This window comes from Anomaloglossus baeobatrachus, chromosome 8 (assembly GCF_048569485.1).
Source record: "Anomaloglossus baeobatrachus isolate aAnoBae1 chromosome 8, aAnoBae1.hap1, whole genome shotgun sequence".
Taxonomy (NCBI): domain Eukaryota; kingdom Metazoa; phylum Chordata; class Amphibia; order Anura; family Aromobatidae; genus Anomaloglossus; species Anomaloglossus baeobatrachus.
This window is the reverse complement of record NC_134360.1, coordinates 217,063,147-217,351,504: the sequence shown is the minus strand read 5'-3', so window position 1 is coordinate 217,351,504 and position 288,358 is coordinate 217,063,147. Positions and strand designations below refer to the sequence as shown.

General features: G+C 49.1%; 2 protein-coding genes across 5 annotated transcripts in view; one reads left to right on the top strand and one right to left on the bottom strand.

Moving 5' to 3' along the window:
- The first annotated feature begins 136,077 nt into the window (after nt 1-136,077).
- On the top strand, nt 136,078-267,548 carry SLC6A9 (solute carrier family 6 member 9). 2 transcript variants are annotated; one of them, XM_075320196.1, is made up of 14 exons: nt 136,078-137,089; nt 164,616-164,737; nt 234,592-234,748; nt 243,887-244,018; nt 250,660-250,933; nt 252,245-252,377; nt 253,661-253,795; nt 254,064-254,167; nt 261,432-261,669; nt 261,763-261,897; nt 261,976-262,075; nt 262,612-262,712; nt 264,098-264,268; nt 264,348-267,548. In XM_075320196.1, exons 2-14 carry the CDS (start codon nt 164,708-164,710, stop codon nt 264,540-264,542), a joined length of 1,905 nt encoding a protein of 634 aa, XP_075176311.1. In that variant the 5' UTR covers nt 136,078-137,089; nt 164,616-164,707; the 3' UTR covers nt 264,543-267,548. The 2 variants fall into 2 exon arrangements, with proteins under 2 accessions (XP_075176311.1, XP_075176312.1); XM_075320197.1 differs by lacking the exons at nt 136,078-137,089; nt 164,616-164,737 and adding an exon at nt 212,831-213,171.
- A 9,873-nt stretch (nt 267,549-277,421) lies between these two features.
- CCDC24 (coiled-coil domain containing 24) overlaps nt 277,422-288,358 on the bottom strand; it is a 38,092-nt gene continuing 27,155 nt past the window's right edge. For 2 of the 3 annotated variants that reach the window (XM_075320193.1, XM_075320195.1), the window contains 4 exons: nt 281,858-281,912; nt 281,152-281,215; nt 279,900-279,984; nt 277,422-278,383 (listed from right to left, as the gene is read on the bottom strand). In XM_075320193.1, coding sequence (XP_075176308.1) covers nt 277,882-278,383; nt 279,900-279,984; nt 281,152-281,215; nt 281,858-281,912 — 706 coding nt within the window. In that variant the 3' untranslated portion in view covers nt 277,422-277,881. The remainder of the gene's footprint in view (nt 278,384-279,899; nt 279,985-281,151; nt 281,216-281,857; nt 281,913-288,358) is intronic. The other variant, XM_075320194.1, reaches the window with a different exon arrangement.

Sequence of the window (288,358 nt, the reverse complement as noted above, 5' to 3'; positions counted from 1 at the left end):
ATGGCAGAGTCGAACGAGCAATGGTTCCTGTGCGTGGGCAGAGTTGGCCGAGCGAGGGCTCCTGTGCATGGACAGAGTCGTTGCAGCGAGGGCTATTGTGCGTGGGCAGAGTCGGTGGGGCGAGGGCTCCTGTGCGTGGGCAGAGTCGGTGGAGTGAGGACTCCTGTACGTGGGCAGAGTCGGCGGAGCGAGGACTTCTGTGCGTGGGCAGAGTTGGCCAAGCAAGGGCTCCTGGGTGTGGGAAGAGTTGGCCGAGCGAGGGCTCCTGTGCATGGGCAGAGTCGGCACAGCGAAGGCTCCTGTGCGTGGACAGAGTCGGCGGAGCAAGGGCTCCTGTGCTTGGGCAAAGTCGGACGAGCGAGGGCTCCTGTGGCCAAGGTGTAATCCTCAGTATCTGTATTATTCTGTATATTTCTGTATATTCTGTATATATACACTGAAACATATACAAAATATACAAGAAACCTTTTATAAAACTTTATCAAGATGGTATCTTACTCCGGTCCGTTTAAACAAATTTGATAAATCAAACTCTCCTGATTGTTGGAGAGGATGTGGACATAAGGGTAGCCTATTGCATATCCTATGGGAATGTCCTAAAATTGGAAACATGTGGTCAGAGATCAACAACCTCTTGAATCGAATATCTACTTCAAAGGTTACAGTCTCCCCACAAATGGCCCTTCTGTCCCTAGATTTGGAGGACACTGACCCTGCCTTGGTTCCCATATTTATACATATATTTCTGATTATTAAGCAACTGTTAACAGTAAACTGGAGAAGTAATGTTATTCCTACCACCTCGGAAATAATTAAGCTAATGAATAAACACCAAGAATATGAGAGAAAGTATGCAATATACAATAATCTTCTCAGTTCATACTACAAAAGATGGAGTCTATGGCCTACAAACATCAGTAATGCCTCAATGTAAATGGAATGAACCCTTCCCCCCCCTTTTTTTAATCTTTATTTTTCTCTCTCTTCTCTTTTTCATTCTTAGCTTCTTATTGCGTTTAAATATGTCTTCACAGAGTCAAATAATAATGTAAATAATAGCAAATGTTATGGGTGTCAACATCTGCAAGTCTACAATATTCACTAGTCTGATACAATTTTTGTAAATAGTTTAATCCTGTATGTTTTCCCATTTCCCTCCCCTTGTGGTTTTCCCTTTACATTTCCAAAATTCCCCCAACAAAAGCCTTGTTCCTTATTTTTCCTCCCTCCCTACCAATATCCTCCTCCCCCTTAAATTTCAATGGTTAAACATCTTTATGATTACTTATCTACTTTTGGATATACTTACATAAGAGTGTTTGAAATTCTATGACTGTTATGTTATGTTATGTTATGTTATGTAATAAAAATATTGAAACACATATATACACTGCACAGTACCACTTCCCTTGTCCTCTATACTGGGTGTAATCCTCAGTATCTGTATTATTCTGTATATATACACCGCACAGTGCCACTTCTTCTGTCCTGTATACTGGGTGTAATCCTCATTATCTGTATTTGTGGCGCCCCTTGACTTGAGGCGCTACAGGGTATTACACCACTTTTCTGGGGTAATATCTATCCCGGGTCAAGAGGGGGTTAACCTGCCGGTGCCTTCACAAAACACACACAAACAACAGCAGCTGCTTACTCACAGGTGGTGGGACTAGGGCAGACAGAGGAGCCAGCCATGAACAAGCATGGGACTTCCCCAGTAGCTAGGACAACCACCGCGGGGGGGGCACCACATGGGGTAGAAGTAGGCGCAACCATCACACTTGAGACAGGACTTTCCTGGGCACAGCTTGGGATAACATCTAGCACTGACACAGGAGTTAGTGTTTCTTCTTTCCTCGTGGGTCCGTGGCTTGGAGCAGGAGGCTCGGCCCGGGTTCCGGATAGCTACAGAGGGACACTTCACTAAAAGACTTTCACGGGCACCGGCGGTGACCGCTGACTATCCAGGATCGGCTGGAGCCCATCGTGGCAGAGAACGGTACTCTGGGGCAGCGCCTGAACAACTTGTGAGTAAAAAGACTTGGAACCGCAGCCCCTGCCTCTGCCTCTCCTTTACCGGCGCCTACGCCCAGCACTGCGGCGCCAACGGGGACTACCACTGCCCCCTCCATCCTCCCCAGAGTAATCCTGCTCCACCTGTGGGGAGCGGCACCATCCCGGCTGCACCCGACATCTGCCCCGGTGAGAGACCCTGCAGCGGCGGCCCCCATCTCTGGCCGCGTACCACAGGTGGCGTCACGATCCTAATAGACTTTCCTAAACCCCCGCTACTACCTCCAGCCTCCCTGCCATCCTCCTTCCTGTACATCTTCGGGCAACAGAACAGGGCCAGGCCACCACGTGATGACACAGAGGATCTGCACCCCCGGCCCGGTGACGAGTAGGTTAAAAACACCTGCCCCGTGGGGCGCTACATATTATTCTGTATACAGTATATACACTGCACAGTACCCCTTCTCCTGTCCTGTATACCGGGTGTAATCCTCATAATAACAGAAAAAAAAGAGGAAAGCCAGCTCTCCCTGAAAATGGCATGCATCAAATAAAAAGTGTAAATTCACAATATCATTCCATCTGTACTATAAGGCTATGTGCCCACGGGTACATTGTTCTGCGGATATATCGGCAAGACATTCCGCAGGTGCTCCCAGAAATCCGCAACAGAACTTTCTCTGTTTCAATGCTGCGGATATACAGCGGAATGTCGTGCGGATATAGTGCGGGCATTCTGCATTGAGGCTACAGTACCATGGCTTCGGCACTGCATCCTCAATGCAGAACAAGTGCTGCAGTGATCGGGGTGCTCATACTTACCTCCATCATGCAGCACCTCGCTTTCCGGCGGCCGGGTCACCGGCGGCCGGGTCACTGTCAGGCAGCGTCTGGTTCACTGTGACCTGTATACTGGGTGTAATCCTCAGTATCTGTATTATTCTGTATATATACCCTGCACAGTACCACTTCTCCTGTCCTGTATACTGGGTGTGATTCTACATAAATTTTATGTCCTCTAGTTTTGTGTAGTGACACTTATCTCCCTCTGGTGTCAAAATCTGGTACTGCATGAGAATTGTCCCCTTGATAACAGATCGCTGATTTTAGGAGTTTACGCTCTAATTCTGGTCACAGATGTGAGATTGTTGGAATACTTATATTTAGTTGATTATGAGACAAGGGGCAGCATAAACATGACACCGTTTAGCTCACAGGTGTGGTCTGGAGGGTCAATAATAAGGTGAATGGATGATTTATGGGGTCGAGGGGAGAAGATATGTACTTGCTGCCGGCGTCCGGAGGTGCAGCCACTGCCATGTAATCTTATAAGAGGAATCCGACATCTCCAATATTCTGGAGGAATAATGAGTCGGTCATACAAAACTTAGGTCTTTCTGCCCCTCCATCAGGTCCGGACTGGCCATGGCAATTCTGGCAAATGCCAGAAGGGCTGGTCCCCGTAGTGGGCCGCTCAGTCTTCAGTCACCATCACTGCTGGGCAGCATTAGTTTGCCTTGCTCACACAACCGCACTGAACATCTGAAACAGCAAGAGGCAGCGAGCTGTGCTGCGCTGCCCAGACCCTGCTGTGCGATCAAGTGCCCTGCATACCTGCTGCTGAGGAGAGTGGCAGTTGCGGTGACTGCAGCTCCCTCTTTCCTGATCAAATGTATTTGCGTCTCTCAGCGCTAAATACATTTTGAACAGTGTAGCGCTGGAACTGGGGCCCCAACCTGCAGCAGTGTGATGAGGTCAGCACCTTGCTGACGTCATCACACTGCTGCAGGCACAGCGCTCCATGAAAGAGCCGAAGATGAAATGTATAATCAACGAGTGAGGGGATTAGGGCACACAATGGGAGAAGATTTGTAAAAGGGACACAGCTTTGCGAGAGGCAGTGGGGAGAGTACTTTATTTAGAGGGGCAGTGTGTGAGGTGGGATATTTTACAAAAGTGCAGTATCGGGGGAATATTTTGAAGAGAGGCAATATAGGGGGTATATTTTGCAGAGGAGCAGTGTGGGGATATTGAGGAGAGTGGCAACGTGGGGGGCATATTATGGAGAGAGGCAGCGTGTGGATTATATTATGGACAGAGGCAGCGTGGGAGATACAGTATATTATGGAGCGTGGGGGTATATCATGGAGAGTGTCTGTGTGGGGGTTATATTATGGAGATAGGCAGCGTGGGGGAATATTATTGAGAGTGGCAGTGTGGGGGTTATATTATGGAGAGAGGCAGCGTGGGGGTTACATTATGGAGAGCGGCAGAGTAGGGAGTAAATTATGGAGCATGGTAGTGTGGGTGGTATATTATGGAGAGGAGCAGTGTGGGGGTTATATTATGGAGAGAGGCAGCATGGGGGGTATATTATAGAGCGTGGCAGAGTAGGGAGTATAAGAAGGAGAGTGGCAGCGTGCTGGTATATTATGGAGAGGGGCAGCATAGGGAAATATGGAGAGAGGCAGTGTGTGGGTTTATTTTGCAGAATGGCAGCTTGTGGGTTACATTATGGAGAGTGGCAGCGTAGGGGGTATATTATGGAGCATGGCAGTGTGGGTGGTATATTATAGAGAGGGGCAGTGTGGGGGTTATATTATGGACATGCAGCGTGCTTCTACAGTGCCTTACAAAAGTATTTTTCTCCCTTGAATTTTTTAACCTTTTACCACGTTTCAGGCTTCAAACATAAAGATAAAAATTTTAATGTTATGGTGAAGAATGAACAACAAGTGGGACACAATTGTGAAGTTGAACGAAATGTATTGCTTATTTTAAACTATTTTAAGGCTATGTCCGCACGTTGCCTTTTACCTGTTTTTTACCTGCTTTTTTGCTGCTTTTTCAACGGCAGCGTTTAATGCCAAAATGGTTCTGTTCTGCTTTTCAAGCAAAGTCTATGGGAATTTGGGTTTCTTGTCCACACTATGCAGTTCAAACTGCAGCCTTTTTGTTGCAGAACTTTGGTCAAAAACTCAGCTTTGCAGTGCAAAACCCAAATGGCAAAAACAATTGACATGTCACACACCATCACACCATCCCCACTGTCAAACGTGGTGGGGTCTGCTTTTCTTCAGCAGGGATAGGGAAGATGGTTAAAATTGATGGGAAGATGGATGGAGGACCATTCTTGAAGAAAACCTGTTGGAGTCTGCAAAAAACCTGAGACTGGGACGGAATTTTGTCTTTCAACAAAATAATGATCCAAAACATAAAGCAATTTTACAATGAAATGGTTCACAAATAAACATATCCAGGTGTTAGAATGGCCAAGTCACAGTCCAGACCTGAAGCCAATCGAGAATCTGTGGAAAGAGCTGAAAACTGCTGTTCACAAACACTCTCCATCCAACCTCACTGAGCTCCAGCTGTTTACAAAGGAAGAATGGGCAAGAATTTCAGTCTCTCGATGTGCAAAACCAATAGAGACATACCCCAAGAGACTGCAGCTGTAATCGCAGCAAAAGGGGGCGCTATAAAGTATTAACTTAAATGGGATTAATAATATTGCAGCCCCACTTTTCAGTTTTTTATTTTTTACAAAAATTTAAAATAAACAATAAATATCGTTCACCTTCACAATTGTGTCCCACTTATTCTTCACCATAAAATTTAAATTTTTTTATCTTTATGTTTGAAGCCTAAAATGTGTGAAAAGGTTGAAAATTCAAGGGGACCGAATACTTTCGCAGGGCACTGTATGTGACTGATACCATCTCCTCTTATAACGCTCCAGTGCTGATATAACCTGCAGACATTACATATGTGACTGATACCAGCTCCTCTTATAACGCTCCAGTGCTGATATTTCCTCCACATTATGATGCTTACTGGAGGATGTGAAATTACCGGTTAGTCGTATCTGTTGTGTAATCTTTGTGACTAATGAAATTATTTCCAGACACAGAATGTAATGAATGGCTGCAGCTTCTTCTTGGTCTCCGGGCGCTCCACACCTGAAGATGTGGCCCTGGGGCGAAACACTTACTCAATGAAACACAATCATTTGTGCATAAAACCCTGAAAAACTACATTGGTAGATTGTGAAAGTGGTAGGGGAGGGGAAAAGTTCAAGAAATCGGGTGTTAATCAGTTATCTATGAAAAAAGTATAAACCCCATAAACAATCCTAAATGGGGTCTAAACTCTGCAATAATACGCAGAGGTTACTTTGCCATATCTGAGATATACAGTACAGACCAAAAGTTTGGACACACCTCATTCAAAGAGTTTTCTTTATTTTCATGACTCTAAAAATTGTAGATTCACATTGAAGGCATCAAAACTATGAATTAACACATTTGGAATGAAATACTTAAAGTGTGAAACAACTGAAAATATGTCTTATATTCTAGGTTCTTCAAAGTAGCCACCTTTTGCTTTGATTACTGCTTTGCACACTCTTGGCATTCTCTTGATGAGCTTCAAGAGGTAGTCACCGGAAATGGTTTTCCAACAGTCTTGAAGGAGTTCCCAGAGATACTTAGCACTTGTTGGCCCTTTTGCCTTTCACTCCAGCTCACCCCAAACCATCTCGATTGGGTTCAGGTCTGGTGACTGTGGAGGCCAGGTCATCTGGCGTAGCACCCCATCACACATGCACTGTGTAAGCTATGCTGTCTCCTCACCGAGAGGACTCGAGCGCAGGACATGTTCGCCCTGATGCTGAAGCAGGCAAAACGGGCTACATCCCACCTCTGGAGCAGCCATATTCCATGGCGATGTACAGACACCATCACAATCACTGTGCCTGTTGGGGCTAAGAATTTACATTCCGTAGCAGTGTGGAGCACAGGAGGAAACCGGAGACCCCAGAGGAAACATGGGAGGAACATGCTAAATCCTTGCAAATGTTGTCCTTGATGGGCTTTGATCCCAGAACCCAGTGCTGCAAAGCAGCAGTGCGAGCGACTGAGCCACCATATAGTACTAACCACTGAGCCACAATGCAGTGTTAACCACTGAACCACCGTACAGTGCTAACCACTGAGCCAGTGTGCAATGCTAACGAATGAGCCATCATACAGTGCTAACCTCTAAGCACCATACAGTGCTAACACACTGAGCCACAATGCAGTGATAACCACTGAGTCACAATGCAGTACTAACCACTGAGCCACCGTATAGTTCTAACCACTCAGCCACAATGCAGTGCTAACCAGTCAGCACCATACAGTGCTAACCGCTATGCTGCAAATGCAATGCTAACCACTTAGGCACTGTCCAGTGCTAACCACCGAACCACCGTCCAGTGACAACCACTGAGCCACCGTGGAGTGACAACCACTGAAACATCGTACAGTGTAACCACTGAGCCACCATATAGTGCTAACCGCTGAGCCACCGTACAATGTAACCACTGTTTGTGCAGACATAATATGTGCAGGATCCACAATTAATATTGCTAGCAGTGCAAACAGTGCCATATGCTGCCAATCACAATGTGCTGCAGAGGGGCAGGATCAGGGATTGCTCTGTCTTCATCAGTGAAGTCGTCAATAAGCGCTGAGTGCCAGACGTTATAGTTCTGACTGCCGCGTGTGATGCCGCCATCTGTCCGTATTTGGGAGCCCCTCCCCCTCCTTTCCCACTTTTCGGTTTTGCTCAGAACGCCCCTGTGTATAAAGCTGGCGCTGCCCGGACCCCTCGTGTGGGAATCCTGGGGAACCTCGCAGATCTGGATCCTCTCAATCGTGACCTCCCAAGATTCCCGCACATAAGAAAATGTGAGGAATGTCCGTGTGAGAGGCGTCAGGGAAATTACAGGTTGGCTCGCTGTGGCCTACCTGTCCCATCCACACTATAAAAGCCTGTCCCCTGCAGAGAAGCCCACTGGCTCTGTATTTAGCCCCCCGCTGACAGTCAGGCCAAAGGCTAGGTCTGCGAGTGTAATACCTGTGGGAACAATTAATGGCTGCCCATCTCCTGTGGCCCCAGTACAATGGACCCCCGGGGACGAGACTGGGGCCGCAGACAAAGGGGCCGGCAGGTAGTAATGGCCCCATCACTGGGGAAGACGGCGCCCACAGCAGATGGCAAACACCGGGCGACCAAAAGTGTCTGGCAATCACTGGGCCTCTGAAAGTGTAATAATGGAGGAGACAACAGACCAGGAAAGAGAACGACACCACACAAGCTATGGACACCGCCACACTATTGTGGGCTCTGTCTATGGCCTGCGCCACACATCCGTGCCTCCGGCACGTGTTTGTCATTTTTTACACGTACCGGCGGCACGGAGACATGTACAGCAATGCTACCCTATGGTAGCAGGCACACACACGTAAAACCACACGGAACGTGTGTCCATGTGCGTTTGTACGTGTGTGCGATTTTCAAAGCGCTGACATGTCAGTGTTTTCTCCGGCAGCACGGGTGTTACACGGCCCGCACCCGTACCACACGGGTGTAGTGTGGATGCGGTCCCGTGTGACACGCGCCGGAGTAAACACACATGTCAGGGAAAAAAATAAAAAACATTAACTCACCTTCTCCAGCCCTCCTGTCTCTGCCGCTGCTGCCTCTTGCTGCCGACCGCCGCTCATTATTCTCATTGAATATTCACTTCACTGCCTGGCAGCAGCAGCAGCGGGGAGACGGGAGGGCTGGAGACCGAGGATCAGCACCACGGACAGCAGCGCGGACATCAGGAAGGACCAGGTGAGTATAATAATTACCGGTTCTACGTGTGCTATCGCGGATAACACACGTGTCACGCACGTACCAGAGACACGTACTTACCTGCACGCAACACGCAGGGGAAATACGTGTCTCTCGGCACGTGCGTGAAATTCACGTGAGTGTGGCAGAGGCCTATAAGGGTATGTTCACACATCAGGTTTTTGTTGTGCGGCACAATCCGGCGCTTTGCGGGAAAAACGCATCCGTTTTTTTGCCGCCGGGTGCGGTTTTTCCTCATAGATTTTTATTAGCTCCGGATTGTGCTGCATGTACTTGCGTTTGATCCCGTTTTTGCCAGATGCGGCAAAAATCGTCACTCCGGCGGCCGCACAGGATGTAGAGAGGAACTTTTTTTGCCAGCGGCAAAAAACTGCCTAGCGCCGGGTGCGGCGCTGTGCGGCATGGTGCATAATGAAAGTCTATGCGCGCCGGATACGGTGGCATGCTTCAAATGCCGGAAGCATGTACCGTATCTGGTTTTTACTTCTGAGCATGCCCAGAAGTGATATAAATTCATTGCTTGTTAGAAAATCAATCGCTCACTCACTCTCTCTCAAACTCTCACTCACTCACTGATCATCGTCGCGGCACTGCACGGCTGTCACAAAGCTCTGGCGGCTTCTGATTTGAAAATGCCGGACGCCCATTATTCAATCTCGTATTCACTGCTTTCCCCGCCCACCGACGCCTATGATTGGTTGCAGTCAGACACCCCCCCACGCTGAGTGACAGCTGTCTCACTGCAACCAATCACAGCCGCCAGTGGGCGGGTCTATATTGTGCAGTCCCCCCCAATTTTGATACCAGCCAAGATAAAGCCACACGGCTGAAGGCTGGTATTCTCAGGATGGGGAGCTCCACATTATGGGGAGCCCCCCAGCCTAACAATATCAGCCAGCAGCCGCCCGGAATTGCCGCATCCATTAGATACGACAGTCACGGGACTTTACATGGCTCATCCCGAATTGCCCTGGTGCGGTGGCAATCGGGGTAATAAGGGGTTAATCATGGCAGGCGTCTATGAGACACCCCCAATGATTAACCTGTAAGTGAAAGTAAATAAACACATAAACCCAAAAAAATACTTTATTTGGAATAAAAGAAAAAAAAACACCCTCTTTCACCATTTTATTAAAATCCTCAAATACCCCTCCAGGTCCGACGTAATCCACAGAGGTCCCACGACGATTTCAGCTCTGCTACATGAAGCTGACAGGAGCGGCAGTAGAACACGAGCGCTCTGTGTCAGATCCACGCAGCAGCTGAAGTGAGCTGCGCTGTCAGCGGGGACGTCACTGAGGTAATGCCTGCTTGTGTGGTGATGATGGGGGCTGTAGTGCCTGCATGTGCGGTGGTGATGCGTGCGGTAATGCCTATGTAGTGCCGTGATGTTGAGGGCGGTAATGCCTGTGTGGTGCGGTGATGATGGGGGCTGTAGTGCCTGCGTGTGCGGTGATAATGCGTGCGGTAGTGCCTGCGTGTGCGGTGATGGTGCGTGCGGTAGTGCCTGCGTGTGCGGTGATGATGATGCATGCGGTAGTGCCTGCGTGGGCGGTGATGATGATGCGTGTGGTAGTGCCTTCGTGTGCGGTGATGGTGCGTGCGGTAGTGCCTGCGTGTGCGGTGATGATGCGTGCGGTAGTGCCTGCGTGTGCGGTGATGGTGAGTGCGTTTGTGCCTGCGTGGGCGGTGATGATGATGCGTGCGGTAGTGCCTGCGTGTGCGGTGATGATGTGTGCAGTAGTGCCTGCGTGTGCGGTGATGGTGAGTGCGGTAGTGCCTGCGTGTGCGGTGATGGTGAGTGCGTTTGTGCCTGCGTGTGCGGTGATGATGCGTGTAGTAGTGCCTGCGTGTGCGGTGATGATGCGTGCGGTAGTGCCTGCGTGTGCGGTGATGGTGAGTGCGGTAGTGCCTGCGTGTGCGGTGATGGTGCGTGCGGTAGTGCCTGCGTGTGCGGTGATGGTGCGTGCGGTAGTGCCTGCGTGTGCGGTGATGGTGCGTGCGGTAGTGCCTGCGTGTGCGGTGATGGTGAGTGCGGTAGTGCCTGCGTGTGCGGTGATGATGTGTGCAGTAGTGCCTGCGTGTGCGGTGATGGTGCGTGCGGTAGTGCCTGCGTGTGCGGTGATGATGCGTGCGATAGTGCCGGTGTTTGTGCGGTGATGATGGTGATGATTTCTCAGCATCCGTTTTTTTACCGGATCCGTCGCATCAGTTTTTACACAATCTGAGATGGATCCGTTGCATTAGGCAGAAGCTGGATTGTGCCTGATTGGAAAAAACTGATGTGTGAACTTAGCCTAAAAGAAAATCTGCCTCCACTGCCCATAGCAACCAATCACAGCGCAGCGTTCACTTGTTATACTGCTGAGGTAAAGTGAAAGCTGTGCTCTGATTGGCTGCTATGGACACCACCACACTGTTGTGAGGTTTTTGCCTTCGCTCCCCAGAGCACAGTGCAGTGGAAGAAAAAGATGATGGAGTCAGTGATTGTGATAAAAGTGGACATGATGATTGTTTTTCAATATTTTTTACTGAGTTCAGCGAATGAAAGTCCATAAAAATCCCCTCTTACTTTTCAACCATTTTTACCCCTGCAGAGCTGTGTGATCAGAGAAGATTGTCATTATGTAGTTTGGTGCAAACACCTTAGAAAAAAACCCAAAACACAGTATTTATGCAACGTGTGAACACGACCTTACAGATACAATAAAGCCGGATATCATATTGTGAAGCTGCAGAAAGATGAGAAAGTTCTGTCTGCTATGACTGAAAGAGAGAACAGAAAATAAACCCCAGGTCCCAAGGAGAGATGAGCCGAACGCACAGAAGGCGTCGCTCCAGCCCTAGAGGATCAGAAGCCGCCAGGGATGCCGGCAGATAAGAGATTCACGACCCCCCGTCCAGCCGCCAGGGACGACAAAAGGTAAAGGATTCACGATCCCCCATTCAGTGTCCGGGGAAGTTGGAACGTAAGAGATTCGCGGTGCCCTGTCAAGCCGCCAGGGACCATTGACCTGGGAGTCCCATGACTTGATCTGTTCATCTCTAGTCTCAGCTGTCCTGAATACAGCGAACAGTCCTGCATTTGGGTCTACAGGATTCTGCTGAATGTCCTTCACTGTCACTGCCCCTCTGACAACTCCTCCTGCCAATGGCAAATGGGTGTGGTCAAAATTTACCGTGGCGCGCATAGTGCGCCACATAATTTGACCCTCTTCCTGTTCTTAAAAATTTGGAAGGTATGAATATTGATAATATCGGTCTTGCAGTAAATCCTGATTTCCTCCAGGCAGGCGAATATTAGTAATAGAGGCTTCCATCTTGGTATGTTGTGGGGGCAGCAGGGGCCTGTGTGCTTTAAAATGCCAGTGCTGAATTTTAGTCCCAGTCTGTCCCTGACCTGGTGTCTTCTTGCTGTGCTCAGTCTTGCCATAGTCTAATGCGGGCGTCACGCGATACGATCGCAATCGGGGTAATAAGGGGTTAATGGCAGCCCATAGCTGCCACTAAGTCCTAGGTTAATCATGACAGGCGTCTCCCCGAGATACCTTCCATAATTAACCTGTAAGTGAAAGTAAATAAACACATACACCCGAAAAAAAACCTTTATTTGGAATAAAAGAGAAAAAAACACCCTCTTTCACCACTTTATTAAAATCCCCAAATAGCCCTCCAGGTCTGGCGTAATCCAGAGGTCCCACGACGCATCCAGCTCTGCTACATGAAGCTGACAGGAGCGGCCGTCGAACACTGCCGCTCCTGTGAGCTCCACGCAGCAACTGAAGTGAATTGCGCTGTAAGCGGGGACGTCACTGAGGTAATGCCGGTGTGTGTGCGGTCATGATGAGGGCTGTAGTGTCAGGATGTGTGCGGGGATGTCGGCGGTAATGTCGGGATGTGTGCGGGAATGTCGGGATGTCGGCGGTAATGTCGGCATGTGTGCGGGGATGTCGGCGGTAATGTCGGGATGTGTGCGGGGATGTCGGCGGTAATGTCGGGATGTGTGCGGGAATGTCGGGATGTGTGCGGGGATGTTGGCGGTAATGTCGGGATGTGTGCGGGGATGTCGGCGGTAATGTCGGGATGTGTGCGGGAATGTCGGGATGTGTGCGGGGATGTCGGCGGTAATGTTGGGATGTGTGCGGGGATGTCGGTGGTAATGTCGGGATGTGTGCGGGAATGTCGGGATGTGTGCGGGGATGTTGGCGGTAATGTCGGGATGTGTGCGGGGATGTCGGCGGTAATGTCGGGATGTGTGCGGGAATGTCGGGATGTGTGCGGGGATGTTGGCGGTAATGTCGGGATGTGTGCGGGGATGTCGGCGGTAATGTCGGGATATGTGTGGGAATGTCGGGATGTGTGCGGGGATGTCGGGATGTGTGCGGGGATGTCGGCGGTAATGTTGGGATGTGTGCGGGGATGTCGGCGGTAATGTCGGGATATGTGTGGGAATGTCGGGATGTGTGCGGGGATGTCGGGATGTGTGCGGGGATGTCGGCGGTAATGTTGGGATGTGTGCGGGGATGTCGGCGGTAATGTCGGGATGTGTTCGGGAATGTTGGGATGTGTGCGGGGATGTCGGCAGTAATGTCGGGATGTGTGCGGGAATGTCGGGATGTGTGCGGGAATGTTGGTGGTAATGTCGGGATGTGTGCGGGGATGTCGGCGGTAATGTCGGGATGTGTGCGGGAATGTCGGGATGTGTGCGGGGATGTGTGCGGGAATGCGGGGATGTTGGCGGTAATGTCGGGATGTGTGCGGGGATGTCGGCGGTAATGTCGGGATATGTGCGGGAATGTCGGGATGTGTGCGGGGATGTCGGGATGTGTGCGGGGATGTCGGCGGTAATGTCGGGATATGTGCGGGAATGTTGGGATGTGTGCGGGGATGTCGGGATGTGTGCGGGGATGTCGGCGGTAATGTCGGGATGTGTGCAGTGAAGATGATAATCGGGACACCACACACAGACAGAGCTGCGGTATGACAATGAAGTCGGGTGCAGTTCACCCGAGTTCATTCTCATCGCGCGACTCTGTCTGTGTCGGCTGTCGCCGGCATGTAGCAGAGCTGAATTGCCGGGGGAACGCACTGTCAAAAATGCATCCAAAACACATGCAAAACGCATGGAAAAAGCATCCAAAATGCATGCGTTGTGGATGCATTTTATTTTATAAACGCAGTCTCCAGTCTGCCAGAAGGTGCGTTCTTTTCCGCACTGCAGAGGACGCAACGTGCGCACATAGCCATAATCAGTCACTTGTTCCTATAAAATGCTGGGGTACACAAGTTACGGTGGGTTCACATTTGCGTCGTTTTGACGGAAACAGAATCCAGCACAGATGCAGTACAGTTCATTTATTTACAGTGTAAGCGTGACACCATGCGTTTGTGTGCTTCATACACTACCCGCATGTGTCCACACGGTGTCGCGCTTCCACTGTAAATAAATGAACTGTACTGCATCTATGCTGGATTCCGTTTCCGTCAAAACGACGCAAATGTGAAACCGGCCTTACATAGGTTGAAAAAAAGACCCAGGTCCATCTAGTTCAACTTTCCTCCACCAATTCTACATTTTGTCAGTAAGGCCCCTATCACACATCAGTTTTTTTTCCATCAGTTGCAATCCGTCGAAATGTGAATGTCTTTATGGGCGACAGAAGCGAAAACAGTGTGTGGCTGAACAAATCCCTCTCTCTCTCTCTTTCTCCTGCAGAATGCCTGCGTCTTTGAGGGAAGAAATGGTCAGGATCCTCTACAAATGCAAAGGAGAGAGGTGCGACCTGAGGAATTGACGTCCCATCACCTTTCTAATCGTGGACTACAAGTTCCTTCCCAAAACAATGGCGACAAAACTGAAGACGGTAATAAGATGGATCATTCACCCGGATCAGACCTTCTGCATCCCTGGACGTCTCATCACAGACAGCCTCGCTCTTATGCAGGACACAGAAGTATGCTGTGGATAAGAAGCGCAGATAGGGTCTTATCTGGTGCGATTTGACAAGGAAAACAGGTAAGGTACTCACCTGTAAAAGTTGTACCAGTCACAACTCCTATATAGGCATAAAATGGAATCTGCCGCAGCCCCGGAGAGACATGTTACAGACGTGGAAGAAGGAAACCGGGATATGTCGCGCTGACATCAAACATCCAGGAGTTGATAAATTTCTCTTTTATTTACAATGGAACCTTGGTTAACGAGAACAATCCATTCTGGGATTGTGCTTGTTAACCAAGTTACTCGTCCAGCAAAGCAAGATTTCCCATAGGAAATCATTGCAATGCAGACAATTTGTTCCACAACTTGTTAAATCTCCCATCCTGGTCCCCTATTGTGCCATTCCACACATGCACAAACACGAACAAACTCACACAAACACACACAAACACGCACAAACACACACATGCACACATTATGCTCACCTTACCTTCCGTTCCATTGCCGGCCTGCTGGGACTTGCTGTTCTCTAGCACAGGCTGTGTAACGGGTAACCATGACGACGAGGGAGGAACTTCCGCACTCAGAGCGCTGACGTCAAAGGCAGGAGCCTCTGATTGGTCAGCGCGCTGCCTTTGAGTAGCGTCTGACAGGGGAGGTTCCTGCCTCGTCGCCAATGGATACCGATACACAGCGTGGAGCGGTGAACTACAGGACCCAGGAGGCTGGCGATGGAACGGAAGGTACACATATTATGCTCACCTTACCTTCCGTTCCATCGCAGGCCTCCTTGGTCTTGTAGTTCGCTGCGAGGATTCCTCCCTAGTTGCGATGCACCGGCGCACTACAAGACCCAAGAGGTCGGTGATGGAACGGAAGGTAAGGTGAGCATAATACTGTATGTGTGTGCGTGCGTGCGTGTTTGTTTGTGTGTGTTTTGTGCATGCATGTGTGTGTTTGTGTGGACTGCAAGAGCGGGTCAGAGCATGGTGGATGTACGGAACCGGAAGTGTGTGCGGTGAGGATTTTGCTCGCACAGCAAAGCTTTCTTATGAACCGAATTACAAATTTACAGAAAGCTTTGCTTGTTAAGCGAAATTCTCGTTAAGTGGGTTACTCGTTAAGCGAGGTTCCACTGTATTTAAATAAATTAAAATAAATTAAATAAAAGAGAAATTAATCAACTCCTGGATATTTGATGTCAGCGCGGCATATCTCGGTTTCCTTCTTCCACATTTTATGCAGGACACGGCTGAGTATATCATGGACCATCGGGTACACACAATTCTGATCTCCTTGGATCAGGAAAAGGCCTTCGACCAGGTTTCCCATGAGTTCATGGGCAAGGCGCTGGGCAGGTTAGTCTTGGGTAACAGGTTGTGTTCTCATGTCTGACTAATGTACTTTGATATTCACAGCATGGTGTTGGTGAACGGCTGGTTCTCTCTGGGGTCAGACAAGGCTGCCTTCTGTCACCTCTCCTTTTTGACTGTGTTAGGGTCTGTGCGCACTGGGAAAATGTGTTTCTGAAGTAAAATATGCACCCTCTGGCAGAATTCTGCACCTGCAGCAAAAAAAACACACCCGAAATCCGCATGCGGTTTTACCGCGGTTTGTTGCAGTTTTGGTGTAGTTTTGGTGCAGTTTTTCCGTGGGTTGGTCCCTGCGGTTTTTAACCATTATTTAATGGCAAAACCGCAGGTATCTACAGAAAAGAAGTGATATGCTGCTTCTTTTTGCTGCAGAAATTCTGCAGCAAAACCTGTAGGGAAAAAAACCAGTGTGCGCACAGCATTTTGAATTTCTCATAGATTTTGCTGGGGAAGGACTGGAGGAAGGTTATGAACAAAAACTGCACCTCCTCTTCAGCAAAAACCGCAGTGTGCGCACAGGGCCTTATAGAGGCTATCCGGCAGAATGGAGAGATCAGAGGGATCACCGCACCAGGACCACAGTTGTGAATGCTTTCTATTAGACTTTGCGTTTCATCTCTTTATTTGCAAGAAATGACATCCCATCAATCAGACGTGATGCCATTTATCCTGCACAGTTTTTTTCATAAACGTCTCGCAGATATCTGTACACTAGAGAGCATCCTACTCTGCTTTTCTTCATTTTGTAAATGTACAGGCATCTGGATGCGGGGGGCCCTCATATCTAGAAGCCCCCACAAATAATATCCACCATCATGCTCTATCCCAAGAATGCAGGTTGTGGCTGCAAGGTGTTTGCCATTTGCTGGGGGCCCTGTCTTCCCCTTTGATGGGGCCATTACTACCTACCGACCCCTTTGTCTGCGGCCCCAGTTTCGTCCCCGGGGGTCCATTGTACTGGGGACTCTGAACAGCAGGAGGAGATGGGCAGCCATTGATTGTCCCCACAGGTATTACACTCACAGACCTGCCTTAGCCTTTGGCCTGCCTGGTCAGAGCTCGCTGACTGTCAGCAGGGGGCTAAATACAGAGCCAGTGGGCTTCTCTGCAGGAGACAGGCTTTTATAGTGTCCTGCTCACCTGAGGATGTGACAGGTAGACCCGGCCACACCAAGCCCAACCTGTAATTTCCCTGCCGGACCCTCACACGGACATTCCTGACATTTGCCTCAGACTCAAGTCTCTAATTATTAATTATTCCCGACCCGGGAGGACAATGGGAGGAATGAGGATCTGGGGTGGACGGACGTCTCCCATCCTTTACAAACTGGTATAGTTTCCAATGATTGCACCAAGTTATTAAAGATGGAAGGCATTGTACGGAGGACATCGCGACAGACCACACCAGAGACAGTCAAGAGTTACAATGGCGGGTCAGTTACCGAACTCCACGTCCACCGAGAACCAGAGCCAAGAACCAGAGGACTGCAAAAATCAAGAGCTCGGAAGATGGTTAGGACCATAACATCTCTGCACCAGCCTCTTGCTCCCACACCTGGAAGCCTCCCTGATTCTTTCCCTCTTCCTGGTTTTCCTTTTCCTTGCTTCCATCTATTTACTTATCTTTATCCTTCTTTCATTCATTCATTCATTTTCCTTAATTCCTTTCTTTCCATCACTTCTTTATCTTTCCTTCTTCCAGTTTTCCTTTATCCCTCTGCCGTTTCTTCTTTATTCAACTTTCCTTTCTTTCCTTTTTCCTCTTGCTTTCTTTCCTTTCTTTCTTCCCTTTTGTATTCCTACTCTTTGTTTTATCCTGTATCTATTAAGTACTTCTGTATTCTTCTCCCTTCCTACTTGATTTCTCTACTTTGCCTTCATTCCTTCATTCCCTTCTTCCATTCCTTATATATTCTCTTATTTCATCTTTTCCCTTTTTTTCTTCTTCCTTTCAGTTCTGTACTTTTTTTCTTCCATCTTTTTTCCTGTTCGGGTTGGTTCATTGTTTTTTCCCTCTTTTCTTTCCATCCTTCTCTTCATTTGTAGTCTTCTTTATTCCTGTCCAATCAGCATTCTTTCTTTAATTTTGTTCTCATTCCTCAAATTCCCTATTCCACTTACTTCTTTCCTTCTCCTTTTCTTTTCCTTCCTAATTTTCTTTCCTAGTTCTCTTCTGCTACTCCAGCCTTCTTTCCTTCACATCTTTTTAGCTTGATCTTTTACTATCTTTACTTCTCCTTTCCTTTCACTTGTTCTTATCTTCAGAATAGTGAGTGCAGCTCTGGAGTATAATACAGGAGGTAACTCAGGATCAGTAATGTAATGTATGTACACAGTGACTGCACCAGCAGAATAGTGAGTGCAGCTCTGGAGTATAATACAGGAGGTAACTCAGGATCAGTAATGTATGTACACAGTGACTGCATCAGCAGAATAGTGAGTGCAGCTCTGGAGTATAATACAGGAGGTAACTCACGATTAGTAATGTAATGTATGTACACAGTGACTGCACCAGCAGAATAGTGAGTGCAGCTCTGGAGTATAATACAGGAGGTAACTCAGGATCAGTAATGTAATGTATGTACACAGTGACTGCACCAGCAGAATAGTGAGTGCAGCTCTGGAGTATAATACAGGAGGTAACTCAGGATCAGTAATGTATATACACAATGACTGCATCAGCAGAATAGTGAGTGCGTGCAGCTCTGGAGTATAATACAGGAGGTAACTCACGATTAGTAATGTAATGTATGTACATTACACAGTGAAATCTGCACTCTGTGTCTGTTACACACGGGTTTGGTGCCAGCACCTCCTGTTGTATTCAGGATTATTATTACTGGAAGTCACTGCTGTTACATATTTTCAGCCTTTGATGTTCTCACATGAGATTCTGCACATCTATGGGAAGAGATCCAGGAAAACCACTTCCCTCAGTTGTGGGTCGTACATGGAGGTAGCGGCCTGTGCCTCCCCCGGACTGTTATATGTCCTGGAATCCGCTGCCAGACAAAGAGCCGATTCATTGTGAAGAATCCTGGAGACAGTTACCTGCTACAGAAGGACCGCAACCGCCCGCCAGATACCAGCAGACAGTACCACACACAGTAGGATTAGGTACAGCGCAGCAGACAGTTCCACACACGGTAGGATTAGGTACAGCGCAGCAGACAGTACCACATACGGTAGGATTAGGTACTCTTCCATCCTCAGTATTCGGTGACCGCCCGTCTCCTCCGTCCTCAGTATTCGGTGACCGCCTGTCTCCTCCGTTCTCTGTATTTAGTGACCGCCCGTCTCCACCATCCTCAGTATTCAGTGACTGGCCGTCCCCTTCGTCCTCTTTCAATTTATTCTTGCGGTGACATGAATGCTCTCAGTGGGAGAACACAGTGAAAATCCACTGCGCCCAGAATCCTGATCGTGCGCATGGACGCTGTGTTCGCCCACAGAGAACACTTGCGTCTCACAACAAGGATGACACTGCGTCCAGAACTCAATGTCTCCTGATTGTGTGGACATACGCTTAAACAGACATTATACAGATATATGGTTATATATAGTATAGCTATTAATTATTATCTATACTGATATTAAGCAGTTATTATACTGGGATCTAAGGCTTCAAGACAAGGCAGCACAGAAAGCCACGGACCCACTTGGGGGGAGGGGCGACATGACCAAGGGGGAGGTAGGGAGTGATGGGTTAATAGGGACAGTGGTATATGCCTAATATGGCTTTGGGGGATGGTTTTAGCCGGGGAGGAAGAGGAGGAGCAGGGAAAGGGTTAGCTGGGAGAGGAAGGAGTTACCTCCTCTTCTGTTTCCGGACGCCGAACGATCCCCGCCCACCCTCCCTTTGTGTTGTCATGTGGGAGATGTTTTTGGGTAGTTGGGATACCTTTTGTCACAGTAGCGGTGGGGGTAGGTCTGGTCCAGAGGTTTGGAAGTGATTGGTGGCTGGACCGGGAGTCATTGTCTTGGTATGGTGGCTCTCGGTTTCCGGGATGTGGCAGGCACGGGGTTCTGCCAAAGTGTGGGGGTCAATCCGTGGGTGATTGGCACCTCGTCTCTGGGTCGGTGTGTTGCGGCCGGGGACAGGGGGAGTAGTAGTAGTGGACTGGGCCTACCCCGGGGGGTATTGTAAATGTTATTGTCTATTGTTACCGTTATGTGGTTGTTTTGGGTCGCCCGTTGGACGGCGTCCCTAAGGTACTAGTCTGTAAAACAATAGGCAATAAAAAGGCTGCTGTGGCCATTTGAACCAAGTCGCATGCAGTCCGTGTGTTTATTTTTAGAGGATAAGGGGGTTTGGTTACACAGACATCATGACCGGAGAATCCTCCCTCAGCTGGTCATGGAAAGTTTCCACCCGGCCTATGCTGCCCCCCGTGGCTGTTCCTTGCACTGCATCCTCCTGCCCTCTCCTGCATCCGGGCAGAAGGTTCCCAGGATCACTTCTCCCAGTTCTCACCATGTAAAGTGGTGACTTTGCGTGGTAAATACAGAGCTGGCACAAATGCTAATCTATTCTAAAGTCTTCAGACCACAAGTAATCCTCTTCCTTGTCCAACAGAGTAATGACTCCGTATAAAATCACCAAACAAACAGGGGAAGAGTAAATATGGAGGCAGGGGGCAGGAGAGAGCACAGCGGGAGGACTAGGGCTGAGATCGGCCATGATGGTCATCTGTGGTCACTATATATAGAAATGATGGTATCATAAACACCAGAAAATGACCCCCTAACCCTACATCTGCATCCCCTGTACTCACATCATTGACCTCTACAGCCCCAATACTCACATCATTGACCTCTGCATCCCAATACTTATTTAATTAACCTCTTCACCGGCCTACAGTATCATCAGTCACCTCTGCACCCCCTAAACTTACAGTCATATGAAAAAGTTTGGGCACCCCTATTAATGTCAACCTTTTTTCTTTATAACAATTTGGGTTTTTGCAACAGCTATTTCAGTTTCATATATCTAATGACTCAGTAAGGCTACATGCGCACGCTGCTTTTTTTCCTGCTTTTTTGCTGCTTTTTTGGCTGCAGTTTTGTTGTCAGAACTTTCTGACATTTGACTTCCCAGCAAAGTCTACGAGAAGTCAGATTTGTCATGCGCACATTGCAGTTTATTTGTCAGCGTTTTATTTGTCAAAGGTTTGTGACAAATAAAATGCAGCATGTTCATTCTTCCTGCGTTTTTGTCAACATTTGTCACAAAAACGCAGCAAAAACGCAGGGTGTGAAAAACGCAGCAAAAACGCACCGAAAACGCACCAAAAACGCACCTAAAATTACATGCGTTTTTTGTGACATTTCCAGGCTCTCTCTGACAAGGTGCAGTTTTGGCTGCAGTTTGTGAACACAAAAAAATGCAGCGTGCGCATGTAGCCTTATATTTCTGGATTGAAATGAGGTTTATTGTACTAACAGAAAATGCGCAATCCGCATTTAAACAAAATTTGACCGGTGCAAAAGTATGGGCACCCTTATCAATTTCTTGATTTGAACACTCCTAACTACTTTTTACTGACTTACTAAAGCACTAAATTGGTTTTGTAACCTCATTGAGCTTTGAACTTCATTGGCAGGTGTATCCAATCATGAGAAAAGGTATTTAAGGTGGCCACTTGCAAGTTGTTCTCCTATTTGAATCTCCTATGAAGAGTGGCATCATGGGCTCCTCAAAACAACTCTCAAATAATCTGAAAACAAAGATTATTCAACCTAGTTGTTCAGGGGAAGGATACAAAAAGTTGTCTCAGAGATTTAAACTGTCAGTTTCCACTGTGAGGGACATAGTAAGGAAATGGAAGAACACAGGTACAGTTCTTGTTAAGCCCAGAAGTGGCAGGCCAAGAATAATATCAGAAAGGCAGAGAAGAAGAATGGTGAGAACAGTGAAGGACAATCCACAGACCACCTCCAAAGACCTGCAGCATCATCTTGCTGCAGATGGTGTCAAGGTGCATCGGTCAACAATACAGCGCACGTTGCACAAGGAGAAGCTGTATGGGAGAGTGATGCGAAAGAAGCCGTTTCTGCAAGCACGCCACAAACAGAGTCGCCTGAGGTATGCAAAAGCACATTTGGACAAGCCAGTTACATTTTGGAAGAAGGTCCTGTGGACTGATGAAACAAAGATTGAGTTGTTTGGTCATACAAAAAGGCGTTATGCATGGAGGCAAAAAAACACGGCATTCTAAGAAAAGCACTTGCTACCCACAGTAAAATTTGGTGGAGGTTCCATCATGCTTTGGGGCTGTGTGGCCAATGCCGGGACCGGGAATCTTGTTAAAGTTGAGGGTCACATGGATTCAACTCAGTATCAGCAGATTCTTGACAATAATGTGCAAGAATCAGTGACGAAGTTGAAGTTACACAGGGGATGGATATTTCAGCAAGACAATGATCCAAAACACCGCTCCAAATCTACTCAGGCATTCATGCAGAGGAACAATTACAATGTTCTGGAATGGCCATCCCAGTCCCCAGACCTGAATATCATTGAACATCTGTGGGATGATTTGAATCGGCTGTCCATGCTCGGCGACCATCAAACTTAACTGAACTGGAATTGTTTTGTAAACAGGAATGGTCAAATCTACCTTCATCCAGGATCCAGGAACTCATTAAAAGCTACAGCAAGTGACTAGAGGCTGTGATTTTTGCAAAAGGAGGATCTACAAAATACTAATGTCACTTTTATGTTTAGGTGCCCATACTTTTGCACCGGTCAAATTTTGTTTAAATGCGGATTGCACATTTTCTGTTAGTACAATAAACCTCATTTCAATCCAGAAATATTACTAAGTCCAACAGTTATTAGATATATGAAACTGAAATAGGTGTTGCAAAAACCCAAATTGTTATAAAGAAAAAAGGTTAACATTAATAGGGGTGCCCAAACTTTTTCATATCACTGTATTTAATTCACCTCTGCACCCCATATACTTATTTCATTGACCTATGCACACCCTATAGTCAGATCATTGACCTCTGCACCTCCTATAGTCACATCATTAACTTGCCCCACGCTCTCACCTCAGTCCTGACCGTCCCCTCCCTGTCACATCACTATTGACAGTCCCCTCGCTTTCATCACAGTCTTGACCATACCCTCACTGTCATATCACTCCTTACCGTCCCATCCTTGTCACCTCAGTACTGACCGTCCCCTTGCTGTTACTTCAGTCCTGACCGTCCCGTCGCTGTCACCCCAGTCCTGACGCTGTCACCTCATCTTCCCTGTCCCCTTCCTGTTACCTCATTCCTGTCCATCCCCTCCCTTTCACCTCAGTCCTGTCCGTCCCCTCCCTGTCACGTCACTCCTGTCCGTGCCCTCCCTGTCACGTCACTCCTGTCCATCCCTTTCCTGTCACGTCATTCCTGTCTGTCCCCTCCCTGTCACGTCACTCCTGTCCGTTCCCTCCATGTCACGTCACTCCTGACCGTCCCTTCCATGTCACGTCACTCCTGACCATCCCATCGCCTTCACCTCATTCCTGACTGCCCTCTCGCTGTCACCTCCATCCTGACAGTCCCATTGCTGTCAACTCAGTCCTGACCATCCCCTCGCTGTCACTTCCATCCTGACAGTCCCATTGCTGTCACCTCAGTCCTGACCGTCCCCCGCTGTCACCACAGTCCTGACCATCCCTCGCTGCCACCTCCGTCCTGAGCGTCCCCTCGCTGTCACCTCTGTCCTGACCATCCATTGCCTGTCTCGTCAGTCCTGTCCGTCCCCTCGCTGTCACCATGAGTCACAATGATAGAGGGAAACCACCTAAGCTGTCCCTCAAGACAGGGAGCCCCTCTATCCCTAACCTCAGGAATACTCCTTATGGTGGAGAGGCCTGAGTCTCCTTTATGGCCCTGCTCCTGACCAGTCCTGTTAGGATTCCCTCTCTCCTAGGGAGGGACAGGACAGGAGTGTGATGAAACCCACAGATAAAGACAGACAAGGGAACTCACACACGAAGGTTAAGACAGTAAGAAATTCAGGAGGAAAAAATAGAGTAGGAAGTAAGCTACAAAATATCATGGGTAAACTACACAACTGCACAAAACAACAAGAATAACTTTCACCAGAGAGTCTTGGACACCACACCTCACAGATCAACAAAGACAAACTATAGCTGGCATGGGTGGAAGGATTGAACCCGCATAAATATGAAGGTAGCAGATGTGATAGGCTTCCCCACAACAGGTGATCAAAGGAGCAAACAGACCATCAGAGATTAACTCTTGCTAGCCTGCCTATGAATCAGCCCACAGCAGGTCGATGCCCGAATTTGCTTGTGTTGATCCCGGACACCAGAGAGACCATCCAGTGGAGTGTCACAATCTGAAATCTGAACAGAGCTCAATCCTGCCATGACAGCTGGCAAAGTTTGTGCAAAACTCTGTATGACTGTCACGATGTGTCACGCTTGACATATAGTCCTGTGGTGTCCGGCTGTAGAAGGTCACAGCATTCGCTACACAAGTTGCTCCCTGACTCTTCGTTTTTCCCAGCTTGGGGTTAATCCCTTTCTCTTTAGGACCCTGAGGATTTTCTCACCTTTCAGCTGTTAATCTTTAGCACTTCCCTTTCTGTCTTTTTATACCCTCATTCCCCATTACTCTGTGCTGATAATAGGTGTTAGGGGCACTTTGCACACTACGACATCGCAGGTGCGATGTCGGAGGGGTCATGTCGAAAATGACGCACTTCCGGCGTCGCACTCGACATCGTAGTGTGTAAATCCTAGATGATACGATTAACGAGCGCAAAATCGCTGTAATCGTATCATCGGTGTAGTGCCTGGGAATTCCATAATTACGCGACTGCGACTGGTACGATGTTGTTCCTCGTTCCTGCGGCAGCACACATCGCTGTGTGTGAAGCCGCAGGAGCGAGGAACATCTCCTACCTGCGTCCTGCAGCTCACGCCGGCTATTCGGAAGGAAGAAGGTGGGCGGGATGTTTACGTCCTGCTCATCTCCGCCCCTCCGCTTCTATTGGCCGCCTGCCGTGTGACGTCGCTATGACGCCACACGACCCGCCCCCTTAATAAGGAGGCGGGTCGTCGGCCAGATCGACGTCGCAAGGCAGGTGAGTCCATGTGAAGCTGCCGTAGCGATAATGTTCGCTACGGCTGCTATCACAAGTTATCGCTGCTGCGACAGGGGCGGGGACTATCATGCTCGGCATCGCAAGCATCGGCTTGCGATGTCGTTGTGTGCAAAGTATCCCTTAGACCCTGTGCGCACACTGCGTTTTTTACCCACTTTTTTTGCGTTTTTGCTGCAGAAATTTCTTGAGAAAATGGTAGTAACCTTTCTGCAGACATTCCCCAGCAAAACCTATGGAAAAAAAAAATAGCTGTGCGCACACTGCGTTTTTTTTCTCAAGAACATTGTTTCTGCAAAATTTCTTGAGAAAAAGAATGTGCATGTCACTTCTTTTCTGCAGGTACCTGTGTTTTTTGCCATAGATAATGGTAAAAAACCGCAGGGACCAACCTACGGGAAACAATGCATAAAAAAACGCAGTAAAAACGCATGCGGTTTACGGTGCGTTATTGGTGCATTTTTTTTACCGCAAGTGCGCTAATCTTCCAGACTTTCAAGAAATTTCTTGAGAAAACTCCTTTTTCTAGTGTGAAGAGAGCCTAATACCCTTTACAAGTCTTCAATGCAAGCAGTCGGCTTGTATTCATCTGGAGAAGCTTTACTTTCCCCCTGTGTGTATTTCCCTGCTTGTTCTTTAGAGCTTTGTGGGGTTCACTAAGTGCTAATCCCATCTGTTCCCTACCTAGGACCCAGCCAGCTCAGCATTAGGCCTGCGCCACACATCCGTGCCTCCGGCACGTGTTTGTCATTTTTTACACGTACCGGCGGCACGGAGACATGTACAGCAATGCTACCCTATGGTAGCAGGCACACACACGTAAAACCACACGGAACGTGTGTCCGTGTGCGTTTGTACGTGTGTGCGATTTTCAAAGCGCTGACATGTCAGTGTTTTCTCCGGCAGCACGGATGTTACACGGCCCGCACCCGTACCACACGGGTGTAGTGTGGATGCGGTCCCGTGTGACACGCGCCGGAGTAAACACACATGTCAGGGAAAAAAATAAAAAACATTAACTCACCTTCTCCAGCCCTCCTGTCTCTGCCGCTGCTGCCTCTTGCTGCCGACCGCCGCTCATTATTCTCATTGAATATTCACTTCACTGCCTGGCAGCAGCAGCAGCGGGGAGACGGGAGGGCTGGAGACCGAGGATCAGCACCACGGACAGCAGCGCGGACAGCAGGAAGGACCAGGTGAGTATAATAATTACCGGTTCTACGTGTGCTATCGCGGATAGCACACGTAGAACACACGTGTCACGCACGTACCAGAGACACGTACTTACCTGCACGCAACACGCAGGGGAAATACGTGTCTCTCGGCACGTGCGTGAAATTCACGTGAGTGTGGCAGAGGCCTTAGCCAGGGTCAGGTATTCGGCTCGGCGCATAGGTGTGGAACCTATCTACAGTGGTGAGGGAAGCCAGGGGCCAGCGGAAGATTTGGTCAAGGGTTACCATCTCCCCCTTAACAAGACACAGGGTTTCCCTTCCCTTTCGCTTAGTACTTCCCATACCTATCATGATAGTGATACCTGATTGTGTCTCTTATGTATCTAATTAGTAAATCTTCAACAGATTATTTCCTACATGTCAGAATTGTTTCAATTTTGACATAAATCCCGTGCACCGTTGCACATACCCCTGCAGTCCGGACCCCTCGCACTCCTTACATATCTATGTTAACGTGCAGGATTTGAGTGGTGATTTCTTGGGAGCAGAAGATTAGGAGTGGAAGAGGGAGGTCAGTGATTATCTTTCATATCTCAGGTTAACATCTGTGAGATCTGCAGATATAAAGGGAGAGAAATTGCTGAGGAGATAACGATCCATCATCTCTTATCTGCGCGGCTTCTGCAAACAAGAAGGGTCTCTCTGCACCCATAGTCCGGGGACCTAAAATTTAAGGCATGTGCACAAATTGGCATTTTTTATGCTTATTTTTTTCTGCCAAGAGACACGATTTTGATGCAGAAATGTTTATAATAAATACTTAATGTCTGCATGTTCCCTGAAAAAGAAAGTCCATAGCAAAAATTTACATAGGACAATGCCTAAGTCCAGCTTGCCAGTTCACCCTGACTTTTGGGCCAGGAGGACCAGGGACATGACCCCAGAGACGACTTTTGCGTTGGCTTCATCCCACGTGGTTCACAATGTGTGGGTCACAGACCTCATAGCTTGTGGTGATTGGGCCACCCTCTGCCCAATGCACATGGTGGCTTTACTCTACGAGCCATTGGCCGCCATGTATAAGTGTCCTCCTGTTCTACTACTGGGCACTGCCGACTCTTAGTGGCTGGGGGCCTCAGTGTAATCCTTATATCACTGGGCAAGGGCTGTATGTGCCCAGAAGGAGCATGTGGGGCCCCGGGCAGTGATGCTCTTGGGCATCTTAGCAGCCCCACAGTTAGGTTAACCTGTGTGGTGCAGAAAGTGGCAGAGTTACTGTCCTGGGTGAGCGCCAGCTCCTGTGTTTGCAGAAGACGCTGCCAGTTCCTTCATTCGGAGGCTCAGTCTGTAGAAATAATTTTCTTAATTAAACAAAAGATATTTTATTACTCAGAATAATCCAGAGAGTTGTCATTACATGGAAGAAGTGGGGGAGGGGCAGGAACCTTCCCCGGACACAAGGGGTGGCCACCAAGGAGTCGCCGTCTTCTGTTGTGAGTCCTTTCTGCAACCACAATATACACTGAAGCCCTATCCTCTACTAATTCCCGTTTAAGGGAAGGGGACCTGTCAGGTCCAATATGCTCCCCGGACTACGGGCAGTTCTGGCTGCATATTAGTTATCCCTGCCTAACCGTCCCTGTATCTAGTAGCATAGATAAAGAGATTTATAGAGAAAGTATTTCTAAAGATCCTTTATAAGATGCTAATGAGGCCAGGGACTAGTCGCAGGGGAAATTTTTACCCCACCTAGTCCGCCCTCTTAGCATGTGAGCACACCCCTGTGGGTGTGCTAATATGCTATTTGAAGACCATTGCCGAGCGTCATCAGCATGGACATGTGTACCTGTCCGCTGTCACCGCCTCCGATGCTGGGTTTAGGCTCAGTGTGCATAATCAGAAGTCCTCGCACTCTCGGTCATTCATACTTGACCTCTCTGAAGCCGGGATACGTGCACCCGGCTTCATAGTGCGCATGACCGGATCATGTGTACTGAGCCTAAACCCAGTGTTGGAGGCGGTGACAACGGTCACAGGTACGTGTGTCACTGCTCATTATGCTGGCCACTGAGCAGCATGTTAGCACGCCCCTGTGGGCATGTTAGCATGCTAAAAGGGAGGACTAATTGGAGGAAGTAACACCCTTGCGACTAGTCCCTGCGCTTATTAGCATATCATAAAGAATCTTTAGAAATACCTTTTCTAAAGATCTCTATACCTATTTTACTACAGGCTGGAACAATTAGGCATTTAGGCATGGATTTTAGATATGTGCACAGAACTGCTCGAGGTTCTGGTGCATATTGCACCCGACAGGTTCCCTATAAATTGCCTAAGTAAGAATAGATAGCAATTAAAAGGGCCTTTACACTCATAAAACAGAAATGCAGATCTCATAGAATCATAGAATGGTAGAGTTGGAAGGGACCACCAGGGCTATCGGGTCAAACCACCTGCGAGTGCAGGTTTTCCTTTTAGTTTCCTCTCATTGCTTCTTGTTCTTCCTTGTGCTGAGAATAGGGAGGATCCCTCTGCACTATGACCTCCTCTCAGATATTTGTAAACAGCTATTAATTCTCCTCTCGGCCTTCTCTTAGTTATTGTTTGCAGACCTTCCACCATCTTGGTTGCTCTTCTCTGGACTTGCTCCGATATATCGATGTCTTTCTTGAATTGGGGCCCAGAACTGTACACAGTATTATTTCAGGTAGGGTCTGACCAGGGCAGAGTATAGGGGAATAATGTCCTCTCCTGATCTAGATTCAATGCTTATCTTGATACATCCCAAAATTTTGTTTGCCTTTTTAGCTGCAGCACCGCACTGTTGGCTCATGTTCAATCTGGGATCTACTATTATGTCCCTGTCCTTTTCTCCGCTTTTATCGCTTAGGTTATTCTCCATTTCTTTTCCCTGGTGCTATCGCTTAGTTTTATACTCCAGTACTTTTCTCCACTCTTATCTGTTAGTTTTATGCTCCGGTCCTTTTCCCCGATGCTATCGATTAGTTTTATGCTCCAGTTCTTTTCCCTGGTGCTATTGCTTAGTTTTATGCTCCAGTCCTTTTCTCCGGTGCTGTCTCTAAGGGGTACTTTGCACGCTGCGACATCGCTAGCCGATTATAGCGATGCAGAGCGCGATAGTCCCCGCCCCCGTCGCAGATGCGATATCTTGTGATAGCTGCCGTAGCGAACATTATCGCTACGGCAGCTTCACACGCACTTACCTGCCCTGCGGCGTCGCTCTGGCCGGCGACCCGCCTCCATCCTAATGGGCGGGTCGTGCGGCGTCACAGTGACGTCACATGGCAGGCGGCCAATAGAAGCGGAGGGGCGGAGATAAGCGGGACGTAAACATCCCGCCCATCTCCTTCCTTCCTCATTGCAGGCGGGACGCAGGTAAGGAGATGTTCCTTGCTCCTGCGGCTTCATACACAGCGATGTGTGCTGCCGCAGGAACGAGGAACAACATCGTACCTGTCGCTGCAGTGAAATTATGGAAATGACCGACACTACACAGATCACCGATTTTCGACGCTTTTGCGATCGTTTATCGGCGCATCTAGGCTTTACACGTTGCGACGTCGTTACCGGCGCCGGATGTGTGTCACTTTCGATTTGACCCCGACGAGATCGCAGTAGCGATGTCTCAACGTGGAAAGTACCCCTTAGTTTTATGCTCCAATCCTTTTCCCTGGTGCCATCGCTTAGTTTTATTCCCCGGTCCTTTTCCCCGATGCTATTGCTTAGTTTTATGCTCCGATCCTTTTCCCCGGTGCTATTCCTTAGTTTTATGCTCCAGTCATTTTCCCCGATGCTATCGCTTAGTTTTATGTTCCGGTCCTTTTCCCTGGTGCTATCGCTTAGTTTTATGCTCCGATATTTTAGGGGTCGTCCCCTGCTTATTTTTTGGCGCTCCACATATATATAACCCCCATTAAAATCTCACATTGCCTCCATGGCAGCCGCAGATTACAAGAAATTTCTGCACAGTGTGACAGCGGAGACGTCTCCAGGACTGAAGATATTGGGGGTATTCTGTAAATTTGCCCACATACCCGTCCTTCCATTACGTGCGGCTGTCCTACAGGTGGAAATCCCATCCAGCCGGCAGCTGCTTCTGCAAACATTCCCCCAGTGCAGCCAGCGGCAAATATTATTACAGAGCAAACACGATGATTCACGGGAGGACTGCGCCATTGTGGGCTGAAGTGGCCGGGATACGGCAATTTAATGAGTTCACTTCTGTGTACCGAGGAGCTACTCATTAACCTTGAACTACAGATGGGAAGGAGCACAGCAGCCGCGGAGAACAGTCTGCAGATAGGGGCCCAGGATAAGAGAAACCTCACCTCTGATAACGATGGTCATCACCACCAGCCATCCTCCACCGACCCCATCGCACTGGAAAAAGGTGATGTGACTCCCACCGGGCCCGCCAGACCTCACCCATGCACCACAAGCCTCAGAGATCACTGATCACCTTCAGAAAACACCAGAGATCACTGATCACCTACAGAAAACACGAGATCACTGATCACCTACAGAAAACACCAGGGATCAGTAATCACCTACAGAAAACAACACCAGAGATCATTGATCACCTACAGAAAACACCAGAGATCACTGATCATCTACAGAAAACACCAGAGATCCCTGATCACCTACAGAAAACACCAGAGATCCCTGATCACCTACAGAAAAAAACAGAGATCACCAACAGAAAACATCAGAGATCACTAGTCACTTACAGAAAACACCAGAGATCAATGATCACCTACAGAAAACACCAGAGATCACTGATCACATAGAGAAAATACCAGAGATCCCTGATCACCTACAGAAAACACCAGAGATCACTGATCACCTATAGAAAACTCCAGAGATCACCAAAAGAAAACACCAGATATCAATGATCACCTACAGAAAACACCAGAGATCAATGATCACCTACAGAAAACAACACAGAGATCACTGATCATCTACAGAAAACACCAGTAGAGATCACTGATCACCTACAGAAAACTCCAGAGATCACCTACAGAAAACACCAGAGATCACTGATCATTTACAGAAAACACCACTAGAGATCACTGATCACCTACAGAAAACTCCAGAGATCACCAACAGAAAACACCAGATATCAATGATCACCTACAGAAAACACCAGAGATCAATGATCACCTACAGAAAACAACACAGAGATCACTGATCATCTACAGAAAACACCAGTAGAGATCACTGATCACCTATAGAAAACTCCAGAGATCACCAACAGAAAACACCAGAGATCACTGATCATTTACAGAAAACACCAGATATCAATGATCACCTACAGAAAACACCAGAGATCAATGATCACCTACAGAAAACAACACAGAGATCACTAATCACCTACAGAAAACAACACCAGAGATCATTGATCACCTACAGAAAACACCAGAGATCACTGATCATCTACAGAAAACACCAGAGATCCATGATCACCTACAGAAAACACCAGATATCACTGATCATCTACAGAAAACACCAGAGATCCCTGATCACCTACAGAAAACACCAGAGATCACCAACAGAAAACACCAGAGATCACTAGTCACCTACAGAAAACACCAGAGATCAATGATCACCTACAGAAAACACCAGAGATCACTGATCACCTAGAGAAAATACCAGAGATCCCTGATCACCTACAGAAAACACCAGAGATCACTGATCACCTATAGAAAACTCCAGAGATCACCAACAGAAAACAACAGATATCAATGATCACCTACAGAAAACACCAGAGATCAATGATCACCTACAGAAAACAACACAGAGATCACTGATCATCTACAGAAAACACCAGTAGAGATCACTGATCACCTACAGAAAACACCACATATCACTGATCACCTACAGAAAACAACACAAAGATCACTGATCATCTACAGAAAACACCACTAGAGATCACTGATCACCTACAGATAACTACACAAGAAATAACTGGTCACCTACAGACCACAAGACAAAAGGTCACTGGTCCCCTATAGACCACATGAGATGTCACTGGTCCCCCATAATCCATATGAGAGGTCACTGGTCCTGTATAGATTACATCAGACCCCCACCGTGCCCGCCAGACCTCACCCATACACCATAAGCCTCAGAGATCACTGATCACCTTCAGAAAACGCCAGAGATCACTGATCACCTACAGAAAACATTAGAGATCACTCATCACATACAGAAAACAACACCAGAGATCACTGATCACGTACAGAAAACACCAGAAATCACTGATCACCTATAGAAAACACCAGAGATCACTGATCACCTACAGAAATCAACACCAGAGATCACTGATCACCTACAGAAAACAACACCAGAGATCACTGGTCACCTACAGAAAACACCAGAGATCACTGATCACCTACAGAAAACTCCAGAGGTTACCTACAGAAAACACCAGAGATCACTGATCACTTACAGAAAACTTCAGAGATCACCGACAGAAAACACCAGAGATCACTGATCACCTACAGAAAACACCAGAGATCACTGATCACTTACAGTAAACACCAGAGATCATTGATCACCTACAGAAAACACCAGAGATCACTGATCACCTACAGAAAATACCAGAGATCCCTGATCACCTACAGAAAACACCAGCGATCACTGATCACCTACAGAAAACAACACAAGAAATCACTGGTTACCTACAGACCACAAGACAAAAGGTCACTGGTCCTCTAATCCATATGAGAGGTCACTGTTCCTGTATAGATTACATCAGAGGTCACTGGTCCACTTCAGATCTCATCAGAGGTCACTGTTCCGCTATAGAGCACATCAGAGGTCACTGGTCACCTGTAGACCATAACACCAGAGGTCACTGGTCCTCTATAGATCACATCCAATACCACTTTTCCTCTGTAGATAACATCAGAGGTCACTCTTCCCCTATAGACCACATCAGAGGTCACTGTTACTCTATATACCACATCAGAGGACCACATCAGAGGTCACTGGTACCCTTAAGACTACATCAGAAGTCACTGGTTCTCAATAAGACACATCAGAGTTCACTGGTCCATTATAGTTCACATTCGAGCCACTGGTCCCCTATTGACCACAACACCAGAAATCACTGGTTCCCTATTGACCACATCACAATTCACTGGTCCCCTAAAGACCTCAACACAGGTCACTGGTCCCTATAAGCAACATAAGTGGTCATTGGTCCTCTATAGATCACATCTGGGTCACTGGCCCCCTATAGACCACATCAGAGGTGACTGGGGCCCTACAAATCACATCAGAGCTCACTGGTCCCTTATAGACCACATCAGAGGTAACTGGTCCCCTATAGACCCCATCAGAGGTCACAACACCAGAAATCACTGGTTCCCTATAGACCACATCAGAGTTCACTGGCCCCCTAAAGACCTCAACCCAGGTCACTGGTCCCTATAGGCAACATAAGTGGTCATTGGTCCTCTGTAGAATACATCCGAGTCACTGGTCTCCTATAGATTATATCAGAGGTCACTGGTCCCCTATAGATCACATAGAGGTCACTGGTCCTCTGTAGGTCACATCAAAGGTCACAAGTTGGAATGAACAAATGTGAACAGTAAAGTATCCTGGACTCAAACTTGAACGCAGACTTTCAAGTGCGTGACAGAGTTTGGAGCTAAGATAATGTTTGGATGCTGAATAAAGATTGTTGAAAGTCTGCAGCGCACTAAATCAACCTTTCTGCACGGGGAGCATGCCTGCACGCTGCTGTGAACAAAATAAATAAAAAATTATGTCTGCTCTGCCCTATTTTTGGTAACCAGCCAAGGTAAAGCAGACAGCTGGGGTCTGGTATCAGGCTGGGAAGGTCCATTGTCATTGGGCCCTTCCCAGCCTAAAATTAGCAGTCCGAAGTTGCCCTAGCAGTGGCTCATCCATTAGATGCCAATTCTGATGCCTTACCTTGTTGGCAATTGGAGTAATACTTTTAGATTCATGTCAGCTGTGAATTGACAGCTGGTATCAAACCCAGGGGTTAGTACTGGAGACACCCCCATTACTAATCAGGTGAGTGTACAGTTAAAACATACACACACAGGAAAAAAAAACCCCAAAATGTTTATTTCAATAAAGACTTCCCCACAGTCCCCCGATCACCAATTTATTACTTTAAAAAACCCTCAAAGATCCGACGTAATCCAAACAGTAATGTCCCGCGACGTTCATCAAATCCTATGGAGCCTCTTTCTGAGAACGTTCTGAGACCGAGGCTCCAGAGGTCAGTGGTCCCCTATAGATCTCTGCGTTTTCATTTCTCGTGTGCACTGAGTAGGTGGAACGCTCATCATTTTTCAGGAGAGACGAGTGGTGACTCAGCCTCACAGTGTGAATGACACATAGTAAACACGGATTAACACAAGCAGCGAAACGTGTGAGATAGTGAGGGGATTCCGTCGCGACTCCTCACACACTGACACAAGAATGCCGAGAGTGGCTGTCACCGCCCGGTGAATGGGAAACCGGCGCCAATCCCTACTGTATATAAACACCATGGCGCTGCCTAGCGACCTGCGCAAAGCATCCGCCACACACGGAAACTTTTGGGCTGCTATTACTGTGCCTATTGGAATTGTCACTCAACTTTCCTGGGACTATGGGAGGAGGGGGTATAGAAACACAATTACACCTATCATTTCTATAGGGGCTGATTGTACCTCCATATAGCTACCAAATCAGTCAGACCTAATACCAAGGAGTGATAGAATTATTACTTGTGACATCATCTCCATATTGTGGTGCCACACACAGCTGGATACATTGTGTCCCAGAAAAGTTAAGCCCTTGTTTCAGGCTGCCTGTGCTTAATTAGATTGAGGCTCATGATAAAAGCTTTTTTCTCGGTTATTAAGCCTGTGATAGAAATAAATATGCTGAATAGAAGAAAGAGCGCAGCACTGGCTAATAAAGAGCTACGCTAAAGTGACCTGCCAACAACAGCGTAAACCCAACTTTGCTTCTTCCATTCTGCTCTCTTTGCCCACTTCCGTCTGTCCTCTCCGCTTTGCTTACTTCTCTCTGTACACTCAGCTTTGCTTACTTCTCTCTGTGCACTCTGTTTGCTTTAATTTCTCTCTGCTTTACTCTCTTCTCTCTCTGTGCTCTCTGCTTTGCTCGCTTCTCTCTCTGCCTTGCTCACTTCTCTCTCCGCTTTGTTCACTTCTCTCTCCGCTTTGCTCACTTCTTTCTGTGTTCTCTGCTTTACTCTCTTCTCTCTTGCTCTGTTCTCTGCTTTGCTCACTTCACTCTCTGTGTTCTCTGCTTTGCTCTCTCATCTTTGTGTTCTCTGCTTTGCTCACTTCTCTCTCTGTGTTCTCTGCTTTGCTCTCTCATCTTTGTGTTCTCTGCTTTGCTTACTTCTCTCTCTGCTTTACTCACTTCTGTCTCTGCTTTGCTCACTTCTCTGTGTTCTTTGCTTTGCTCACATTTTTCTTTATGCTCCCTTATCTGTGTTCTCTGTTTTATTTTTATTCTCTCTTCTCTCTGTGTTCTCTGCTTTGCTCTCCTCTCTGTGCTTTCCTCTTTTCTCTCTGTGCTCTTTGCTTTACTCTCTTCTCTCTTTGTCCTCCACTTTGTTCTTTTCCCTCTGTGTCCTCTGCTTTGCTCTCTTCTCTGTGTTATCTGTTTTGCTCTCTTCTCTCTGTGCTTACCTCTCTTCTTTCTGTGCTCTTTGCTTTACTCTCTTCTCTCTTTGTCCTCCACTTTGCTCTTTTCCCTCTGTGTTCTCTGCTTTGCTCACTTCTCTCTCTGCTCTGCTCACTTCTCTGTATTCTCTGCTTTACCCTCATCTCTCTTGCTCTGTTCTCTGCTTTGCTCTCTTTACTCTCTACTCTCATCTTTGTGTTCTCTGCTTTACTCGCTTCTCTCTCTGTGCCCTCTGCTTTGCTCACTTCTGTCTCTGCTTTACTCACTTCTGTCTCCGCTTTGCTCACTTCTCTGTGTTTTCTGCTTTACCCTCATCTCTCTTGCTCTGTTCTCTGCTTTATTCACTTCTCTCTCTGTGCTCCCTGCTTTGTTCTCTTATGTTTGTGTTCTCTGCTTTGCTCTCTTCTCTCTGTGTCCTCTGCTTTGCTCACTTGTCTCTGTGCTCTCTGCTTTTCTCTCTTATCTCTGTGTTCTCTGCTTTGCTCACTTTTCTCTCTGCTTTGCTCTCTTCTCTCTCTGCTTTGCTCATTTCTCTCTGTGCTCTCTGCTTTGCTCTCTTATTTCTCAGAGCTCTCTGCTTTTCTCCCTTACCTCTGTGCCCCCTGCTTTGCTCACTTCTTTCTGTGCTCTCTGTCTACTTTGCTGACTTCTTTCTGTGCTCTCTGTTTCTGTCAGTGCTTCCTGCTTTGCTCACTTCTCTCTCTGCTTTGCTCACTTCTCTCTGTGTCCCTGCTTTGCTCACTTCTCTCTGTGCTCCCCGCTTTGCTGACTTCTCTCTGTGCTCTCTGTCTACTTTGCTAATTTCTCTGTGTTTTCTCCTTTGCTCACTTTTCTCTCTGCTTTGCTCACTTTTCTCTGTACTCTCTGATTTGCTTACTTCACTCTGTGCTCTATGGTTTACTCACTTCTCTCTGTGCTCTCTTGTTTGCTGATTTCTTTAAGAGCTCTCTTCTTTGCTCATGTCACTCTCTGCTTTCTGTTTGAGTTGTTCACTTCTCTATGTCTTTTGCTTTGCTGTTTTCTTTCTCAGTGCTCTCTGCTTTGCTCACTTCTCACTCTGCTTTGATTACTTATCTCCATGATCTCTGCTTTGCACTCTTCTTTCTCAGTGCTCACCACTTTGATCAGTTCTCTATGCCCTTTGCTTTGCTCACTTCTCTCTGTGCTCTCTGCTTTGCTCATTTCTCTCTCTGCTTTGGTCACTTCTCTCCGTGCTCTTCCTGCTTTGCTCATTTCTCTGTGTTCTCTCCTTTGCTCACTTTTCTCAGTGCTCTCTCCTTTGTTCACTTTTCTCATTGCTCTCTCCTTTGTTCACTTTTCTCATTGCTCTCTCCTTTGCTCACTTTTCTACTTTTCTTAGTGCTCTCTCCTTTGCTCACTTTTCTCAGTGCTCTCTCCTTTGCTCACTTCTCAGTGCTCTCTGCTTTGCTCATTTCTCAGTGCTCTGTCTTGCTCACTTCTGTATCTGCTTTGTCTACTTCTCTCTGTGCTCTCTGCTTTGCTGTCTTTCTCAGTGCTCTTTGCTCACTTTTCTGTGCTCTCTGTTTTGCTCACTTCTCTCTCTGCTTTGCTGACTTCTCACTGTGCTCTCTATCTCCTTTGTTCCCTTCTGTGTTCTGTGCTTTGCTCACTTCTCTCTGTATTCTCTGCTTTCCTCACTTTTCTCTGTACTCTCTTCGGTCACTTTGCTCTGTCCTCTCTGCTTTGCTCACTGTTTTCAGTGCTCTCTCCTTTAGTCACTGCTCTCAGTGTTCTCTACTTTTCTCACTGCTCTTAGTGCTCTGTACTTTGCTCACTACTTTCTGTTTTGCTCACTTCTCTCTCTGCTTTGCTCACTTTTCTTAGTGCTCTCTCCTTTGCTCACTTCCCTCCCAGCTTTGCTCAGTTTGCCTTTGCTCTCTTCTGTGTTCTGTGCTTTGCTCCCTTCTCTCTACTGTCTTCTTTGCTCACTTCTCTGTACTCTCTTCTTTGCTCATGTTTCTCTGTACTGTTTTGCTCACTTCACTCTCTGCCATGCTGACTTCTCGCTCTGCTTTGATTTCTCACTGTGTTCTCTGTCTTCTTTGCTCCCTTCCCTGTTTTCTGTGCTTTGCTCACTTCTCTCTGTACTCTCTTCTTTGCTAACTTCTCTCAGTGCTCTCTCCTTTGCTCACTTCTCTCTGCTTTGCTTACTTCTCCCTTTCTGCTGACTTCTCTCAGTGCTCTCTACTTTTCTCATTTCTCTTTCTCCTTTGCTCACTTCTCTGTCTCCTTTGCTCCCTTCTCTGTGTTCTGTGCTTTTCTCACTTATCTCTGTATTCTCTGCTTTGCTCACTTCTCTCTGTACTCCCTTTTTTGCTCACTTTGCTCTGTGCTCTCTGCTTTGGTCAATTCTCTCTCTGTTTTGCTCACTTCTGCCTCTTTGCTCACTTCACTCTGTACTCTCTGCTTTTCTCACTTCTCTTTCTCCTTTGCTCATTTCACTCTGTGCTCTTCGATTTGCTTACTTCTCTCAGTGCTCTCTATTTTGCTCACTTCAATCTCTGCTTTGCTAACTTCTCTACTTTGCTGACTTCTCACTGTGCTCCGTCGCCTTTACTCCCTTCTCTGTGTTCTGTGCTTTGCTCACTTCTCTGTACTTTTTGCTTTGCTAAATTCTGTCTCTTTCCTCACTTTGCTCTGTGCTCTCTGCTCTCAGTGCTCTCTCCTTTGCTCACATTCCTCTCTGCCTTGCTCCCTTTTCTCCCTGCTTTGCTCACTTCTGTCCCTGCGTTCCTTGCTCAGTTCTCTCACAGCTAACTATGTGCTGTATGCTTTGTTCATGCAGGTGTTCAAAGCTTCAGAGCTGAAATCTTCAAGTATTACCTGCTTGTTCAGTGGCTGCCTCTGTGAGCTTTGTCATCCTTGCAGCCAGCTCTGTACAATCATCTGATGCAGAAAAAAAGAACTCTCTCCATATTGTATCAGTTTGGTTTAGCTCCAATTGGTTTGCCTGTCCATAAGCTTGCTGACGATTTGCAGTTACAACCAGCAGCATTGAGCGTGCAGCTCACAATTACACATTTTCATGGGTTTCTGGAGGACTTATGTGCTTAGCTGCCCGGCTGCTTTCCCAACCGTGCAGAAATTCCTTTACAACCCATAAATATTAAGCCTGCTTTACACACTTCAATAGATCTTTCAATCCGTCGTCGGGGTCAAGTTGTAAGTGACGCACATCCGGCATCGTTCGTGATGTATTTGCGTGTGAAACCTACATGCGATCGATATTGAACGAAAATACGGTGATCGCATACACGTCGTTTATTCCTCATACATTGGACGTTTGGTAGTACGAAACTAGTCAATTGTAACGTGTGACATCCATCATACGATTTTGATGTCTGAGGCTATGTGCGCAGGTGTGCGCTCTGCACCGCAGCTTAAAAAAGGTCTGCTTCAGAGCGCAGCTGAAAAGCTGCGTTCTGAAGCGCCTCACAATGTCTGTCATGCACTAATCTCTGTCAGTCCGTCACTATCTCTGTCCCTCACTCTCTGTCCATGTCAGTCTATCCCCCTCTCTCATATACTCACCGATCCCCGATCCCCGGCGCTGCACGGCATTCACACTGATCCGGCGGCTTTTACTGTTTTGAAAAAGCCGGCCGCCCATTAAACAATCTCGTATTCCCTGCTATCCCCGCCCACAGGCGCCTATGATTGGTTACAGTGAGACACGCCCCCCACGCTGAGTGACAGGTGTCACACTGCACCCAATCACAGCAGCCGGTGGGCGTGTCTATACTGTGTAGTGAAATAAATAATTAAATAATTTAAAAAAACGGCGTGCGGTTCCCCCCAATTTTAAAACCAGCTAGATAAAGCCATACGGCTGAAGGCTGGTATTCTCAGGATGGGGAGCTCCACGTTATGGGGAGCCCCCCAGCCTAACAATATCAGTCAGCAGCCGCCCAGAATTGCCGCATACATTATATGCGACAGTTCAGGGACAGTACCCGGCTCTTCCCGATTTACCCTGGTGCGTTGGCAAATCGGGGTAATAAGGAGTTATTGGCAGCCCATAGCTGCCAATAAGTCCTAGATTAATCATGTCAGGCGTCTATGAGACACCTTCCATGATTAATCTGTAAATAACAGTAAATAAACACACGCCCGAAAAAATCCTTTATTGGAAATAAAAAACACACACACATTCCCTGGTTCACCACTTTAATCAGCCCCAAAAAGCCCTCCATGTCCGGCGTACTCCAGGATGGTCCAGCGTCGCATCTAGCGCTGCTGCATGGAGGTGACCGGAGCTGCAGCAGACACAGCCGCTCCGGTCACCTCCACACAGCAAATGAAGACAGCCGTGCGATCAGCTGATCTGTCACTGAGGTTACCCGCTGTCACTGGATCCAGCGGTGGCCGCGGGTAACCTCAGTGACAGATCAGCTGATCGCGCTACTCACCGCCGCTCCGGTCAGCTCCAGTCAGCAACTGAGGTGAGTAGCGCGATCAGCTGATCTGTCACTGAGGTTACCCGCGGCCACCGCTGGATCCAGTGACAGCGGGTAACCTCAGTGACAGATCAGCTGATCGCGCGGCTGTCTTCATTAGCTGCGTGGAGGTGACCGGAGCGGCTGTGTCTGCTGCAGCTCCGGTCACCTCTATGCAGCAGCGCTAGATGCGACGCTGGACCATCCTGGAGTACGCCGGACATGAAGGGCTTTTTGGGGCTGATTAAAGTGGTGAACCAGGGAATGTGTGTGTGTTTTTTATTTCCAATAAAGGATTTTTTCGGGCGTGTGTTTATTTACTGTTATTTACAGATTAATCATGGAAGGTGTCTCATAGACGCCTGACATGATTAATCTAGGACTCATTGGCAGCTATGGGCTGCCAATAACTCCTTATTACCCCGATTTGCCAACGCACCAGGGTAAATCGGGAAGAGCCGGGTACTGTCCCAGAATTGTCGCATATAATGTATGCGGCAATTCTGGGCGGCTGTTGGCTGATATTGTTAGGCTGGGGGGCTCCCCATAACGTGGAGCTCCCCATCCTGAGAATACCAGCCTTCAGCCGTATGGCTTTATCTGGCTGGTTTTAAAATTGGGGGGAACCGCACGCCGTTTTTTTTAATTATTTAATTATTTATTTCACTACACAGTATAGACACGCCCACCGGCTGCTGTGATTGGGTGCAGTGTGACACCTGTCACTCAGTGTGGGGGGCGTGTCTCACTGTAACCAATCATAGGCGCCGGTGGGCGGGGTAAGCAGGGAATACGAGATTGTTTAATGGGCGGCCGGCTTTTTCAAAACAGTAAAAGCCGCCGGAGCAGTGTGAATGCCGTGCAGCGCCGGGGATCGGGGATCGGTGAGTATATGAGAGAGGGCTGCTCAATTCACTTACTCAGGAGTTTAGCGGTCACCGGTGAATCCTTCACTGGTGACCGCTAATCAGGGCGCGACACAGACAGAGCCGCAGCATGACAATGAAGTCGGGTGAGGTTCACCCGAGTTCATTCTGACAGTGCGGCTCTGTCTGTGTCTGCTGTCATCTGCCATTCAGCTCTGCTACATGGCTGTCTGTGTCTGCTGTCAGCGGCCATGTAGCAGAGCTGAATGGCAGATGACATAGTAAAAACGCATCCCTACACATTACACACGCTTGTCAAGTCAATAAATAAAAAAAAAAAGGGTGCCCAATGCATACGTCACAGAACACATGATCTAAAGGATCGCACACAAAATTGATCAATTTAACATAGACTACTAACGCTCATGTGACAGCAAATGAACGACCTACGTGCAATCTCATTAGATCGCATATGCGACCTGGGCGTGTCACATCGCATACGAGATCGCATACCTAATTGTAAGGTGTAAAGCTGGCTTTAGTCACTATTTTTCTCAGTCAGTGATTTTTTGAAGTTGAAGAATCTTTATTCTCCTGTGCTTATCCCATTTTTGTAGTGATTGCAGCCGATGTGATCACGATTATGGGCCGTAGACGCCGATCACGGATAATCATAATTATTTATTATGATTTTTCAATGTGTCAATAACAAATATTGTCAGCCAAGATTTTTTGATAAGCCGTCCAGAAAAAGTAAAAAGTCAAGTTGGCACCCCTGCTGCCTGTCCCCTGGTGTCTCTGCTCGGCACATGCACGCTCCCGGCTGAGCGTAGTTCTCTGGAATATCCATTATTTGCTTTCTACATAATAAAGAAGAATTGGTGTAACCTGATATAGGAGCGGGGTGACAATAGCGAGAGAATGCGGGGAACAGGTGCCTTGTAATCACTATAGATGACGCCAATCATCCTTAATCACATCAGATGCTTTCTGTCACCGTTAAAGCTGCTGATCCAGGATGTAGGGGGATAAGGCTGATGCAGGTGACCCCATAGGGCAGGATGTGTGGGGGATAAGGCTGATTCAGGTGACCCCATAGGGTAGGATGTGGGGGGGATAAGGCTGGTGCAGCTGACCCCAAAGGGCAGGATGTGTGGGGGATAAGGCTGGTGCAGCTGACCACAAAGGGCAGGATGTGTGGGGGATAAGGCTGGTACAGCTGGCTCCAAAGGGCAGGATGTAGGGGGAATAAGGCTGGTGCAAGTGACCCCATAGGGTAGGATATGAGGGGATAAGGCTGGTGCAGCTGACCCCAAAGAGCAGGATGTGGGGGGATAAGGCTGGTGCAGGTGACCCCATAGGGCAAGATGTGGGGGGATAAGGCTGGTGCAGGTGACCCCAAAGGGCAGGATGTGGGTGTGATAAGGCTAGTGCAGGTGACCCTATATGGCAGGATGTGGGGGGATAAGGCTGGTGCAGGTGACCCCATAGGGCAGGATGTGGGGGTACATTTATTCCCATTGCAGACAGTATGGATTGCACAACTCGCTTGGAGCCTCATATATGCACACAGATCATCAGGTGCAATAACTATGGGATGGACAGAGACATCGGAGTTTTCCTTGAGTGCGCAGCGCTCCCTGCTGGTGAAAAGGAAAACTGCACATAATGCAGAACAGTGGCCACTGCCAAGTTTGTGTGGCCCTGGGCTCAGTAACAGCAAGAACAAGCTGCTCCCAGACAAACAGGGCAGACATAGTGAACATAGCAAACCAGAAACCCTGAGATATCGGGGTGTGGGGGGTCACTCCGGGACGCAGCAGAGCCAACAGCGAAACAGGACCATGAATATCAGCCCACTACTCCCGCACTACAAACCTGCACTGTGGGAACAAATCAGAAGGGACATTTCTTTGACTTATGGCATTTGTTCACAAGTTTTTACCAAATTCTTTACCATGAGGACGAGGAGCAAAACCAAAAACACTTCTTCTCTTTAACTTTTCTCTTTATATGACTTTTCAGAACAAAATCTTCTGCTCAACTAAATGCAGGAACAGTGTCAGTGTCATTATCCTGTATCCCAGTGTCCGTGTCATTATCCTGTATCCCAGTGTCAGTGTCATTATCCTGCACCCCCAGTGTCATCATTATTATTATTATTATTTTTTTTTATTAGTATTATTATTATTTTTATTATTATAGAGCAATTTATTCCATGGTGCTTTACATGTGAAAAGGGGGTACACATAGTAGGGACAAGTACAATAATCATAAACAAAACAAGGCACAGACTGGTACAGGAGGAGAGAGGACCCTACCCGCAAGGGTTCACAGTCTACAAGGGATGGTTGAGGATACAGTAGGTGAGGGTAGGGCTGGTTGTACGGCGCTGTATCAGACAGAGGGTTTCGGCAGGTTGTAGGCTTGTCGGAAGAGGTGGATCTTCAGATTTCTTTTGAAGCTTGTCAAAGTAGGCGAGAGTCTGATATGTTGTGGCAGAGCATTCCAGAGTATGGGGGATACACTGGAGAAATCTTGGATGCGATGGTGGGAAGAGGAGATGAGAGGGGAGTGTGTCGCCCTGGGCAAGCCAGGGGACACAGGTCATCACACCACCACACCCTACATCCCAGTTAGGAACACCAAAGCTAACCGAAAATCCTTGTTGCCTTCCTCCAGAGGCTGATGATTCACACCAGGGGGTGGGCCAGGCGGTTGGCTCCGCCCACCGAGGAGTTCACAGCTCTGGAGGCGGGAGAAACCAGCAGTCCAGTGAGGGACATGAAGGAGTGAACAGGAGAGTAGCCCAGGCAGGGCTTGAGTGAACAGCTAAAAGGAGTTAAGGAAGTGAAAGTAGAAAGAAGTAAAGTGGTAAAGGAGGAAAGCAAGAGTGGTCACAGAAAGAAAGCCTGAAGTAGTCCAGCTGTGTGCAGGACAGGTCAGCAAGGTCAGCAACGGCGGTGACTGTCTGGAGGGGGACCGTGTGGAAGTTCCTGGAAGGACCGCGGACGGGTAGTGGCCCGGCGGTCTGGAGCAGTGTACCGAAGGACAGTCAGCACCAGGGCAGGGGCCTCTCGGACCCCGGCAAGGCTAGGAGTCGCCATAATTTGCCAAATCCGTCAGTGAAGGGGACGTAGATCCCCCAACAACCAAGTCCCGATTGAAGGCAACAGCCCAACCAGAGTAGGAGAGACACCGCCACCGCCAAGGCACCAGTCTCTCAGGGCCAGCGCCTGCGGGCAAAGAGTAGAGCTCCTCCGGCCCAGCTTGAAGTCGGGGAGCGGGTTACCGGTGGGAATCCATCGCTACCAACACAGAAACAAAGGTGCAAGGAAAAGGGACATCACCGTCACCTACTGGGAGAGCAAGTGCAGCCGTCCGTGGGAACCGTCTTTCCAGCCGTGTTGTTTACCGTAAAACTGTGTCAACGTCTCAGGCTGAGTGAGTACCACAGTGCCGCAAGGCACAGCGCTGCCCCCCCCACGTCCCTGCGCCCACCAGGCCCTGCACCTCCCTCACCATCACCGGGCCCCGGGATCACCCACCCCTACCAACGGAGGGGCAACACAACACCTGGCTGCTCCGCATCACCATCCCCGGGATCCCCATATTGAGCAGCGGTGTGGTGAAATCACCACAACCGTGGGTGGCGTCACGGACAATAAACTATTCCCACACCCAACAACCCCCTTTCACTCACGGGCGAGGAGCGCCGCTCGAGAACCCCCGGGATCCGGCCCACAGCTCGAGCCACCACTGAGCAGCAGCCGCCGGACCCGAGCAGAAGGGGTGAGCGAAGTGTGCTGACACCCGCCTCCCCGCCCGCGACAACTTGGCGTCACGAACAGGATCTTACCGCTCTGCCGTCTGGTAGAGGTGCGCCTTGCTACCGCCGGAGGCATCCGGCAGAAAAATTTCAGAAGCCGCCATCTTTGGCGCGAAAAGTTCCCGCTCGAGCGTCTTCTCGAGTAGTAGAGGCGCGAAGGCCAAAACCCCGCCCCGAGAGAGGAGGGGCCGGAAAGAGCTAAGGGGGACGGAAACAAGATGTCTGCGCCCGACGCAGCCGCTGGAGGAGCGGTGGTCGCAGCCGCAGCGGCACCCGCAAATGGGAATGGGCCTGCCCAGGTCCCGGCCGTACCGGCGGGAGGTGCCGCGGCCCCCGCTCTCGCTCAGGTCATGCCGTTCTCCTTGCCCTATGTGCCCGGAGCTGCCTGGCTACCGCAGTATGACGGGAAACCGGATGCCTTACAGGCCTTCCGGAAAAAGCTTAACCCGTTGCTAGAGCTGTACCCCCTGACTGATAAGCAACGTGCAGCGATAGTGCTAGGCCAGTTAACCGGTGCGGCTGAGCAGGAAGCGGAGACCTGGGCCGAGGGGGACCGGCTCTCTGTAGCCACCATCTTTGAGAAGCTACAGACTGTCTTCGAGACCCGGACTGAAGCTGAGCTGAGGATGCAGTTTTACCTGTGCCGACAACGGGCTGGGGATAGCATTCGGGACTATGCTTTACGTCTGCAAACCGCCCTCCGCACCCTGAAGCGGGTGAACCCTATTAATGAGGCGGATAGCAACAAGATGTTGGTGGAGCAATTTGCGCAGGGGATGAGGTCTCCTGAGGATCGTAAACAACTCCGGCTGTGGGCCCTGGAACACCCTGATGTGGACTTTGCTGTGTTAAAGGAACGGGCTATTAAAGCGCTACAGCCCCCAGCTGCAGAAGTTCGGGAACCTGCTCCGTGGCCCGTCGAGACGGCCCCCGTTGTGGCGGCCTCTGCCCTACCAACCTCTCCCATACCTACAGCCCCAAGCAGCACCGTGGAAGAACTGGCAGCCCAGGTCCGTCGCATGGACGGAGACCTCGCCAAGATCCTTGCTGCACTACAACCTCTGACCAGATCTCAGCCTCCAGCACAGATACAGCTCGCTGACAGCCCTGAGGATGTTCCCTGGATGCAGCGGAGAAGTGCCAATAACCCACGGAGCAGACCTCCAATCTGCTACAAGTGCCGTAAGCCTGGTCACTACTTCCGACAGTGCCCGTTAAACGAGCAACCCCTGGGGCCCCGGGCCAATCTTCAGGAGTAGAACATCGTGGCCCCCCGGACTGGCGAGATCGATATATCGGGGCCCGACCCATCATCCCCGTGGCTGTGGACGGTATACCGGTGATGGCTCTATTGGACACTGGATCACAGGTAACCACCATACCGTACACGTTGTATCAGCGGTATTGGGGAATGGACGAACTGGCACCCCCAGACACTAGTATAACACTGATTGCTGCCAATGGACTTCCATTGACCCAAGTGGGGTATAAACAAGTGGCTATGACTGTGGGGCAATCTGAACTACAACATCAGGGTATGATTGTGATCATGAATGAACCCAGTGATCATAACCCGAAGATAGTGCTAGGAACCAATGTGATGGAACACTGTATGACTGATGTGTTGACCCTATTACAACAGCTGGCCGCCACAGCAGCAGGAAGCCGGCAGAGAGCTGTGCAGCGTGAGATCCGGGCTCTGATGTACCGCCAGCATGTAAGCTCAACAGGAGGGGAGATTGGTGGAGTGAGAGTAATGGATGTAGCTCCGTTGACTGTGCCCCCTAGGAGTGAGATGATGATTTGGTGTAGGGCAGCAGTGGGGCCGCAGGGGCTGTGAAGAAAGGGAGAGTGCCTGTGAGGGTGTTGAACTGTGGAGAGGAAGAAGTCAGGCTTCCCCGGTATGCCACCATTGCTAAGCTGCTCACCCTGGACCCTCACACTATCCATGAAGCCAGTCCATCCACACTCCCACCTACCACCAGCACTTCCCCACCCCAGGGGGAGACAAAGGAGTGGCACCAACAGCTACATGTAGGCACTGATGATACACCTACACATCACAGGGCAGGGGTATACAGGGTGGTGCAGGAGTACGAACAGGTTTTCAGTAAGCACCCCCTAGACTTTGGGCAGATCAAGGGGGTCCAACACCACATCCCCACCGGTGAACATCCCCCTATCAAAGAGAGGTATAGACCTATTCCCCCTGCACATTACCAGTGTGCCAAAGATATGTTGAGGAATATGAAGGAGGCAGGGGTTATTCGGGACAGCTGTAGTCCCTGGGCCGCTCCGTTGGTCCTGGTCAAGAGGAAGGATGGTACCATGCAGATGTGTGTGGACTACCGGAAGATCAATCAGATAACCCATAAAGATGCCTATCCATTACCTCGTATCGAAGAGTCTTTGGCTGCACTGAGAACTGCAAACTACTTCTCGACCCTTGATCTCACCAGCGGGTACTGGCAAGTGGCCGTGGCCCCAGAGGACCGGGAGAAGACCGCCTTCACCACCCCGATGGGGCTCTGCGAATTCAATAGCATGCCGTTTGGGCTGTGCAATGCCCCCGGAACCTTCCAACGGCTGATGGAGTGCTGTCTGGGACATCTAAACTTCGAGACCGTCCTGTTGTACTTGGATGATGTGATTGTTTATTCCCAGACGTTTGAAGCCCATCTGGAGCACCTGGCCGAGGTGTTCGCGTCCCTTGCCAAGTACGGGATGAAATTGAAGCCCTCTAAGTGTCACCTGCTGAAACCCAGGGTGCAGTACCTAGGGCACGTGGTGAGTGCGGACGGTGTCGCCCCCGACCCTGAGAAGATTACTGCCATCCAGAGCTGGCCGAGACCAACTACAGTGAGAGAAGTAAGGCAGTTTCTGGGTCTGGTGGGATACTACCGGCGCTTTATAAAGGGGTACACGAAGATGGCTGCCCCCATGCAGGACCTCCTCGTGGGACAGACCAAAGGTGGTAGACCCATTGGAGCCCCACTGTCGTGGGAAGACAAGCATGAGGAGTCCTTTTGCCAGTTGAAGGCGGCCTTGACCGGAGAAGAGGTCCTGGCGTACCCTGATTATGGGCGCCCGTTCGTCCTCCACACAGACGCCAGTAACGTGGGACTAGGAGCGGTCCTATCCCAGGTCCAGGATGGAAAGGAGAAGGTGATTGCCTATGCTAGCCGAAAACTCCGGCCGACCGAAAGGAACCCTGAGAACTACAGCTCCTTCAAGCTCGAGCTATTGGCGTTGGTATGGGCTATCACGGAGCGGTTCCGCCACTACTTGCCGGCAGCCACATTCACCGCATTTACGGACAACAATCCGCTGACTCACCTGAACACGGCCAAGTTGGGCGCGCTGGAGCAGCGGTGGATAGCCCGGCTAGCCAACTATGATTTCACCATAAAGTACCGAGCCGGTCGTGTCAACATAAATGCTGATGCACTCTCCCGAATGCCCCATTTGTCAGAGGAGGGGTGCGAGGATGACGACCTCGAGGAGATCGAGTTGCCTGCGTTTCACCAGCCGCTTACTGAGAGGGTACAAGTACATCAGCAACGGGTGGATCTGGACCCACGGCCCAGTCAAGAGTGGCAGGAAGCTCAGAACCAAGCGCCGGCTGTTCGCCTTGTCAAGACTCTGGTGGAACAAGGTGCTATGGGAATAGACCCTGCCGCTCCAGCCGAAGCCCAAGGCTTGTGGAAGGAACGGAAACGGCTTTACCTACACCAAGGGAGGCTGTACCGCGACCTGATCAACCCGAAGACCCATGAGAAAATATGCCAGTTGGTCGTTCCTCAAGCTGACGTGGCTACTGTCCTGCGGGCATACCATGATGGTGCTGGCCACTTCGGGTGGAAGAAGCTGGAGATGCTGTTGAGGGAGCGGTTCTATTGGAGTGGGATGCGTGAATCGGTGGAAGCCTGGTGCCGAGAGTGTGGTCCTTGTACGCTGAGGAGAAAGGACGAGACTAGCCAGAGGGCACCCTTACATCCAATAGTCACCCATCAGCCGCTGGAGCTGGTCGCCCTAGACCATGTCAAGCTCACCCCTAGCCGAAGTGGGTACACCTACGCATTGACCATTGTAGACCACTACTCAAGATTTATGGTGGTAGTCCCCGTTAAAGACCTAACTGGTCGAACTGCTGCTCGAGCGTTCCAGGCTTATTTTTGCCGACCCCATGGGTACCCAGAAAAGGTGCTGACTGACCAAGGCCCGGCCTTTGAAGCAGAGGTGTTCCACGAATTCTGCCAGTTGTACGGCTGCAAGAAGATCCGGACCACCCCTTACCACGCCCAGACCAACGGCATGTGTGAGAAAATGAACCACTTGGTCCTGGGGCTCCTCAAGACGCTACCACTGGAAGAACGGAACCTGTGGCCGGAAAAGTTACCCGACTTGGTCGACATGTACAATAATATCCCGTCTAGCTCGACGAAGTGCACCCCAGCGTATCTGATGAGGGCTCGGCCTGGCCACCTGCCGGTGGATCTGGAGATGGGGTTGGAGGCCCCAGAAGCACTCCCGTCGACGGCGGAGTGGGAAAGTCGGAGGAGAGCACAATACCGGCAAATCCAGGAGTATGTGGAGAAAAACCTCAGTCGAAGTCGAGAACAGCAGGAGCACCGGTTCAATCAGAAGGCATCCGCGGGTCCTTTCCAGCCAGGAGATGTAGTGTTGAAACGGAAGAGGAAGGCCCACAAGCTGGATGATCAGTGGGAGCAAGTCCCTTATGTCATACAACCCACAGAATGGGGAGATGGGAAGGCCTACCAGATCAGCCGTGACCAAGGGGGCACCCTGGCCACAGTTTCCCGGGACCATCTAAAAAGGTGCCCACCAGCGTTGAAGGCCGAGGCTGAAGTACCGGTTCCTCCACCAGCAGAGAAGGCAGCAGAGGTAATCCACACTGTAATGGGTGACTTCCCAGCAAACTGGCCTACACAGAACGGCGCGGTGATTCTTCCAGTGATACTGTTCCCACAACCCGTGGATGAAGAAGTAGTGGAAGCGGTCAACCGTGAGCCAGAACCAGTGCCAGTGCCCAGGGATGAACCTGTACCCAGCTCCCCTACACCTCCGCCTGCTCCACACTATAGCAGGGAGGAGGAACCGATTGTTCCCTCTACCCCACTGTCTAGCCTCACTGACACCGGGCCCCGAAGGTCTACCCGTCCCAACCTAGGTAGACCCCCACTTAGGTACAGGGAGACCGTTCTGTGAGAAGAAGGGGTCAGGGAATGTAAAGAGTGGTTGTTTGTTTGTTGAAAAGTTTGGAAAGTTCTGAAAATGATGGAAAATGATTACCGAAGTTTAACCTGATTATCTGAGTGATTTGCAACCGGCCGGAGCCGGCACCGTTGTCCCCGTGGGGACCGTTTAAAAAGTTGTTTTGCATGGAGGACTATCCATGGACAAGCCCGTGAACTTGCAGGGCAACCACAAACATTAAGTGGCTTGTAAATAAGTTCTTTGCCGTTACCGTTTCCGCAATGCCGCCTCCGGAGAGGCAGGTTGGAGGGAGGGCCCTCAGCAGAGCAGGCTGGGGCCCAGACACCAAAGGAACCGGTGGCTACCCTCTGGAGGGGAAGGACAGATCCCGCTCGGGTAACTTGTGCTGGACTGTGGGTCAAGGGGTGCTGCCTGGGCTTTAGGGGTAGCATCAGGGCCAGGTTGCTTGGGTGGGAGAGAGCGGAAACCGTAACCGTAAACCGTTTGCAACGTTTAAGAAATGTGCCTCCCGTTATGGGAAGATTCATTAAAAATGTAAATATGTTATTTTACCATGTTATCTTTTACAGAAAAATAAAACCGGTGTTGGACGGCAGCCCGCGGACGGTCTGCATTTTGCTAAGGGGGAATGTGTCGCCCTGGGCAAGCCAGGGGACACAGGTCATCACACCACCACACCCTACATCCCAGTTAGGAACACCAAAGCTAACCAAAAATCCTTGTTGCCTTCCTCCAGAGGCTGATGATTCACACCAGGGGGTGGGCCAGGCGGTTGGCTCCGCCCACCGAGGAGTTCACAGCTCTGGAGGCGGGAGAAACCAGCAGTCCAGTGAGGGACATGAAGGAGTGAACAGGAGAGTAGCCCAGGCAGGGCTTGAGTGAACAGCTAAAAGGAGTTAAGGAAGTGAAAGTAGAAAGAAGTAAAGTGGTAAAGGAGGAAAGCAAGAGTGGTCACAGAAAGAAAGCCTGAAGTAGTCCAGCTGTGTGCAGGACAGGTCAGCAAGGTCAGCAACGGCGGTGACTGTCTGGAGGGGAACCGTGTGGAAGTTCCTGGAAGGACCGCGGACGGGTAGTGGCCCGGCGGTCTGGAGCAGTGTACCGAAGGACAGTCAGCACCAGGGCAGGGGCCTCTCGGACCCCGGCAAGGCTAGGAGTCGCCATAATTTGCCAAATCCGTCAGTGAAGGGGACGTAGATCCCCCAACAGCCAAGTCCCGATTGAAGGCAACAGCCCAACCAGAGTAGGAGAGACACCGCCACCGCCAAGGCACCAGTCTCTCAGGGCCAGCGCCTGCGGGCAAAGAGTAGAGCTCCTCCGGCCCAGCTTGAAGTCGGGGAGCGGGTTACCGGTGGGAATCCATCGCTACCAACACAGAAACAAAGGTGCAAGGAAAAGGGACATCACCGTCACCTACTGGGAGAGCAAGTGCAGCCGTCCGTGGGAACCGTCTTTCCAGCCGTGTGGTTTACCGTAAAATTGTGTCAACGTCTCAGGCTGAGTGAGTACCACAGTGCCGCAAGGCACAGCGCTGCCCCCCCCACGTCCCTGCGCCCACCAGGCCCTGCACCTCCCTCACCATCACCGGGCCCCGGGATCACCCACCCCTACCCACGGAGGGGCAACACAACACCTGGCTGCTCCGCATCACCATCCCCGGGATCCCCATATTGAGCAGCGGTGGTGAAATCACCACAACCGTGGGTGGCGTCACGGACAATAAACTATTCCCACACCCAACAACCCCCTTTCACTCACGGGCGAGGAGCGCCGCTCGAGAACCCCCGGGATCCGGTCCACAGCTCGAGCCACCACTGAGCAGCAGCCGCCGGACCCGAGCAGAAGGGGTGAGCGAAGTGTACTGACACCCTCCTCCCCACCCGCGACAGGAGTAAAGAAGTAGATCTTATGAGGATCGAAGGTTACGTGCTGGTAAGTATCGGGAGACTAGGTCACAGATGTAGGGGGGAGACAGGTTGTGGATGGCTTTGTAGGCCATGGTTAGTGTTTTGAACTGAAGTCGTTGGGCAATGGGAAGCCAGGGAAGGGATTGGCAGAGAGGAGAGGTCGGGGAGTAGTGAGGGGTGAGGTGGATTAGTTGGGCAGCATATTTTAGAATAGATTGTAGGGGTGCCAGACTGTTACAAGGGAGGCCACAGAGCAGGAGGTTGCAATAGTCCAGGTGGGAGATAATAAGGGCATGCACTAGGGTTTTTGCAGCTTCTTGGGAAAGCAATGTACAAATCCGGGAAATATTTTTGAGTTGGAGGCAGCAGGAGGTGAAGAGGGCTTGGATGTGTGACTTGAAAGATAAGCAGAGTCTAGAGTTAGGGTACCTTCACACTTAGCGATGCAGCAGCGATCCGACCAGCGATCTGACCTGGTCAGGATCGCTGCTGCATCACTACATGGTCGCTGGTGAGCTGTCAAACAGGCAGATCTCACCAGCGACCAGTGAACAGCCCCCAGCCAGCAGCGACGTGCAAGCGACGCTGCGCTTGCACGGAGCCGCCGTCTGGAAGCTGCGGAGACTGGTAACTAAGGTAAACATCGGGTATGGTTACCCGATGTTTACATTAGTTACCAGCGCACACCGCTTAGCTGTGTGTGCAGGGAGCAGGGAGCCGCGCACACTGAGCGCTGGCTCCTTGCTCTCCTAGCTGCTGTACACATCGGGTTAATTAACCCGATGTGTACAGCAGCTACATGTGCAGAGAGCCGGAGCCGACAGCACAGGCAGCGTGAGAGCTGCAGAGGCTGGTAACTAAGGTAAATATCGGGTAACCACCTTGGTTACCCGATGTTTATCTTGGTTACAAGCTTACCTCAGCTGTCAGACGCCGGCTCCTGCTCCCTGCTCGCTTCATTTGTCGCTTTCTCGCTGTCACACACAGCAATCTGTGTGTCACAGTGGGAGAGCGCCTTTGAAGAAAACGAACCAGGGCTGTGTGTAACGAGCAGCGATCTCGCAGCAGGGGCCAGATCGCTGCTCATTGTCACACACAGCGAGATCGCTAATGAGGTCACTGCTGCGTCACAAAAAGTGTGACTCAGCAGCGATCTCGGCAGCGAGCTCGCTGTGTGTGAAGCACCCCTTACTCCCAGGCAGCAAGCATGCATGACTGGAGAGTTGAGCAGCCATTGACATTGATGGCTAGGTCATTTGGGGGCGTTGAGTGAGGAGGAAAGATAATGAATTCTGTTTTGTCCATGTTCAGTTTTAGAAATCGAGCAGACAAAAAGGATGAAATAGCAGACAGACATTGTGGAATTCTGGTTAGTAAGGAGGTGATGTCAGGTCCAGAAAGGTAGATCTGCATATCATCAGCGTAGAGATGATACTGAAAGCCGTGGTCCTCTATGAGCTGTCCCAGGCCGAAGGTGTAGATGGAGAATATTCCTAAAACTGAACCTTGGAGGACACCGACAGATAGGGAGCGAGATGAGGAGGTGGTGTGAGAGTGGGAGACGCTGAAAGTTCAGTTGGTTAGGTATGAGGAGATCCAAGATAGCGCCAAGTCTGTGATGCCCAGAGATGAAGGAATTTGTAGTAGAAGGGAATGGTCCACAGTGTCAAAGGTAGAGGACATGTCCAGGAGGAGGAGGACAGAGTAGTGTCGATTGGCTTTGGGGGTTAGTAGGTCATTGGTGACATTAGTTAGGGCAGTTTCAGTGGAATGATTTGGAATTATCCTGTACCCCCAGTGTCATTATCCTGTACCCCAGTGTCATTATCCTGTACCCCAATGTCAGTGTCATTATCCTGTACCCGAGTGACATTATCCTGTACCTCCAGTGTCATTATCCTGTACCACAGTGTCAGTGTCATTATCCTGTACCCCAATGTCAGTGTCATTATCCTGTACTGCAAGTGTCATTATCCTGTACCCCCAGTGTCAGCGTCATTATCCTGTACCCTAAGTGTCAGCTAGAATGGTTCTGACACAGAGTCCCATGTTGCCATCACTGACATTCGTCCTGTGATTGCAGATGCAGCAGGGCGATTTGCCGTTGGCACAGCAGGTGGCACACATACCTGAATGATGAGTTGGCATCAGGCCGCGTCCTCAGGCTGATGAGTAAAGCACAATCAGCAGGAAATATTTTCTGTGGTTTTGTTTTATCTCATTAGAACCAAAACTCTAAGATCAAAAGAAACCAAATTCTAAATATCTGTCATAGAAAAACAGTGAGTCACCGAGGTCTACCACACAGCATACTCGCCCACCAAACAGCACACTCGGCCAGTGCACTGGCCCAACGCAAAGTGCCCACCCCACAGCGAACTCTCCCAGCTCACAGCGCCCACCCCACTCGCCCAGCGCACTTGCCCACCATACAGCACACTCGCCCAGTGCACAGTGCCCAACCCAGTTGCCCAGCGTACTCGCCCACCACACAGCACAATCTCCCAGCACCCATCCCACTCACCCACCACACAGCACACTGACCCAGTGCACTCGCCCATCACACAGCACTCACACCTCACTAGCCCACCACACAGCACACTCACCCAGCGCATTCGCCTAGCCCACAGCGCCCACCCCACTCGCCCACCAAATAGCACACTTGCCCAGCGCACTCGCCCACCACATAGCACATTCGCACAGCGCCCACCACACAGCTCAATGGCATAGCGCCCACCCCACTTGTCCAGCACACTTGTACACCACCCAGCACACTCGCCCACCACACAGAGCATTCGCCCTCCACATTTGCCCAGCATGCTCGCCCACCACACAGAGCACTCACCCACCACATTCGCCCACCACACAGAGCACTCGCCCAGCACACAAGCTCACCACACAGAGCACTCGCCCACCACACAGAGCTTTCGCCCACCACATTCGCCCAGCGAACTCACCCACCACACAATGCATTCGCCCACCACATTCGCCCAGTGCACTCGCCTACCACACAACGCAATCGCCAACCACATTCCCCCAGCGCACTCGCCCACCACACAACGCACTCGCCCACCAAATTCGTCCAGCGCACTCGCCCATTGCCCTGGCCCTGCGCACTCGCCCACCACACTCATAAATGTCCACCTGTCCTTTACAGGGACGCAAAGGTGACAAATACTGGACCAAGCTGTCAAGTCTGCAGCAAAATGAGGAAAATCACGAGATGAATTGTCCCTGAGGTGATTTCCAAGTGCAGGTCAATCAGTGATAAATTGAGGGGGGCATGGATCTGGTTTATCAAATACAGCAACAAGTGTCAATGGGATTCAGAGACAAATATTGTCATCAAAGGAGGCCAAAGAGTTTGTGATAATTTTAATTTTCTGCGATTCACATCACGTCCGATACTTGTCCCCCTGCCGCTTCTGTAACCTCAGGTATGGGGGGGGGCTGACACAAGAAGGGAGTGTGCCACACGATTAACCCAACATCTTATAAGAAACACCCAACATTGCAGAGCCCAAGAAGCAGGGCAAATGGGGGGGGGCATTTACAGCCTATTCACATGTCCGTGCTTCTTGTACATGGAACATCTGATTTGTGTCACGATTCTCTGTGCAGAGCATTTCACGGACTTGGAGATGCTCTGCGGCGTATACTGAACTGGCAGCTTGATCACTATACTGGGGTCCAGGTTGGTTCTGGGAGGTGCTGGTCACTCAGCTCTTTGATCTTCCGGGTAATTGCTCAGGCTTCTTTACCGAGCATGCTCCCCCAGAACTCTGCCAGTTGTATTCTCTGGCTCTGCTGTGTTGCTGTAGTTTGTGTGTTCGCTAGTATTCTGATCTTGGTATTCTGACCCCGGACTGTTATTGGACTTCCCTCTGCCCGCTCCCTATTCTTGTTGTGTTTTCCTGCCTTTGACCTGGCCTATTACTTGACCACGTCTCTGTTGGCTCCCTTTATCTGCTACGTGATCTCCTGGTATTGTGAATCTCGGATTGTGCCCTGACTACGTATCTGTTTACCACTTCTGATACATGACCTCCTATTACCAGACCCCAGCTTTCCTGACTACCCTTCTGCCCATGTAAACCCATAAGGTAGTGACTAGCATTACAGTTTGTTTTTTTTTCCACAGATACCACACATGCCCATTATAACCTTTGGGGCTGCTCACATGTCCATTTATTCTCATAGCGCGGGAAAAAAAGGACAACAGCCAAAACAAGCCTATGGGTCCATGAAAAATGCGTACAGCAGATGGAGGGCCGAAAGGCGCAGTCAGCGCTTAACATTGTAAGTATAGGACAAGCTTTGTGATATCTTTATTTCTTTAGCCATACCGGATAAAACACAGATGGCACATGGATGATCGACGGATGGCACATGGATGACCGACTAGTCTACAGCACGGATGGGAAAAATAGACTGTGTGAAGGAGGCCTAACACAAAGTAATTTGAAATCTTACATCTGTGGACAAGATACTCCAATAATCTAAACTAGGGGGCTACATGAGGGACTGACTGTGACACACAGTATGATGAACCCACAGTACATTCCCTCCCCCGCACACACACAGTATGAGGAATCCACAGTACATTCCCCCCACACAGTATGATGACCCCACAGTACATTCCCCCCACACACACAGTATGGTGACCCCACAGTACATTCCCCCCCCACACACAGTATGATGACCCCCACAGTACATTCCCCCACACACAGTATGATGACCCCACAGTACATTCCCCCCAAACACACAGTATGATGACCCCACAGTACATTCTCCCCACACACACAATATGATGACCCCACAGTACATTCCCCTCACACACACAGTATGATGCCCAACAGTACATTCCCCCCACACACACAGTATGATGACCCCACTTTACATTCCCCCTCACACACAGTATGATGACCCCACACATACAGTATGATGACCCACAGTACATTCCCGCCCACACACAGCACATTCCCCCACACACACAGTATGATGACCCCAAAGTACATTCTATCCACACACTGCATGATGACCCCACAGTACATTCCCCTACACACAGTATGATGTCCTCACAGTACATTCCCCCCACACACAGTATGACGTCCTCACTATAATGCTTGTCACTACCTTACCAGGTCGCATGAACAGAATGGTAGTCAGAAGAGCCAGGGTCTGGTAACAGGAGGTCACGTACAGTCAGGACCAGAAATATTTGGAGAGTGACACTAGTTTTGTTATTTTAGCTGTTTACAAAAACATGTTCAGAAATACAATTATATATATAATATGGGCTGAAAGTGCACACTCCCAGCTGCAATATGAGAGTTTTCACATCCAAATCGGAGAAAGGGTTTAGGAATCATAGCTCTGTAATGCATAGCCTCCTCTTTTTCAAGGGACCAAAAGTAATTGGACAAGGGACTCTAAGGGCTGCAATTAACTCTGAAGGCGTCTCCCTCGTTAACCTGTAATCAATGAAGTAGTTAAAAGGTCTGGGGTTGATTACAGGTGTGTGGTTTTGCATTTGTAAGCTGTTGCTGTGACCAGACAACATGCGGTCTAAGGAACTCTCAATTGAAGTGAAGCAGAACATCCTGAGGCTGAAAAAAAAGAAAAAATCCATCAGAGAGATAGCAGACATGCTTGGAGTAGCAAAATCAACAGTCGGGTACATTCTGAGAAAAAAGGAATTGACTGGTGAGCTTGGGAACTCAAAAAGGCCTGGGCGTCCATGGATGACAACAGTGGTGGATGATCGCCGCATACTTTCTTTGGTGAAGAAGAACCCGTTCACAACATCAACTGAAGTCCAGAACACTCTCAGTGAAGTAGGTGTATCTGTCTCTAAGTCAACAGTAAAGAGAAGACTCCATGAAAGTAAATACAAAGGGTTCACATCTAGATGCAAACCATTCATCAATTCCAAAAATAGACAGGCCAGAGTTAAATTTGCTGAAAAACACCTCATGAAGCCAGCTCAGTTCTGGAAAAGTAATCTATGGACAGATGAGACAAAGATCAACCTGTACCAGAATGATGGGAAGAAAAAAGTTTGGAGAAGAAAGGGAACGGCACATGATCCAAGGCACACCATATCCTCTGTAAAACATGGTGGAGGCAACGTGATGGCATGGGCATGCATGGCTTTCAATGGCACTGGGTTACTTGTGTTTATTGATGACATAACAGCAGACAAGAGTAGCCGGATGACTTATGAAGTGTACCGGGATATACTTTCAGCCCAGATTCAGCCAAATGCCGCAAAGTTGATCGGACGGCGCTTCACAGTACAGATGGACAATGACCCCAAGCATACAGCCAAAGCTACCCAGGAGTTCATGAGTGCAAAAAAGTGGAACATTTTGCAATGGCCAAGTCAATCACCAGATCTTAACCCAATTGAGCATGCATTTCACTTGCTCAAATCCAGACTTAAGACGGAAAGACCCACAAACAAGCAAGACCTGAAGGCTGCAGCTGTAAAGGCCTGGCAAAGCATTAAGAAGGAGGAAACCCAGCGTTTGGTGATGTCCATGGGTTCCAGACTTAAGGCAGTGATTGCCTCCAAAGGATTCGCAACAAAATATTGAAAATAAAAATATTTTGTTTGGGTTTGGTTTATTTGTACAATTACTTTTTACCTCCTAAAATGTGGAGTGTTTGTAAAGAAATGTGTACAATTCCTACAATTTCTATCAGATATTTTTGTTCAAACCTTCAAATTAAACGTTACAATCTGCACTTGAATTCTGTTGTAGAGGTTTCATTTCAAATCCAATGTGGTGGCATGCAGAGCCCAACTCGCGAAAATTGTGTCACTGTCCAAATATTTCTGGACCTAACTGTATAATCATCTACAACTCAAAAATATCTCCCTATCCTTGCTTTCCTTAACAAAGAATCAGCAAAAACATTAGTGCATGCCCTCATCATCTCTCGCCTCGACTACTGCAACCTCCTGCTCTCTGGCCTCCCTTCCATCACTCTTGCACCCCTCCAATCTATCCTAAACTCTACGGCCCGCTTAATCCACCTCTCCCCTCGCTATTCCCCAGCCTCGCCACTCTGCCAATCCCTTTACTGGCTTCCCATCGCCCAATGACTCCAGTTCAAAACATTAACCATGACATACAAAGCCATCCACAACCTGTCTGCTCCTTACATCTGTGACCTAGTCTCCCAATACCTACCTGCACGCAACCTCAGATCCTCACAAGATCTCCTTCTCTACTCCTCTCTTATCTCCTCTTCCCATAATCGCGTACAAGATTTCTCCCGTGCCTCCCCCATACTCTGGAACGCTCTATCTCAGCATATCAGACTCTCCCCTACCATGGAAAGTTTCAAGAGGAACCTCAAGACCCATATCTTCCAACAAGCCTACAACCTACAATAACCCTCAGTCCAGCACACCACTGCGCAACTAGCTCTGTCCTCACCTATTGTACCATCACCCATTCCCTGTAGACTGTGAGCCCTCGCTGGCAGGGTATTCTCTCCTCCTATACCAGTCTGTTTTGTACTGTTAATGATTATTGTACGTATACCCTCTTTCACTTGTAACGCGCCATGGAATAAATGGCGCTATAATAATAAATAATAATAATCATAAGGGGTAAACAGAGACTTAGTCAGGGCACAATCCGAGGGTCACAATACCAGAAGAGCATGTAGTAGTAAAAGGGAGCAGACAGAAGGAAGTCCAATAACAGTCCAGGGTCAGAATACCAAGATCAGAATACTAGCGGACACACAAACTATAGCAACACAGCCGAGCCAGAGGATACAACTGGCAGAGTTCTGGGGGATCATGTGTGGCGCCCCTGGTTTCAGTCGCCACAGAGGTATATGGTATCTCAGCTAAAGGTGTAGTATCCCATTCTCGGGTAAGGAGGAGGTCACAAACCGGTATACACAAAATACAGACACTCTCACTCAGCAACACCTCATCAGACGGCTGGGGGGTGGAGTCTAGTTAGTGGGAACAGCCTGTAGAAAGTTAATCAATCGAGAAGGAGCAGTGGAGGAGTCAAGACCTGTGGTCTGTAGCTGCAGCAGCTCGGCCCAGGCACACGACAGAAAGGGTCCTAGAGCCTGCGGGAAGCGACCATGCGCCCGTGGATTCGTTCCACATACGACATACCAGAGTGGAGGGATTTTGCTGCAGTAGCGGACCAGGCCCTCAACTAGTGGAGAACTTCAAGACTCAGTTAGCTAACCGGAGGCTGAGGTTACTTCAGGTGCCGAAGCCAAATCCACATACATCCAGTGAAAAGGTGACCACATAGAGCGAAAGGCATATAGCTTCAAGCCACCCAAGAGGGCCCGCGGACACCGGCTCAGGGGTCTGTGTGTGTAGGCGTGGGACTGGCTGGAGAGGTCAGTGCAGGAAGATGACCAGGAAAGGGACACATAATGGTGTACCGGGTTGTGCCTCCGAACTATCCGGGATCGGCTGGAGCCCTTCACAGCAGGACCTGGCACTCCAAAGGCAGCATTTGTCTGGACGTGCTAACCTGGAACTCTGACTGTGAGTTCCCTGTGACTGCATCCCTGTGTCGTCCAGTAATTCCCTGAGCCCAGCGATTATAGACTACTACTCCCAACAGCCTTGGGGCCCAGCTCTACCTGTGGAGAGCTATTCCATCTCTGCTGTGTCACCACCGACCCCAGGTCGAACCGAACTGCAGTGGCACCTATCTTGCCGCATACTACAGGTGGCGTCACGACATCTCCCCTGTAAATATTACCTACAAGCCTCATCAACCATCTTTATTGAATGACACTGAACCGGTCACGGAACCGGGCCCGGCCACCGCGGCATCCCAGAACAGAACCGCGGCCCGGTAACTAGTAACCCCCAGGCCCTGGTGCGGGCGTGTCACATGTTCAGTAAAGAAGCATGAACAATTACCTGCAAGATGGAACAGCTGAGTGACCAGCACCTTCCAGAGCCAGCATGGACTCCAGTATAGTGACCGTTTATTACTTCTTCATAAACCACTCCAGCAGCACAGAAATATAACAGGCTTTTCAGCATAAACTGCCAAACACAAAATATTCATACAGGTCTTTTTTTTTGCAGGGTTTGCCCACATAGGATCTCTCACCAGGATCCCACAGGAGAAGTTCCCATCTCCTGTCACATACTGTCGGGCTAAAGCACCTCACACACAGGCTACTCTAGCCACACTCTGCCATGTGCCAAACAACGGTCTCCATCTTTAACTGTCATGTGACCAGTCAGACACAGCAAACACACCCAAAGGTGGGGTATGTAGGTGGCCAGACACACCCACCTCTTCAGCCACCTGGAAACCTGACCCAGAGAACATATATACAAAATGTGGTACTACATGTAACAGAAAGAACTTTCAGGTCTCCACCACTTTTGTGGTACATACTGCCCATTAACAATAAGGCCAGTCGTCTTTTCACATACCCTCCCCCTCTGCCCAAAGCCAAGGGCATTGGCAACTTGACATACCAGACGAGAGAACCTTCTCTGTCTGCTTTGAGCTTCAGCCCTTGACACACAGTCTGTCACTGTAACCAGTTCCCCCCTCCTCAGATACGCCCCTCGGTCAGACCTGTCTCTCCATGGCCGCCTCCAATGGCCAGTGGGGTAGTGAGACTCTCTTTCAGTTGGAGCTAGTGTCCGGTCTGACTGAGCTATTTAGTCCACTAGAGGGGTTACTCTCAGGGTACCTCAGCACTGAGCTGACAGGAGATCTGCAATAAGTAGACCCTGCACACTCTCTTTTTGCAGATCTATCATGGCCTTTTCTTTCCAGGCGTTTCTGGTCATCTCTCCATTTGCGCCTCTTGGATTTTGTCTTAGCGGTCTTGGACCCTTCAGAGTCTGTGCCATAGCCCATAATACAGTTGGGTCTTCCATGACCTTGGCTTCTTTCACTATAGGACCAGCTTCCTTTGCCATCTGAAGCAACACGTTCATCAGGTGGACCACACTTCTTCCCCGGGCCCCAGCCTGAAAACAGCCTCCAACTCATACTAACTTGACGGTAGTTTTTCTGCAATTTTCTGCCTTTACAGGTTCAACTGCTTTAGTTCTTCCAGGTACCCTAGGCGGTACTTTAGGAGGACTTGTACAGTTTCAACACACTCCTTTGTTCCAACAATGACACATGGAATCATACCGACTTCACAGGGTATCTTCGCTCCATTATGAAAGTCAAGTCTTACTTTTGTCACACCGGATTTATCCACTCCTTTCTGGGACTCCGCCACCTTTTGGGCAACCCAGTCTACAGGGGGTACCCTCCAGGGTCTCCCAAGGGAATCCTTATGTCCCAATCCGCACAGTACCTCGATCCTAATGGTGTTCTCCTGGGCACCCCGTGTCTGCACAGGGCCCGCCTCCTCAAGACGCTCCTCCAGCTCCTGTTGTTGCAGAATCCACCACAAACACCTCCTTGCAGCAGGTAGACGGGATAAGAAAAAAAAAAAAACTTTGTGGACCCGCCTGATCCACAGCAACAGTTCCTCTGCTCCAAACTTTGTGGACCCTCCCACACATGTTCCTGGACCGTTGCCCGCATTCTCCATCAATTGTGATGTTGTGTAGCAGTTCACACACTGTTCAGTGGGGTATTCACTCACTTGCAGCGCTTCAGAGGTAGCAACAGTAACACTTTTCATTTAAAAGAGAGCAGGTTTATTACTTCTTCATAAACTGCTCTAGCAGCACAGAAACAAAACACGCATTCCAGCATTAAGTCCCAAACACAAAATGTCCATACGGGTTTCTTTGCAGGGTTTGCCCGCACAGGATCTCTCACCAGGATCCCACAGGAGAAATTCCCATCTCCTGCCACAGACTGTCGGTCTAGAGCAACTCACATACAGGCTGCTCTAGACACACTCTGCCATGTGCCAAACAATGGTCTCCATCTTTAACTGTCATGTGACTTGTCAGACACAGCAAACACACCCATGGGTGGGGTATGTTGGTGGCTAGACCCACCCACCTCTTCAGCCACCTGGAAACCTGTCCCAGAGAAGATATATACAAAGATGCTCGTACATGTACCAGAAAGGACTTTCAGGTTTCCACCACTTTTGTGGTACATACCGCACATTAACAATAAGGCTCATCGCCTTCTCACAGTGTTTAAAAAAAGTGTTTTGTGTCAGCTCCAGTACTTATACAGTATGATGTGTCTCTGCCTTTCACTGTGGAGGTGGATGATTTTGAGGTGGGAGTGGGGGCTGTGTTGTCTCAGAGTCCGTTATTGGGTATGCTTCATCCATGTGCTTTCTTTTCCAGGAAGTTGTCACCTGCAGAACGTAATTATGACATAGGTAACAGTGAATTATTCACCATCAAGTTGGCATTTGAGGAATGGCGACACTTCCTGGAGGGGGCCACCCACTCGGTTACTGTTATTACTGACCACAAGAATCTGTTGTACCTCAAGACTGCTAAAGGCCTTTCTCTAAGACAAGCTTGGTGGTCATTGTTCTTTAACCGATTTCTTTTTTGTCACCTACCGTCCTGGATCTAAGAACACTTAGGCTATGTGCCCACGGGGGAAAGTGTCCTGCGGTTATATCCGCAGGACATTCCGCAGGATCTCCCAGAAAACCGCAGCACAACTTTGTCTGTTTCCATGCTGCGGTTTATTTGCGGAATGTCCTGCGGATATGGTGCGGGCATTCTGCATTGAGGATACAGTACAATGGCTTGAGCACTGCATCCTCAATGCAGAACAAGTGCTGAATGATCGGGGCATTCATACCTCCATCATGCAGAACTTCTCTCAGTCTCCGGCCGTGTTTGCACTGTGAAGGAGAAGGTGGGCGGGCCTGAACGAGCTACGGCTGTCACATGACCGGAGCTCGTGCAGGCCCCGCCCACCTCCTTCTTCCTGCTCCTGTGCACCGAGGGAAAATGACCGGGTGTCTGCTATCAAGGCAGGTAAGTATGGGACCAAGGCAGGGGATTTCCGCAGGTAATGCCGCAGGAATAATTGACATGCAGTTATGTGCGGCTGCGGGATATCCGCAGTATATTCCGCAACCGCACATTCCGCAACGTGGACACAGCACTCCCCATGTCCCATAGGATAACATGGGGAGTGTCTGTACATGCTGAAACCTGCGGATTTATCTGGAAAATCCAGATAAATCCGCAGGTTTTCCGCGGCAAAATCCGCAGAAGCGAGCTCCCGTGGGCACAGGGCCTAAGGCAGGTGCCTTGTCCAGGTGGTTTCCAGGAGAAGAACCTCAGGAGGAACTGGTGCCCATCCTGCAGAAAAGGGTGGTTGTGTCAGCACTCAGTACTGAGGTGGAGTCTGAGATTGCTGAGGCCCAGAATGAGGCACCATCGGGGGTTCCAGCTAACAGGTCTTTTGTTTCCCTGAACCTTCACCTTAAGGTTTTGTGGGAGCATCACGGTTCTGTCCTAGCTAGTTACCCTGTGGTCTCCTATATGTCTGCATGTACCATCTGTGCACGATGCTAACCATCGCACTCTCGTCCGCCGGGGTGTTTGCTACTGCTAGGTGTACCTAGCAAACCTTGGCTGGCCACATCCATGGACGTTATTACGGATCTGCCCCCTCCGCTGGCAACACAGTTATTTTAGTGGTGGTTGACAGATTCTCTAAGATGACCCACTTTGTTGCCTTAACGTCTCTACCTAATGCCAAGACATTAGCCCAGGTTTTCATACGCAAGATTGTCAGACTCTATGGAGTCCTGTCTGATATTGTATCTGATAGGGGTACTCAGTTCATTGCGAACTTCTGGAAAGCATTGTTGAGAATTAAATTGTTGCACTCGTCGCCCTTAGGCCGGCTTTGCACACTACGACATCGCAGGTGCGATGTCGGTGGGGTCAAATCGAAAGTGACGCACATCCGGCGTCACTTGCGATGTCGTAGTGTGTAAAACCTTTTTGATACGATGAACGATTGCAAAAGCGTCGTTATCGTATCATCGGTGTAGTCTCCGACATTTCCATAATGCCGGTGCAGCGATAGGTACGATGTTGTTCCTCGTTCCTGCGGCAGCACACATCGCTGTGTGTAAAGCCGCAGGAGCGAGGAACATCACCTTACCTGCATCCCGGCTGCTATGAGAAGGAAAAAGGTGGGCGGGATGTTTACATCCTGCTCATCTCCGCCCCTCCGTTGCTATTGGCCGCCTGCCGTGTAACGTCGCTGTGACGCCGCATGGCCCGCCCCCTTAGGAAGAAGGCGGTTCGCCGGCCAGAGCGACGTCGCAGGACAGGTGAGTGCATGTGAAGCTGCCATAGCGATAATGTTCGCTACGGCAGCTATCACAAGATATCGCACGTACGACGGGGGCGGGGACTATCGCACTCGACATCGCAGCATCGGCATGCAATGTCGTAATGTGCAAAGCCGGCCTTAGATCGGCAGTTCAATGGTCAGACGGAGCGCATGAATCAAAATTTGGAACAATAATTGCGTTCTTTTGTGTTTAATAAACAGGAGGAGTGGTCAGCGTTCCATCCTCTGGCAAAATTCGTGATCAAAAACCACTGTCAAGAGTCCTCTGTGGTATCACCCTTTTTCTGCATGTATGGGCAACAACCTCAGTTTTGTATATTATGTAATGGTCCCTCCGTGATACCAGAGGTGGATCAGGCAGCGCCGATATTAGCTAGCTGGAAGAAGGTTCAGCAGCACTTGCGTAGTATGGCCTCTAGATACAGTCAGGGCCAGAAATATTTGGACAGTGACACAAGTTTTGTTATTTTAGCTGGTTACAAAAACATGTTCAGAAATACAATTATATATATAATATGGGCTGAAAGTGCACACTCCCAGCTGCAATATGAGAGTTTTCACATCCAAATCGGAGAAAGGGTTTAGGAATCATAGCTCTGTAATGCATAGCCTCCTCTTTTTCAAGGGACCAAAAGTAATTGGACAAGGGACTCTAAGGGCTGCAATTAACTCTGAAGGCGTCTCCCTCGCTAACCTGTAATCAATGAAGTAGTTAAAAGGTCTGGGGTTGATTACAGGTGTGTGGTTTTGCATTTGGAAGCTGTTGCTGTGACCAGACAACATGCGGTCTAAGGAACTCTCAATTGAGGTGAAGCAGAACATCCTGAGGCGGAAAAAAAAGAAAAAATCCATCAGAGAGATAGCAGACATGCTTGGAGTAGCAAAATCAACAGTCAGGTACATTCTGAGAAAAAAGGAATTGACTGGTGAGCTTGGGAACTCAAAAAGGCCTGGGCGTCCACGGATGACAACAGTGGTGGATGATCGCCGCATACTTTCTTTGGTGAAGAAGAACCCGTTCACAACATCAACTGAAGTCCAGAACACTCTCATTGAAGTAGGTGTATCTGTCTCTAAGTCAACAGGAAAGAGAAGACTCCATGAAAGTAAATACAAAGGGTTCACATCTAGATGCAAACCATTCATCAATTCCAAAAATAGACAGGCCAGAGTTAAATTTGCTGAAAAACACCTCATGAAGCCAGCTCAGTTCTGGAAAAGTATTCTATGGACAGATGAGACAAAGATCAACCTGTACCAGAATGATGGGAAGAAAAAAGTTTGGAGAAGAAAGGGAACGGCACATGATCCAAGGCACACCACATCCTCTGTAAAACATGGTGGAGGCAACGTGATGGCATGGGCATGCATGGCTTTCAATGGCACTGGGTCACTTGTGTTTATTGATGACATAACAGCAGACAAGAGTAGCCGGATGAATTCTGAAGTGTACCGGGATATACTTTCAGCCCAGATTCAGCCAAATGCCGCAAAGTTGATCGGACGGCGCTTCATAGTACAGATGGACAATGACCCCAAGCATACAGCCAAAGCTACCCAGGAGTTCATGAGTGCAAAAAAGTGGAACATTCTGCAATGGCCAAGTCAATCACCAGATCTTAACCCAATTGAGCATGCATTTCACTTGCTCAAATCCAGATTTAAGATGGAAAGACCCACAAACAAGCAAGACCTGAAGGCTGCGGCTGTAAAGGCCTGGCAAAGCATTAAGAAGGAGGAAACCCAGCGTTTGGTGATGTCCATGGGTTCCAGACTTAAGGCAGTGATTGCCTCCAAAGGATTCGCAACAAAATATTGAAAATAAAAATATTTTGTTTGGGTTTGGTTTATTTGTCCAATTACTTTTGACCTCCTAAAATGTGGAGTGTTTGTAAAGAAATGTGTACAATTCCTACAATTTCTATCAGATATTTTTGTTCAAACCTTCAAATTAAACGTTACAATCTGCACTTGAATTCTGTTGTAGAGGTTTCATTTCAAATCCAATGTGGTGGCATGCAGAGCCCAACTCGCGAAAATTGTGTCACTGTCCAAATATTTCTGGACCTAACTGTATAAACGTATTTTTTGACACTGGAGGTGTGCCTGGTCTGGACATGGTACCTGAGCAAACGAGGCTCAGAACAAGGCTCAGAATGTGACTCAGAACAAGTATCAGAAAGAGCTCAGAACAAAGCTCAGAACGTGGCTCAGAACAAGGTTCATAAGGCACAGAACGAGGCTCAGAATGCAGATCAGAACGAGGCTCAAAATGCATTTCAGAACGAAGCTCAGAATGTGGATCAGGACGCAGTTCATAACATGACTCAGAACGAGGCTCAGAATGTGGCTTAGAACGTGGCTCAAAATGAGTTTCAGAACCAGGCTCAGAATGCGGCTCAAAATGAGTTTCAGAAAGGGACTCAGAACGCGGTTAATAACGAGGCTCAAAATGAGTTTCAGAACGCAGTTCAAAACGCGTTCGTAAATGAGGCTCAGAACAAGCCTCAAAATGCAGTTCAAAATGAGTTTCAGAACGGGGCTCAGAATGTGGCTCAGAACGTGGCTCAGAATGTGGCTCAGAACGCGGCTCAGAATGAGGCTCAAAATGAGTTTCAGTATGTGGGTCAGAACGCGTTAATAAATGAGGCTCAGAACGAGCCTCAAAATGAAGTTCAAAATGAGTTTCAGAACGGGGCTCAGAATGTAGCTCAGAACGTGGCTCCGAACATGGCTCAAAATGTGGCTCAGAATGCGGCTCAGAACGCGGCTGAGAACGTGGCTCAGAACGTGGCTCAGAACATGGCTCAGAACGTGACTCAGAACAAGACTCAGAACGCAGCTCAAAATGAATTTCAGACTGGAGCTCAGAACAAGGCTCAGAACGAGCCTCAGAACGAGGCTCAGAATGCGGTTCAGAGCGAGTTTTAAAATGCGGGTCAGAACACAGTTCAGAATACGGCCAAAAATGAGGCTCAAAACGTGGCTCAGAACAAGGCTCAGAACGTGGCTCAGAACAAGGCTCAAAATTAGTTTCAGAACAACGCTCAAAACGAGACTCAGAACGTGGCTCGTAATGAGGCTCCAAATTTGTTTCAGAACACTGCCAAAAATAAGGCTCAAAACAAGGCTCAGAACGTGGCTCAGAATGCAGCTCAAAATGAGTTTCAGAATGGGGCTCAAAATGAGGCTCAGAACGAGGTCTAGAACGAAGCTCAGAATGCGGCTCAGAACGAGGCTCAAAATGAGTTTTAGAACATGGCTGAAAACGAGGCTCAGAACGCTTCTCAGAACAAGACTCAGAAAGGGGCTCAGAATTCGTCTCAGAAGAAGACAGCTCAAAATGAGTTTCAGAACAGGGCTGAAACGAGGCTCAGAATGAGGCTGAGAATGTTGCTCAGAACGAGGCCTAGAACGAAGCTCAGAACGCAGCTCAGAATGAGTTTCAGAACGGTGCTAAGAACACAAGGCTCAGAACATGGTTCAGCACAAAGCTCAAAATGAATTTCAGAAAGCGGGTCAGAACACAGTTCAGAACACAGTTCAGAACGCGGCCGAAAAACGAGGCTCAGAAAGAGGTTCAGAATGCGGCTTAGAAATAGGCTTAGAATGCAACTCAGAATGAAGCTCAGAACGCAGCTCACAACACGTCTCAGAACTGCTCCTGCTGAACATGCTGCTCCCACGGTACAGACTGCTCCCTGGTACATGCTGCTCCTCCAGTGTACACTGCTCCTCCCCTACTCTCTGCTGCCCCTGTACACACTGCTTCACCAGCACATGCTGCTCCTCTGGCACACGCTGCTTCTCCGGTACACGCTGCTCCCCCTGTACATGCAGCTCAGAACGAGTCTCAAAATGAGTTTCAGAATGGGGCTCAGAACAAGGCTCAGAATGCAGATTAAAACACAGCTCAGAACGAGGCTCAAAATGAGTTTCAGAACATGGACGAAAACGAGGCTCAGAAAGAGGCTCAGAACGCAGCTCAAAATGAATTTCACAACGGGGCTCAAAATGAGGCTTAGAATGAGGCACAGAATGTGGCTCAAATGAAGTTTAAAACAAACCTCAGAATGCAGCTCAGAACAAGGCTCAAAATGAGTTTCAGAACACGGCTGAAAATGAGGCTCAAAACACTGCACAGAATGAGGCTCAAAACGCAGCTCAAAATTAGTTTCAGAACAGGGTTCAAAACGAGGCTCAGAATGAGACTTAGAATGTGGCTTAGAACGAGGCCAAGAACAAAGCTCAGAACGCGGCTCAAGATGCGACTCAGAACAAGGCTCAAAATGAGTTTCAGAACGTGGCTTACAACGTAGCTCAGAACAAGGCTCAGAATGAGTCTCAGGACGTGGTTCAGCACAAAGCTCAAAATCAGTTTCAGAATGCGGGTCAGAACGCAGTTCAGAATGCGGCCAAACATGAGGCTCAGAACAAGGTTCAGAAAGAAGCTCAGAATGTGGCTCAGAACGAGGCTCAGAACATGGTTCAGAATGAAGCTCAAAATGAGTTTCAGAAAGCGGGTCAGAACGCGGCCGAAATCGAGGCTCAGAACGTGGCTCAGAACGAGGTTTAGAATGCATCTCAGATTATGGCTCAGAATGCGGCCCAGAATGAAGCTCAGAACGCAGCTCACAACACGTCTCAGAACGAGGCTCAGAACTGCTCCTGCTGAACACGCTGCTCCCCTGGTACATGCTGCTCCCCAAGTACATGCTGCTCCTGCTGTACACACTGCTCCCGCTATATATGCTGCTCCGCCTGTACACGCAATTCAGGACGAGGCTCAAAATGAGTTTCAGAATGGGGCTCAGAACAAGGTTCAGAATGAGGCTCAGAATGCGACTCAGAACAAGGCTCAAGGCACGACTCAAAACACAACTCACAACAAGGTTCAGAACGAGGCTCAAAATGAATGGGGATCAGAACACAGCTGGGAACATGGCCCATACAAAGCTCAGAAAAAGGCTCAGAATCTGGTTCAGAACGTGTCTTGGAACGCGGCTCAGAACATAACTCAGAACGAGGCTCAGAATGCAGCAAAGAATGAGGCTCAAAATGAGTTTCAGAATGCGGCTCAGAACGAGGCTCAAAATGCGACTCAGAGCGAGGCTCAGAACACAGCTCAGAACAAGGCTCAAAATGAGTTTCAGAATGCGGGTCAGAACGCAACTCAGAACAAAGCCCAAAACAATGCTCAGAATGCGGCTCAGAACGAGGCTTAGAAAGAGACTCAGAACATGGCCCAGAATGAGGCTCAGAATGCAGTTCACAAGACATCTCAGAACGAGGCTCAAAGCTGCTCCTGCTGAACACGCTGCTCCCCCGTAAATGCTGCTCCTCCGGCACATGCTCTTCCCCAGGTACACGCTGCTCCCCCTGTACATGGAGCTACCCAGGTACTTACTGCGCCTACTGCACACGCTCATGCACAGGTATACACTGCTCCTCGGCACACGCTGCTCCCCAAGTACACGCTGCTTCTTTGACACATGCTGCTCCCACGGTACACACTGCTCTGACTGTATAAGCTACTCTCTCTATACATGCTGTTCCCCGTGTACACGCTGCTCCCCCAACACACACTGCTCCAACTGTTCACGCTGGTCCCCTGTACATGCTTCTGCTCCGACACACGCTGTTCCCCCTGTACATGCTTCTCCGACACACGCTGTTCCTCCAGCACACGCTGCTCTCCCTGTACACTTTGCTCCTCCAGCACACGCTGCTCCTCCTGTACACGCCGCTCCTCCAGCACACGCCGCTCCTCCAGCACACACACTGCTCCCCAGGTACACACTGCTCTCCCTGTACATGCGGTAACAATGCAGGATCAGTGTAGGGGCCATGGATAGAACACGTATGGTATTAGTGCAGTTGCTTCTGCACTGACAGCAGGATATGGGTGATACTGGAGCTGTAATAACCATGTCCTCCCCAAGCCACCCCCACCAGCCTTATTATTGGGAGACACCCCCAAATGCTGGATATACTGGGGTGCCTAAAAGAAAAAGAGGTTTGTACCATGTTAACCAGTTGAAAAAAGATTGATTGCTCTCAATGGGAGAAACAAAAGAATAATCTTGTAGTTGTGATACTTTTAATGGCAAAAAGTATCTGAAGAAACACAAATATATCCAAAAACAGAGCAGAGGCGCGGTAAAATGAATGGACACAGCGCCTCCTCCACACCCTCAGGTTTATTGCATCCTGAAGTTTGTAGTAGTAGAGCGCCACCTGCTGGAATCATCCAGAACAGAAAGTTAATGACATTTTAAAAGCTAATTATTAATAAAATAATAAAAATGAAATATATAAAAGTACAGAAAATGGGTCCAACATGTCTGCAGCTGACACTCGCTGTTATTATGCGAACACTGTGGATGTTACTCTTATTATGTGAGCATTATGGATATCCCTGTTATTATGGGACCAATGTTGATATTACTCTTATTATGGGGGCTGTGTGGATATTGCTGTTATTATGGGGCACTGTGGATATCGCTATTATTATGGGGCACTGTGGATGTTACTGTTATTATGGGAGCACTGTGGATATCGCTGTTATTAAGGGGGCACTGTGGATATCGCGGTTATGGGGCACTGTGGATATTACTCTTATTATGGGGGCACTGTGGATATCGCTATTATTATGGGACACTGTGGATATCACTCTTATTATGGGGGCACTGTGGATATCGCTGTTATGGGGCATTGTGGATGTGCAGTTATTATGGGGGCACTGTGGATATCGCTGTTATTATGGGGACACTGTGGATGTTACTGTTATTATGGGGACACTGTGGATATCGTTGTTATTATGGGGGCACTGTGGATACCTGTCACAGGTGCCTCACGTGTGACAGACAGTTATGTGGTTTCTGGCCATAGAAGGTCACAGCATTTTTCTGCGCAGAATGCTCCCTGACTTTCTGTTGTTCCTGCTCTCAGTATTCATTGGTATAGGTAGCTTTTCTACTGGATTCATCACTTGACCTTTAGGACCCAACAGGAGCTCGCCTTCTACACAGCTGCTGATTATCAGTATTCCCTTGATGTATATATATACCCCTTCCTTCCTTTGGACTGGTGCTGGTGATATTCTTCAGTTCATTCAAGCTCTATATGCAAGCAGGTGGCTTGCACTCATTTGTGGTAGTTTGCTGAACTCCTGCCTGAGTCATCTGTAGATAAGTAGTTCATGCACTTGCACTTTCCCCTGTGTGTCCTCCATGTGTCTTCTATTGTGTTTAGTGGGGTTGATGAAGCGCTCATACTACCTGTTCCCTAATTAGGGCCCAGCACTAGGGTCAGGTATACGGCTTGGCGCATAGGTGCGTAACCTATCTAGGGTCGTGAGGGACGAGCAGTAGGTTTGGTCAGGGGTCACCATCTTCCCCTTCCCTAGACGCAGGGTTTCCCTTCTTTTTCTCCGTTCACTTGGTACTCCCCCGTACCTAGCGTGACAATATCGCTGTTATTATGGGGCACTGTGGATATTGCTGTTATTATGGGGGCAGTGTGGACACAACACGTCTCCTGAGGTTGTGTCCCGTGTGGACACAACACATGTCACCTATGAAACGTGCATAGGGGACCGGAAGTACATGCTGACATCTGCTCAGTGTTGACATTGTCTTTTAGCTTTACACTAAGTTTCCATGTCTCCTTGTACAATTTCTGGTGGATTTTGTTCATAGGGCGTTTGGTTTTGGACTTTTTTTCTCATCTGTTAGGAATCGAGTAAGCCATATATACACTATCTGCAGATATTGCCGCCTCTAATGCTTTCCTTACACATCTACCTGTAGTAATCAGCAGTCAATTATCAGGATTCTGCTCTGTCCCCTACAGTCTGTAGTAGTACTTTACTATACAAGTTTACGGCCATTTATGAAAACCTATTGAGTGTTATCTGCAATAATGAGAAATGACACAGGGAAAGTATTGAACATATTATTGAAATGTATTTATTACTTGGTACATTCTCTTTTGTTGGTGATGAAGCCTCCAGACACCTCCCGTATAGAGACACTAGTCACCTGTATTGCTCAGGTAGATTTTTGCCCATTCTTCCACACACATATTCCTCACATCCTGTATGTGTTAGGACCAGGAGGACGGGTAGGCCCAGGAGGTGGATCCACTGGGCTGAACACCTCACCGAGGGCAAGGTGCCCGGTAGCCGGAGCACTACGGGTAGCAGGACAGTCCGTTCAGAGGAGTGGAGTGAAGAAGTCCCTGGGACCACGGAGTCTCTGAAAGTAGTCTGGGTGACGGAGCTCAGGTTCGGAGGCCGAGATGATGTCAGGCAGAGTCCGGAACCAGCGGAGCGAGGAGGTCGGTCACCACACGGATCCAGGGATCGGAGATGGTAGGGACTGACGAGATGGCGGACAGTCACCGTTCGGGGTTCTGGAATCGTCAGGACCGGTTGGCGAGACAGGAGCGACTCTACAAGAGAGATAGGTAAGTACGGGGCAAAGCACAGGGAGACCTGACTCCTAGCTTAGCAAACACGAAGAACAGGCCCCGCCCACTTGGAAAGGAACCCTCTATATACCCTGTACCTGCATCTTCAATATCCTGTTGGAGGACGCTGGCCCTTTAAGAAAAGGTCAATGACCGCGCGCGCGCCCTAATGTGCATGCGCGAGGCCCGGGTGCCAGAAGCCAGAGCAGGATATGGTGTGCAGGAGGCAGGAGTGCCGGGCCGGCTCAGGACAGCAGACGGGCGCCGGGACCGGGGACCGGGTTGCCTGGAGGATGCAGGTGAGGGAGCATGGAGGCTGAGGAGCGGGGGACCGGGGAGCGTGGCACGGGAGCGGGGAAGCGAGGTCCGGGAGCCGGGGAGCTTGGCAGAGGAGCCGGGGAGCGTGGCAGAGGAGCCGGGGAGCGTGGCAGGGGAGCGTGGCACGGGCACCGGGGAGCGTGACAGTACCCCCTCCCCCACGCCCCCCTCCCCGCAACCGGGACAGGAAGGCACGTATCAGAGGAGTACCCACATTCTCCCGGGGTTCCCAGGACCTATCCTCAGGATCATACCCAGCCCAGTTCACCAGGAAGAACTGTCGGCCCCGCACGGTCTTCATGGCCACGATATCCCTTACCGCATAGATGTCATCGTCAGCAATAGGAGGAGGAGCAGAACTAGCAGCAGCGGAGAAGGGACCAAGGACAACCGGCTTGAGCAGGGAGACATGGAAGGGGTTGGGTATCCTCATCGTGGCCGGAAGCTGCAGCTTGTAGGAGACCTCATTTATTTTGCCGATGACTTTAAACGGCCCGATGTAGCGAGGACCCAGCTTGTATGATGGTAGCTTCAATCGGACATATTTGGAAGCAAGCCAGACCAGATCTCCTGGAGAGAAACACGGGGGATCCAGACGCCTCTTGTCTGCGTGTCTCTTCATCCGCAGGGAAGCACGTCCAAGGGACGTCTTGACAGAGTCCCAAATTGTTGAAAAGTCACGGACTACGGTATCAGCAGCAGGGACATCCGAGGAAGAAGATACAGGTAATGGGACGGAAGGCTGAAGTCCGTAAACTACATGGAAGGGAGAGCTGGAGGAGGACTCACTGACGTGATGGTTATGGGAGAATTCAGCCCAAGGAAGGAGCGTGGACCAGTCGTCGTGATGGGCGTTAACGTAGTGACGTAAGAAGGAGGTCAGGATCTGATTGACTCGTTCCACTTGGCCATTCGACTGAGGATGGTAGGCTGAAGAAAAGTCCAGAGCCACTCCCAGATGTTTGCAGAGAGCCCTCCAAAAGCGGGAGGTAAACTGAGTTCCTCTGTCGGACACAATGTGTGAGGGAAAGCCATGCAACCGGAAGATGTGCTGTATGTAGGCGTCAGTGAGTTCCTGGGCAGAGGGGAGTCCAGCCATAGGGACGAAGTGAGCCATTTTGGAGAAACGGTCCACCACGACCCATATGACTGTGTGTCCGGAGGACAAGGGCAAGTCTGTAATAAAGTCCATTGCAATGTGTTGCCACGGAACGGAGGGGATTGGCAGCGGCAGAAGGCGACCATATGGCAGGTGTTTGGGTGTCTTGTTCCGGGCACAAGAGGAGCAGGCTGAGACAAAGGACGCGACGTCCGTGCGAAGGGATGGCCACCAATAGTGACGTACTATTGTACTCCATGTTCTCTTCTGACCAGCATGGCCGGCTATTTTCGAGGCATGGCCCCAGTGCAACACTTTTTGTCTGTCAGGTTCAGAGACATAGGTCTTCCCGGGCGGTATCTGGGCCAGAGTGACAGGAGCCACCGGAATGATTTTACTCGGGCAGATAATGGGCTGGGATGTCTCCTCGTCCTGTTCCATGGGCACGAAGGACCTGGACAAGGCATCTGCTCGCACATTCTTATCCGCGGGCCGAAAATGGAGCTGAAAATCGAACCTGGCAAAGAACAAGGACCACCTGGCTTGTCGTGGGTTCAGTCGCTGAGCAGACCGCAGGTATTCCAGGTTCTTGTGGTCCGTGTAAATGATCACGGGGTACACTGCTCCCTCCAGAAGGTAGCGCCATTCCTCCAGAGCCAGTTTGACTGCTAATAGCTCTCGGTCACCGATGGTGTAGTTGCGTTCAGGCGCTGAGAAGCTCTTGGAGAAGAAACCGCAAGTGACCATCTTCCCGGTGGCGGATTTCTGCATGAGCACTGCTCCGGCTCCAGAGGAGGAGGCATCCACCTCCAAGGTGAACTGTCGGTTTAACTCAGGACGGTGGAGCACAGGAGAGGAAGCAAATGCCCGCTTCAGGGAGCCAAACGCGGCGTCGGACGCAGGTGACCAGTCCTTCGGATTAGCCCCCTTTTTGGTCAAGGCAGAGAGAGGCGCAGTCAGGGCAGATAAGTGAGGGATGAACTGACGGTAATAGTTCGCAAAGCCAAGAAAACGTTGAATTGCCTTCAGTCCGGAAGGAGGGGGCCAGTTGAGAATGGAAGAGACCTTCTCCGGATCCATCTGCAGGCCGGTATCGGAGATTACGTAACCCAGGAAGGGAAGAGAAGACTGCTCGAAGACACACTTCTTGTACTTGGCGTACAGGCGATTCTCTCTAAGCCTTTGTAGTACCAGCTGCACGTTCTCTCTGTGGGTTTGGAGGTCCGGAGAGAAGACCAGGATGTCATCCAAATATACCACCACACAGACGTAGAGAAGGTCTCGGAACACGTCGTTCACTAGTTCTTGAAAGACTGCCGGTGCGTTACATAGGCCGAAGGGCATCACACAATACTCGTAGTGCCCATCGCGAGTGTTAAATGCGGTCTTCCATTTGTCCCCAGAGCGGATGCGGACCAGGTTGTAGGCACCACGAAGATCCAACTTGGTAAACAAACGAGCTCCTCTAAGCCGATCAAACAATTCGGGGATGAGCGGCAGGGGGTATTTATTCTTTACGGTGATTTGGTTCAATCCCCGGTAGTCAATGCATGGGCGCAGGTCGCCCTCTTTCTTTTTAACGAAGAAGAAGCCTGCTCCAGCAGGAGAGGAGGATCTCCGGATGAATCCCCTTGCCAGGTTCTCAGTGATGTAGGCAGACATGGCTCTTGTTTCAGCAGGGGACAGAGGATATATCCGTCCTCGAGGTGGTGTGGTTCCCGGGAGTAGGTCGATGGCACAGTCGTAAGGACGATGTGGCGGCAGTACCTCTGACTCCTTTTTATCAAAAACGTCCGCGAAGGACCAATAGGCCGAAGGCAGTCCTGGTAGGGACTCCGGAACCGGAGGTCGTCGGATGAGCTGTATGGACTTCAGGCAGTTCTCGTGGCAAGAGGAGCCCCATCGGGTAATTTCACCAGTACGCCAGCTGACCGACGGTTCGTGTGTCCGTAACCAGGGGAGTCCCAGCAGGATTTGATGAGACATGTGTGGGAGGACATAGAGAGTGATGTTCTCGGTGTGCAGGGCACCGATACGTTGTTCTACTGGCCTGGTAATCCACGAGATGGTGTCAGAGAGGGGTCTCCCATCTACAGAGGCAATCACGAGGGGTTTGTCGAGTGGAGTGACCGGTACCTGGTACTTGTCCACTGTGGCCTGCTGGATGAATTTCCTGCTGCCCCGGAATCGAGGTACGCCTCTGCCGTGAACCGCGTCTCTCCTGCTGTCACTTGTACAGTCCACGTAACCGGGTCTGAGAGAGTCCCAGCACCTAGGGTGGCCTCTCCTACCAACCCTAGGCTTTGGAGTTTCCCGGCCTCTCTGGACAGGAACGTAGCAGGTGTGTGCCCTCTCCGCAGTAGAAGCAGAGCCCCTTGGCGAGCCGTTCTGCTCGGCATTGTTCGGACTGCCGCAAACGATCAATCTGCATGGGTTCGTGGACAGAGACGCCAGACGATGCCAACTGCGGTACGACGGGCTTCTGCGGAGGAGAGGAATGCCGTATCGGATGTCTCTCGCGGGATACCTCTTTGGATCGTTCCTGAAATCTGAGGTCCACGCGGGTGGCTAGGGCGATCAGGGCATCCAGGGTGGAAGGAACATCGCGGCCTGCCAGCTCGTCCTTAATACGACTGGAGAGTCCTTCCCAGAAGGCGGCGGTGAGGGCCTCATTGTTCCACCCCAATTCTGAGGCCAAGGTGCGAAAGCGGATGGCATATTGGCCCACCGTCAAGGTCCCCTGACGTAGCCTGAGGAGTGATGAGGCGGACGCGGCGGCACGTCCGGGTTCGTCAAAGGTGGTTCTAAACGCCTGCAGGAATTCCTGGATGTCAGTGGTTACAGGGTCCTCCCTCTCCCACAAGGGGTTCATCCAGGCCAGTGCCTCACCCTCTAGATGGGACATCACAAACGCCACCTTGGCTTGGTCGGAGGCAAACAGGTGCAGAAGCAGCTTAAAGTGGAGGGAGCACTGATTCAAGAATCCTCTGCAGGTCTTAGGATCTCCGGCATATCGGGGTGGAGAGGCCAAGCGGAGTTTAGAGGCTTCCGAGGAAGCCGCCACGGGAACTGCGGCCGTGGACTGCGCTGTTGAAGCCTGAGATGCCAGGGATGTGGCAGTTGCTTGCAGCGTGTTCAGGCGGGTATCCACCGAGGACATGAAGGCCAGCATGCGGGACTGAGTCTCGCGCTGTCGTCCGAGTTCCTGCTGCAAACCGCCCAGCTGGGCCGCTAGTGCTTCGGCGGGATCCATGGCCTGTTCTTACTGTTAGGACCAGGAGGACGGGTAGGCCCAGGAGGTGGATCCACTGGGCTGAACACCTCACCTAGGGCAAGGTGCCCAGTAGCCGGAGCACTACGGGTAGCAGGACAGTCCGTTCAGAGGAGTGGAGTGAAGAAGTCCCTGGGACCACGGAGTCTCTGAAGGTAGTCTGGGTGACGGAGCTCAGGTTCGGAGGCCGAGATGATGTCAGGCAGAGTCCGGAACCAGCGGAGCGAGGAGGTCGGTCACCACACGGATCCAGGGATCGGAGATGGTAGGGACTGACGAGATGGTGGACAGTCACTGTTCGGGTTTCTGGAATCGTCAGGACCGGTTGGCGAGACAGGAGCGACTCTACAAGAAAGATAGGTAAGTACGGGACAAAGCACAGGGAGACCTGACTCCTAGCTTAGCAAACACGAAGAACAGGCCCCGCCCACTTGGAAAGGAACCCTCTATATACCCTGTACCTGCATCTTCAATATCCTGTTGGAGGACGCTGGCCCTTTAAGAAAAGGTCAATGACCGCGCGCGCGCCCTAATGCGCATGCGCGAGGCCCGGGTGTCAGAAGCCAGAGCAGGATGCGGTGTGCAGGAGGCAGGAGTGCCGGGCCGGCTCAGGACAGCAGATGGGCGCCGGGACCGGGGACCAGGTTGCCTGGAGGACGCAGGTGAGGGAGCATGGAGGCTGAGGAGCCGGGGACCGGGGAGCGTGGCACAGGAGCGGGGAAGCGAGGTCTGGGAGCGGGGGAGCGTGGCAGAGGAGTCGGGGAGCGTGGCAGAGGAGCCGGGGAGCGTGGCAGGGGAGCCGGGGAGCGTGGCCGGGGAGCGTGGCACGGGCACCGGGGAGCGTGACAGTATGGAGGCACCAGTCAACTGTATTGCTCAGGTGGATTTTGGCCCATTTTTCCGCGCACACACACTGCTCACATCCTGCAGGTTCCAGCTCCTTCTATGAACTCTGAGCTTTATTTCCTTCCAGACATGTTCTATTGGATTCAGCTCCGGTGATCGGCTCGGCCATTCTAGAAGATTTATTTTCTCTGAATGCATTTGAGAATTTCCTTGGCTGTGTGTTTGGGATCATTTTCTTGCTGAAATTTCTGTCCTTGTTGCATCTTCATCCTCCTGGCAGATGGCAACAGATCTTTGTCAGGGATGTCTCAGTAGAGTTGACCATTCAACCTTTCTTCAATTATATGAAGTTTGCCAGAGCCGTCTGCTGAAAACCAGCCACACACCATAATATTCCCACCTCCACACTTCACTATTTGTGTTTTCAGAGTGATTTTCTTTTTGGCATCAAAACATGACATGTATTATGGCCTCCAAGGAGTTCAGTTTTGGTCTCATCTGACCAGACTATATTCTCTAGCATTTCACAGGTTTATCTTAATGTTGTTGACCAATCTTTAACCACGCTTGATCCTGTATTTTGTTCACCAGCGGAGTCTTTCGTGCTGAGCGTACATACAAACCATGGATGGGGACTGCATATAGGCGATGCAGGGGGATCGCAAACAGGCCATGGAGGGGGATCGCAAACAGGCCATGGAGGGGGATCGCAAACAGGCCATGGAGGGGGAGAGCACACAGGCCATGGAGGGGGGAGAGCACACAGAGCCATGGAGGGGGGAGAGCACACAGGGCCATGGAGGGGGAGAGCACACAGGGCCATGGAGGGGGAGAGCACACAGGGCCATGGAGGGGGAGAGCACACAGGGCCATGGAGGGGGAGAGCACACAGGGCCATGGAGGGGGAGAGCACACAGGGCCATGGAGGGGGAGAGCACACAGGGCCATGGAGGGGGAGAGCACACAGGGCCATGGAGGGGGAGAGCACACAGGCCATGGAGGGTGAGAGCACAAAGGCCATGGAGGGTGAGAGCACAAAGACCATGGAGGATGAGAGCACAAAGGCCATGGAAGGGGAGCGCACGCAGGCCATGGAGGGGGAACGCATGCAGGCCTTGGAGGGGGAGCGCATATAGGCCATGGAAGGGGAGAGCACACAGGCCATAAAGGAGGAGTGGCGCCCCTGAGCTCTGTCGCCACAGGGTACTGCACCTCACTTAAGGTGCAGTGCTCAACCCGAGTCTGGAGGAGGACGGTGCTGGTTTCACTTCACAACTTATACACACACACACACACACAAATAGAATTGCTCTTCTTTTACCATGGACCGAGCTAGGTTTGGGTCAAACGGGGTCGCCAACGTGGTTGGGTCTTTAGGATACCACCACACTTGAGATCCCCAATCCACTAATGGCGGGACCTGGGATGGGAGGAGCAACCACCGGGGGGGGAGTAGGAGCCAACACAACAGTTAGAGAGTTCTCCAGCAGGAGCGGAAGGGAGCAGTCGTGTTTCACCAGTGGCTTTGGTGAGACACAGGAGTTCATACGGTTGCCGAGGGGAGAGCTTCATTGCTCCCTCCGGACCGACGCGGACAGTGTGCAGAATCCTAGGGTGGATTGTACTTCAGGTTGTCCACAAAAATCTGCAGGCTTGGGGGATTGCATGTTCCTTCGGCCCCCACAGTTCCCGGAACACAGTGCCATATAGGATCCAGGGTCGTGTTCCAAGGCAGGCCCCACAAAGGACCCGCGGCACCTGCATATGGGCAGGGAGTAGACACACGTAAGAAGACCAAGGGGTCCCCAAGAGCTTCAAGCCACGGGGATCCACACCAAGCGCAGGAGGCACGTCCCACTATCCAATTCATCGGCTCTGTCCTCTAAAGGATCCAGGTTCGACGGAGCCCATCACAGCTGGTGACTGGTGCTTCCGGAGTGAGCAGCAAGAACTGTGAGTAAAACACCAGGAACCCGCAGAGACTGTGTCCACCCGTTATTCCCAGTGCCGTTGCCCCATGCCACGGTGCCCGCCATTACTACTCCCCTGAACATCCTCCCCGAGGCCTGCTCCACCTGTGGGGAGCAGAAACACCTCGGCTGCTACTACCATCCACCCCGAAGGACAGCGACAGCAGCTGCGGCTAATTCCCTGGCCGCAGACCGCAGGTGGCGTCACAACAACCTCCACCATCACACTTATCCACCCATCCTCCTCGTGCACACCTCAGGGTCACGAAACCGGGCAGGGCAGCCATGACATCCTCCTGATCCTCACCGGCCTGATGAGTATTTTTCCCCGACCCCCTGGGGTCCTACAGGAGCGCAAACTCGCCATGGAGGGGGAGCGCACACAGGCCATGGAGGGGGAGCGCACACAGGCCATGGAGGGGGAGCGCACACAGGCCATGAAGGGGGAGCCTACACAGACCATGGAGTGGGAGAGCATACAGGCTATGGAGTGGGAGACCATACAGGCCATGGAGGGGGAGCACCTGGTTGTGGACAGTTAAGGTGAAATTATATTCCTTCTACTTTCAGATTATGGTTAGTGTTGAGCAGACCCGGACTGTAAACGTCCGGATCCGCCCGGTTTCAGTGCTATCCCTGGGCCGGACCCAGGCGCGGGATTCCGGGTGCACGATCCGGAATCGACAATTAATAAAAATTAAAAAAAACAATAAATAAATGAGCGTTTCATACTTTCTGAGACTCGGTGTCATGGCGGCACACTGCTTCCGGGTCGCGCTTTCACTTCCTTTGCTGTGCACGCAATCACACAGCTTTCCTTGTTTTCCCCGCCCACCGGCCGTGATTGGTTCCTGGCTGACGCGTCCCCCAACCTGTGACAGTGTCTGCCGCGGTCATCACTTATCGCGGCTCAGTAATAGGCTGCACTCAGAGCAGGCAGCCATGCTCTATAGCTGCTCGCTCTGACATGTAGCAGTGCTGGATGTGTCGCTGTGGGACTTCTTCTGTGGATTACATCGGAGCTGCAGGGTGTTGGGGGTTAATAAAGAGGTGAAGCAGGGTGTGTTTTGTACTTTATTTCAAATAAAGGATTTTTCTCTGTGTCTTGTTTATTTACTGTTATTTACAGGTTTGTGTGATGCAGGTATCTGATAGACGCCTGTGCCATCACACAAAGCTAGGGTTAGCAGCAGCTGTGTGCCGCTATTAACCCCTGCTATTACCCCGACTGGCACCACATGACGCCAGCGGGAAGAGCCGGTAGCGCACACCGGTATGGTCACATCTAACAGATGCGGCAGTACCGGGCGGCTGCGGGCTGAGGATATACCAGCCCCCAGCTGGCGTTATCATGGCTGGGGATGAAAATAGGGGGAACCGCACGTCGGGGTTTTTTTTTTACTTTCACCGGAATGACACATGTGAGGGGCTCATACGAGTCTGCCATGGCAGCACCCGGCAGCCTCGCACGTGTGACTCTGGGCACTGTATACACAGCACAGATACAGCGCGACGGCTGGGGCTGCAGCCGCGCACTATAACGGTGCTGCCGAGTGTTTACCACCGTGAACTGACAGACTGTACTGCTTTCCCCGCCCACCGGCCGTCCTGGCGCCTGAGATTGGTTGCAGTTAGCTGACACGCTGACACTCAGGATGGGGCGCGTCTAACTGCAACCAACACGCGCCGGTGGGCGGGGAAAACAATGAATATTGAATTGTCGGCTCTGGAAGGTAACAGCGTAACCCGGAAGGAGTGTGCCGCCATGACAGCGCCTCGGTGAGTATGCCGCGCTCGCTCCTAGCCCCCTAGCCCCTCCACAAACGTTTTTAACCTCCGGATTCCGGTCCCCATTGACGTATATGGGCACCGGATTCCGGAGCGGATTGGACTCTTTTTTTTTTTTTTTAAATCTGGCAGTGATCCGCTGGCCCCGGATTATTAGCCGTCCGATCAACTCTAATTATGGCTCCAACAGTCAGTTAAGAAATTCTTCTGTAACCAATGCCATCAGAATGTTTTCCAACAATTAGGTTGTGAAGGTGATTGAGACAGCTCCCTGGTTTTACCAATGATGAGATGTGTCTTGTGTGGCACCTTGGTAATGAGACTCCTTTTATTCGGACATCAGTTGAAGCAGCTGATATTATTTGTCACTTAGTGGCAAGATTGCTTTCTAATTACTAGTAGATTTCAGCTAGTATCAGGACTTTCCAGGGCTTTTTGCTGCTCTCTTTCTTAATGTGTTCAATACTTTTTCTCTTTGTCATTTCTCATTATTACACATAACTTAATTTATGGACCTCTATGGTATGATTAATTTCCCTGTGTGGATTGGATGGTTTGTTACTGACATCTGGTGATAAGTTCATGTCAGTAGCAGCTTTAGAAATATATTTACTTAGAAAATTGGGGACATATTTAGTACTTATTTCACTGGCTGTATATATCCCACACAGTATGTGTCACACATGTGTGTATGTTTGTGACCCCTGCACATAACGCTATATATCACGATCTAGTTACATCACAAGTGGTGTGTAAAATGCAGTGATAAATGATATACAAAGGATCTATGGGACTGTCCATCGGCCGGTGGATGGATCTGAGTCAGGTTGAAATGATGGACCTGCGTCTCTTCTCAAGCTAAACCTTAATGAGGAGGCGGAGCTTGGTGAGCAGCTGTCAATCATCAGAGTGTCAGCAGGTGGCGCTAGAAGACAAGATTTAGATAAATCCTGTAGCTTAGATAGCCGGGGATGGAGTCAGGATAGTGAATGATGAATATGGCGCGGTATATAATACTGCCACATGTAATATTACATCTCACTGAGCGTCAGACGCTGTTATAATGCACTGTCCTGGGTGATGATCCCATGAATCCACAGAGAATCTAATTTACAGCTCTCCGCAAATTACAATAGTTTGTAATTCAATTTGCAAAGATTGTCCAAGAAACACTTTGCGGCAAATTTCACAATGTGCTGAAGAGTCACAGAGCAAAGACGTCCGGCGCGGCCCGGTAGACGCCTCTATGAGGCCCGGTAGACGCCTCTACGAGGCCTGGTAGACTCCTCTGAGGCCCGATAATTATCACATCACATGCTCTACGGCAGCCAATCCACATCCAGGATAAAGGTAGCGCAGATCATGCGTTTACAGTGCAGAGACCGGAGGGTGGAAAGCTCATTCCTCACAAGGACACAAAAAGGGCCAAAACTTGACTATATTATACTACTGCACCAGTGAACAGACTTGAAAATGGGGGCAGTAGTCAGTCTGTGAAGAAAATTACAAAGACTTAAAGAGAATAACTGTACAGACAAACTATAGGCGCTCAGTGCACCATGGCACCTCCAAGTAATTCACTGCGCTGCCTTTGTCCTGTGCCCATCACTGCGCTGCCTCTATCCTGCGCACATCACTGCGCTGCCTCTATCCTGCGCACATCACTGCGCTGCCTCTATCCTGCGCCGATCACTGCGCTGCTTCCATCCTGCGCCCATCACTGCGCTGCCTGTATCCTGCGCCCGTCACTGCGCTGCCTCTATCCTTCACCCATCCCTACGCTGCCTCTATCCTGCGCCCATCACTGCGCCGCCTCTATCCTGCGCCCATCACTGCGTTTCCTCTATCCTGTGCCCATCACTGCGCTGCGTCTACCCTGCGCCCATCACTGCGCTGCATCTACCCTGCACCCATCACTGCGCTGCCTCTACCCTGCGCCCATCACTGCGCTGCCTCTATTCTGTGCCCATCACCGTGCAGCCTCTATCCTGCGCCCTTCACTGCGCTGCCTCTATCCTGCGCCCATCACTGCGCAGCCTCTATCCTCGCCCATAACTGCACAGCATCTATCCTGTGTTCATCACTGCACTGCCTCTATCCTGTGCCCAGCACTGCACTGTGTCGATTCTGTGCCACCATACTGAAAAAGCACTTACAGGGAGAAATGGAGAAAAATAACTATTCCTCATGGGAGCCACTGGATTGGGATGTTCTGTCACTGACTTCGCTTGGGCAAATAATCAGGATTCGCTGCTGGCAGCTCCTGTGTAGTTACCGAGCAATAACATCCCTAATGTGCGAGACGGAGACAAGTCCAGAGATGCTGCAGTCACAGGAGAGCATTCCAGAGACGCTGCAGCCACAGAGAGAAGTCCAGAAATGCTGCAGCAAGGGGAGACAAGTCTGGAGATGCTGCAGCCAAAGGAGACAAGTGCAGAGACGCGGCAGCCATGGAGAGAAGTCCAAAGGCGCTGCAGCCAGGGTACACAAGTCAGAAAACGCTGCCACTACATGAGACAAGTCCAAAGAGGATACAGCCATGGGACACAAGTCTAGAGACTCTGCAGTCACAGGAGACAAGTCTGAAGGTGCTGCAGCCATGGTAGACAAGTGCGAAGATGCTGTAGCCACAGGAGACAAGTCCAGAGATGTTGCCGCCACGGGAGACAGGTCGGGAGGCGCTGCAGCCATGGGAGACAAGCCTGAAGATGCTACAGCCAGGGGAGACAAATATGGAGATGCTGCCACCCACAGGAGACAAGTACTGAAACACTGCTGCCATAGGAGACAAGTCCAGAGACGCTGCAGCCAGGGGAGACAAATCCAGAGATATTGCTGCCCACAGGAGACAAGTCCCAAAAAGCTGCAGCCACCGGATTGGTATGTTCTGCCACTGCTTGGGCACATCATCAGGATCCTCTGCTGGCAATGACAACTCTGGCTGGAAAACTCTTTATCTTGGGTGATTGCTTCAGGACCTCAGACAGGAGAGAGTTTTTCTTAGGCTAAGTTCACATTTCCGTTGTTTTGCATCAGTCACATGCGTCGCTTGACGCATGTGGCTGATGCTTTGTACAACGGATGACAACGGATGTCAAAGAATAGAATTCTTTGTCGGATTCCGTTGTGTGCGGGGGGCGGAGTTCGGGGTGGGTGGAGCCGAGCGGGGCCGTGGCATTGAGTACGTCAGTGCCGCGGGGACTGCAGGACAGGTGAGTGTATGTGTGTGTGTGTGTGTGTGTGTGTACATGCTGTGTGCGGGGGGCGGAGCGCGAGGGGGCGGAGTTCGGGGTGGGTGGAGCCGAGCGGGGCCGTGGCACTGAGGACATCAGTGCCGCGGGGACTGCAGGACAAGTGAGTGTAAGTGTGAGAGTGTGTGTGTGTATATACATGCTGAGTGCAGGAGGGGGCGGAGCCGAGCGGTGAAGTGTCGGGCTCCGTGCACAGCCAGGGTAAATATCGGGTAAAAGCAAAGCACTTTTTGCTTGGTTACCCGATATTTATCTTGGTTACCAGCTTACACCGCTTAGCGCGGGCTCCCTGCACCCGTAACCAGTGTAAATACCGGGTAACTAACCAAAGCGCGTTGCTTAGTAACCCGATGTTTATCCTGGTTACCTGTGCTGGGAGCCAGAGAGCGCATGCGCAGCGAAATCCAACGGATTCCACTGCACAAAAAAACGTTACATGCTGCGTTGCTCCCGCCCGGCGGTCAGTCAAAAAACGACTGACCGCGACGCAGCGGATGCAACGCAGCATCATCAGTCGCAATCCGTCACTAATAGAAGTCTATGGGGGAAAAACAGGATTCCTGCAAAATATTTTGCAGGATACCGTAATTCCTCAAGGCAAAGATTGTGACTGATACAAAACAACGGAAGTGGGAACTTAGCCTTACTTATACAGAAATCAGACCCTGGATACCCTCTTTCTCGCACGACATTCCGGATTACTAAACAGACAATGAAAAGTGAGAGGAGATGGTTGGTAATTGTGGGAGTCCTGGAGGGCGGAGGTATCAGCTACACAAGTATCTGCTGACATGAGGACTAGGGATAGGGTTACTCAGAGTATTTCAAGTATTTGCCTCCAAATCTTGACCTTTGACTTCACCACCTGACCTCATTGCCCGGTAGTATGGCTGCAGATCAGCTAACAGCTTAGTGTCTCAGATCCCTTCACTGAGAGGACAAGAGAAATCTACAAATAGTATTCTCAGGAAATAATAATAATAATATGCTTTCTGTCCATCATGCTTTAAACTGCAGCCTTTCTCCAATAGGATACAGCTAGGATCAGTGATTCCAAATTAATAATAATTAATAATTAATAGCAAAATAAGGAAGCCTGAAAATATCTGTTGCACTCCGCACCCCCATCCCCTTAAGACAATCAGGCTCTGTTCTCACCTATACTTTACACTGCAGCTCAGCTCCTTCAATATGCACAGGGTCCAAGACTGTGATGATATCACTTTATTCTATGACAACACAATCATTATAACTTTCCTTACACCATGGTCTAGAACCTTCCAGCATGTACGCAGCATTTTGCTGTGCCCTCTGATCCAATAGGCAGCAGAATATCCAATAAAAAGGGTCTCATCCAGACTCCCAGGGTGAAATCACACCCAGAAGCAGGAAAATTCAGCACCCGAGAAATTCTGTGCTGGCGACACATCTAACTGATAGTAATCCCAGAGATCAACATAACAACACTGCCCAGAATGAAAATCATTAGAGAAAGACAGCAGAACAGTGAGTGCAGCTCTGGAGTATAATACAGGAGGTAATTCAGGATCAGTAATGTATGTACACAGTGACTGCACCAGCAGAATAGTGAGTGCAGCTTTGAGGTATAATACAGGAGGTAACTCAGGATCAATAATGTACGTACACAGTGACTGCACCAGCAGAATAGTGAGTGCAGCTTTGAGGTATAATACAGGAGGTAACTCAGGATCAATAATGTACGTACACAGTGACTGCACCAGCAGAATAGTGAGTGCAGCTGTGGAATATACTACATTAGGTAACTCAAAATCAGTAATGTAATGTATGTACACAGTGACTGCACCAGCAGAATAGTGAGTGCAGCTCTGGAGTATAATACCATGCCATTAATAGACATTTTGTTAGTTATGCTGTGCTAGCAGTATGGAAGGATATGTGAAATCATAAATCAATAGTACACGTGAAATGAAGAAACTATGTAATTTTCAGAGAGATCAATTTTTTTTTCTCCATCAGGATGGATTGTTTGTTCTCAATCCGTGGGTAAAATCTGGATTTAGTGATGACAGATTATAGCAGGTGTCACCTGTGTAGTGAGGAGGGAGATGGGCTGCAGGCCGCACTCCCCTCCCCCAACTACCACTGGCCCCTACCGTCTCCTGCCATCAAGATTTAACAAGACGTCTTCGACCAACACAGATTTTACCCAGAAATTAGATAATAGATTAACGTTCCGCATCACCATATAGGTGCTGAGGAGAAAAATATAGTAATCTCAAGCACACTACCCCAAGGGGAGGAAAAGAAAAAGAAAAACAATGTCCTGGCAGTCAAATAAATTTTATTGGTGTACAAGTTGAAAAAAATGGTCAATCTGACATACTGATCAGTCTGTAATATTATTGCCGTTTCAGCCTATTCGGCTTTCATCAGACAGGGCTATCTGAATACAAGTAAAACAAATAAACACCAATTATTACAGATAAATATCTGTGGAAAATAACACAAAATATATCCCATATCATAGAGAGAAATATCATAGATAAATATATCAAAATCATAAAGGGCACAAAATGAAAATATTTAATATATGGAAAATTCCATTATAAGAGTACTCATTGTCCACCCGGACAATCCAAACAAATAAAAGAAAAAAAAGAAAATTATTTTCACCATGTGTTGCTTCAGAAGCTGGACGGCGAATTGTCAAAAGGCAGGATCCAGGGTCCATTTTCTCCCCCCCCCCCTTTTTTTTCAACTTGAGGGTGTCCCCTTCAGGGGTCATTCCCAAAAAGGAACTGGGCAAGTTTCGCCTGATTCAACATCTGTCCTATCCCAAGGGTTCATCCGTGAATGACGGCATATCTGAGGCGGATGCCTCAGTCACATTTGTGTCTTTTGATAGAGCTGTCGCGTTAGTTAGTCAGGCCGGCAAGGGTGCATTGATGGCGAAATCTGACATTGAATCGGCCTTTCGTCTTCTGCCAGTTCATCCCGATTGCCATTATTTGCTGAGATGGTTTGTCGATGGTTACTATTATTACGACATGTGCTTGCCTATGGGATGTTCTATCTCCTGCCATTATTTTGAACTTTTTAGTTCCTTTTTGGAATGGGTTGTGAAATGGGAATCTCGCTCCCATTCAATCATCCATTACTTGGATTATTTTCTTTTTGCGGCCCACATGATTCTATCCATTGCTAATTTTTATTGTACAATTTTTGCCGTCTCATGTGCAAATTTGGTGTCCCTTTGTCGGAGGACAAAACTATCGGCCCCGTTTCCACACTATCCTTCTTGGGGATTGAAATGGATTCTGAAGCCATGGTCTTTCGCCTTCCACCTGAGAAAGTCTCAAACTTGCTTTCATTACTCAGGGGTTTTGGATCTGTTCGTAGCGTCACATTGCGGCAGATGCAATCTTTGCTGGGCCTTCTGGTTTTTGCATGTCGTGTCATGCCTGTGGGGTGAATTATTTCGTTTGGCCCTTTCCACTAGGGGTATCAGGCTCCCCCATCACCGAATTCGGATCACTGTACATTTGCGTGCTGATTTTATTGTTTGAAAGGAGTTTATAACTACGTACAACGGTCATACAAGCTTTCAAGAGAATGAAAAGACTAACGAGGAGCTATTCCTTTTTTCCGACGCCTCGGGGTCTCTTGGTTTTGGGGTAATCTTTCATGATCAGTGGTGTGCTGAGCATTGGCCAGATTCATGGCATGTGTGGCGCCCCTGACCTGGTCAGGCACCACTGAGTACTGCACCCATGCTGGGGCAGTGCTTCCAGGTAATTCCAAAGGCCAGGATGAGGTGTGTACACACAGACACATAGCGACCAGGTCTCCCACACCTTGAGAGGGGACCCTTGGGTAGGCCTGAAGAGGTTAACTTTCAATTCTCAGCAAGGGGTGTAGTGGAGAAGCTGGTTGCTAGGATGCAGTGGCAGAGAGGAAAAGGAGGAGGAGTAAGCCAGTCTGGAGCAGACTCAGAGTGTACAGAAGTTGCTGAAGGGAGCGGACATACAGCCACGCTAGCCAGACCCTGCTTGTGTGGTAGCTGTTGGCGGGGGAGAACGGGTACCTGTGAGTTAGCCTGAAAGACACCTGCAGAGAGGTGGCCGAGTACGGGGACTGCTGGTATCCAGTCACGCAAGGGGAAACAGGTCCCCAGAGCAGAGATCTTTTTACTGGAGCTGCTAAACCTGCCGGTGAGGGTACTGGAGGTGCCTCACCAAACACAAAGAGTCCGAGCCTCAGCAGCATCAAGGGGACCCACAAGGAGACAGTGCCAGAAGCCATCTCACCAAGGTTCACGCTGCCGGCAAACGGGCCAGAAAGGGAAGGAGAGGCAGTAGCAACTTTCCCTGGATAAATCCCACGATACTGCAAGTTAGGGGTTTTCCGAAACAAAAGCAATGCATGGAAGGCGAGTTAATAGCTACCCTCAGAACGGCCTGCAGGAATTCCTGGTTCCACCTGGTACAATCTCAGCATCGCCCGGGTATCTCAGCAACCAACTAAAAGTGAGTAAACAAGTTAAAAGACTTTCTGGACTGTGTTTGAGTCATTCTGCGACCTGGCAAAGCAAAGCAGACACCCTGACTGGATTCAAGAAGATCAGCACCCTGCTGGACATGTACGCAATGACCGATAAGCAGAGGGCCGCCGTGGTGCTGGGGCAATTGACTGGAGCAGCAGAATTAGAGGCTGAGGCCTGGACCAGTGATGACCGGAGCTCTGTAGAAACCATTTTTGCCAAACTAATAGCTGCTTTTGAAAACCGCACCGAGGCAGAACTGAGCAAGGCCTTCTATAACTGCCACCAGAAGCCCCAAGATAGCATAAGAGACTATGCCCTCAGGTTGCAAGCTGCACTACGGGCTCTCAAGCTTGTAGATCCTGTCAGTGATCAGGAAGGAAACCGGATGGTGACAGAACAATTCTTGCAGGGCCTGCACTCCCCTGAGGATAGGAAACGTATGGGGCTGTGGTCCCTGGAACACCTTGACGTGGACTTTGCCATTCTGAAAGACAGGGCAGTGAAAGCACTTCAACCCCCTATAGACACGGACCCCATCCAACCAGCATGGTCGACCAGCACCCCGGCTGCCGGAGAAGAATCCTCCTCGCAGGCCCTGGTAGCTGCAAAAGGACTCATCACTTCGGCCGGAGCCATAGATACCCTATCCTCCCAGGTGCAACAGCTCAGCAAGGACGTCGCCCGTCTCCTGAAAACCGTGCAACTTCCCTCAGAATCCAAAGCCCCTCCTAGGATCCTGCTAGCTGACAGGCCAGAGGATGTCCCTTGGATGCGGGGGTAAAGAGATCCTACATCCTGAGGGAGGAGCAGTGATCGCTATGACTCGTCTGGACAAACCATCTGCCGTCGTTGCTAGGAGGCAGGCCACTATGCAAGGGCTTGTCCTTTAAACGAGCCAAACCTGGGGCCAAGGGCCAGTCCCCAGGATTAAGAAAATCAGGCCCAACTGACTGCCGTGATCAGTATGTGGGTGGACGACCGGTCCTGTCCATCATCCTGAATGGGATCCCTACCCCGGCATTATTGAACACCGGTTCCCAGGTAACCACAATCCCGTATGTCCTTTATCACAGGTTTTGGTCGGACGACGATCTCCGACAACCAGACCCTGACCTTACCATCTATGCAGCTAATGGACAACCTATAGACCAGATTGGGGTCAAAGAGGTAACCATAAAGGTGGGAAGGAAGGAAATGAAGAGACAAGGACTGATTGTTGTAGATAGTGATGCGAGGGAAAGGAACCCACAAATGATTTGGGCACTAATGTCATAGAAAATTGCCTAGGTGAAGTGGTGTTTTGGCTTCACCAGGTTGCTGAAGGTGTTGAGGGCGAACAACGGAGAGCCTTGCAAAAAGAGATCAGAGTCATTCTGAGGAAGCAACAGGTAAACCAGATTGGCGGTGAAATTGGTAGTGTACGGGTGATGGATGCTAACCCCATTGTGATACCCCCACGGAGTGAAATGATGATGTGGTGTAGAGCAGCGGTAGGTCTCAGAGGACTGGATTACCAGGCTGTATTAGAGCCCACTCATTCAGAACACTGGCTGACGATTCTGACAGCTGTGGGGAGGAGGCAGCCAGACTACCAAGATACGCTATCATAGCCAAACTGTTTACTTGCCCAAATGACGCTATAACACCTGTAGGTCCCCTGACACAAGCTGACTCAAAAGAGGACGAGACCTCCCAAAAGCAGTTAGAGGACTGGTGCCAACAACTCCATGTGGGGACTGACTCTACACCCACCTACCAGAAATAAGGGGTTCACCGGGTCGTGCAGCAATACGAGCAGGTGTTTAGTAAGAACCCACTAGACTTTGGTAGAATCAAAGGGGTGCAACATCACATACCCACAGGCAGTCATCCTCCCGTTAAGGAAAGACAAAGGCCTATACCACCAGCCCATTACCATCGCACAAAGGACATGCTGAAGGACATGAAAGAGGCAGGAGTCATTAGGGACAGTTGCAGCCCTTGGGCAGCTCCCCTGGTCCTAGTGAAAAAGAAGGATGGCACAATGAGGATGTGTGTAGACTACAGACGGATAAATCAGATAACACACAAGGATGCCTACCCTTGGCCATGGATAGAGGAATCCCTCGCTGCCTTAAAAGCTTCTAACTACTTTTCTACCCTAGAGCTCACTAGTGGCTACTGGCAAGTATCTGTAGCAGAAGAAGATCGGGAGAAGACAGCCTTCACCACCCCCATGGGCCTTTGTGAGTTCAACAGCATGCCAAATGGACTGTGCAACGCCCCTGGAACCTGCCAGAGGCTGATGGAGTGCTGCCTGGGACACCTCAACTTTGAGACCGTCCTGTTCTACCTGGATGATGTCATCGTGTACTCCAAGACCTATGAGGACCACCTGAAACGCCTGGCTGAAGTCTTTGAAGCACTATCTCGATATGGGATGAAACTGAAACCATCTAAGTGCCATTTACTGAAGCCGAAGGTCCAATACCTAGGTCATGTTGTCAGTGCAGAAGGAGTAGCACCGGACCCAGAGAAGGTTACAGTCATCCAGGAATGGCCCACACCCACTACCGTCTGGGAGGTACGTCAGTTCCTTGGCTTGGTAGGCTACTATAGAAGGTTCATCAAGGGCTATACGAATGGCGGCGCCTTTACAAGAGCTCTTCATAGGCCAAGAAAAGAAGGGAAAGACCTCCGGCCCACCATTTCACTGGGGAGAAGCAGAAGAACACTCCTTCAGACAAATGAAAGGGGCCTTGACGGGTGAAGAGATTCTAGACTACCCTGATTACAGTCTACCATTTGTGCTGTATACAGATGCCAGTAATGTGGGGCTAGGAGCCGTGCTTTCACAGGTACAGAAAGACAAGGAACGTGTGATCGCTTACGCCAGCAGGAAGCTCAGGCCTACTGAAAGAAACCCAGAAAACTACAGTTCATTCAAGCTAGAGTTCCTGGCCATGGTCTGAGCTATCACAGAGCGATTCAAGCACTACCTGGCAGCCACCAAATTCACTATCTTCACGGTCAACAACCCCCTAACCCACTTGGATACTGCTAAATTGGGTGCCATGGAGCAACGTTGGGTAGCCCGACTAGCAAATTATGATTTTACAGTCAAGTATCGAGCTGGTCGCAAGAATGGCAACGCAGATGCTCTGTCAAGGATGCCTCACCTAGCAGACGAAGGTGAAGATGTAGATGACCTTGAAGAGATTGAGGTGCCAGCGTTCCATTGCCATGGAGCCAATCAGTGTCAGCAGTCACGCACCAGCCACCAAGAAGTAACCCTGAATCCGCTACCTCACTACAACTCGAAGGAGACTCAGGAGAATGATCCAGCGGTTGGCTTGGTGAAGAATCTGATCACTCAACCTGGCGCCAGCCTCGGGTCAGAAGCCCAACCTGAAGCACAGAACATATGGAGAGAGAGGGGTCGATTATTCATCTACCAAGACAAACTCTACAGAAGCATCATTGACCCGAAGATGCATGAGGTGTGGCAGGTGATTGTACCACAGAAGGATACACGGATGGTGCTGGAAGCCTATCACAATGGCACAGGCCACTTTGGTTGGAAGAAACTGGAGGCACTACTTAAAGAAAGATTCTATTGGGTGGGCATGAGATCTGCCCTGGAGAAGTGGTGTAGAGACTGCGGTCCTTGCAATCTCAGAAGAAAAGACCATCACAGTCAGAGAGCACCGCTGCAGCCGATCAAAACCAAACGACCCCTGGAAATAGTGGCCCTGGACCATGTAAAGTTGGCGCCCAGCAGACAAGGCTACAACTATGCTCTCACCATGGTTGACCATTACTCCAGGTTCCTAGTGTAGTACCAATCAAGGACTTGACAGGCCAGACTGCAGCCAGAGCTTTCCAAGCCCATTTCTGTAGACCACATGGCTATCCAGACCAAGTGCTCACTGACCAAAGCCCAGTCTTTGAAGCTGAGGTGTTCAAGGAGTTTTGTGACCTTTTATGGCTGCAAGAAGATCCGTACCACGCCTTACCATCCTCAGGCCAATGGCATGTGCGAAAAGATGAATCACATTATTCTTGACCTCCTGAAAACTCTACCACTGGAAGAAAGATGCCTGTGGCCAGAGAAGCTGCCTGACCTGGTGGACATGTATAACAACGTCCCCGTGAGTTCCACGAACTGCACTCCGGCATATCTGATGAGGGCCAGACCTGGAAGACTGCCAGTGGATCTGGAAATGGGAATTGAGACCCACGAAGACCCTCTACAAGGTGCTGATTGGGATTCCACCCGCCATGCTCCGTACAAGAAAGTACAAGGGTGTGTGGAGCGAAGCTTGACCCAGCAGCGGAAGAGGCAAGAAAAAGACTACAATCAAAATGCACCTGGGTCATTCCGTGTCAAGTGGACCAGTTTTAAAAATCGTCCCCACTCGACGTTCTCCGATTTTGCTGAAAATTTATAAGGATGTACATGTATGTTTGAAAAGAGGTTCTGTAAATTTTTAGGGCCAGATCTCAAATATATTGGGCACTGTTGACCTTTCACTGGAGGCCCCCCCCCCAAGCCTGCGGCTTCAGCTAAGAGGATTTTGCAAACTTTGGCACATAGCCATTAGAGTTCTATACTGGCTATGATGCTGAAATTTGGCATACTAGCTCAACTTTTGCTGCTAAACGCGATAAAATTATTACCGGCTATGACAAAACAATATTTCGGCCGCAATTTTGTGTCAAAGTAGCTTGCAAAACGCCTCGCATAAAATTTATGTCAAACTTTGCCCATATATAACTCAAGACCAAAAACCAATAGGAACTGGTGCTTTACCCTGTACAACAAACATCTTCATGACTTTGCATTGCTGCAATATCACGGTCAAAGCATATGTATTTGTGGAAATATTCACACCCACATAGGATGAAAAACTTTAAAAAAACGAATTTTACCTATTTTTAGGTAAAATTTCCCAAAAAGGGTACCCCTAAAATATATTAATTCTGTTATCATTTGAAAGAGCACATTTTTCTCTACAAGGATCATTGGTTTTTTTTTATAATATATGCATTAAAATGTAACAATAGTCAATAGGTTTATAGGTTTTTGATTATAATAGACATTGCTAGCAACAATACAACTCTGTAACATGTGATAAGAATCTGAAAATCAAACACAAAATCAATGCATTACGTGCATACATAACACCATGTTCAGTGGCATTTTTCTTTTCTTAAATGGAGAGACTCCAAAAAAACCCCCAATGATCCTTGTAGAGAAAAATGTGCTCTTTCAAATGATAACAGAATTAATATATTTTAGGGGTACCCTTTTTGGGAAATTTGACCTAAAAATATGGAAAATTCGGTCTTTTTAAGTTTTTCATCATATGTGGGTGTGAATATTTCCACAAATACATATGCTTTGACCGTGATATTGCAGCAATGCAAAGTCATGAAGATGTTTGTTGTACAGGGTAAAGCACCAGTTCCTATTGGTTTTTGGTCTTGAGTTATATATGGGCAAAGTTTGGCATAAATTTTATGCGAGGCGTTTTGCAAGCTACTTTGACACAAAATTGCGGCCGAAATATTGTTTTGTCATAGCCGGTAATAATTTTATCGCGTTTAGCAGCAAAAGTTGAGCTAGTATGCCAAATTTCAGCATCATAGCCAGTATAGAACTCTAATGGCTATGTGCCAAAGTTTGCAAAATCCTCTTAGCTGAAGCCGCAGCCTTGGGGGGGGCCTCCAGTGAAAGGTCAACAGTGCCCAATATATTTGAGATCTGGCCCTAAAAATTTACAGAACCTCTTTTCAAACATACATGTACATCCTTATAAATTTTCAGCAAAATCGGAGAACGTCGAGTGGGAACCACTGGTCCACTTGACACGGAATGACCCACCTGCTACTCCTTTGATACCTGGAGAAGTGGTTCTCAAGAGAAAGAGAAGAAAACACACAAACTCGATAACCACTGGGAAGCAGAAGCCTACACCGTGTTACCGTTAACACCTAACCGTGAGAAGACATGCCTCATCAGCAAAGATGGAGGAAAAACAACAGCTGTGGTTTCCAGAGATCACCTTAAGAGATGTCCTGAACAGCTAAGAATCCCTGAAGAAGTTCCCAACCCTTCGCCAGTCGAAGAAACAAGAGAGAAGATGATCCATACTGTGCTTGGAAATTTTCCTGCAAATTGGCCTCAATACAATGGAGCCGTTGTAATCCCTGTGATCACCTTTCCTCAACCCAGAGAAGAAGTCAGAAGACAAGAGGAACATATTCAGAACCTTGAAGAGCCAAGTGAAGCTGAATCAGAAAACCATGCACTGGTATCAGCACCCAGTACACCCATCATTCACATTGAGACACATACACCGGGTGGGAGGACACAACCTCAGACAGATAACAGCATAGTACTGCGTAGATCAACCCGCAGCAATTTTGATCAACCCCCATTACGGTATAGAGAAAGTACAGTTTGAAATGTCTTTACGTAAAGTAACCACAAACTCTCGCATTGTAAATAGTTACCTCAATGGTACCAACCTCAGAGCACGCCTGTTTATGGGGCCTGGCTCTGCACCACCAGGGGGCACGCCTGTTATGGGGCCTGCCCTCCAACACTCGGAAGCGGGTACGCCTGTTTATGGGGCCTACCTTACACCACCCTCCTCAGGAGAGGAAGATTGGAGGAAAGGTCTGGGGAAACGGATGGCCCAGACCTGGTCACCAAAAGGACCGGTGACCTACCTTCTGGAAGTTGCTGGGTGGGTTTCGGACTTCTGGGTGGTGGTGGAATGGTACCTGGTATGTTTAAATGTTGTCAATGTAAATAGTTGCCCCTGTGTGGGAAAAGTTGTATTTACCTTTTTTGTTCTTGTCTTTGCAGCCCGAGGACGTGCTGATGATAACTAAGGGGTAATGTGGTGCCCCTGACCTGGTCAGGCACCACTGAGTACTGCACCCATGCTGGGGCAGTGCTTCCAGGTAATTCCAAAGGCCAGGATGAGGTGTGTACACACAGACACATAGCGACCATGTCTCCCACACATTGAGAGGGGACCCTTGGGTAGCCCTGAAGAGGTTAACTTTCAATTCTCAGCAAGGGGTGTAGTGGAGAAGCTGGTTGCTAGGATGCAGTGGCAGACAGGAAAAGGAGGAGGAGTAAGCCAGTCTGGAGCAGCGTGTACAGAAGTTGCTGAAGGGAGCGGACGTACAGCCATGCTAGCCAGACCCTGCTTGTGTGGTAGCTGTTGGCGGGGGAGAACGGGTACCTGTGAGTCAGCCTGAAAGACACCTGCAGAGAGGTGGCCGAATACAGGAACTGCTGGTATCCAGTCACGCAAGGGGAAACAGGTCCCCAGAGCAGAGATCTTTTTACTGGAGCTGCTAAACCTGCCGGTGAGGGTACTGGAGGTGCCTCACCAAACACAAAGAGTCCGAGCCTCAGCAGCATCAAGGGGACCCACAAGGAGACAGTACCAGAAGCCATCTCACCAAGGTTCACGCTACCGGCAAACGGGCCAGAAAGGGAAGGAGAGGCAGTAGCAACGTTTCCTGGATAAATTCCACGATACTGCAAGTTAGAGGTTTTCCGAAACAAAAGCAATGCAAGGAAGGCGAGTTAATAGCTACCCTCAGAACGGCCTGCAGGAATTCCTGGTTCCACCTGGTACATTCTCAGCATCGCCCGGGTATCTCAGCAACCAACTAAAAGTGAGTAAACAAGTTAAAAGACTTTCTGGACTGTGTTTGAGTCATTCTGCGACCTGTGGTTCCACACACACATACCCAAGCCCCTGGGGCCAGCCTCACTCTCGGGAGGCCACAACAACTTACTGCATCTAACATCAGCCCCAGGCGCACCCCAAACTGCAGTGGCGGTCACCCCCCCCCGACCGCAAATACCGAGAGTGGCGTCACGACTTCATATAAAGAAAACCTGACTGACCTGTTGCCAGAAGGGGTTCCTACAGCGCTGTGGTGGGTGACTCACATGTAGTAGGCTGGGTTTCAAACTTAACCTTGCCTGAGCTTTTTCCCATAGTGACGGCTGTCGCTATTTGGGGACCTGTTCTTCGGAATAAGCGTATCTGGTTCTGGACTGACAACATGAGTGTAGTTAATGCCATTAATCATTTGTCGTCTTCTTCCCCACCCCCCCCCCCCCCCGATAATTAAGTTACTTAGATCACTAGTGCTTAGATGCTTGGAGCTTAACATCTGTTTCGCGCCCGTCATGTTCCTGGTTTTTGTAATTCTATTGCTGATGCTCTTTGCCATTTTGATTTTCAGAAGTTCCGAGAGCTTTGCCCCCGCACTCGGCCGGAAGGGCTGCCTTGCCCAGTCAGTATGTGGGACCTGCTTGTCAACATTTGATCCCCTTAGTGAGACCTTCTGTGGCTCCTGTGACGTGGCAGGCTTACGGTAAGGTGTGAGCGGAATGGCTTAGCTTTGTTAGGCATCGCCCAGTCGCTAGTTCCGAATCCGCACGTTTGGCGGTTATAGTCCAATATTTGCTCCATCTGGTCCTGTTTGCCCTATTGCTTTGGTTAACAACTATATGGCTGTGCGCTGGCCGGTGTGTCCTTTCTATCTCAAGAGGATGGGTCACCGCTGACAAAGTTCCAGTTCTTGTCCCTTTTTCGTAAGTGTCTTTGGTATATCAACTTACCCCATTCCGAGTTTGGTACGCATTGTTTTGGAATAGGAGCTGCTACCGAGGCTGTGCGGGCTGGTTTGTCCAACGCTGACATCCAACGCATCGGTAGATGACGTTCTTCTTGTTTTGCGCACTGTTAGACCTGATTTATTGCTTCACTAATTTTGCCCTTTCTTCATAGGCGGTGCTTTTGGGCCATTTTATATTTTTGGGACGGTCAGAGAGCGGCGCATCGTCCGGGTGGAAGAAACCTCGGTTTCCATGGCCTCGATATTCACTGGAGGGACATCAGAGGGCTGATGTGGCCGTAGGTTCTTCTGGAGGTTGTGGGCATTGCCCAAGCTGCTTCGTCTCCGGTAATTCTGGTCCTTCAGGGGGGGGCAATGATCTATGTTCCTGCCGGCTTGCTGAACTTCTGACCACCATGAGGTCGGACGTGGATAAATTCCACGGTTTCTTTCCGGAGCTTGTGCTTGTATGGTCAGAGGTCTTTTCCTGTGTTGCATGGCAGGGGGCTCAGGACGCGGCTGCGGTCAAGCGGTCGCGACATACTCTTAATGCGAGGATGTCTCGTTTTGTCTGTTTTAAGGGTAGTCATCAGGCACAGGCAGTTGGAAGGGGACAATTTCAGCCTTATGTTACCTGATGGCGTTCATTTGACGGACATAGGCCTGGATATTTTTTTATCGGGCTCTGCAAGACGGCATTGAGCAGGCCCTCTTTTTCATGGGTAGGGGTCGGTGCACAGTCTAGCGACTTTTGATTCTCCGTGGCGGTCAGTGGTTGAAAATGGTGGATGTTAAGCGTAGGCTGATTGGGCCGGGAGTCCGGCCTGGCATTATGCCTCATTTAAAATGGTATTTCTGGTTGGATAATTACACCTGTTAATGTTAAGTTGTGACCGACCCCAACCCAACAAAAGATGAGCGTTTGTATATATATTTGGTTATCTCTCCAATAAAGTTTATTTGGTTTACTACAGTTGTGTGTTTTGTTCGGACATGGGAGATTGATGGGGTGGTGGGGTCTCAGGAGTCTAAGATAGCACTGGGGAACAGGACTGGGGCATAAAACTAAGAGAGAGCACCGAGGATAAGGACCGGAGCATAAAACTAAGCGATAGCAGCTGAGAAAAGGACTGGAGCATAAAGCTAAGAGATAGCATCGGAGAAAAGGATTGGAGCATGAAACTAAGAGATAGCATTAGGGAAAAAAGGACTGGAGCTTAAAACTAAGAGATAGCACCAGGGAAAAGGACTGGGGCATAAAACTAAGCGATAGCAGCGGGGAAAAGAACCGAAGCATAAAACTATGCCATAGCACTGGGGAAAAGGACCGAACCATAAAACTAAGCAATAGTGTAGCACCCCACGGGGCAGGTGGTCACCCTACCTGTTGCAGGGCAGTCGTGGGTCAGGTCAAGCGATGTCATGGGTGGCCTTGCCCGATTCCGTTGCCCCAGGTGGCTGGTTTCAATGACCGGGAAGTCCCACGATCATATGGCCACCCCCCTGCATACCCTGAACCAACCCACCCTGTGTGAAGACTCCTAAGCTGTAAGTAGTGTGTGAATGTGGAACACCGGTGATTAACCCCCCTTACCCGAGATGAATATCGCAGCTTAATTGAGGTGCAGTACCCTGTGGTGACCAGAGCCTCAGGGGAGCCACAATAGCATTGGGGAAAAGGATCGTGGCTTAAAACTAAGCGATAAGAGCAGAGAAAAGGACTGGAGCATAAAACTAAGAGACAGCACCGGGGAAAAGAACCAGAGCATAAAACTAAGCGATAGCACCGGGGAAAAGGACTGGGGTATAATAGTATAATAGTAGGTCCCCAATTCAACATCAGCCAACAGTGCGGAGCTGCAGCTAAAAAGGCCAACAAAATTCTGGGATGTATGAAGACAAGCATTGAATCTAGATCAGGAGAGGACATTATTCCCCTATACTCTGCCCTGGTCAGACCCCACCTAGAATACTATGTACAGTTCTGGGCGCCCCAATTCAAGAAATACATCGATATATTGGAGCAAGTCCAGAGCGGTGCAACCAAGATGGTGGAAGGTCTGCAAACCATGTCCTGTGAAGACCAGCTAAAAGAACTAAAGAGAAGGCTGAGAGGAGACAAATATCTGAGAGTTTACAGTGTGTAGGGAACCACCCTATTCTCATTAGCACAATGAAGTGCAAGAAGCAATGGATGAAACTAAAAGGAAGGTGATTCAGACTAGACATTAGGAAACGCTTTCTGACAGTGATGGCAGTCAGAGTGTGGAACAGGCAGACACGGGAGATAGTGAGGGTAATCAGAGAGTGGAATAGGCGGCCATGGGAGGTAGTGAGGGCAGTCAGAGAGTGGAACAGGAGGCAGTGAGGGCAGTCAGCGAGTGAAGAGTCAACCACAGGAGGTAGTGAGTTCTCCATCAATTGAAATCTTCAAGCGGAAGCTTGATAATCATATAACTGGGATGATTTAGGTACACCTGCACTCAGAGGGGGTTGGACCCGATGGCCCTTGAGATCCCCTCCAACTCTACCATTCTATGATTCTATGAGAGGTTGGAGTGTGATTGATTGTGTGGACAGATGCCGTCTATACAGGTAATAGGTTCAAACAGGTGCAATTAATCCAGGTAATAAATGCAGATTAGGAGGAAAAATAACAGGTCTGTGAGAGCAAATTCCTGCTGGTTGGTCGGTGATAAAATACTTATTTCATGTAATAAAATGCAAATTAATTATTTATAAATCATACACTGGGATTTTCTGGATATTTTATTCTGTCACAGTTGAAGTTACCTACAATAAAAATTACAGATCTCTCCATTCTGTGTAAAAAAAACCTGCAAAATCAGCAGAGGATCAAATTCTTGTTTTCCCTACTGTATACAATACAGAAAAAGTTTGGACACACCTTGTCATTCAAAGAGTTTTCTTTATTTTCAGGACTCAAAACTATGAATTAAAACATGTGGAATGAAATACTTAAAAAAACAGTTGTTGTGAAATAACTGAAAATATGTCTTATTCTAGGTTCTTCAAAGTAACCACCTTTTGCTTTCATTACTACTTTTTATTATTATTATTATTATTATTATTTATTATTATAGCGCCATTTATTCCATGGCGCTTTACAAGTGAAAGAGGGTATACGTACAACAATCATTAACAGTACAAGACAGACTGGTATAGGAGGAGAGAGGACCCTGCCTCACAGTCTACAGGGAATGGGTGATGGTACAATAGGTGAGGACAGAGCTGGTTGTGCAGTGGTCTACTGGACTGAGGGCTATTGTAGGTTGTAGGCTTGTTGGAAGAGGTGGGTCTTGAGGTTCCTCTTGAAGCTTTCCACGGTAGTGGAGAGTCTGATAAGCTGAGGTAGAGCGTTCCAGAGTATGGGGGATGCACGGGAGAAATCTTGTACACGATTGTGGGAAGAGGAGATAAGAGAGGAGCAGAGAAGGAGATCTTGTGAGGATCTAAGGTTGCGTGCAGGTAGGTACCGGGAGACTAGGTCACAGATGTAGGGAGGAGACAGGTTGTGTATGGCTTTGTATGTCATGGTTAATGTTTTGAACTGGAGTCGTTGGGCGATGGGAAGCCAGTGAAGGGATTGGCAGAGTGGCAAGGCTGGGGAGTAGCGAGGGGAGAGGTGGATTAAGCGGGCTGCAGAGTTTAGGATAGATTGGAGGGGTGCAAGAGTGTTGGAAGGTAGGCCAGAGAGCAGGAGGTTGCAGTAGTCGAGGCGGGAGATGATGAGGGCATGCACTAATGTTTTTGCAGATTCTTGGTTAAGGAAAGCACGGATCCGGGAGATATTTTTGAGTTGTAATCGGCATGAGTTGAAGAGGGCTTGGATGTGGGGCTTGAAGGATAGAGCAGAGTCGAGGGTCATTCCAAGGCAACGAGCTTGTGAGACTGGGGTGAGTGAGCAACCATCAAGTTTGATGGAAAGGCTTGTTGGAGGAGATGAGTGAGGAGGAGGAAAGACAATAAACTCTGTTTTGTCCATGTTAAATTTTAGGAATCGTGCAGAGAAGAAGGATGAAATAGCAGAGACATTGTGGTATTTTGGTTAGTAGAGAGGTAATGTCAGGTCCAGAGAGGTAGATCTGTGTGTCATCGGCATAGAGATGATACTGGAAGCCGTGGGACTCTATGAGCTGTCCCAGGCCGAAGGTGTAGATGGAGAACAGCAGGGGTCCAAGAACTGAGCCTTGAGGGACACCGACAGATAGGGGGCGAGATGAGGAAGGGGTGTGAGAATGGGAGACGCTGAAAGTTCGGTCGGTTAGGTATGAGGAGATCCAAGATAGGGCCAAGTCTGATGCCCAGAGATGAGAGAATCTGTAGTAGGAGGGAATGGTCTACTGTGTCGTAGGCAGAGGACAGGTCCAGGAGGACGAGGATAGAGTAGTGTTGCTTGGCTTTGGCGGTTAGTAGATCATTGGTGACTTTGGTTAGGGCAGTTTCGGTAGAATGATGTGGTCGGAAGCCAGATTGAAGCCGGTCAAAGAGGGAGCAGGAGGAGAGGTATGAGGACAATTCAAGATGGACATACTGTTCCAGTAGTTTTGAGGCGTAGGAGAGAAGGGATATGGGGCGATAGTTTGACACAGAGGATGGGTCAAGGGAGGGCTTTTTGAGGATGGGTGTAATAGAGGCATGTTTAAAGCATTAAGGGAATACACCACTTGCTAGTGATAGGTTGAAGAGATGGGTTAGGGCTGGGATGAGGACTGCGGTGATGTTGGGGATGAGGTGCGATGGAAGCGGGTCCAGTGCACAGGTGGTTAGATGTGATCCTGAGAGTAGAGTGGAGAGATTGTTTTCTGTCATGGTGGAGAAGCTGGATTTGGAGGAAGAGGGATGAGTAGCTATGGTGAGGGGCTGTGGGGATTGTGGGCCAAAGCTTGCTCTGATGTTGTCAATCTTCCGCTTGAAGAAAGAGGCAAAGTCTTCAGCTGAGAGGAGAGGAGAGGGAGGTGGTGCCGGAGGACGGAGGAGAGAATTGAAAGTGTTGAATATCTGTTTAGGGTTGTGAGAGAAGATATGAGGGATGAGAAGTAGGTTTGTTTTGCAGCAGTGAGTGTGGACTTGAAAGTGGTGAGGGACTCTTTATATGCAATGAAGTGCTCAGTGGAATGAGACCTCTTCCATCTGCGCTCAGCAATTCTGGAGGCCCGTCTTAGTTCTTTAGTCTGCCTTGTGTGCCAGGGTTGCCTGTTGATTGTGCGGGTTTTGGTGTGTGTGAGGGGGGCAGCTGATTCAAGAGCTGCAGAGATTGTAGTGTTGTATAAAGTTTCAGCGGCATCTGCATCATGTAGAAATGCAATGTCTGTGAGGGGGAGAAGGGACTGAGAAAGGGCGTGTAAATCAATGTGTTTGATATTTCTGCGAGGGTGTGAAAATTTGTGGAGGGGGGGTTGCATACTTGGAGAAGAGAGGGAAGAGAATGTGAGTAGGTTGTGGTCAGACAGGGGGAGAGGCAAGTTAGAGAGGTTAGATAGGGAACAGAGGCGAGTGAAGATGAGGTCCAGCGTGTGGCCATCTTTGTGAGTAGCTGCAGAAGACCATTGGGTGAGGCCGGAGGAGGAAGCGAGTGTTAGAAGTTTGGAGACAGATGAGTGGGAAGTGTCAATGGGGATATTGAAATCACCCATGATGATGGTGGGGATGTCGGTGGAAAGGAAGTGTAGTAGCCAGGTGGTGAAATGGTCAAAAAAGGCAGTGGCTGGCCCTGGAGGGCGGTAAATGACAGCCAGCTGAAGGTTGGAGGGGGCGTAGATGCGTACGGAGTGCACCTCAAAAGATGGGAGCGTGACAGAGGGTGGTAGTGGAATTGGTGTAAAGGAGTATTGGTCGGACAGGAGCAAACCAACTCCTCCACCATGATTGTTAGTGGGGCGGGGAGTGTGAGAGAGTTGGAGACCGCCATAAGAAAGTGCAGCAGGAGAGGCAGTGTAAGAGGGGGTGAGCCAGGTTTCTGTGATGGCGAGGAAGGAGAGTTTATTAGTGATGAACAGATCATGAATGTAGGATAGTTTGTTGCAGACAGAGCGAGCGTTCCATAGAGCTCCTGTTAGTGGGAATGGAGGAGCGGGGGCTGGGTGAATGGGTATGAGGTTTGCGAGGTTGCGGAAATTTGTGTTAGGTTGTTGAAGAGGGTTTGAAGTGACAATAGGGATGTGGTGAGGAGGACCAGGATTTGAAGCAATATCCCCAGCAGTGAGGAGAAGCAATGAGAGTGTTAGTAAGTGGGAGCAGGAGAGGCCACTTTTGCACACTCTTGGCATTCTCTTGATGAGCTTCAAGAGGTAGTCACCGGAAATGGTTTTCCAACAGTCTTGAAGGCGTTCCTAGAGATGCTTAGCACTTGCTGGCCCTTTTGCCTTCACTCTGCGGTCCAGCTCACCCCAAACCATCTCGATTGGGTTCAGGTCTGGTGACTGTGGAGACCAGGTCATCTGGCGTAGCACCCCATCACTCTCCTTCTTAGACAAATAGCCATTACACAGCCTGGGGGTGTGTTTGGGGTCATTGTCCTGTTGAAAAATAAATGATGGTCCAACTAAACGCAAACCGGATGGAATAGCACGCCGCTGCAAGATGCTGTGGTAGCCATGGTGGCTCAGTATGCCTTCAATTTTGAATAAATCCCCAACAGTGTCACCAGCAAAGCACCCCCAAACCATCACACCTCCTCCTCCATGCTTCACAGTGGGAACCAGGCATGTAGAGTCCATCCGTTCACCTTTTCTACAAAGACATGGTGGTTGGGTCCAAAGATCTCAAATAGCCCAAACAAGTCTCTTCTGCTTGTTGCCTGTCCTTAGCAGTGGTTTCCTAGCAGCTATTTTACCATGAAGGCCTGCTGCACAAAGTCTCTTAACAGTTGTTCTAGAGATGAGAAGGTGTGTCCAAACGTTTGGTCTGTACTGTATATACCAACAGTAAATAAGCTACAATGCTTTGAAAAAGTATTCACATCCTGTGAACCTGTCCAGATTATTTCACGTTACAGCCACAAACTTAAATGTATCTTACTGCAACTTTATGTGACATCAACACTAAGTACAAGGATTTGTGATGTGGAAATGATTCCTGGTTTTCTAAATGTTTAATATCAATAAATCTGATAAATGTGCCATGCATTTGTTTTCAACCCCCTGTAGTCTGATCCCCTAAATACAATCCTGAGTGACAGTCGCCCCCAGAGGTCACATAATCAGTACATTGCCTCCTCCTGGGTGATTTCTTCCCAGTATAACTACAGCTGTTCTGTGAACAACATGAAAACCAAGGAACCCAAAGACAGGTCAGGGATCAACCACTAGCATGAATGCCAAGGAACACACTACAGAGGTCAGGGATCAAACAGCAGCATGAAAACCAAAGAACACACCAGACAGGTCAGGGATCAACAGCATCATGAAAATCAAGGAGCCCACCAGACAGGTCAGGGATCAACCAGCATCATGAAAACCAAGGAACAACACACCAGACAGGTCAAGGATCAACAGCAACATGAAAACTAAGGAGGCCACCAGACTGGTCAGGATAAAGACGAGGATAGCCGGGTTAGGTTATAGAAAATATTCCAAGCTCTGAACATCTCACAGAGTCCTATAAAGTACTGACTCCCGGGCTGAATACAAATGCACCTCACAATTATCAGATTTACAGTTTTCCCTGTACAAGGCAGATGGCAGACTGGCAAATGATCACAGCAGACACTAACTTGTTTTCTTTCCCTCCAGGACCCCCCAATACTGTAAATCTACACAATTTAGAGTGGCCTTGTATTGTGGCCATCCTAAGGCGCACCTATGTAATAATCCTGCTCAGCATCTTGATCTGCTGCACCTGTGAGGTGGAGGATTATCTCTGCTGAGGAGAAGTGATCACTAACACAGATACACAATACACAAATACACAAATTTGTGAACAGTATTTCAGAGAAAAAGACCTTTTGTAGCCATAGAAAAAGTCTGAGATCTTAGAGTTCAGATCATGAAAAATGGAAGAAAACAGAAGTGTTGTGTTTAGATTTTATTCAGTGTATATAATATGTTTAGCAATCCCAGTATCATTTCCGTTACACTTCACAGATTCTTGTACTTAGTGTAGGTGTCACAGAAAATCACAACAAAAAACATTTAAGTTTGTGGGTGTAACGTGACAAAAATGTGGTGAAGTTCACAGGGTGTGAATATATTTTTAAGGCACTGTACATCACGTTCCAATTTATTCTGCAAATTAGACTTGTCATAAAGATGTAATTTTTAGTTTTTCCCATGACCTCCTGGATGTGGGGCCTCGGGGTCTCTGACATCAGTCTCACCCCTGTGTTAATTACTTTGCCATTGAGCCCAATTAAAGGAAAACTACTTAAGAGGACGCTCCACATTATCCCACAGCCGCAGGTTTCACACAATACCTGAAAAAAAAAGGATTTCTGATGTCGAAAAGTGTAATGCTATGTGCACACGTTGCGTAAAAACATGCAGTTACGCTGCGCTTTGTAGCGCAGCGTAACTGCATGCGTCCTGCGTCCCCTGCACAGTCTATGGAGATTGTGCAGGGGCCGTGCGCACGTGGCGTCTAAGAGCGCAGCGCTTCGGCTACTGCCGAAGCGCTGCGCAAAAAGAAGTGACATGTCACTTCTTTCCTGCGCTTTGCCGGCAGCTCCTGCTCTGTCTATGGCAGGAGCTGCAGGCAGAGCGCATGGAATCGGCGCTCACTACGGACATTTCTGCAGCGATCTAAAGCGCACATGTGCTCTTCAGATCGCTGCAGAAATTTCTGCAGGGCTTGTACGCAACGTGCGCACATAGCCTAAAAGTGCAATGTCAAGACAAGGTTTGCAAACCTCAGATATTTCACAAAATCTTCGGCATGATCATCGTATTGAGAAGACATTGGTGGCCGATACACAGCACAGATGCTCCGTGCAGATAAAGGCAGAATGCGGAAGGTTCATCACATGAAGAGAGCAGCTGGTAAAATCCCATTACAGAGCAGCACACGGGTATCTGAAGTCTCAGGAGTCCGAGAGCCTCGAGGTGAAGGTTCCTCTGAGACTGTAGTTATGCATAAACCTCCCGTTCAGCCGCCCCTAAACAGCGCTCACAAGCAGGAACGGCTGCAGTGAGCCCGACAGACATGAAGACTCATTTTAAAGCGGGCTTTACACGCTACGATATCGTTAATGTTTTATCGTCGGGGTCACATTGTTTGTGACGCACATCTGGCGTCATTAACGATATCGTAGCGTGTAACAGTTATGTGCGACCTAAAACGATCGCAAAAGCGGCAAAAATCGTTTGCCACGGAGAGGGCGTCCTAAAACAAAAAATCGTTTACCTCTCATTAGCGATGTTGTTCCTCATTCCTGCGGCAGCACACATTGCTATGTGTGACACCGAAGGAGCGAGGAGCATCTCCTTACCTGCCTCCACCGGCTATGCGGACGGAAGGAGGTGGGCGGGATGTTTACGTCCCGCTCATCTCCACCCCTCCGCTTCTATTGGCTGCCTGCCGTGTGAGGCCGCACGACCCGCCCCCTTAGGAAGGAGGCGGGTCGCCGGCCAGAGCGACGTCGCAGGGCAGGTAAGTCCGTGTGACGGGGGTAAGCAAGGTTGTACGACACAGGCAGCGATATACTCGTGCCGCTCAACCGATGGGGGCGGGTACCATCGCTTACGATCTCGCTAGTGAGATCGCAGCGTGTAAAGCCTGCTTAAGACAGTCTCGTCTACTGATGAGCACCCGGCAAACCTGGATCGTCAAGATGTTTGGAGTAGTAGTAGTGGAGTGTTGGTGGACGGCTGCCATATACCAACAATGCTGTGACGGCAGCAGAGAGGTGGAAGAGTCATGAGGAGACAGCTATAACCCCTTTAGGGTCAATGAAGGTGAGAAAATTACCCCGGCAAGTATATAGAGTTTCTAACTGACCACTTTCTTCCATGGTGCAAAAAGAGGAACCGTGTCATCCATAGTGAAATCATCTTTATTCTCACAATGCCCCATCTCCTGCTGCAGAGAAGACCTCTGATTCACTGGCTGCTATGGGCAGAAAAGGAGAGAAGCTCATGGTGCGGGCATTGGCCTTTCTGAACTCAACTCTATTGAGAACCTTTAGAGAATCCTCTGTTGTGGACGGGTGCCACCTCCGCTGCGGCAACTGGGGCTGCTCGAGTGACACTCGGATCCGGGATCGTGTCTGGGGCTCGAGTGGTGACCGGACCCGGGGCTCGTGCAACCGCCCGTCCTCGCAACAGTGAAAAAGGGGAGTATTTACAGGGGAGATTGTCTGTGACACCACCCGTGGGATGCGGTGATGGGATGGTGGCACCGCTGCTGCCTCTTGGGGCCAATGTCCGGGACCGATGGTGTTGGGCAGCAAGGTGGTATCACCTCCACGGGTAAAGGAAGGTGTAGTCCCGGGGCCCGGGTGTAGGTATGGAGCAGTGCTAGGGCACCATCGGCAGGTCGGACCGGATGACAACGGTGTACTCACAATTAGGAAGGATTCGCACAGAGTCTGTATTGTAAACCAAGGCCAGATGCCGGTTGTCTCTGCTCTGGAGGGGTGTGCTGGTCCCGCACACGGGTTGGCAAGGTAGGGACCCTTCATCCTGCACTTGTGTTTGCTGTGTGTTGATTAAACCCGCTTGGAATGGGAGAAATCCAGTCCCCTGCAGCTTTGTACGCAGAAGGAGCCGTTGCCCACAAACTCTGACCCGTGGGATTTAATGGGTTCTTGGCGGACACCCTATCCCCAGCGTTAGGCTGCCGCTTTGCTCTATCTGGACTTCTCTCTTCAGAAACAAGGCCTGGTACCTTGTCCCGCTGGTTAATTAACAAGGGGCCTGAAGCTTGCCTCGTCTTAGGGTCCAGGTACCCCGCCTGTGCACGGCCTCCGGACCGGATTCCCGTTGTCGGTACCGGCGGGCTACAACCCTGCCCCGGTCCACTCCAGGTCTCCTGTGACCGGATCTCCGTTGCTTGTGGCCCTACACTGCCATCTGCCACCTAGTCGGTTTTCCCGTGGTCCAAGGGCTCCAACCCTGACCACACTGCAGACTCCTCACTGTTTGACTCTGTCTGCTCTCCTCCAACTCCACTCTCAACTTCACCTCAACTCTACTCAACTCTACTCACTGGTTCCCGCCCCTTGTCACCTCAAGACCCCTAGGTGTTCGTTCCCATCCGCCTGGTCCCACCCACTGGTGTGTCCTGGCTGCCATGTGGGGGGCGACTAGGATTTGTGGCTGATGTTCCTATGTGTGGGATGTGTGGTGTTAATTCCCAAGGAGGAGGTGATTCCTGTACCCTTGGTGGGGGGTACAGTCATCTGTGACTACCTGGTTTTTCCAGGGCGTCACACCTCCAGCACAAGATCTATGAGGGTGAGAGGCCGATCACATCACACAGTGGCTTTAGAGGCCGATCAAATCACACAGCAGGTCTGGAGGCCGATCACATCACACAGCAGCCCTGGAGGCCGATCACATCACACAGCAGCTCTGGAGGCCGATCACATCACACAGCAGCTCTGGAGGCCAATCACATCGCACAGCAGCTCTGGGAGGCCGATCACATCACACAACAGCTCTGGAGGCTGATCACATCACACAGCAGCTCTGGGAGGTCGATCACGTCGCACAGCAGCACTGAGAGCAGATTCTGACATTCAAGCAGAAACTCTCCAAAGTAACCTCATGACCCAGTATCAGCATGGATGTATGAGGGATCGGTCCTGTCAGACTCATCTGATCAGCTTCTATGAGGAGGGAAGTTCCAGATTGAGGGTAATGTTGTGGATGTCGTCTATATGGATTTTTCAAAGGCGTTTGATACAGTGCCACACAAAAGGTTGGGACATAAAATGAAAATAATGGGACTAGGGTAAAATATGAGTAACTGTGTTACCAACTGGTTCAGTGATTGGAAACAAAAGGTGGGTATTAATGGAACACACTTGCACTGGCTCGGAGTTAGCAGTGGGGCACCACAGGGGTCAGTATTGGGCCCTCTTCTTTTTAACATATTTATTAATGGGCTTGTAGGGGACATACAGAATAGGAATACAATATTTGCAGATGATACTAAACTCTTCAGGGTATTCAACACAGAGGAGGATAATTTAATATTACACAGGGATTTGTGTAGGCTGGAAGCTCAGGCTGAAAAATTGCAATTAAATTTTAATGTAGATTAATGTTAGGTCTTTCACTTGGAGGCATCACAGGTGCAAGAGGAGCAAATCACTCTACCATTTCCAATGATGGAGGGAAGCGATTGCTTGATGGTAAAATTGCACACTTGTGGCTTGCATAGGTCACCGTTCACACATGCAAGCTCACAGTATCTGATAAGCAGCTGTGCCACCCCCATGCCAGCAGCCATGCTGCTCGGATACAGATCTGCGGTATGGCTCGAGGGACTCTACCGGACCCGGGGGTCACACGAACACTTCGAATAAAAGGGGGACGTATTTGTACGGGTGTTGTTGAAAACTGTCTGTGACGCCACCCATGGTGTGTGGTGAGATGTAGCACCACCGCTGCTGCTGTGGGGCTCCTGGGGACGATGGGCTGGCAGCTGGATGTTAACCCCTCCGTGGGCAGGGGTGGATGCCCCGGGGCCCAATGTCTCTGTGCAGGGGATGATAACGGCAGGGGCTGGCGCACCCGGTCAGACCGTGGATGTTACTCACAGTTAAATAAATCACACAAGTCCTTTGGTAAACCAAGGTGATGGTGGCCGGCTGCCGCAGATGGGTGTATCTGATCCCACACCCAGGCCGATGGTCAATGCCCCTTTCCTCTGCACTTTGTGTTTTCTGTGTTAGATTTCCCGGTGTGTAACGCAGGAGTCCGCTCCTGGTCTTTTGGTTGGAAGCCGTGCCCGTCAGACGCTGACCCGTGGGATCTACCGGGCCCTGGCGGATGCCCTATCCCTCTCTGTGGGTGGTTGTCTACTTTTCGGGACTTAGGTTGGGACAGGACCTAGAATCCTGCCCTCAATCAGTTAATTAGCTAGGCCGTCGGTGCCGGTCCTGGCTTCAGGGTCTGGGTACCCCCTTTTGTTCACGGTTTCCGGGTCGGTTCTCCGGTCTCGGCACCGGCGGGCTACAACCCTGCCCCGATCCACATCGGATCTCCGGCAGCCGTCTCCCCGTCTCCTGCTGGCACTGACCACTGTCTGCCACCTAGCCAATGTGTCAGGGCTCCGACCCTGATACCTGTCAGCTTGAACTACAGACCTTGACTTCCTGAGCTCGACTCCTCCACTCCACTCCGAACTTGACTCAAACCTTGTCTTATCTGACTGTTTTCCCACCCCAGGGTCTCCAGACCCCTAGCTCGGTGTTTCCTTTCCGCCTGGTCCCGCCCACTGGTGTGTCTGTCCTTCCCTGAGGGGGTGACAAGGATTTTGTCGGCTGGTTAACCCTGTGTGGGAGCGGTGTTATGCAGGGGCCTAGAACTGTGTGACTACCTGGTTTTGCCAGGGCGTCACACAGCCTATTAGTTACGTCCATCCTATTAGATGCCAGCGGGCTGTGCCAGTACTACATATGTGAACCATACAAGGACAGTGACTGTAGTATGCAAGGCCTAACAAAAGAGGCCTGGCTGCATCCTGTATAAAATGTTCTGTGGAAAGGAATATATAAATATATGAGTTATTGGTTGGTATTATGGCCACAATACGGTAGCCCACAATCCACGTCATGGATCCTCATTCTTGTGAGTCCCTACACTAATTACCAGATACTGTGAGCCTACATGTGTGAACGGTGACCTCTACAAGCCACAAGTGTGCAATTTTACCATCACGCAATCACTCCCCTCCATCATTGGAAATGGTAGAGTAATTTGCTCCTCTTGCACCTGGGATGCCTCCATTTATTGGAGGTTTTGCTGCATCCTGATAGTGCATTAGGTTTTTTTTGCCTGGGAAGTTTACATCTGCTGCCATTTTTCAGTGAGTAATTGCTTAGCTATTTTGAGGATTTAATTCCTATTTTTGTTGTTGTCTTTCACTTGGGCAGAGGAAATAAAATGTATAATTATGTACTAAATTGTAAAAGACTGGGTAAAACTGTCCCTCAAAAAGACATTGGTTGTATGGGTGGACGGCAAACTCAACTGTAGTGACTGGTGTCAGGGTGCTGCTGCAAAAGCAAATAAAATAGTGGGAGGCATTAAAAGAGTTTGAGATGCTCATGAGAAGAACATAGATTTCCTCTATACAAGTCACTAGTGCCACCACATTACACAGAATATTGGGTACAGTTTTGGTCTACAGTTTATTAGAAGGATAAACCTGAAGTGCAGGGAAGAGCAACCAAGGCAATAGGTGACTGCAGAAGACAGGTTATCAGATTGGGGGGTTATTCAGTTCAGAAAAAGGAAGGCTAAAGGCCCCTTTACACACTGAGACTTTCTAGCGATCCCACCAGCGATCCCAACCTGGCCGGGATCGCTACAAAGTCTCTGGTAAGTTGCTGGTGAGCTGTCAAACAGGCCAACCCTTGAAAACGACGCAACAGCGATACGGACCTGCAGAACGACCTAGCTAGTCATTGGGGACGTTGTAAAGCAGCTTTTTGAAAGGGAAGTCGCTAACGAAGTCGCTGTAAAGTCCCCTTTACACACTGAGACTTTCTAGCGATCATGCTGCACAGCGGGAAACAAAGGACCAAAGAATGGTCCTGAGAGATGTGTAGTGATCAGCAACCTCACAGCAGGGGCCAGGTCGCTGATGTGTTTCACACACTGCAATGTCGCGGGGGAGGTCGCTATTACGTCACAAAACCGGTGACGTTACAGCGATGTTTTTTGCGATGTTGCAGTGTGTAAAGGGGCCTTTAGGGGCAATCTTATTACAATGTACAAATATATTAGGAGACAGTACAGAGATCTGTATAATGATCATTACACCTAGGCAAGTGACAGGGACAAAGGGGCATCCACTACGGTTAGAGCAAAGGAGGTACTGGGCAACAATTGGGTTGTTTTTTTTTCATTGTCTGTTGCATGAGGATTTAGAACTTTTTCTATATATTTCTGCATTGCTGATACCAAATCTGAAATCTATTTCTTGGTGCATGTTCTACTTTCTTTGCAATTTTAATTTCTTTTTGTTACAGTTTATGGCATGCATTGGTTTTTAAATTGGAGTTAAAGGGCAACGACTCGTAAATTGAACATAACCACAAGGGAATTAAAGAGGAGCTGTCGTCACGTTCTGGTGTGTAGCCTGCATACAGGATCATGTAGAGTAACATTAGGAGCATTATGTATTAGTAGCATCAGTAGCATTATGTATTAGTAGCATTACAGATACATAGGTACAATCTGCTGACAGAGCCTATTTAATGTTTTATCACTTTTATATAATTGTAGTTTTGAAATGTAAAAAATTATATTATCTGATAAAAAAACACCCTCTTATTTTGTTTTTAGATTGAATCATGGCTTCTTTGAGTAGGTGTAGGTGTAAGAATAGTCCTGACACCTTCTATTATATATGTGGCTGCTATACACTTCAATATTTCATATATTGTCTATATTCAAGTTCCCCTTGGCAATCAAAACAAGAATTGGGCTCTTCATATTGTGTCATAATTGTGAGGAAATGTTTTGTGACTGGACAAAAGGAAAACGCAAAGGAATGTCTTTTTGGTATTCCCATGGCTTGGCGTGAACCTAAGGACCACAGCAGTGCCTGATATTTCTGTCTGATCCATACAAAGGGCATTGGCAAGAAAAAACGGCATCTGGTAGCATATCCTAATGTACCTTCAGCAATACGACCTATCCCACACTCTGAGACAGTCCTGGGTTCAGTTTTCAACGGTATTATTTCTTGTAAGGATGAAGAAAGTAAACATGGTGATCAAATGTATTTTGATAAGAAGCATGAGGAAATTAATGTAGAATCTGAAGGGTCTTCTGATGCCAAGCAGTCATTAACCCCTCAGCAGTTTACCCAACCCGAATTGAATGATTTAGTAAGAGATTTGGACCTATCAAAGAAAGCAGCTGGGTTATTAGCCTCTTTGTCCTTCACCGCTCAGCTAAAGTTTCCCATTTTGAGGAAGCGTCAACACATTTGTGTAGACTTTTTTTCTTAGACAAACACTTTGTTTTCTGTCATGATATCAGTAGTCTTCTCAGCTAGCTAGGTGTTACCACTTACAGTTCAACAGAATGGCAGCTATTTCTTTACAGCTCTAAATGGAGTCTGAAATGTATTCTCCTACATAACGGTAATGTTTATGCAGCGGTTCCAATTGGTCATTCAACTCATCTGCGAGAAGATTATAATGACATAAAAATTGTCCTTGACTTACTGAAGCATGAGGCGCATAATTGGATCATTTGCGTAGATCTTAAAATGGTAAATTTCCTGCTAGGACAACAGAGAGGTTTCACGAAGTATCCTTATTTTCTGAGTTTGAGGGACAGCTGAACTCGGGAGAAACACTGGACACAGAAGGAGTGGCCGAAACGTAAAGCTCTGGAAGTAGGGATGCAAAATATTCTGAATGAACCTGTAGTTGATCGAGACAGGATCATTTTTTCCCCCACTTCACATCAAACTTGGTTTAATGAAGCAGTTTGTTCAGGCTTTGAATAGAGAAAGTGAATGCTTTCAACATATTTGTGGGGTGGTGTGTCCCTCCTCCCCCCGGCCTGTATTCATGTACTCTATGTCATATGGGGTCATGTAGGTTGCTTTGCTGTTTTTGTTCTTCTCAGCTGGGGGGGACTCCAATAGACAGGCCTGTGGGAGACAATGGAGCCATGAGCTTCTGGAGACTTCTCCATAGATAGCCACATACTCAAAAGTGAGTGTGAACCCTTCCCCTCCAGCGGTGCATCCACAGGCACTGGAGAACACACTCTTGGTGGATCAGTCAGTTGAGTTGAGTGTGTGCTGAGGTTCAAGCAGCTGGAATCTTTGCTGAGGCAAGACCCTGGCGCTCGTGTGTGGATTTATGGAAGCTGTCACATGGGATTGGGTTGTGTCCCTCATCTGTTGGATCCATTGACTTCTTCCAAGGATTACTTCTACGTGTTCTCTGGCGTCGGATTGCCGGGTGGCGCCCCCGGAACTTTGAGGACTCATTGTGGACTCTAAAGAACAATATTGATATTGGAAGTTCTATGCTCCCTGCCTCAATAAAACTTGTTGGATTATTCATCGGCCTGGTGTCCCTGCCTGCTCTGTCACATACCCCGTCACAATATTATTTCTGCTTTTCCTGCCTTGTCTTCCAAGAAGATAAAAGCAGGTGTATTCGATGAACCTCAAATTCAACCCTCACACGTGATGAAGAATTTGCCAAGAAGATGAATAAGGAGGAGAAAGCAGCATGGCATACTTTTGTGGCAGTTACAAAGAACTTCTTTGGCAATAAAAAAGCAGAAAACTATGAACTTCTGGTTCAAAGGATGCTATAAGCGTTCCATGACATTGAATGCAACATGAGCGTTAATATTCACTTCCTGAACAGTCACCTTAAAAAGTTTCCCGAAAATCTTGGAGCTGTTAGTGATGAGCAGGGAGAACACTTTCATTAAGAATTGAATACGATGGAAGAGCATTATCAGGGGCAATAGGACAAAAATATGATGGCAGACTACTGCTGGAGCATCAAACGAGAATGTCATCAAGTACAGAAATGCAAGAGCTACAAACGTAAAGGTTTGCCTGAATAGAAGTTAAATAAGTTTTTATAATTAAAATAAGTGTTTTAATATGTTCTATTTCGAAATTGTAGACAAATTCTGATGCAATCATATATTTTAGTGTATTAGTGTATTTGCTGCATTACTTTATTAAATTTTCACAAAGATGATGCCCAAGAAGACATTCTACTTCATTATGTTAAACTAAAGGTCACTTTACACGGTGCGATATCGTGACCGATATCGCTAGCGTGGGTACCCGCCCCCATTTGTTGTGCGACACGAGCAAATCGCTGCCCGTGCCGCACAACATCGCCCAGACCCATCACACGTACTTACCTGTCTGGCGACGTCGCTGTGACCGGCGAACCGCCTCTTTTCTAAGGGGGCGGTTCGTTCAGCGTCACAGCTGCGTCACTGAACCGCCGCCCAATAGAAGCGGAGGGGCGGAGATGAGCGGGACGTAACATCCCGCCCACCTTCTTCCTTCCACATAGCGGCCGGGAGGCAGGTAAGGAGATGTTCCTCGTTCCTGCGGTGTCACAATGAGCGATGTGTGCTGCCCCAGGAACGAGGAATAACTTCGTTACTGCTGCAGTAACGATATTTGAGAATGGACCCCCATGTCACCGATGAGCGATTTTGCACGTTTTTGCGACAATGCAAAATCGCTCATAGGTATCACACGCAACGGCATCGCTAATGCGGCCAGGTGTGCGTCACCAATTCCGTTACCCCAGCGACTTCGCATTAGCGATGTCGTAGCGTGTAAAGCTCCCTTAAGTGTTGAAATTTGTATAAGATGAAAACCTAAAATCTTGAATTGCAAAAACTGCAGCTTACAAAGAAAAACTAATCTCAGATTTAAGATCAGCACACTCGAATTAAGTAAGAGCAAGTGTTTTTTTTGTGGATACAACAAAAATTTTGTTCACAGGTGCAGATTCTTTACTGTAAAAGCAGTGAGACTATGGAACTCTCTGCCACATGATGTTGTAATAGACGATTCACTAATAAAACTCAAGAAGGGCCTGAATATCTAAGCTGCAATGCCCTACACATGAGGTAAGAGACATGGCTAATCAGGAGAACTATACTACATTTCTAATTGGAGGTATTTACTAATATTCTTATTATTACTATATATTGGGACAGGATCTTGGAGAAGGGAGTACCCCTTTAAAAGGGAACCTGTCAGGTGCAATATGCACCCAGAACCACGAGCAGTTCTGGGTGCATATAGCTAATGCCTGCCTAACCGTCCCTGTATACACCAGCACAGATAAAGAGATCTTTAGAAAAAGTATTTCTAAAGATCTTTAACCGTATGCTAATGAACAAGGGCACTAGCCCCCTGGACGTTACTTCCCCGACCAGTCTCCCCCTGTGGGTGTGCTATCATGCTAATGAACACCCAGCGTCACAGGATGATCTCACTCATCTCTCCGATGCCATCGCGTCCGACGGGGGATTTCGGCTCAGTGCGCATGACCCCCAGTGCTAATGGGGGCGATTGGCCAGGGGGCCATTCACAATTTTGTCCCACTTATTAATTCTTCACAATATCATTAACATTTTTATCTTTATGTTTGAAGCCTGAAATGTGGGAAAAGGTTAAAAAATTCAAGGGAGCCGAATACTTTCGTAAGGCACTGTATATAATATATAATAAACACGTGACGTGAAATAGATCCCTCTGTGTGTAATGACTCACTTTTTGCATTGAATTACTGAAATAAATTCACTTTTTGATATTCTAATTTATTGAGATGCACTTGTAGGTCTAGTTTTAATTCCCTTGACCCTCGTGCTTCTCAGGATGGTCGGTGCTGGCTCTAGGTCTGGTTCTGTTTCCCCTGGCCCTCATGCTCCTCAGGATGGTTGGTACTGGCTGTAGGTCTCGTTCTGGTTCATCTGGCCCTCGTGCTCCTCAGGATGGTTGATGCTGGCTCTAGGTCTGGTTCTGCTTTTCCTGGCCTCGTGCTCCTCAGGATAGTTGGTGCTCTGGCTGCTCCACTTAAGTTGGCATTAAGTCGCTTTGCCGTGTTCAGCCCTTATCCTTGGCCACTAGAGATCTGGAGACTGTTTCAGGTAACCAGTTCCCACCATGTATTGGTTTCTTGGATGGCACAAGCTCTTTAACAGTTTTAGTGATTGTTCCTTTGATCTCAACCCACAATTCTGGGCTCCGCCACCCTGCCTGAGCCGGTTGAACCTGTTACTTCAATTGTATATTGTGCCGAGCTCTTACTGACGCCAAACTCCCTCGGCATAGCTGGATGCTGGATCCTTCACAGTCTGATTGGGAGTTTGGCTATGTGTAGTTGCTGTACAGATCAACTGTTTGTGGCTGGGAGTGTTTTTGCAGAGAAAATGAATTGCTTCAATTTTTGCTGGTGGACGATGTAGGCGATCTATTAGCGATGTGGTCCATTTGGGAACGTCCAGGTGTAGTGGTGTCACTTCAGCTGTGTGAAGAAGTTGTCAATGACAAAACTGCACAAGGAGGTCCATTCATTACTCTTCCCTAGGCTGTGTCTGACAACCACTGCTGCCGCGTCTCCTTCTCCAGCTTTGTAGATGATGTCCTTTCTTGGGTTTCTGCTCCATGTTCTTTGGACCTGGGTATAAAAAATGCTGAATATCCTGGTGTGACTCTCCTCCTGTTAGTCATAGACGTGGCTGATGGTCACATTCTGTGGTTTCCCTCTGGGGCAGACGGACATAACCCTCTGATTGATGCATTGCAGGCTTTGTACGCAACTTGTGATCTTTTATTGGCCACAATTTCACTCCCTTTCGCCTTCTGTACCATAAAACATATTATACATAAATATATACCTGCAATAAATAAACCGTACACATACGTACACATACATACATAACAACAATGAATAAAGGATATACATAGAGTGGATATAAAAAAAAAAAGTCTACACACCCCTGTTAAGGTGCCTTTTTTTTGTCATGTAAAAAAAATAATACCAAGAAGAATCATTTCAGAAGTGTTTCACCCTTTAATGTCGCCCAGAATCTGTACAAATCTATTCAGAAACACAGTGACATTTTTTTCAGTTGGAAAAAGAAAAATAAAGTAAAATAATGTGGTTGCATAAATCTGCACACCCTTACACTAATACTTTAGTGTCGTTGTGGCGCCCCTGAGGCTTCAGTCGCCACAGAGTACTGCACCTGATTTAAGGTGTAGTGCTTAACCCAGATCCGGAGGAGGTCGGTAACGGTTTCATCAATACACACTCAAATACACAACCAGGTTGCCCTCCCCAGTGCGGACCGGGCTAGGTAGGGTCTTAAAGTAGCCTTCAAACATGGGGGGCACCACCCACTAGTTACAGGGACCCGGGGAAGGAGCAGCCACCAGGGGGAGTTAGGAGCCCACATGACAGTTAGGGGTTCTCCAGCAGGAGAGGAAGGGAGCAAACGTATCTTACCAGTGCTCTGGTGGGACACGGAAGTTGTTCTTGCGGTTGCCAAAGGGAGAGATTAATTGCTCCCTCGGAACCGGCGCCATTCAGGGTGCAGGACCCTAGGGAAGATCATTCTTCAAGTTGGTTTTCCAGAATCTGCCGGGACGGGGAGGTTTCAAACTTCCCTGGCCACACAGAGTCCAAAAGTACAGTGCCAGATAGAATCTGGGGCCTTGGACACAGCCAGGCCCCACTGCGGAGCCACGTCACCTGCCAATAGGGACAAGAGTACTACTCTAGACAGACTGGGGTCCCCAAGTAGCTTTAGGCCACGGGGATCCAACACACAAGGCGCTAGGAGGAAGGGGCCAGCGAGCATCACACCGGACTGACCTCCAAAGGAATCCGGGTTCGACGGAGCACATCACAGCAAGTCACTAGTAGTACCCGGGCGAGCGGCACAAAAATTGAGTAAAGACACCTGGAACCGCAGCATTTGACTTGGCCTCTTATTACCGGTGCCAAAGGCCATTGCCATCACTACTCCCTTCATCTTCCTCCCCGGGGCCCACTCCACCTGTGGGGAGCGATACCATCTTCAGCTGCTATTACCATCTGCCCCGGAGGATAGCGACAGCAGTGGTGGCTAATCTCTGGCCGCGTTCCACAGGTGGCATCACGACAATCTTCTTACTACAACCCCCATCATCCACCCTCCAGATTGGTGTACACCTCGGGACATGTAGCCGGGCAGGCCACTGCGACATCCCAGACCACCACACCGGCCCGGTGACGAGTAAGTCAGGTACGAGACCCCGTGCCTGATTCCCCCTGCCCCCTGGGTGCTAATTATGGCGTCACGAACAGGATACCGTGCCCAGGCCGAAAACCTGTGTACTATGCACCTTTATGGACTGAATGCTTGAGAGACTGTTTAATTGGAAAAAGTTTGCGACCAGTCGCCATTATTGAAAAACAAGGTGTTAAAGAAATCCCGCCCTTCGTGGGCTGACAGGGAAAGTGGCGCGAAAATCAAGGCCCATCCCCTCCCAGGCAGGGAAAGGGGAGAAACGAAACTAACATGAGGAGAGTGGGGCGAAACTTAAGGCCCACCCTCTGTGTGCAAGGAGTGAGAAAAACAAAACTAGTGTAAAGTCAGTCGAATCTTGGAGCGCAAAGCAGATGGATGTGCTGGGACCACCTGAGGTGCAGGGTATCAGCTATGGCGAACCCTGGCCGTCATGGGGCTACACCGGTGCGCTCTCTATTCTGGAGCGCTCAAGAGATGGAGGCGGAGGTGGCTCGGATGAGCCATATGCTGCGGAGGGTGCAGATGGATGCCATCCGTGATTGGGAGGCGTCCATGATGGGAGAAGTGGGAACTATGCGGGCCCACGAAGAACGGGAGCCGTCAATCTTGGAGGAGGAAGAACCTGTAGCGTTGTGTGCAGAGAGCCTGGTCGCCCCTGCCATCAGCGACATTCTCCAGGACCCACCAAGCTGTCCACAACCCCCAGCTGCTGAAGCAACCAACCTGACCACCATCCCCTGAGTAGCTGAATACCTGGCTACTGACCTCCTGGTAGCGGAAGACCCGGCTACCAGCCCCCAAGCAGTGGAGGACTCGGCTGCCGAAAACCCGGTAGCTGATGACACGGCTGCTGCATCATGGGCAGACTGTAATCTGGCCGCCCATGACCCGGAGCCAGGAGCGGAAACTCTGGACGGCTCTCCCCCAGGTATGGCATGGGGGGACTGCCCTGCTCAGCTGGAAGCTCGCTCCCCTGCGCCCATCAGTGAGGTGGATCGAGAGTGGGCCATCTGCCAAGCTACCATCTCCCAGCTGGCTGATGAAGAGAGTTGCGCCAGGAAAGCCTGGTGCAGACAGAGACCTGCAACCTGGCAGCAAAGCAGTGGCTTCAGAAGGCCAATCCATTGGCCCAGGGCCCGTTGCAGGTCGGAGTTGTAACCTGGTTGGACTTAGAGCGGGGGTGGGGTTTCATTTCGGAGTGGGGGCTTGCTAAAGAAGTCTCCGTGTCCCGCTGAGATGTGGCTTCCCGCCTCCGCAAGGGTCAGCCTGGACACAACCTGTATTCCGGTGATCAGGTGACCTACACCCGGCGCAAGGGAGAGCGGGGCTGGTATGCCCTGGACGTGAAACTGAGCCGACAGGAGAAGACAGCTGCAGAGCCAGCATCCCTGCCAGAGGTACGTCCAGAACCAGTCCCCGCTTACCACCAGTCCCCAAGGAAACCCGGTAAGCAGGATATGTGCACCCAGCCTTTGGGAGAGAATGTCCTGAGACCAGCCGGCCAAGAGTTCCCCAGTCCAAAGTAACTTTGTTTGGTTGATTTTTCCATATGTAAGTACCGGTTGATTTTTCCGCGGTTGATTGCGTTTAAAATGGACAACAGGGCCACAGGACTAACGCTGGTCGGAAATTATTGTATATAGTTGCACCAGTTGTGCACCTTACCAGAATTAGGGTGGCTTGTAAGTTTTATATCTTTATGTTGAGGAGAGCCATTAGATCAAATACTTAATTAACCTCTGTATGCAGAGGGTTGTGAGAAGTATATTCAATGAAATTGATTCTCTATACATAAGCCAGGTTTTCAGATGTAACTAAGATGGACACCGATGACATCACAGACCCTACCATCAGCATGGACCCACCAGATGATGACAGACCCTCCCATTAGCATCACCATGGATCCATCCAATGACGTCATAGACCCACCTACGATGATGCCCACCAATCAGCTCATGGACTAAAGGCCCTGTCACACATAGAGATAAATCTGCGGCAGATCTGTGGTTGCAGTGAAATTGTGGACAATCACTGCCAGGTTTGTGGCTGTGTACAAATGGAACAATATGTCCATGATTTCACTGCAACCACAGATCTGCCAAAGATTTTTCTGTGTGTGTGACGGGGCCTTTACACATTGTTCAACTCACTGACCAATGAACACATCCGGATATGCCCCTTTCCAAGGCTATAGCAGGGCATTCTGCAGTTGAAATAAAGCAGAGTCTGGGCCGAATTTTGTCGAGGAAAGATGACTATCCATCTGTGTGTCTGATCTCATTTTTCAAGCATGCACTCGATCCACACCCATTAGAATCAATCAGTAGGCAACTTGTGGAAATTTGTAAGAGTTCACCTTAACATTGAAGGACTGTCTGATAACCAGGAGTGGTGCACTGTCCAGTGGCACAAAAGGACTCCGGTGGTTTTCATTCCTTATCATGTTACAGTAGGAACGTTTTGCATATATGAAAAGTTTAATATTCCTGACAAAAATGTTAATATGCCTGATATTTGCACTGGTCTTATAATGACAATGGTCTTCTGAAGTTGCATGCTGCTAATGATCAGTACTTGAAAATGTTTTGATATTGCTTTCATACTTTGACCTGTACAAAATTAACCTGTTAATAACGTTTATTGAAGGTGCCTCTCATAAAGGGAAGATTATGTTATTTGTTATATTGCATATTGAAAGAATACAAAAATATTGCGGTGTACTGACCTTGTTTAGTTGCAGCCCAGGAGTGCTGCCATTTGGTGTGGGGGAATGTGGCGCCCCTGAGGCTTCAGTCGCCACAGAGTACGGCACCTGATTTAAGGTGTAGTGCTTAACCCAGATCCGGAGGAGGTAGGTACTGGTTTCATCACTTACACACTCAAATACACCACCAGGTTGCTCTCCCCAATGGGGACCGGGCTAGGATAGGGTCTTAAGATAGCCTTCAAACATGGGGGGCACCACCCACTAGTCACAGGGACCTAGGGAAGGAGCAGCCACCGGGGGGAGTTAGGAGCCAACACAACAGTTAAGGTTCTCCAGCAGGAGAGGAAGGGAGCGGACGTGTCTTACCGGTGCTCTGGTGGGACATGGGAGTTGTTCTTGCGGTTGCCGAGGGGAGAGCTTCATTGCTCCCTCGGAACCGGCACCACGCAGGGTGCAGGACCATGACCATAGATCGTCACTGAAGGTCACCAGCTTCTACTACACTACACAGATAGTAGCTCCACCCACCATGGATCCTCACTGAAAGTCACCAGCTTCTACTACACTAAACAGACAGTAGCTGCATCCACCAAGGATGGTCACTGATACACACCATTTTCTACTACAATTCACGGACAGTAGCTCCATCCACCATCGATCGTGACTGAAGGTCACCAGCTTCTACTATACTATACAGACAGCAGCTGCATCTACCATCCGTACTCACTAATGGTCACCACACTATACAGACTGCAGTTGCATACAACATGGGTGGTCACTGATGGTCACTAGCTTCTACTACATCACAAAAAGTAGCTGCATTCACCATGGGTGGTCACTGATCGTCACCAGCTTTTACTAGACTACACAGTGTGACTGCATCCACCATGGGTGGTGTCACAAACCACCGGGGGGGTCACTCAGAAATCCCCCGCGCTGGCTACCAGTACGTCACAATCGGGGGGTAACAAGTGGGGGTCACCCCTCCTTTATACCTCCCGACCGACAGACAGAGCACGTGACGCGCTCTCTAGCGCCCCTCTTATAGTCAGGCCAATTATGGAATTGCCCGACAATAAGCAAGGAGGCCGCTATACTACCTATGCCGATTATTGAAGGGTCCCCGGTGAGAGTAAGGTATATATTCCCCCGAATCTCACTGGCCTCCCCACAATAATCCTTGGCACAAACTCGCTGCCACCAACCGATTTACGGTAACTATTAGCCGAACACACAGACGTGGGATTCAAGATCGAGATAACAGAACAGCCCAAGATTAATTATATAATTTAATCAGCCTAAAGCACACTAGAACTACAATATATACAATAGGGAATCTACAGAATATACAGTTATGTCAGAGTACAGTTACAATCAAAGCATGGGTTACAAACAGGCATACACAGTTCCAGCAGTTACCTTGTTGCGTCTGGCCACAGGGGGGCGCTGTAGACCAGGTTTCCAGGAACTCCCTCACAGGTCTTTCCCAACCAGGCCCCCGAGCAGAAGAACGCTGGAAAATGGCCGAAGTAGGGTTATCAACCTGGCCAAATCCAGGTCCCCTCCTACCTTAGTGACCTCACAGGGAAGCACTGCCACTCCCCCTGCATGGATCAGAATTATCCAGCAAAGGGGATATTGGCCATAACTTTGCCTGGGAGCGTCGTAGGCGGACGCCAATGCTCTCATTGTGACAGTTATGAATTTAGCTACAGAACGAGGGGACTCATGACCTGTCTGCCAGTTCCCCATTGGCTGATATCACGCCTGGGGCATTTCCCAATGTCCTGCTCCCATAAAAAGGGGGTGCCGGCATCGTCCACATGCGGAGACACCATTTTTATGGTTGCCATATTTATCGGAAATATGGCTTGCGAGATATGAACCATTTTTTACTGGAGTCGTTCTGTCTGGCTATTTCCATAGCCTTGCTAACTAGCTAGCAGCTCCTACTACAGGGTGACGGCAGGGAGTCATCCTGTGTCCATTGTCCTAAAGCCACCTAATTTCCATATCACAGGACATGGCCATGGGATTTGTTGCTAAACCAGTTGTGTGCTTCACAGATGCTGGACATCTGAGGACAAGAAGGGGGGGGGGCACTGCCAGGGAGTGATGAGCGATTATGACTGGAGTCATAATTCATCTTCATATCCCGGGATTTGCCTCACACCTCCCCCCTTTTGAGGGCGCTAGGGGGCAGCACACTCCGGTGTTCCCCCGTGCGCCCGTCCGCGACCTCTCCTTGTCGGGACAGCCCGTCTGCGTTACCGTGGTCACGGCCCCTTTTGTGGCGAATGGTGAAGTTGTATTGCTGGAGCGCAAGGCTCCATCGCAACAATCGCCCATTCGTCCCAGAGACGGTGTGCAACCAGCTGAGGGGATTGTGGTCCGTCTCCACGATGAAGTGGCGCCCGTATAGATAGGGTTGCAGACGCTGCAGGGCCCACACTATGGCCAGGCACTCCTTCTCCATCGTGGAATAGGCAACTTCCCTTGGTAACAGCTTCCTGCTCAGGTACAAGACTGGGTGCTCTTGGCTCGCAGAGTCCACCTGGCTGAGCACCGCACCGAGGCCGAAGTCACTGGCGTCGGTCTGTACTACAAACGGCCGCGTGAAGTCGGCTGCCTGTAGCACGGGCGGGCTGGACAGGGCGTCCTTTAGGGCCCGGAAGGCTGTCTCGCAGTCCATTGTCCAATCGACTGCAGAGGGCAGCTTCTTCTTGGTGAGGTCCGTCAAGGGCTTTGCCAGGCTACTATAGCATGGAACAAACCTCCTATAGTACCCAGCGGTCCCCAAGAAGGACATCACCTGCTTCTTGGTCCTGGGGGTGGGCCAGGATGCGATGGCCTCCACTTTCTCAGGCTCGGGCTTCAGTGTTCTCCCACCTACCCGGTGACCGAGGTACTGGACCTCGCTCATGGCCAGCTGACACTTTCCCGGCTTGATGGTCAAACCTGCCCGGTGGATCCGCCTGAGCACCTGTGCTAGATGCTCTAGGTGGTCCTCCCAGGTGGGACTGAAGACGGCAATGTCATCCAGGTACGCGGCCGCGTACCCTTCAAGTCCCTTGAGCAGGGTGTTGACCATCCGCTGGAAAGTGGCAGGGGCATTCCTCATCCCGAATGGCATCACCGTGGACTCGTACAGTCCAAATGGGGTAATAAAGGCAGAGCGTTCCCTGGCCTTGCGAGTCAGGGGGATCTGCCAATATCCCCGGCTCAGATCCATGATGGTCAGGTACTGAGCCCCGGCCAACTGATCGAGCAGGTCATCGATGCGTGGCATTGGGTACGCATCGGCGACCGTGACCGCATTGAGCCCCCTGTAGTCCACGCAGAACCGAGTGGTTCGGTCCTTCTTAGGGACGAGGACTACAGGCGAGGCCCAAGCGCTGTTGGATGCCTGGATCACCCCCAGCTTCAGCATCTCGTCAATCTCCTGGCGCATGTGTTGCTGCACCTCCAGGGAGACCCGATATGCTGAACGCCGGATCGGGGGATGATCCCCAGTGTCCACGTGATGGACAGCCAAGTCAGTCCTTCCGGGCCGGTTGGTAAACAACCCCCGGAAGGGGTGTAGGGTGGCCCACAGCTGGGACCGTTGGTCCTCCAAGAGCTGGTGGCCAACCTCCACATCCTCAATGGATCCGCCTGCCCTAACCTGGGCTAGCATATCCAGGAGGGTTTCCGCTTCTCCCTCCTCGGGCAGGTTGCACACGGGGAGCGCACATGCCTCCCGCTCATGATGTGCCTTCATCATGTTCACATGGAAGGGCTTCCGCCTTCCACGGGCAGGGTCCAGGGTGACCAGGTACGTTACAGGGTTGAGCTGCTGGTACACGAGGTATGGGCCTTCCCAGGCTGCCTGAAGCTTGTCCTGTGGTACGGGGACCAGTACCCACACCTTTTGACCCACTTGGTAGGTCCTCTCACAAGCGTTCTGGTCGTACCAACGCTTCTGATCGGCCTGGGCTTGAGCCATATTGTCGTGTACCAGTTGCGTCAAGGCCTGCATTTTGTCCCGGAAGCGCATGACATACTCGATAACCGACACTCCAGGGGTGGCCAAATCCCCTTCCCAAGCCTCTTTCACCAGAGCCAGGGGGCCCCGCACACGTCGCCCGTACAGGAGCTCAAACGGTGAGAATCCTGTTGAGGCCTGTGGAACCTCCCGGTAAGCAAATAACAGGTGGGGGAGATACCGCTCCCAGTCACGCCCATGGGAGTCGACCAACATCTTAAGCATCTGCTTTAAGGTGCCATTGAACCGCTCGCACAGGCCATTAGTCTGTGGATGGTACGGGCTGGCCACCAGATGTCGCACCTGGACTTGCTTACAGAGGGCCTCCATCAGCTGGGACATGAATTGGGTCCCCCGGTCAGTGAGCATTTCCTGGGGAAAACCCACTCGGGAGAAAATCTCCAGCAATGCGGTGGCCACCTTGTCAGCCCGAATGGACGACAAGGCCACTGCTTCTGGGTACCGGGTGGCATAGTCCACTACCGTCAGTATGAAGCGTTTCCCGGAGCTGCTGGGGATGGCCAGCGGGCCGACCAGATCCACAGCCACCCTCCTGAAAGGCTCATCGATGATGGGCAGAGATACCAGTGGGGCTTTGGGGCGTGGCCCCGCCTTCCCCACTCTCTGACAGGTTTCACACGAACGGCAGTAGGCAGCCACATCGGCCCCCATTTTTGGCCAGTAGAAATGCTGGTTTAACCTGGCCTTGGTCTTAGCGATCCCTAGGTGTCCGGCCATCGGAATCTCATGTGCGATCCGCAACAACTCCGTCCGGAACGGATAGGGTACCACCAACTGTCGGTCCCTGGGCCACGCCTCCGGTGAACCCTGCTGGACCGTGGCCCGGTACAGCCGTCCTTGGTCCCAGACCACTCGCTCCGGGTCCGAGGGAGGCTGTGCCGCCTGCTCCTTAAGAGCTTTCAGGCTGTCGTCAGCTTCTAACGCTGCCTGAAACCCCTGACTAGATGTGGCCAGAATCGACGAGACTGTCACATCTTCGGTCAGTACCCCGGGACCTGTGTCCTGGCCTCCACCTGACTCGGCTGCCACTTGGTCAGAAGGGGAAGAGCTATCGGACCTCCGGGAGGCCCCTTGGCTTCCAGCACTCCCACTGCGGGTGACAGCGGCCACAGCCGCTGCGACCGTGGGTCGTGCCTGCTCCTCCTCCGTTCCTGACCAAGTCGCCGGTTCAGGCAGACCTACCTGGCTTCCTGACACCCCGGTTGTGGGGGAACCATGCACCGAGATCTTACCTGGGAGCACTTCCGCTCCTGGACCAGCCCCAATCTCACCTGCCTGTTCCCCTCCTGCAGCAACAGAACCCCGCTGTGAAATCTCTGGGGACCCCACATTTGCTGTGGTAGCCCCCACCCCACACACTGGTCCTCCCCCTGCAGCACCCTGCTCTCTGCTTATCCCTGCAGAGGGCAACAGATCCCAGCTCACAGGCTGGTTACTTGTAGAGGCATTGTCACACCTTTCTCTGACCCCCTCCCCTGTCACAGCTGCAGCTGAGTGTGTGTCTATGGTGTCTATGCAAGCAGAAATATCAGAGTTCACTCCCTCCTCCCTTACATCATTCATAGATAACACATTAACATTGTCCGGAGGCATGTCAGTACGGGCTGAAGGTTCAGCCCTTGGTTGGGGCCCAAACTGGGAGGTTATCTGCCCCAAATCTGTCCCAAGTAGCACGTTTGCAGGGATCCGATCAGTTACCCCCACCTCCCTCACCCCCCGCCCTGCGCCCCAGTCCACATAAATGTCAGCAACAGGCAGCGCCGGGTCAGTGCCTCCAATCCCGGAGACAGCGAGGGTTTTTCCAGGGATCAAGTCTTGGGGGGACACCATCTCAGGCCGCACCAGAGTCACCTCTGAGGCGCTGTCTCGCAGTCCTATGGTCACAGACCGGCCGACGGTGACAGGTTGGAAGCTGTCCAGGGACCTACCACCACCCCCACCCACACAATACACCTTGGGCGGCCCTTGGGACGGGGACGGAGCCGGGGCCTTGGGACGCTGAGGGCACATGGCCTTGAAGTGTCCAGGTAGGTTGCACTGGTGGCACCGTCTTGGTTCTGCCACGGGCCTGGAGAGGGGAGTTGAGGGGGACACCCCCTGCAGTCTAGGGGCAGGTGGGGCAGTCGCAGAATTCATCTTACCCCCTCTCCAGGTGCTGCTGGTGGCCGCTCTCCTGGCCTCAGGGGCCCGGTTGTTGGTGTAGTCATCGGCAAGGGCAGCTGTAGCCGTGGACCCCTTTGGCTTCTGGTCTCGGATGAACTGGCGGAGATCCTCAGGGCAGTTCCACAAGAGTTGCTCCGTGATGAACAAGTCCAGGATCTCCGGTCCGGTGGAAAGCTGCAGGCCTTGGGTCCAGTGGTCGGCAGCTCGGGCAAGTGCCCGCCGGTGGTCAGCCCAGGAGTCCTTTGGTCCCTTCTGTAGGCTCCGGAACTTCTTGCGGTAGGACTCTGGAGTGAGGTTGTACTGTTGGATCAGGGCCCGCTTGATGGTGTCGTAGCCCTGATCTGCCTCAGCAGGCAAGTCCCCAAGGACATCCAGGGCCTTACCCCTTAAACGGGGGGTCAGGTATTTGGCCCACTGGTCCTTGTCCAGATGGTGCTGCAAGCAAGTCCGTTCAAAAGCAGTCAAGAAAGAGTCCAAGTCTCCATCCTTCTCCAGCACTGGGAAGTCCTCAACACGGACCTTTGGAAGTTTGGTGTCTCGAAGGTCACGTGTGGCTGATGAGGGCCGGAGCTGAGCTAGCTGCAGCTGGTAGTCACGGTCTGCCTGTCGCTCTCGCTCTCGCTCTTCACGCGCTGCCTGCCGCTCTCGCTCCGCAGCCTCACGCTCTGCGTGCCGCTCTGCCCTGCGCTCTGCCAGGAGTTCCTTGTAGCCCTTCTGGTCTCCAGCCTGGAGAAGGGCCATAGCCATTTGAAGAAGGCTATCCGAGCCTCCCAGGCTCGGTGGAATGGCACGTGGTGATCTGCGGCACGCTGCGGAGCCTGGTGATTCACTGTCCCTTTCAGAGCGGAGGGCTGGCATCTGGCTCGTTGAGGAACCTTGGGTGAGCTCCTCCTCATCTTGTCCAGCAGTGCCAGGTTGCGCAATGTCCTCGGCAGAACGGTTTTCTGGCGTCGAGCTCCTGGAGGACTCGTGGGCAACCTCCTCATTGCTGTCCACAGCACCGTCCTCCCTCTCTTCGGCTCCTGCCTTAGCATTGGCCAGTTGCATAGCTCTGCTCCTGGTGCCATCAGCCATTCTTGCAGACTTTTGGTCACTGACACAGAACTGACACCTGATGCCTCCCCACACCTTACAGTATCTGCACTCTGACACTCTAGTGTTGAGCTAGTCTGAAGACCCCAGCAGCCACAGCTGCTGCCGGCAGTCTTTAGTGTCTGGGAGTATGGGTCTCACACTCACACACACTATTATCTCGATCCCACCGCTATGCCACCAATATGTCACAAACCACCGGGGGGGTCACTCAGAAATCCCCCGCGCTGGCTACCAGTACGTCACAATCGGGGGGTAACAAGTGGGGGTCACCCCTCCTTTATACCTCCCGACCGACAGACAGAGCACGTGACGCGCTCTCTAGCGCCCCTCTTATAGTCAGGCCAATTATGGAATTGCCCGACAATAAGCAAGGAGGCCGCTATACTACCTATGCCGATTATTGAAGGGTCCCCGGTGAGAGTAAGGTATATATTCCCCCGAATCTCACTGGCCTCCCCACAATAATCCTTGGCACAAACTCGCTGCCACCAACCGATTTACGGTAACTATTAGCCGAACACACAGACGTGGGATTCAAGATCGAGATAACAGAACAGCCCAAGATTAATTATATAATTTAATCAGCCTAAAGCACACTAGAACTACAATATATACAATAGGGAATCTACAGAATATACAGTTATGTCAGAGTACAGTTACAATCAAAGCATGGGTTACAAACAGGCATACACAGTTCCAGCAGTTACCTTGTTGCGTCTGGCCACAGGGGGGCGCTGTAGACCAGGTTTCCAGGAACTCCCTCACAGGTCTTTCCCAACCAGGCCCCCGAGCAGAAGAACGCTGGAAAATGGCCGAAGTAGGGTTATCAACCTGGCCAAATCCAGGTCCCCTCCTACCTTAGTGACCTCACAGGGAAGCACTGCCACTCCCCCTGCATGGATCAGAATTATCCAGCAAAGGGGATATTGGCCATAACTTTGCCTGGGAGCGTCGTAGGCGGACGCCAATGCTCTCATTGTGACAGTTATGAATTTAGCTACAGAACGAGGGGACTCATGACCTGTCTGCCAGTTCCCCATTGGCTGATATCACGCCTGGGGCATTTCCCAATGTCCTGCTCCCATAAAAAGGGGGTGCCGGCATCGTCCACATGCGGAGACACCATTTTTATGGTTGCCATATTTATCGGAAATATGGCTTGCGAGATATGAACCATTTTTTACTGGAGTCGTTCTGTCTGGCTATTTCCATAGCCTTGCTAACTAGCTAGCAGCTCCTACTACAGGGTGACGGCAGGGAGTCATCCTGTGTCCATTGTCCTAAAGCCACCTAATTTCCATATCACAGGACATGGCCATGGGATTTGTTGCTAAACCAGTTGTGTGCTTCACAGATGCTGGACATCTGAGGACAAGAAGGGGGGGGGGGGGGCACTGCCAGGGAGTGATGAGCGATTATGACTGGAGTCATAATTCATCTTCATATCCCGGGATTTGCCTCACAGGTGGTCACTGATGGTCACCAGCGTCTACTACACTACACTGACAGTAGCTGCATCGAACATGGATGGTCACTGAAGGTTTAAAACTTCCACTACACGGACAGTTGCTGCATCCACCATGAGTTGTCACTGATGTTCACAATCTTTTACATAGCTCTATAGAGCTCTACACCAACAGTAGCTGCATCTACCATGGGTGGTCATTGATGATCACCATCTGCTACTACAATTGACAGACAGTGAAACTATCCACTATGGAAGGTCACTAATGGTTACCAGCTTTTACTAAACTACACAGACAGTAGCTACAACCAACATGGATAGCCTCTGATGGTCAGCAGCTTCTACTACACTACAGACAGTAGCTGCACCCACTATGGGTGGTCATTGATGGTCACCAGCTTCTACTACACTGCAGTGAGTAGTTCCATTCACCATGGTTGGTCACTGATCGCCATCAGCTTACATACCTCTACAGACCTCTACACAGACAGCTAGCTGCATCCACCATGGATGGTCACCAGCTTCTACTACACTACACAGACATTAGCTCCATCCACCATGGATAGTCACTGATGTTTACCAGCTTAGGCTACTTTCACACATCCGGCTTGAGCTCTGCGGCTCAATCCGGCTGTGCAAGCTATGCAACGGATGCAGTGAAAACACCGCATCCTTTGCATAAGTTTTTCCTTTGCGGCCAGTCCGGTTTTTGCCGCTTGCGGCATGCTACTGAGCATGCGCAATGGCAAAAAACGCATGCGGTGGCCGGATGCGGTTATTGCCGCATCGCGCCGCATCCGGCCGCCATAGGCATGCATTGAAAAATGCGCCGCATCGGCCGAATGCGGCGCAATGCGGTTTTTTTTGCCGCACGAAAAAACGTGCCAGGCAACGTTCCATCCGGCCGCCGCATCGGCTAAATCTGCTGCATGCAGCAAAAAACGGACGGAACGCAAGGCCATGCGGCACAATGCGGCACTAATTAAAGTCTATGCAGGAAAATCGCAACCGGCAGCAAAAAAAAACGGTTGCGATTTTCCTGCAAAGTGCCGGATTGTGCCGCATAGCAAAAACCGGAGGTGTGAAAGCAGCTTTACATAGCTGTACACCACACAGACTGTAGCTGCTTCCACCATGGATGGTAACTGATGGCCACCAGCTTTTATTACAGTACACAGGAAGTAGCTCCATCCACCATGATTGGTCACTGATGGCCAACAGCTTCTACTACACTGCACAGAGAGTACCTGCATCCATCATGGATTGCCACCGATTATCACCAGCTTCTACTACACTACACAGACAGTAGTTCCAGTCTCCATGGATGGTCAATGATGATCATTAGCTTACATAGCTCTAAACAGACAGCTAGCTTCATGCATCATGGATGGTCACTGATGGTTACCAGCTTCTACTACACTATACAAACAGTAGCTGCATCCATCATGGATCGCCACTGATGGGTCACCAACTTCTACGTGTTTACCCACAAGGTAGCTGCATTCACCAAGGATGGTCACTGATGGCCACCATCTTCTACTACAATTCACAGACAGTATGTCCATCTTACAAGGATGGTGACTGAGGTCACCAGCTTCTACTACACTACATAGTCAGCTAGGCATGTCCACCATTGATGGTCACTGATGATCACCATCTTCTACTACACTACCCAGAAAGTAGCTCTATAACATGTATGGTCACTATTGGTCATCATCTTCTTCTCCTACAATTTACAGACAGTAGCTGCATCTTCCATGGATGGTGACTGAGGTCATCATCTTCTACTACAGTACTCAGAAAGTAGCTCCATCCACCATGGATGGTCACTAGCTTCTACTACACTACCCAGAAAGTAGCTCCATCCACCATTGATGGTCACTGATGGTCACCAGCTTCTACTACCCTACACAGACAGTAGCTCTATCCACCATGGATGGTCACTGATGGTCACCAGCTTCTACTACACTACACAAACAGCTAGCTGTGTCCACCATGACTGCTCACTGATGGTCACCAGCTTCTACTACCCTACACAGTTAGTAGCTGCATCTCTCATGGATGGTCACTGAGGTCACCAGCTTCTGCTACACTACACAGACAGCTAGCTGTGTCCACCATGAATGGTCACTGATGGTCACCAGTTTCTACTACACTACCCAGAAAGTAGCTCCATCCACCATAGATGGTCACTGATGGTCACCAGCTTCTACTACCCTACACAGACAGTAGCTCCATCCACCATGGATGGTCACTGATGGTCACCAGCTTCTACTATACAAACCCGAAAGTAGTTCCCTCCACCATGGATGGTCACTGGTGGTCACCAGCTTCTACTACACTACCCAGAAAGTAGCTTCATCCACCATGGATGGTCACTGATGGTCACCAGCTTCTACTACACAAACAGCTAGTTGTGTCCACCAGCTTCTACTAGCCTACACAGACAATAGCTGCATCTTTCATAAATGGTCACTGAGGTCACCAGTTTCTGCTACACTACACAGACAGCTAGCTTTGTGCACCATGAATGGTCACTGATGGTCACCAGCTTCTACTACCCTACACAGTAGCTCAACTTTCATGGATTGTCACTGAGATAACCAGCTTCTACTACACAGACAGATAGCTGTGTCCACCATGCATGGTCACTGATGATCACCAGCTTACATAGCTGTATACACAGACGATATCAGACATCACATTGTCGGCACAGAGCACGGCGCTGTATAAGCAGGGAACAGAGATCACACGAATGAATCCTCCATGAATGAATGAAAGTAACAAGGCAGAAAGGCTACAATGTATCTGTACTGAGAACCGGTGTCAGTGACGGCCCCTCGCACTCCTCAGAGATCGCACGGACAGAGGCTGCTGGTGCCACAACGGTCGCGCAGTCCAATACTCTGTTCGTCCATTATCACTGGATACAGGTCACCTATAGCGGGAGGAAGAGAGGAAAGAAGAGGAGGAGAGGAGAGAAAAGGCAGCAGCAACAGGAGGAGCTGGGGGCCGGAGCCGATCCAGGGCCCTCCTTCCACAGCCACTGAAGATGATGCAACTTCGCCTTTAAGAAAAGCCGACTGACAATGACAGTTGGTCACTAGAGAGAGAAGAGTCTCCCAGGGGCCACTGAGAGACTGCAGGAGCCATCTACACACCAGGGGCCACCGAGAGACTGCAAGAGCTGTCTACAGACCAGGGGCCACCAAGAGACTGCAGGAGCTGTCTACACACCAGGGGCCACTGAGAGACTGCAGGAGCTGTCTACAAACCAGGGGCCACTGAGAGACTGTAGAAGCTGTCTACAAACCAGGGGCCACTGAGAGACTGCAGGAGCTGTCTACACAAGGGGCCACTGAGAGACTGCAGGAGCTGTCTACACACCAGGGGTTACCAAGAGACTGCAGGAGCTGTCTACACAAGGGGTCACTGAGAGACTGCAGGAGCTATCTACACAAGGGGCTACTGAGAGACTGCAGGAGCTATCTACACAAGGGGCTACTGAGAGACTGCAGGAGCTATCTACACAAGGGGCTACTGAGAGACTGTAGGACCAGGGGCCACTGAGAGACTGCAGGAGCTGTCTACACAAGGGGCCACTAAGAGACTGCAGGAATTGTCTACACAAGGGGCCACTGAGAGATTGCAGGAGCTGTCTACACCAGGGGCCACTGAGAGACTGCAGGAACTGTCTACACAAGGGGCCACTGAGAGACTGCAGGAGCTGCCTACAGACCAGGGGCCAACAAGAGACTGCAGGAGCTGTCTACACCAGGGACCACTGAGTGACTGCATGAACTGTCTACACAAGGAGCCACTAAGAGGCTGTAGGAGCTGTCTACAGACCAGGAGACACCAAGAGACTGCAGGAGCCACTCACAGCATGGTAAGAGGACACTGGTCCAGAATACACGTGTGATACTGGGGGCCTGTGGGGTATACTGGGAAGGCGTCTGTATATAACGCTGTCTGTGCGGTGTGTGTGTGTGTGTGTGTGTGTGTGTGTGTATAGCGCGTGCAGTGTGTCTATAACGCTATCTGTGCGGTGTGTGTGTGTGTGTGTGTATAGCGCTGTCTGTGCAGTGTGTCTATAACGCTATCTGTTCGGTGTGTGTGTGTGTGTGTATAGCGCTGTCTGTGCAGTGTGTATATAACGCTGTCTGTGCAGTGTGTATATAACGCTGTCTGTACAGTATGTATGTAACGCTGTCTGTACAGTGTGTTATAGCGCTGTCAGTACAGTGTGTGTATATATAGCGCAGTCTGTATATAGCGCAGTCTGTATATAGCGCTGTCTGTGCAGTCTGTATATAGCGCTGTCTGTGCGGTGTGTGTATATAGCGCTGTCTGTGCAGTGTGTATATAGCGCTGTCTGTACAGTATGTATGTAACGCTGTCTGTACAGTGTGTTATAGCGCTGTCAGTACAGTGTGTGTATATATAGCGCAGTCTGTATATAGCGCAGTCTGTATATAGCGCTGTCTGTGCAGTGTGTATATAGCGCTGTCTGTGCCGTGTGTGTATATAGCGCTGTCTGTGCAGTGTGTATATAGCGATACCTGTGCAGTGTGTATATAGCGATATCTGTGCAGTGTGTGTATATAGCGATATCTGTGCAGTGTGTATATAGCGCTGTCTGTCCGGTGTGTATATAGTGCTGTCTGTGCGGTGTGTATATAGCGCTGTCTGTGCGGTATGTGTATATAGCGCTGTCTGTGCAGTGTTTGTATATAGCGCTGTCTGTGCAGTGTGTATATAGCGATATCTGTGCAGTGTGTATATAGCGATACCTGTGCGGTGTGTATATAGCGATATCTGTGCAGTGTGTATATAGCGCTGTCTGTGCAGTGTGTATATAGCGCTGTCTGTGCAGTGTGTATATAGCGCTGTCTGTGCAGTGTGTATATAGCACTGTCTGTGCAGTGTATGTATATAGTGCTGTCTGTGCAGTGTGTATATAGCGCTGTCTGTGCAGTGTGTGTATATAGCGCTGTCTGTGCAGTGTATGTATATAGCGCTGTCTGTGCGGTGTGTGTATATAGCGCTGTCTGTGCAGTGTGTATATAGCGCTGTCTGTGCAGTGTGTGTATAGCGCTGTCTGTGCAGTGTGTATATAGCGCTGTCTGTGCAGTGTGTATATAGCGCTGTCTGTGCAGTGTACGTATATAGCGCTGTCTGTGCAGTGTGTGTATATAGCGCTGTCTGTGCGGTTTGTGTGTGTATATTGCGCTGTCTGTGCAGTGTGTGTATATAGAGCTGTCTGTGCAGTGTCTGTATATAGCGATATCTGTGCAGTGTGTATATAGCGATATCTGTGCAGTGTGTGTATATAGCGATATCTGTGCAGTGTGTATATAACGATATCTGTGCAGTGTGTATATAACGATATCTGTGCAGTGTGTATATAGCGATATCTGTGCAGTGTGTATAGAGCGATATCTGTGCAGTGTGTATAGAGCGATATCTGTGCAGTGTGTATATAGCGATATCTGTGCAGTGTGTATATAGCGCTGTCTGTGCAGTGTGTGTATATAGCGCTGTCTGTGCAGTGTGTGTATATAGCGATATCTGTGCAGTGTGTATATAGCGCTGTCTGTGCAGTGTGTATATAGCGCTGTCTGTGCAGTGTGTATATAGCGCTGTCTGTGCAGTGTGTGTATAGCGCTGTCTGTATATACGCTCTGTGCAGTGTGTGTATATAGCGCAGTGTGTGTATATAGCGGAGCGTGCAGTGTGTGTATATAGCGCAGCGTGCAGTGTGTGTATATAGCGCAGCGTGCAGTGTGTGTATATAGCGCAGCGTGCAGTGTGTGTATAGCGCTGTATGTGCGGTCTATGTAGCGCACAGTGCAGTTTGTATATAGCGCGGTCTGTATATAACCCTGTCGGCAGTGGGGGGCTCCAGTGTTTGGTGCACTGTGGGGGCCTCCTGTGTTTGGTGCACTGTCGGGGGCTCCAGTGTTTGGTGCACTGTGGGGGCCTCCTGTGTTTGGTGCACTGTCGGGGGCTCCAGTGTTTGGTGCACTGTGGGCGCCTCCAGTATTTGGTGCACTGTGGGGGGCTCCAGTGTTTGGTGCACTGTGGGGGGCTCCAGAGTTTGGTGCACTGTGGGCGGCTCCAGTATTTGGGGCACTGTGGGGAGCTCCAGAGTTTGGTGCACTGTGGGGGGCTCCAGTATTTGGTGCACTGTCGGGGGCTCCAGTGTTTGGTGCACTGTGGGCGGCTCCAGTGTTTGGTGCACTATGGGGGGCTCCAGTATTTGGTGCACTGTGGGGGGCTCCAGAGTTTGGTGCACTGTGGGGGGCTCCAGTATTTGGTGCACTGTCGGGGGCTCCAGTGTTTGGTGCACTGTGGGCGGCTCCAGTGTTTGGTGCACTGTGGGGGGCTCCAGTGTTTGGTGCACTGTGGGCGGCTCCAGTGTTTGGTGCACTATGGGGGGCTCCAGTATTTGGTGCACTGTGGGGGGCTCCAGAGTTTGGTGCACTGTGGGGGGCTCCAGTATTTGGTGCACTGTCGGGGGCTCCAGTGTTTGGTGCACTGTGGGGGGCTCCAGTGTTTGGTGCACTGTGGGGGGCTACAGTGTTTGGTGTACTGTGGGGAGTTCCAGAGTTTAGTGCACTGTGGGGAGCTCCAGTGTTTGGTGCACTGTGGGGGGCTCCAGTGTTTGGTGCACTGTGGGGGGCTCCTGTCTTTGGTGCACTGTGGGGGGCTCCAGTGTTTGGTGCATTGTGGGGGGCTCCAGTGTTTGGTGCATTGTGGGGGGCTCCTGTGTTTGGTGCACTGTGGGGGGCTCCTGTGTTTGGTGTAGTGGGGGGCTCCTGTGTTTGGTGTAGTGGGGGGCTCCTCTGGGGGGCGCAGTGTTTAGGGTCTGTGATGTCTATGGGCGGAGTTCTCCCCAGTAACTTTCCATGTGCGGGGGGCGGGGCCTGACAGGACAACACAGAGGCAGCAACACGTGGCAGCTGATGTAACACAACACAGGAGCAACGGAGCTCAGTGCGCTGGAAATCCCTGCCACACAGTGCGCTGGAAATCACTGTTATACAATGCTACCTGCTTGCAGTGCGCTGTAAATAACTAATACAGTGCACTAAAAAAAATACCTGCCATACAGTGCTACCTGCATACAGTACGCTTGAAATCACTGCCATACAGTGCTACCTGCATACAGTGTGCTACAAACCACTGCCATACAGTGCTACCTACATACGGTGAGCTGGAAATCACTGCCATAAAGTTGTTACGTGCATACAGTGCGCCGGAAATCACTGTCATACACTGCTACCTGCATGCAGTGCGCTGGAAATCACTGCCATACAGTGCTACCTACATACGGTGAGCTGGGAATCACTGCCATACAGTGCACTGAAAATCACTTCCATACAATGCTATCTGCATACAGTAAGCTGGAAATCACTGCCATACAGTGCTACCTGCACACAGTGTGCTGGAAATCACTGCCATACAGTGCTACCTGCACACAGTGCGCTGGAAACCACTGCCATATAGTGCTACCTACATACGGTGCGCTGGAAATCACTGCCATAAAGTTGCTATGTGCATACAGTGCGCTGGAAATCACTGTCATACACTGCTACCTGCATGCAGTGCGCTGGAAATCACTGCCATACAGTGCTATGTGCGTACAGTGCACTAAAAATCACTGCCATACAGTGCTACCTGCATGTAGTGCGCTGGAAACCACTGTCAAACAGTGCCACCTGCATACATTGAGCTGGAAATCACTGCCATACAGTGCTACCTACATACGGTGAGCTGGGAATCACTGCCATACAGTGCGCTGGAAATCACTGCCATACACTGCTACCTGCATACAGTGCTACCTGCATACAGTGAGCTGGAAATCACTTCCATACAATGCTACCTGCATACAGTGAGCTAGAAATCACTGCCATACAGTGCTACCTGCATACAGTGCGCACGAAATCACTGCCATACAGTACGACCTACATACTGTGAGCTGAAAATCACTGCCATACAGTGCGACCTGCATACAGTGCACTGGAAATCACTGCCATACAGTGCTACCTACATATGGTGAGCTGGAAATCACTGCCATACAGTACGCTGGAAACCACTGCCATACAGTGCGCTGGAAATCACTGCTAGCTGCATACAGTGCACTGGAAATCACTGTCATACAGTGCTACCTGCATATAGTGAGCTGGCAATCACTGCCATACAGTGCTACCTGCATATAGTGAGCTGAAAATCACTGCCATACAGTGCACTGAAAATCGCTGCCATACAGTGCTGCCAGCATATGGTGAGCTGGAAATCAATGCCATACAGTGTTACCTGCATACAATGGGCTGGAAATCAATGTCATACAGTGCTACTTGCATACAGTGAGCTGGAAATCACTGCCATACACTGCTACCTGCATACAGTGCTACTTGCATACAGTGCACTGGAAATCACTGCCATACAGTGCTACCTACATATGGTGAGCTGGAAATCACTGCCATACAGTACGCTGGAAACCGCTGCCATACAGTGCGCTGGAAATCACTGCCATACACTGCTACCTGCATACAGTTCACTGGAAATCACTGTCATACACTGCTACCTGCATATAGTGAGATGGCAATCACTGCCATACAGTGCTACCTGCATACAGTGCGCTGGAAATCACTGTCATAGAGTGCGCTGGAAATAACTGCCATACAGTGCTACCTACATACGGTGAGCTGAAAATCACTGACATACAATGCTACCTGCATACAGTGCGCTGGAAATCACTGTCATACAGTGCTACCAGCATACAGTGAGCTGGAAGTCAGTGCCATACAGTGCTACCTGCATACAGTTAGCAGGAACTCACTGCCATACAGTGCTACCTGCATACAGTGTGCTGGAAATCAATGTCATACAGTGCTACCTGCATACAGTGCGCTGGAAATCATTGCCATACACTGCTATCTGAATACAGTGCTACCTGCATACAGTGCGGTGGAAATCACTGCCATACAGTGCTACCTGCATACAATGTGCTTGAAATTACTGTCATACAATGCTACCTGCATGCAGTGTGATGGAAATCACTGCCATACAGTGCAGCCTGCATACAGTGCACTGGAAATCACTGCCATACAGTGTTACCTGCATATGGTGCACTGGAAATCACTGCCATACAATGCTACATGCATACAGTGTGCTGGAAATCATTGCCAAATAGTGCTACCTGCATACACTGCGCTGGAAATCACTACCATACAGTGCTACCTGCATACTGTTAGCTCGAAATTACTGCCATACACTGCACTGGAAATCACTGCCATACAGTGCTACCTGCATACAGTGCCCTGGAAATCACTGCCATACAGTGATACTTGAATACAGTGCACTGGAAATCACTGCCATACAGTGCTACCTGCAAAGGGGGCGCTGGAAATCACTGCCATACACTGCGTTGGAAATCACTGCCATATAGTACTACCTGCATACAGTGCGGTGGAAATCACTGCCATACAGTGCGTTGGGAATCACTGCCATACAATGCACTGGAAATCACTGCTATACAGTACTACCTGCAGTGCGCTGGAAGTTACTGCAAAACTTTACTAGCTGCATACAGTGCACTGGAAATCACTGCCGTATACTGCACTGGAAATCACTGTCATACAGTGCACTGGAAATCACTGACATACAGCGCTACCTTTATACAGTGCACTGGAAATCACTGCCATACACTGCTACTTGAATGCAGTGCACTTGAAATCACTGCCATGCAGTGCTACCTGCATGCAGTGTGCTGGAAATCACTGCTATACAGTGCTACGTGCATAGCATGCGCTGGAAATCACTGCCATGCAGTGTGCTGGATACCACCATGTGCGACGGTAGGGTTCTCAGGGTGATGTGCAGGGTTAGTTTTCTACTACACATTGCATTTTACATTTAGCCTAAAAGGTTCCTCTTTGCTCTCATCTCACCAGAGCTCTTTCTTCTACATGGCCGTATGAGCATAATGCCCTTAGATTACAGTATGATACCCACATAAGCATAGTATGAGGAACCCAGAGTTACCCCGGCAAAGTATGATACCCCAATAGCATAATGTGATTGCACCACCAGACCCCTATACATAATAATAATAATAATGTGGTTGCATAAGTGATCACGTCGTCTTATAATTGGGGCTGTGGTTGTGCTCAGCATCAGCTGAACACATTTACCCTCATGTTACATAGTGGTCAGTACTCAGCCACCGTCATTCGCAGCAATTCTGAATAACCTCATAGAAAGATTTGCATTTCTTGGAGGATTTTCCTGACATTTTCTTCTTGTATTTTACAGTAAGAGGTCATAAACAGCTGACAACACAGCAAAGGGATCTGATTGTGGAAAGTTATCAGGAGAAAGTACAAAAAACATTTGCAGGTATTAGGGTATGACCGCACTTTGCGTTTTTACCTGCGTTTTTGCAGCGTTTTGAGCTACAGCGTTTACATGCCAAAAGGCATGCGTTTTGCTTTTCCATAATAGTCTATGGAAAAGGTTGATTTCTAGACCGCACTTTGCGTTTTAAAACGCTGCATTTAATTTGCATATTTTGTGGCAAAAACCATGCGTCCAAAGAAGCAGCATGTCAATTGTTTTTGCCATTTTTGGTGCGTTTTGCTAACATTGAAGTCAATGAGAAATGGCAAAAACCAAGAAACTTCAAATTTCCTTCGTTTTACCTGCTTTTTAGCTGCAGAAACACTGCGTTTTGGACTACAAAAACGCATGCTTTTCTAAAAATTAAAATAATGGAATAATATGTCCCTTTACACACACACATAATCCGACAATTAAATTAAAGAAAATTATTATTTTATTGCTATTTTAGCATTAAATATTATAAAACCGCTATAATTTCATGAAATATAACTTTTTTCTTTATTAATTCACAAATTATAAATGTATTGGGGTTTTTTTTCTCTTTTTTCATTCTGTTTGACTGTGTAAACTTTATTTAGCAGTGTCTTGATGTTCAAAACGCATCTGTCAAAACGCAGGTGGAAAAAGCATGGAAAAAGCGCTGAAAACGCATCTAAAACGCGGTAAATACGCATGCGTTTTTAGCGCTAAATTTCTGGAAAAGGCAACTTTGGCTAAATCAATTAAGGCAAAAACGTGCGTTCTGAACTGCAAGTAGCATGACGCAAAGTACGGTCATAGCCTTAAGGGTACTTTACATACTGTGACATCGCTAGCGATCTCGTTAGCGATGTGAAATTCTAGATCTCGAAAGATCGCACTTGCGATCTAGAATTTCACATTGCTAACGAGATCGCTAGCGATGTCGCAGCATGTAAAGTACCCTTTAGATCTACCATGGACACTATGAAGAACTTCATCAAGAAGTCACTTAACTTTGGCACAATAATGACATTGTTGGGTATGGCACGTCCCCAAAATATTGATGAAAGAAGAAAATTTGTCTGGAAGGCCAAGAGGCCCACAACTGATCAAGGGAACTCATCTGATTACTATATGGGGAGTCAGGAAGGATGTCTCACCTAATTTGGGGCTATTACTGCCTGCCTCATGGGTTTTTTGCCTTTCTCTGGATCCACCTGTTAGGGTACGCTCACACGAGCGACAAAAACGGACGAGAGCAATGCGAGGAATTCTCGCATTGCACTCGGACCAATACTAGTCAATGAGGGAGAGCTGTTGGTCAGCTTTTCTTGCATCCAGATTCTGGATGCGAGAAAAGCGGCAGCATGCTGCGATTTGATCCAGAATACGTCCGAGGCTCGCCAATACAAGTCAATGGGTGCGAGGAAAAATCGGATGGCACACGGACGGCACACGGACCATCCTAGTGACATCCGTTTTTCTAAATACAATCCTATCATGTAGCACAGAACACTGTAAATTCTCCTGTACATGACTGTAAATGAGTAACAGCTGCAGTGCAAAAAAAACGGATTGCATACTGACAGCATACTGACAGCACACTGAGTGCACACTGATGACAAGTGAGAAAAATTCGTCCGACTCTCGCAAACGAGAATGGGACCGTTTTTTAATACGTTCGTGTGAGTCCAGCCTTAGGCTGTAGATTGAACTGTATGGACTTTTGTTTGCCTTCAACCTAAAAAACTATGAAGCATTAAAGGAGCTGCAGGAATTTCTGACCAGTCCGTATTCTTCATTCTTTAAACCTCCATCACTTCTCCAAATAACATGTGGGGAACATGATCTGTCTGATAAGACCAGGGTTTAACTTTTTGGCAGTAATTCCAAATGATATATTTGACACAGAGCCAAACTTTGTGCATTGAATGAGTTAAAAATGCTGCAAAAATGCTGAATGAATTAACATTCTGCAGATTAGAAAAAAATACGGAAGGTTTGAATCCCAACAAGTAAAAAATAAGGCTACTTTCACACATCAGTTTTTTTTCCATCAGGCACAATCCGGAAAAAAACGGATAAAACGGATCCGGCGCCGCATCTGTTTTATCCCCATTGATTTGTATTAGCGCCAGATTGTGCCTGATGGCCTTGCGTTGCATCCGGCTTTTGCCGGATCAGTCGTAATTGGCTAATGCGGCGGCCGGATGGAACGTCTCTTGTAATGTTTTTTGTCTCTGACAAAAATCCGCATCCAGCGCGATTAACAATGGAAGCCTATGGACGCCGGCATATTGCGGCAAAAAACGGATGTGGCTGCCAAATCCGGTTTTTAAACTGAGCATGCTCCAATTTATTGTAAAAAACGGATCCAGCAAAAAAACCCGTATAAAACGGATGCAAAGCCGGATGCGCCGGATCCGTTTTTTGACGGATCTGGTATACTGGATTCATAAAAAAAAAAGGATCCGGCGCATCCGTTTTTGCATATTCTGCGCCGCATCCGATGTATCAGGCACACGCCGGATTGTGCCTGATGCCAAAAAACTGATGTGTGAACATAGCCTAAGCAGAATGTGCGGGATATTGCAGAAATGTCAGTCACTTCGTTGATGCCGTAAAATGCAAAAATGCATGGAAAAAAAATAAAGCAAAAAATGCAGTGTGTATGGGGCCTCCCGTACATCTACCGGTGATGTTGGGGGAGACAAGGGTCACACAGTTTGCACCCTAATGGCCACCATTTTGTTATTCTGGGGCCACTGCCTCCTTGGCTCAGTGTCTCTGCGCCCCTGTGTATGTCGGGAGGCGGGACAGGCAGCCGAGGGCTGAATGAACGCTGGGCTGCTGTTATTCAGACTATGAACTAGGCAGCTCTGGATGGACACGGATGTTCGCCACCACAATGTGGGGCTAGTAAATAACATGAAGGCAGGATACGGCGATGAATCTGATATGTACAGAGTTACAATGTGCCGGTCCATCAAGTCCAATTCACAGTCCTACTGTGTGATCCAGACGAAGACCCCATCAGACAGATGCTAATTGCCCCTTATTAGGGAGAAAATTCCTTCCCGATTCCAAATCCGGCACTGGGAGTAAATCCCTGATCAAGGCTGATCTCCCGTGATCTAGAACATGAGCTGTAATGTTGCAATCATTAGCGGCATTACGATCAGTCTTGATCACATGGTGTATCGTTTTGTTATGTCTGTCCGCATGTGGGGAAGCAGCTGCGCCGCCTGCCAAGCATCCGCTGACTCCTCTCATTAGTGGTAAAACCCACGGTCTAATGAATCAGCCAGGTCAGCCGGAACGCCGTAGGTAGATGTGCAGCTGTCGGCTCTGTATACCTCCGTGTATTGCTTTATATTTACAGGGATTTTTGTCTTGGGGTACAGGCGGGGAGGTGAATGTGGGGGTCAGTTGGGGAAGTCTCTGCAGCCATCAGTTGAGTGTGGTACGATCTTGTCGGCGGTTATGACGCGATGTTTGTGTAATTTTGTTGATATGTACGATTGCCCCATTGTTTTGTAGCAGATAATTGGCACAATGTGTTGACGTTGCGTTCATGCCCCTCTTCGGCCTGTCCCCGTCAGGTGCTTGGGCCATTTTCTGTCATGTGGAATTTCTTGGACTTGGTGGCGATGACTATCCTCACCCTGCCCATGGCAGCTGCTCCACCACTCATCCGCTATTTACACTGTAAGCCGATAATGTCAGGACAGTGACGCTCTCCACATCTGCCCGACCACGTCCCAAAATTAGGAAAAACAAATCCATTTGTCTTCATCTTATGATGAGCTCTGCTCATATAATGTATTATCCTCACATGGGGCCAGGGAGGTGAGTGCGGTGGTGGGCCCTGCAGACACCGGTGCTGTGGCGGGCCCCGCAGACACTGGTGCTGTGGCGGGCCCCAGAGAGACCGGCACTGTAGCGGGCCCGCAGACACTGGCGCTGTGGCGGCCCCATAGTCACCGGCACTATGGCGGGCTTGGAGAGACCGGCGCTGTGGTGGGAGTTGTGGACGCCAGCTCAGTTGTGGGAATTGTGGACGCCGGCATTGTGGTGGGAATTGTAGACGTCGGCACTGTGGTAGGCCCCGCAGACACCAGTGCTGTGGTGAGAACCGTGGACACCAGCACTGTGGTGGGCCCCACAGACACCGGTGCTGTGGGGGTCCCGCAGACACCGCCGTTGTGGTGGGCCCAGCAGACACCGGCGTTGTGGTGGGCCCAGCAGACACCGGCGTTGTGGTGGGCCCAGCAGACACCGGCGCTGTGGTGGGCCCAGCAGACACCGGCGCTGTGGTGGGCCCAGCAGACAACGGCGCTGTGGTGGGCCTAGCAGTCACTGGTGCTTTGGTGGGCCCCGCAGACACCGGCGCTGTGGTGGGCCCCGCAGACACCGGCGCTGTGGAGGGCCCCGGAGAGACTGACGCGGTGGTGAGAGTTGTGGACACTAGCGCTGTGGTGGGAATTGTGGACGCCGGCGCTATGGTGGGCCCCGCAGACACCAGCGTTGTGGTGGGCCCCTCAGATACCAGCGTTGTGGTGGGCCCCGCAGATACCAGCATTGTGGTGGGCCCAGCAGACACCAGCGCTGTGGTGGGCCCTGCAGACACTAGCGCTGTGGTGACATTTGTGGACGCAGGCCCTGTGGTGGAGCAGTGGACGCCGGCGCTGTGCTGAGAGCCACGGACACTGGTATTATGGTGGGACCCACTTACTATTTCGACAGAAGATATTTTTTTAAATTCTCATGATCAGATCACTTCTTCCCATTAACTTTGGGCATACAGGGGTTTTTTTTTGTTTGTTTTTTTTTATTCCATGCAACATATACAGAAAAATTGCCAGAAGAAAAGATGACGGGACTTTTTGTGAGTGCAGCTGTACGCAGCTCACTGCTGAGCATGATCTAACACACCTTTTAGGGCTGCTTCTCACTTGCGAGTTTCTCGCAGTAGAGCAATGCGAGAAAAACTCGCATTGGAATTGGACACATGTTAGTGAATGATTCAGCTCGCATTTGCGATTTTTTTCTCAGTTCAAATCGGACTGAGAAAAAAATCGCAGCATGCTGCTTTTTTGCGAGTTTCTACTGCGAGTTTCTCCAATGCAAGTCTATGGGAGCGTGTAAATAATCGGATGTCATTGGACGGCACTCACACCATCCTAGTGACATCCGATTTTCTAAATACATTTCTTGCATGTTTCCTAAAACACTGGAATCGAGTGATGTCTCCCAATGTCTGTCAATCACTATTCTCTGTCAGTCGGTCTCTCCCTCTCGGTCTCTATTCTCTCTCTGTCGGTCCGTCACTATCTCTGTCCCTCTCTCACAGTCTGTCGGTCATTTTCCCCTCCTCTCTCATACTCACCGATCCCCGGCGTGGCGCTGCACGGCATTCTCACTGCTCCGGCGGCTCTTACTATTTTGAAAAAGCCGGCCGCTCATTAAACAATCTCGTATTCCCTGCTTTCCCCGCCCACAGGCGCCTATGATTGGTTGCAGTGAGACACGCCTCCACGCTGACTGACAGGTGTCTCACTGCACCCAATCACAGGAGCCGGTGGGCGTGTCTATACTGTGCAGTGAAATAAATAATTAAATAATTAAAAAAACCAGCGTGCGGTCCCCCCCAATTTTAATACCAGCCAGATAAAGCCATACGGCTGAAGGCTGGTATTCCCAGGATGGGGAGCTCCACGTTATGGGGAGCCCCCCAGCCTAACAATATCAGTCAGCAGCCGCCCAGAATTGCCGCATACATTATATGCGACAGTTCTGGGACTGTACCCGGCTCTTCCCGATTTGCCCTGGTGCGTTGGCAAATCGGGGTAATAAGGAGTTAATGGCAGCCCATAGCTGCCACTAAATCCTAGATTAATCATGTCAGGCGTCTCCCCGAGATACCTTCCATGATTAATCTGTAAATTACAGTAAATAAACACACACACACCTGAAAAAATCATTTATTAGAAATAAAAAACACAAACAAATTCCCTCATTACCAATTTAATAAGCCCCAAAATGCCCTCCATGTCCGGCGTAATCCACGGACCTCCAGCGTCACTTCCAGCATGAAGGTGACAGGAGCTGCAGCAGACACCGCCGCTCCTGTCAGCTCCACGCAGCAACTGAGGTGAGTAGCGCGATCAGCTGAGCTGTCACTGAGGTTAATCGCGGCCACCGCTGGATCCAGTGGCGGCCACCGGGTAACCTCAGTGACAGCAGCTGATGGCGCTACTCACCTCAGTTGCTGCGTGGAGCTGACAGGAGCGGCGGTGTCTGCTGCAGCTCCTGTCACCTTCATGCTGGAAGCGACGCTGGAGGTCCGTGGATTACGCCGGACATGGAGGGCTTTTTGGGGCTTATTAAATTGGTAATGAGGGAATTTGTGTTTTTTATTTCTAATGAATGATTTTTTCAGGTGTGTGTGTTTATTTACTGTAATTTACAGATTAATCATGGAAGGTGTCTCATAGACGCCTGACATGATTAATCTAGGATTTAGTGGCAGCTATGGGCTGCCATTAACTCCTTATTACCCCGATTTGCCAACGCACCAGGGCAAATCGGGAAGAGGCGGGTACAGTCCCAGAACTGTCGCATATAATGTATGCGGCAATTCTGGGCGGCTGCTGACTGATATTGTTAGGCTGGGGGGCTCCGCATAACGTGGAGCTCCCCATCCTGAGAATACCAGCCTTCAGCCGTATGGCTTTATCTGGCTGGTATTAAAATTGGGGGGGACCGCACGCCGTTTTTTTTAATTATTTAATTATTTATTTCACTGCACAGTATAGACCCGCCCACCGGCTGCTGTGATTGGGTGCAGTGAGACACCTGTCACTCCGCGTGGGGGCATGTCTCACTGCAACCAATCATAGGCGCCTGTGGGCGGGGAAAGCAGGGAATACGAGATTGTTTAATGAGCGGCCGGCTTTTTCAAAATAGTAAAAGCCGCCGCAGCAGTGTGAATGCCGTGCAGCGCCGCGCCGGAGATCGGGGATCGATGAGTATGAGAGAGGGCTGCTAACTTCAGTCACTCCGGGGATTAGCGGTCACCGGTGAGTCCTTCACTGGTGACCGCTAATCAGGACGCGACACAGACAGAGCCGCAGCATGACAATGAAGTCGGGTGAAGTTCACCCAAGTTCATTCTGATCGTGCGGCTCTGTCTGTGTCTGCTGTCATCTGCCATTCAGCTCTGCTACATGGCTGTCTGTGTCTGCTGTCAGCGGCCATGTAGCGGAGCTGAATGGCAGATGACATAGTAAAAAATACGCATTACACACGCTAGTAAAATCATTAATTTATTCAGAAAAAGCATCGCACTTGCGTTGCACTCGGACCTAACGTGAACTAAAATCAGCCGAGTTTTTTTCAGCCCAGTCGGACCGATTTTACTCGCATAGATGTGTTTCCACCCTTACTGTGATCGCACAGGTCCACTGCCCTATCTTGGTTTCTCTTTTACCAGTAGTCGTCATGCTGATTTCCTCTTTGCTGCATTGTAGTCTAGTGATTTCTTTCTGACCCTCTAAATGGAAAAATACAGAAGTGTAAAGAATGAAGATGTGATCGGTGTGCTGCCTGTGAGCAGCCAACAAATCAGAAAAGGCTCAATCACATCTGCATATTATGGATCGTCTCAGATTTATGAAAAGATGTCATGTGAAAGCACACAAAGAGTTGAATTGTGTCTTCATATTGGTGTTTTTATGTATGTGGTGTTTTTTATATGCAGCAGGTTCCAACTTACTAGACGCTAGAAGTCAAAAATATCAAATGATACGGATAGAAAAACCATGACTGATCCACAACACAGTGTGCAAAGTACACAGTACACAAGTGCGATCATCCAGCAAACACACAGTAAAGCCGCGGTCACACAACCACACAACCGTATATTCTGTCACGCGAGAATCAGATGCGATCTGCTACTGACAAGGCTCAAACTCTGCTGCGAGTGTGACCGAGCGTCAGTCACCGTGATCTGAGCCGAGCGTCACTCACCGTAATCTGAACCTAGCGTCAGTCACTGGGATCTGAGCCGAGAGTCACTCAGTGGTATCTGAGCCAAGCATCAGTCACTGGATCTGAGCCGAGCGTCAGTCACCGTGCTCTGAGCCGAGCGTCAGTCACCGTGATCTGAGCCGAGCGTCACTCACCGTGATCTGAGCCGAGCGTCACTCACCGTGATCTGAGCCGAGTGTCACTCACCGTGATCTGAGCCGAATGTCACTCACCGTGATCTGAGCCGAGCGTCACTCACCGTGATCTGAGTTGAGCATCAGTCACCGTGATCTGAACCCAGCGTCAGTCATTGGGATCTGAGCCGAGAGTCACTCAGTGGTATCTGAGCCAAGCATCAATCACTAGATCTGAGCCGAGAATCAGTCACCGTGATCTGAGCCGAGCATCACTCACCGTGATCTGAGCCGAGCGTCACTCACCGTGATCTGAGCCGAGCATCACTCACTGTGATCTGAACCCAGCGGCAGTCACTGTGATCTGAGCCGAGAGTCACTCAGTGGTATCTGAGCCAAGCATCAGTCACTGGATCTGAGCCGAGCGTCAGTCACCGTGATCTGAGCCGAGCGTCACTTACCGTAATCTGAGCCGAGCGTCACTCACCATGATCTGAGCCGAGCGTCACTCACCGTGATCTGAGCCGAGCGTCACTCACCGTGATCTGAGCCGAGCGTCACTCACCGTAATCTGAGCTGAGCGTCACTTAGTGGTATCTGAGCCAAGCATCAGTCACTGGATCTGAGCCGAGCGTCAGTCACTGTGATCTGAGCCGAGCGTCAGTCACTGTGATCTGAGCCGAGTGTCAGTCACCGTGCTCTGAGCCGAGCGTCAGTCACCGTGATCTGAGCCGAGCGTCACTCACCGTGATCTGAGCCGAGCGTCACTCACCGTAATCTGAGCTGAGCGTCACTTAGTGGTATCTGAGCCAAGCATCAGTCACTGGATCTGAGCCGAGCGTCAGTCACTGTGATCTGAGCCGAGCGTCAGTCACTGTGATCTGAGCCGAGTGTCAGTCACCGTGCTCTGAGCCGAGCGTCAGTCACCGTGATCTGAGCCGAGCGTCACTTACCGTGATCTGAGCCGAGCGTCACTCACCGTGATCTGAACCGAGTGTCACTCACCGTGATCTGAGCCGAATGTCACTCACCGTGATCTGAGCCGAGCGTCACTCACCGTGATCTGAGTTGAGCATCACTCACCGTGATCTGAACCCAGCGTCAGTCATTGGGATCTGAGCCGAGAGTCACTCAGTGGTATCTGAGCCAAGCATCAATCACTAGATCTGAGCCGAGCATCAGTCACCGTGATCTGAGCCGAGCATCACTCACCGTGATCTGAGCCGAGCGTCACTCACCGTGATCTGAGCCGAGCATCACTCACCGTGATCTGAACCCAGCGGCAGTCACTGGGATCTGAGCCGAGAGTCACTCAGTGGTATCTGAGCCAAGCATCAGTCACTGGATCTGAGCCGAGCGTCAGTCACCGTGATCTGAGCCGAGCGTCACTCACCGTGATCTGAACCCAGTGGCAGTCACTGGGATCTGAGCCGAGAGTCACTCAGTGGTATCTGAGCCAAGCATCAGTCACTGGATCTGAGCCGAGCGTCAGTCACCGTGATCTGAGCCGAGCGTCACTTACCGTAATCTGAGCCGACCGTCACTCACCATGATCTGAGCCGAGCGTCACTCACCGTGATCTGAGCCGAGCGTCACTCACCGTGATCTGAGCCGAGCGTCAGTCACCGTAATCTGAGCTGAGCGTCACTTAGTGGTATCTGAGCCAAGCATCAGTCACTGGATCTGAGCCGAGAGTCAGTCACTGTGATCTGAGCCGAGCGTCAGTCACTGTGATCTGAGCCGAGCGTCAGTCACCGTGATCTGAGCCGAGCGTCAGTCACCGTGATCTGAGCCGAGCGTCAGTCACTGGTATCTGAGTCAAGCATCACACGGTGAGGATCTTCTCCATTGTCTCTGCGTTGTTCGGACTCATGACATCTGAGTGCAGTCCGATGTTTCCCACCATTGTAGACTTGTATGGGTGCGCACTGTCCGATATACTGTACACTGCCATTCGCAGCATGAAGCCAAATGAGCATGAGAAAAAACATCAGATCTGTCCTGCCTCATTGAATATCATATTCTTGTATTGCACTCCTCCATATTATACGCCAGTGTGAACGAGGCCTTATACATAGCCTGTAACAACGTGCAGGTCACACTGTGCGATAATAGCACAAAACGCTGTACTATTCACCAGTCTGTGGTCAGATCTTTGTGTCTATGGTGCTGCGGACTCAGCGCTCATGATAATCTTTTTGGCTATGTGCGCACGTTGCGTATTTTCATGCGTTTCCGCAGCGTTTTGAGCTGCAGCGTTCTAATGCAAAATTGCATGCGTTTTGATTTCCAGGCAAAGTCTATGGGAAATAGGGCTTTCTTGTGCGCAGAATGCTTTTTAAAACGCAGCTTTTTTTGATAAAAATTTGGCATGTGAATTGTTTTTACCATTTTGGCAGTGTTTTGCTAATATTGAAGTCAATGAGAATTATCAAAACGCATCCTAAAAGAAATTTATAGCGTTTTACATGCTTTTTTGATGCTAAAATGTCAAAATCAAAGCATGCGTTTTTTGGCATTATAGTGAAGTCAAGAGGTTTCCATTTGCCCTCACATCCATTCCGACTTTAAAAAATGAGTCAAACAATACTTTTACTTTATTTTGAACATAATTATTAAATCTCATTAATCATTTTCGGTAAATTATCATTATAGTGTATGATTTAAAGGTTATTATTTTTTTTTTTCATTTTTTTCCTACTGTTTAAATGATCAAACTTTATTTAGTTGTGTATTTGTAGTGAAAACGCATCTCAATTTAAGCACCGAAAATGCATGTTAAACACGGTCAAAACGCAGAAAAAACGCTTGCGTATTTTCTGCGTTTATGTGGTCAAAACCAAATTTGACAATGACAAATTCTGCCAGAGGATGCGTTCATTTCTGCAAGTTACTCAACGCAACGTGCGCACATAGCCTTTCAGTTTAGATTGATAGGTTCCGGTTTTATATATGTTCACATTGGTGTTGTGGATTCTCTTCTGATTGTCACAAGTCCTGATGGATCCCATATGCTCCGATTCGAGACAATAGTGCTGCCTAGAAATCACAGCAGGACCGCTCCTAATAATCCCACCTGGGTCTCAGGGCTCATACTGACGGCACTGGATCTGGGGACAGCGCGTCCTCTGATTGAGGCTGTTCTGTAGAATATCTTCATTGAATCCTCAGTATTTACTACATTGATATTTCTTGATTTCTTGCAGTCTCCCGTCTTCTCAGTGTCAGCTGAGGTTTTTTTTGCATGAAAGCTTTGCTTTTGTGGCGATACATTGTGCACTCAGCAGCAGTGTGCACAGCACTGTATGGCAGCATAGTTTGTATTCAATGCTTCTATAGGAGAACACCTCTAATATGGGATCTGTGTGTAACATCGCAGGCAGGTGATACGGCTGTGTGCATGCTGCCTTATTGTGCGGCGGTGCTCTCCTCTATCAGATGTGCAGCTGCAGAAATAAGTAATAATGGGATGCGATTATACGGCTCATCTCAGCAATGCAACCGCACGGAACATAAGGGACTCCGTATTCAGCAACTGAAGGGTCCATTTACAAAGAATTTCTATAACAGTAACTCAGAAATCTGTGCAACTCCACTCACTAATACTCATCCTGAGCTCCATCAGGTCTATCCTCCAGTCACCTCCAGAGCTGCAGTCATTATTCTGCTGTTACATCATGTCTTATCCTCCTGAGCTGCAGTAACTATTCTGCCGTTACATCGTGTCTTATCCTCCAGTCACCTCTACAGCTGCAGTCACTATTCTGCAGTTACATTGTGTCTTATCCTCCAATCACCTCCAGAGCTGCAGTCACTATTCTGCTTTTACATCGTGTCTTATCCTCCAGTCACCTCCAGAGCTGCAGTCACTATTCTGCCGTTACATCCTGTCTTATCCTCCAGTCACCTACAGAGCTGCGGTCACTATTCTGCTGGTACATCGTGTCTTATACTCCAGTCACCTCCAGAGCTGCAGTCACTATTCTGCTGTGACATAAGATAGTTTCATAGTGTTTGAGTTGAAGGTAGACTTAAGTTGATCGGGTTTAACCCATAGCCTGACATGTTGATCCAGAGAAAAGTAAAAATCACCATGGGGCAGACAGTAAGCTCCACATTAGGTGAAAAAAAATTCCTTCCTAACTTCACATACGGCAATCAGACGAGTTCCCTGGATCAACGTCCATCACAGAATCTAGTTCATATGCAATATGCAGTGAATGATACAATCTTCCTTTGTGCTGCTGGATTGAGATTTGTTCCACATTTTGCTGCAGATTTCAACTGATCTGTGGTCCTCACATCTCACTGCTGCCCCCTGCTGGATTTAGCAGCTGCCTCAGTGCACTATGGAGGTTATCAGCTAGTGAGCAGGTGCTGATCTAAGGAGCCACTCCCTGCAGTTGGTCTTCACCCAGAGCCCCTGCAGGTCACAGGGTCCTGATATCCACCTGAGGCTAGAGCCACACTGACGTGTGACTCGCACAATCATCACATCTCATCCCTGTCAGGAGAGATGCCGGTCCGGGCAGTGCGATGCGATCCTTGCGCAAGTGACACGCAAGTGTGACTCCATCCTGATTATGATTTGCTGTGAGGTGTTGGGAGATGCAGTAAGCCATGTACTTCACCATGATTAGAGCATGGACTGCGCCATTATAAGTCTGGGGTCACACTTGCAAATGTATATTGTAGTGTATCATTGTGGTTTGGACAGGTAGATGATAAATGGAGATAAAGAAAAGATTTAGGGCGGTGCAGAACGTGGAGAGGACAGGTAGGTAGACAGACATGGCGGAAAAGACGTAGGGCGGTGCAGAACTATGGAGAGGACAGGTAGGTGGTAGACAGAGATGGCGGAGAAGATGTAGGGCGGTGCAGAAATGTGGAGAGGGCAGGTAGGTGGTAGACAGAGATGAGGGAGAAGATGTAGGGCGGTGCAGAAATGTGGAGAGGGCAGGTAGGTGGTAGACAGAGATGAGGGAGAAGATGTAGGGCGGTGCAGAACTGTGGAGAGGGCAGGTAGGTGGTAGACAGAGATGAGGGAGAAGATGTAGGGAGGCGTAGAACTCCAGACAGAACGTATATGTGATAGATAGAGGAGGAGATGTAGGGCAGTGCAGAACTGTGGAGATGATGTGTGGATCATTTATAGATTTGATGATAGTTTGTTTGTTTTTTTTTTTTACTTCCCATTGAGCTACTCTGTTTTTAATTCTTTTTGTATAAATATTAATAAAGTTTATGATATTTTGGCAGCATGCCAACTTTTTGGCTCATGTAATGATGTGTAGAAGCGTCTCTGCTATTTTTTTGTTATACAGGCTGTAGAAATGTAAATCGTCTTAGGCCCCTTTTACACATCAGTTTTTTTGTCATCAGTCACAATCCGTTTTCTCGACGGATAGATAGATCCGTCGCAGATTGTGTAAAAACTGATGGGATGGATCCCTGTAGAAAACGGATCCATCGTACCTGTGTTTTTCAGGCCATAGGTTATTTGCTATTGATAAGTGACTTGAAGAAAGTGTGGGTGCTGAATGGGGCACTAGTGAGGCCTATGGCATCCTCCTTCCCAGGCGAGGCTCCAGCCCTCGGCTCTCCGGCAGGGCTGGAATTCTTCGGCCTCTTTTCTTGGTTGCGGTTCCTGCGTTTGATCCGTGTCCAGTTCTTTCCCTGCAGTTCTGTGTCCGATGGCTCCAGGGTCTTGTATCTCTTGGCTCGTACAGTAAGATCTATTGAGAGGAGACCAAGTTCCTGCGGAGCTACAGCTCTGGAGTCGCCTGATGTCGTTCTGCTGATATGTGATGGGCTCCTCCAGCTCGGGGCCTTTGTCTTGGTGCCAGCTCCTGGGATTTCTTTGTTGCTTTCCCAGCACTCAGCACCTTTCATCATCTTTACTCTTCACAATCCGGAATGTGAAGGGGTTCAGCAGTCACAGATGTGGCTTCATCACAATATCACAATTCTCTTTCATCTTCATAGTCTCTGTGTCCTCCCACCAGACATCCATAGCTCTGCTCATCCTGAGTCTCCTGTTGCATAAATAGAATGCTAGGTCTCCACCAGTAAAGACTGACACAGGTAGAACAGTGAGAGGTTGGATAAAAGTCTTGCAAAACTATTATCTCGTATTCAGGGATGCTGACATACAACCGCTGTGGCTGTCGGCCTCTTTATCTGTGGAGCAGGATGAGAGTGGTTGTCCGTCTTCAGGTGATGCATTGTGTAGATTCCTTCACTTTTTTTTCCCCTATGGGACATTCCAGGGGATTTTGTTCAGAAACAAGTCTGGACGTGAGGATCTGACATCAGATAGAAAGTGAAGAATATAGACAGTGACTGGCTGTTGCAGCCTTCATTTCTACATTTTATTACCGGCCTAAGTTGTTGTGACGACTCAGCATCTGGCCACTTGTGTGTGTGTGTGTGGGGGGGTGAACTGTTCTTAATTAGGCCAGACGTATGGTTCCTTATGTGTGTCAAACCAAGAGACGTTAGCCATTGTCTCTTGTGAGACTGACCAGGGGCCTATTGTCTTTTTAAGCCCCCCCTGACTACATAGTTCAGAGGAAAATTATGCAGTAGAAATGAACTAGTGAACAATGAGAGAGCAGCCATCTCCACCAACCCTGTAAGAGAACTGAGTGGTATAAAAGGGCCTTGCTTCTATCACCAGGAAAAACATTCTACATGACCTCAGCCAAGGAGCTATGGTTCCAGCTGGAGGGTCACAGAGCTGCTTCACTTTGGATATATTCTATATGACCTCAGCTTAGGAGGTACGATTCCAGCTGGAGGAGGACAGAATTGTTCAAGATTCATTCTACAGGATTTCAGCCTAGGATCTATGGTTCCAGCTAAAGATTCACAGAACTGCTTCACTGCTCATTGCTGAGCCCACAAATTTGCTTGGAGAACTCAGGTTGGAACAATTCGGTCACCTGGCTACATAACTTGCTGTGCTGGGTCAGCTTCCTAAGCTTGCCGCTTTTTCCTCTCAGTGGGTGCCGGCCAAAAACAAAATGCTGTTGCCTGGGATAGTTCGTCCTGGAAGCCAAAAAGGTACGAAGATTCTCATCCCTGGTGGGCCAGTGGAAGGGTGAGACTGTCGCTTGTACCATCTTGTGTTTTATTGGGAATGTACAATATGTTTTTGCCTGTTGGTGAAACAATAAAGTCTTCCCAATGTGTGGTTCCCAAACCCTGCCCTGTCTGAGTAGTTTTCTGCCCATGGGGAATGAAAGCGGGTGTTCAGTGGGATGAGCCCTGGTCTGTGCAGTCTTTCTGAAGACATCCAGGCCAGTGGATGACAGCACCCACTGACTCTCGTGTCTCCACAGTTGTGATGTATGTTACCCTGCAGACACAACTTCCAGTCTCTACTGCGCTGTGCATCGGTGTTCTACTGTCCAAGTCATGAACCAGGAAGATCAGGATGATGAGTGCTACAGACTTAGTGTTGAGCGGACCCGAACTTTAAAAATCCGGATCCGCGCGGTTTCTGAGTCCGATCCGGGTCAAACCCGGACCCGGGAATCCGGCTGCACGATCCGGATTCGGGTCTCTCTCTCTCTCTCGTCCCCGGATCCGCTCCCCCATTGACTTATATAGGTCCGAACTCCGGATCGGATCCGGACTTCTGTGTCAACCCGCGGCTGATCCGCCGGACCAGGATTATTGACAATCCGCTCAACTCTACTACAGACCTATTTTATGTAATGGAGAAGAGAAGTGTGGGAGGACACAAACTAGTCATGATGAGTCCAGGATGCTTCATTACTAATGATTATGAGTAACATTGTTTGTCTGGGGCTGCACTCGATTGGGGTCTCCCGGGATCGAGCTTGATATTGTGGTGGTCTCTTGTAAGGATGCTCCCCCTTGGTTCTTGACCTGCGTCCTCCTCACCAGTCGCTGGTTTAGATCTAACAGATGTGCACAGCAGGGATTATAGGGTTAAGGGTGTGTTCAAACAGTGGGTTGCAGCAGTTTTTTGATGCAGATCTGTCTTAAAATAAATAAATACATTTCTCCTAACCATTCTTGATTCTTCCTATTCATCTCCACTATATTAATCTCTCCTATTCAGGTTTTGCAGGAAGAGTATCCTGATGGACAATGCTGCACCTGCGGTCATTCTCCGGATGGGTCCGCTGCGGACGGCTTTTACTCTGTTTTGATCTTGCACTAGACTTCATTTTAGGGGGCGTATTTGCGTTGCTTTTATAGCTGGAATCCGCCTGAAAAACAAAAACCCGCTGTGTACTCTTTTAGGCTGTAAAAATCACTTCAGAGAAAAAAAACAACAAAAACTCTTTCAAAAACTCCTGAAGAGGCAAAACCACTGCGAAAACGATGGTATGACCACCGGCTTTTATCTGAAGCAGCTTTGGTCCAAAAACCTCTGGGTGAGCCAGGGTCTTAAAGACGACATACACTTTAGATATGTTCACACTGATTTTTTTTGTTTTAGTTTTTTGTTTGATCCTGTCCAAACTCTTTCTAAAACTCTTGGAAAACTACTGCAATTTATTTTGATGGGAAATCAACATTGCTGTTCATGGAAAGAGGGTTTTTTTAGCTTGAAGAAGTTTTCAAAAATGCCTGGTGAAAAAAAAACATATGCCTATCACTTCTTAAAGCAGATCTCGAAGGAAATTTCTACAAACTAAGGCTGTGTGCGCACGTTGCGTTTTTTCATGCGTTTCTGCAGCATTTTCAACTGCAGCATTTTAATGCCAAAATGCATGCGTTTTGTTTTCCAAGCAAAGTCTATGGGAAATAGGTATATTTTGTGCGCACTATGCATTCAAAAAAGCTGCGTTTTTTGTGACAAAATTTTGTCAAAATCTCTGCGTTTGAAAAAGCAACATGTCAATTCTTTTGAGCGTTTTGGCAGCGTTTTTCTAACATTGAAGTCAGTGAGAAATATCAAAACGCATCCTAAATTCAAATCATTGCGTTTTACTTGCATTTTTAATGCGATCTGCATGTATATTTGTCAACCAAAACACATCCGTTTTTGGCTGGTAGAGAGCTCAAGGGCTTCCCCGATTACATCACATCCTCAACTAACGTAGAGTTCCATTTTGCAAAGACATTTTCTAAGAGATTCTACCTATTCAACAAAATGTAATGAATGTTTGGTAGCATGAAATGACATCAGTAGATGTTTGTTTTTTTTAATTTTTATTTTTTGTTTAATTTCTGGAAGCTTTATTCTCTCATGACAATGTATTGGAAATGCAACTACCAAAAAGCAAGAAAAACCCATGTGAAAAGCAATCAAAACGCACCTAAAACGCAATGAAAACTTACTCAAAACGCATGTGTTTTTCAACTATTTTTGTGGTCAAAACCAAATTTGACATTGTCAAATTCTGCCAGAGGATGCGTTTATTTCTGCAAGGTACAGAACGCAACGTGCGCACATGCTCTTAGGCTACATGTGCACGCTGCGTTTTTTTGTCGCATTTTTTACGCGTTTTTTGGTGCAGTTTTGTTATCAGAACTTTCTGACATCTGGCTTCCCAGCAAAGTCTATGAGAAGTCAGATTTGCAATGTGCACCTTGCAGATTATTTGTCAGTGTTTTTTTGTCAAAAGTTTGTGACAAAAAAGATGCAGCATGTTCATTCTTCTAGCGTTTTTGTCAACATTTGTCACAAAAACGCAGCAAAAACGCATGCTGTCAAAAACGCACCTACATTACAAGCGGTTTTTTGGGGGTTTTTTTACATTTCCAGGCTCTCTCTGACAACGTGCAGTTTTGGTTGCATTTTGGGTGCAGTTTTGGTTTCAGTTTGTGAGCACAAAAAGCTGCAGCGTGCGCATGTAGCCTATGCTTCATTCACATCTCCATGTTGCACATATGTGTTGTATCTGTTTCTTTCAGAGATGCCACACGTATGCATCATAATCTATGGTACTGTTCACATGTTGGTGTTTTTCTGGTATCACAGATGACAATGCACAAGTCTATGGGTCGGTGACATCCAGCGCACGGAGGGCAGCAGTGTACAATGTTAATCTATTTAATGATCCATCCATGAAAACCACTAATGACTGATGGTAAAAACAGACACGGACCATACAATGATGACCCTGGTCCAGACACTGATGACTCTGGTCCAGAAATTGATGACTCCGGTCCACACACTGATGACCCAGGTCCAGACACTGATGACCCCAGTCCAGACCTGGATGACCCCGGTACAGACACAGATGACTCCGGTCCGATGTTTTTATATATGTGTTTACACATTGGCCTAGGAACTATCTAATCTAAATTCTGCAAAGAATGCTTCAGGGGAAAAAAAACTCCTCCAAAACATCCAAATTTATTTAAAAAAAAAAGCTTCAGGTAAAGAAAAACTCCTTAAAAATGTAACCACCCCTCCTAAACGAAAAGAATTTCCAGTAGTTGTTTCTGCTTAAAAAAGTGTGTTTGTTAAACCCTTCCAAAAGCTCTGTGTGCACATTGCCTAAGGGCTCGCGTACACAACGTCCTAGTTGCCGGCGAACCCGCTGTGGTTTTCAAGCAGGAGACTCTTCAGCTAAATCCCGGCTGTGTTACTCCGGAAGCGTTTCATGCGTCGTCTTTTTTATAAGGCAGCTTAGCCGCTGATATGATCTTTGGAAGAACGGTCAGGTCACTTAATTTAACTGTCTTTACAAACGTGTTGGGGGGGACGCATTGACAAGACTGGATATATGCACAGCAATTGTCTTCTCCATTGCAGTTGATATTTTCATTTTTAGGCTGGTTAGGCTGGCTTCACACATCAGTTTTTTGGCATCAGGCACAATCTGGCGAAAAAACTGATGCGACGGATCCAGCGAAAAAACGGATCAGTTGCATCAGTTTTTTCCATCAGTTTTTTCAGTTTTTTGACACATCCGGTGTGATACTAAGCATGCTCAGATCAAAAAACGGATCCGGCAGCTGGATCCATTTTTTGCCGCATTACACCGGATCCGGCATCCATAGGCTTCCATTGTAAAACATGCCGTACGGTGCCGGATCACTTCAACGTTTCATCCGGCTGCTGGACAAGTACATTTTGCCGAATTCTGGCAAAAAACGGATGAAACGCAAGGCCATCCGGCACATTCCGGCGCTAATGAAAGTCTATGGGGGAAAAAACGGATCCGGTGGCAACAGACGCCGGATCCGTTTTTTCATGTTTTTGCCGGATTGTGCCTGATGTCAAAAAACTGATGTGTGAAAGCAGCCTTACGGAGTGTGTGTGGACATACCCTAATAATATGAGACAATCAGTCCCCCACCTCCAACACACAAGGGGACAGAACCTCCATATTTTTAGTTTCAGAGGACAAGACAATATATTTTGTTTGTTTTTGGATTTGAAGGGCCATGAAAAGGTTATTGTATAATAAAAGCTTCTGCTACTTTTGTGTTTTGTCCACTCCGTTTCCATCCAGACCCAGTGGTGCTCACACGGCTGATGGTCTCTATTGTATCAGCGTAGACAATGCTGGGTGAACTCCTAGGTAATAGCTCGTACCTAGTCTGATACTTTGTGCCAAATCTTCATGACTTGAAAGAGATTTGTGCCGCTTTCTGTTTAGCTTGCAGAGCGTTGTCCAAACTGATACATTGTAACCAAGCGCGGTGAGCAGGATGTCATCAAGAATTCTATTCACAAACAGGAAACACAGATTTTTAAAACTGCAAAGAACTGAAACAAAGTTGTGACTTAATTTACGTGGGACTGTCACTTGTAGATATTTTGGTGTGCGTGGACACTTTTGTGGCTTTCTGTGAATTGACCCTCATGTTGTGGGGGACTTCTGTAATTGTGATATGTAACAGAGAGTAGTAGGATGAGGGTTTCCAGGCCGCGCCAATGACAACCAACGTTGAGCTGTTAGATTAATGTTGCTTTTATTCCAATTACAGGTCTACGCGTTTCGGAAGGCACCCCTTCCTTCTTCAGGACCAAATGGCAAGAAATTTCTTCACTACTAATAACAATCCATCTGTGGCTCCGGCTATATATAGGGAGCTCACTTAACAACCTTGATCTGGATGTCATATGTCGATGTGGTGTTCTAGGCAAGGTTGTGGTACTTCACATATCCTCACCTTATATATATAGATAGAGGTGTATATATATATATATATAGATATATATACATAGATATACTTTTTTCTTGACATATACGAACATAACAGAAATAAAAAAAGAGTCTTCACACACAGATTGCATTTTCATACATATGTTGAAAAATTTTTTATTTATGGTTCACCTTCCTTTTCCTTTGGATAGAAAAAAATGGTTACAAGTGATTTAGTCATGAAACTTAAGAAAATTAATATACTACGTCATTGTATTGTTTTAATGTATGGATTCCCGCCGTTTTTTTCTAAAAGTGGGTGGATCATGACGTCATCAGTGGGGTATATAGTGCTGTAAGGATTCCTTGTACAGCAGATTTGATGGTTTCTTGCCATTTGGTCCTGAAGAAGGAAGGGGTGCCTTCCGAAACGCGTAGACCTGTAATTGGAATAAAAGCAACATTAATCTAACAGCTCAACGTTGGTTGTCATTGGCGCGGCCTGGAAACCCTCATCCTACTACTCTCTGTTATCTGCCAAACTGAGGGACCGCTGCCGTGACTTTGGAATTATCTACACATATGCTGTTATAGGAGTTGTGACTGTCACAACCCCTATAGGTGAGTAGTACCTTACCTCTCTCTCTCCCCCAATGCTACTTGGGTAAGACCCTATTGCGCTTCTTTTTTCCACAGTTTATTTGTAATTGTGATATGGTAAGAGAAGGAGTTTGTGACTCGCTATCCCGTATTGATGTCTTTCCTCATAGTAAATCCTCTCTTTGGTTTCTTTCAGCTCAGAGAATTACGTGAGTGAAAACAGACGGCTGCGACCTTCACGAGCGCAAACTAACCGCCGAGGACTCGGGTCAATCTTCTCCAAAAAACATGGCAGAAAAGTGTGGTGACGGCATGTTGGTAAGATCGAGTGCTGTGCTTGACACCATCTATCATCCAATCATACACATGGCGGTGACATATTCTGCAGCGCTGTACACGTATCTCGTACGGGGGGTCATATCGCTTTAGATTACTCTGTCCTTAGCTGCAGTATTTTTGACGTTGGATACGTGTCAAGTGCAGATTTCACGTTTTTCCACAGTAGGAGATCTGTCATGTGCGCTGCAAGTCTGTGATTGTGTGCAGTGAGTGTCACCCCATATTCTGTTCATGAGCGGTGGTGTGTGCTGCAGTCTGTGATTGTGTGCGTCACCCCGTATTTTATCCAGGGGCGCAGGTGTGCGCTACAGTCTTTTGACGTTTGTGCTTACAAATAATGCCCTGCGGTCACCCTGTGTGTGAGGTTTCTTCGCCCGTAATAATATATATTTGGATTTCTCACCCATAGTAATATATATATTTTTGGATTCTTAGCCTGTACTAATATATATTTTTTGGATTCCTCGTCCATAGTAATATATATTTTTGGATTCCTCGCCCATAGTAATATATATTTTTGGATTCTTCGCTCGTAGTAATATATATTTTTGGATTCTTCGCCGGGAATAATATATATTTTTGGTTTCCTTGCCCGTAGTAAGATAAATTTCTTGATTCCTCGCCCATAGTAAGATATATTTTTGCATTCCTCGCCCGTAGTAATATACTGTATATATTTGGGTTCCTCACCCATAGTAATATATATTTTTGGACTCCTCGCCCGTAGTAATATATATTTTTGGATTCCTCACCCGTAGTAATATATATTTTTGGATTCCTCGCCCGTAATAATACGGTATATATTTTTTGATTCCTCGCCTGTAGTAATTTATATTTTTGGATTCCTCGCCTGTAGTGATATATATTTTTGGATTCCTCACCCGTAGTAATATATATTTTTAGATCCCTCGCCCGTAGTAATATATATTTGGATAGTAAGTAGAGCAGGGGGATTTGCTCAGTTCCCTCCTTATCACTGGTAGCAGATGACCGTTCCTAATTCACAGAACGCGGTGATAAGTCAGACATGTCCCCACCCTGGGCGCACACACGAGCTGCTGACATCACACAACTTTCACTTATAGCCATTCATGGATGTGACAATTCCAGGCGCCAGGGATGACTCGGCCGATAGTCTCTATCTCCATCTTGCAGGTGTCACCTTGCGCTCATGGACATGTCTGAAGTTTAGGACGTTTCCTGTCAATGCTGATTGGTGTCCCAGGCTAAATGCTCAATGATGGAATAATAATAGGATTATTAATCCTTCCTGTTCTATTAAAAAGACCCCAATGAGATTGATGGGAACCCCCACAGTGCAGAAGGTGAGGGGCAGGTAGGGCAGACGTCTCTGTAGATGGATCACTGGTAATCTAATAGATCAGTGATCTGTATGGGCGGGGATGTAGCTACGTTGGACTGAGCGAGGCTGATATTTCAGGTGATTATATCAAGGAGTCCTATGTAGTCACATTGATATGACCATGTATTTAGTTACAAGGCAGGGGAACAAAATATATCTGCTTCAAATGGAGAAAATCCCAGAAAGGATTCGGATATGGAGCACACAGAGAGCCCCAATAATAAAAAGCATAAACAACAGCTGTGCACGTCCCGGAGCGCAACTACCAGTATTACACATCCCAGTGACACATTGTGCGCAGGCATCAGACGCTCCGACGGTTTATAGCCCACAATTATCGGGGTATAGTGTAAATGTCCACAAAATGAATCACTGATATTCTGCGGTGACGTGTATAAATCCTGGAGATGGAAAATTCACTGAAGTCTGGAATAACTGCTGGAAACTTCTCCTTTATGATTGTGATATGAGCACGACAAGGAGGCAGCGCAGAGCGAAGGCACATCCATCTCTTCTTAAGATAGGACTCCGGATAACATCATGCAGCCCGATGGCGCCCTCTCCCCGCCCCTGGACCCTTCCCTCGCCTCGACAATGGACCAGTCCCTCGCCCCGACAATGGACCAGTCCCTCGCCCCGACAATGGACCAGTCCCTCGCCCCGTCAATGGACCAGTCCCTCGCCCCGTCAATGGACCAGTCCCTCGCCCCGTCAATGGACCAGTCCCTCGCCCCGTCAATGGACCAGTCCCTCGCCCCGTCAATGGACCAGTCCCTCGCCCTGTCCCTAGACCAGTCCCTCCCCGTACCTGGACCAGTCATCCAGAGATGAATAAACCAATCTATGGCTATAAAATTGGAAGAATTTCTCAAGCGGGTACAACAGGACTCTGTCCTGGAACCTGTGTTGTTCAACATCTTTATCAATTATATAGATGAAGGAATTGAGGGTAAACTGATTACATTTTCTGATGACACAAAGCTAGGATAACTAATACTAGAAAAAGAGAGAGGAGATTCAGAAAGATCTAAACAATCTGTAACAGTGGGCAGCAACTAATAGAATGTTTTATAACAGGGAGAAATGCAAAGTCCTACATCTGGGCAAGAAAAATGAAAATTACATCTACAGAATGGGACGATTAAGGTTAAGCAGCAGCACGTGTGAAAAAGACGGGTTTACTAATAGATCACAGACTGCACAGGATTGACCAGTGTGATGCAGCAGCAAAAAAGGCAAATGCAATTCTGGGATGTAATAACAGAAGCACAGAGTCCAGATCACATGAAGTTATTACCCCCCTTTACTCCTCCGTGGTCAGACCTCATCTGGAATACTGGGTCCAGTTCTGGGCACCACATAAAAAAAAAGACCTCAACAAACTGGAGCAAGTTCAGAGAAAAGCAACAGTGTGGTGACCGGTCTGCAAATCATGTGCAACAGGATGGGAATATTTAGCTTATAAAAAAGAGTGAGAGGAGACTTAATAGCTGTCTACAAATATCTCAAAGACTGTCACACTATAGAGGGATCAGTCCTATTCTCATTTGCACAAGGAAACATGAGAAGCAGTGGGTTGAAACTGATGAAAGGAAGTCTGTCTCCATATTTGGTGACTATAAGCTGCGGCAACCACCGGTGGGCTCTTATATACAGCATTCTAAAATACTGTATATAAGAGCCCAGGCCGCTGTATAGAACATAAAAATCACTTTATAGTACTTACCTAAACGGTCGGTTCGGTGCAGACTGGTTGGATGGTGTCTCCGTTCTCAGAATGTGTTGCCTCCTCTTTCGGCCATCTTTGTCCTCCTTCTTCTGAAGCCTGGGTGCATGACGCGTACTCTGTCATTCACACAGGCCGGCATTGAGGTCCTGCGCAGGCGCATTTTGATCTGCCTTGAGCCCTCAGCTGTCTGCTTTACTGTGGCTGGTTATCAAAACTAAAGGGGATTCCAAGACATTTTTAAAAATAATTTAAATAAATAATTAAAAAACCAGCATGTATAGCAGTCTGCAACAAATCAGAGACCTGACACAGAGGGCGGGCGGGGGACGCAGTGAATATTCATATAGTTTGACTGCTGCCTTATCTTTGGGGAAACACGGTTTGTATAACTGTCCTGTACTTACCCCCATTTTTCTTACTTTTGAAGACCTCAGTTATTACTTTAAACATTCTACAGCCATTTTTCAGAACAGAAGTTCTGGTCCCCATTGACTTTATATGGAGTTCGTTATCCGGGGTCAAGTCCAATTCCCAAACCAAACTTTTTTTTAACCCCTTCCCAACCTTGGACATATGTCCTGATGATTGTGGGGGCACAGGCGTTTGTTCCCCAGAATTGCTGCCAAGAGCTTGGCTTATATGACAGCCGAATCCCAGCTCTCACAGTCAGGGACGGTCCCCACTCTATTCCTGGCTGTTTAACCCCTTAAATGCCGCATTTGATATTGATCACGGCATTTAAGTTATTGGGAGATCACTGCACCTGCGACGAGATCACAAGGGCCAAATCATTGCCATAGTGACCTGAGGTCATCATGACGACCACTGGGTCACCAACCTATGGGAAGCCTCAGGGATCATGCCAGGAGGAAAATACAGAAGCTTCTGTCAGAGTAAAGGGGGCTTTACACGCAGCAACATCGCTAGAGATGTCGCTCGTGAAAGCACCCGCCCCCGTCATTTGTGTGTCACAGGCAAATCGCTGCCCGTGGCGCACAATATCGCTAGTCCCCGTCACATACACCTGCCTAACGACGTTGTTCTGGCCGGCGAACTGCCTCTTTTCTAAGGGAGCGGTTCGTGCGGCATCACAGCAACGTCACATGGAAGCCGCCCAATTGAAGCGGAGGGGAGGAGAGCAGCCGCAGGAAAGTGACGCCCACCTCGTAGCCGGAGGACGCAGGTACGGTGTTGTTCGTCGTTCCTGGGGTGTCACACGTAGCAATGTGTGCTGCCTCAGGAATGATGAACAACCTGCGTCCAGCACCATCAACGATATTTGGGATTTGAACGACGTGTCAATGATCAACGATTAGGTGAGTATTTGTGATCGTTAGCGGTCGTTCGTACGTGTCACACGCAACGACGTCACTAACGAGGACGGATGTGCGTCACGAATTCCGTGACACTCTACGACATCTCGTTAGCGATGTTGTTGCGTGTAATGGGGCCTTAAGGGTATGTGCGCACGTTGTGTTCTGCCGTGACAAATATTCTGCAGCGTTTTGTCACTGCATGTACGTTTCAAAACGTAGCCAAAACGCTGCGTTTTGGATGCATTGTGAATGCAGAATGGTGCAGAATTCATGCGTTCTGGTCTGGATGCTTGCTCTACTATAGACAGTGGGAAAAGCATCCAAAACGCACAAAAGACGTGACATGCTTAGAACGCATCAATTTTGTCAAAAATTTGGCATCCAAAACGCTGCGTTTTAAAACGCAACGTGTGCATGGAATTTGCTTAATTCTCATAGACTTTGCTGGGGAAGCAGAACGCATGCGTTTACGCTGCAGTTTAAAAAGGTTTATATGGTGCAAAACATAAAAAAACTAAAATGTGGCATCGCTGTAATCGCACTGAGCCGAGGAATAAAACGGTCATCACTTTTACAGCACGGGGAATGATGTAAATAACATAAACCATTCCTGAATTGCTGTTACTTCTTGATTCTATTAAAAACAGGAAAACACAGAGTAGAGTGCAAAATAGTATATAAACTTTATTAGACAGACATGATAGGTGGAGATTAAAACAGATTAATGACAGGTTAGGGTGGCACGATCGCTCAAGTTAATAATACAAGGGATGTTCACAACTGAAAGCCATCTGACATATACATCATTGTACAAACAGGTAAAGTGCCGTAGTGCACACATATAATGCACACATATAATGCACACATATAATGCACACATATAATGCACACATTAAATGCACACAAGTGATATGTATAGTGAGGAAGTCCGTTAATAGGAACATCCTAAGATGCAAAATAGGAAATTGGGAAGCAGGCATGAGTGATAATCTGCCGCTGATTGATCCAATGCTACATACCCATAGCCAGCTGCGGGGCAGACACGTACCCCCCGGAGTGAGGGGATCAAAATTTTGAGGCTAAAGTAACATTTTTGTGTAAAAAAGTAGAGTTTTCATGTTTTCCTTCCACATTGCTTTGGCTCCTGTGAAGCCGCTGAAGGGTTAATAATCTTGGATGTGGTGTTGAGCAGTGTGAGAGGCGCAGTGTTTACAATGGGGTCACTATTGGGTATTTTCTGTCCCCTCGGCCTCTCAGTCACTTCACATGTGATGTGGCCCCTAAAAAAATGGTTTTGTAAATTTTGTTGGAAAAATTAAAATTGTCTCTCCAGGACAGGAGACAAACTCTAGCGCAGCGCCACCTATTGGAAGTAGCGATCCTAAGGGCGGCTTTGCACACTACGACATCGCAGGTGCGATGTCGGTGGGGTCAAATCGAAAGTGACGCACATCCGGCGTCACTTGCGATGTCGTAGTGTGTAAATCCTAGATGATACGATTAACGAGTGCAAAAGCATTGTTATCGTATCATCGGTGCAGGCCCCGACATTTCCATAATGCCGATGCTGCGACAGGTACGATGTTGTTCCTCGCTCCTGTGGCAGCACACATCGCTGTGTATGAAGCCGCAGGAGCGAGGAACATCTCCTTACCTGCCGCCGGCCACAATGCGGAAGGAAGGAGGTGGGCGGGATGTTTACATCCTGCTCATCTCCGCCCCTCCGCCGCTATTGGCCGCCTGCCGTGTGACGTCGCTATGACGCCGCACGACCCGCCCCCTTAGGAAGGAGGCGGGTCGCCGGCCAGAGCGACGGTCGCAGGGCAGGTGAGTGCATGTGAAGCTGGCGTAGCGATAATTTTCGCTACGCCAGCTATCACAAGACATCGTACCTGCGACGGGGGCGGGGACTATCGCGTGCGACATCGCAGCATCGGCTTGCGATGTCGCAACGTTCAAAGTCCGCCTAAAAGTTAAATGTGGATTTTTAACAATCCTTTACATATAACTTAGGATATATAAGCCAGATCAGAATCCCAATTTGCAGACACGGTGTTTCGGGGTGCTTGCCCCTCGTCAGTGCAAAGTATGGGGTGTCTGATCTGGCTCATGAGAAGCTTTGTGGTGACCACGGGGGAACACTATTCTCCTTATGGAGACTTTGCAAGCCAGTCTAGTCTAGCTGCCAGTAAGGGGCCTTATAGCTGCCATGCCCCTCTGCAAAATATTCAAATTGTCTCTCCAAGACAGGAGACAAACTCTAGCGCAGCGCCACCTATTGGAAGTAGCGATCCTAAAAGTTAAATGTGGATTTTTAACAATCCTTTACATATAACTTAGGATATATATGCCAGATCAGAATCCCAATTTGCAGACACGGTGCTTGCCCCTCGTCAGTGCAAAGTATGGGGTGTCTGATCTGGCTCATGAGAATCTTTGTGGGGGCCACGGGGAACACTATTCTCCTTATGGAGACTTTGCAAGCCAGTCTAGTCTAGCTGCCAGTTGGAAAAATTAGAAATTTATGCTGACCTCTCTGACCCTTGTAACTTCCTAACAAAAAAGATGATGTTTTATAAATGTGAAGTGACGAGCGGGGGATGGGATTATCTGTGACACTCGCTGTGGATGAATGGCAGAAACATTCTAAATTTTCCAAAATTTTCACAAATAAATGCGAATATCGTCCGAAATTTACCACGATCATAAAGTCCAGTATGTCACGAAAAAAAAACAATGTCAGAATAATGGGATCCGGTGACGTTCCAGAGTCACCGCCTCGTAATGTGACAACGGAGTGGGGATGAAGAGGTTAAAGTCCGGCCGAATGTCCACAAGTCCGCTCATCTCTACCGGCAACACTTGTGGTCCCCATAATCACGGGGTGCACAATGGTCGCCAGGTGGGATGACGCTATGTTGAAAATGTGTATATGCAGTGATAATGCTCAGCGGCTGTTGTCAAAGGATTAATAGAATGCTAGTAATGCAGTGAAGACTGACACAAGAGCCAGTGGGGAAGGCAGTGCAGAAAGCTGGCTGACAAATAACAGAAGCAATGGGACAGAATAATGGAGGAATGATGTACTCACCCAGCGCCATGGCTTCCCTCAGCACAGAAAGGACACCACATCAGTCACTACACTGCTGAGGTAAAGTGAAAGCTGCCCTCTGATTGGGTAAAATCAAAGCTGTGCACTCAGTGACAGGGAAGTTGAGCTCTGATTGGTGACATGGAAGCCGAGCTCTGCTTGGTGACATGGAAGCTGAGCTCTGATTGGTCGGCCTTCTCCTGTCCTGTTTAAGACAAAAGACTGTCCATGTGAATATGAAGGAGTACCATGACCGAACCCTACCATTTATAGCAAGCTGTCAGATGGCTTCAGAGGACAGTCAGGAGGAGGACGATTCCCTAGCTTATCTTATGGAAGCCGCGAGATCCCCATCCACTGTGGAACAGGTTCCTCTGAGAGATCACCTGGATTCCTTACAGAAAAACCAAATGCTGGGAGAGTTCCATCAGAGACAGGCTGCTTTCTCAGCCTGACCAGGTAACCGTAACCGCAGTAACCCAATATCATGTGGACACTCAGGACATCCGTCCCATACAGCAGGCTTCTTACCGGGTATAATGATTGCGGACCCCCGCTGTGCAGATATTGGAGGGGGGGTCAGGTATAATGATTGCGGACCCCCATTGTGCAGATATCGGAGGGAGGGGGGGTAAGGTAAAATTATTGCGGACCCATACTGTACATATATCGGAGGGAGGAGGGTCAGGTATAATGTTTGAGGACCCCTGCTGTACATAGAGGGAGGGGGGTTAGGTATAATGATTGCGGACCCCCGCTGTACAGATATTGGAGGAAGAGGGAGCAGGTATTATGATTGAGGACCCCCGCTGAGCAGATATCGGAGGGAGGGGGGGTCAGGTATAATGATTGCGAACCCCCCGCTGCACATAGAGGGAGGGGGGTCAGGTATAATGATTGCGGACCCATGCTGTACATAGAAGAAGGAGGGGTCAAATATAATTATTGCGGACCCCCACTGTGCAGATGTCAGGCCTCGGTTCCCTCATTGCAGCTGTAAAAGTTTCAGATTCATTTTCTTGACGTATGCACTAATGTTTGTCACCACTGAGCGGCCGACCTTGCCCCTGACCTCCGGCTCCTCCTGGGTGGAGGCGAGCACTAAGCACAGATGTTCCTGGGAAGATGAGAGGCTGTTCCCCATGGAGAAGGGATATTGTTCAGCCGATGCTGGAACTTTCCAGAACAGCGAGGTGCCGCCCAGCTTTCCAAACCTGGGAAGTGAGTCCAGACGTGCCGGAGCCTAGGGCCGTGTAGATTGGTGTTCCACAGTCTGGGAAAGCCGACTCCTGCCCGGTGAGGGCTATAGTGGGGGCAGCCATGGTGCTGGCATATAAGTGAGTAGACACTGTGTGTGTATAATTAAGATGGTGGGTTGGGTGGTATGGGGGTACTCATGTCTGGGTGCAGCAGGTACATGTGCCACCAGCTGCCCCTGCAGACTCCATGTACCCTCACAATGGCCGGGGCAGCCGCTCCCAGATAGTCCCATGATGTCACAGGAGATGAATGGAGGTTTCTGTGCTGTGTAGTGTGCTCAGAACATAGCTTGTGTATATACCCTGTTTATATAGCATGTGTGTATATTGTGACAATGTATGTGACAGAGCAGGGGGGACACCAGACCGATGAACAATCCAACAAATTTTATTGAGGCAGGGAGCATAGAACATCCAATATCAATATTGTTCTTTAGAGTCCACAATGAGTCCTCAAAGTTCCGGGGGCTCCACCCGGCAATCCGACGCCAGAAAACACGTAGAAGTAATCCTTGGAAGAAGTCAATGGATCCAAGAGATGAGGGACACAACCCAATCCCACGTGCCAGCTTCCATAAATCCACGCACGGGCGCCAGGGTCTTGCCTCAGCGAAGATCCCTCTGCTTGAACCTCAGCACACACTCAACTCAACTGACTGATCCGCCAAGAGTGTGTTCTCCAGTGCCTGTGGGTGCACCCCTGGAGGGGAAAAGTTCACACCCACTTTTGAGTATGTGGCTATCTATGCAGAAGTCTCCAGAAGCTCATGGCTCCATTGTCTTGTCAGGCTTGTCTATTGGAGTCACCCCAAGCTGAGAAGAACAAAACAGCAAAGCAACCTACATGACCCTATATGACATAGAGTACATTAATACAGGCCGGGGGGAGGAGGGACACACTGCCACATATATAGCCTGTGTGTATATAGCCTGTGTGTATATAGCCTTTGTATATACCCTGTATGCGTGTGTGTATAACCTGTGTGTATATAGCCTTTGTATATACCCTGCGTGTATATAGTCTGTGTGTGTATATAGTCTGTGTGTGTGTATATAGCCTGTGCAATGGTAATCGCGGGTGCTGATAGCTGCCATGATACCCTGAGGTCGTCTGATGACCCGAGCGTACGGTGGCTTGGAAGTACCTGCTATGAGCAGAGTCTAACAGGCTCAGTCAGGGAGTCACCGCCAGGTCTCATGTGCTGTTGTACACGAGTCCTGCAATGTATGAAGACCAGTGATTAGAGTAAAAAATATTCATGATCCCAAAGGGAATAATTGGAAAAATTAAAAAGTTAAAACGAAAAACAAAGAAATGTTCACATAAGGTATCGGCGCATCCGGAACGACCCGGTGTATAAAAATGTCACGTGACTTATTCCGTACAGCGGATACCATAAAGAACAATAAACAACAGGAAAAATGGCATTTCTTCATCACATACACAAAAAAAGTGAATAAAAAGCGATAATAAAGTCATATGTAAATAAAAATTGTAGAAACTAAACTGCCAAACTGTCCTGCAAAAAACAAGCCCTAATATGGCCCATTCGGAAAAAATAAAGTTCCAGCTCTTAGAATCTGGCGATGCAAAAAAACAAATTTTTTGTAAAATAGAGATTTTAGTGATAAAGTTGGGTATCGCTGAACTGCTCCGACCCGAGGAATAAACCTGATCACTTTCCAGTGAACCGCGCATAAAATATGTGTGAATTACTGGTTTTTGTTCATTCTTCATCTGAATAAAAAACAATCAAAAATTGTTATTGTCAAAATGGTCCCAAAAAATCTCCAACTTGTCGTGCAAAAACAAAGCCCCAGCGCTCCTCACCAAAAAATAGAGGTTACAGCTCTCACAATATTGTGACGGAAAAACTATTTACAGTATTATAAAAAAGAACTTTAAAAAACTATATAAATCTGTAATCGCACCAACACATCAACACACAATCGCAGAATAAATCCGTCTTATCACTAATACTGCACAGTGAACCGTGCAAAAATAACTATTCCTGTACCACTATGTACTTCTTCATTCTATCTCCTAAAATTCGGAATAAGGCTTGGCGGCCATTTATCCTGCGTTCTCCACTGAGTTTTGCGTCGGGTTTTCCCTGTAAACAACTCACAGAGGGAGAGCTCGCACAGGCCACGGAGAGGGAAGCTCGCACAGGCCACTGAGGGGGGAGCTCGCACAGGCCACTGATGGGGGAGCTCACACAGGCCACTGAGGGAGGAGCTCACACAGGCCATGGAGAGGGGAGCTCGCACAGGCCACGAAAGGGGGGACCTCGCAAGGCCACGAAAGGGGGTAGCTCGCAAGGCCACGAAAGGGGGGAGCTCGCACAGGCCACGAAAGGGGGAAGCTCGCACAGGCCACGAAAGGGGGGGAGCTCGCACAGGCCACGAAAGGGGGAAGCTCCACAGGCTACAGAGGGGGAAGCTCGCACAGGTCACAGGGGGAGCTCACACAGACCACTGGGGATGCTAGCACAGGCCACGGAAGGGGGAGCTGGCACAGGCCACGGAGGGGGGAAGCTCCCACAGGCCACGGAGGGGCTACCTCGCACAGGCCACAGAGGGGGGGAGCTCGCACAGGCCACGCACGGAGGGGGGAGCTCGCACAGGCCACGGAGGGGGGAGCTCACACAGGCCACGGAGGGGGGAGCTTGCACAGGCCACGGAGGGGGGAGCTCGCACAGGCCATGGAGGGGGGTAACGGGCACAGGCAACGGAGGGGGAGCGCATTACTTTTTGTTTTCTATGAAACTATTGTCCCTGCTGATTCCAGGTCTTTCTGTGGCCTCCACAGGCGTCCTCAGCTCTTGCACCGCTCTTCTGATAAGGCTATGTTCCCATGATCAGTGTTTATAGAGGTTTTGACGCTGCAGAGTTTCTGTTTCTTGGTTTACTTGTGGTTTGTTTTTTTGTCCCACTGTATCCTTGTGCTGCGTTTTTATCGAGTTTTTGATGCTGCGTTGTTTTCCTGTTTGCTGTGTCATGCTTTACATACAGCTGTTTTGTTTTTTAGACTTCTGGTAGTGACATTCTTAGCTGCGTATCACATGCAGTTTTTATATTTCCATCTCAAAAATGCACTAAAACTCATGTGCATTTATCTGCGGATTTTCCGCATCTAGTGGGAAATTCTGCACAGAAAACTCATAGCCCAAAGATAAATTGACCAGGTGCAGGTGAGTTTACGCAGCGCAAACGAGAAGCTCAGTGGGCAGGAGATTTCTATTAATCCCATCCACTTTGCTAAGGCTATGTTCACACACTGTATCTTTTACTGTGTTTTTGGTGGATTTCTGAGGTCACATCTGCTCCCTAAATGCATGCATTTCCTTCCCCAGGAAAGTCTATGAGATTTCTATTTTGCGGTCCGCACAGTGCATCTTTTTTTGGCTGTGTTTTTGAAGATGCAGCATGTCAATTCTTTTTGCATTTTTACCAGCGCTTTTGAGCCCTTCCAGTCAATTGATTTTACCAATGCATGGGTAAAAACACGTCAAAAACACGGTAAAATCCATGCATTTTTTGGATGCGTGTTTGCCACAGGTACGTTTTTGGGGCCAAAAACGCTGCATCTTTGTGGTCACAAAAAGATGCAGTTTGTGAACATAGCCTTAAAACGCTGTGTTTCTTACACAGTGAAAATACGCAGCTTCAAAAACACGAGTAAAAACTCTACCTTAATTCTAGTCACTCTTCTGTCTGAAATCTTGCAGGGAGCACCTAAGCGTGGCCACCGGTTTATGGTGAAATTGTTCTTTCCAGTTACGGTTTATAAGGCCCCAGCAGTGCTCACTAGAACCTTCAGTAGTTTAGAAATTCTTCTGTAAGCAATGCCTTCAGAATGTTTTCCAAAAATAAGGTTGTGAAGGTCTTGAGACAGCTCACTGGTTTTACCCCTCCTGAGATGTTTCTTGTGTGGCACTGTGGTAATGAGACTTCTTTTTCTCCGCCATCAATTGAACCAGTTGATATTATTTGTCACTAAGTGGCAGGATTACTTTCTGATTACTGACAGATTTCAGCTGGTGTCAGGACTTTCCAGGTCTTTTTACTCCTCTCTCTTCATGTGTTCAATACTTTTTCTCTGTGTCATTTCTCAATATTACACATAATTTATGGACATCTGATTTCTTTACCTGTGTGGATTGAATGGGTTGTTACCGATATCTGGTGAGAAATTCAGGTCAATAGTATCTTTTAGAAATATATTTACTTAGAAAATTGGTGACATGTTCAATACTTATTTTACCCACTGTATATATAACTATTTATATACTGGATGTAGCAGGAGTGAAGACAGACAGAACAGGGCTCTTGTGGGCCCTTTGTAGTCCAATATCTCATCATCATACCCATTTCTACCGGCTTTGGAGGCACCAATAGGCTCCCTTATCTACTGGGCTCCAGCTTCTACCACTACATTCCCTAGAGCGGTATCTGTATCCCTATATAAAACTACCTACTGTGGATATTAAAAGTCTACACACATCTATTAAAATGCCAGGGTTTAATCCTGTCAATAATCCTAGCACGAATAATGATGTCAGAACTTTTTACCCCTTTACTGTCTCCCATAATCTGTACAAATCCACTAAACTGAAATAATTTTGGATATAAATAGAAATAACTAAAATAATGTTGCATAAACCTGCACACCCTTACAATAATACTTTGGGTATATCCTCTGTGAATTTCTGACTCATTCAATCTTTTTGGGTCGGGGTCTATCACCTTGGTCAGATTGTGGGGGTCTCCTCTGTACAGCACCCTCTGCAGGTCACCACAGATCTCCCCTCAGCTGCTGCAGAACCTTCATCTTCTTCTGTTGCTGATTTGGAGGTCGAGGTACTGAGAGGTGAAATTGAAGTCAGCTTTATAGCAGAATCCGGAAAGTACTGAATTGAAAATAACTGATATTTGTTCTGTCCATAATCCCCTCCTCTTTGACTAAAGCTACAATTTCTGCTGCCAAAAACCAGAGCACAATGATGCCCCCACCAGGGCTCACTGTGGGGAGGGGGATCTTCTGGGGACGTGCAGTGTGCCCCCACCAGGCCTCACTGTGGGCAGGCGGATCTTCTGGGGACGCGCAGTGTGCCCCCACCAGGTCTCACCGTGGGGAGGGGGATCTTCTGGGGACGCGCATCTTCTGGGGATGCGCAGTGTGCCCCCACCAGGTCTCACTGTGGGGAGGAGGATCTTTTGGGGACGCGCAGTGTGCCCACACCAGGTTTTACTGTGGGGAGGGGGATCTTCTGGGGATGTGCAGTGGTGACACTGAATTATAGCTAGAAGGTTCTTCCTTGGTCTCATCACACAGAACACGTTTCCGCTTTTGGCAGACTTGATGGAGATTTGGGCAAAACCTAGCTGGGCCTGGATGTTTTACCTTGTAAGAAAAGGCTCCATCTTGTCCCCTTCCCCGCAGGCCGGACAAATTAAGAATATGGGAAAATGTGTCATATGCAGGACTAGACAAAATTCCTGCGGCTTCTTTAATGTTGCTGTCGCCTCTCTATAGATTCCAGGGCCAATTTTCTTGTCTTTCATCAATATTTGAGGGACGTCCAGTTCTAGGTAATGTCATTGTTGTGTCAAACTTGAGGGGGTTTTCCAATCCTCAAACAACGTCTTCTGAATTACTATATTTCCCCATGTAGAGTAAAGAAGCTTTATACTCGACTCTGGTGGCAGCACCTTTCCAGGGATGATGATGATGATGGGTCTCGTGGTGCTGGCGTGATGTTATGTAACCCAAGCCCTGCAGCCAATCAGCAGCTGCTTCTGTCTCACTTACTTGGAATGAAACAACTGACAGGCAAAAAAAGTGAGAACTGCTGCTCTCTTGCATCCTCCAGATGGGAGCTGCTTATTTTTTACTTCTTGATAACAGTCTTGATAGTGTTCCTGTCAGGGATCAGGTGTAACTGATGACCAGAGAAGATAGGGTAACCTATAAGACCCTAATGCTGGGGTCTCTGAGCTCACCCTAACACCCGGAGGTACCCTTGAAGGTAAGGGAGGCCTGCGCCCTCAACCTGGCCCTGACTCCTGTCCTGACCCTGATGACAAGTCCCCACCACTCAGGGGACTGACCAGGTCAGAGATCCCCCAAAACTCTTAAAACAATGAACTACAGACAGGGGGAAAAAAACATACACACCTAAAACCTACAACAGGGAACAACCAATGATATACAGAAAAGAGAAAACAAGGGAAAGGAGGTGGTGCAAAAACAAAACAACTTGCAACAAACCACAACAACAACCACATCCTCTCTGCTACCAGGCTAGCTCCTAACTGAATAGAATAACCAGCATCAAGTCCAGGAAGCAGAGGGAATAAATCCCAGCCGGAAGTTGATTAACTGCTGCTAGCTGAGCCAGTCCGCTGCTGCACCAGATAAAGAAATAACCCTGAATGTGCCTAAATAAAAAACTACGTTTAAAGTGCATGGTCCAGATGGAAGGTAAGAGCTAGCCCTGAGCCTGTCCCTATACACGTGACAGTTCTATGGTCTTGGAAATGTGTTTGTACCTGACACAGACTGATACATTTCTACACTGAGACCCTTTGCTGTGTTGTCAGCTGTCTACAGACCAGAAAATTTCAGGATAATCCTCCTAGATCAGTGACACTTTGTCTGGGGTTCAGTAGATGTATATTATGGCGGTCGAGCTCGGACACTGTGAGACCTGGGGGAAATATGATCGATTATTCTGAGCACAAACACTGTCGTTAAAATGGTGCTCTCACTTATGCAGCCACACCTTTTTTAGTATTGCTATTTTTATCCCCCCCCCAACAAAAAATAAATATATTTTTATCTCTCAATGGATTTGTATGGATTGTGGGCAGCATTAATGGAACTTTTCTTGGTAGGATTTTTTTTTACACATTTAGACTTTTAATATCCACTGTACTGTGTTATGGCAGAAAAAATTCCGGTCCTGTCAATGTAGTAGACAAAGCAGATCCTAAGATGCAGACATTAGACTCGCCGCGGGCACGTTTCGACCTAGAAGTGAAGGCTCCTTCTCTTACTTATGACCGGCGTGTGCAGATGCCCCGGCGCCCGCTCTTCCGTCTGCTTTGGATCTTAATATTTGCTCTGAATAAAGACTGCAGAATCTGTTTTATCTGCTGCAATCCTCAGCCGTCCTCTTTTTCTGCTGTTACAAGTTAACGACATCAGGTCCGCGCATATTTTTCCAGTGCGCTGCCTATTTTCTTTGTTCTACTGTGGTGTAACCCTATTTTTAAGCTTCCAAATACTGGGGTCTTCCTTTATCACGTGACCCCAAAGCAAGAAAACTGCAATAAGCAAAACAATGCTACACCACTTGAATTGTATGAAACATGTAAGAGCAATGCCTGAGCCGGGGGGCAGTGACCTCCCCAAGGACAAGTCACCAGCTATAACACGCAGGACCCTGCCCCCGGGACCTGGCAGGATGGGCGCTGATGATGGACGCCGGGGGAGGCTGTGGCAGATGGATGCTTAAGTGGCATATGGCACGGCCAGTAGACTGGAGCACCAGGGTCATTCTCTGAAGGTGAAATACAAAATGATGTGTAACTGCAGGAAAGACAGTGTGAATGTGTGTATGTGGATGATGTGAGTGATGGCAGTCACTGATGGGAGCCACGTAGAGGGTTGACGACATACGGGGACGTGATATACCAGGGGGCACCGGAACATTTACTGTATGGTATATCAGAAGGCATAAAACCATTATAGGAAGATACCGTATATCCGGATCCAGGATCCATTGTGATATATTGGGTGCACAGGATCTCTTATTATATATTGTCACATGATATAGGATAATGCAGAGGATCCCTTATATATCAGGTGGAGACACAGGATCCCTTACTATATATTGTAAAAAAAGAAAAAACGGGAGACAAGTGCACATAGGGTAATATTGTATTTTAAATTAAATAGCGCGGATGCTACTCACCTGATTGGGTTGTGGATGTCACAACTCCAATAAATGCCCACAGATTTTTCAGCGGCTGTGGTCACATCTACAGATAAAAGATCTTCCTGTGCACTTAGATTAAGGAGAAATAGGAGATCGACGTTCTAGTGGACCGCACTTCCCTGGTGCGGGGGTAATATATGGGATTGATGTCAGCTGTGCAGTGTCAGCTGGCAACCAGGCCAGGGGTTAGTAATGGAGAGGCATCTATCAGTCATCCCCATTACTAAGCCGGTTAACAAAAAAAAAAGACACACAGAAAAATTATTTCAATAAGCCCTCCCTGAAACTTTCCCTTGTTTGCCATTTTATAAAATAAGACCCATGCAGCTCTGCTGTAGTCCAGGGAATCTGTTGTAGTCCACCAAATCAGTCACAGTCCAAAAAAGAATATGCGAAAAAACCCACAAATATAGACAAAGAAATAAAACAAGACACTAAAGGGTGCTTCACACAGTGCGACATCGCTACCGATATATCGTCGGGGTCACGTCGTTAGTGACGTACATCCGGTGCCGGTAGCGACATCGCAGCGTGTGACACCAAGGGGCGATGATCAACAATCGCAAAATCGTTCAAAAATGGTGATCGTTGACACGTCGCTCCATTCCTTAATATCGCTGCTGCCACAGGTACGATGTTGTTTGTCGTTCCTGCGGCATCACACATCGCTATGTGTGACACCACAGGAACGACGAACATCTCCTTACCTGCGTCCACCGGCAATGCGGAAGTAAGGAGGTGGGCGGGATGTTACGTCCCGCTCATCTCCGCCCCTCCACTTCTATTGGCCGGCCGCTTAGTGACGCCACAGTGATGATGTCGCTATGACGCCGAATGCACCTCCCCCTTGAGGGAGGGATTGTTCGGCGGTCACAGCGACGTCGCTGACAAGGTATGGACGTGTGACGCTGCCGTAGCGATAATGTTCGCTACGGCAGCGATCACCACATGTCGCACATACGATGCGGCGGGTGCTATCGTGCTCGACATCACTAGCAATCGCTAGCGATGTCGCAGCGTGTAAAGCACCCTTTACCCTCATTCACAACTTTATTGAAAAGAAAAAAAAATCCCAGCTGATTCTACATTGTCCAGAGGAAATCCGACAAACAGTCTATAGCGCCTCGTTCTGGCACTCCTAAAAGGCAAATCCAGGTCACACTGCGCTGCAGGAGACTTGGCGCCTCTGAAGAGTGGTGACATCAGTAATGATATCACTGCTCAGGTCACTCAGGGTCACGCTACACTATGTGTAGTAATATTACTGATGCCTACGCTTTTCAGAGGCGTTGGGTCTCCCACATCGCAATGTAACCCAAAGTGACCTGGTGACCCTTAACAGTGGTATTGTTACTGATGCCAGTGCTCTTCAGAGGCGCCAGGTCTCACGCATTGCAATGTGACCCAAAGTGACCTGGTGACCCTAAATAGCGGTAACGTTACTGATCTCTACACTCTTCAAAGGCGCTGGCTCTCCTGCATCACAGTGTGACCCCGAGTTACCTGGTGACTCGGCGACCCTGAATAGCGGTAACATTACTGATCTCTATGCTCTTCAGAGGCGCCGGGTCTCCCGCATCGCTGTGTGACCTGGATTTGACTGTAAGCAAAGTCTGTGGAGTGTCAAAATGAGGTTCCATAGACTTTGTTCGGTGGAATCCCTGAACTATTTCGGATTAGCTGGGAGATTTTTTTTCTTTTGAATAAAGTGGTGAATGAGGGTGTGTCTTGTTTTATTTCTCTGTCTATGTTTGTGGGTTTTTTGTCAGATATCCTTTCTTGGACTGTGATTAATTTGGTGGACTACGGTGGAGCTGCATGGGGTTTTTTTTATAAATTGGTAAACAAGGGAAGGTTTTAGGGAGGGTTTATTGGAATTATTTGTCTTTTTTGTTTTAATACTAGGTTAGTAATGGGGGTGTCTGATAGACTCCCCTCCATTACTAACACCAGGGCTTGATGTCAGCAGTCATTGCACAGTTGACTTCAACCCCATACAGTGAAGGAAATAATTATTTAATCCCTCGCTGATTTTGCGTTTACCCACTGACAAAGCCATGAACAGTCTATAACTTTAAAGGTAGGTTAATTTTAACAGTGAAAAAATAGCCATAATAAATCCAGAAAATCACATTGTATAAATTCTATAAATTTATTTGCATTTTGCAGAGAGAAATAAGTATTTTATCCCCTACCAACCATTAAGAGTTCTAGCTCCTACAGACACTTAGACGCTCCTAATCCCCTTGTTACCTGCATTACAGACAGCTCTTAGGCTATGTGCGCACAGTGCGTTTTTCGCGGCGTTTTTGCGCGTTTTTCGGGTGCATTTTTGGCCTCAAAACTGCAGGACTTTGCTTCCCCAGCAGAGTCTATGAGTTTTCATTTTTGCTGTCCGCACACATCTGTTTTTTTACCTGCGTTTTTGAGTTAAAAAAAAAAATGGACATGTCAGTTCTTTCCTGCGTTTTTCTGCGTTTTCCGCCCATGCAATGCATTTGAAAAACGCAGCAAAACGCAGAAATCAAAAATGCAGCCAAAAACGCACCAAATCGCGGCAAAAACGCATGCGCTTTTTGATGCGTTTTTTCGACGCAGGTGCGTTTTTGTGCGTTTTTAGCTGCCAAAAACGCACAAAAACGCAGCGTCAAAAAGACCTAGCCTTACATTGTCACCTGTATAAAGACTCCTGTCCACAGATTCCTTTAATCAGTCAGACTCTAACCTTTACAAAATGGGCAATCAAAGAGCTTTCTAAGCATATCAAGGACAAGATCATAGACCTGCACAAGGCTGGAATGGGCTACAAAACCATAAGTAAGACGCCGGGTGAGAAGGAGACAACTGTTGGTGCAATAGTAAGAAAATGGAAGAAATACAAAATGAGCGTCAATTGACCGATCTGGGGCACCATGCAACATCTCACCTCGTGGGGTCTCCAGGATCATGAGGAAGGGGATAGATCAGCCTAAAACTATACGAAGAGAACTTATTAGGCTAGGGCCCCACTTTGCGTTTCCACCTGCGTTTTTGGTGCTTTTTAGGTCCGTTTTGAGAAGCACCTTTTTCATGCCAAAAGGCATGCGTTTTGATTTTTCAGCAAAGTCTATGGAAAATGAGGATTTCTAGACCCCACTTTGCGTTTTAAAACGCTGCGTTTAATTTCATATTTTGTGGCAAAAACCATGCGTTCAAAGAAGCAACATGTCAATTGTTTTTGCCATTTTGGGTGCGTTTTGCTAACATTGAAGTCTATAAGAAATGGCAAAAAAAACAAGATTCCAGCAAATTCCTGCGTTTTACCTGCTTTTCCAGTGCAGAAAACATGCGTTTTGGACTTTAAAAAGGCATGCTTTTTGGACATCAAAATAATGATTTCATATGTCCCTTTACACACACACACACACACATAGTCCGACAATTAAAAATAACAATTTTAATAAATTATTGGTAATTTTCCATTAAATGTCATATTACCGCTATAATTTCATTAAATTAATCTATTTTCATTATTTTTCACAAAAATATAGATTTGTTTCTTTTTTTCCAATTTTTTCATTGAGTTTGACTATTTAAACTTTATTTAGCAGTGTCTTGATGTTCAAAACGCATCTATCAAAACGCAGGTGGAAAAGCAGGTAAAAAGCGCTGAAAACGCATCTAAAACGCGGTAAATACGCATGCGCTTTTGTGACGCCCTGGACTAGCCAGGTAGTCACATACATACCAACACTCACATACATACCAACACACACACCCCCACCCTAGGCAGTTACACCAGCCAAGCAAAAACCCTTGTTGCCTCCCTCCAGGGTCTGATGTCCACACCAGGTGGGGCGGAGCCAGGCAGTTGGCCCCACCCACCGAGGAGTTCACAGGCCTGGAGGCGGGAAAAGTGTCAGTTTAGTTCTGGAGGTCAAAGTGAGAGGAGTGAACACTTCGAGTGTTGGCAGACGGTGGTGGCCGTCTGCAGGAGTTGGTGGAACTCCGCAGAGCTGTAAGGACCGGGGTCGGACGTCGGCCCGCCAGTACCGGACCGGGGAACGGAGTGAAGCTAAGCACACAGGCAAGGCCATCGGACCCCGACCAGGCTTGGAGCCGCCGTCAATAGTCAAATCTGAGTATGACAGGAACCCCAGGGGTTTCCCAACAATCAAGTCCCGATTGAAGGCAACCATCCACCCAGAGAGGATATACAGCCACCGACACACGCTATAGATCCAAGGGCCAGCGCCTGCGGGCAAAACGGGCTTCTATGGCATCTATACGCCAAGGAGCGGACTACCGGTGGGCAACCACAGGAGTCAAGAACATTCTTAAAGGTGCAGGGAAAGACAGCCACCATCAGCCGTCCGGGGAGAGTACAACAACAACACTGCAGCCGGCTGCGGGACCCGTCCATCCAGCCGTTTTGGTTTACCTACGACTCTGTCAGTGATTGTCTGAGTGAGTACACCAGTGCCGTCCGGCACCGCGCCACGCAGTCCCTGCACCCCAGCCATCCGGCCTCCCCGTTACACCACCGGGCCCCGGGATCACCAACCCCCCTACCCACGGAGGGGACAACATCCTAGCTGCTCCCTACCATCTCTCCCGGGATCCCCGTTACCAGCAGCGGTGGTGCCAACATCACCACGTCCCGTGGGTGCCATCACGAACAATCTCCCTAAACATACCAATCCACCTTTTCACTCACGGGTGAGGAGCGCTGCTCGAGTCCCCGGGTCCGGTCCACCGCTCGAGCCACCGAGCAGCAGAAGCCCCGGACTCGAGCGTGGCGAGCGCGTCCCCTCCGCCCACGACACTTTCAGCGCTAAATTTCTGAAAAAGGCAACTTTGGTCAAATCTATTAAGCCCAAAACGTGCGTTTAGAACTGCAAGTAGATGAACGCAAAGTGGGGCCCTAGCCTTACTGATCTCAAGGCAGCTGGGACCACTGTCATAAAAAAAACATTGGTAACACTTTACGCCGTAATAGTGCCCACAAAGTCCCACTGCTCAAGAAGGCCCATGTAGCCGATCCGTCTGAAGAAGGCCCATGTGCAGCCGGCCCGTCTTTATTTATTATCTATCTATTATCCATCTATTATGTATCTATGTATCTATCTACGGTATCTATCTATCTATCTATCTATCTATTATCTATCTATCTATTATCTATCTATCTATTATCTATCTATCTATCTATCTATTATCTAACTATTATCCATTTATTATCTATCTATCTAAGTATCTATCTCTCTATCTATTATCTACCTATCTATTATCTATCAATCTATTATCTATCATCTATTTGTCTCTCTATCACTTTTGCACATCTTTTACACATCCCCCATTTCTTGATTGCGTGTATTTCTGCGTATTTCTGTGTCACGCGGACGGCACGCAGATTATGTACGACGTCACCCCTGTGCTGTACGTGTTCTCACCGGCCCGTAGACTTCTATTCGCTTTTGTCAGTTGTGCTGACGCTAAAAAGGATGTCTCCTTGTGGATCACAGGGACACCTGATCCATGTCAAAGCAGATGTGTGAAAATTCACACAGATTTTAATGAGTATGAGTGTGAACGTGCCCCCAGAGTGAAGCTGGCCACCACGTGTACTGGAAAGGGTCCTTAGGAGGTGGGATCAGCACACGGCCCTGTGTTATGGGATCAGTAGCTGAAAGGGTTAACAAGGAACCACAGATGGGTCCACTTGCAGCCAGTCATTCAAACATGTATAATAGGCCTCTGACCTGGAAAGTCGGCCTCAGGGGGGGCGCTGACGAAGCATTCCATCAAGCGCATGCGTCCAGCTCCCCCCGAAGCATCACCTGTCCTCACACAGGGACCCCTCTAATTCTGCTGACTCTTTACACACAGTGTAGGGATTGAGCAATGGAGATCAGCGGCACCACACAAACATAAAACCTAATGAAATAACCACAAGTAAAGAGAAAATCACACAACATTGCAGCTCTGTATTCAATCCATGAAGTATGTGTGCGTACACTCTGTGCAGAATTGTGTCTATACATAATACATGCATATGCCGTGTACAGAATTGTATATATAGTGCATATACGTACCCATGCATATGCTCTGTACAGAATTGTATAAATGGTGTATATATGTACCCATGCATACGCCGTGTGTAGAATTTTGTGTATACATATACCTGTATATGCTGTGTGCAGAATTATGTGTATATAGTGTATATTCAATTGAACCCCTTAGTTTCCCTCCGCTCTCTATAAAGACACATCTGCAGGTTTTTCCCTCCGCTCTCTATAAAGGCACATCTCCAGGTTTTTCCCTCATCTCTGTAAAGACACATCTGCAGGTTTTTCCCTCTGCCCTCTATAAAGACACATCTGCAGGTGTCATTTTTGAAAGAAAAGCAAATTTTTTTTCCATGAAGCTACATTAAATTAAAGAGAGATACACTTTATACATTATTAATGTGGTAAATGACTATTCTTGCTGCAAACGGCTGGTTTTTAATGCTATATCTACATAGGTGTATAGAGGTCCATTTCCAACAACCACCACTCCAGTGTTCTAATGGTACATTGTGTTTGCCACCTGTGTTTGAAAATGGATGTTTAGAAATCCCTTGAAAACCCTGGTGCAAGTATGTTAGCACAGCTGAAAATAGTTTTGCTGATTAGAGAAGCTATAAAACTGACCTTCCTTTGAGCTAGTTGAGAATCTGGAGCATTACATTTGTTGATTCCATTAAACTCTCAAAATGGCCAGAAAAAGACAACTTTCATGTAAAACTCGACAGTCTATTCTAGTCTCCACACACAGCAGTGGCCGGCAGACAGGAGGACATCACAATGCTGCATTCAACAGTGACGGGTGAGTATACCGTACTCATTCACTGCGCCCCGCGCTGATGATGATGCGCGGGGAGCATTAAATACAGCCGCACATGATCACTCCAAGCTGTTGTTGCCAGGGGTGATTACGCGGGCTGGCTCTTTACTATGCGCTCATCGCCCGCCCATCATCCCGCCCACATGTCAGCATCGGCTTCAGCGCTGAGAGATGATGGGCGGGAGGATGCATATGAAATGAGCGGGTGCACGTGGTCATGGCAGGCGCTGCTACAGCCTGTGCATGCCGCCGATGACCCGCTCCACCGCAGCACCCTCATTTCCCGCAGCGATGCCCTACATTCAGACTATAAGACGCACCCCCCACTATTCCCCAACATTTGGGGGGAAAACGTGCGTCTTATAATCCGAAAAATTACTGTAAATATATAGTAATATGGCCGCTCTTCTCCTCAGTGTGATATAGTAAAATATATATCGTAATATGGCCGCCCTTCTCCTCAATGTGTCATATTCAGAGTGTATACATGTGTAACATTTAGTGTGTGTGTATATACAGTGCTGGCCAAAAGTATTGGCACCCCTGGAATTCTGTCAGATAATACTCAGTTTCTTCCTGAAAATGATTGCAATCACAAATTCTTTGGTATTATTATCTTCATTTAATTTGTCTTCAATGAAAAAAAATGAAAAAAAAATTGTCATAAAGCCAAATTGGATATAATTCCACACCAAACATAAAAAAGGGGGTGGACAAAAGTATTGGCACTGTTTGAAAAATCATGTGATGCTTCTCTAATTTGTGTAATTAACAGCACCTGTAACTTACCTGTGGCACCTAACAGGTGTTGGCAATAACTAAATCACACTAGCAGCCAGTTGACATGGATTAAAGTTGACTCAACCTCTGTCCTGTGTCCTTGTGTGTACCACATTGAGCATGGAGAAAAGAAAGAAGACCAAAGAACTGTCTGAGGACTTGAGAATCCAAATTGTGAATCAAAATCTCAAGGCTACAAGTCCATCTCCAAAGACCTGAAAGTGCCTGTGTCTACGGTGCGCAGTGCCAGAAGTTTAAAGCCCATGGTATTGTGGCTAACCTCCCTAGATGTGGAAGGAAAAGAAAAAATTGACGCGAGATTTCAACGCAAGATTGTGCGGATGGTGGATAAAGAACCTCGACTAACATCCAAACAAGTTCAAGCTGCCCTGCAGTCCGAGGGTACAACAGTGTCAACCCATACTATCCGTCGGCGTCTGAATGAAAAGGGACTGTATGGTAGGATACCTAGGAAGACCCCACTTCATACCCCGAGACATAAATAAGCCAGGCTGGAGTTTGCCAAAACTTACCTGGGAAAGCCTAAAACGTTTTGGAAGAATGTTCTCTGGTCAGATGAGACAAAAGTAGAGCTTTTTGGAAAAAGCCATCAACATAGAGTTTACAGGAAAAAAAAAGAGGCATTCAAAGAAAATAACACGGTCCCTACAGTCAAACATGGCGGAGGTTACCTGATGTTTTGGGGTTGCTTTGCTGCCTCCCGCACTGGACTGCTTCACCGTGTGCATGGCATTATATAGTCTGAAGACTACCAACAAATTTTGCAGCATAATGTAGGGCCCAGTGTGAGAAAGCTGGGTCTCCCTCAGAGGTCATGGGTCTTCCAGCAGGACAATGACCCAAAACACACTTCAAAAAGCACTAGAAAATTATTTGAGAGAAAGCACTGGAGACTACTAAAGTGGCCAGCAATGAGTCCAGACCTGAATCCCATAGAACACCTGTGGAGAGATCTCAAAATCGCAGTTTGGAGAAGGCACCCTTCAAATCTCAGGTAACTGTACCAGTTTGCCAAAGAAGAATGGTCTAAAATTCCAGCAGAGCATTGTAAGAAACTCATTGATGGTTACCGGAAGCGGTTGTTCGCAGTTATTTTGGCTAAAGGTTGTGCAACCAAGTATTAAGCTAAGGGTGCCAATACTTTTGTCTGGCCCATTTTTGGAGTTTTGTGTGAAATGATTAATGATTTGATTTTTGTTTCATTCTCTTTTGTGTTTTTTTCATTGCAAGCAAAATAAATTAAGATAATAATACCAAAGAATTTGTGATTGCAAACATTTTCAAGAATAAACTGAGTTTTATCTGACAGAATTGCAGGGGTGCCAATACTTTTGGCCAGCACTGTACACTGGAAATGAAAATTAGAGAACAGCACACAATTTCATAAATTTTGGGGTTAGTATGTCGTCCTGTATAATGATATCCTAACATGAGGAAACTCGCAGGATTTTCCGCTTACTTCATAAATTGAATTTATTGTAAAGCAAATAATAAAAATTTAAATAAGATAAATGTAAAAGAATACGGATCACACTTAGATAACACAGATCACAATTACAGAACATGGATCACATTACAGAACACGGATCACGATTAGAGAACACGGATCACGATTAGAGAACACGGATCACGATTAGAGAACACGGATCACAATTAGAGAACACTGTCAAATCCCTGCAGGTTATTGGTGTTAATCTGCACTTGGTGCTAATTTCCTTCATTGTCTGACAAACTCTATGTAACTGGCAGCCGAACTTTCCAGTTTCCACTGACTTTGCTGTTGCAAAGTGACTGAAATCCTCCGGCAGCAGGTTGTCCAGATGAAGCCAAAGGGGCGACCCTATCAGCCACAGCAAGAGAAGTTTGTCGTTCCAAGTCTGTGATTTCGATAATATTGCATCACAAAGTCTTTCAAGTACCCCAGGTACCTTTTGGACTGACTAATGCACTTGCTCGTTTCCAAAACTTTATGAATGATATATTTTCAGATTTCATTGGAAGGTTTATTATGGTTTATCTGGACGATATTTTAATTTTTCGCCTGATTTGGATTCTCATTATGGACATATCCACTCTGTGTTACAAAAGCTTAGAGAAAATTCCTTGTTTGCTAAGTTGGAAAAATGTACATTTTCTGTTCAGGAAACCTCATTCCTTGGGTTCATTATGTCAGCGGTTGGGTTCAAGATGGACCCTGGGAAGGTAGAAGCCATATTTGATTGGGTCCAATTGAGCGACCGTAAAGCATTGCAATGTTTCCTTGGGTTCGCCAATTACTACAGGAAATTTATCAAGGGTTTTTTTCAGATTATTAAACCTCTGACTGATCTCACACGTAAAGGGGTGGATCTGAGGGGTCAGACATTGGAGGGTATTGAAAAGTGAACCCCAGCACTCGAATGAAGACAAAAAGGGAATATGCATAAGTGAATTTATTGACTGACACACTGCAAAAGGAACCTAACCAGAGCAACAGCACCAATGTTTCGGCATAGAGCCTTTCTCAAGGTTGTTGCATCACTGGTCAGAGTAAGGAAACACGGGTCTCGAAGGACAACCGGATGTGGACAAATAGAGGTAAGGTTCCACACGTATTGCATAGTGTGCTCGTAGGTGAAGGGGTGACAGGATCACAATGTGAGGTGAATGGACGCCTGCAGTGGAGGTCCGGAGCTGGCACAGTGGCAGGGAGAATGGCTGCAGCGGCGTCTGCAGCCATTCTCCCTGCCACTGTGCCAGCTCCGGACCTCCACTGCAGGCGTCCATTCACCTCACATTGTGATCCTGTCACCCCTTCACCTACGAGCACACTCTGCAATACGTGTGGAACCTTACCTCTATTTGTCCACCTCCGGTTGTCCTTCGAGACCCGTGTTTCCTTACTCTGACCAGTGATGCAACAACCTTGAGAAAGGCTCTATGCCGAAACGTTGGTGCTGTTGCTCTGGTTAGGTTCCTTTTGCAGTGTGTCAGTCAATAAATTCACTTACGCATATTCCCTTTTTGTCTTCATTCGAGTGCTAGGGTTCACTTTACTATACTATATGATTCTTTATCCCCATAGCACCTATATTGTGCGTGGTAGAGCCTTTAATCTCCAAGTGTTGGAGGGTATTGAGGCCTTTCTAGAGTTGAAAAGATGTTTTTTGTCCGCGCCGGTTCTCGACCAGCCAGACCTCATAAGACCGTTCATTGTGGAGGTAGATGCCTCTGAGGTGGGGGCTGTATTGGCTCAAGGTCCTAAAAGATTAACCAACTTGCGGCCATCTACCTCTTTCTCAAAGAAATTCTCACCTGCAGAGACAAATTATGATGTTGAAAATTGTGAGTTGCTTGCTGTTAAACTCGCATTTGAGGAATGGAGGCATTTTTTGGAGGGTGCTGTTCATTGAATCACAGTTGTTACTGACCATAAAAAATTAGCTTATATTGAATCCACCAAACGGTTGACCCCTAGACAGGCCAAGTGGTCATTATTTTTCCCAAGATTCAATTTTTTTCCATCACGTTCAGGCCTGGGTCTAAGAACGTGAAGGCTGACGCTTTATCACATAGTCTGGATTCTGTGTCCCTTCCAGAACCTCCATTCTTCCCCAGGGTATTGTAATTGCCATGGTGTCCTCTGAGTCGGAGGCAGAGATCTGTGATGCTCAGTCATTGGCTCATTCCACTACTCCAGAGTCCAACTTATTTGTTCCTGTATACCTGAGGTTGCGCTTGTTGCATTTATTTCATGACTGTGTTAAGTGGTCACCCTGGGATCACGGCCACCCAGAGGGCTATTCCAGGCTCTTCTGGTGGTCTTCTATGATGGGAAGGATTTTGTTATCCGCTTGTGAAACCTGCGCATGCGCTAAAGTAAGTCATGGCCGGCCGGCTGGGGAATTGGCTCCTTTACCAGTACCTGAAAAACCATGGACTCATCTGTCCATGGATTTCATTACCGACTTACCTATGTCTGGGGGGAAGATGGTGATTTGGGTACCAGTTGACCAATTTAGCAAACAAGCACACTTTGTTCCTTTATTAGGGTTACCCAATGCCGACACACTTTTCAGGTTATTCATCAGTCATGTGGTGAGATTGCATGGTATCCCCCTGAATAGTGTGTCCGATAAGGTGTACAATATATTTCTAAATTTTGGAGGGCTTTTTGTAAAAGACTGGGCATTGATTTGTCATTTTCATCTGCTTATCATCCTGAAACCAACGGGCAGACCGAAAGAACTAATCAGTCTCTGGAACAAATTTTGCGGTATTTTATGACGGCTCAGCAGCAGGATGGCGCTCGTTCTTGCTTCTTGCAGAATTTCCCGTCAATAGTCTAGTCAATCACTCTACTGGGACCTCGCCTTTTTTTGTAATTATGGTTTTCAGCCCCATTTTGGAGCATTTTCTAGGTTACGTTTTGGGTGCCCTGGAGCAGACATAGTCGTACAAAAACTTGGGATGTCTGAAGGGAAGTACAAAAGAATATTGTGATGACCCAATTTCACCAGAAACAAAAGGCTGATAGAAAAAGTTCTTCTGGCCCATCTTTAAGGTGGGGGAAAAGGTGTGGTTGTCCTCCAAGAATATTAAGCTCAAAGTACTCTCGGCTAAATTGGGTCCTAAGTCTGTTGGGCTATATGAGATCTTGAAGGTGGTCAATCCAGTGGCCTTTAGATTGAGACTTTCTCAGTCTCTGCGTAACCCAAGTGCGTTCCATTATTCCCTGCTAAAAAAATGTGTTCCCTCAGCCTTGTCTTCTTCATCCCCTGCCACCTCCTGTTTCCATTGATGAAGGCTTAAAGAAGTTGTCCAGTTACCAAAACTGATTTTTTTTTCCCCCTCATAAATCTTGCTAATATGTGCCTCTTTACACATCTATTATGTTATTTCAGCAATATTACCTTTTATCGTGCTCTATCTGCACATGCTCATTTCTGCAGCTCTGATGGGGTTAATCTCTCTCCTGACTTCCTGTGTTCAGTTCCTACAACTCCCATAATTCTTACGACTGTATCTAAGGCTAGGTTCACATTTCCGTTAAAATGTATCAGTCACAATCCGCGGCTATGGTAAACAACGCAATCCGTTTTGCGGATTCCGTTGTGTCCCATAGACTTGTATTAGTGGCGGATTGCGACTGATTACCTTGCATTGCATCCGCTGCGCCGTGGTCAGTCGTTTTTTGACTGACCACCGGGCGGGAGCAACTCAGAATGTAACGTTTTTCGGGCCATCAAAATTAACGCACCGCACAGGAATCCGTCGCCATCCATCAAGCTTGTAATGTATGTCTATGGTGCTGGATTCATCTTACGATGGAATCCAGCGCTGTATTCCGTCATGCTCTACTGAGCATGCCCAGCATGTTTGGCACACCCACTGGGCTGTCCCAAACACAAACGGATCATGACTGATCCATCAAAAAACGGACGCACAGCGGATGCAACGGATCAGTTTTTTCACAGGATTCCTGTGAAAAAAACTTCTGTTGCATCAGTTGACATCTAAAAAAACGACTGATCCATTGCTGACGGACCTGACGGATTTAAAACAACGGAAATGTGAACCTAGCCTTACACACCCACTCAGCTCTCCACCCAAAGACTCCTCCCTGCTGTCTTCACTGTGTGGAAGCACTGAGAGAAATCCCAAGAGACAGCAGAAGCTCCCAGCTCTGCACAACCAGGGGAAGAGAACGTCTATCTTCTGCTTGTTCTCATATAGTTCATAGTGTGTGTGTGTGTGTGTGTGTGTGTGTGTGTGTGTGTGTGTACAGAAATTATGCTGCTTTCACACATCACTTTTTTGGCATCAGGCACAATACTGTGTAAAAACTGATGCAATGGATCAGGCGAAAAAAAAAGATCAATTGCATCAGTTTTTTCCATCAGTTTCTTCAGTTTTTAGACGGATCCGTTGTGCTACTGAGCATGCTCAGTAGAAAAAAAACGGAATCAGTCGCTGTAATGCGTTTTATGGTGCATTACGACGGATCCAGCCCCCATGGGCTTTCATTGAACATGACGCCGGATCCGACGCGGTCCGTTTTGTTGCCACTGCCAAAAAACGTTGCATGGTGCGTCCTTTCCGGCAGCTGGACACATCAATTTCGCCGGATCCGTGCACGACAGATTCAACGCAAGGGCATCAGGCACAATCCGGCGCTAATACAATTCAATGACGAAAAAAAAAGGAACCGGCTTTTTTTCGCCGGATTGTGCCTGATGGCAAAAAACTAATGTATGAAAGCAGCCTTAGCCGGCGCAACATGTGAAAAAAATAAAAAAATAAATAATTGGGGAAAAAAAATGATGGGGTCATGAGATTGCTTTTCCCCTCTTGCCTAGTCTCTGTGTGTCGTCCGTATCATCCGTGTGGCATGCATTTTGCAGGCTACTCTCACATCAGCGTTTTTTTGCCTGTAGGCAAAAAACACAAACCACATATGACCGGATCATGTGGATTAAATGTGCAACGCATGCAACCGCAATTGTTATTTTACTGCATCCTTCTGCAGCGGGACACAGGAGTCAGCTGAACTCCTGATCTCACAGCCCGCACACGCAGCAATGGATGCAGGGGGGACACAGAACAAGTAATCGGCCGACACTGGAATCATCTGATTACTTGTTCTGCTGGCTGTGTGGCCAGGAGTAGGGATGAGTGAGCAGTAAAATGCTCGATGGGCGAAGCTCATTTCGATTTTTTTTTTTAAAAAAAAATTCATTAAAAAAAGAAAAAAACACCAAACACATAACCCTAGGATTAGGGGTAAAAAAAAAAAGCGTGGGCTCCCGCTGCATTTTCTATTGCTAAGGGTAACCCAAGCAGCTACTGGCTGCTAACCCCCACTGCTTGGTGTTACCTTCACTGGCAATGCAAAATCCTGGGAAGCCTTTTTTTTTTTTAAGTTTTTTGCCTAAAAACTAAAAATAGAAAAATTGACGTGGGCTTCGCCATATTTTTGTATGCTAACCACAGCAGGCAGGTACGGGCTGCCCCCAACCCCCAGCTGCCTATTTGTACCCGTCTGGGAATGAAAAAAATAGGGGGGCCCTTTTTTTTTAATTATTTCATGAATTTCATGAAATAATTAAGAAAAAAATTACATGGGCATTTTTTGTATCCAGCCAGGTAGAACTAGGCAGCTGAAGATTGGAATCTGCAGCGCAGGGTGGCCCAAGGTTTCTGGGCCCCCCGCTACGAATTGCAGTCTACAGCCGCCCCATAAAATAGCGCTTTCATAGATAGAAGTGCCATCTTCTGGCGCTGTATCCAACTCTTCCAGTGGCTCTGGTGCCAGGTGGCACTCTGGGTAATAAGGGGTTAATACCAGCTTTGTATTACCAGCTGGTATAAAGCCCGAGATTCTTAATGTCAGGACAAGTTTGACACAGCCATGAAGAATCTCCAATAAAGGGTTAAAAAAAAAAGACACCACACAGAGGAGAAAAAAAATATTAGAAATAAATACACAGACACACTTAGGTACTCCATGTTTATTACTCCCTCTCACCCCTCCACGATAGATAGATAGAAAGAGAGATTTCTGTACTTACCATGCCAGGGAAGAGAGAGGGAAGAGAGAGAGGGAAGAGAGAGGGAAAAGAGAGAGAGGGAAGAGAGAGAGGGAGAAAAAGGAAAGAGACAGAGGGAAGGGAGAGAGGGAAAGAGGGAGGGAAGAGAGAAGAGAGATAGAGAGGGAAGGGAGAGAAGAGAGAGGGAAGAGACAGGGAAAAGAGAGAGAGAGAAGATAGAGGGAAGAGAGAGAGGGAAAAGAGAGAGGGGAGGGAGAGGGGAGAGAGGGAAGAGAGAGAGGGGAGAGAGAAGAGAGGTGCTCTGTCACATGCTGTGCTGCATGTCACTAACTTGCTCCACTCTGTGACTTATTGTGCAGGTGACAGAGTGGAGACAGTTGGTCCCATGCAGCACACGTCACAGTGTGCAGTAACTTGGTGACATGCAGCAGGTCAGGTGACAAAGCAGAGCAAGTTGGTGACATGCTCTGCTCTGACACATAGTGTGCTACATGTCACTAACTTGCTCCACTCTGTGACTTGTTCTGCTGCGTGTCACCAAGTTACTGCACACTGTGACTTGTGCTGCATGGGACCAACTGTCTCCACTCTGTCACCTGCACAAGTCACAGAGTGGAGCAAGTTGGTCCCATGCAGCGTCCGGTCACCTGTACTGCTGGTGGGAGTACATGATCACACTGCCCGACACCACACGCTCTCCTGACAGCTGAGCAGAGCCGGCAGCTGTGCTGGATAGTGCGATCACATACTTGCGGACAGGGGAGGGTTTCAGCTGAAGAACCCCCCCTATACTCCACACTAGTGCCCTGTACCTCACAGATCTGCTAAGTGCTCTTCACTGCTCCACACTGGCGCCCTCCGGATCCTCCCCTCGATGCTGGGCTGTGATGTGCGGTAGTCACCGCCCACAGCCCAGTCAATCAGTGTGAGTGGCGCCAGCATTCCCTGATGTAACGTCAAGTCTGAGAGCCCGGAACTTGACGTCAGAGGATACTAGCGGCCACAGCACCAGGGGGTCATGTGACCGGCACTGAGCGTGCAGGATAGCGCCGGTCAGTGCCAGAACTGAAAATAGAGGCCAATGAAGAAAACACCTAAAATTGTAAGTTACACTGATATACAAAATAAAAAAAAATGGGTGAACCACCCCTTAAAGTATGAGGTGCAGAGGATTTGTGACTCTCGTAGGGTCCGGAATTCCCTTCATTACCTAGTTCATTTTAGGAGATACGAACCTGAGGACAGATCATGGGCTCGTTCTATTAGAGCCAGTCAATTGGTTTGGGCCTTCCATTGGAGGTTTCTTGAGGATCCAGTGGCCCCCCTCAAAGAGGGGTTGCAGTGACATTATTCCTCTATGCAGAGAATCTTGCACACAGGTGATGCTCTGCTGTGCCTTCCTGAACTACAGCGCCGGCAGTGACATGTTTCCTTTGTGCAGAGCATCTTGCATATTTGGAGATGCTCTGCTGTGTTTCTCTTAACACTAGCTGGCAGGTTGTTTGACAGCGCAGGATTCCATGCAGGTTCTGGGAGATGCTGATTACTCAGGTGTTCCACCTTCCTGGTAATTGCTCTACTTCATTACACAGCAATGTGCTCTCCCAGAAACTCACTAGTCGTACATTCTGGTTCTGTAGTTGTTCTCTTGGCTTGTGTTTGTGCTTGTGTGTTCTGATCTAAGTTTCTTGACCCCCGGACTGTTTTTCACTCCTCTCTGCCCGCTCCCTGTTCTTGTCGTTACCTCCTGGCTTTGGACCTCGGATTGTTACCTGACCTCGTCTCTGTCTGCTCCTTGAATCTGATATGTACCCTCCAGGAATTCTGACCCTCAGCCTGTGACTTGACTGCGTTTCTGCTTACTCCCCGTTTCCTGACGTGTCCTCCGGTTACCTGACCCTGGCTTGTCTGACTATCCTTCCATCTATACTATTAATATGTATTGACTAGCATCACAGCAGAATAGTGAGTGCAGCTCTGGAGTATAATACAGGTGGTAACTCAGGATCAATAATGTAATATATGTACACAATGACTGCACCAGCAGAATAGTGAGCGCAGCTCTGGAGTATAATAGGATGTAATGCAGGATCAGTAATGTAATGTATGTACACAGTGACTTTACCAGCAAAATATTGAGTGCAGCTCTGGAGTATAATGCAGAATGTACCTCCAGGTGGGTAATGTATGTACACAGTGACTGCACCAGCCGAATAGTGAGCGCAGCTCTGGAGTATAATAGGATGTAATGCAGGATCAGTAATGTAATGTATGTACACAGTGACTTTACCAGCAAAATATTGAGTGCAGCTCTGGAGTATAATGCAGAATGTACCTCCAGGTGGGTAATGTATGTACACAGTGACTGCACCAGCCGAATAGTGAGCGCAGCTCTGGAGGATAATAGGATGTAACGCAGGATCAGTAATGTACAGTATATAGTGATTGCACCAGCAGAATAGTGAGTACAGCTCTGGAGTATAATGCAGAATGTACCTTCAGGTGGGTAATGTATGTGCCCAGTGACTGCACTACTCATTATTCTGGCCACTACTTATGATTCAGATGTGAACAGTGGAATTTTCTGGTAGTCAGTGGATGTATTGTTTGATGGTGACTTGGTGACCAATTTTGCAGCCATCTGATGTTTTCTCATTTGTTGAGATCAACATTGCAGAGTAGTGTTTTATGTTTTGGGCTTTTGTTGTTCCAGTCTCGGGGTCTATGTTCTGGTACCTTCTTTGGTGAGACCATCTTTTTGTGAGGAGCATGTGTGGCGGTTCTGGACCTCCTCACCCTCCTCTATAGCTTGTTGACTCTCTTCTCGGGAACGCATATGGTCTAGTCACTGATGACTCGCTCGGTGGACGGCTCCTTTGTGCTTCACTTGGCTTTTGGACGTGTTCTCCCGAGAGGGCACTTTGTAGCTACGCACGTGGTAACAGCTGGGTCCCTCCAAGCCAAATTCTCCAAATGTGTAGAGAAATGGAACTGGGAAGAGAGAGAGGAAAGGATGTCCAGATCTGACATAGCCGGACAGGGTGGGGGGCTCAGCAGAGGGTCTTTGGATGGGGCCGTCATGACTCATCCTCTGTTCTACCAGATAACCCTATTCTGGGTAGAGGGGGGGCATCGACCTTCTGCAGCATGGGCCGAAAAGCGAAATAAATGCGTAGATCAGGAGTGACAGCGGGGAGCGTAGCCATGTGCTCCCCGTCTGTTCGTTTTCTATATTTACTATTATTCCAGACCTCGACTGATCTCTGGCATTTATCTCACAAGGAGACATTTAATATGAGGTCTGCATGGCACAGATTGGTGGGGCGGCATAGAAGCTGGCGCCTCATTACTCGTCTTATATATGTGGGGGGCTGTATGTGCTGCTCGTACCTCCTACATAGCAACAAAATTCTCTCCATTTTTCACCTCTTTTTTGAGCAAAAAAGTTTCAGAAACATAAAGCGGCTCCTGATTATGACAATAAACTTTAGTTTTTGATTTCTACCACTGATGGGACAGAGATGGAAGACGCCATGAAGTTACATACAGAACATCAAACCTGAATGACACAGCTGGCAGCCATATGAACCACAAGACACAAAAAGAGAAGGAACGTGAAGAAACCGGAAGTGATGAATCACCCAGAGTGCAACGTCTACATAGATTTTTAGGAAATCCCGAGATGAGGTACCTGACCTCCAGAGTGCAGTGCCTACATAAACTTCTAGGAAATCCCGAGCTGAGGCATCTGACCTCCAGAGTGCAGTGTCTACATAGACTTCTAGGAAATCCCGAGATGAGGCATATGACCTCCATCTTACTGAGGCCTCGGAAACACGTAATCTTCACCCTCAAAAATCCCAACAGAAAAGAGGCGGATAAGGACAGTCTGGTGGTGTCATGGCCGGCACTGGGTCATCCTAGAAGGTGGCATCTGTCGGAGAATACATGGGTCCGGTCACTACCCTTCTGCCGCCAGGTTCTACCAGACTCTGGGTCACCCGGTGACCTGGGTGGCTCTTCATCCTTTCCACTCTCTGGTTCTCACGTTCTGCAGGATCCGAACTCTTCCTATTTCTATTGTCCCTGGGAATGTTGGGTGACAGTGGCACGTGATGGTCGGACATCTTCAAATCTAATGAAATCAGCGCCGGATGGGGCATTCATTGTATCATGTCATATATGAAGGTAGAAACAACCTCTCTCCATTCTGCTCCTCAGTGCCAGCAAGACGTTCCAATCTTTGCCTGTATACTTGAATTTACTATGAAGTCATATCTGGGGGCCATGGTGTAATCGGGTGTGTAATAAATGGGGGAACAGAGCGAAGCAGCTGGATTCCCTCTAATGAGACATAATTAATGGACACGGATGATTTTGTCCTGCGCTGCACAACTCGAGTTTAACCTATTCCTGGCTGTAATGTAAGCGCCATAAAAGGGACTCTACAAAGTCCCAATAACCCAGAACAGGAGGCCATAAATGTCCATTGGGCTATGACATCTCCACACACTGTCTTCTCATCAGATACATTGTCATTAAGAAACATTATCTGTTATTATACAGTACCTTGAAAAAGTATTCATACCCCGTGAACTTTGTAATATTATTTTACATTTCACCCACTAACTTAAATGTATTTACTTGTTTTTTCTGCCAACACTGAGTACAAGTATTTTATGAGGTGTTAAGGAAATGATACCTGGTTTCTGAGTATTATAAATATCACATTCCATCACCGAGGAACCCGATCACCGAATACCCCATTCCATCGCTTAGGAACCCGATCACCGAATACCCCATTCCATCGCTGAGGAACCCGATCACGGAATACCCCATTCCATCGCTTAGGAACCCGATCACCGAATACCCCATTCCACCACCGAGGCACCCGAATACCAAATTCCCCATTCCATCCCTGCCTAACCCGAACACCAAATACCCCATTCCATCGCCAAGGAACGTGAACACCGAATATCCCATCCATACCAGAGTAACCCGAACACCGAATACCCCATTCCATCGCTGACTAACCCAAACACCGAATGCCCCATTCCATCGCTGAGGAACGTGAACACAGAATATCCCATCCATCACCGAGGAACCACGAACACCAAAATTCCCCATTCCATCGCCAAGGAACTTGAAAGCTGAATACTGAATATCCCCATCAGAATACTGGAGATGGAAGGACAGCGATCTTCCGCTTTGCATCTTCTGAGTGAGACGGCCGTCACTTCCCGCTTTGTTGTACGGTATTTATGGGGTCCCTAACCAAATGTTACCTCTATATGCGGTTAAAACCTGCTTGTGTGCATGGGTACCTAACCAAATGTTACCTCTTGTTGTATTTTTCATTCCTTATGTATCATAAAGCAGTTTATGCTTGTTCATACTTCTCTGAATTTAGTGTGCAGCTTTCACTTCATATAGATTGTGTATTTTTGATTGTATACAGTTTTTTTCTGTCTGAGAACCCAGTCCCGCCCTTTAGCCATGATTATTCAACTTCCTATATAGCCAGGTCCCTTGCTTCCCATACACACTAGGTTTCAACCGCACATAGAGGCAACATTTGGTTAGGCACCCATGCACATGTCGCGGCAGAGGGGCCGCTTTCGCTACGCTCGGGTCCGCGGCTGCTGCTGCGGCTCGGTGGCTTGAGCAGTGGGCCGGACCCGGGGACTCGAGCTGCGCTCCTCGCCCACGAGTGAAAAGGGGGTGGTTTGTTTTGGGAGATAGTTCGTGACGCCACCCACGGGTCGTGGTGATAAAGGGCACCACCGCTGCTGGTGACGGGGATCCCGGGAGCGATGGTAGGGAGCAGCTAGGATGTTGTCCCCTCCGTGGGTGGGGGTTGGTGATCCCGGGGCCCGGTGGCGGTACGGGGAGGCAGGGTAGCTGGGGGTGCAGGGTTGCAGGGGCAGCGCGGCACGGTGCCGGATGGCACTGTGGTACTCACTCAGGTACAAATTCACAGAGTCTCTGGTAAACCAAACGGCTGGATGGACGGGTCCCGCAGCCGGCTGCAGTGTCTTTGCTCTCCTTGGACAGGTTGATGGTGGCTGTCTTTCCCTGCACCTGTGTAGAATGTGTTGACACCGATGGTTTCCCAACGGTAGTCCGCTCCCCGGCGTGTATGTACCAGAGGAGCCCGTTTTGCCCGCAGGCGCTGGCCCTTGGATCTCTAGCCTATGGCGGTGGCTGTGTATCCTCACAGTGTGGACTGTTGCCTTCTGTCGGGTCTTGGGTGTTAGGAAACCCCTGGGATTCTGGTCACTCTCGGATTTGACTGTTGTCGGCGGCTCCAAGCCTAGTCGGGGTCCGATGGCCCTGCCTTTGTGCTTAATGCAAATCTTCTCCCCGGCTCAGTACCGGCGGGCCACCGCCCGTCCCCGGTCCTACGGTTTTGCTGACTTGCACCACCTCCTGCAGACGGCCACCATTGTCTGCCGACCTTGCTGACAGTGCCTGGGCTCCAACCCAGACACTAGCAGTTTCTCCACTTCAAACTCAACTCCTCACTCCACTTCCACTGAACTCCAAAACTAATCTAACTGATTTTCCCGCCTCCAGGCCTGTGAACTCCTCGGTGGGTTGGGCCAACCGCCTGGCTCTGCCCCACCTGGGTGTGGACATCAGACCCTGGAGGGAGGCAACAAGGGTTTTGTTTGACTGATGTAGACTATCCAGGGAAGGGGGTGTGTGTATGTTATGTTTGTGGCTACCTGGCTAGTCCAGGGCGCCACATTCCCCCTTGGTGAAATGCAGACCGTCCGCGGGCTTCCCGTCCATCACTGGTTTTATTTCTGAAAAATAGAAATTTAACATAGAAAACATATAACATAAGCATTTCTTTTTTCATTCTTCCCTTTCGGGAGGCATGTCACTTTAACGTTACTTAACGGCATAAAAACACTTTTATTAATAACGGACGGGTTCATGTTCTTCCACTCTCCCACCCAAGCAACCTACACCTTGATGCTGCCCCTAAGAAACGGGCAGAACCCTTTTACCCAAGTCCTGGTCCAGGTTACCCGAGCGGGAACGGGTACGGTATCTCACACTCGGCTGTCATTTCAGGGGACCCCATGTCCAGGGAGACCCCTGACCCCCGGAGGATGGCCACCGGTCCTGGTGGTGGCCGGACCCCAGCCTGCTCTGCTGCGGGTCCTTCCTCCAATCTGCCTCTCCGGAGGCGGTAAGCGGAAAACGGCCCACAAATTATTTACAAGACCACAAGTTCGTGGTTGGCCTGCAAGTTCTCGGCCTTATTCATGAATAGTTTCTCATGTGGGCTGTTTCGAGGTAGTTGTACGGCAGACAAAGAATAAACATACGGATGGTCCCAACGGGGACAACTTTCTCCTTTTACAGACGGTAGAAATCAGGTAAGTCATTCGGATCATTGGTGCTCATTCATTCAAACAAAACAAGGTGCTGAGGGTCCCAACGGGGACAACTGGGTTGCAACGGTGGACCGCTGCCATCATTTGAGGTCGCCCTCCTCATATGCCTCCTCCAGCTCCACATCCGGACGGCACAGTGGGGGAGAGGACTGGGACCGCATCTGGACACTGCGGCCTTCCCTCTGCTTCACATCAAAGGCAAACCAGCCCCTCTCCCCGCAATGTCGGGTGTAACTCACCAGGTCGCCCGGTTGCAGGTCACGACCAGGGTGGCCCGTTGGCAGATGGGAGTTTACATCACGGCGAGCCACAAATATCTCGGCCTCCAGGCCCGGTTCATAGACGAAGCCATATCCCTGCTGAAGGTCAAACCGCCTGACCTGGCCCTCGTAGATCGGGCCCCGCACCCGGAAAGTGGCATTACGCAGATTGTCCTTTTCTCTTATGGTGTGAGCCAGCACTTCGGACCTCTGCTGTTCTCGGGCGGCAATCTCGTGACCCAGCTGGGTCGGCTGTCTGTCCCAGTAAGGGGCGTCTGCATGCCCCTGCGCGCGGGTTGTGCCCCGCTGGACCTCCCCCACACCGGCCACGACCGGTATCCTCTTTGGGGGGTCCTGCGGTGACGCGGCTTGAGATGCTGCCTTGCAGCGGCGACCCGGCGCAGCCTCAGCCGAGGCGTGGGGTTTAGGGACTACAGGCCTCACCTGCTGGGCCTTCCCGCTCGCGGCTTCCACTTCTCCATAGCCGGATGGACTGCCGGAGCCGGGACTTTCGTGGGTGCGTCCACTTTCGGGGCCGACGGCTTCTTTTCGCAGACGGGCACCTCCCGCGGGATCTTCCATGGCAGCGGGAGCGGTGCGGGTCGTTCACGGGCAACGCCTACAGGCTGGTCCTCCAGGGCGGACGGGTTGAACTCCGCTACCTGTGTTGGGGGCAGCGGGTCTAGTGGCGGGGCAGCAACAGCCGGTGCAAATGGCGGGGGAGGCAGCAGGCTAAACGGACACAGACCGGGCCCCTCAGTCGCAGCAACCGGTCGGTCCTTCAAGGACACAGGGGCATGGGTCGCTTACCCGCTCCTCCAACACTGTCTCCACCTTGCGTCTCCGCACGGCTGCTGCCACTTCCTCCATTTCGGCCACCCATCTCTCCATCAGGAATCGGACTTGGGCCTGCAAGCAGCAGCACATTTGCGCGGTCCGGGCCTCCACCCACGCCACTGTTCCTGGCGTGGGCTCCGGGATTTCAGCATTGCTGGACGGGACGGACATGGTGGCGCTTGTGCTTCCAGGAACCGGATGTGTAGCAGAGTCCTGGCGTCCCTGCTCTTTATATCTTCGGTTACATCAGGTACACCTGCACCCGCCCCCCCTTGGTTCTTTCTAGCACTTGCTTTTCTGGGGGCGGGGCTTCACTTTCGCGCCTTCCCTGCTCGGGGAAGACGCTCGAGCGGGAAATCTTCGCGCCAAAGATGGCTGGATGCCGCCGGCGGGGACTGCAAGGCGCACTTCTACCGGTAGGTATATTGGTTCTATCCTGTTCGTGACGCCAAGTTGTCGCGGGCAGAGGGGCCACGCTCGCTACGCTCGGGTCCGCGGCTGCTGCTGTGGCTCGGTGGCTCGAGCGGTGGGCCGGACCTGGGGACTCGAGCTGCGCTCCTCGCCCACGAGTGAAAAGGGGGTGGTTTGTTTTGGGAGATAGTTCGTGACGCCACCCACGGGTCGTGGTGATAAAGGGCACCACCGCTGCTGGTGACGGGGATCCCGGGATCGATGGTAGGGAACAGCTAGGATGTTGTCCCCTCCGTGGGTAGGGGTTGGTGATCCCGGGGCCCGGTGGCGGTACGGGGAGGCAGGGTAGCTGGGGGTGCAGGGTTGCAGGGGCAGCGCGGCGCGATGCCGGATGGCACTGTGGTACTCACTCAGGCACAAATTCACAGAGTCTCTGGTAAACCAAACGGCTGGATGGACGGGTCCCGCAGCCGGCTGCAGTGTCTTTGCTCTCCCCGGACAGGTTGATGGTGGCTGTCTTTCCCTGCACCTGTGTAGAATGTGTTGACTCCGATGGTTTCCCAACGGCAGTCCGCTCCCTGGAGTGTATGTACCAGAGGAGCACGTTTTGCCCGCAGGTGCTGGCCCTTGGATCTCTAGCCTATGGCGGTGGCTGTGTATCCTCACGGTGTAGACTGTTGCCTTCTGTCGGGTCTTGAGTGTTAGGGAACCCCTGGGGTTCCGGTCACTCTCGGATTTGACCGTTGTCGGCGGCTCCAAGCCTAGTCGGGGTCTGATGGCCCTGCCTTTGTGCTTGATGCAAATCTTCTCCCCGGCTCGGTACCGGCGGGCCACCGCCCATCCCCAGTCCTACGGTTTTGCGGACTTGCACCACCTCCCGCAGATGGCCACCACTGTCTGCCAACCTTGCTGACAGTGCATAGGCTCCTACCCAGACACTAGCAGTTTCTCCACTTCAAACTCAACTCCTCACTCCACTTCCACTGAACTCCAAAACTAATCTGACTGCTTTTCCCGGCTCCAGGACTGTGAACTCCTCGGTGGGTGGGGCCAACTGCCTGGCTCTGCCCCACCTGGTGTGGACATCAGACCCTGGAGGGAGGCAACAAGGGTTTTGTTTGACTGATTTAGACTATCCAGGGAAGGGGGTGTGTGTGATGTTATGTTTGTGGCCACCTGGCTAGTCCAGGGCGCCACACACCCAAGCAGGTTTTAACCGCATATAGAGGTAACATTTGGTTACGGACCCCATAAATAAGAGATTACCGTGAAGTTGGTTATGGGGCAGTAATGAATTGATCAATACATTAGCTAAATATCTCTTTTTTTCAAATAATCCTCAGCAGTTATGCAATGTCACATTTAATTTTTTTTTCCATTTTTCATATGGCTAGTTGTATTTTTCATTCCTTATGTATCATAGAGCAGTTATGCTTGTTCATATTTCTCTGAATTTGGTGTGCAGCTTTCACTTCATATAGATTGTGTATTTTTTGGCTAGCACCATGTTCACATTTGCAATGGTGTTCCAGCAGTCATTTTGATTGTTATGGATCACACCAGCCTTTCACCAGAACCTCTGATGCTGGTGGTTTTGTGCTGCAAGTAGAATCCAGGTGCCACTCGAAGACTGGAGCTGCGACAGCTGACCCCAGAGATATGGGCACCGACAGTGACTGATATGGTAGGTGCAGCCGGGAAGACTGATGCAGCAGGTTCAGCCGATATTGTGCAATGCAGCAGTGGCTGATTATTGCAGATTTGGCCAACGGTGCGATGCAGCAGCGGCCGGTATAGTAGGCCTTTCAGACAGGGTACAATGCAGCAGCAGCGGGATAGCAGACTTAATAGACAGGATACAATGCAGCAGCGACCGGTATAGCAGACTTGGCAGACAGGGTACAATGCAGCAGTGGCCGCTATAGCAGACTTGGCAGACAGGGAACGATGCAGCGGCGTCTGGTATAGCAGACTTGGCAGACAGGGTACGATGCAGCAGTGGCCGCTATAGCAGACTTGGCAGACAGGGAACGATGCAGCAGCGTCTGGTATAGCAGACTTGGCAGACAGAGTACGATGCAGCAGTGGCCGCTATAGCAGACTTGGCAGACAGGGTACGATGCAGCAGTGGCCGCTATAGCAGACTTGGCAGACAGGGTACGATGCAGCAGTGGCCGCTATAGCAGACTTGGCAGACAGGGTACGATGCAGCAGTGGCCGCTATAGCAGACTTGGCAGACAGGGTACGATGCAGCAGTGGCCGCTATAGCAGACTTGGCAGACAGGGTACGATGCAGCAGTGGCCGCTATAGCAGACTTGGCAGACAGGGAATGATGCAGCAGCGGCCGCTATAACAGACTTGGCAGACAGGGAACGATGCAGCAGCGGCCGCTATAGCAGACTTGGCCGACAGGGAACGATGCAGCAGCGGCCAGTATAGCAGACTTGGCTGACAAGGAACGATGCAGCAGCGGGCGGTATAGCATACTTGGCAGACAGGGAATGATGCAGCAGCGGCCGATATAGCAGATGTGGCCGACGGTATGATGCAGCAGCGGCCGGTATTGCAGACTTTGGCAGGAAGGGAACGATTCAGCAGCAGTCGGTATACCAGATTTGGTCGGTATGGCAGAGATTTTGTCTCTGGGTGTAACGTGAAAAAATGTTGAAAAGTTCACGGGGTCTGAACACTGTATGTTCTATCATTCTGCAATCACCGGCAGAGCTGCATTTCTACCGCTGGTTGGCTGTTAGCTCTGTGTGTTGGACCCCATGTCTCTGTCATCGGTTCCATTCACCTCTGCAGCAGACTGTGGCTGTCATGTTTTATTTGTAATCAGTCGTCAGATATAAACTTCCGATAAACTCCAGTGCCGAGCGGACAGAATTAGGCCATGTGTCCACGCTGCGGATTTCTCGCGGATTTTGCCGTGGATTTATCGCGGATTTACCGCGGATTTCCTGAAAATCTGCAGCAGCGGCACTTCCCAGCCATTTCAATGGCATTTTGGAAATGCTGTGTCCATGCTGCGGATTTTTCCGCGGCAAATCCGCCGCGGATTTTGATCCGGAGAAATCTGCAGCATGTCAATTATTGTTGCGGATTTTGGTGCGGATTTTGGCTATAGAATGGGGAAAAAAAAAAAATCCGCATCAAAATCCGCGGCAATTCCGCGGTAAATCCGCGGCAAAAAAAGGTGCGGATTTGCCGCGAAAGTCGCGGATTTTCATGCAGAAAAATCCGCAGGTACATTCTACCGTGGACACATAGCCTTAATAGCTCGTACTCTGTAGCACTAGAGTATAGTATACAGTACAGCACTAATTCTGCAGAACAACTTTCCAGCAAGGGTCAACGTTAAGAATTCAGCTCCTGGAGCATGAGGGGTGCAGGATCACAGGTTGTAGATGTCTCTTTATGTGATCTGTACCTATGGTCCTGCTCCATTAGTAGTCAGTGTCTGTGGTCCTCTATTAGTGGTCTGTGGTCCTTCACTAGTGGTCTGTGTCTGTGGTCCTTCACTAGTGGTCAGTATCTGTGGTCCTCCATTAGTGGTCAGTATCTGTGGTCCTCCATTAGTGGTCAGTATCTGTGGTCTTGCTCCATTAGTTGTCAGTATCTGTGGTCCTGCTCGATTAGTGGTCAGTATCTGTGGTCTGTATCTGTGATTCTCCATTAGTGGTCACTATCTATATCTGTGATTCTCCACTAGTGGTCAGTATCTGTGGTCTTGCTCCATTAGTAGTCAGTATCTGTGATTCTACTCCATTAGTGGTCAGTATCTGTGGTCTGTATATGTGATCCTGCTCCATTAGTGGTCAGTATATGTGGTCTGTATCTGTAGTCTCGCTCCATTAGTGATCAGTATCGTTCTCCATTAGTTTTCAGTATCTGTAGTCTGTATCCGTGGTCCTCCACTAGTGGTCAGTATCTGTGGTCAGTGTCTAGCCCTCCATTAGTAGTCTGTATCTGTCCTCCATTAGTTTGCAGTATCTGTGGTCTGTATCTGTAGTCCTCCAAAAGTGGTCAGTATCTGTGGTCCTCTATTAGTGGTCGGTAACTGTGGTCCTGCTCCATTAGTAGTGTGTATCTGTCCTTCTCCATTAGTTTGCAGTATCTGTGGTCTGTATCCGTGGTCCTCTACTAGTGGTCAGTATCTGTGATTCTCCATTAGTGGTCAGTATCTGTGGTCTTGCTCCATTAGTGGTCAGTATCTGTGGTTCTACTCCATTAGTGGTCAGTACCTGTGATCCTGCTCCATTAGTTGTCTGTACCTATGGTCCTGCTCCATTAGTGGTCAGTGGCTGTGGTCCTCCATTAGTGGTCTGTGTCCGTGGTCCTTCACTAGTGGTCAGTATCTATGGTCCTCCATTAGTTGTCAGTATCTGTGGTCTTGCGCCATTAGTTGTCAGTATCTGTGGTCTTGCTCCATTAGTTGTCAGTATCTGTGGTTCTCCATTAGTGGTCAGTATCTGTGGTCTATATCTGTGATTCTCCATTAGTGGTCACTATCTGAATCTGTGATCCTCCACTAGTGGTCAGTATCTGTGGTCAGTATTTGTGGTATTGCTCCATTAGTAGTCTGCATCTGTCCTTCTCCATTAGTTTGCAGTATCTGTGGTCTGTATCCGTAGTCCTCTACTAGTGGTCAGTATCAGTGATTTTCCATTAGTGGTCAGTATCTGTGATCTTGCTCCATTAGTCAGTATCTGTGGTCATGCTCCATTAGTGGTCAGTATCTGTGGTCCCGCTCCATTAGTGATCAGTATCGTTTTCCATTAGTTTTCAGTATCTGTAGTCTGTATCCGTGGTCCTCCACTAGTGGTCAGTATCTGTTGTCAGTGTCTGTGGTCCACCATTAGTAGTCTGTATCTGTCCTTCTCCATTAGTTTGCAGTATCTGTGGTCAGTATCTGTGGCACTCCATTAGTGGTCGGTATCTGTGGTCCTGCTCCATTAGTAGTCTGTATCTGTCCTTCTCCATTAGTTTGCAGTATCTGTGGTCTGTATTCGTGGTCCTCCACTAGTGGTCAGTATCTGGGGTTCTCTATTAGTGGTCAGTATCTGTGCTCCTGCTCCATTAGCGGTCTGTACCTATGGTCCTGCTCCATTAGTGGTCAGTGTCTGTGGTCCTCCATTAGTGGTCTGTGTCCATGGTCCTTCACTAGTGGTCAGTATCTGTGGTCCTCCATTAGTTGTCAGTATTTGTGGTCTTGCTCCATTAGTTGTCAGCATCTGTGGTCTTGCTCCATTAGTTGTCAGTATTTGTGGTTCTCCATTAGTGGTCAGCATCTGTGGTCTTGCTCGATTAGTGGTCAGTATCTGTGGTCTGTATCTGTGATTCTCCATTAATGGTCAGTATCTGTATCTATGGTCCTCCACCAGTGGTCAGTATCTGTGGTCAGTATCTGTGGCCTTGCTCCATTAGTAGTCAGTATCTGTGGTCTTTATATGTGATCTTGCTCCATTAGTGGTCAGTATATGTGGTCTGTATCTGTAGTCCCGCTCCATTAGTGATCAGTATTGTTCTCCATTAGTTTTCAGTATCTGTAGTCTGTATCCGTGGTCCTCCACTAGTGGTCAGTATCTGTGGTCAGTGTCTGTGGTCCTCCATTAGTGGTCAGTATCTGTGGTCAGTATCTGTGGTCTTGCTCCATTAGTAGTTAGTATCTGTGGTCTTTATATGTGATCCTGCTCCATTAGTGGTCAGTATCTGTGGTCCTCCATTAGTTGTCAGTATTTGTGGTCTTGCTCCATTAGTTGTCAGCATCTGTGGTCTTGCTCCATTAGTTGTCAGTATTTGTGCTTCTCCATTAGTGGTCAGTATCTGTGGTCCTGCTCGATTAGTGGTCAGTATCTGTGGTCTGTATCTGTGATTCTCCATTAATGGTTAGTATCTGTATCTGTGGTCCTCCACTAGTGGTCAGTATCTGTGGTCAGTATCTGTGGCTTTGCTCCATTAGTAGTCAGTATCTGTGGTTTTTATATGTGATCCAGCTCCATTAGTGGTCAGTATATGTGGTCTGTATCTGTAGTCCCGCTTCATTAGTGATCAGTATTGTTCTCCATTAGTTTTCAGTATCTGTAGTCTGTATCCGTGGTCCTCAACTAGTGGTCAGTGTCTGTGGTCCTCCATTAGTGGTCAGTATCTGTGGTCTTGCTCCATTAGTAGTCAGTATCTGTGGTCTTTATATGTGATCCTGCTCCATTCGTGGTCAGTATATGTGGTCTGTATCTGTAGTCCCACTCCATTAGTGATCAGTATTGTTCTCCATTAGTTTTCAGTATCTGTAGTCTGTATCTGTGGTCCTCCACTAGTGGTCAGTATCTGTGGTCTGTATTCGTGGTCCTCCATTAGTGGTCAGTATCTGTGGTTCTCCATTAGTCGTAAGTATCTGTGGTCAGTATCTATAGTCCTGCATTAGTAGTCTGTATCCATCCTTCTCCATTAGTTTGCAGTATCTGTGGTCTGTATCCGTTGTCCTCCATAAGTGGTCGGTATCTGTGGTCCTTCTAGTGCCTGAATTTAGGCCTCCTATATCTGGATCACGGTGCATCTTGTGGCTGGTGACTCTGCTCCTTGCACCTATGAAGCTGCCTCTTGTATGTGCCGGGCGGGTGCGATGCGCGGCAGCGGTGGGCGCGGGGCGATTTCTACAAGGACACATAGTGAGCTTTGCCTTTGTGTCAATGCCTCATTGTAGCGGCTCCCGGGGCGACTGCAGAGCTGCACTCTGGAATTATGTCCTCCGCCTCCTCTGACTTCTTCTACCTTTCTATGGCGGGGGTCTTCTTGTTTCCTACCCTCCTCTACATGTAAATGGTGGGACAGTTTAGATAGCAAGATACGGGTGGCAGAGCAGATAAAAAAATAAAGGCCAAGGGGGCGTCCAGGAGACAAGGGGGGATTCTTCTGTCCTCAGGGACGTTTCCTTCGCTGCCCCCTTCTCCTGGCATTAAATGTTTTGTCGTCTTCCAAGTTGGTGGAGATACCGAAAAGGAAAAGGTCAGAAGTTCCTTCCTTTGTGCGGCGGTGAAAGTGGGGGGCTCGGGGCTTCTGTGCCTTTCACCGCAACAGGCGCTGAATAGAAAGTAGCGTAGAGAAAGTGCTGCGGAGCGAGCGGACGGGGGCCGCGCCTGTGAATGAAGGACGGGGGCCGCGCCTGTGAATGAAGCTCCTCTCTCTCCTCTGCATATTTTATGGGGGGCCAGAGACTTGGCCACTGTGAAGCTTGTCAGGCTGGCAGATAAACGATGTGTCGCCCTTTCAAGTAACGTACACTTCCGCAAGGCGCTATTGTCCCGGGCGGATTTATATCAGGAACCAGTAACCCGCTCCCTCTTTTTTTACCCCCTATTTCGACCGTCCCTGAAATGCTGCTTATCCTGCGCTCCACTCCCAGGGGTCAGAACGCCAGCGAGAGCAGCACAGAGCGCACCTGAGGGTCTCGTCCCTGCCGGCCCTTCTGGAACTAGCTGCTCCTCGCGTTCACAGGCTGCACGGATCTGGAAGGAGGCACTGATGGGTCTGCGTGGGGTAGGTCATCTCATGTCACCAGACTAATGTACACCAAGTCCAGGGGAGAGACACCGGGGCTACAGGGTGGTACACACTGTGTCACTAGGGGGTATATGCCCTATCTACAGGATCTACAGGGTGGTACACACCACGTCACTAGGGGGTATATGCCCCGTTTGTAGGGTGGTACACACCACGTCACTAGGGGGTATATGCCCGGTCTGGTGGTACACACCGCGTCACTAGGGGGTATATGCCCCGTCTGTAGGGTAGTACACACCGCGTCACTAGGGGGTATATTGTGGCACACACTGTGTCACTAGGGAGTGTATGCATTGTCTACAGGGTGGTACACACCACATCACTAGGGGTTATATTCCCTGTCTGTAGGGTGGTACACATGGCGTCACTAGTGGGTATATGCACGGTCTGCTGGGTGGTACACACCGCGTCACTAGGGGGTATATGCCCTGTCTGTAGGGTGGTACACACTGTGTCACTAGGGGGTATATGCTCTGTCCTACAAGTTGGTACACACCACATCACTAGGGGTTATATTCCCTGTCTGTAGGGTGGTATACACCGCATCACTAGGGAGTATATGCCTGGTGGTATATGCCCCGTCTGTAGGGTGATACACAGCGTATCACTAGGGGGTATATGCCTCGTCTGTAGGGTGGTACACACCGCGTCACTTATGTCTTTATTTTTGCCACTTTTAGTTAAATTTTTCAACTGAGCTTAAGCACAAACCTCACAGTAAACGCCGTCCAGGGTGACGCCCTGTATCTAGGATGTCTACAGTGGGTACACGCCTGCATCTAATAGGGCGATGCCCTGTATCTAGGATGTCCTCTCAGTGGGTACACGCCTGCATCTAATTTGGGTGATGCCCTGTATCTAGAATGTCTACAGAGGGTACACGACTGTATCTAATAGGGTGACGCCCTGTATCTAGGATGTCTACAGTGGGTACACGCCTGTATCTAATAGCTTAAATACAGGGCATCACCGTATCTACAGTGGGTACACGCCTGCATCTAATAGGGTGATGCCCTGTATCTAGAATGTCTACAGAGGGTACACGACTGTATCTAATAGGGTGACGCCCTGTATCTAGGATGTCTACAGTGGGTACACACCTGTATCTAATAGCTTAAATACAGGGCATCACCCTATCTACAGTGGGTACACGCCTGTGTCTAATATTGTGACGTCTTGTATCTAAGCTGTCTATAGTGGGCACACGCCTGTATGTAATAGGGTGACACCCTGTATCTAGGATGTCTACAGTGGGTACACGTCTGTATGTAATAGGGTGACGCCCTGTATCCAGGATGTACAGTCATATGAAAAAGTTTGGGCACCCCTATTAATGTTAACCTTTTTTCTTTATAACAATTTGGGTATTTGCAACAGCTATTTCAGTGTCATATATCTAATAACTGATGGACTGAGTAATATTTCTGGATTGAAATGAGGTGTATTGTACTAACAGAAAATGTGCAATCTGCATTTAAACTAAATTTGACCGGTGCAAAAGTATGGGCACCCTTATCAATTTCTTGATTAGAACACTCCTAACTACTTTTTACTGACTAAAGGGGGCTTTACACGCTACGATATCGCTAATGTGAGTCGTTGGGGTCACGGAATTGGTGACGCACATCCGGCCGCATTAGCGATGTTGTTGCGTGTGACACCGATGAGCGATTTTGCATCGTTGCAAAAACGTGCAAAATCGCTCATCGGTGACATGGGGGTCCATTCTCAAAAATCGTTACTGCAGCAGTAACGAGGTTGTTCCTCGTTCCTGCGGCAGCACACATCGCTCCGTGTGACACCGCAGGAACGAGGAAGCTCTCCTTACCTGCCTCCCGGCCGCTATGCAGAAGGAAGAAGGTGGGCAGGATGTTACGTCCCGCTCATCTCCGCCCCTCCGCTTCTATTGGGCGGCCGCTCAGTGACGTCACTGTGACTCCGCACGGACCGCCCCCTTAGAAAGGAGGCGGTTCGCCGGTCACAGGGACGTCGCCGGGCAGGTAAGTATGTGTGACAGGTCTGGGCGATGTTGTGCGGCACGGGCAGCGATTCGCCCGTGTCGCACAACAGATGGGGGCGGGTACCCACACTAGCGATATCGGGACCGATATCGCAGTGTGTAAAGCGGCCTTTACTGAAGCACTAAATTGGTTTTGCAACCTCATTGAGCTTTGAACTTCATAGGCAGGTGTATCCAATCATGAGAAAAGGTATTTAAGGTGGCCACCTGCAAGTTGTTCTCCTATTTGAATCTCCTATGAAGAGTGGCATCATGGGCTCCTCAAAACAACTCTCAAATGATCTGAAAACAAAGATTATTCAACATAGTTGTTCAGGGGAAGGATACAAAAAGTTGTCTCAGAGATTTAAACTGTCAGTTTCCACTATGAGGAACATAGTAAGGAAATGGAAGAACACAGGTACAGTTCTTGTTAAGCCCAGAAGTGGCAGGCCAAGAAAAATATCAGAAAGGCAGAGAAGAAGAATAGTGAGAACAGTCAAGGACAATCCACAGACCACCTCCAAAGACCTGCAGCATCATCTTGCTGGAGATGGTGTCCCTCAACTTTAATAAGATTTCCGGTGCCGGCATTGGCCACACAGTCCCAAAGCATGATGGAACCTCCACCAAATTTTACTGTGGGTAGCGAGTGCTTTTCTTGGAATGCCGTGTTTTTTTGCCTCCATGCATAACGCCTTTTTGTATGTCCAAACAACTCAATGTTTGTTTCATCAGTCCACAGGACCTTCGTCCAAAATGTAACTGGCTTGTCCAAGTGTGCTTTTGCATACCTCAGGTGACTCTGTTTGTGGCGTGCTTGCAGAAACTGCTTCTTTTGCATCACTCTCCCATACAGCTTCTCCTTGTGCAAAGTGCGCTGTATTGTTGACCGATGCACAGTGACACCATCTGCAGCAAGATGAAGCTGCAGGTCTTTGGAGGTGGTCTGTGGATTGTCCTTGACTGTTCTCACCATTCTTGTTCTCTGCCTTTCTGATATTATTCTTGGCCTGCCACTTCTGGGCTTAACAAGAACTGTACCTGTGTTCTTCCATTTCCTTACTATGTCCCTCACAGTGGAAACTGACAGTTTAAATCTCTGAGACAACCTTTTGTATCCTTCCCCTGAACAACTAGGTTGAATAATCTTTGTTTTCAGATTATTTGAGAGTTGTTTTGAGGAGCCCATGATGCCACTCTTCATAGTAGACTCAAATAGGAGAACAACTTGCAAGTGGCCACCTTAAATACCTTTTCTCATGATTGGATACACCTGCCTATGAAGTTCAAAGCTCAATGAGGTTGCACAACCAATTTAGTGCTTCAGTAAGTCAGTAAAAAGTAGTTAGGAGTGTTCTAATCAAGAAATTGATAAGGGTGCCCATACTTTTGCACCTGTCAAATTTATTTTAAATGCAGATTGCACATTTTCTGTTAGTACAATAAACGTCATTTCAATCCAGAAATATTACTCAGTCCATCAGTTATTAGATATATGAAACTGAAATAGCTGTTACAAAAACCCAAATTGTTATAACGAAAAAGGTTAACATTAATAGGGGTGCCCAAACTTTTTCAAATGACTGTATACAATGGGTACACGCCTGTATCTAATAGGGTGACGCACTGTATCTAGGCTGTCTACAGTCGGTATACGCCTAATCGGGTGTCTAATAGGGTGATGCCCTTTGAAGACATCCTGGTGGTATATAGGTCTATATATATATGTAACATATGGTGCTGTCACTTTGCACATACATTACATTACTGTTCCTGAGTTACATTCTGTATTATACCCCACTGCACCAGCAGATTAGTGAGTGCAGCTCTGGAGTATAATACAGGAGGTAACGCAGGATCAGTAATGTAATGTATGTACAAAGTGACAGCACCAGCAGAATAGTGAGTTCAGCTCTGGGGTATAATCCAGGATCAGTAATGTCTGTGCAGTATAGTTGTAGTGTGGATGCCCCAGGTGATGGGAGTGGTCCGGGGGTCTGCAGCTTCTCTCTTCTTCATGCTTGCACCTTTCGTGCTGTTTGTCTTTTGCAGATATTGGGAGTGAGATGTCCGCAGTGATGTGGGGTTTGGGTCTTTGTGCCGGGGACATTGTGGGGGCGGCAGACGTGCTCCTGGCTGGTAATGGAAGCTTGTAATGTGGTTATTTCAGGCTGAGTGGCTGTGAATGCGGAGGACATCTGTGTGCGGCGCGCAGCTTCACACTTCCTGCATCCATGGCTGCCAATGTCCGACTCAATCACTGCACAAGGGCGGCCACGTCCCGGCACATTATCTGTGACAGCTATAGATGACGGCCTTATCGGACATGTTTGGGCCTGTGGTGGGAGCTTGGTGAAGGTGAAGTGCAGGGTGGGGTCCTAGACATCAGTTCCTACAGCAGCCCCTCCATTCTATGCATGTACCAGGCTGCTCAGGATGAGCAGAGCTTCACAGTCAGAGGTGCTGCAGTGTCCGCGCTCCTCAGGTCTCACCCCTCCTTGTGCACCCTCACTGCGGAGCACGCTGGTGCAAGGGTCAGAAGGCCATTATTGTATCCCCCAGCTCATGCAGTATCATTCCTTGTTATTATTATTATTATTATTATTTATTTATAGCGCACCATTGATTCCATGGTGCTGTACATGAGAAGGGGATACATACAGAATACATATATAAGTTACAATAGACAGACTAGTACAGAGGGAAGAGGGCCCTGCCCTTGCAGGCTTACATTCTATAGGATTTTGGGGAGGAGACAGTAGGTGGGGTGTAGGTTGGGCGGCAGCTCCGCACGGTGGTGGGGCGGCATCTCCGCACGGTGGTGGGGCGGCGGCTCCGCACGGTGGTGGGGCAGCATCTCCGCACGGTGGTGGGGCGGCGGCTCCGCACGGTGGTGGGGCAGCAGCTCCGCACGGTGGTGGGGCGGCGGTTCCGCACGGTGGTGGGACGGCAGCTCCGCACGGTGGTGGGGCGGCAGCTCCGCACGGTGGTGGGGTGGCAACTGCTATGGTGGTGTTGAAGCAGTGAGGTCATTGAAGGTTATAGGCATTTCTGAACAGATGAGTTTTCAAGTTCTGTTTGAAGTTTGCAAGTGTAGTAGATAGTCTGACGTGTTGAGGCAGCGAGTTCCAGGAAACTGGGGATGCTCGGGAGAAGTCTTTGAGTCGGTTGCGTGAGGAGCGAATGAGAGAGGAGGAGAGAAAGAGATCTTGGGAGGACCGGAGATTGCGTTTTGGAGAGTAGTGAGAAATTAGTTCAGAGATATACGGAGGAGATAGATTATGGATGGCTTTGTAGGTCAGTGTTAGTAATTTGAATTGGATACGGTGGAAGATTGGGAGCCAATGGAGGGATTTGTTGGTTGTAAGCGCTCTGCTTGCTGTCATAGAAGGTAGCCGAGTTTTTTTATTCATCCACCATGGGCTGGGATTAGATTTTCCAGATATTTTCATCATTTGCAACTTTTTTGAAAAATCTTGAAATTTGTCAAAGTTAAGATTCATCATCATCATCATCATCATCTGAGTCAGCGTATAAAACGTTTTCTCTATACAAGAAACATGAAAATCGGAAAGCACGATGATGACACGACGGCGCAGTCTTAAAAACACGGGAGCCTTCATGTAGTCTCTGCCATACACAGAAGCCTCGTGTCTTCTCTCCCCTACACAGGAGCCTCGTGTCTTCTCTCCCGTACACAGGAGCCTCGTGTCGTCTCTCCCGTACACAAGAGCCTCGTGTCGTTATACACAGGAGCCTCGTGTCGTCGTACACAGGAGCCTCGTGTCGTCGTACACAGGAGCCTTGTGTCGTCGTACACAGGAGCCTCGTGTCGTCATACACAGGAGCCTCGTGTCGTCGTACATAGGAGCCTCGTGTTGTCGTATACAGGAGCCTCGTGTCGTCATACACAGGAGCCTCGTGTCGTCGTACACAGGAGCCTCGTGTCGTCGTACACAGGAGACTCGTGTCGTCGTACACAGGAGATTTGTGCCGTCGTACACAGGAGCCTCGTGTCGACTCTCTCATACACAGGAGCCTCGTGTCTTCTTTCCCATACACAGGAGCCTTGTGTCGTCTGGGCCATCTCTCCCATACACATGAGCCTCGTGTCGTTTCTTCCGTACACAGGAGCCTCGTGTCGTCTCTCCCGTACACAGGAGCCTCGTGTCGTCTCCCGTACACAGGAGCATTGTGTCGTCGTACACAGGAGCCTCGTGTCATCGTACACAGGAGACTCGTGTCGTCATACACAGGAGCCTTGTGTCTTCTCTCCCATACACAAGAGCCTTGTGTCTTCTCTCCCGTACACAGGAGACTCGTGTTGTTGTACACAGGAGACTCGTGTCGTCTCTCCCGTACACAGGAGCCTCGTGTCTTCTCTCCTGTTCACAGGAGCGTTGTGTCATCTGGGCCGTCTCTCCCGTACACAGGAGCCTCGTGTCGTCTCTTCCGTACACAGGAGCCTCGTGTCGTTTCTCCCGTACAGAGGATCCTCGTGTCGTCTCTCCCGTACAGAGGATCCTCGTGTCGTCTCTTCCGTACACAGGAGCCTTGTGTCGTCTCTCCCGTACAGAGGAGCCTCGTGTCGTCGTACACAGGAGACTCGTGTTGTTGTACACAGGAGACTCGTGTCGTCTCCCCCGTACACAGGAGCCTCGTGCCGTCTCTCCCGTACACAGGCGCCTCGTGCCGTCTCTCCCGTACACAGGAGCCTTGTGCCGTCTCTCCCGCACACAGGAGCCTCATGCCTTCTCTCCCGTACACAGGAGCCTCGTGTCGTCTCTCCCGTACACAGGAGCCTCGTGCCGTCTCTCCCGTACACAGGAGCCTTGTGCCGTCTCTCCCATACACAGGAGCCTCATGCTGTCTCTCCCGCACACCGGAGCTTCGTGCCATCTCTCCCGCACACAGGAGCCTCGTGCCGTCTCTCCCGTACACAGGAGCCTGGTGTCGTCTCTCCCGTACACAGGCGCCTCGTGTCGTCTCTCCTGTACACAGGCGCCTCGTGTCGTCTCTCCCGTACACAGGAGCCTCGTGTCGTCTCTCCCGTACACAGGAGCCTCGTGTCGTCTCTCCCGTACACAGGAGCTTCGTGTCGTCTCTCCCGTACACAGGAGCCTCGTGTCGTCTCCCCGTACACAGGAGACTCGTGTCGTCATACACAGGAGCCTTGTGTCTTCTCTCCCATACACAAGAGCCTTGTGTCTTCTCTCCCGTACACAGGAGACTCGTGTTGTTGTACACAGGAGACTCGTGTCGTCTCTCCCGTACACAGGAGCCTCGTGTCTTCTCTCCTGTTCACAGGAGCGTTGTGTCATCTGGGCCGTCTCTCCCGTACACAGGAGCCTTGTGTCGTCTCTTCCGTACACAGGAGCCTCGTGTCGTCTCTCCCGTACAGAGGATCCTCGTGTTGTCTCTCCCGTACAGAGGATCCTCGTGTCGTCTCTTCCGTACACAGGAGCCTCGTGTCGTCTCTCCCGTACAGAGGAGCCTCGTGTCGTCGTACACAGGAGACTCGTGTTGTTGTACACAGGAGACTCGTGTCGTCTCCCCCGTACACAGGAGCCTCGTGCCGTCTCTCCCGTACACAGGCGCCTCGTGCCGTCTCTCCCGTACACAGGAGCCTCGTGCCGTCTCTCCCGCACACAGGAGCCTCATGCCGTCTCTCCCGTACACAGGAGCCTCGTGTCGTCTCTCCCGTACACAGGAGCCTCGTGCCGTCTCTCCCGTACACAGGAGCCTTGTGCCGTCTCTGCCATACACAGGAGCCTCATGCTGTCTCTCCCGCACACCGGAGCTTCGTGCCATCTCTCCCGCACACAGGAGCCTCGTGCCGTCTCTCCCGTACACAGGAGCCTGGTGTCGTCTCTCCCGTACACAGGCGCCTCGTGTCGTCTCTCCTGTACACAGGTGCCTCGTGTCGTCTCTCCCGTACACAGGAGCCTCGTGTCGTCTCTCCCGTACACAGGAGCCTCGTGTCGTCTCTCCCGTACACAGGAGCTTCGTGTCGTCTCTCCCGTACACAGGAGCCTCGTGTCGTCTCCCCGTACACAGGAGCCTCATGTCGTCTCCCCCGTACACAGGCGCCTCGTGCCGTCTCTCCCGTACACAGGAGCCTCGTGTCGTCTCTCCCGTACACAGGAGCCTCGTGTCGTCTCTCCCGTACACAGGAGCCTCGTGTCGTCTCTCCCGTACACAGGAGCCTCGAGTCGTCTCTCCCGTACACAGGAGCCTCGTGTCGTCTCTCCCGTACACAGGAGCCTCGTGTCGTCTCTCCCGTACACAGGAGCCTTGTGTCGTCTCTCCCGTACACGGGAGCCTCGTGTCGTCTCTCCCGTACACGGGAGCCTCGTGTCGTCTCTCCCGTACACGGGAGCCTCGTGTCGTCTCTCCCGTATACAGGAGCCTCGTGTCGTCTCTCCCGTACACAGGAGCCTCGTGCCGTCTCTCCCGTACACAGGCGCCTCGTGTCGTCTCTCCCGTACACAGGAGCCTCGTGTCGTCTCTCCCGTATACAGGAGCCTCGTGTCGTCTCTCCCGTACACAGGCGCCTCGTGTCGTCTCTCCCGTACACAGGAGCCTCGTGTCGTCTCTCCCGTACACAGGAGCCTCGTGTCGTCTCTCCCGTACACAGGAGCCTCGTGTCGTCTCTCCCGTACACAGGCGCCTCGTGTCGTCTCTCCCGTACACAGGAGCCTCGTGTCGTCTCTCCCGTATACAGGAGCCTCGTGTCGTCTCTCCCGTAGACAGGAGCCTCGTGTCGTCTCTCCCGTACACAGGAGCCTCGTGCCGTCTCTCCCGTACACAGGCGCCTCGTGTCGTCTCTCCCGTACACAGGAGCCTCGTGTCGTCTCTCCCGTACACAGGAGCCTCGTGTCGTCTCTCCCGTACACAGGAGCCTCGAGTCGTCTCTCCCGTACACAGGAGCCTCGTGTTGTCTCTCCCGTACACAGGAGCCTCGTGTCGTCTCTCCCGTACACAGGAGCCTCGTGTCGTCTCTCCCGTACACAGGAGCCTCGTGTCGTCTCTCCCGTACACAGGAGCCTCGTGTCGTCTCTCCCGTACACAGGAGCCTCGTGTCGTCTCTCCCGTACACAGGAGCCTCGTGTTGTCTCTCCCGTACACAGGAGCCTCGTGTCGTCTCTCCCGTACACAGGAGCCTCGTGTCGTCTCTCCCGTACACAGGAGCCTCGAGTCGTCTCTCCCGTACACAGGAGCCTCGTGTCGTCTCTCCCGTACACAGGAGCCTCGTGTCGTCTCTCCCGTACACAGGAGCCTCGTGTTGTCTCTCCCGTACACAGGAGCCTCGAGTCGTCTCTCCCGTACACAGGAGCCTCGTGCCGTCTCTCCCGTACACAGGCGCCTCGTGTCGTCTCTCCCGTACACAGGAGCCTCGTGTCGTCTCTCCCGTACACAGGAGCCTCGTGTCGTCTCTCCCGTATACAGGAGCCTTGTGTCGTCTCTCCCGTACACAGGAGCCTCGTGTCGTCTCTCCCGTACACAGGAGCCTCGTGTCGTCTCTCCCGTACACGGGAGCCTCGTGTCGTCTCTCCCGTACACGGGAGCCTCGTGTCGTCTCTCCCGTACACGGGAGCCTCGTGTCGTCTCTCCCGTACACAGGAGCCTCGTGTCGTCTCTCCCGTATACAGGAGCCTCGTGTCGTCTCTCCCGTACACAGGAGCCTCGTGCCGTCTCTCCCGTACACAGGCGCCTCGTGTCGTCTCTCCCGTACACAGGAGCCTCGTGTCGTCTCTCCCGTATACAGGAGCCTCGTGTCGTCTCTCCCGTACACAGGTGCCTCGTGTCGTCTCTCCCGTACACAGGAGCCTCGTGTCGTCTCTCCCGTACACAGGAGCCTCGTGTCGTCTCTCCCGTACACAGGAGCCTCGTGTCGTCTCTCCCGTATACAGGAGCCTCGTGTCGTCTCTCCCGTACACAGGCGCCTCGTGTCGTCTCTCCCGTACACAGGAGCCTCGTGTCGTCTCTCCCGTACACAGGAGCCTCGTGTCGTCTCTCCCGTACACAGGAGCCTCGTGCCGTCTCTCCCGTACACAGGCGCCTCGTGTCGTCTCTCCCGTACACAGGAGCCTCGTGTCGTCTCTCCCGTATACAGGAGCCTCGTGTCGTCTCTCCCGTACACAGGAGCCTCGTGCCGTCTCTCCCGTACACAGGCGCCTCGTGTCGTCTCTCCCGTACACAGGAGCCTCGTGTCGTCTCTCCCGTACACAGGAGCCTCGTGTCGTCTCTCCCGTACACAGGAGCCTCGAGTCGTCTCTCCCGTACACAGGAGCCTCGTGTCGTCTCTCCCGTACACAGGAGCCTCGTGTCGTCTCTCCCGTACACAGGAGCCTCGTGTCGTCTCTCCCGTACACAGGAGCCTCGTGTCGTCTCTCCCGTACACAGGAGCCTCGTGTCGTCTCTCCCGTACACAGGAGCCTCGTGTCGTCTCTCCCGTACACAGGAGCCTCGTGTCGTCTCTCCCGTACACAGGAGCCTCGTGTCGTCTCTCCCGTACACAGGAGCCTCGTGTCGTCTCTCCCGTACACAGGAGCCTCGTGTCGTCTCTCCCGTACACAGGAGCCTCGAGTCGTCTCTCCCGTACGCAGGAGCCTCGTGTCGTCTCTCCCGTACGCAGGAGCCTCGTGTCGTCTCTCCCGTACGCAGGAGCCTCGTGTCGTCTCTCCCGTACGCAGGAGCCTCGAGTCGTCTCTCCCGTACACAGGAGCCTCGTGTCGTCTCTCCCGTACACAGGAGCCTCGTGTCGTCTCTCCCGTACACAGGAGCCTCGTGTCGTCTCTCCCGTACACAGGAGCCTCGTTTCGTCTCTCCCGTACACAGGAGCCTCGTGTCGTCTCTCCCGTACACAGGAGCCTCGTGCCGTCTCTCCCGTACACAGGAGCCTCGTGCCGTCTCTCCCGTACACAGGCGCCTCGTGCCGTCTCTCCCGTACACAGGAGCCTCGTGTCGTCTCTCCCGTACACAGGAGCCTCGTGTCGTCTCTCCCGTATACAGGAGCCTCGTGTCGTCTCTCCCGTACACAGGAGCCTCGTGCCGTCTCTCCCGTACACAGGAGCCTCGTGTCGTCTCTCCCGTACACAGGCGCCTCGTGTCGTCTCTCCCGTACACAGGCGCCTCGTGTCGTCTCTCCCGTACACAGGAGCCTCGTGTCGTCTCTCCCGTACACAGGCGCCTCGTGTCGTCTCTCCCGTACACAGGAGCCTCGAGTCGTCTCTCCCGTACACAGGAGCCTCGTGTCGTCTCTCCCGTACACAGGAGCCTCGTGTCGTCTCTCCCGTACACAGGAGCCTCGTGTCGTCTCTCCCGTACACAGGAGCCTCGTGTCGTCTCTCCCGTACACAGGAGCCTCGTGTCGTCTCTCCCGTACACAGGAGCCTCGTGTCGTCTCTCCCGTACACAGGAGCCTCGTGTCGTCTCTCCCGTACACAGGAGCCTCGTGTCGTCTCTCCCGTACACAGGAGCCTCGTGTCGTCTCTCCCGTACACAGGAGCCTCGTGTCGTCTCTCCCGTACACAGGAGCCTCCTGTCGTCTCTCCCGTACACAGGAGCCTCGTGTCGTCTCTCCCGTACACAGGAGCCTCGTGTCGTCTCTCCCGTACACAGGAGCCTCGTGTCGTCTCTCCCGTACACAGGAGCCTCGTGTCGTCTCTCCCGTACACAGGAGCCTCGTGTCGTCTCCCCCGTACACAGGAGCCTCGTGCCGTCTCTCCCGTACACAGGCGCCTCGTGCCGTCTCTCCCGTACACAGGAGCCTCGTGCCGTCTCTCCAGCACACAGGAGCCTCGTGCCGTCTCTCCCGCACACAGGAGCCTCGTGCCGTCTCTCCCGCACACAGGAGCCTCGTGCCGTCTCTCCCGTACACAGGAGCCTCGTGCCGTCTCTCCCGTACACAGGAGCCTCGTGCCGTCTCTCCCGCACACAGGAGCTTCGAGCCGTCTCTCCCGCACACAGGAGCCTCGTGCCGTCTCTCCCGTACACAGGAGCCTCGTGTCGTCTCTCCCGTACACAGGCGCCTCGTGTCGTCTCTCCCGTACACAGGAGCCTCGTGCCGTCTCTCCCGTACACAGGAGCCTCGTGCCGTCTCTCCCGTACACAGGAGCCTCGTGCCGTCTCTCCCGCACACAGGAGCTTCGTGCCGTCTCTCCCGCACACAGGAGCCTCGTGCCGTCTCTCCCGTACACAGGAGCCTCGTGCCGTCTCTCCCGTACACAGGCGCCTCGTGTCGTCTCTCCCGTACACAGGAGCCTCGTGTCGTCTCTCCCGTACACAGGAGCCTCGAGTCGTCTCTCCCGTACACAGGAGCCTCGTGTCGTCTCTCCCGTTCACAGGAGCCTCGAGTCGTCTCTCCCGTACACAGGAGCCTCGTGCCGTCTCTCCCGCACACAGGAGCTTCGTGCCGTCTCTCCCGCACACAGGAGCCTCGTGCCGTCTCTCCCGTACACAGGAGCCTCGTGCCGTCTCTCCCGTACACAGGCGCCTCGTGTCGTCTCTCCCGTACACAGGAGCCTCGAGTCGTCTCTCCCGTACACAGGAGCCTCGTGTCGTCTCTCCCGTTCACAGGAGCCTCGAGTCGTCTCCCCATTTGACAGAATAGTGTCCTCCCGTCACTGGCCATCCATGGTCCTGTTCACACTGCCGATGGCTGGATGTGCCTCCTGTCCTCTGGATGTTTTGTGCATTGGCCATTCCTCGTCTTCATCCTGAGTGTCCACAGCGTAGATGTCACCATCCTCCATATGACAGAATAGTGTCCGCACGTCGCCGTCCATGGTCCTGTTCACACTGACGATGGCTAGATGTGGCTCCTGTCCTCTGGACGTTTTCTGCGTTGCCCATTACTCGTCTTCATCCTCCATATGACAGAAGAATAGTATCCTCACGTCGCCGGCCATTGTGTGTCTGCCTATAACTCTCCTCCTTTGTGTGTGGGGGCGATTCAGGAGCTGCGGTTTTGTGATCGTCTCATGGACGCAGCGGAAGGACGCCCTCCCCGGACACAGGCTGACAGCGGAAGATGCGCTTCCCAAAACGTAAATCAGCCATGTCCGGACAATCGGCACTGAGGCCGGGACGGCCCACATTGGCCATTGCTTCCATTCATAGCAGAGGAGCCAGACAGCAGAGATTGCGCCACAGAATAAAGGCTTTGTGGACAGAAACCTCACATTAGCATCTGAAAAACAAAGGAGCCGCAGGAGAGCGTGAGACCCTCACTGATCAGCACTGCCCATGGAGTGGGAACACCGGCCACAGCCCCCAATACTCCACTCTGAATCTGCAGTCTTCCTCTGCTGACCGGGAAGCCCCCGCAGTTAAAACCTCCACAGGACGGGGTGGACCCTGCTGCAGATTGCACACGGAGGAGCAGAATCTCTCCCAGTAGCTTCACTTCCTGCCTGGCCTGGTTTACCTGGGAGACAACATGGCTGACCTGGTCTGCCTTCTCTGCTTACATAGCACCTATGGAGAGGGGGCTGCAGACTATCCTGGGCGTGGTACATAACAATTATAGAGAAGGGGCTGCAGACGATCTTATCCGTGGTACATAACACCTATGGAGAAGAGGCTGTAAATGATCCCGGCCATGGTACATAACACCTATGGAGAAGGGGCTGCAGACAATCCCAGCCGTGGTATATAACACCTTTGGAGAAGGGGCTGCAGACGGTGACGGCCGTGGTACATAACACCTATGGAGTAGGGGCTGCAGATGGTGCCGGCCGTGATATATAACACCTATGGAGAAGGGTCTGCAGACAATTCCGGCCGAGGTACATAACACCTATGGAGAAGGGGCTGCAGACGGTGCCGGCCGTGATATATAACACCTATGGAGAAGAGGTTACACTGCAGCATTACACAGCGGTATATTGTGCCAGAGCATTACACAGCAGCAGACTGAGGAATTACACAGCAGCACATTGTGGCGCAGCATTACACAGCGGCACATTGTGGCGCAGCATTACACAGCAGCAAACCGCGGCATTACACAGCGGCACATTGCGGCCCAGAATTACACAGCAGCACATTGTAGCCCAGCATTACACAGCAGCAGACTGAGGCATTATACAGTGGCACATTTCGGAGTAGCATTACACAGCAGCAGACTGAGGCATCATACAGTGGCACATTGCGGTGTAGCATTACACAGCAGCAGACTGAAGCATTACACAGTGGCACATTGCGGCACAGCAACATACAGCAACAGACCGCGGAAGTACACAGTGGCACATTGCGGCGCAGCATTACACAGCAGCAGACCGCAGCATTACATAGCGGCACATCGCTCTCTGGCTGGCAGATCCGTGCAGGGAGCAGCGGATGTCACATCACTAATTAGATGTCACGCTTTGGCGCACACAGACGCCTGATCCCAGCGCCTGCAGAGCTCAGCATTTGTAGACTGTCAGGGACAGTTGTGTGCAGCCAGATTCCGCCACACGTGACCAGTGAAGAACTACTATCCCCAGCAGAGTGCAAAGGAGACAAAAACCTCCAAAATGCCATAATAAGAGGTCACATGGTCTACAGTAACCGGCGGAGAGGACCAAACAATGGCGACTGAAGAAACATGAGAAGTGTGTAATGAAACACAGGAAGACAAAATATAAATTGACAAGGGCGAAACGCGTCGGGCATTTCTTGAACTTCTGTATACCTAATATGATTCATGTCCGTAATGGGCATTTGTTGTACCAACTACATGTGAACTGTGTCTATAATTGACAATAGCATATCATGGTCTCTATCTATGTGACTCTTACTTCTATCCTCTATACTGAGCACATGGACTCCTATTACATGACTATATCCCAAGACCCTACCCTCATTCACCCAAGTAGTGATACAGACAAATTAGCTACTGCGGACTGAGCACCTCTTCCTCACTTTGGTGTTACCAGTGTTGGGGTTGTTTCTATCTGTTAGGGGATTTCACCCTTGAGGGAGGGACAGATTAGGGGTAAGTCGTCGAGGAACGGGGGCGTCTTTACCCTAGGACGCCGACCCCCGTTTTTGAGGAAGGGTCAGGTAAGGGCATTTACCTCCTCCCTTTCTTAATAACTTTTTTAATGTATGTGTTGTAAGTGATTTCTGATTAATAAAAAATATTTTTTTTATATAAAGTAGCTACATCTTGGTTTGCAATAAATTCTACTTTACATTATCCAAATTGTATATAAATTAACAGTTGTGTGCAGCCAGATTCCGCCACACGTGACCAGTGAAGAACTACTATCCCCAGCAGAGTGCAAAGGAGACAAAAACCTCCAAAATGCCATAATAAGAGGTCACATGGTCTACAGTAACCGGCGGAGAGGACCAAACAATGGCGACTGAAGAAACATGAGAAGTGTGTACTGAAACACAGGAAGACAAAATATAAATTCACAGAGGTGAAGCGACACGAGCAACAAATAATCACAGGTCAGTCCGGCCCGGACGCCATGATAAGGCGAATGCAACAGATAAAGTGCAGAATCCGCAGATGAGACAATGTCCATGACGGTGACTGAGAACCACCAGTCAGAGACCCGTGTTGTATGGTTGCGCACGCCTGCTCCAGTATGTAAGTGCACACACCCCAACGTACGTTTCGCGTTTTGTTTAGTCCATAGCTTCATCAGGTGGAGGAGAATGGCTGCTGCATTCGGGCGGGCAGATAGGCCGTGAGGTCACACCATGCATGCTCGGGAGCGGGGACGCGTCACCCTGGCTCCTGAGCATATGCGCAGGAAACCCATTGACAGCCAAAGTGCCAGCACGGAGTGAGCCATTGGTGCGTGCTTGAGCACAGCAATATCGGGGTCCACCAGCAGCATCTGCTGATTGTGCACTGTATCTGTTGCATTCATCGTATCATGGCATCCAGGTCGGACTGATCTGTGATTATTCCACGCTCACGCCGCTCCAGCTCTGTGATTTTACCTTTTGTCTTCTTGTGTTTAACCACCGTTATCAAGTTTCTTCAGTAAATCGCCATTTTTTATCCTATCCTGTGTGATACTGCGTGCTGAGTTGTGCATCTAATCCTATCCTGTGTAATACAGTCTGCTGAGCTGTGTATCTATCTAATCCTATCCTGAATGATACTCTCTGCTGTATCGTGTATCTAATCTTGTGTGATACTGTCTGCTGAGCTGTGTATCTAATCCTGTGTGATATTGTCTGCCATTTTTTCAAATACACTTATCACATAATCCTGATTTACACGACGACATTTCCTGATGACATTTTCCTCTCTGGGACGAGAACTGAGTCCATTGTGCGGTAGAAACAATAACAATAATGCTCTATATAAAGACATCTGTGTAGGAAAAGGAGCACGAGACGCCGCTGATCTCCACCAGAACCACCACCAGCCGCCAACTACACAAAGAGATCAATAGCAATAATAAATCCTGTATTATACTCCAGAGCTGCACTCACTATTCTGCTGGTGCAGTCACTGTGTACATACATTACTGATCCTGAGTTATATCCTGCATTATACTCCAGAGCTGCACTCACTATTCTGCTGGTGCAGTCACTGTGTACATGCATTACTGATCCTGAGTTATATCCTGCATTATACTCCAGAGCTGCACTCACTATTCTGCTGGTGCAGTCACTGTGTACATGCATTACTGATCCTGAGTTATATCCTGCATTATACTCCAGAGCTGCACTCACTATTCTGCTGGTGCAGTCACTGTGTACATGCATTACATTACTGATCCTGAGTTACATCCTGTATTAAACTCCAGAGCTGCACTCACTATTTTGCTGGTTGTTATTGGAAACAATCAGTAAGCTTGTGGACAGGCAGCCTATTACAGCTTAGCTGAGGTATTATAAGGTTTCTTTCACACGTCCGTGTTTAAACACGCACATGTCACACGTACCGGTATTGTCATCCGTGTGACCAGTACAAACACATGATACTGAAATGAATGGTTTTTTAATGTGTAAAAGATGGGCAAAGCCTGAAAACTATAGCTGGATGGAGAGATCGAAAGAAAGTAAATAGGAAAGAACAGATAAAACAGATAGAATAACTCCATAGATCTACACATAGCTTGGACAGCTGTTTGCAGCATTTTTATTTTTTAATTAAAAAAAAAATGACGTGGTGTCCCCCTCCCCATTATTCATATCCAGCACAGGAACAGCAGCAGCTGAAGGCGGCAACCCTCACTCTCTACTCCACCATGGCTGGTTATGACAAATAGAGGGGATCCCACGCTTATTTTTTTAATTATTTGATTAAAAAAAAAATTACGTGGGGTCCTCCCCTGTTTTTTTAACAGCAGCCAAGGTGCAGCAGACAACTGGGGGCTGATATTATTAGTGTGGGAAGGGCCATCGTTATTTGCCCCTTTCCAGCCTAATAATAGCAGCCCACAGCTGCCCCAGAAATGGCGGATCCAATAGATGTGCCAATTCTGGTGCTGGACCCGGCTCATCCTGTTGCTCTGGTGAAGTTGCAAACGGGGTAATATTTGTGGGGTTGATGTCAGCTGTGAATTGCCAGCTGGTATCAAGCCCTGGTGGTAGTAATGAGTGGCGTCTAGCAGACACCCCCATTACTAATCCAGTAGTTGAAAGTAGAATTATAATTTTTATTTGAACACAACCCCCCCCCCCCCCCGACTCCAGCTTTTGTCCAGCCCCCGCTCAGCCCTCGTTCAGTTCTCGTTCAGTCCTCATTCAACCCTCGTTAAGCCCTCGTTCACCAATTTTTCTTTACTTTTTAAAGATATAAAAGGTCCGCCGTAATCTGTGAGGTCGCACGACGTTCCCCAAAAGCGAACTTGAAAAGACACAAAAAGAGAAAATTATTCAATAAATAAAGACAAGAAACGCCCTCTTTTCCAATTTATTTCCCAGTGAAATCCCTAATCCTGGTCTGGTGTAATCCAATAAGGTGGGGCCCACGTGGATCACATACTGCTGGCACATTCAATGAAGAACCGAACGTTCACCATTGATTGTGAGAGCAGCCCCTGCAGGCACACACGCACTGCTGTGTATGCTTCCCTGCAATAACCTGATAAGACCTCATAAGGTGAGCCCAGATCACCGCAGGGATGCCCTCAACAGTGTGTGTGTGGCAGTGACGTCATGGTTTCATTGGTGTTCCCAATGAACTCTGATGAACCTGTGATGTCACTGCCACGACACCTCTAGTAGCGCGGGTTGCTCGGTAGTGACTTCAGGAGGTCATCCGAGTTCATTGCATACTCTGATTAAACCATGATGTCACTGCCGCGACCGCACACACTGCTAGATTCTCACCTGTCTCCGGCACTGCTACGTTTTCCAGGTCAGCAGTGCAGTGAATATTCATGAGCGGCCCAGAAGCAAGTGACAGCAACGCTGGAGACATCAGTGGTGGAGACAGGTGAGTTTAAAAGCATTTTATTTCACAGACACGTGTTTTCTCCGGTACGTGTCACACTAATGTCACATGGATCACATCAGTGTGCGGTCCGTGTCACATCCGTGTTGCCATAGAAAAACAGACATGTCTGCGTGTAGAGCACATGGACACACGGTACTTGTGAAAACACGAAGGTGTGCACAGACCATTGATTTTAATGGGTCTACGTGTCTCCGGTACATGGGAAAACGGACGTCATACGTACCAGAAACACGGACGTGTGCAAGAGGCCTAAGGGATAGTTCACATGGGGCAAATCTGTATTTAAATCTGTCACCAGGTATTTTCTCCCCCATCTGAGAGCAGCATAATGTAGGGTCAGAGCACCTGATTCCAGCGCTGTGTCACTTACTGAGCTGTCTGCTGTCTCCTCCAGAGATGTGTCACTTACTGAGCTGTCTGCCATCTCCTCCAGTGATGTCTCGTTAATGAGCTGTTTGCTCTCTCTTCTGCTGATTCCAGCGATGTGTCACTTAATGAGCTGTCTGCTGTCTCCTCTGCTGATTCCAGTGATGTCACTTACTGAGCTGTCTGCTGTCTCCTCCAATAATGTGTCACTTACTGAGCTGTCTGCTGTCTCTTCTGCTGATTCCAGAGGTGTCACTTACTGAGCTGTTTGCTGTCTCTTCTACTGATTCCAGCGATGTGTCACTTACTGAGCTGTCTGCTGTCACCTCTGCTGATTCCAGTGATGTGTCACTTACTGAGCTGTCTGCCGTCTCCTTCAATTATGTCATTACTGACCTGTCTGCTGTCTCCTCCAGTGATGTGTCACTTACTGAGCTGTCTGCTGTCTCTTCTGCTGATTCCAGAGGTGTCACTTACTGAGCTGTTTGCTGTCTCTTCTGCTGATTCCAGCGATGTGTCACTTACTAAGCTATCTGCTGTCACCTCTGCTGATTCCAGTAATGTGTCACTTACTGAGCTGTCTGCCGTCTCCTTCAGTGATGCCATTACTGAGCTGTCTGCTGTCTCCTCCAGTGACGTGTAATTACTGAGCTGTCTGCCGTCTCCTCCAGTGATGTGTCACTTATTGGGCTGTCTGCTGTCTCCTCTGCTGATTCCAGTGATGTGTCACTTACTGAGCTGTCTGCCGTCTCCTCTGCTGCAGATCTCACAGTTTTATACAGAGCTCATGAATATGCTGGACTGCCGGCAGCACGTCAAACAATCCTCTAATGATAATCTCCTGTTGATTAACCAGTGATTTTAGATTTTAGAATTTGAGATTTGTAATTCATTTTTTTATTTATAGCGGAAAAACACTGATGACACGCGGATGACATACTGATGACACGCTGATGATACACTGATGACACGCTGATGATACACTGATGACACACTGATACACTGATGATACACTGATGACACACTGATGATACACTGATGATACATTGGTGGCACACTGATGACACGCTGATGATACACTGATGACACACTGTTGATACACTGATGACACGCTGGTGGCACACTGATGATACACTGATGACACGCTGGTGGCACACTGATGACACACTGATGACACGCTGATGACACACTGATGACACGCTGATGATACACTGATGACACACTGATGACACGCTGATGATACACTGATGACACACTGATGACACGCTGATGATACACTGATGAGACGCTGATGACATGCTGATGAAACACTGGTGGCACACTGATGACACGCTGATGACACACTGATGACATACTGGTGACACACTGATGGCACGCTGATGACACGCTGATGACACGCTGATGACACGCTGATGAAACACTGGTGGCACACTGATGACACGCTGATGACACGCTGGTGGCACACTGATGACACACTGATGACACGCTGATGACACACTGATGAAACGCTGATGATACACTGATGACACGCTGATGACACGCTGATGATACACTGATGACACACATGACACGCTGATGATACACTGAGACGCTGATGACATGCTGATGAAACACTGGTGGCACACTGATGACACGCTGATGACACACTGATGGCACGCTGATGACACGCTGATGACACGCTGATGAAACACTGGTGGCACACTGATGACACGCTGAAGACACACTGATGACATACTGGTGACACACTGATGGCACGCTGATGACACGCTGATGAAACACTGGTGGCACACTGATGACACACTGATGACACACTGGTGACACACTGATGGCACGCTGATGACACGCTGATGATACACTGATGACACGCTGATGACACGCTGATGATACACTGATGACACGCTGATGACACACTGGTGACACACTGATGGCACGCTGATGGCACAGTGATGACACACTGATGGCACGCTGATGATACGCTGATGGCACGCAGGTGATACACTGGTGGCAAACTGATGATACACTGGTGGCACACTGGTGATACACTGGTGATACACCTCTTGTGGCCCTAGGCCCCACATTTGCTGATGCAGCCTGAGGTGTTGATGCTGCAGGTATTACCCTTAACCCTTTATTTTCCACTCTCCCTGCGGTCGCCTGCTGCGCTCAGTGAAGATGAATCTTTGTGTTTTCGGCTGTCGGATGTGCTCTGGACTGGAAAAGCCTCTTGTGATCATTGTACTGAGTGTTGGCAGCTGCGCTGGCGACTGGCGCCAGGGCTTCTTATAATTGGTGGCCATCCCGTCTATGACCTGAGAAGACTGGTAGAAGCCCGTGCTGCCCCTCTGCTTCCTCACCCTCACCCCACATCAGTTCCTCTGACATTTGTAATCTCTGCTTGCTGTCAGTGAACAGAAACCTTCCTAATCAGGACCCCGGCACATAGAGATCCAGCACAGTGTACCAGGCAGTGCACCGGTGTGACAAGGACAGGTGGCACTGATACCGAAGGAGACTAAGCAGGACTGGACATGATGCCTGGTGGGACTGAGAATATTGGGAGATGTAGTCATACCTGTGTCATTAATACTCTGACTCTCCCTTACAGAATGGTGCGGTGCCCGGCGAAGCCACCAAGAGGGACGAGAACGTGAAGAGAGGAAACTGGGGCAATCAGATCGAGTTTGTCCTGACAAGTGTGGGTTACGCGGTGGGACTGGGCAACGTCTGGAGGTTCCCATATCTCTGCTACAGGAATGGAGGAGGTGAGCGACCCCCCTAGGGAAGAGCTGCAGATAGGGGTGATATGGGAGGAGGTGAGCGAGCCCCCAAGGAAGAGCTGCAGATAGGGGTGATATGGGAGGAGGTGACCGACCCCCCGGGAAGAGCTGCAGATAGGGGTGATATGGAAGGAGGTGAGCGACCCCCAAGGAAGAGCTGCAGATAGGGGTGATATGGGAGGAGGTGAGCAACCCCCCGGGAAGAGCTGCAGATAGGGGTGATATGGGAGGAGGTGAGCGACCCCCCGGGAAGAGCTGCAGATAGGGGTGATATGGGAGGAGGTGAGCGACCCCCAAGGAAGAGCTGCAGATAGGGGTGATATGGGAGGAGGTGAGCGACCCCCAAGGAAGAGCTGCAGATAGGGGTGATATGGGAGGAGGTGAGCGACCCCCAAGGAAGAGCTGCAGATAGGGGTGATATGGGAGGAGGTGACCGACCCCCCGGGAAGAGCTACAGATAGGGGTGATATGGGAGGAGGTGAGCGACCCCCTGGGAAGAGCTGCAGATAGGGGTGATATGGGAGGAGGTGAGCGACCCCCAGGGAACAGCTGCAGATAGGGGTGATATGGAAGGAGGTGAGCGACCCCCGGGAAGAGCTGCGGATAGGGGTGATATAGGAGGAGGTGAGCGACCCCCCCGGGAAGAGCTGCAGATAGGGGTGATATAGGAGGAGGTGGGCGACCCCCGGGAAGAGCTGCGGATAGGGGTGATATAGGAGGAGGTGAGCGACCCCCCCGGGAAGAGCTGCAGATAGGGGTGATATAGGAGGAGGTGGGCGACCCCCGGGAAGAGCTGCAGATAGGGGTGATATAGAAGGAGGTGAACGACCCCCCCCCGGGAAGAGCTGCAGATAGGGGTGATATGGAAGGAGGTGGGCGACCCCCGTGAAGAGCTGCAGATAGGGGTGATATGGAAGGAGGTGGGCAGCGTGCCCCACTCCTACTGAGCGTCTACTGCATATATCTATATACTGTATGTGTCCTATGGTGTCTGTACGTAATGTATGTTCTGTGATGGATTATGGGAAGATATTATATTGTTATTAGGTTATAGTATGAAACACACCAACGATGGGAAACACCATAGGAATAATAGGAAAGGTAAGGTTTGCAACGTAGGGACAAGTTTGGGTACTTTCACACTTGCGTTTATTTCCTTCCGTTACAATCCGTCCTTTTGGAAAACAGCGGAATCCGTTAACGGATTACGCTATTTCCCATAGACTTGTATGGGTGACGGATTGTACCAAAAGGACCTGCGTTGCTTCCGCTGGGCGACGCTCCATTGCTTCCGCCTAGCGGGAGGAACGCAGCATGTAACTTTGTTTTGAGCAGCGGAATCCTCTGGATTTCACTGCGCATGCTCTTTTTTTTTTTTTTTAAATCAAACTTTATTTTGGCTCGCAGTGGCCGAACGTTCAGCTGAGCGCCTGGCCGTCGGCAAGCAACAGCGCTCAGCTGAGCGACCAGCCACCAGCATTTCCGGCCGCCGGCAAGTCACAGCGCTCAGCTGAGCGCCCGCCCGCCGGCATGCCCGGGCGCCGGCAAGTGACAGCGCTCAGCTGAGCGACCGGCCGCCAGCATGCCCGGCCGCCGGCAAGTCACAGCGCTCAGCTGAGCGCCCGCCCGCCGGCATGCCCGGGCGCCGGCAAGTGACAGCGCTCAGCTGAGCGCCCGCCCGCTGGCATGCCCGGCCGCCGGCAAGTGACAGCGCTCAGCTGAGCGCCCGCCCGCCGGCATGCCCGGGCGCTGGCAAGTGACAGCGCTCAGCTGATCACCGGCTGTCGGCTGCAGGGAGCGATCAGCTGATCACCCGGCGGCTGGCTACTGGGAGCGATCAGCTGATCACCCGGCGGCCGGCTGCAGGGAGCGATCAGCTGATCGTTCACAATAGTCTGCCGCTGGTAAAACTGTAAAAAAAATAAAAAAAAACGAATTGCGTTGTTTTGCAGCATCCGTTGCATCCGTTGTGCCACTATATGCAACACATCCGTTGCATCCATTACACAACGCAATGCAACGGATACCGTTCAACGCAAGTGTGAAACTAGCCTTTGCAGGAGGGGGAGAAGTGGTAGATATAGTGTGGTAGCAATATGTGTTATGTGCAGGTGCCCAGAGATAGATACAGTGGTCGCCTAGGAGTCGAAACACAGTGGGAGGAGCAGAGAGCTGATGAGGCGGCCGGACGAGAAAGTCAGGGCAGTTCTGCATATGGTTTCCTGGGATAACGAGCTCTGTATCAGGGTCCGCTCAGGCCTCAGGATGTTTCCTCCATTATGTCAAAAGGATACGACAGGCCGCAAAGGCAAGAGACTGGGAACGCAGGAGTCAGACGCGGCTGCTGGAGAGCTAATACCCACAGCTAAGGCTGGACAGAAGGTTACTCCATAGAAGAGCGGCAGCAGAACAGGAACGCAGGAGGAAAGTGGCCATGTCTGTCCGGGACAGTTTATTCTGAAGGTGTCTTCCATGAAAACTGTGTGCCAAATAAAGAGTTTGAGTTATAAAGAGACAGTTTCTGTGATGTGTTACCCAACTACGTCTGTGACGGTGACCGGCGATGGGGAGACGGAGGAGCCGCTAAAGACACAAATAGGTATCGCACCCCCTGGCCATGGCGGAACACATGCACGTCACCAGCTTGAGGAAGGAGAGTGGAGCCCTGCCGGCCATCACCTGGCTCCCCCTTCAAGTGGTGCTGCGAGCAGGGTCGAACCTCGCATAATGTGTGAAGATGGAATGCGGTGATGATGCATGAAGAAAACAAGATGTTTAACCACGAGGAAAAAAAGACAGATATGGCTGAAGCCAGAATGCTGGGAACACACGTTGTGAGTGTATTCAACATAAGAGAATGTGAAACGCAGTCTCGAATGTGAAGAAGCTGGGAATGAAGCAACACCCCGCCTACAGAATAACCCACCTACAGAGGAACCCGCCTACAGAAGAATCTGCCAACAGAAAAACCCGCCTACAGAAGAACCCACCTACAGAAAAACCCACCTACAGAAAAACGCGCCTACAGAAGAACCCGCCTACAGAAAAACCTGCTAACAGAAGAATCCGCCTACAGAAGAACCCGCAAGAACTTGGCAAGTTCATCAGAATGTAAGAAAAATGTCGTGAAGCACTGCATCACATGTTCAGAAGCTGAGAGTTAAGCCACGCCCCGTGAAGATTGGTACTCACTTCCGGCAGGTGCATCAGAAAGTAAGAGACCGCCTTTCCCGAGAAGCTGAGGGGAAATGGGCAATAGCACAGAAAAAACGGGAGGACGACGTCCGGAAAAGGGAGACTCCCCAAACTTTGCCAATTGACGCCATTATGGAATTTGATCTTAAGTGAGAAGGAACAAGAGAGTATGTCTGCCTTCAAGAGTATGGAGACCCAGACTGAGACGCAGCCACGTGTCGCTATCAGCCACTGTCAGTGGAGAGAGTGCATCGCAGTTGCGCAATGGGAGGAAGTGCAGCCTGGAGGCCTTGAAGTTGAAGCCTTCTCCACCCAGTGCCCCTGTGGTGACATTGGAGCAGTCGGCCGCGGAGACGACTGCCCCGCAGCCCTGTGGCCGTGGTGAAAGACTGCAGCAACTGCGCACACGGCTGATGGCATTGGAGCTGGACTCTGAGGAACCGTCCTCAGAACCTGATACTGTTGAGCTGCCAGAACCCAAGCACAAGGAAGAAGAGCCCTTGGCTAAGAAGTCACCTCCTTGTGTCTATGTAGAACTGATGCCCCGGACTACACAACCAGAATAGCTTAAGTGGGTATCTTAGGTTATTGGCCAGAAGAAAAAGAGGGAAAAATGGATTCAGGACCAATTACAGCTGCCTGTGACATGCCTGCGCCGGGGCCGTAGGGCACTTGTTACTGGGCCACAGTTCTGCTTCTGGGATGCTGCGGTAGCGGCAAGACGCGGTTCCGGGACCCTGGCGGTGTCAGTTCAAATGGGAAGGGGATAATAAGGATAGTTTGTGACGCCACCTGTTGTATACGGCAAGATTGGTGACGCCGCTGCAGGAGGGGACCTCTGATACAGATGGTGATGCAGCTTGGTTAATATAGCTCTCCACAGGTAGAGCTGGGCCCCAAGGCGGATGGGAGTTGTAGTAAGTGATGGCGGGGGTGTAGGGCCAGACGCACAGGTGAATAACGGAGCAACACAGGGATGCAGTCTCAAAGTTTTTACTCACTGTAGCAGGTTCCAAGGTAACACGGATAGTCAGTGACCGCCTTTGGAGTGCTGGCTTCCACTGTGATGGGCTCCAGTCGATCCTCGGTAGTTCGGAGGTCAAGACCGGTGTACGCTTCTAGTGTTCCTTCCCTGGTCGTCTTCCTGCGGTGACTTCTCTCCCGCCTGTTGCGTGCCTACGCACACAGTGCCCTGATCCAGTGTCCTCGGACCCTGTCTGGTGGCTTGAAGCTCAGTCCCTTGGCCCTATGTGGTCACCTTCCAGCGGATTCGTGTGCAGAGTTGGCTTTGATACTAGATGTTTCCTTAGCCTCTGGTTTTACTAGCGGAGCACGTTGGTTCTTCTCCTCTAGTCTAGGGACCAGTCCCCGTTCTGCGGCCAAGTCCCTCCACTCCAATATGTTGTATGTGGAACGAGACCACCGGTGTATGGCGCACTTTCCCGTAGACTCTAGGACCCTTTCTGTCTTGTGCCTGGGTCGAGCTGCACCAGCTCCAGACCACAGGTCTTTACTGTTCCACTGCTCCTTCTCAACTCGCCCCTCACTAACTAGACTCCACCCACAGGCCTGTTGGATTAGGGGGAGGGAGGTGTCATCACCAGTTGTGGCTATAATGACACCAAACCCTAACCCTGAACCGGTGGGGAGCTGCTAATTTAGATTGTTGTGTGTTTTGTGTGCATACTGGTTGATGACCGCTTCCTTACCCAGGATGGGGCACCACATCTCTGGCTGAGATGCAGTACCTCTGTGGCGACTGAAGCCTCAGGGGCGCCACACCTGGAGCAGAAGCTGTGGCTGGACGACTGACACATGGAATCATCTGGCATCTAGACTTAAAAGGTGGATATGTTTTTTTCAGGAGGCCACTATGGGAGGCAGAGTTTACGTGAACACTGGGTCCATACGTCAAGGACCCATGCTGACCTGGGGAGACCTCATCAAAGAAGATGGCCCTAGAGGGTGGCATGTGGTCACAGTATGCCGCGCTCAGCCCAGAGACCTGCACCCTTCGGCAGCTGTGTTCCCACCACCAGCAGTGCCCGCAGCCAGGGCCCCCGCAGTACCATGCTTGACCATGAGAGTAAGAGGAGACGGCGGAGATTTGGCTATTGGAAGAACGGCCACCCCTGTTGATCTACAAAGTAGAAGCTTGGATGAGTTACTAGGTATTCCGGCCATGGTTCACGTGGTGCAAGGTGCCCACTCTGCTGTGTATGTCAATGTGGCCGACTGGAAGGACCCCTGGATGGATGTGAGTGGTCACAGGAGTGCAGTGAGCCGTTCCCTGTACATTGTGCTTGTTGCACTGGAGAGCCACGAACTGTTTCCATTTCTGAAGGTAGTGGTCAGAAGGCCCTGCAGCAAGAGTAGCAGAAATAAAAGGTAAGGTTTACACCGTGTGCAGAATTATTAGGCAAATGAGTATTTTGATCACATGATACTTTTTATACATGTTGTCCTACTCCAAACTGTATAGGCTTGAGAGCCAACTACCAATTAAGTAAATCAGGTGATGTGCATCTCTGTAATGAGGAGGGGTGCGGTGTAATGACATCAACACCCTATATAAGGTGTGCTTATTTATTAGGCAACTTATTTTCCTTTGGCAAAATGGGTCAGAAGAGAGATTTGACAGGCTCTGAAAAGTCCAAAATTGTGAGGTGTCTTGCAGAGGGATGCAGCAGACTTGAATTTGCCAAAATTTTGAAGCGTGATCACCGAACAATGAAGCATTTCATGGCAAATAGCCAACAGGGTAGCAAGAAGCGTGTTGGGCAAAAAAGGCGCAAAATAACTGCAAATGAATTGAGGAAAATCAAGCGTGAAGCTGCCAAGATGCCATTTGCCACCAGTTTGGCCATATTTCAGAGCTGCAACGTTACTGGAGTATCAAAAAGCACAAGGTGTGCCATACTCAGGGACATGGCCAAGGTAAGGAAGGCTGAAAAATGACCACCTTTGAACAAGAAAGATAAGATAAAACGTCAAGACTGGGCCAAGAAATATCTTAAGACTGATTATTCAAAGGTTTTATGGAGTGATGAAATGAGTGACTTTTGATGGGCCAGAGGCTGGATCAGTAAAGGGCAGAGAGCTCCACTCCGACTCAGACGCCAGCAAGGTGGAGGTGGGGTACTGGTATGGGCTGGTATGGGCTGGAATCATCAAAGATGAAGAACTTGTGGGACCTTTTCGGGTTGAGGATGGAATGAAGCTCAACTCCCAGACCTACTGCCAGTTTCTGGAAGACAACTTCTTCAAGCAGTGGTACAGTAAGAAGTCGGTAACGTTCAAGAAAAACATGATTTTCATGCAGGACAATGCTCCATCACATGCATACATACTCTACAGCGTGGCTGGTCAGTAAAGGTCTAAAAGATTAAAAAATAATGACATGGCCCCCTTGTTCACCTGATCTGAACCCCATTGAGAACCTATGGTCCCTCATAAAATGTGAGATCTTCAGGGAGGGAAAACAGTACACCTCTCGGAACAGTGTCTGGAGGCTGTGGTGGCTGCTGCATGCAATGTTGATCGTAAACAGATCAAGCAACTGACAGAATCTATGGAACGTAGGCTGTTGAGTGTCATCATAGAGAAAGGTGGCTATATCGGGCACTAATTGTTTTGGGTTTTGTTTTTGCATGTCAGAAATGTTTATTTCTAAATTTTGTGTAGTTATATTGGTTTACCTGGTGAAAATAAACAAGTGAGATGAGAATATATTTGGTTTTTATTAAGTTGCCTAATCATTCTACACAGTAATAGTTACCTGCAAAAACAGATATCCTCCTAAGGCCTCTTTCACACGCACGTGCCTCCGGTACGTGTTTGGCAGTTTTCTCACGTACCGTAGACACGTACACACGGAGACCTAGGTATTCCTATGGTTTTGGACACACGTAAGTATTTGCGCACGGAACGTGTGTCCGTTCCGTACTTACGTATGTCCGTGAGTTTCTCACGCCGACATGTCCATTTTCTCTCCAGCATCACAGGTGTCACACGGAACGCAAACGTGTCACACGTAACAAACATGGACCACACGGATGTGTTCCGTGTGAAACGCACCGGAGAGAAGACATGTGTCTTCGAGAAAAAAAAACAAAACTTTACTCACCTTCTCCAGCCCTCCTGTCTCTGCCACTGCTATCACTTGCTGCTGACCACCGCTTATTATGCTCATTGAATATTCACATCACTGCAGCCGGAAGCAGCAGCAGCGGGGAGTCGGCAGGGCTGGAGACCGAAGATCAGCACCACGGACAGTGACGCCAGGGGCAGGTGAGCAGAAAGTGCCTGTTCTCCGTGTGTTATCACGGAGAACACACGGAGAACACACGTGAGCCATAAACACGGCTCACGTAGGGCATACCGCACCTTTGACACGTCCGTGAAAAACATGCATGGTTTTGAACGGACGTGTGAAAGAGGCCTAAGATAGCCAAATCTAAAAAAAAAACCACTCCAACTTCAAAACATATCAAGCCTGCTTTACACTCTGCAATGTATCTTACATTGTGTCGGCGGGCTCACGTCGTAAGTGACGCACATCCGGCATCATAAGTACAGACAGGTACGTGCGATTGCAATTGAACGTTAAAACGTTCATCGCATACACATCGTATCTGTCTCTAGAATTGCACGTCAGATTGTTCATCGTACCTGGGGTAGCACACATCGCAGTGTGTGACACCCCGGGAACGATGAACAGATCTTACCAGCGTCCTGTGGCTCCCGGCCCACAATGCGGAAGGAAGGAGGTGGGCGGGATGTTTACGTCCCGCTCAGCTCCGCCCCTCCGCTTCTATTGGCTGGCTGCCGCGTAACGTCGATGTGACGCCGAACGTCCCTCCCACTCCAGGAAGTGGACGTTCGCCGCCCACATCGAGGTCGTATGGATGGGTAAGTACGTGTGACGGGGGTTAATCGTTTGTGCAGCACGTTCAACAAATTGAACGTGCCACACATACGATGGGGGCGTTGCAAATCGTCTACGATATCGTATGTGAAATTGCAACGTGTAAAGCAGGCTTTAAGCTTTGATATTTAAGAGTCTTTTGGGTTGATTGAGAATATAGTTGTTGATCAATAATAAAAAAAATCCTCTAAAATACAACTTGCCTAATAATTCTGCACACGGTGTATTTGTTTTCCCTTTTTGTTTGCACCTGTGTTACGCTATGCCCGGACAGGGAGGCGCATGTTTTGCCCATGGCAGAAAAAGATGGATTGTCGCTGACAGGCAATTAGTTACAGGACTCTTTCATGATTGTATCGTCCAGTACCTGGATAAACAAATAGACTTAAAAGGAAAAGGAAAAATGTATTTTAAAAAACTTGTGGCTTTTCTAGTAAATGTCTGGCCGAGGACTACCAAATTCAAGGAGGGAGGCATGTAGGAGGTGGTCAGATTTCCCCACTCCTCCATCTTTTATATGTATCCTACTGTGTCTATGTATGTAATGTATGTTATGTGATGGATTTATTATGAGGAGATATTGGATTGCTATGACAGTGACCGGCGACGAGGTGGCGGATGAGCCGCTCAGTTATATCAGTTATATTATACAACAGTGATATCACCACTCTGCAGATATCAGTTATACTATACAGGCGTGACATCACCATTCCCCAGATATCCGTTATATTATACAGTATTGACATCACCACTCTGCAGATATCAGTTATATTATACAGCAGTGACATCACCACTCTACAGATATCAGTTATATTATACAGGAGGTGACATCACCGCTCCACAGATATCAGTTATATTATACAGCGGTGACATCACCGCTCTACAGATATCAGTTATATTATACAGCGGTGACATCATCGCTCTGCAGATATCAGTTATATTATACAACAGTGACATCACCGCTCTACAGATATCAGCTTTTGTTCCTCTCTGTTATTCAGGTGCCTTCATGTTCCCGTATTTCATCATGCTGGTGTTCTGCGGGATCCCGCTCTTTTTTATGGAGCTGTCTTTTGGTCAGTTTGCCAGTCAGGGGTGTCTCGGGGTCTGGAGGGTCAGCCCCATGTTTAAAGGTACAGTATAACCTCTCTTTGATTTGTAGAGTGTGGCGTCTGGGTGTCTGTGACAGTCACTTTTGTGACCTCTATACATTAGTGTGGAAAACATACATCCCTCCCTATATCCACTGTATTATATGTAACTATACACTGACGAGCAGAAGATAACAATGTTCTGACCTTGTGACTTCCAGGCTCCATATCTCTCCGTCCTCTACAGCTGTGAGCGTGAGAAGACCTTCATCTTATATACAGTATACAGGTGCGTCCACAGCACCCTAGGTAGAAAAACCTTCTCATCAGGTGGGGGACGCAGGTCAATCCAAGGGGTTCACTTGGCCAAATCATTCCAAAATAGCAGACAGCATCCCAAGGGGTATTTTCAATGTGATTTAATTCATCAGAAGGAATGCGCCGTTTCACCCTACAAATGTGCTTTTTCAAGCATGCTTCCTGAGGAGGGACCTGTTGAAGTGTTTGTCGTCCCAATGTTCCTAGCTGATCCCTTTGTTCTTGTTATTTTATACAAGGATGGTGAGTGCTACTTCCATTTTCTCTGCATTTTTTGAAGATTTCCAGCTCCTCTACTCAATTGTCATTGAACCAGTTCTTCTCCAGTCTCGCCGTATGCTTCGGGTCATTGTCCTGCTTGGAACACTGTCGTCTGTCACATCTCCACCAGAGTCTGAGCCTACTCCTGCGACCTCCGCTTCTGTTATTAGGTGCCGCCATATTCACTATGTATGTGGTGCTGGTGATGGAGTAGAAGTCATAGCCATAGACTCTGGAGAGCATGGGCTCTGCCCATCCACTAAGGTTAGCGTGGCTGGGACCTGCTGCACTTTCCAGTATGACAGTGCCATCTGAAGTCGTCAGTTCCTGGCTTCAGCTTATTAGAAGGCACCACACCCAACTTAAAGCGCACCAATCACCAGCATTTTCCTATACAGTGTAACCTTTGTTTACGAGTATAATTTGTTCTGGAAGTGTGCTCTTAGACCAAGTTACTCTTATATCAAAACAAATTTTCCCATAGGATATAATTGAAACGCAGACAATTCGTTCCACAATCCAAAAATATTTACTGTATTTATACAAACTTATTACAGTGATACAAAATAACGTTCTGTATTCATATACAATTATTACAGTACACTAATACAAAATACTGTACAGTAAAAAACATAAACAGGTTAAACTGCACGTTAGCTTACAATGGGATTGTTGATGTGCGGGAGGTACAGAACAAGCAATGTGCTGCACTGGTTATCAGTAAGAACGTACAATATTGTATCCACAAATGCAAATTGATAGACATGCTATATAGTATACACTGTACCATACAATGTAAATTGTATACAGTACATACTGTATGTACAGAAAGTTACCTCCAGAGCGTGGTGAAAGGACAGAACCAAAAGTGTGCATGGTGAGTATTTGCTCTTATTGCAAAGCTTTTCTCTTAAACCAAGTTACAAATTTTTAAAAAGCTTTACTTGTCTTGCAAAACGCTCTCAAACCAAGTTACTCTTAATCCAAGGTTCCACTGTATAAGCTAAAGCCAGTGCTATACTGGCACTATCAGACTGATTCTATACATACCTTTAGTTGTCAGATAGGATGTATAGGTTTAGAAACACAAGAAAGTAAAGTTACAGAAATTTACAGCTTTTTGATTTGCAGCAGCTATGGATCAGCTCATAGCTGGGGGGGAGTATACATAGTGATTCCCGCCCCCCTGCCTGTCCTCCTCCCCTTATCTGTTATTTATGCTAATTCTATTATAGAAGTGTTTTACTAATGGTTGTGGCTAAATCAAAGTTGTTAGAAGGATCTGTGCTGACATCATGCCCATGTGACCAGAAAGGACGGGGCCTCAGCCAACAGGAAAATAATGTTGCTTCCTGGTATCAGCTATGTTAGCTGAGGCCCTGCCCTTTTTGGTCACATGGGTATGATGTCAGCACAGGTCCTTCTAGCCACTTTAATTTAGCCACAACCATTAGTAAAACACTTCTAGAATGGAATTAGCATAAATAATATTTCAAATCTGTTTTATTATTAAGTTTATAAATCAAGCATACATCTTGAACATTTATAAAGATTATAAAACATAAACAGTGATCTCTCAGTTTCGGAATGACAAAAATAACATCACATTGTAGATTTCATTGGAACTCTATAAGCTATCCTTAAAATTAGCATAAATAATAGATAGGGAGAGGATGCACAGGCAGGGGGGCGGGAATCACTATGTATACCCCCCAGCTATCAGCTGCTGCCAATCAAAAACCTGTACATTTCTGTAACTTAACTTGCTCGTGTTTCTAAACATATACATGCAAGCTGACCGCTACAGGTCTGTATAGATTCAGCATGATAGTGCCAGTATAGCACTTGCTTTAGGTTATATAGGAGAATCCTAGTGGTTGGTGGGCTTTAAAGGGAACCAGTCAGGTCCAATATGCACCCAGAACCACGAGAAGTTCTGAGTGCATACTGCTATTCCCTGCCTAACCGTCCCTGTATACACTAACAAAGATAAAGAGATCTTTAGAAAAAGTATTTCTAAAGATCTTTTACCGTATGCTAATGAGCGAGAGCAGTAGCCCCCTGGGAGTTGCTTCCCTTGCCAGTCGCCCCCATTAGCATGTTAGTACACCCCTGTGGGTGTCCTAACATGCTCATGAATACAGTGTCACAGGATGATCTCACACACCTGTCCACTGCAATTGCGTCCAACTGGCGTTTTCGGCTCAGTGTCCCGGAGTTTAGGTTATGCACACTATGAAGCTTGGTGTACGCGTCCTAGCTTCAAACTGAAGTAGTGCGCATGACCTAAACTCCGAGGTCATGCGCATTGAGCCGAAATCCCCCGTTGGACGCGATGGCGGCGGAGAGGTGAGTGAGATCATCCTCTGACGCTGTGTATTCATTAGCATGATAGCACGCCCACAGGGGCGTACTAACATGCTAATGGGGGCGACTGGCAAGGGAAGCAACACCCAGGGGGCTACTGCCCTCCCTCATTAGCATACAGTAAAAGATCTTTAGAAATACTTTTTCTAAAGATCTCTTTATCTATGCTAGTGTATACAGGGACGGTTAGGCAGGGATTAGCAATATGCACCCAGAACTGCTCGTGGTTCTGGGTGCTTAATGGACCTGACAGGTTCCCTTTAAGCTTTGTGCTGACATATAGCTTGTGGTTCCCCGGTCAGGTCTGGTACTTCTCCTATTGGAGTTTTCGTTTTCACCTTGGTCTGTTTTTCAGACTCTTCTCTTGGTGAATTTTGTACCTTTCTGTCATCTTGTTTTGCCCCAGCTCCCCGACTTCTCTGGCTGATCCTGATTTTGTCCTTTTCGTGACCCCCTCCGCCCCGCCCACCAGCTTTGACCCTGCTTGGTGACCATGCCTGCCTGTGATTCGTACCTCGTACCTTTAGGATGACAGCCCATCCGTAGGTAGAAATCTCTTGGACCTCACTGTAAATTCAGATCCCTGTGTAGGTGTACAAGGGTCTCAGGATTCTGTCAAATGGAGTGGCTTGGGCCTAGTCTGTCTGAGATAGCCGTTTTGAGCCATTGACCTCAGACAGACGTCACATTGTCCTTTTCATACCCATAGTACTCGAGTGTATGAATTAACTCGTCTTGTAGGTTCCTCACATATAGCTCAGCATTGAGACCACCATCCTGGTCAAGTATCCAGCGCATCTGACTGTAAACACCCCCATATCATCAGGCGTCCTCCACCAATCTTGACAGTACTTTTTTAATTCCTTGAGCCATCCGCCCCTTTTTCCCTTGTTTCTTCCGATTTCCCCCATCAGAGCGGTCTATTGACTTTCATCTCATCGCTCCCAATCACCTGTTTCCAATCTTCCACTTTTCGTCCTTCTTTGTAATCTCGAGCTGACGCTTCTTATGATATTGTAGTAGCCGCTTCTTCACCTTTTTTCGGGCCACCATTCTAGACTTGTGCAACGTGCGACGCTCGGTGCTTCATGGATGTCTGTGATCTCACTATTATGAAGCATATATGCCGCCTCCACTGCCGGATGTCACCAGAACTGATAGACCTTGTGATGAGCGACTTGGTGACTCCAATATATTGCCTGGACGTCACATCTTGGCTTTTGAATGGATGGACGGACTTCATTTCTTATTCTTCCACCTGTCATGGCCGCACATGATGCAGTTTGGCTATGTTGTTAGCTGAGAGACCACTATTGATGAGCTGGGTGATGCTGTTTCTCTTCTCTTGGGAAATCTTCTTCATGGCGTCTCCTCGAGTCGAACCAGTGACCTTTCACTTGGGAATCAACCCAATAACACACTGAGCTATTGGGAAATGTGAGAACAGGTTGTAATTTGTAGTATAAAGAAAGAAAAAGGAGCAAAACAGTAACAATGCAGCGACATGACAAGAATCTGCATAATTAATCATATGCTAAATAGCTGCAAGTCACATTTATGTATGAGAAGCCAAGATGATTGTCTATAAAATAAAGGTTGTCTCACGCTCAAAGCTGTAGAGGATGGAGAGCTAAGGAGCCTGAAAGTCACAAGTGCAAAACATTTTTACCTTTTTGCTTGTCAACACTTCTCAACATTCAAGTGATATTACCAAGAAGGATACATGAATAATGGAGATAACCAGATGGAGACGTCACTGATCTGAAGCTGATGACTAATGGACACAACATTATCACAACCTCTGGATGTCTCCAGGCTGAAGTGTGGCACTCGTGCAGAAGTCACGGCATTTCCAAGCTTGGCTGATATCACTGCGATTATTAATGGTCTGAGGAAGGTTTTGCCGCTGAATGTACAAATCATTAGGATACACTGCCAACAGCTCCTGTGTAATCACTGACCAATAACATTCCCTGATGTGCTTCATGGAGACAAGTCCAAAGACACTGCAGCCATGGGAGACCAATCTGGAGATGTTGCAGCCATGGAAGACAAGTCAGGAGACACTGCAGCCACTGAGATGAGTCTGGAGACACTTAAACCAGGGGAAACAAGTCTGGAGATGCTGCAGCCAAGGGAGACAAGTCCAGAGATGCTGCAGACAAGGGAGACAAATCTGGAAATGCTGCAGCCATGGGAGACAAGTCTAGAGACACTACAGCCAGGGGAGACAAGTATGAAGTTGCTGCAGTTGCAGGATAAAAGTTCAAAATCGCTGCAGCTGTGGGAAAAAAAGGCTCCTGAGACACTTTGGAAACAGTAACTCGGATATTTCTCCAATCTCCTGCTATCATTGTATCCTACAGAGAAGTAGCATTCATCTCTGAAGAGGATAGACCTGCACCCCAGCCTCCTTTGCTGTCATGTTTTGCAGCAGGATCACCTTTAAACGGAATGGTGTGAGGTCAATGGACACCTTCATGATAGAACGTCACACCAGTTCTACTCTCGTATTATGGTGAGGGGGGTGTAATGTACGGCAGCTAGAGCCCTGTATTCTTCTTTCCCTGTGCACTAACAGCTCAAAGTTACATTGATTGGTGGAACTGGTGGTGCGTCATTTCTCCAACACAATAACCCCATGCCGCATGTTGCTTGTACTACTGTGAGCAACCTGCGTGGCTTACACTTGGTCCTGTGGCTACTGCATCTCTAGACTTGTCTCCTGTCTCTGCAGCATCTCTAGACTTGTCTCTCATAGCTCCTGTGTCTCTGGACTTGACTACCATGGCTCCTGTGTCTCCGGACTTTTCTTCCATGGCTCCTGTGTCTCCGAACCTGACTCATGTGGTTGCAACATCTCCAGAATTGTCTCTCTTGGCTGCAGCATCTGTGGACTTGTCTCCGTTGGTTCCCGCATCTCTGGACTTGTCTCTCATGGCTCCTGCGTCTCCAAACTTGTCTCCCTTGGCTCCTGCGTCTCCGAACTTGTCTCCGGTGGCTCTTGCATCTCTGGACTTGTCTCTGGTGGCTCCTGCATCTCTGGACTTGTCTCCCTTGGCTGCATCATCTCTGGACTTGTCTCCAGTGGCTCCTGCATCTTTGGACTTGTCTCCGATGACTGCAGTTTCTCTGGACTTGACTCTCGTAGTTGTAGTATCTCTGGACTTGTCTCCCTTGTCTGCAGAGTCTCTGGACTTGTCTCCGGTGGCTCCTGTGTCTCAAGACTTCTCTCCAGTGGCTCCTGTGTCTCTCGACTTGTCTCCGGTGGCTCCTGCATCTCTGGATTTGTCTCCCTTGGCTGCAGCATCTCTGCACTTGTCTCCAGTGGCTCTTGCGTCTCTGGACTTATCTCCGATGGCTCCTGTGTCTCTGGACTTAACTCCCGTGGTTGCAGCATCTCCAGACTTGTCTCTATCAAGCACATTTTGACTTCATTGATTTCACAGGAGCTGCCAGCAGTGAATCCTGATGATTTGCACATTCCATGGCAGAACCTTCCTCAGATGACCTTTAATGACCTCAGTGGTCACAGCCGAGGCTAGAAGTGCCGGGATTTCAGTATCTGGAGGTTGTGATAATTTTGTGCCCATTTTCAGATACGTGACGTCTCCGTCCGATGATCTCCTTGGCTCTACGTTCTTGCTTTCTCAATATTGAGGAGATGATGTCCACTATGGGGTCAGGGGCCGTGTCAGACAGTCCTGATTTTGTGCCTTTCCCTCTCTCCCTCTCAGGCGTGGGCTATGGGATGATGGTGGTCTCCACGTATATCGGTATTTATTACAATGTGGTTATCTGCATCGCCTTCTATTACTTCTTCATGTCGATGACGCGTGTCCTGCCCTGGACCTACTGCAATAACCCCTGGAACACGGACAGCTGCGTTGGCGTCCTGAGTCCCTCCACCAACAGCAGCTTCAACTTCACTGCCCAGCGGGAAGCCTTCAACATCTCCGAGCTGATAAACCAAACTGGGAAGAGGACGAGTCCCAGCGAGGAGTACTGGAGGTATGAGGGGCTCCGCCATACTGTGTGCTGCGGAGCACATGTCCACCATATCACACACAGTCCGCCATACTGTGTGCTGTGGAGCTCGTGTCCACCATATCACACATACTCCTGCCATACTGTGTGCTGCGGTATCTTAATATCTTATCCTTCTCACAGCTGAAGGTTTGTACCATTGCATCCAGTATAGACAACACTTTGCACTCCAGATTTATCTCCGGCCAGAGCAGCTCCTGTTCATTTTATGGAGGATTGTCAGCACTGATATACTGTGACAATCCTTCAGCTGTGAGAAGTGATTGGCAGCAGCGCTTCCGCATGCAATGTACAAATGGCAGCAAACGGAGATCTGAACAATGGTTAAGGACTGAAGCAGAAAGAGCAACGTTCCTGAGCCTGCTACACCATGATGTCCTCAGCTCTGTGGCTTTATTTACATGGGACTGCAGGCTGTTGTATTGTTTGCTCATTGCAGCAGGAATGCGGCCGGCAGAGTTGTGGATGGCGTGAGCCGTCCGCTTCCTCGTATTGTGAGCGGCTCCTGGCTCTGCCATTGTGTCCCTGCGCCCATCGCTGGCGCCTGGCACTGACACGTCCCCCCTAAGATAAGAGTCTGTGCATAGGAATGATGGAGTGATTGTCCAGTACAGAGCCCCCTGGGGGTTGTAGTATGTGGAGCGGGCGCCCTCTCCTGGTCTGTGCCCCATACTGCTGTCAAGAGCTGACAATGCCAAGCATCGGACCCCCAGAGTGGCATGGAGGCCGCAGGAAAAGCTCCCCAATAGCAGAGCGGACCCCCAAATACAAACAGCTCCTGCCAATCGCCAGAAGTCTCCAGTCACCTTGTCATTATATTCTAGTGATTATATCTGCTCCTGGGAGAGATGGGTGCCCACACCACCCATCCCCTTGCCCACCAGTGTGCCCACACCACCCATCCCCTTGACCACCAGTGTGCCCACACCACCCATCCCCCCGCCCACCAGTGTGCCCACACCACCCATCCCCCGCTCTGCCTGCCGCTCCGCTCCTCCTGCCGCTCCACCGTCCACTCCGCCTGCCGCTCCGCTCCACCTGCTGCTCCTTTCCACTCCTCCTGCCGCTCTGCTGCTCCTGCCTCTCCTCTTGTTGCTCCGCTCCTTATGCCGCTCCGCTTAGGCTGCTGCTCCACCCTCCGCACCTCCAGCCACTCCACACCTCCTGCTGCTCCGCACCTCCTGACGCTCCGCTCCTCCTGACGCTCCGCCGCTTTTACTGAACGGTTATCATATTCACACACCTCACTAACGTGGCTTCTCCTCTGTGTCTCAGGCGTTATGTGCTGAGGATATCCGATGACATTGGGAATTTCGGGGATGTGCGACTGCCGATTCTGGGATGTCTGGGATTGTCCTGGGTCGTCGTCTTCCTCTGTCTTATTAGAGGAGTTAAATCCTCTGGAAAGGTGAGTGACCCGGTACTGCCTCGCCATGTGCACCCCCCTATCCCCTAATTACTGCCCCCCATCATGTGTATCCCCTATCCCCCAATTACTGCCCCCAGTAATGTGCACCCCCCTATACCCCAATTACTGCCCCCAGTCAAGTGCACCCCCTATCCCCCTATTACTGCCCGTCATGTGCACCCCCTATCCCCATTTTACAGCCCCAGCCATGTGCACTCCTATCCCCATATTACTGCTCCAGTCATGTGCACCCCTATTACTGCTCCAGTCATGTGCACCCCTATTACTGTCCCGGCCATGTGCACCCCCTATTACTGCCCTGGTCATGTGCACCCACTAACCCCCAATTACTGCCCCTAGTCATGTGCACCCCCAACTACTGTCTCCAGTCACGTGCACCCCCTATTACTGCCCCATTCACGCGCACCCCCTATTAACCCCAGGTGCCTCATACCTCCCCTCGCCCCATAACTTTCCTCGACTGGCACCTCGTACCATCCCTCAGCACCTTGTACCTCCCCTCGTTCCGGTGCCTCATACCTCCCCTCGGTGCCTTGTACCTCCCCTCGGTGCCTCGTACCTTCCCCTCGGTGCCTCATACCTTCCCTCGGCGCCTCGTACCTTCTCTCAGCATCTCGTACCTCCCCGTGGTGTCTCGTACCTTCCCTCGGTGCCTCGTACTCCTATTCGCCTCTACGCCTCGTACCTTCCCTCGGCGCCTCGTACCTTCCCTCGGTGCCTCGTACCTTCTCTCGGCGCCTTGTACCTTCTCTCGGCGCCTCGTACCTTCTCTCGGCGCCTCGTACTTCTCTCGGCGCCTCGTACCTTCCCTCGGCATCTCGTACCTTCCCTCAGGGCCTCGTACCTCCACTCACCCCAACACCTTGTAGCTTCTCTCGGCATCTCGTACCTCCCCTCGGCGCCTCGTACCTTCTCTTGGCATCTTGTACCTTTTCTCGGGGCCTCCTACCGTCTCTCGGCATCTCGTACCTTCCCTCCGCGCCTCATACCTTTCCTCAGTGCCTCATACCTTCCCTCGAAGCCTCGTACCTCTCCTCGGCGCCTCGTACCTTCTCTCAGCATCTCGTACCTCCCCTCGGCACCTCATATCTTCCCTCGGGGCCTCGTACCTTCCCTCTGTGCCTGTTACCTTCCCTCAGTGCCTTGTACCTCCCCTCGGCGCCTCGTACCTTCCCTCGGCGCCTCGTACCTTCCCTCGGCGCCTCATACCTCCCTTCACCTGAGCACTTCATATCTCTTCTTCCTGTTTTCTTCTCTTGCAGGTGGTGTACTTCACAGCCACCTTCCCCTATGTGGTGCTCACCATCCTCTTTATCCGTGGCATCACCCTGGAGGGGGCTGTGGACGGGATCATGTATTACTTGACCCCGCAGTGGGACAAGATTCTGGACGCCAAGGTGATTCTTCTTCCCGATGTCATCGGTGCTGGGTGACATGATGTGCAGGAGTGATGGCTGATGTCACAGCGCCACCTGGGGGCCACAAACAGTGCAGCATCACTGCAAACAAGCAAACATGCCTCAGCCTCGACACAAGGGGTGCCAAGACTGATGTGTGACATTCTGCAGAGTCCCTGCACATCATACCAATGTGAATAATGGCAAGCAGACATCCAGCGGTGGCCATATAACTGCGGGTCATTAGGCTTCTGTTCTGTGTCTACAGGTTTGGGGGGATGCAGCTTCCCAGATCTTCTACTCATTAGGATGCGCATGGGGAGGACTCATTACAATGGCGTCATACAATAAATTCCACAACAACTGTTACAGGTACGACAGCTGTGCCTGTGAGGCTGCATACTGTGAGATGGGGGTGTGCAGCTGCAGATTGTACTGTGCCTATGAGGCTACATACTGTGAGATGGGGGTGTGCAGCTGCAGATTGTACTGTGCCTATGAGGCTGCATGCTGTGAGATGGGGGTGTGCACCTGTAGATTGTACTGTGTCTGTGAGGCTGCATACTGTGAGATGGGGGGGTGTAGCTGCAGATTGTACTGTGTCTGTGAGGCTGCATGCTGTGAGATGGCGCTTTACATGTGAAAAGGGGTACACATAGACAAGTAATCATAAACAAAACAAGCCACAGACTGGTACAGGAGGAAAGACAGCCCTGCCCGCTAGGGATCACAGTCTATAGGGGATGGTTGAGGGTACAGGAAGAGAGAGGACCCTGCCTGCGAGGGATCACAGTCTACAGGGGATGGGTCACGATACAGTAGGTGAGGATAGAGCTGGTCATGCGGCACTATATCAAACTGAGTGTGACTGCAGGTTGTAGGCTTGTCGTAAGAGATGGGTCTTCAGGTTCCTTTTGAAAGTTTCCACAGTAGGTGAGAGTCTGATATGCTGGAGTAGAGCATTCCAGAGTATGGGGGAGGCACGGGAGAAATCTTGGATGCGGTGGTGGGAAGAGGAGATGAGAGGGGTAGAGAAGGAGATCTTCTGAGGATCGAAGGTTACGTGTGGGTAAGTACCGGGAGACTAGGTCACAGATGTATGGAGGAGACAGGTTGTGGACGACTTTGTAGGTCATGGTTAGGGTTTTGAACTGGAGTCGTTGGGCAATGGGAAGCCAGTGAAGAGATTGGCAGAGAGAAGAGGCCGGGAAATAGCGAGGGGACAGGTGGATTAGTCAGGCAGCAGAGTTTAGAATAGATTGTAGGGGTGCAAGACTGTTAGAAGGGAGGCCACAGAGCAGGAGGTTGCAATAGTCCAGGTGGGAGATAATAAGGGCATGCACTAGGGTTTTTGCAGCTTCTTGGGAAAGAAATGTACAAATCCGGGAAATATTTTTGAGTTGGAGGTGGCAGGAGGTGAAGAGGGCTTGGATGTGTGACTTGAAGGAGAGAGCAAAGTCTAGAGTTACTCCCAGGCAGCAAGGACGTGGGACTGGGGAGAGTGAGCAGCCATTGACATTGATGGATAGATCAGGTGGAGTGGAGTGGTAGAGTGAGGTGGGGGAAAGATAAAGAATTCTGTTTTGTCCATGTTCAGTTTTAGAAATTGAGCACAGAAAAAGGATGAAATAGCAGATAGACACTGCATATCATCAGTGTAGAGGTAATACTGAAAGACGTTGGTCTCTATGAGCGGTCCCAGGCCGAAGGTGTAGATGGAGAACAGCAGGGGTCCTAAAACTGAACCTCTAGGGACAACGACAGATAGGGAGCGAGATGAGGAGGTGGTGGGAGAGTGGGGGGACGCTGAAAGTTCAGTTGGTTAGGTATGAGGTAGGTAGAGCCAAGTCTGTGATGCCCAGCGATGACAGAATCTGTAGTAGAAGGGAATGGTCCACAGTGTCAAAGGCAGAGGACAGGTCCAGGAGGATAAGGACAGAGTAGTGTCGCTTGGCTTTGGCGGTTAGTAGGTCATTGGTGACTTTAGTTAGGGCAGTTTCAGTGGAATGTTAGAAGCCAGATTGTAGAAGCCAGATTGTAAACAGTCAAGGAGGGAGCAGGAAGAGAGGTATGAGGACAGGTCAAGATAGACATGCTGTTCCAGTAGTTTTGAGGCATAGGGGAGAAGTGATATGGGACGATAGTTTGACACAGAGGAAGGGTCAAGGAGGGCTTTTTGAGGATGGGTGTGATGGAGGCATGTTAAAAGCATGAAGGGAACACAACGGTTGTTAGTGATAGATTGAAGACATGATTTAGGGTTGGGATGAAGACTGTGGTGATGTTGGGGATGAGGTGGGATGGGAATGGGTCAAGTGCACAGGTGGTGAGATGTCATCTTGAGAGTAGAGTGGAAAGATGATCTTCTGTCATGGTTGAGAAGTTGGATTTGGAGGAAGAGGGCTGAGTAGTTATGAGGAGGGGCTGTGGGGATTGTGGACCAAAGCTTGCTCTGATGTTGTCAATCTTCTGCTTGAAGAAAGAGGCAAAGTCTTCAGCTGAGATGAGATGAGAGAGAGGTGGTTCCTGTGGACGGAGGAGAGAGTTGAAAGTGTTGAATAGCTGTTTAGGGTTGTGAGACAGGGAGGATATTAGGCATGAGAAGTAGTTTTGTTTTGCAGCAGTGACTGTGCACTGAACGTGGTGAGGGACTCTTTATATGTCATGAAGAGCTCGGTGGAATGAGACCTTTTCCATCTGCTCTCAGCAATCCTGGAAGCCCGTCTCAGTTCTTTAGTTTGGCTCGTGTGCCAAGGTTGCATGTTGATCGTGCGGGTTTTGGTATGCGTGATGAGGGCGGCCGATTCGAGAGCTGCAGAGATTGTAGTGTTATATAAAGTGGCTGCAGCATCTGCATCATGTAACGAAGCAATGTCTGCAAGAGGGAGAAGGGACTGAGAAAGTGAATGTAAATCAAGGTGTTTGAGATTTCTGCGAGGGTATGAAAGTTTGTTGAGGGGGTTGTGTGTTTGGAGAAGAGAGGGAAGAGAATGTTATTAGGTTGTGGTCAGACAGCGTGAGTGGTGAGCTCGAGAGGTCGGATATGAAACAGAGGCGAGTGAAGATGAGGTCAAGTGTGTAGCCATCTTTGTGCGTAGCTGCAGAGGACCATATAGTGAGGCCGAAGGAGGAAGGGAGTGTTAGACATTAAGACAGATGAGTGAGAGGTGTCAATGGGGATGTTAAAGTCACCCTTGATGATGATGGTTGAAATTCTACTTTTTCTACAAGGCCATTAATAAATCTGTTAAAAGAAGAGGGCCCAATACTGACCACATGAGGTGCCTGTCACGCTGGTTTCTTTCCAGCGAGACTCGTCCTCATTTAATTGGATGTTTTTTTCCTTTTAGCACCTGAGGGGGTTAATGCTTCTTTTGCAAGTCTGCTTAGAGGCATTCCCTCAGGTGCTCTAAGTTATTTATTAGGCTGGACCTTTAAAAGGTTCCAGCATCCTTCACACAGTGCTGGTTATTTTCTCTCCACAGTTGATAGAGACAGCCTGTGCGTTTGGTCGTGTTATACCTTATTCCTGTAGCCTTCTGCAAACAAGGTGAAGTTTGCAGAAGCAACGTTATTTTGTTGTTTTTCTTAATTTTTTTTGTGCTGTTCCCTGGAGTTGTCCCGTTGAAAAGATAGGGGCCTCTAGACCAGGGTCCGTGTAGGAGACAAGACATGTCGGAGAGTCATGCCTTGCTACCTTGAAGTGTACCTGTGGCTTGAGGGCAAGTTGTCAGGGTTCTCTAGCTTACAGGGTCAGAGAAGACCCTGTCCCTGGGTAGTGGTCCTTACGCGTGACGGTGCCTCACTGTTAACTGAGAACCAGTCTGAGTGTGTTCCATTAATAACCGCCCTTTGTTTCCTATCACTGAGCCAGTTAATAACCCAGTTACACATATTTTCCCCTAGTCCCATTATTTTTCATTTTATGTACCAACTTTGTGTGGCACTGTATCGGATGCCTTTGAAGACTCCATATAGACGACATCCACTGCATTTCCCTGGTCCACTCTGGATCATACCTCCTCATAGAAGCTGATCAGATGAGTCTGACAGGACCGATCCCTCATAAACCCATGCTGATACTGGGTCATGAGGTTGTCCTTGAGATCCTCCAGGATGGCATCTCGTACCCTCCAGGATTTTACCCTCAGTAAAAAGGACACGTACCAGCCTATAATTACCAGGCTCAGATTTTGTCTCCTTTTTGGATATTGGCCCCACATTTTCTTTTCGCCATCCTGCGATACAGACCCTGTGATTGTGGCTTTCCTGTATATTAGTAATCATGGTCTGCCCTTCACTATTCGTGCAGTTCTCGGGGCCGTCTGCCATCCGGGCAGGGGAGCTATGTACATTAGTGATTCTGAGGTGTAGCTGTACCTCCTGGGGGGGTTATCAGGTGACATTCATGGGGAATTTATAATATCCCTGATCTCGTCAGCTGTCGGGGGATTTTCTCGCGTAAATACTGTAGAGAAGATATTGATCAGCAGATCGGCCTTTCCTCTTCCTCTATTTCTCCTAGTTTATTTTCCAGGGGCTAACATTTTGGGTTTCTTACTGGTTATGTAAGTGAAGAATATTTTTGGATTATTTTTACTTTACCATGGCAGTGAGTCTCTGCCTCAATCTTTGCTGCCTTAATTTGCTTTTTACACAATTTTTTTTTCTATAGCTATTAATGTTATGCTGTAACAATGCCGCAGGTTGTGCAATAAATTTGCCGTTAATATCCACCAGTGAGTTGCCGCCATTCCTTCTCATCTGAAACATACATTTATGTACACACACAGCACACACTCATGTGTACACAGAGCACACGCACATGTATACAGAGCACATACATACACATACTGTATGTATAAGTCGGCCGGGGGCTCGCCTGCTGAAGTCGGCAGGGGCACTCCTGCTCAAGTCGGCGGAAGGCTCTCCTGCTGAATTCAGCGGGGGTCACTTCTGCTGAAGCCGGTGGGGGGCTCTCCGACTGAAGCCAGTATGGGGCTCTCCTGCTGAAGACGACAGGGGGCCCTCCTGCTGAAGCCAGTGGGGGGCTCTCCTACTGAAGACGACAGGGGGCGCTCCTGCTGAAGTCGGCAAGGGGCACTCCTGCTGAAGTTGGCGGAAGGCGCTCCTGCTGAAGTCGGTGTGGGGCGCTCCTGCTGAAGCCGGCGGGGGGCTCTCTTGCTAAAGTTGGTGGGGGGCGCTCCTGCTGAAGCCGGTGGGCTGCTCTCCTGCTGAAGTTGGCGGGAGGACTCTCCTGGTGAAGTTGGCGGAAGGCGCTCCTGCTGAAGTCGGCAAGGGGCGCTGCAGTGGGCGCTCCTGCTGAAGCCGGCGTGGGGGGCGCTCCTGCTGCCATTATAAGGCCATCCAAAGGACTTTAACCCTTTCACCCCATAGTAAAATTGACCTCTCAAGATGATTATCGAGGTGAAGAGGAGCGCGCAGATATCAACCATGTATAGTTTTTTTGGGGTATTTTTATGTAATTGGTGGAAGTTGTTTTGTCTATATTTCGCAAGACCCATAACATTTTCATCTTTCGGGCAATGGCGCTGTATGATGGGTTATTTTTTGGGCCCTGAGCGGATGTTTTTACTGGTACCATTTCGGGGCAGATACGATGCTTCGATCGCCCCTTATTGCGATGTTTCAATCGCCCCTTATTGTGATGTTTCGATCGCCCCTTATTGCGGTTTCAATCGCCCCTTATTGGGATGTTTCGATCGCCCCTTATTGCGGTTTCAATCGCCCCTTATTGCGATGTTTTGGTCGCCCCTTATTGCAATATTTCAATCGCCCCTTATTGCGATGTTTTGTTCGCCCCTTATTGCAATATTTCGATCGCCCCTTATTGCGATGTTTCGATCGCCCCTTATTGCAATGTTTTGTTCGCCCCTTATTGCAATATTTCGATCGCCCCTTATTGAGATGTTTTGGTCGCCTCTTATTGCGATGTTTCGATCGTCCCTTATTGCGATGTTTTGGTCGCCCCTTATTGTGATGTTTTGGTCGCCCCTTATTGTGATGTTTTTGGTCGCCCCTTATTGTGATGTTTTGGTCGCCCCTTATTGTGATGTTTTTGGTCGCCCCTTATTGTGATGTTTTGGTCGCCCCTTATTGTGATGTTTTTGGTCGCCCCTTATTGTGATGTTTTTGGTCGCCCCTTATTGTGATGTTTTGGTCGCCCCTTATTGTGATGTTTTTGGTCGCCCCTTATTGTGATGTTTTTGGTCGCCCCTTATTGTGATGTTTTGGTCGCCCCTTATTGCGATGTTTTTGATCACCCATTATTGTGATGTTTTGGTCGCCTTTTATTGCAATATTTCAATCGCACCTTATTGCGATGTTTTGGTCGCCCCTTATTGCGATGTTTTGGTCGCCCCTTATTGCGATGTTTTGGTCGCCCCTTATTGCGATGTTTTGGTCGCCCCTTATTGCGATGTTTTGGTCTCCCCTTATTGCGATGTTTTGGTCGCACCTTATTGTGCAGTGCTGTTGTTTTGATTATTTCTCCTTACACATTGACCCTTCAGATTCGGTCACTTTATATTGTGATAACAAATATGTGTAATTATTAATTGCTTCAATGCTATTTTTAGTGTAGCTCCTGCTGAGGACTGCGGGGGCCCTGAAGGTCATGGAGGCCCCAGGCTAATCCCAGCACTATCTCCCCTCCCCCCCAATGCCGACCTGGGCATTATCAGGATATTTTCTGCTGTTTCCATTATATTTGGAGACTTATGACAAACCCCGGTCAGTATTTATTATCCCCCCATTTCTTACGCACAGGGACTTGACGTTTCCATTGGCTGCACTTATCAGGCTGGATGATTTTAAGATTTTTTACCTTTAAGGAATCTGTAACGAAGATTTTACATATGATCAACCCTCATTTTTCTGTACAGTTTTTCCCCCATAGTATCTTCATTTTCTTCAAGCGATATTAAATCTAATTCCTCCATCTTGTTAATGATGCCTCTGCGTCTGTGAGGCTGTGAGAGGGGAGGAGGGGGATGCAGCTGCAGCAGTGAGGGTGTAAGTGGGGAGGAGGGTGATGCAGTTACAGCTCCTCTTGTTGTGTCTGTGATGGTGTGAGAGGGAAGGAGGAGGATGGAGCTGCAGCTCTTCTCGCTGTGTCTGTGAGGCTGTGATTAGGGGATGCAGCTCCTTGCTGTGTCTGTGCAGCTGTGACAGGGGAGGAGGGGGATGCAGCTGCAGTTCCTCTCGCTGTATCTGTGAGGCTATGAGAGGGAGATGCAGCTGCAGCTCCTTGCTGTGTCTGTGAGGCTGTGAGAGGGGAGGAGGGGGATGCAGCTGCAGCTCCTCTCGCTGTGTCTGTGAGGCTGTGAGAGGGAGATGCAGCTGCAGCTCCTTGCTGTGTCTGTGCGGCTGTGAGAGGTGAGCAGGGGCATGCAGTTGAAGCTCCTTGCTGTGTCTGTGAGGCTGTGGGAGGGGAGGAGGGGGATGCAGCTGCAGCTCCGTGCCTGTGAGCTATGATACGTCTGGTAGAGAATACCTGGGTAATTGGGCTGTATGTGGGGGTCCTGATGTTTGTCTGCTGCTGCAGGCGAGAGCAGGTGTATTTTTTGTTAGGATTGATCCTCTTCAGTTTCCCCTCCCCGCATTCTGCTTCCAGGGACAGCATCATTATCAGCATCACCAACTGCGCCACCAGCGTCTATGCCGGATTCGTCATCTTCTCCATCCTGGGCTTCATGGCGAATCACCTGGGGGTTGATGTTTCCAAAGTGGCGGACCATGGTCCTGGCCTGGCATTTGTGGCGTACCCGGAGGCGCTGACGCTGCTACCCATCTCTCCGCTATGGTCCATCCTCTTTTTCTTCATGCTCATCCTTCTAGGTCTTGGGACGCAGGTAATCGCCAGTGTAATGATCATTGGGGATGACGTTCCCCGGTGCTGGCGGCGGCTCCGGTCATTCACCGTCTCCTGTCCTCTGATGCCTTAGTTCTGTCTGCTGGAAACTCTGGTCACCGCCATCGTGGACGAGATTGGAAACGACTGGATCATCCGCTGGAAGACGTGTGTGACAATGGGGGTGGCCGTGGTGGGTTTCCTGCTGGGAATCCCGCTGACCACTCAGGTGAGCGCTGTCGTGTATTCTAGTGGGTGCATGATAGGTGATAATGGGAGTATTACACCGCTGCTTCCTCTCCTCCAGGCCGGCATCTACTGGCTGCTGCTGATGGATAACTACGCCGCCAGTTTCTCGCTGGTCATCATCTCCTGCATCATGTGCGTCACCATCATGTACATCTACGGTGAGTGCATATGGCGGTATGTATCATCTAGATATCCCCACCTGGGACACACAGCCCTCTTATATGCCATCACAGTGGATCCCACAGGGCCCCTGCTGAGCTGTGAGACCCCTGCCGAGCTGTGAGATCCCTGCCGAGCTGTGCTGGACGTCTGACTCTCTAAGCTTTTACTAGGATAGAACCGAAAATGTATTGAATGTTTGTAAGATCTCTGCTGCAGTCAGTGACTGGAAATGCCAGACCATGACACCGTGCTGCTGCCACGTGCTGAGTCTCATCAGTAAAAGCATTACATTATGCAGCACTATCCTGTCTCCTGTCCATGCCGATGACTCTGACCTACACTAATACATTGTAACAAAGCCGCAGCTATAAAAAGTATTATGTGTGCTTGACTGTGGTGGTATATGCCGGTCACGTGATGAGCTGCGGTGTTATATGCAGGTCACGTGACGGACTGCAGTATTATATGCCGATCATGTGACTGCGGTGTTATATCGATTCTGTCATTTTTTTATAATGTTCTCTTTGTCCAGGACACCGAAATTACTTCAAGGACATTGAGATGATGTTGGGGTTCCCCCCGCCCCTCTTCTTCCAGATCTGCTGGCGATTCTTCTCTCCCGCTATAATATTTGTGAGTTCACCGAACAGAGTTATTCAACTGCTCTGTGGGATGGGAGGATGCGATATCAATATTACCGAATACAGGGATTTTACTTTACAGCCACTGGTCAACGGGTCACTGAATATAATGACATCACAACCCTGAGTGACCAGTGTGCTCCAGTGTGACATCACAGCTGTGTGACCGATGAGCTCCAGTGTGACATCACATCCCTGAGTGACCAGTGCTCTGCGGTGTGACATCACAGCCTTGAGTGACCGGTGTGCTCCAGTGTGACATCACAGCCTTGAGTGACCGGTGTGCTCCAGTGTGACATCACAGCCCTGAGTGACCTGTGTGCTCCAGTGTGACATCACAGCCCTGAGTAACCGGTGTGCTCCAATGTGACATCACAGCCCTGAGTAACCAGTGTGCTCCAATGTGACATCACAGCCCTGAGTAACCGGTGTGCTCCAGTGTGACATCACAGCCCTGAGTAACCGGTGTGCTCCAATGTGACATCACAGCCCTGAGTAACCGGTGTGCTCCAATGTGACATCACAGCCCTGAGTAACCGGTGTGCTCCAGTGTGACATCACAGCTCTGAGTGACCGGTGTGCTCCAGTGTGACATCACAGCCCTGAGTGACCGGTGTGCTCCAGTGTGACATCACAGCCCTGAGTAACCGGTGTGCTCCAATGTGACATCACAGCCCTGAGTAACCAGTGTGCTCCAATGTGACATCACAGCCCTGAGTAACCAGTGTGCTCCAATGTGACATCACAGCCCTGAGTAACCGGTGTGCTCCAGTGTGACATCACAGCCGTGAGTAACCGGTGTGCTCCAATGTGACATCACAGCCCTGAGTAACCGGTGTGCTCCAGTGTGACATCACAGCCCTGAGTAACCGGTGTGCTCCAGTGTGACATCACATCCCTGAGTAACTGGTGTACTCCAGTGTGACATCACATCCCTGAGTTACCGGTGTGCTCCAGTGTGACATCACAGCCCTGAGTAACCGGTGTGCTCCAATGTGACATCACAGCCCTGAGTAACCAGTGTGCTCCAATGTGACATCACAGCCCTTAGTAACCGGTGTGCTCCAGTGTGACATCACAGCTCTGAGTGACCGGTGTGCACCAGTGTGACATCTCATCCCTGAGTGACCGGTGAGCTCCAGTGTGACATCACATCCCTGAGTGACCGGTGTGCTCCAGTGTGACATCACAGCCCTGCGTGACTGGTGTGCTCCAGTGTGACATCACAGCCCTGAGTAACCGGTGTGCTCCAGTGTGACATCACATCCCTGAGTGACTGGTGTGCTCCAGTGTGACATCACAGCCCTAAGTTACAAACTCTCTGGTATATGAGAAGTTTCTGTGTATCGCTGTTAACCCTTTCCTCTTGTCTTCCAGTTCATCCTGATTTTCACCGTCATCCAGTATCGGCCGATCTCATACAATGACTACGTGTACCCGGACTGGGCCATCATGCTGGGCTTCCTAATGGCGCTCTCCTCCGTCATCTGCATTCCTTTATACGCTGCTTTCAAGATCTGGTGTTCAGATGGTGACACCTTCCTGCAGGTAGAGTCGGGGTCCCTGCAGCCATGCAGATGATGGGGGTTCTCCTCCCCAGATTCCTGACCTCTCAATTCTTTTCTAGCGGCTGAAGAATGCAGTAAAACCCAACAAGGACTGGGGCCCTGCACTCTCCGAGCACCGGACGGGCCGCTACGCCCCGAGTGACGGCAGCCCAGAGGCTCAACCCCTGAACCCCGAGAAGCACAAGAAGGAAGAGATTGGCCTGACAATACAGGGCAGCAACGGGCAGGCCCACAGCCAGGACTCCAAGGTGTAACCAGCGGGGCGGAGGGGATGGAGAGAGGCGCTGGTGTGTGGATGACCCTCGTTACCCTCTACCCCTGCTCCTTCATGTTTTCATCCAGACCAGTCCTTCCCTCCGTTGCCTGTTTCCAACCCGTCACCTCAGAACAGAATAACTACCGGACTCACGGGGAGATGAGAACCCGTCAGCTGCTGAGCAGAAGATCGGGGGTCGCCCCGTCCTGCTCCCCTACATCCGGAGGACACTGCTGATGAGTGGGATCATTGTCTCCGTAGATGGGAGGTCGCGCGTGGGGGAGGAGTAGTTCTAACCATAGTTTACAGAAAGATTCTTAGAGTTTATGGAGAAACCTCAGATTTCCTAACAGCTGGGCGGTCGGGGGCCCAAATCCCACGGGACACTTCCATGGCGCTATGACTCACTCGGACATTTCCCTGCGCCAAGGTAGGACACAAAAAAATGCAAGTGGATGTCCTGCTACCTGAGGTGGAGGGGACACCCTGTGAAATTAGAGGAAGGGTCTAGTCCATATCATGGGGAGCTTCTACCTGGAGAACCTGTGACCACCATGATGCCGCCATTCCTCGTAGTTGTAGAGTAACGTTGGCGTCTCACAGGGTTCCACACACTAACAGGACGGCTTCTGCGTCATTAACTCTTTAGCCTCCTCACTAATATGAAATGTATCCTGTTCCCGGTAGCGGCGGTCCCCATATATACACTGTAGTCTGATACATCGTGGTCTGCGCACCCCTCAACCGTTCATATTTTGTCGTACTCACGTCATGGTGCCCATGTAGCAGTGACGTAGCCACATCTGACAGGACTGGAATTCTTAGCATCCTCCAGCTTGGATTCATAATGCGGTTTGGGGGCCCGAGTGGCCCTTAGCTGACTTGGGTGGCACCCTGACATCGCTGCCCTCCTCCCCGGGAGCGATTGCCTTTTCTAGAAGCAGATATATATACACAGCGTGTATACGGCGGCAGCAGCGCTCGGTCCACGCACCAGTCTTCCTCGCTAACTCAGTTTTTGCTCCCAGGAAAGGCGACTGCAGTTCTGAACCGCAGTCTCGCAGCAGTGCAGTAAAGTGTGAGGTGTGGTGGAATTAGCCTGGAGGGGCGGTGTTGTGCGGTAGGTCCAATGCCCGCTCGCTGCTGCCCTCGTACTTAATGGCTGCGTTGTTTTAGCACAAAATCAGGACTATAATGTGGCTGAGAGCGTGACCGCCCCCCCGGGCGAGGCGGCATCTGACTACTGATACTGTGAAACAAAGGGTTAACGTGGCGACATGCCGCCATGCTGTGCCAGGGTCTGGGATACTTTACCGTACTGACGGTTTTCGAGGTCGGATCCGTCTTTCTCATGACTTTCGAGCGCAGACATCAGTCTAAAGCATTAAAATCCGCAGACGGTTGACATCTCACGGTTTCCAGGACACTGTGCTGCCACATCGACCAATCAAATAATGTTTACAAAAGGTCCAGCCCGTACGACAGCGCCAATGAGCTTCATAAACCGCGCTCACAAGAAGCTGTTACCCCGGAAACGGGAATACATTGTATCAACAACCCCAGTTATCTGTGACATCATCACACCCTGCGCTGTGGGCGGGGCCAGCAAGGCAATAAGCACAAATGCGAGACCCCTTCCGCTGAAAATACCCCAGAAGTATTACACCAGCAGCACAAGGCACCTAGTAAGGAGCAGGCTCTAGGCCCCTGAGCTGAGGGCCACAGAGTCCCTGCATTAGAAATACCTCATTGTCGTCCATCAGTCTCTGGCAGAGCAGATCAGCGTCAGGAATATATATATATATATATATATATATATATATATATATATATATTCAGGCTGATCAGTCTATGCCAGACATTATATTCCCCAATCACAGACGTCGCGGGATGTTTGTAGCGATTTCTGGATTATTCCGGAGTGTTACAGTGTTACAGATATGATGGCAGACGTCGCCCTGCGTCAGTGTGGCCCCACTGCTGGGGGCCCCTGTACAGTCACCACTTCTAGGATCTCTGCTGACCTCTTCCGGGGCCCATCGTAGACTGGCTGCTCTCCTGTCCTCAGTGTCTTGGCTGGATACTATTGTAACAGACCCTCAGCTGTGAGCAGGAGAAAGCCAAGTCACATTTTCAGGCTGTGGATGCAGAAAGAGTCTCAGGACTCGGATCCAGCGGCCACCAGCCCAGCACAACTCTAAAGCACTAAGCAGAGATCATGGAAATGGAGAAGAATCTAAGCACAAGTCTATTCCAAAGCTGCAGCACGTGCGTTCTACAGAGACTACGCTTCATTACAGAGGACACGGCGCCGGCTCTGGAATAAATCAACTACAACTTTATTCAATGCAAAAGGCCAGCTCCTCATGGGCGGGGCTGGCGCACGGGGCGGGGCTGCCACCAGCCAATTATTGCACTAGATACATTCTAATGAATTCTGTCTTTGCTTTTCTCCTTTTTGCAGTGGAGCTGGAGCAGTGCAGTAATATCAACGCTCGGCTCTGCTGCATGTGTGTAGTGGCCCTTGTCAGGTTATGCACATGAGCAGCGGGTGATGCTGCGTCTTGCATCTTCATTCCTTTAAGCTTTTCCCCTCTGAGCTGTAAAATACTAATAGCGATCCCCCCACAATGGCTGATGATATATATGTGAATGTATGTCTGTAGGGGGAGTGTCTGATGGGAGTTGTAGTTGGTAACACTCCTCATTGATGTTCCTCAATTGCGCCTACAAGTATTATTCTTCCTTAGGCCGTAGCGTCGCGTGTTTCCTGGTGACGTGTCGAACATCCATTGTTTTTCTGTGTCTCTGGTACTTTGTTTCAATTTTTTTCTCGCGCCCCGACCATGCGTCATCCCAGCCCCCCACTATAGAGAAGCACAAGGCACCCCAAGAAGAACCGTACTGACGTCACGCCCGGGTGTAGAAGACGGGCGAGTCCTGCTGGACACAATGTCCCTGTAGTTTATATGACTTATTATCAATAAAGAAGCGTAGAAACCTCCTCCGGCCTCCGCCGCCTCTTATTTGGTCTGAAAGGGAATTTATTTAGGGTTTTGTCTGGTTTTTTTCGCACGCTGCTTCTTTTTCGTGTTCACAAACTGCAGCCAAAACTGCACCTTGTCAGAGAGAGCCTGGAAATGTCACAAAAATGTAGGTGCTTTTTTGGTGCGTTTTTGCTGCTTTTTTGGTGCTTTTTTGACTGCAGCTTTGTCAACAATTGTTTCATGTATTTTTCAGTTCAAACAAGCCCATAAAGCTTGTTGAATTGACAACTGAGACACGCCCCCACGCTGAGTGACAGGTGTCTCACTGCACCCAATCACAGCAGCCGGTGGGTGTGTCACTATGGCACATAGAAATAAATAAATAATTAAAAAAACGGCGTGCGGTTCCCCCCCCCATTTTAATGCCAGCCAGATAAAGCCATACAGCTGAAGGCTGGTATTCTCAGGATGGGGAGCTCCACGTTATGGGGAGCCCCCCAGCCTAACAATATCAGTCAGCAGCCGCCCAGAATAGCCGCATCCATTAGATGCGGCAGTTCTGGGACAGTACCCGGCTCTTCCCGATTTGCCCTGGTGCGGTGGCAAACGGGGTAATAAGGAGTTATTGGCAGCCCATAGCTGCCAATAAGTCCTAGATTAATCATGTCAGGAGTCTCCCCGAGATTCCTTCCATGATTAATCTGTAAGTTACAGTAAATAAACACACACTTGAAAAAATCCTTTATTAGAAATAAAAAACCACTAACAAATTCCCTCGTTCTCCTATTTAATAAGCCCGACAAAGCCCTTCATTTCCGGCGTAATCCAGGATGGTCCAGCATCGCTTCCAGCTCTGCTGCATGGAGGTGACCGGAGCAGCAGCAGACACCGCCGCTCCTGTCAGCTCCACGCAGCAACTGAAGAGAGCCGCGCGATCAGCTGAGCTGTCACTGAGGTTACCCGCGGCCACCGCTGAATCCAGCGGTGGCCGCGAGTAACCTCAGTGACAGCTCATCTGATCGCGCTACTCACCTCATTTGCTGCGTGGAGCAGCAAGAGGGGGAGGGGTGGCTCTGGCAGCTGAAAACATTGATTTTTCCTCTTTCGCCGCCGCCGCTGATAGTTCCATCCTCCACATCATCTCCCCTGTGCGTGCACACTGTGGACAGCGGTATTTCGGGGAACACGTGGAGGACGGGACTATCAGCGGCGGCGGCAGCGAGAGGGTCCATCATCTCCCCTGTGCGTGCACTCTGGGGACAGTGGTACTTCGGGGAACACATGAAGTACGGGACTATCAGCAGCGGCGGCAGCGAGAGGGTCCATCATCTCCCCTGTGCGTGCACTCTGGGGACAGTGGTACTTCGGGGAACATGTGAAGTACGGGACTATCAGCGGCGGCGGCAGCGAGAGGGGTCCATCATCTCCCCTGTGCGTGCACGCTGGGGACAGTGATACTTCGGGGAACACGTGGAGGACGGGACTAACAGTGGAAATTTTGGAAATATACTTACCAATTCAATCAGCTTCCTTACATTAATCTGCATACGTTGATACCAAGTCATGTCTTCTGCTGCACTCCAAAGTACTGCTCCTACACTATTTAGCATGGAACAATGGGGTTTCCACTTGCCCGTTACCTCACTTCCTGACAAATCACCTGCGTTTTTGGTACCAAAAACGCAGGTAAAACGCAGGAAAAATGCACCACTTTTGATAGCATGCATTTTTCCTGCGTTTTTGATGCCCTCATTGATTTCAATGGGTGACAAATGTTCACAAAAACGCAGGATGAATAAACATGCTGCACTTTTTTTGTCACAAACTTTTGACAAAAAAAACGCTGACAAATAAACTGCAATGTGCGCATGACAAATCTGACTTCTCATAGACTTTGCTGGGAAGTCAAATGTCAGAAAGTTCTGCTGACAAAACTGCAGCCAAAAAAGCAGCAAAAACGCAGCAAAAAAAGTCTGAAAGGGAATTTATTAGGGTTTTGTCTCTTTTTTTCATGAACATTTTAAGCAGCAACAGGCGAGTCTTCATGATCTCTGCTGCTCTTGTCTCTAGTGGGTGTAAAAGCTAAAATAAAGTTACAACCTCCTCTAGCAGGAGCATCGTAAATCGAAGCGGGTGTAGAGAATCGGCTGCAGCTCTATTTACTGATGGGCGACACCCAAGAGGGCAATAATGGCCCAACAACCTCCGGCCGTCCCCACAGCTCCCTATATACAGTATTATGTCCCTGCAGCTCCCTATATACAGTATGTACAGCCACATAGGAAAGGGTTTTTTACAGTTAGAGCAGTCAAACTGTGGAATGCCGACCACATAAGGCAGGTATATCATAATTCAGGAAAAAGTGACCCCCTGCAGCTCGGTCCACAGATAAAGAAGATCTGGTCTTGCCAGGTCCAAAGGCAGGTATATCATAATTCAGGAAAAAGTGACCCCCTGCAGCTCGGTCCACAGATAAAGAAGATCTGGTCTTGCCAGGTCCAAAGGCAGGTTTAAGCAGGTGCTCCAGAAACGCGTAGACCTGTATGAAAATAAAGTGACATTGGTCTTCATCATCTGAATGAGTGATCTGTTGGCGCGGCAATTGAACACCCTTCTCTATTGCTCTCTGACCACATAAGGCAGTAATAGCAGATACTATAACAGCTTTTAAAAAAGGGGAAGATAATTTCCTCAGTACACACAACATTGTCGGTTATGAATGACTTAATGACAAAATGTATAATTGGTGGAGGAAGGGGGAACTAGATGGACCCAGGTCTTTTTGCAACCTATGTAACCAGGTCCCCCACAGCTCCCTATACACAGTATGATGTTCCCCACAGCTCCCCTATATATATATTATGATGTCCCCACAGTTCCCTATATACAGTATGTCTTCCACAGCTCCCTATATACAGAATGATGTCCCCACAGCCCCCTATATACAGTATGATGTCCCCCACAGCACTCTATATACAGTATGATGTCCCCACAGCTCCCCTATATACATTATGATGTCTTCACAGTTCCCTATATACATTATGTTATGCCCGCTTAATCCACCTCTCCCCTCGCTATTCCCCAGCCTCGCCACTCTGCCAATCCCTTCACTGGCTTCCCATCGCCCAACGACTCCAGTTCAAAACATTAACCATGACATACAAAGCCATCCACAACCTGTCTCCTCCTTACATCTGTGACCTAGTCTCCCGGTACCTACCCGCACGCAACCTCAGATCCTCACAAGATCTCCTTCTCTACTCCTCTCTTATCTCCTCTTGCCACAATCGCGTACAAGATTTCTCCCGTGCCTCCCCCATACTCTGGAACGCTCTACCACAGCATATCAGACTCTCCCCTACCGTGGAAAGCTTCAAGAGGAACCTCAAGACCCATCTCTTCCAACAAGCCTACAACAACCCTCAGTCCAGTACACCACTGCGCAACCAGCTCTGTCCTTACCTATTATACCATCACCCATTCCCTATAGACTGTGAGCCCTCGCGGGCAGGGTCCTCTCTCCTCCTATACCAGTCTGTTATGGACTGTTAATGATTGTTGTATGTATACCCTCTTTCACTTGTAAAGCGCCATGGAATAAATGGCGCTATAAAAATAATAATAATAATGTCCCCCACAGCTCCCTATATACAGTGTCTCCTACAGCTCCCTATATACAGTATGATGTCTCCCACAGCCCCCTATATACAGTTTCATGTCCTCCACAAAACTCTATATACAGTATGATTTCCCCATAGCTTGCTATATACAGTATTATTATTTTTTTATTATAGCGTCATTTATTCCATGGCGCTTTACATGTGAAAAGGGGTATACAACGTAGAGACAAGTACAATGGTCATAAACAAAACAAGGCACAGACTGGTACAGGAGAGAGGACCCTGCTCGCGAGGTCTCACAGTCTACAAGGGATGGGTGAGTATACATTAGGTGAGGGTAGAGATGGTTGTGCGGTGGTATATCAGACTGAGGGTTACGGCTGGTTTTAGGCTTGTCGGCAGAGGTGGGTCTTCAGGTTCCTTTTGAAGCTTGTCAAGGTAGGCAAGAGTCTTATATGTTGTGGCAGAGCATTCCAGAAAATGGGGGAGCCCCGAGAGAAATCTTGGATGCGGTGGTGGGAAGAGGGGAGTAAAGAATGAGATCTTGTGAGGATCGAAGGTTAGGTGGGGGGTAGGTACTTGGAGACAAGGTCACAGATGTAGGGAGGAGACAGGTTGTGGGTGGCTTTGTATGTCATAGTTAGGGTTTTGAACTGGAGTCGGGCAATGGGAAGCCAGTGAAGGGATTGGTAGAGAGGAAATGTCAGGGAGGGACAACTGGATTAGTCAGGCAGCATAGTTTAAAATAGATTGTAGGGGTGCAAGACTGTTAGAAGGGAGGCAACAGACCAGGAGGTTGCAATAGTCCAGGCAGGAGATAATGAGGGCATGCATTAGGGTGCATTAGGGTTTTTGCAGCTTCATGGGAAAGGAATGTAGGAATCCGGGAAATATGTTTGAGTTGGAGGCGGCAGGAGGTGAAGAGGGCTTGGCTATGTGGCTTGCAAGAGAGATCAGAGTCTAGAGTTATTCCCAGGCATTGATCTTTTGATACTGGGGAGAGTGAGCAGCCATTGACTTTGATAGATAGGTCAGTTGGGATGGTACAGTGAGGAGGAAAGATAATGAATTCTGTTTTGTCCATGTTAAGTTTAAGAAATTGAGCAGAGAAAAAGGATGAAATAGCAGACATACTGTACATTGTGGGATTCTGGTTAGTATGGAGGTGATGTCAGGTCCAGAGAGGTAGATCTGCGTATCATCAGTGTAGAGATGATACTGAAAGCCGTGGGACTCTACGAGCTGTCCCAGGCCAAAGGTGTAGATGGAGAATAGCAGGGGTCCAAGCACTGAACCTTGGGGGACACCAACAGAGTGGGAGCGAGATGAGGAGGTGGTGTGAGAGTGGGAGACGCTGAAAGTTCGGTCGGTTAGGTATGAGGAGATCCAGGATAGCGCCAAGTCTATGATGCCCAGAAATGAGAGAATCTGTAGTAGAATGGAGTGGTCTACTGTGTCAAAGGCAGAGGACAGGTCCAGGAGGAGGAGGACAGAGTAGTGTCGCTTGGCTTTGGCAGTTAGTAGGTCACTGGTGACTTTAGTTAGGGCAGTTTCAGTGGAGTGATGTGGTCAAAAGCCAGACTGTAAACAGTCAAAGAGGGAGCAGGAGGAGAGGTGTGAGGACAGTTCAAGATGGACATGCTGTTCCGGTAGTTTAGAGGCATAGGGGAGAAGTGATATGGGGCGATAGTTTGAAGCAGAGGAAAGGTAAAGGGAAGGATTTTTGAGGATGGGTGTGATGGAGGCATGTTTAAAGCATGAAGGGAATACACCTGTTGTTAGTGATAGGTTGAAGATATAGGTTAGGGTTGGGATGAAGACTGTGGTGAGATTGGGAATGAGGTGGGATGGAGATGGGTCAAGTGGACAGGTGGTGAGATGTGATCTTCAAAGTAGAGTGGAGAGATGATCTTCTGTCATGGTGGAGAAACTGGATTTGGAGGAATGGGCTGAGTAGCTTTGAGGAGGGGCCATGTGGATTATGGGCCAAAGCTTGCTCTGATGTTGTCAATCTTCTGCTTGAAGAAAGAGGCAAAGTCTTCAGCTGAGATGAGAGGAGAGGGAGGTGGTGCCAGGGGACAGAGGAGAGAGATGAAAGTGTTGAATAGCTGTTTAGGATTGTGAGATAGAGAGGATATGAGGCATGAGAAGTAGGTTTGTTTTGCAGCAGTGAGTGCTGACCTGAAAGTGGCGAGTGACTGTATGTGTTGAAGTGCTCGGTGGAATGAGACCTTTTCCACCTGCGCTCAGCAATCCTGAAAGCCCGTCTCAGTTCTTTAGTTTGGCTCAGGTGCCAAGGTTGCCTGTTGATTGTGCGGGTTTTGGTATGCGTGAGGGGGCCGGCTGATTTGAGAGCTTCAGAGATTGTAGTGTTATATAAAGTAGCTGTAGCATCTGCATTGTGTAAAGAAGTTATGTTGGCAAGAGGGAGAAGCGACAGAGAGTGATTGTAAATCAAGGTGTTTGAGATTTCTGCTTGGGTATGAAAGTTTGCAGAGGGGGGTTGCATACTTGGAGAAGAAAAGGAAGAGAATGTTAGTAGGTTGTGGTCAGACAGCGGGAGAGGTGGGTTTAAGAGGTTGGGTAGGGAACATAGGTGAGTGAAAATGAGGTCCAGCATGTGGCCATCTTTGTGAGTAGCTGCAGAGGACCATTGAGTGAGGACGAAGGAGGAAGGGAGTGTTAGAGGTTTAGAGACAGATAAGTGGGAGGTGTCAATGGGGATGTTAATATTGCCCATGACGATGGTGGGGATGTCGGTAGAAAGAAAATGAAGTAGCCAGGTGGTGAAGTGGTTGAGAAAGGTGGTGACCGGCCCTGGAGGGCGGTAAATGACAGCCACTTGGAGGTGGAATAGATACGAACAGAGTGCACTTCAAAAGAGGGTAGAGTAATGGAGGATGGCCGATGGCCTGGGAGTGGGGTGAAGGAGCACTCTTCTAACAGGAGAAAACCAACTCCTCAACCATGTTTGTTACTGGGGCGGAGGGTGTGAGAGAAATGGAAACCACCATAAGAAAGAGCAGCAGGAGAGACTGTGTCAGAAGGGGTGAGCCAGGTTTCTGTGATGCGGAGAACGGAGAGTTTATTAGTGATGAAAAGATCATGAATGTAGGGGTTGTAAACATATATCATCCCTCATATAAGTTTACAACTACTCACTACTGAGATTTTGCTGCTAGTCAGTGTCCCAGAACAGTCGGTGCGGTGCTGTAATATTATTACACTTGTCCTGTATATGCTCCTATTGTTCTGCAGTCCTAAAGCGACCTGTGGACTACGAAACAAAGAGTGCACTTAACTGTATTATATCGCCATCAGCGTTGCCAACCATCTACATATTTTTGGACAGTCCTTAGAAATCAAGCACTTTTTATCTGTCGATAAAAAATATGATGTGTCCGTGATTTTTGTGAAAGTAAGTATCATCAACTTCGGCACACTAAATTCCAAAAAATTAAAGTATGGAGATTGTGGAAATGTTTAACGCTTTATGGATAGGCTTCAAAATAAAATTGCAATAGAGATCCAACGTTTCGGCCCACTTAGAGACCTTTTCAAGGATTATATCTATACCAAACAAAATAAGCAAGTATCAATACAATGATCGTACAAACCAATCAAATACATAGATAAGTACATACAAAAAAAATAAAAATAAAAATTATATCTACATAAGAATGCACAAAAGCGTATGAAAGATACTGATTTGCTGTCCTGGGAGGAGCACACATGTTCACATTTAAAACAGTGGTTCCAGGATAATTATGGAGGACAAAGGAAAGGCTGAGATATTAAACAGGATCTTTTCATCTGTGTTCACCACAGAACTGACTGTTCCAGGAATGATTCAACAAGGCAAAAATCAAAGTGTGTCCCCCCCCCCTGATATAACTAATTCACCACATGAAGAAGTATACCTGCGTCTGAGTAAATCAAACATTGACAAATCATTCATCCACGGATATTGAGGGAATTGAGCTCAGTAACTGACAGACCGCTGTATTTAAGCTTCCTAGACTCTCTTGTAACAGGGTTGATACCTCAGGATTGGAGAATGGCTGACATGGTGCCGATTTTGTAAGAAAGGTAAGAGGGTGGATCCAGGCAACTACCGTGCGGTAAGTCTGACATCAGTGGTGTACAAGGTTTTTGAGGGCATTTTAAGAAATGACATGCAACGATATATTAGAGATAATATAATAACTGACAGACAGCATGGATTCATGAAAGATAAGTCGTGTCTGACCAACATGTTGGGTTTTGTATGAGGTAAGTGCAAATCTGGATATTAGTAATGTAGCTGATGGGATTTATCTGTACATTGTGCAGGCATTTGATACTGTACCACATAATAGCCTTATACTGAATCTCCAGAAGCCACGACCAGGCGAAACTATAAGCAGATAGGTAAGGAATTGGCTAAAATATAGGAAACAGAGTCGTCATAAATGGAACATTCTCTAAATGGGCTACAGTCAGCAGTGGGGAGCGCAGGGATCTGTACTGGGAGCAGTGGGGACCGCAGTGACCTGTACTGGAAGCATTGGGGACCACAGGGATCTGTACTGGGAGCAGTGGGGACCGCAGGGATCTGTACTGGGAGAAGTACGGACCGCAGGGATCTGATATGTTTTCACATGCTTCTGCGCTGTTTTGGTTTACTTTTGATCTCTGATACGTTTTCAGATGTTTCCGCTCTGTTTTGCTTTTCTTTTGATCTCTGATACGTTGCAGTCTTTTCCATGATTTTCAATCGTTTCCCATGATGTAGTTCCTTTTTCAGTGACAAGTACTGAACATGGATTTTATCATGTGTTTCTCTAATAAATTTTGAGGATTTTATCCACTACTGGAGCGATCTTTTCTTTCCATCCCTGTATTCAATCTTGGCATAGCTGAGGCTGCTCGCAGGGCCAAATACTGATGGCTGCTAGACTAGCGCAGAGCCAGACTGGATATGTATAGGTGTATTGCCTATGATTGTAGACTAACAGCCCTCCAATTCACTGACAGCAAGCAGAGATATTGTAAATAGTAAGAAAATAATCCATAGTTCCCAATCGTCCCGGATTCAGTCGGACTGTTCCGATTTGAGGGCTCAGATCCAGACGTCGTCACTCTATACCCTGTGAGGCGTCTTTGAGGCTGTGTAGCGTCTCCTCCTCCTCGGGGTGGGGCCGGCGTCTCTGCTCTGCACTGACTAACATTAACTGAATAAACAATTCTATTCTCTCCGAGGAATCAAACCAACAACCTCTATGGCTAGGTTCGCACACTACGTCTTTTTGACGCTGCGTTTTTGTGCGTTTTTGGCCGCTAAAAACGCACAAAACCGCACCTGCGTCGAAAAAACGCGTCAAAAAACGTATGCGTTTTTACCGCGATTTGGTGCGTTTTTGATCTCTGCGTTTTGCTGCGTTTTTCCAATGCATTGCATGGGGGGAAAACGCAGAAAAACGCAGGAAAGAATTGACATGTCCATTTTTTTTTTCAAGCTCAAAAACGCAGCTTAAAAAAACAGTTGTGTGCGGACAGCAAAATTGAAAACTCATAGACTTTGCTGGGGAAGCAAAGTCATGCAGTTTTGAGGCCAAAACCGCACCCGAAAAACGCGCAAAAACGCCGCGAAAAACGCACTGTGCGCACCTAGCCTATCTGTGCAGGCAGCAGCTAAAGCTCTGAGCCGCAGCCAGTAATGAGAAGATTTAGGCTACATGCGCACTCTGCATCTTTTTGTGTTCACAAACTGCAGCCAAAACTGCAGCCAAAACTGCACCTTGTCAGAGAGAGCCTGGAAACGTCACAAAAAATGCTTGTGTAGGTGCGTTTTCGGTGCGTTTTTGGTGTGTTTTTCACAACATGCGTTTTTGGGACAAATTTTGACAAAAACGCAGGAAGAATGAACATGCTGCATTTTTTTTGTCACAGACTTTTGAGAAATAAAATGCTGACAAATAAACTGCAATGTGCACATAGCAAATCTGACTTCTCATAGACTTTGCTGGGAAGTCAAATGTCAGAAAGTTCTGATAACAAAACTGCACCAAAAACGCAGCAAAAAACGCAGCGTGCGCATGTAGCCTTAGAGGAAGTTCTGTTCTTGAAGCTGCAGTGCAGGCTCTGACCCCACAGACAGATTATACTGGTGCATAGTAGTACACTGCTCTGTACAATGTATCTCTATGTCCCTGTATTCTAGAGGTGAAGAAAAAAAAAAATCTGATTTTTTTTATTCCTATAAAACTACTACAAAATATTTTAAAACAATTATAAAAAAATATATTTTTTATTTTGTTATGATTTGGTCTCCCCAGGAATCAAACCCGCAACCTGTATCAATGCAGGCAGCAGCAATATCCTATTGTGCCCGTGCTGTGGTGCCATGGTGTGTTCGTGCTGCTGTGCCATGTTATATCCGTGCTGTGGTACCATGGTGTGTTTGTGCTGCGTTGCCATGCTGTGTTCGTGCTGCTGTGCCATGCTATGCTGTGTCCGAGCTGCGGTTCCGTGCTGTGTCCGTGCTGCGGTGCCATGTTGTGTCTGTGCTGCAGCTCCATGCTGTATCCATGCTGCGGTTCGATGCTGTGTCTGTGCTGCCATGCTGTGTCCGTGCTCTGGTGCAATGCTTTGTCCATGCTGCAGTGCAATGCTGTGTCCGTGCTGTGGTGCCATGTTGTGTCTGTGTTGCGGTGCAATGCTGTGCTTTGTAGAGAGCCTCCACAGGGCATTAGGACGTCAGGTGATTACTTGCCCTGTGTTTCACAACTCCTCGCCCCAGATTCCTTTCAGGGGGCAGATTCGACATCTGAGTCCTCACTCTACGGAAAGCTAGACCTGAGCCGCCGGGTGGCCTCTGAACTTTGGGGGGTAAAGGGAGGAGTGGATAATTCTCAGGAATCACTGCCGCTCTGGGCAACACGGTTGTGTCAGGGGAGATGCAGGGAGCTGGTACCGGGCCCCTCCCCTGGGCACACTGAACAGAGGACACGATGGGCGGCCACTCCACACTCTGCAGTTCAGATCCGGAGTTGCTCAGTCTTCGCTCCTCAGCACAGGACGGGGCCCGGGGTCCTAGGCAGCTCTTACCCACTGTTCCCTCACACCTTAGCAGCTTTAGATTTGGGGGGCACAGAGTCACAGGGGGGTCTTGTGGTAAATCAGAGGCGATGGGCAGCTTTAGGGACAATCTACAATCAGCGATTGCGCCTCTATTTCTGAAGTCAAGTGTCCTAGAATCCAAAGAGGGGAAACTGTCAAAGGAGGGGAAGCAGTCATAAAAGGGAGGAGGGGAGACAGTCATAAGGAAAGGAGGGGAGACAGTCATAAAGGAGGGGAAGGGAGACAGTCATAAGGAAAGGAGGGGAGACAGTCATAAAGGAGGGGAAGGGAGACAGTCATGAAGGAGGGGAAGAGAGACAGTCATGAAGCAAGAGAGACGGTCAGGAAGGAGGGGAAGGGAGACACTCATGAAGGAGAGGAGGGAAGATGGTCATAAAGTAGGGGAGATTGTCATGAAGGAGCAGAGACAGTAATGAAGGAGGGGAGATGGTCATAAAAAAGGGGAGGGGAGACACTCATAAAGGGAGGGAGATGGTTATGAAAGAGGGAAGGGGAGACAATCATAAAGGAGGGGAGTGTGTTGTGAAGACACAGCCCTGTACAATGTCTGTCAGGGGTTAATGTTCTTACTTTGGCCAGACATGGGTTCCTTTTGTGTGGTAACTCATGTTTAAGTCATTGTTTTCTGCGGGACTCATTGGAGCCGTCCATTGTCAGAGGTTTTTATTGCTAATGTAATGTAAATCCCCTCAGCCTCTCTGTCTACCTCACTCAGAAGAGAATTATACATAATTACCTGTGCGGATTGAAATGCCACCCAATCAGAGCACAGCCGTATACCACCAATAAGGGAAGGCCACTATACCCTTGAATGAGTGCCCGGGGGATATAAAATGAGACTGTTGGGAGTCACCAGGTTGTTCTTTGCTACATGGCTGCAATCTAGAGATTTCGGTCCTGGTTGGAAGTCCATTACCCAGCCTAGGCACTTTGGTGCCGGTTAAGGGATCAGAAACTTGATTATATTGTGGAGCCCCGACGAGGATTGTAGGGTTCAGCTGGAAGAAACACAGGTTGGGATGATTCGGTTACCTGGCTACGGACCTTGCTGTGCTCCTGAAGCTTCCTACGCTTGTCACTATCCTATTCCCGGTGGGTGCCTGCTAAAAGCAGGGTGCTGCTGGATTGGTGTATGTGGCCCTGGAAGCTCCGAAGGCACGAATAATCTACTCCTTGGTGAGCCAGTGGAAGGGTGAGACTTTGCTGCCTATTACATCGTGTGATTTGCATGGTTTTGTGTTATATGCCTCTGACTGTTGGGATCCAATAAAGTCTAATTATTGTGCTTCCTGCACCCTGTGTTGTCTGAGTAATTCAGTAGGAGTGCAAGCGTTCAGTTGGGATGAGACCTGGTCCATGCGGTCTTTCTAAAGGTGGCCGGGCCAGCGGACGAGCGCACCCACTGACCCCAGTGTCTCTACAGGAGACCACCCACTGACCCCAGTGTCTCCACAGGAGACCACCCAATGACCCCAGTGTCTCCACAAAAAAGCACCCACTGAGCCCAGTGTCTCCACAACGGTCATGAAGGAGGGGAGGAGAGACAGTCATAAAAGAGGGGAGACAGTCATAAAGAAGATAAAGGAGGAGGGGATAAAATAACTATGAAGCCATGTGCGGAGTTACCTTGTGGCATCTACTTTTATGGTTGGTGCAGACGGTGCCGGCAGCTGCAGGTCTCTCTCCAGGATCCTCCTCTCCTCCTTCAGTTCTAAAACATCAATGTACTACAGTTACTTCCACAGCTACATGTAAAGTTATGTTAAGTGCAAACATAAGCTAAGACGAAAATAGTAGTAGAATAGTGACTGCAGCTCTGGAGGTGACTGGAGTATAAGACACAATGTAATGGCAGAATAGTGATTGCAGCTCTGGAGGGGACTGGAGGATAAAACACGATATAACAGCAGAATAGTGACTGCAGCTCTGGACGTGACTGGAGGGTAAGACACAATGTAACAGCAGAATAGTGACCGCAGCTCTAGAAGTAATTGGAGGATAAGACACAATATAACAGCAGAACAGTGACTGCAGCTCTGATGATGACTGGAAGATAAGGCTAGGTTCACACACCCGGCTTTTCGCCGGTTTGCCGCATTCAGCGCACACCAGTACAGTGTATACAGTACAATGGCAGCGCCGCAACTTCCGGGTCACATGCTCCGGTCACATAACAGCATGTGACCAGTGCTTGTCGCGCTGCCATTGTACTGTATACACTTTACTGGCGTGCACCGAATCCGTTAAACCCGGCGAAAAGCTGGATGGGTGAAACCAGCCTAAGACACAATTTAACAGCAGAATAGTGAGTGCAGCTCTGGAGGTGACTGGAGGATAAGACATGATATAACAGCAGAATAGTGAGTGCAGCTCTGGAGGGGACAGGAGGATAAGACACAATGTAACAGCAGAATAGTGAGTGCAGCTCTGGAGGGGACTGGAGGATAAACACACAATGTAACAGCAGAATAGTGAGTGCAGATCTGGAGGGGACTGGAGGATAAGACAATGTAACAGCAGAATAGTGAGTGCAGCTCTGGAGGGGACTGGAGGATTAGATACAATGTAACAGCAGAATAGTGAGTGCAGCTCTGGATTGACTGGAGGATAAGACATGATATAACAGCAGAATAGTGAGTGCAGCTCTGGATGGGACCGGAGGGTAAGACACAATGTAACAGCAGAATAGTGAGTGCAGCTCTGGATTGACTGGAGGATAAGACATGATATAACAGCAGAATAGCGAGTGCAGCTCTGGAGGTGTATAGGGATTAGAATTAGATCAGTAATGTCTAGTCAGTCAGATCCAGGGATTGCATCATTTAATTGACCTTTAGACCCTGGGGTCACAGGTCACCTTGCTTTCCTATGTAGTCACCTGTGAGTGAGGGCTCGGCTGGAAGGGTCTCCTCCATGCACCGTCTCTCGTCCTCCAGACGCTGCTGTAAGGACACAAGAAATCACATCAGGTATCAGGAGTCCATGAAGCCACGAGAGCTCCCGTAACAAGAATCATAATTATCCAAACAATCACAATCAGCAAGAAATAATGAACACGGAAAAAAGGGCAGAAGATCAATAATGCACCAGCAGAGGGCGCCATCGTTATAGGAAAGACTGACGACTGACAGCAGAGGAGGCCAGCCACGGGAGAATGATACCGATACTGGGGGACGGGAGAATGACATCGACACCGAGGGACAGGAGAATGACAATCGACACTCTGGGACCAGGATAATGACACTGACACTCGGGGTACACTAGGGTACAAGATAATGACACTGGGGGTACAGGTTAATGACACTGACACTGGGGGTACAGGTTAATGACACTGACACTGGGGGGTACAGGATAATGACACTGACACTCGGGGTACACTCGGGTACAAGATAATGACACTGGGGGTACAGGTTAAGGACACTGACACTGGGGGTACAGGATAATGACACTGACACTGGGGGTACAGGTTAATGACACTGACACTGGGGGGTACAGGTTAATGACACTGACACTGGAGGTACAGGATAATGACACTGACACTGGAGGTACAGGATAATGACACTGACACTGGGGGTGATTATTACCTGCAGGATGCTTATATCTTGCTCTAGGCTTTTACATTCCTCTTCAACTAATGATCTGTAACATAAAAAAATACTGGAAATGATGAATTCTTATCTGTTCCTCCTTCTCTTCCTTTGCCTGCTCTTCTCCTCTCCGCGCTCCTGTCCTCCTCTCTCCACTCCTGACTTCTCTCTCTTCTCTTTTCGCCTCTCCACTCTCCTCACTTCTTTCTCCTCTTCACTCCAATCTTCTCTCCTCTCTCATCTTCTCTCCTCTTTTCTCCTCTCCAGTCTTCTCTCTTCTCCCATCACTTCTCTCTCCTTTTCTCTCCACACTTCTCCTCTACTCTCTTCTCTCCACTCTTCTCTGTCCTCTCTCCTCCTCCCTCCACTCTCTCTTCCTCTCCTCTCTTTCTTAATTTCCCCTCTCCTCCACTTGTGCACAGTGCAGAGCTGCAATTTCACATCAGGATCATTGTATACATTATGGGATGTTTTTCTGGAGACTGATCCTCTACTTTATGGAGAACTGTGGCCTCCAGAGCTGAAATCTCCCAAGTATTCCCTCATGATCCAGTGTCTGTCCACCATGCTTTAGTAAGAGTCATCTTTACCCTTGGCTCTGCACAAAAATATAGATTATACACATAAATATCTGGAAGCTTATACCTCCCTGTGTAGTAACTAGAGTGTGTCCACCCATATCCTATCCACCGCCATTAACTTGAGAACGGTGGCAGCTATAGGCATAGAAGTGGTGTCTAGGTATAGTAAAGTATCCATGTGCTACGCAATGAAACCACCTATAGCGCCACCTGGTGGAAAACAACGGAGCTAGCATTTTTATCTAAAAAAACGGAACGAGATAGAGAAAAAAAAAAGTAAATTACAAAGTTATAGGGCATCATCAATTCAATAGGAATCGACACCTTGCATACAGAGATGCTATGATTAGAACGTGTAAAACTCACAAGGCTGCGGACGTGAAGCGATACCTCATGGAGACCTTCCTACAAGTCATTGGATATGTTGGCTGCGTGGAGTGGCCTCCACACTCACCTGACCTGACCCCAATGGACTTCTTTCTGTGAGGGCACATCAAACAGCAGGTGTATGCGACCCCTCCACCAACATTGCAGGACCTACGACGACGTATCACAGATGCTTGTGCAAACGTGTCACCTATCATATTGCACAACGTGCAGCAAGGTACAGTATGCTGTCCAGAGTCCAGATGTGCATTGCAGCTGACGGGGGCCACTTTGAGCATCAAACTTAAATGAGCGCCATATGCGTGACCAGCATTCAATGTTTTTTTTTTGGGGGGGTCATGGGTTTCATATCATAGCATTTCTGTATGCAAGGTGTCGATTCGTATTGTTGATGCCCTACAATTTTTTAATTCACTTTTTTTCTCGATCTTGTTTTGTTTTCGAGAAAAAAATGCTAACTCCGTTGTTTTCCACCAGGTGGTGCTATAGGTGGTTTTATTGCGTAGCGCATGGCTACTTTACTATACCTAGACACCACTTCTATGCCTATAGCTGCCGCTGTTCTCAAGTTAATGGCGGTGGACAGGATATGGGTGGACACACTGTATACAGTGACATGTAAAAGTTTGAGTACCTCTGGTCAAAGTGGCTGTTATTGTGAATCGTTAGACAAGTTGAAGATGAAATTATCTTTAAAAGGCTTAAAGTTACAGATGACACAATCCTCTTGTATTTTAAGCAAAAAATAAAATAAATTTTATATATATATATATATATATATATATATATATATATATATATATATATATATATATATATATATATATATATATACACACACACACACACACACACACACACACACATATACATAAATAATTCAAAGAAATCAAATTCATAATCATTTAGAGGCAACAATACTAATAATGTTTTACCTCAGGAAGAGTTCAGAAATCAATATTTTGTGGAATAACCATGATTATTAATCTCAGCTTTCATGCGTCTTGGCATGCTTTCCTCCAGTCTGTCACACTGCTTTTGGGTGACATTATGCCACTCCTGGTGCAAAATGTAAGCAGTTCTTCTTTGTTTGATGGCTTGTGACTATCCATCATCCTCTTGATTACATTCCAGAGGTTTTCAATGGGGTTCAGGTCTGGACATTGGGCTGGCCATGACAGAGTTTTGATGTGGTGGTCTTTCATCCACACATTGATTGACCTAGCTGTGTGGCATGGCACATTGTCCTGCTGGAAAAACCAGTACTCGGAGTTCGGGAACATTGCCTGAGCAGAAGGAAGCAACTGTTTTTCCAGGATAATCTTGTATGCGGCTTGATTCATGCATCCTTCACAAAGTTTAATCTGCCCAATTCCAGCCTTGCTGAAGCATCCCAAGATCATTATCGATCCTACACCAAATTTCAGTGGGTGCAAGACAATGTGACTTGTATGCCTCTCCAGATCTCCGTCTACATATTACATAACCAGGTGTTGTGCAAAGCTGAACATTAGGTAAAGAAAATTCAACAAACATCTTTGTGAAGGACGTATGAGTCTTCAGTTCTTTATGTGTTCTTCTAAGCAGCTGCCTAGCACTCTGAAAGTGAAAATGGTGGAGGCCCACAAAGCAGGAGAAGGCTATAAGAAGATAAGAATTTTTATGTTGCCTTTTCCTCAGTTCAAAATTTGATTAAGAAATGTCAGTAGAGTTTGTCTCCTTTCCTGGAGAGACAATTTGAATATTTTCCAGAGGGGCATGGCAGCTATAAGGCCCCTTACTGGCAGCCAGACTGGCTTGCAAAGTCTCCTTAAGGAGAATAGTGTTCCCCCGTGGTCCCCACAAAGCTTCTCATGAGCCAGATCAGACACCCCATACTTTGCACTGACGAGGGGCAAGCACCCAAAACAGCGTGTCTGCAAATTGGGATTCTGATCTGGCATATATATCCTAAGTCATATGCAAAAGATTGTTAAAAATCCACATTTGACTTTTAAAATCGCTACTTCCAATAGGTGGCGCTGCGCTAGAGTTTGTCTCCTTTCCTGGAGAGACAATTTGCCTTTTTGAGATAATTTCATCACAATAACAGTAATTTTGACCAGAGGGGTCTAAACTTTTACATAATAATGTATATATTATACAGTGGTAATATCAATACATGCGCATAAACTAGTGCAACATCCGCTGCGTGTGTGTATTTGCTCCTTCAAGTGTTATTTTCTGACCTGTTTATGATGGGGTTGGTAGAAGGTTTCGGGTAATTTTCCCTTTAACACTCCTCATTTTGCTGATATATACACACATCTATACTGTCCCCAGAACATACACATATATACTGCCCCCTGTGTGTGAGATATAGATATACCCTATTTTTCGCTTTATAAGACGCACCTGATTATAAGACGCACCCCCAAATTTGGTGAAGGAAAAGAGAATTTTTTTTTAATGTTAAATGGGGTCCATCTTATAATGCCAGTGTCCGTCTAACAAATCATATAGGGTATATGTCCCTCATAGCCCCCCATCATAAAATTAGCCCCCCTTAATCTGGATATGGCCCCCTTATATTGAATATAGCCCCCTTGTGCTGGGACACGTCCCCCTGTGCTGCCCATGGCCCCTATAGATGGCACACCTCCCCTGTGTTTGATATGGCCCCCATACTGCTGCCCATGGCCACTATAGATGGCACATCTCCCCTGGGTTAGATATGCCCCCCATACTGCTGCCCATAATAAAATAAAACACTCTTTCCTTACCTTCTCAGCGCTGTAATCCCTGTGTCTCCCTCCGTGGGGTTGAGCTCCGCGTCCTCCCTCCTCCACTTCCTGGTTGTTGCTGCCGGTCATGTGATCGGCATGGCAGAGTGATATCATCTCTGCGTGCCTTATCACAGATAGCAGCAGCAGGAGACTGGGAGATCAGCGCTGGAGGTAAGTAAAGCTTTTTTTATTCTACTATGGGCAGCAGTATGGGGACCATATCTAACACAGGGGGGATCATGTGTGATCAAAGGGAGCACAGGCAGATATAATATGCCCCGCTGCCCCAGCCTATCAGCGCAATGCGGTTTCAACACCACGCTGATGGACAGCGGCTGTGCATACTACATGAGCGGGAGCAGGAGATCTAACGCTGCCGCCCGCAGCTTTCACCTGCCCCCAGCACCGCTCCAGAGCGGACCCTGCAGCATAATATATATATATATATATATATATATATATATATATATATATATATATATATATATATATATATATATATATATATATATATATATATATATATATATATATACACATACATACATACATACATATATATATATACATATATACATATATATATGTATATATATATATATATATATATATATATATATATATATATATACACTAGAAGGTGGCCCGATTCTAACGCATCGGGTATTCTAGAATTTATTGTGTAGTTAATGTATGATTTTTGTTTATATATATATATATATATATATATATATATATATATATATAGATAGATGTTGTTGTGTGTAGTTGTCAAGTGTTTGTGTAGGGGCTGTAAATGTTCTGGGTGTTGTCTGGATGGGGGGGTGAGAGCGGTGTTTGCGTGTTTCGTTGTGTGTGTTGCGTTGTTTGTGGAGCGCTGTGTGTCTGCAGTGTTGTCTGTGTGTGGTGCTGTGTGTGTTGCGCAGTTTATGTGGGTGTGGGGTGCGTGTATGTGTTTTGGGGGGAGGTATGTTTTGTGCAATGTGTGTGTGTTGTGCGGTATGTGCGTATATTTGTGTGTGCCGTGTTGTCTGTGTGTGTCTTTGTAGGGCAGTGTTTGTGGTTCCCAGTGTGTGTGGTGCGTGTGTGGCGGTGTGTGTGTGTTTTGGGGGGAGGTGTGCACCCCCCATCGTGCTCCATCCTCCATGCTGCACACCCCCATCATGCTCCATCATCCCCCATGCTGCACACCCCCCATCGTGTTTCATCCCCTCATTCTGGGCACCCCCCATCGTGTTCCATCCCCCCATGCTGCACCCCCCATCGTGCTCCATCCCCCATGCTGCGCACCCCCCATCGTGTTTCAACCTCCCATTCTGAGCACCCCCCCATCGTGCTCCATCCCCCATGCTGCGAACCCCCTCATCGTGTTTCATCCCCCCAATCCGGAGCCCCCCCCATCATGGTCCACCCCCCATGCTGCACCCCCCATCGTGCTCCATTCCCCATGCTGCGGACACCCCATCGTGTTTCAACCTCCCATTCTGGGCACCCCCCATCGTGCTCCATCCCCCATGCTGCACCCCCCATCGTGCTCCATCCCCCATGCTGCGAACCCCCCATCGTGTTTCATCCCCCCCTTCTGGGCACCCCCCATCATGGTCCACCCCCCATGTTGCACCCCCCATCGTGCTGCAACCCAATGCTTCACCCCCCATTGTGCTCCATCCCCCATGCTGCAAACCCCTCAGAGAGGAGTATAATGGGAGGAGTTGTCCTGGGGGAGGTGTACAGGTGCCCAACGTGTGCGTGGGGCGTAACCTAGCGGCACAGTGCGGGGGCGTGGCCTGGCGGCAGTGTGGGGGCATGGCCTAGCGGCATAGTGTGGGGGCGTGGCCTAGCGGCATAGTGCGGGGGCGTGGCCTAGCGGCATAGTGCGGGGCGTGGCCTAGCGGCATAGTGTGAGGGGCGTGGCCTAGCGGCATAGTGTGAGGGGGCGTGGCCTAGCACCAGTGTGAGGGGCGTGACCTAGCGCCATAGTGTGAGGGGCGTGGCCTAGCGCCATAGTGTGAGGGGCGTGGCCTAGCGCCATAGTGTGAGGGCGCGTGGCCTAGCGGCATAGTGTGAGGGGCGTGGCCTACCGGCATAGTGTGAGGGGCGTGGCCTAGCGGCAGTGTGAGGTCGTGGCCTAGTGGCATAGTGAAGGGGCGTGGCCTGGCGGCATAGTGTCAGGGGGCGTGGCCTTGCGGCATAGTGTCAGGGGGCGGGGCCGAGCGGCACAGTGTCAAGGGGGCGTGGCCTAGCGGCACCGTGTGAGGGGCGTGGCCTAGTGGCACAGCGTGAGGGGCGTGGCCTAGCGGCACAGCGTGAGGGGCGTGGCCTAGTGGCACAGCGTGAGAGGCGTGGCCTAGCGGCACAGCGTGAGGGGCGTGGCCTGGCCAAACGGTCAATCCATGTGGGGGCGGGGCCAGACCAAGCCCAGCGGCCAATCCGTGGGGGGGCGGGGCAAGCCCAGCGGCCAATCCGACGGTTGTCACTGTAAGGACACAATTTTGGAGCAAGACAGACAGACAGAATAAGGCAATTAGAGATTAAATATAGATATATATATATTACACCCCCCCGTATATTCGGTTTATAAGACGCACCCCCTACTTTCCCCCATTTGGGGGAACAAAAGTGCGTCTTATAAAGTGATAAATATGGTACACACACACACACACACACACACACACACACACACTACAGACCAAAACTTTGGACATACCCTCTCATTCAAAGAGTTTTCTTTATTTTCAGGACTGTAGATTCAATTTGAAGGCATC

Excerpts from the sequence above, each read along its gene's own strand:
- SLC6A9 (XM_075320196.1), top strand. The coding sequence starts at position 164,708 with ATGGCAGAAAAGTGTGGTGACGGCATGTTG. Across the intron at positions 164,738-234,591 it reads AGTGTGGTGACGGCATGTTG|AATGGTGCGGTGCCCGGCGA; the intron begins GTAAGATCGAGT and ends TCTCCCTTACAG. Across the intron at positions 261,898-261,975 it reads GAATCCCGCTGACCACTCAG|GCCGGCATCTACTGGCTGCT; the intron begins GTGAGCGCTGTC and ends CCTCTCCTCCAG.